At 41.0% G+C, this 288358-nt stretch overlaps 5 long non-coding RNA genes across 9 annotated transcripts in view; 1 reads left to right on the top strand and 4 right to left on the bottom strand.

Annotated features, from left to right (window-relative positions):
• LOC137863684 (uncharacterized) overlaps positions 1-9151 on the bottom strand; it is a 14981-nt gene extending 5830 nt beyond the window's left edge. Inside the window, exon 1 of one of the 3 annotated variants that reach the window (XR_011101037.1) lies at positions 9012-9151. This is a non-coding gene — a long non-coding RNA (uncharacterized lncRNA). Of the gene's footprint in view, positions 1-8152; positions 8347-9011 lie in introns of those variants that run through there. The other 2 variants (XR_011101035.1, XR_011101036.1) reach the window with 2 other exon arrangements.
• A 56160-nt stretch (positions 9152-65311) lies between these two features.
• On the bottom strand, positions 65312-195939 carry LOC137863751 (uncharacterized). 3 transcript variants are annotated; one of them, XR_011101115.1, is made up of 6 exons: positions 195752-195939; positions 161894-162211; positions 159611-159733; positions 118719-118829; positions 118287-118490; positions 65312-66181 (listed from the first exon to the last, which is right to left on the bottom strand). It is a non-coding gene; the product is annotated as an uncharacterized lncRNA (long non-coding RNA). The 3 variants fall into 3 exon arrangements; XR_011101114.1 differs by lacking the exon at positions 65312-66181 and having other exon boundaries at positions 114089-118490; positions 160059-162211; XR_011101113.1 differs by lacking the exon at positions 65312-66181 and having other exon boundaries at positions 114089-118490.
• On the top strand, positions 95584-223770 carry LOC137863752 (uncharacterized). Its single transcript, XR_011101116.1, has 2 exons — positions 95584-96987; positions 222934-223770. It is a non-coding gene; the product is annotated as an uncharacterized lncRNA (long non-coding RNA).
• LOC137863753 (uncharacterized) lies at positions 205997-208230 on the bottom strand. Its single transcript, XR_011101117.1, has 3 exons — positions 208019-208230; positions 207218-207314; positions 205997-206023 (listed from the first exon to the last, which is right to left on the bottom strand). It is a non-coding gene; the product is annotated as an uncharacterized lncRNA (long non-coding RNA).
• Positions 210401-215200, bottom strand: LOC137863754 (uncharacterized). Its single transcript, XR_011101118.1, has 3 exons — positions 215044-215200; positions 214225-214339; positions 210401-211434 (listed from the first exon to the last, which is right to left on the bottom strand). It is a non-coding gene; the product is annotated as an uncharacterized lncRNA (long non-coding RNA).
• Positions 223771-288358: the final 64588 nt, after the last annotated feature.

Below are 288358 nucleotides of genomic sequence, written 5' to 3'. Positions count from 1 at the left end.
TTTTTTTTTTTAAATACTTCAAAATAATACAGGGCTACACATCTCAAAACCCTGCATCATAACCTCTATTAAATTAAACCTGCTCAGGCCCTCTGAACCCTTGCAGCAGGCAAATGCCATCTCCCCCACAGGAGCTGAAGCATGGCTACCAGATGTAAGGATGCTTCGCTCCACTCCCATGGCAGGAGGGCACATCAAGTGGTGCCATGCTGCATTAATCACTAGGCAATGCGGTCACATAACACCCAAGGAAACAGGCTTCTTTATTGGAATTTGGAATTGGAGGGAGCAACATTACAGCCTGGGTTTATCGGGGAAAGCCTGTGCTGTGTGCATTCAGAGCAACGCCTACCAAGGAAGCGTGTCCAGTTCCTGCTCATTCTCCTGCATGACACAGCCAAGATTACAGAAACAGAGCACTGTGAATTTTATTTATTCCTCCACAACAACTTTTCCTACTCTAGTCATGTAAGCACACAGAAAACAAGAAGAAAGGCGTATGTATCACCGAGGATCTAACCAGGAGCCGACCCACATTTACAAGGTGTGTGCTGCTATTTCCACATCTCTACATAGGCCATCTCCCTGTTAATTCAAATAAAAGAGAGGTCATGGCTAGACAGTCTGTGTTATTGCACTCAAAATAGGTGGACAGTAGGCAGAAGGGGAAGGACTTTGCTCAGACAGTGTAAGAGTTGCTCATAGGTATGTTCCCACCAAGTAAATATGCATATAGGGGGGTTCAGTTTGCAACTGGACAATTTGAACGTACTTTAAGATTCTGATCAGTCTGGCTTGGTTCAGGTGTTTGCTCCTTTTCTCTGTCTCTAATTTAGCAGATGGCCAAAATGCAGGAAGTTCTGCAGGGTATGAAGAGTGATGGTAGGGAAATTGGCATTATACTATGCTGCAACTTAAATCTACGATTAAGGTTATGTAAATAGTGCTCAAATGCTGAAAGATATGGCTTAAAAAAGCAAACTGAACTGATCTTTCATACTTGAGATACAAGGTGATTCTGAATATTTGCAATTTAATCAGTGAAACAGTAAAGAAAAAAAGATGAGGCCAGACTTTCTAATGTTCATCCAAGAGAGGAACCATCTCATCAGGTACCTGTAATAGCATACATATAGAGGATATAAACAGAAATTAAAGGGGTTTGTTTCAGATAAATGCTCTTTCTTCCTTCCATCCCTACTGAAATCCATTCTGTGACTCTTGTCCTGAGGCCACAATTTCCCTCCAGCTGGAGAAAGATACCTTCTTACTTGGAGGAACTAATTCATCCAGAAAGTAAGGCACAATCTCTATTTATTAATAATCACCTTAGCCACAGTCACACAGTCCAAATGCTCCTTTAGCATCTCCCTCCCTCCCTGACCACAATTCAGCCTCCTAGGCTGATTTCCTCTGTCCCCATACAACCTGCTTCTGCATGTCTGCAGCATGTGCAGGGCATTTGTCTCCAACAGGAAGAAAGCTGGCTTTCCTCTTTTAAATCCAGCCCCTGGGGACAGGCAGCAGACTTTTTTTTTTTTTAGTAAATAACAAAACAACAACAAAACCCACAAGCATATGCTTGGGGATGACTCTAGTTTACATTCAACACTTAGTATTGCATGTTATTTACTGATGCTATGTAACGCCACATACCCATTACCTCCAAAACGGAAAAAAAAAAAAATGGCACGGTCACAGCTCATGGTGATACCTCCCGCGTTCAGCTCTTTAAAAAGAAACTTATCACACCATATGGGATTTTAATTCCGAAGTTTGTCACTGAGGCTGCCCGAAGAGTGACTTTCCAAACAGTATTTTGACAGCACTGTTCTAGACAATGTCTGAAGCAAGATTATAGTGTGTACCCAAGTTGTCAGCAAGTACTAAATCAGTCTTCCAGCATTTTTAAATGTATGACATTGTGCTCAGGTCCATCTATCTTTCTGGAATTCCTAGTCAGAGGGAACAAAGCCATTTCCTCCTATCTGAATTCTAGGAGGACATCAGAGAACTGTGGGCCACCAAGAGAAAACAACATCTTCCTGATGGTAGCCTCTTTCTGATGCAGTCACAGGTTAACTCACCTCTTGAATATTGTAGGAAGTAAAAAAAATGGAGCTGAAAACTGCATTTCTAGGAAGATTCAAATGCTAGCACATGAATATTAGCAGTGCTGGTGTCCACAGGGATTTTAAAGAGTGGTTTTGAAACAATCTGTGCATCCATAAATACCACATTTTTCAACAAGCACAGGAAGTCTGCAAAGCTTTTTGTGCAAAAAGCAAGGTTAAAACTCATTAGAGCTCACATCAGGCATTTGATAGGCTTTACAAGCTGCCTTACTGTCTTAAAGTGAAAAATAACCGGTAGAAATTGGTTTATATTTTTAAGTGTCCTGGATTTTCCTTCTAGCCAGAAAGTTAAATTGCCCCACACCAGACCTATATTCCCCCGGTAATTCTCCTCCCATTGTTTTAAAAGTATGAGTTTTGACAAGGGTCATAAAGATTGCCATTAAACTCTGCCCTTGAGGGCTGCAGCGGAGTGCTGGGGAGAAGGTAAAAATAGCGAGCCATACTTGCCTCCATGTTAGAGGGCAGAAGGAATTATGATGATTTCCATCTTGAGATCAGGTTTCACACTGGGATCACTTAAACATGCTTTGTAACTAGTCCTGATCACTGGGACCTCATCTCCCAAGGGCTCCTCTGGACAGTATTTGCCTGGGATGGAGGAGGCAGGGAATTTTCACCACTGTAATCCTCCCTGCTAAGGAGAGCCAGACTTGTGGATGTTTAAGGGATATGCATCCTCCCAAAGTTTTCTAAGGGACAGGCTGTTAGGGAGGGCAAATTTATTTCTAACAAGTTAAACTGTTGGTGGATAGGTGCTGATCTAGGGAGGTTTAATGTTTCTTAAATAAACCAGGAAAAGAAATGACTGCATAGTAAATAGTAAGTAAGCCTCAAGATGCAGCGTATGAATAATGAATACCTAGTGCAAAAATTCTTATTATTAGCAAAAAATACTAAAAAAAAAATCAAGTGCATTGTATTTTTAAGGTCTTAGATTATTGTTTCGTATTAAGTGGAATTTACCACTTGGTTGTGAACTGCACTGCAGAGAAGAGGTGGTGCAGAGTGCAGCTGAAAGCTCCTAGCGCCCGGAGCGTTTGGGAGATCAAAGGAGCTGACTGAGGACATTTTGTACTTCTGCAGTTTAGGCACCTCAAAATAAAAGCACGGTGGAGGAAATTCTGCTTTTTGCAGGTATATCAGTCTGACAGGCATCCAGAATAAGGCAGAGTAACTGGGAGTGTAAGGGAAGAAGATGCAACCAAGAAGAAGAGGAGCACAGACGGGGTTCTGGTGCTTACTATTTTAAAATCTGACTCAACGCTCTCATGATCTCTTTGGCAAGGAGAGCTTAATGCACTGAGGCTCCAGGCAAAGTTACAACTGAAAATTTAAAGTAAATAGGATACAAACCAAACTCAACAGCGTTCCTGCTATGATGAAAAAAATAGAAGGAATACAAACATGCCTGTGTATAAAGTATGCTATCTCTATAAACATGTGGAGAAAGACCCCAAAGACCAAGCCATGCAATAGACGTTTTGCTACAGCAAAATCCTAAAGCGGGAAGCATTGGGAAGGGCTCTAGTTAATTTTATTCTGGAATTCAAGGAACTAATCTATATGATGAATTGTATAACACCACAGGGTCTCATTACCACAGGATAACCCTATCCCCTATTGCTTATTATTGAATAAATAAGGGACGTCAATCAATCCTCTTTTTATTTATGTAATTAATGCAAAACTCACAGGATTAGCACCACATTTTGGTAGATTTTATTACCTTTGGGAAGGATAAAAGTAACAACCCCTGTGAACTGTCAGTGATTATTGCAGTTTTTGGAGAAAACTAAGACTCACAGAACCTTTTTGGCATTACAACCCACTGATTGTTTAACACACCAGGTAAAAGGAGCAAAACTGAGCACAGCAAAACAGGATTCATAAACTAGATGGCCCTAAACAGAGCCCTCCTCCACAGGAACTGCAGAGCTCTTAAGCAGCACAAACCTGGCTGAACGGGAACATTGGGAAGGGCTGGAGGAACTGTTGGATTTTGAGATGCCCAGAATCCCAACAGGCATGCAGAGGTAGGAAGCAGTCCCAATACTCCTACAGACATATTAGCAGGAGAAAAAAAGTACAATTTCCTCGTTCTTATACTGCCTCAACTCTTCTAACCTGACTGAAGAGAAGACCTCAACACCTGCCTTCTCCTCTCTCCTTCCAATCTCTTATTGCACAGCTCTTCCCATTATAGCAAAGTCATAGGTTGGCTCCCACCTAAAGAAATAATTTGCAAAGGAGGAAAAATTGTGAGATTAAAGCCTGTGAACTAAAATTCCCAGTGTATGCAGACCCAGATTAAATTTTCTGTTTTAATTTTAAGAGCTGTCAACAAAACTACAAAAGAAAAATAATGTATACAGAATGAAGAGAAGAAAACAATAAAAACATTATTGGTAAAGCAAAGCCAAAACATTAATAAAACATTTACAGCTCCTCTGTAACTTTTTAGTTCTTTTATCTGGTTTGGCACATGAAAAAAATCCTTGAATTTTAATTTGGAAACTGACTAATTTTTCCTTATTCAGTAGTGTCAGTACACAAACCTGTTTGTACAGTTTACATTGTACTTTGTAAAACTTTAAATTTGTTTCAAGGGAACTGTGGATGTGATCTAAATTAAGCAAGAGAATTATGTTAAATATTTAGAAAACATGTATTGACATTTTCATATTTTACTGTACCGCCCCATTAAAATTTATGGTAAGAAATATTCTGTTATGCTTCTGAGACACTAAGCACTAAATAATCCCATGGGGAGAGGAGAGGAGGGAATTTAAGTACTTCCTTGTAGCTGGGCTGTCTCCAGAGTTTTCAAGTAAACAATACTACAATCCCATTTTCATTCAAAACAGTTAACACTGATTAGATGCAATGCAAATCATTTTGTCTAAAAAACAGCCATCTACCCAGACTTCATGAGTCCACAAATGCAAAGAATTCAACATAGATACAGCAGCAACTGCTGTTCTGTCTATATGTTCCATCTCTTTTCTTCTACACTCGGGTAGAAATTAAGAGCTGTACAATTTTGATTCATCCTATACGTGCTCAGACGTTGCTTCACCTGAAGCACGTGGGTACGAGGAGGAAAAAAAAAAAAATCAGGATAGCTGAGAAGTGATGGAGGGGCAGGTCCAAGAAAGGGGAAGCTCAGTACTATTTCATGGAAGTAGTAGTAAAGAAAGAGAAAACGTCCAAAGTTACTTATGGCAGAGAAGTGAGCTCTTATTTACCCAGGTAACTATTGCATTAACCTCGATTACCATCACCGATCAGATGAAGACAAAGTCACTTCTGGCCTCTTCAGATTAACTGTGGAAGCACAGCAGATACTTGTCTTAAGTTTTCTGATTTATTTTAGACACAGAATCTTTCAAATATCTAATATAAAGTAACCCAAAGCCAGAGCAATCACTACCAGTGGAAGTCTACCATCAAAAGCAGTCAGATGGTGGGGCCTTAAGGACAGCCTGAGAATTCCGAAATTATTTCTTAAAAGTTTAAGTTCATACTGTTTCCTTGACAATTTTCTGTTTGGCTAGTAATAGAACTGACTCATTTTCTTAATTACTTCTGTGACTCATTTGCCAAAAAAAAACATTGCAAGAGATGCTGCTTCAAGATGACAAGCATCTCAAGATGCCTGAAAATGTGTTTTGCAACACTGACAAGTGAGATTAAACAATAGGTTGTGTCAAACAGTACTAAACAGGTTTGGGAGGGTCACTTTTTGACTTTCAGTTTCTGACATTTTATCTCAAATTGCTCTTTTTTTTTCTTGTTTGCACTCCACTGTCACTAGAATGCTATGAAATGTGTCTTTCTTTTTGACTACAGCAATTTTATTTTATTATTTCCCATTCTGCAGCTATTTCAACCACATCGCCTGTACCATAGTTCCTATGAGCATCCAGCTAAATTCCAGGCATCACAAAATCACTTATAATTTTATATAACAGAGTCAATTCAATGACAGGGTGAGAAGGGACAATTCAGATTCACCAGCCTTTGCAGACCAGAATGTCCATTTCATATCTGTATTGGGTGAACCTTGGCTTCTAACTCACCCTCAAATCTGTCTGAATCATGCTATTTTAAATCAGTAAATAAAATATAAAAATTTCAGAGTTTAATGCACATTAACTGTCATTATCCATAAGTCACACAACAGTGTTTATGTTCCCAAATTAGCAACTGTGCAGGTCCTTCCAAAACAACAGCAATACAGATGTCACAGGGACACCTCTGTGACCCAAAAAGCAGACATCTGTGACTTCAGGCACTGCACAGTCAGAGGAGTTAACAGTTCTTTTCATAAAGGGCTTAAAATTAAAGACAAAATTCAAATATAAAGAGCACTGAATGAACAAGGGTTGCTTGGATATCTTTCTGTTAGGATATTAAGTTGCTTAAATGCACACAGAAACACACTATACCAACGAAACAGTGCTCTTACAGATACTGCCACAAAAATATTGCTCATTCACATAACCTTGATTTTTCTGGAAGCGTTAATCATTTGAAACTCAGTCACAAAAGTGCTAGAGGAATACAGAAGCGGAAATGACAGAAGGTTAGCAACTTTTTTTTTGTTTTGTTTATTTCAGCACACATGCCAAAGGTTATTTTGCTGTATTTTCTCACCTGCAATAGCAAATATCTAAAAGAACTTGAGAAAGAGAGGTCTTAGGGAAGTTGTAACTAAAATCACATGGTGAGGGGTGTAGAGAGCTTTATGGAGATGACACAGACTCCAAAGACGGATAAGGCTTAAATTTTAGGATTCCACCAAAATGGTTAAGAACTTTTTTTTATAGGCACATTGAAAAATTAATCAAGTTGTAGTCTCTGTTTCTACAGAATAAGATTAAACAACAACAGCTCTTTAGACTTTTTTTGTTGTTGTTGTTTAATACATGTGTTCTGTCTTCATGCCTGCAGCCCAGGTTTAGGAAGGCTGCAGTTCCTCTTTGAAGCTGATGTTTCCCTGAGAACAAGCTGAGCTATGCTGCCCCTGCTGGGCCCCCTAAGCCACCCTCACATGTTCATTTCACCTATCTTCAAAGCCCGTGTGAAGAGATACTAGGTGCAGGATCCAGTCCAGCTTCAGCACCCACATGAGGGTGTCAGAGCTGTTGGAAGGGAGTAACTGAGCACAAGCTGTCACAGCAAGATACCATCCAGAAATATTTTTCATTAGCAGATGAGCCTTATCCATCTCTAGAGCCTCAGTCTCATCTCCACAGAGCTCCCTACACCCCTCACAATGGGACTTTATCTTCAACTTCCCTACCTTCTCTCTTCCTCCAGCTTCTACAACAGTCTTTTTCCCCTAGAGAGTCCTTATGCAGGGCCACCTCCCTGTGCCACCTTACACAGCTATGAAACCCACTTGAGATCAAAGTCTGCTACCCAAGCCAAGAAAACACTTTTTTTTCCTCAACACAACCTAGAAAACCAAGAAATCTGATGTTTTAAATACTAGTCTCATCTTTTCTCTTAGTTATACTGATTCTATAGATAAAGCATATATATGGGCATTTATTGCACAGAGAAAGAAAACTCCAAAAAAACTGTGCTAAAGGTAACAGCTCCAGGCACGTACCATTATACACATAACACTAGAACATGCTTATGGACATATTGACATTCCCCTCACAATACAAGTCACATCAAATAAAAAAATCCCCTCATACACTCCTGTACCCCCTGCGCATCAGCCCCCTGCACAGCAGCTCCCCTTCCCAGTTCGCTCCCATACAAGTCCCACCCTACAGCATTGCATCTCAACAACCCAAATACCAAAACAGACAATAGCAGGTAGGAGGAAGAAAAAGCACTTCAAGAAACCACAAAAAAAAAAAAAAAAAAAAAAAAAAAAAAAAAAAACTTAAGACTGCACAGCCTTTAATCATCACCAAGTCCCTGTGCATACACTAGCGTGAGCAATACCCCCCTTCCCCCCAAACTGCCATGCCATTAATTCCTACTATCACACCTACCTGCCTTACCATTAAATACCACAGCACATACTGTTAGACTACATTATCTCATTAAGAAAAATGGGCTTCTCTTACATTTATGACAATTCCTGTGATAACTGAAGAGCAGCTGAGTGCTGCTGCCCGGCTGGCTGAAGCACAGCGGCTGGGTCTATTTACACTGCTAATGAGCCTGGGATCCTGCCTCAGCTTTGCCTCTGATAAAAGTTTCAAAAAACAAGTCATTCTCACAGGTTTATTCAATGCCTGCTAATTAGCTAACCCAGTGCAATTAATCTTAGAATTAGAAACCAGTTGAGTGTTCATTGCTGTTTAATCAGATTATTAATAATACAAGCAGTCTTTTAATTATTCTTCCACAGTAGTCCTCCCTTTATACAAACATGTTTTGACTTTCAAAACACACTTATTAGGACCAAGTTATTTTCCCCCAAAGTAAAGTCAAGTAACCCTGTCAATTGCCTGCTCTGGCTAGTGACATATCTCAAATCAAATCCCACTGGATGCTCCTAAAATGTTCTGTATCTCATGCAGACCCTTTCAGATTCACTGAAGTTTTTCTTTTTGAAATTTAAGTTCTGGTGTGCAATGCCATTACTTAATGGTATGAGCAAAAACACTCAGGCTTTCCATCCAGATTCAAATTGTCTTGATGCCCCAGGGGAGAAGACAACATAGCAAACGTGCATCATCTGAATGAACTGCATTGAATAAAAAAATAAAATACAATTAGGAAAAAAAAAATCACTTTCTGTGGAAATGATCCACCAAAATATACGCAGCAGTGGAAGCAGCATTTGGCCTGAATAAGGGTTTTTTCCCTGAGGATGTGACACCAGTTGGATTCAATCTCCTTCACCTTTGCTGCAGTCAGAGGGAGGACATGGGGCACGAGGCAATCCCACAGGCAGGAACCGCACCACACAGCCCGCAGGAGGTGTCCTGCGTCCCACCCCGGCTCTGCAGTGCTCCCTGAGCCTGTGTCCTGATGACTGACAAACACTCATAAAACAGCTTACATAAACCTGAATTAATTAGCTAATAAAACAAAGAGATCATTTGCACCTTGCTGCCTCTTCGACCAAATGCAGCAAGTTAAGTTATTAATGGCAATAAGCAGCAGCATTTACTGCATGCAACTTGCTTCCAGAGCTCTCATCCCAAAGAGTTTTTCCTCTGTACTGTTTAAATATAGATGAGTGGTTTTTCAAAAATGGTAGAATTATTCAGTTCTTTGTTATTGATAAAATACTCACAAAGGTCGCAGATGCAGCACTTTATAGATGATAAATACTCCCAACAGGAAAATCCACTGACAAAAAAATACCGTGACCTTTTATCCATTGCAAAATGATTTCCCAGGCAGTAACAGCCTCATTTTGCTTCCTTTTTTTCCCCCTCTCCCATGAACTTCAAGGATGTCTTTTATTAGTCATTGCAGGAAAAAAAAAAAAAAAAACTCAGCAACACAGCAAGAAAAATTCAGCAAGAGTCTTAAGATAATTCTCATAGCAGAAAAGAAAGCAAAGCACTATTCACGAAGAAAGTAAGTGAAATAAGGATGTTCTTCACAATATTATTGCTTTACTAATTATACCACTGATGTTCTTACATTCTTTACTGTGTAGCCAAGATGTGCACCTATTCCAATGGCTTTTCTGAACTCACATTCATGCATTCACGTTCATTCATCCACATGCACCTAAAGAAAGCATATGCAGCTACATATTATTTGCATTAAAAAAAAGGCAGAAAGTAATATTAAAATATTATTTTTAAGCCAAACTCAGAACTTTTAAGGCCCTAAAAGCATGTTTTCAACTGCTAGAATTTGACAACGGGTGAAGACACTGCAGATGAGTGCTGCCAGTGCTGGTTTGTTACTCCATACCATCAGGTGTACTGTATACACGTACTGTTTATATTATTTTATAATAAAAACTCAGACATGCTCAGGAGTGCTTTACAATGTTAACAACACCATCTTTTGAATCAAACAAGTATCATTCATAGCCTTAAATCTGACTGCAAATGCTCTGAGCGGACAAAGAAAATATTTTTTATACTCATCAAGAAACCAGTAAAGTTACTTAAATTAGTTTTTCTATAGATAACAAGACTACAGTGCTATGGTCTAGCATTTTAAGACACTGTTTCCCAGTACGAAACCCGGATATGTCATTAATAAAGACCTAACCCAAAGCCCAGGAAGGGTTATTCCTGTAGAAAAGCAAAAGCCCAGGCAGTTGACAGCTCCGTGATCGAACCCTGCCCAGAGCTGGGATTCACAGCTCACACCACACACGCTGAGGCAAGGAGAGTTGATTTGGAAGGACTTGCTCTCTTACAGATTCATTCCTGTCAACATGACAATTAACTGTCAAGTGCTTCCTAACTAGGATTCAATGGACTTGCCTAGATTTTCCCATGAAAGGTTTACCTTGATATTGTGCCCAAGCGCCCAAAGACTTTTTTTCCCCCCAAGACAACATACACATGTAAAATTTCCACAAGTTTCCACCTCTCTCTCTGACAATGAATGAGAATTCAGCTCTGCTTCCTCTCTTTGCATCCTACACAACATCTGGGGTTGTATTTTTCTAACTGGTTTGAGCCCTAAGAGACTGCAGCATCACCATTTATGAACACCAAGGTGAACAGGAGCCAGCCGTTTCCCTAGAGGCATTAGGTCACGAGACAGGGCTACTCTGAATACAGTGATTTTTGCTTACTGCATTACAGTGGAAATATCTTTTAATGAATATCCTTTGGGTCCTATATTCCTGTAACAGCTTTATCTCTTTAACAGAATTAAGTGCTCAGTCTTACTGAGCAATCACATACAAATTAAGACAACCTAATAATCATTATTTTTGACTGACTGGCAAGGGTTATATGGCTGGTTTATTCATTATTAGTTACAGTTTCTGTAGGTCTTCAGTCTAAATTCTGGTTCCACACAGTCATTTGCGATATAAACACATTATTTAAACAAACTCAGACTCTCCTACCAAACCCTTTACTCACACATGTCAATCACTTGCATTTCTTTGCTGACTGTAACAGGCCAATGTACTCGAGCCAAGGCTATATACACGGATAAAAGAATGCAGATCCAGACTTTCTTTTTCATGTTTTATTTATGCAGACTTGTGGTTATTTGATGTTTAAAGCACTGTTGAGACATTTCTCTATAGCTATTCTATTTATAACCCATTTGTATAAAGGATGGTGTTACAACATCCTATTATTCCAGGAAGAGCTTCTGGGCTACTGGGATCACTGTCACTGAAAGCAATGGATTATTTGGCTTCTCTATGTGTGAATTCCCTCCCTGACAGTGTTCAAGTTCACTTGGAAGACATTTGTGGATTCTTCAAGCTTCACTTTTAATTCTCCACTTGAAGAACAGCAGTACAAAGCATCCACAACAAAACCTGGCAAGAAACTTGTAAATTGAACCTTAGAGAGATACGGGTCTGCAGAGAGCAGAAACAAAGCAGCTGGCTATGGCAGGGAAGTTCTTTAACTCTAATTTCTCATCTGAGTTCATCCCAGATGGCTATAATTAGATTCTTCTAGAGAGACTGTGGGGCAATATATATTGGCATAACCCCATAAAAATGAGAAGACCCTAAATATCAGGACAGAGATACAATACATCTGTCAAGGAGAAAATATGCTTGGACACAGCATGGGCAGGAGCTGCTGGAGGGCTCTCCAGTCCCGAAATGCCTGCCCAGGAAGTGAGTCAGGGCCTTTCATTGCATGACTGCACCATGAACAAAAGCTCCTGGAGGAACTGGCACAGCTTGGTTTTGTCACCCACTCATGCCATCTCCAGGCTAGGGTTAGAAATACAGCAGCTCTGAGCACGCCCCTCTAAGCTTGATGTGCCCTAGCTGTCTTGCTGCACTAATGTCTGGTCTACTGAGATTACGTGAGGCTAGAAATCTCCTCTTCTTATCTGCAAAACCATCTCAAGGTAAGATGATCAGACAGCAGCACATGTACGATCCTAGAAATCCTCACCTATTGTGGGGTGAGGTGGTATCTCAAGACATCCTGCCTTCCTCAGCAGTCACTAGGTGGAGGACCAGTGGGGAAGGTACTACAGTAACATAGAGATGATGCCACTTATGCAGCAGTGTATTTGTTATGATGGAGGAGAACATATTCTCAATGAAGTCTCAAATCTCAGTGAGATTCAGCCCAGAGTTACACTTCCACTTCTGGTGCCTACACCCAGACCTGCAGCAGGGGGATGGACAGAGTACCTGGGTCTGCTCCAGAGGGAGTGAAGGAGGCAAAAAGTGAGGTAGGAATGCTTCCAGGACAGCTAAGAGCAATGCTGATGACGCTCCTTTTCAGGGACAATTTTCTTGTCAGAAGTGCCAAGCCATAGCTCAGTATTTAATGCTCACCTGCAGGGTCTCTGTAGCAGGTGGCACCCAACCAGCACACTCGGGGCAGTGGTGGGGAGCAGAGGGGAGCAAGACTGTGAGGAAGAGCTAAGTCCAAGTTGCTCCAAGTTTGCTAATAGTTTCAATAATACATCACAGCCACAAGTAAAGCATGGCAGAAACTCAATAAAACTTAAGGGGTTTGCACAGCTTCAGTTTACCTGATTCACTTTTCTACATAACAAATTTCTGGATCTGACCTCACTGTGGTAGATGATGCTACCCCCAAACACCTCTGAACTCCCATCCACACCTACCGCTGAAATGAGGAGTGAAGTTATGAAGTTACCACTTTTTCCAAAGTACCAAGATCAGGAAACCTGCAGACATTTGCAAGCTGAAGGTGCTTGAGCTGAAAAGATGAAGAGGGAGGAGGGCATGCTCATTATGCTCTGCAAATTATTTGGAGGCTCGTCATTAGCGCTAGCTGCAAAAGATGATCCTACTGCCAACAGCAAGTGGTCTGTATGCAAATACTCCATCCTCCCATCACAACCAGGAAGCCAAACATTTGGAGCCCTTTGCCAGGGAAGCAGTCATAATAGGCACAATCATAACAAGTTATATTATAATTGGAAGCCATGGTACAATAGCCTTAGATGAGTGATCAGTGCTTTCGAAAATGGCCAAGGAAAGGAAATACATCTATCTCCATATACTTTATTGAAGTCTGATTCAAAGAGCAATGTTGGTGATTTAACATAAACGTAACACATTTTTATAATCCTTATCAAACGTTCAGTCACTAGATCAGCGTAAAGCACAGCTTATTAAAATGGATAAGAAGGGGATTATGTGATTCACATTGTAAAGAAAGGAAATGTATTTAAAATACAGGGATTCTTTAATCTGTTGCTCAGAAGGCACTGCACACATTGCCAGCAGAACAATGTGTGTGCATCCAACTTTTAATCACACAAGTCCTGACAAAGGGAATAGTAAAATGATTCTTCCTAGCACACAGGATAAGCTTTTAACAATATAATCCTGATTGCATGTCAAACTTTGATGATTTTGGTTTGGTGACTGACATAAGTATTTAACTACACTTTGCAACTTATAACAACGAGGCTAAGATTTCAAAGAGTCTAAACGCTCGTTCTAAAACTTTGCATATCTACTTGGTGCATATATAGCGTTTTCTAACAGAGTTTTATGTGCTGATCTGCAACTCAGCATGCAAACTGAACACAAAGCTTGTCTGAGCACTCATGAGTAAAGGCTACTTTAAATTTTTCAATGAAAATGGCTCCCAAATAGAGACATCTCTGAAGAAAGCAGCCAAATATTAACTGAGACCTTATTAATGAAGCTTACAATGAAATATTTTCAGTTCACAGTTAATAATACTGAATAGACATCATGAAAAATGTTACAGCCTCAAAAATATTACTCAAAGGTTAGCTTTATTCAGCTCTGATATCTGTAAAAAATATATATATATATATGTATATATATATATGTATATATATATATATATACAGGCACAGGGAGATACTCCTTATGGAGCATTCTTCTTGTTAGCATGGAAATTAGTGTTGTATCAGATACACATGTGATGAACACCTAACACCCACTGCCAGGTGTTCAGCATGGGAGGTGATCATGCTGTCATCACCGTAATGATCTTAAGGGGAATTGTACACAGTAAACAATTTATCTTGATAAAAAAAAAAGGAAACATATTCTGCAAAAATGTAAAGGAGGAGGATTCTCATCCTGGAAGGAGTTGAACCTGCATTGCCAAACTTCTCACCTGATGAGGCAGTGATAAAGTCTCTGGAATGTCAGATGCATGTACAGTATTGCAACCTGCTCTCCGAAGAAGCTTATAAAAAGTTGACCAGATTCGCACCATACACTTTCTCAAAGGCTTTGTTCAATAAAAGTTTTCTTGTTAATATTATCACAAATTGACTCAGTCTATGAACTGCCAGTCTCTTGTTAGAAGTACCAAAACTTATAAAGTTTATTTCTTTTGCAGAAATAAAACTCAGCTTATACAAAATTCCTTACCATTTGTAACTTAGGTGCTTGTTACCTACTAATAATTTATCAATGACAAACATGCTTCCCATATCTCTTCTAACAAGTGAGGTAAAGTTACTTTACAATTGTGATGAGTTAGTAATGTACTCTGTATGTATGCACTGATAAGCAGTTAAAATGCTTAGTGATACAAGTGTATACAGGGAAAACAGCTTTACCACGAACCTATATACTCGAGTTCAGAGAAGACAGACCTGAAGAACATTATCACTCTTAGGTTTCTCCAAAAACCCAGTACATAAACTCTGAAGACAATGCACCTGGATGTACATAGGCTGGAAGAAGTCAACAAGAAATGTGGATACCTGAACATTTCAATATTGACTGCGACCAGATACGGGGTAAACTGGTATCATGCAGCTTGACTGCTTGTTCTATGACAAATTTTCTCTGTAAGATGTCTTCTGCATGTAGGAATCTTTCTGGTAACTCACTGCAGCCATTAATTATTGCGTGGCAGAACAGAACTGCAGGTCAGAACTTAAACTGATTTGAAGCAATTACTGACACTACCAGAGGATCCTGCAAGACAACTCAGTCAATAGTAAAACTGCCTTTTCAGACCCAGGGAGGAGACAGGTGTAATGAGTACATAGGTGCAAGATATGTAAGATGTAAGTTTTGATGATATCAGGCAGCTTCCCTTGAACATTTTTCCTACAGAAAAACATGGACTTGGCTTCTCATGTATATAACTGATTTATTTCTGGTTATACAAACACACATGTACATACATACTGAAAGGCATTAGAATAATCAGGCTTATTTTGGCTGTATCTTGACAGCTAACAGTTTCTACAGTCTGAAAATAATGAAAACTGGTTTATATGATTAAAAAAAAAATTAATGGGTAAGACAACCTACCAAACAAAAACAGACTTCAGAGCCTGATCTGAGGAGCAGTTCTGGTTCTTCCTACACTCAGCACTGAGTTTTGACTTGGAAGCATGTTTGAAGAGAAGTTTGTATTTTCCACTTGGTATTTTGGGACAGCTTTACCAAAGCCAGAAGTGAGAATGGAAGAAAGCTGAGGACACCACCATAAAGAAAATAAGAGAACCTGAAGAGATTTTTGCACAGGGAGTGTATTGCTACTTGAACATGCCAATGCTTTCACACTGGGCCTGAAAATGATCTTGTGTCTTCAGCAGTTACATTTGCACTTAAATAATGTTTAATCACAGGATCTGTCTTATGACTGGGAGAAAATTAAAAGAGTGCTTTCAATTTACATCATTCAGGCAGGAATTAAAAAGTAAAGACAGTAATAATGAGCTCTAACAAAATTATACCTTCCTTAAAGTGAGGTTATAGCAACATCCTATCATTAGATGGTTTCAATTTTTTATTACATCCAGAAAATCAGAAAAATGCAGCACAAGTACTGAACCTTTCTCGGGAAGAAATTTATGTCAATGAAAGTACTTAAACCATTATCAGACACAGAAACCTCACAGTTCTGCTCTGCACAAATCCAAGAGCAGAACAAACACAAGCAAGGCACTAGGTGTAGGTCTGTTGGAGTACTTAGCTTCACACCTTCCACCATAAGTTTCCATAAACTTACAGGGAATCTATTTTTTCAGATAGTAAAGCCTGACAGAAATACAAATACCTGGAACAAATTTAACTGACATGGCTGACACTTCTGACCAGACAAGAGATCTGTAATAGTTCTAATGTACTTTGACCTTTCAGTATCCTAGGGCTGATGGAGCATCGGTCCAAATATAAATTCAAGTCTTACTCACAAGTTGTAGGCACACTGCAATTTGACCTGTAATAACTATTTCATCTTCTTTCTTTAGCATTAAAGCCAGTTTTTGTTAAGTATACTTTTAGCTCTTCCCAACAAGATACACTTCCATGACTTGAATCACTGTAGGTTAGAAAACCAAATGAAATAGCTACATTTCACAGTCTCCACAGTAAATTCACTGCTTTTGGAACATTTTACAATTCTTTTTGCATGCTACTCATCTGGAATTAGTTCTAGTTCTGCCCTGTTTCTTGCACAAAGGCAGCCAACACAAGGAATGCTGAACCAGCCAAACCTGTCTTCAATTACATCAGCTTTGTCATTTATTTAATCTTCAAGAGATTTCTCCAGGTGAAACATTAGACACCATTTTTACTTATACCGATAAAATAAATTGTTGCAGGGCTATTTTATTCTTAAATATTGATTTTAAAAAGGGAATGCATGAGATCCTTGATAAGCAGACTAGAACGTCAATCATGCAATTTGCTCTGACATTGAGTGAGATACAAATACTTGAAGGATGAAAAAAGTAGTGATTTCTGAAGGTGGTAACTTGTTGATTAACACCAATGATATCACAGTGTATGAGTGAAACAGTGGCCAACCTACCTCAAATCAGTGCTGTTTTCATTGCAAGCCAAAAAGTGATGGTCACCAGTGACCAAAGCAGTACACAAGGTCCTAAGCAGGATTCCATTAAATGAATCCCTTCAGCATTTACATAAAACATGGTAGCAATTTTAAAACATTATTTTAAATTGAAAATAAATATTACGATAAAGCTGAAACATTCTAATATTTCAAAAGAGGCTTTGAAAACAATTTTGGATCTGTAAAGACAGATCCAAAATAGATAGCAGTAAATCTTGAGTTTCCAAGAGTCGATACTCTTTTGAAGAATCAGCACACAGTTTTTAGAGTAGGTCCTCTGTAGCCTTGCTATAAATTTGATTTTGTATGTTTTATTCATTTTAAGAGGCAGTATTAACCACATAATTATTGTTGTAATTCATTCCTTATGTTGCTATGGATTAAACAGTAACTTATCTGCAGTAATTATGCAATAGGCTGTAACTAACTGATATATGAATACTGCCAGTTTGTCCCACTGTGTTTCAGTTCTGCTACATAATTGTTAATGTTCACAACAGTGCAGTAATTGAATTACAGAACATTAGCCACATGATTATTATAATCATAAACTGCTATCAAATGGAAGACTGAAATAAGGCTCCAAACACTGAAGTTACAAAGTTCATATTGAACTACCCCGCTTTTTAGAGAGACTTGTTTAATCCTTGCTGCTGTCCTGACTTTTCACCTTTAAAAGTTCAGAGCACAACCAATTGCGTACAAACTGTTCCTTTATTCATATGCTCTGCTTGATTTTAATGCGACCATCACAGGTAGCTAAGTTGACCAAGTTTGCAATCTTGGCAAAAATGTTAAGACACTTATTTGAATTAGACTACCTTCTCAAGAAACTGAGCAGATGCCATTTGAGTTGTTAAACTGGAGACTTCCTCACAGATCTAGTGGGATTCATGTGATCCATGGTCAGCTGTCAGTACACTTTGAGCCCAATTTTGGCAGATGTACAGTTTCCATCAGAAGAGAATAAGGCATTACCAAGGAAGAATTCCTCACATTCAAAGGAAGGTGTTTGAGATCCTGCAAGCAGATTCTCCTTGGAAATTTTTCAGGTGCATGTTTTTAATTAAATCCCCATCTTCCTGACCACTGAATCAAGGAGGAGAAAAGTCTCTTGAAGCAGGACTCACTTCTTCACAGGAGACCTGTAGTGAAGATTTTCTCAGTGAAATTAAGTGTTCATTGCCTTCATTAGGCCATGCATTCATCCTTAGCTTCCCTTACTGGGACATAGAAGTCTTAGCATTATTTTCCCCATCGTATCAGTGTACAAAGGTAGTTATCTTCTATAGCTTCCTACATTTGCTGCAATTCAAACAAGGTCACCAAGGCCAAAGAGACTGTTAGCTCAGCTTCTGAGGGCTTCCTGGTTTCATATCAAGTGCTAATTTTGATTTTATGTCATTTTTTTCTATCCAGGAAGATTCTGCTACTGAGGTTCACAATTTAAATGTGAAATTATTCTTATTAGTCATTTGTTTCATGTTTTCTGTTTTGTGTGTGTGTGTGTTTGTTTTTTTTTGTTGTTGTTGTTGTTGTTGTTTTTTTGTTTTTTTTAAGGTGGTCTAAATATCATGCAGCAGAAGATCATGACTGAGAGGATTGAGATAGTGTCTAAAAGGCTTCTATAGTGATTTATCCAGAATCTTTGCACTAACCAGAAAGAGATTTCAAGTCTAGACAGGCACATGCAAAGGCCATGCAATATCAGTCTTGAAAGAGCAAATGCGTAGCCTACTGGGGCTTTCTATATTTGGCACCTCCACGTTGTTCTTCCACCTCCATACACCTTTTGTGAGCTCTTAACATGTGAAGCTGCAGATCGTTTGTGGTGAATAAAGCCCTAATAGATTACTCATTGTTAATTAAATAACCTGATTCTGTCCACTGAATCTAATGCATTAAAGTATTTAATGTTTGTTTGGTAAACTGCTTTGCTAAATGCTCCTTTGACTTTTATTGGTAATAAACATTAAGCATTTATGGTCTGTGAAAGCAGTTTCACATCTAGCTTATGCTGTTACTATTTACAGTTTGTTAATGAAACACTATTAACTTGCTTCAAACTGCAAGTTGTTTTTGTTCTACTCCTTAACTTTTATTATATAGAGTATATAGAATAAGTCAATGAAAATCACATAGGCTGTAAGCAACAACAGTACTTGTTACAAAAAAAAAAAAAAACTGTGCTGTCAATTCAAAACACATTTTCAACTATATAAAGCTCATACTAGTATTCTCTACTTTGATTCCTCTTATTACAAGCACACATTGCATTCATTTGCACTTGCCCACTCCCAGACTGTGCTTCCCATTAAGGGGGGACACCACTCCCACGAGTTCCTGGAAAAATGGCATTTGAGATGTGAATGTGGGAAGCTTGGCTCAGCCTGAATTAAAAACTTTTCTGTGTGAGATAATGGCTACAGCTCTCTGACATTAGTAGCTAAAATGTTTACACTTAAGAAATAGAATTTTCCCACCCCCAAAATTATGCATGTACGCCTTTCTTTAAAATAACTCAATAGAACTCTTGAAGTGCTCTTGAAATTTAGGAAAAACTGCCTGTGCGTGCAAGCCATTTGTATTGCCACACAAAGCAAGAGATGCATTTCATCTGCCAGCGGTATAAAATATAGTTTTCTGCCACTGTATTTGTGTCCTGTCTATCCTGCACAGCAAGGATAGACAGGACACAGCAGCAAACAACCTGAGTCGGACCTCCTGCTAGAAAGGGAGGGTTGGGTTCTGTATCCAGGGAAAGAAAAAACACAGACATGGAGCTTCACAAGATAGCTGCTCTGCTTTTGCATCTGTATGAAAGGAGCTTTCTTTGAATGTTAGATGTGCATCACAACCCTTCTTACTGAATATAACTTCTAATCATCCCTTCCGTTTGCCTGCTTGTCCAGAGTTCACAGGAAGAAGCAAGCTGCCCAGACATTTGTGTATTTACCTCACAACATGGATTTTTGAGGTAAAAAGAGTGGGCTGGATTGGTTGTTCTGATACATCTGCTTCCAGTAAAAATAACATTATTGTGATGGTGCTGTTCTACCTAATGTAAATGGTAATAGGGTGATTCATTATTCTCCTTCGGAGGTATCCAATTTGTGATAAGAAAATCATGAAATAAAAATCATGAAATAAATGGGATGGCAACAGTTCCAGCTGTTGTGTTCTTAAGAATGACAGAACATCTATCAAGCAGTGACTAATTTGCAGTTTTGGAAGAGCTGACATGTAAAGCAGGCCCCAGCTAGCTGCAGGGCAGGGCCTGGGTAGAGAATCACCCGGAGGCCTCAGGCAGGGCCCAGGCCCAGCTCAGGCTCAGGCCAGCACCACCACTGAGGCCAGCAGACACCAGCACTGGGCAGGTGTGAGACCTCCACTCCTACGAAGTATTTAGAAACTTGGAAGTGTTTGGCCTGTCTCTTAAAATTCCTCTCCCATAGGATAAAACAAGCTCCCTGGGGCAGCTGAAGAAACAGGCAAGGCAATGTGCATCTCCAAGGTTATGCCCGTGTCCAAATTAACTCCCTGCACTGAAGGGACAATGGGACAGACCCAAAAGAGGGGCACAAACCTAAATTAAATAGGGAGCAGCATCTTTGGGCTGCCTGGTGGGTGGCTTCACTGACATTTTAAAGCCTCCAAATCCACATCACCACTGAGCCCTGCCAAGGGTGAGCTGCAGGATATTGCCTGAGTGGTTTTATTAAGTCCTTGTTTAATATTGATTATGGTAGAGCACTGTAAGGTAACAGTGTGAAAGTGTGATTAACATACTGTTGGGATTCATTTTATCTTTGGAAAATAAACATTTGTATGTGAAAGTTTTAATCATCATCTATACAACTACAATGAGTAAGTGTTAAACACAATGTTGAGAAATTCTGATTTTTGACTCAAGTCACACAATCACAAAAAACACAATCCTACCCTACCCCACCACCAAAATCCAGGCAGAGGTAAGCTAAGAGATAGCTAGAAGAAGCTAATCTATTCTTAACCTTGCTTTATAAGTGACAGCAAAATTAAATGGAAGCAATCATGAATCATAGGAGGATCAGAGCTGGTTAACTAATTGGCCTATTTTCTGTACTGTCAGAATCCTCTTGAGCAATTTTCCTCAATTATAACTGCAAATCAGCATGTTATTTCCTCCTTGCAAACTACCCATTGCTTAAGGACTAACTAGGTGTCCCAGGATATTTCCTGATCTATTGCTGGAGACCAATTCCCACTGTTAAATAATTACAGGAAGTTCAGAGTCTTATGTTGGAAGAAAAAAAAAAAATCTATTTTACCTATCAAGATAAGGCAAGTGAAAACCTTAATTATAGTGAATAAACCTGATTTTTAATAGTAGACTTTCCTAATACTTGGGGACCTTTGATCAAAGCTAGGGACAGCCTTAACAGAATATACTCAGCACTTCCTCTTCAGGTATTGATTTCCCTTCAGTGTGAAGACTATAATACTAAAACTTTGTCAACTAGAGAGTCCACTTGAAAAAAGGACCACAGTTATTCATTGCTATTGTTCAGGGGCATCAAAGATATGACTAAACTTGCATGCAATTAGAGCAATCAAAGTAAAGGCAGTTGCTTCTCTGCTGCGTCTCTGGCTGCATACTAATTGCACAATTTACATTTCACCTGTTACTTTTATTTTCAAGATGCATTATGATGTCTATTTAGTTAACACCAAACTTCCCTCACATCAAATAACACTGAAAGGACAGAACCTCATCTTTTCCAAAGGACAAATAACACCTTAGAGAGACACGTGGGAAAAAAGCAAGGTGACAGAACAATTGATACTTCTAAATGATATTTAGAGTTCCTCATTTGATGCAGACAACAAGAATGCATAAACAAATCTGATCTGGTATAAGATGGAGAAAAGGTAAGAAATTACTTTGTTTACTCACTTCAGAGCAGTGCTATGTGGGATGACAAAGTGTGTAGGCTTTTCAAGTGACAGGATGGAAGAATCACCATAGTCCGGTGGGACCATGAGGAACACAGCCTTTGCTTTTTGTTTGTTGGTTTTTTAAAGTCTTTTCCACTGCTAGCAGTTTGCCTGCTCAGGGTCTGAGCTGGATTTGCTTTCAGAGCAATACCTTCCAGCTCATTAGTAACTACAGGTTCATTTTCCCTGGTGACACCTGTGAGGGGTCTTTGCCCATCTTTCACAAATACTTGACATTAGAGAAGAATTATTTTTCTGTAGATAGTACACAAACATCCTTCTTTGCTGCTTGAACTAAGTTTGCGTTTTCAGCATCACAGGCATAGTTTTAAAACCCATCCTGTATCCCCCCCCCAAAAAAAAAAAAAAAAAAAAAAGTTTGATATTGGAAATGTTATCGTTTCAGGTAGTCAAGAACTGAAAAAATCCAGAAAGTATTTGTGAGACTGCTAGATATCTTTACTTCATCAGTCATTTAAACTTTTCCGAACACTGCTGTCACTGTAGAGACTATTTTAAAAGTAGGCAGATATCTGTAGACTAGAAAAAACTGCATTTATTGGAAGATCATAAAGGAATACTAGAGATTAAGGCTTTTTAGCATCAGTGACTACAGTTGCTCATACCACCCAGCATTTTGGGTTGTCACACAGCAATTAGGACAGTCTACCCAACAGGCTCTGTCATGAAATAGTCTGGAAATAGTTAAACAAGCAGTATCTCCACAAAGATTTTCTGAAGTTTTGCTAAAAAAAATGGTACAAGTGCTGGATGATTATTTAATATTCTGTTTAAATAAGAGTTTGTATAGAGAGATTTAGGGAGTCTTTGTATGTAGTACAAAGATTCTACTCTGCAGATTATTTGAAGTTGTACTTCAAAAATCTCAAGTCATAGAAATATTGACCACATTTCTCAGTAATGCATTTCTTCTCTCTAACAGCATCTACAGCATCTGAAGGAGGCTAGTTTCATTAAAGGTGTTGTATATGGTCTGAACTGGCTGCATCATTCATGTTTAAATAATCTACTTCAGGTGGCCTTGATTTAGTAATTTCTTTACAGTAAAAGCTGTGGGATATTCATAAGCTATATTCAAGATAAGTGGACAGGGTGAAAAGTGTTTGTGCCTTTACCTCTTTCACATAGAAATGTTCATCTGAGGTCAAAAAGGAAAACAACATTTGAAGACAGAGATAGAAATGATGCAAGAGATGCTTAAGCAAGTATATGATCTGCTTATCCTTTCCTGTCCTTCAACTTTATTGTGCTTTGGAGATGAGCCATTGCAGCTCCAAAGCAGCAGCCTGTATTCAGCTGTGAACCACAGCATCTCCTTGTCTCTTTTGCCTGCAGGGAATTTCAGATATGCATTTAAAAAAAGAAAAAAAGCAAGCATAACACTATTGACTTCAGCAATGTTTTGCTGGTAGAACAGAGCACCATTTGGCTTCAAGCAAGAGAATGTGAAAAGTATTGAAAAACCCCAAAGGAGAGCCTAGGATTTACAGCTCTCCGGCAAAGATAAACTGACAGAAGGTTAAGCGATGTCGTTTCTAAAGCACTGTTTGGTGAGGGCAGCTACAGCACTGGAAAGGAGACACCTTGAGCCCAAGCATGACAGATGTACAGAATGGCAGTATGTATGCTGGGGAATTCAGACCTGTAATTGTTTAGAAATTACCCCAAATTGTAAGAGTGATTTGGACACCAATACTGTCTCTATGCTCTACATACTTGGCCAAGAACCAAGGCTGTTCAATGGATGCCTTTTCCTTATACCCCCACCAGTACCTCCTGGTCTAAGCTACCCATGCTTACCTTCACACCGGGTTAGTGGGGACAGTTGTGAAACCCCTACAGAAGGGCCAGTATTTAGGGAATACAATCTCTCTATTCGGGGGAAAAAATAGAACAGAAAGAGGCATTTGCTGTAAGAGACAGATGCACACTGAATTGATAACCCACAGCTTAGATGTAAATCAGGACACATGCTGCTGGGATTTTGATTGGTACTGCAGAAGACAAAAAACAGAGCTTATTTTCAACAGTATTTAAACTCTCTCAGATTGGGCCACTGTATCATATGCTCATTTTAATTATTTCTCCCTTCATTTATTAAATGTACTTACAAATCTGTTGCCACAACTATTTTTTGTAAGCATTGATAGTTCAGTCCCGTGCGTTAGCTATATGATGCTACCAAAGCAAAACTGATGCCAGCTGGTGACCCCACTACCTGATCAGGAAATAGTCCTCCTGGCCTCTTATTGCCACATATACTCATGGCCCTGAGAGTACCAGCAGTTCCTAAAAACCTTGAGCAGCCTTGGATGGGGCTTCTATAACAATCCTCACCCGAGCCATGCTGCATGCAGACCGGTGTCTGCTCAGCTCTGATCCTGGCTGGATAACTGGACTTCCTGGCTTGACCTGGGACCCAGCCCATCACCTTATTTCTCTGACAATCACCAGGCTGTTAACAGGACATGCCACTATCCCCAGCCCTGTTCTGAGTGGTGCTGTGGGGTTGTGCCCTCATGGGTAAGGTCACTGCCCCTACCTGTGCATGGCCAGCCTTGGCTCCTGGATTGCCTTCCTTCATGGAGCAGCCCTACTCCTGCTGCTCCCTCTCAAAGTACCCCCATATTCCTCCCTACAAAGGCTGCTTTTTGCATGGTGTCAAGTCAAGGATATACTACCGATGTGCATAATGACAGCTATATACAGTAGTGATACAATTTTAAAAAATCTATAAATGGCAACACCTTGCATTAAACTTCTGACTTGAGGTGAGCATGAGGTAGACTTGACATTTACATCTATTCAGGTCAGATATTTAACACCATGTGCTCCAGGTCCATCTCTTCCCGAGGAAAGTCTGTTCTTCCTTAATGAATGCATGTGCTCGCTTTGCATTTTCCCAAAGCCCGAAGTAGTTCAGTCTGAGCTTGGCTGATATCCAGCTCAAGCTGCACAGGAACACGAGATGACTATGAATACAGTAATCAAAAATGTAGAGTAAGGAAAGGTACAGTGCATTATGCCTTAAAAGAAGAATGTGATTGTTTCTCTCCCTTCCCTGGTCTCATACCAATGTGGTATCAGTGATATTACTACTATTCATGCCTGCTATGGGGAAAAAAAGGTAGATTAAGTGCATCCGAATCATAACAACAAAATACAGAAAGCTTAAAGTAAGATTATGTACTTACACTAGTAGTCTTTTTGAATTCAAGAATAAATATGGATGAGTAAGCTCCAAAATTAAGACCTGACTTTAGGAATATGTATGCCACATGAAAGAATGAACAAAAATGCAACCCCACCCAGCAAGACAAGCAAGTGGTTCCTTCCACCACCCTCCTTCCCCCCTTAGAGATTCAGTAAGATTTTGTTGGTATTTGGGTGAGGATTTAGGGATTATGTTCAGAGGTTTACAGGTGACTTCAGAAGAAACTAGATGCCTGAAAATTACCACTGTCAGGCTTATAAAAATCAACTTCACTGAGTTGTATGCCAGTAGGTAGACTATGTAAATTCAACCTGAGGACGCTTGAAATTAAACTTGTCTTTTTTTAAAGCCTGACCACAGTCTCATTTAATGTATTTATTACTTACGTGGCTGGAAACCAGGAAAATATGTAAATACACAGAGCAGAACCTCAATATTGCAAAAGACTGGGACAGCAGAGGAGCTCATTAAGCTACTTCATAAGTTCTGCATCTCTCAGCTCAAGTGAATGCTCTCCTGGAGCTTTCTGCTGGGCTGAAACTTTGCCACACCTAAATGAGTTGACACAACATGCACAGCTGTGTTGAAAACAGAAGAAAATATTTAACATGAGAGACTTGTCAGAAGCAAATCCCAGGTCCTCTAAGTGCCATCTCTTCAAAAGACTGATAGAGACTGAAGTTTCTGTCTGGAGCCCATCTCCTGTTCATCTCCCTGCAAGACTGCGTGGAGCCTCACTTCATCTTCAATACTCTAATGAGTTCTTTGATTTTATTAGATGTTCTCATAGATTTCATTTAATGATTTATATATTGCCTATACTCTTAGTGATTAGGTATTTTTTTCTGCTGAAGGTAAGACAAATTACAAAGACAACCCACAATGGGTCACATAAAACAACCACAGTCATCTCCAAGGAGATGTTAATTGCCTAGTTGTGGGAACAAAGTAACCAAAGAAATAATACAACAAAACTCAAACCAATTAGGGTGCTTCACATTATGGATCGAAGCCCAAGGACCTAGGAGAGTAAGAGTGAACTTGAAAAACAGCTAAATTGGTGAGTCATTTTAATGACAGACTGGCAAGTTGGGCACATAGGGCTGTTGCAACAGCAAGTTCTTCCAGCTCTCAGGCTGTCTGATTCCAGATGGGAGCCGGGTACAGATGCAATAGCACAGGTGCAAGGAGCTTAGCCTGCAGCAGACTCTGCCAACTCCTCGCCACCCTGCTTCAAAGACCCAAATCTCGGCTGTCCTCTGAAGCAAGATGGAATCAACAAAATCATTATTTCCCCAGGAAACGACCAAGTACTCCAGGAGTAATGGTAAAATGATGTTTTCGTTTCAGAGAAGATGCTGTGCATCAGTATACATGAGAAGGAAAAGAGACCTATCTTTGATAATTGGTAACTTGGCACAAGCAATCTGAAAGCAGGAAAAAAATATTCATCTCAGATAATTTGTAGTTCAGTGTGAGCTTTTTCAGCGTGGCATTAGAGGAATTAGCATTCCACTAACAAGTGGAGAAATAATTCTTTGGGAACCACCAACTGTTTCACTATTACTGGTTAACGGGCCTTCTTAGCTCCATCTGGACAGTGGCCACACCTCAGCTTGCTTCCAAGGAAGTCGTATCTGTTTCTTAGGCAACATTTTTAAAGTACAATCATTATTACATCAAAAGTAAAAAACAGAAAGAGAATTATCTTATGCATTGTAGCTGGTAAATTGGGAGATTCACTTAACAGTTATGTTAGAGTAGAATGAAAGTTATGAATGGGGCAATAAAATGCAAATGCAGAACCTGTTCAACATGAGCTGGAGGCAACATACCCACTAGGCTCCAAGAGGAAAGAGATGTTAGGGTTTCCCCCAAAACTGGTCCAGCCTGCATGCTGTGCTCTGCCCTTTTCCAGCAGGAGAAGTGCATTATTCCCTTGCAGAGGGTTCGAAAGTCATACATAGCCACCTTAGACAAGAGGATGGCATGGTCCTGCTGCCCATGCTGCTGCTCAGGGTCCCCACCACACCACGGTCTGGTGCCCAGCTCCGCCACCACAGAGCTCCCCTCCACTTAAGGAATGTGATGGGCTTTCATTACAGCCTGCCAGCCATTCCGTATATTTACTACATGAGAACTCATTGAAAAGAAAATGCCACTGTAATCACAGGGAAAATGACAAATACAAAAACAAACAAAAGGCAAAACAATGCCTGCAGAAGGCACCGCTGTTCCAGTGCTCCTGTACAAATCCAAACAAGAAAAGGATGAGGGGAGAGGGAACAAGTCTGCATCAGTTCTGTGTGCACTGCCATCCCTGTTAATATCAGCAGCTATTTCTCTAAATTCTGACTCAGGGGGATAATTAAACTATTGCTGCTCCCGTGCTCCCCACAGAGCAGCGCTGCCAGCCTCCCCTCTCCCTGCACTGCAGTCACCCCAGGGAGAGCTGCACAGTGCTGCGGCCCTGGCCGCATGGGAGGCACCTCTCAAATATATCCCAAAGTCAGCAGCATTGCCCGCCTTCTGCTACAGCTTTCCAACATCAAAGCTGCCCTTATTTCAACATTTACTCAAGAACCATTGAGGTTACAGCGAAACTGGGACACTCATAAGCAATAGGATAAGCAATAGCAGTTTGAATGAGGGAGATAAATGATTAAAAGTGCTCACGGTAGGAGTAGGTACTGTCTTTTCAGGAAGCACTACATACTTACATTGACCATTTTCCTGCTCAGTGGCATATAAATAATGTCACTGCAGGCTGCCAGGCTGGGGTGCAGTAAGGAACTCCTCTGAAAGCTGCGCTGCTTGTTATCACAACATCACCTGGGTACAAGTCAGATAACACATCGCCCAAAACACTGCCACACAGAGTGATTTTAATTTATTGAAGAGAAGGAAACTGCCCATGTATGCCTTGCTTTAAGAATTATCAAATCTGTTCAGAAGGAAGTTTCAGCATAGGGGGATAAATGATTAAGTTCTGCTAGAGTTTCTCTACTTATTTTCATTTATAAGAACATCTGTGCTTCCTTTTTTTTAAAAAAAAAAATAAAAATCATCACTTTCTCTACTACTTATCATAGGGCAATCACAGGTCAAATGTATCCAACACAACACAAACAACCCTCTGCTGCGCAGCATAATGAAACTCAGCAAGGAACCAGTCATCGATGAAACAATCAATAGCACACATCTGAAGAAAGCAAGGAGGTTGTAATATCATCTGTACACCTGGCATTAGCCAGTGATAACATTAATCCCCACAATACTGCTATACCATAACTTTTTTTCCCCATATACCATTAAACATCATTTCCCCCCCACTCCCCCACCCCCAAGAAATAGCCAAAGAATTAATTATAAAGTTGATTTCAAATAGTGCTTCAAACTGAATATTAGTCTAGTATTTAACTTAAGCAGTAGATTGAAATGGCTAATTGTTATCAGCCCAAAAGAGAGCAAGCAAAAAAAAAAAAAGGTTGGGAACATTTTAAACCCCAGCTGAACTCAGGCCATGAGAATGAAGTTCTTGGACCCATGGATGAAGCTGTCTTGGACCCATCCCTTCATTTGCTTTTCATGTAAAATGAACGTGATTCAGATCCTGCCAATCAGGAGATGTCACGGCGTAAAAACCTGCCCACGTGAGGAAGGGACAGCAAGAGTGATATCTTCGTACCATACTTTGTTGCTCTATGCAACCCCGGGCATATAATTCAAGAAAAACTGCTTGAAATTCGTGCCTTCCAGAATACCATCTATTGAACGCCTCTTGCCCTGTAGGAGGCTGGAACAATAGGTGAATCAAAGGCAGCAGGAAGATCAGAAAAAATCACCCTGTCAAGGGCAGAGAATGGGAGCTGAGAAGCAGATACCAGAAATAGCCAGAAAATTGAGATTATTTCGGTAAAAGGAAGAATTTAATGTTTTGCTGGGAGAGATGATAGAATAGTGAAAAATCCCAGACCAGAGCACTTTGTCCCTCTGAAGCATCACTATGGTATTTCTAGCCTAAGATGTGCTCTATCAGCCAAGCTGAACTTTATTACTTCCAGAAACATGTTGGATGTTGCAGTTAAAGCTAACAAAATATTGCTTTATCGCAGAAATAAAGTGCAATCTCTTTACCCAAGAAATTTTCAGAGAAGAACTTTATCTTCTTGGCTAATAACAGAACTGCACCCACAAACCCTACCATGGTGTCCTCAGTGAGGTCATTCTCCTACTGCTTCTGGATGCACAGCTGAGTTGCTTTACCAGATGATGCTCATGCCCCACAGAGCTCCAGGTCCTCCTCCAGCCCCTGTTAGCAGAGCACAGAGGGATGATGTGGGGTTTCTGGCTGTGCTTTCCTAGCTATTCCTCATAAAGCTTCATAAAAAAACTGTCTCTATCACTCAAGCACAAGCTACGGCAGTCATCTCAATTGTATTAACAGGAAGGCTAATAGCATTAAAAGTGGTAAAGCAAAGCCCTGATGTACTGAGGAGTGTCAGAAATCAGTTCTGCAACCTCAGCTCACCCCTCTCAGGACACATAGTAATATATTAGGGTTTAAGCATGCTTACTTTGTCTTTTACTGTTCCAGAACAGCTATTTCCCTAGTCAGATTGTGAAAAAGTGTGGCATCAGCAAAAATTACCCACTAAACTGTCAGCTATTTTGGGGACAGATTCTTCAGCACCCCAACCCAGACCTGTTCCCAAGAGCACAAAATCTCACAAAATCTGAGAGGTGACATTGTCACCTGAGAGGTGACATTGAGCTGCCAGGCTCCCATCTCCCTTCCAAAGCAAGCAGGAAACCATCATTTAAGGATGTACCAACACAGGCCAAGTTATAATTTCTCCTGAATTAATTCCCAGAAATGGCTGAAATATTTTTATTAAATACTCTAAAAGAGGAACATGTGATTCAGTAAATAGCCAGCCAAGAGAATGCCAGTCAGGATGATTTATGTCCGTCAGAGCTACCAGGGACTGCAAACAGGACCTTTAAGGGAGAAGCAGGAACCCCCTGGTTTCTCACACTTCACTATAGATACTACCCTCACAAGCTGGACAGGCTGATCAGTAAAGGAGTCTCAGTGGTACACCTCGTGTGAGCACAAATTCTGGTATTTAAATGAATGACCAGTTGTTGTGGCCACAACCCTTTGCTACTTGCTGAGCAGTAAGCATTTGGAGCAACAATTACACAAAATTACAGGCCAAAATATTTTGTTAAATTTTCTAATAGGAATATATTTGTACAAATGTGCATCTGTTCAGGGTTAGCAGGGGTCCCCAAGCCGTTGTCATATTTGGCTTAAACATTACTCCACAAAGATCCTTGAGGCAGGCTCCTAAAGCAGAAGGCACTGGCCAAGTTGCACTGGGGCTATGTGCAGTTATCACCACCTCAGAGTTGCAGACAGCCCCGCTCCCCCACACTGTTTTACTAGTTTCCAGATAATTTGCATTGCATTCTTAATACGCTTTCGGTTATCCGATCTCCAGAGCACCTCACATTAATAATGGATCCTCTCTGAGGACAGTGAAGCATTAGGGAGATCCCCCAGGCTGGTGGGAACAAAGGATGCCACCGGCTTGGAGAGCCTCACAGAGCTCAGAAATGAATTAATTTGCTCGCATGTGCAAGGGGAGTTCATTAGAAGAGCTCTGCAGGCTCCGGATGGGGGTGGCTGCCCTCGTTGTTTGGCCTAGATCCACCCCACATGTGACAGTGGCTTGAGGCAGTGCTCCCATGTCCCTGCTGGTCCCCAACCACCTCTGCCTGCCCCAAGAAAGGAGGCAGCAGCAGCTCTCCTGAACTTAGGGGGGAATCCTTGCCCAAGTGACACCAGGGACAGCTTTCTTTTCTAAATGATAGTATAATATCATTTTTATAATAACAATAATAGATAACTCAGAGTAGAATGTTGTCTATTATTCTAGCGAGCCATTTGATGCATTATTAATTATAGAAGGAATCTAGGATACAATGCGTAATGAAGTCGAAGCAATTAAGTACAAGTTTTTGCACACATTTAGAGAGTCACCCTGCGTACTTTCAAGGTAGAAGAAAGAGTAAAGTGACAGGCAGAGCAACAGGGATATGATGCTGCTCAGGGTACATGAAGAAGAATAGACAAGTGTTCAGAAGTCTATAAATATGTAGCTAAGATAAAATAAAGCAGGAAATTCATAATGTTCCTAGGGTGTTTGGTTTGTGTAATCATAAGGCAAGCAAGTATGATATTGAACAGAGAGAGAATTAGGAACTGAAGCAGCAAAGAAGAGGTCACTATGGGAACAAGCCATCCTACCCAAAGCAGATAGCAGCGCTTGTTTGCCCTTATGGTAACCTCATTAGCTCCATTCCTTCTAATTTCTAATCACAAACATAACTTTAACCAACATTTATATTATTCATAAATCAGAGTTCCTCTCCCCCACAGAAAATAAAAGAAAAAAAAGTATACTTGTGAAGTGAAAGATACAGTAGATATACATCTCAAAAGAAAGTGACATCAGCTATAGGAACCTCCTGAGCTGGGGCAGGTTCTTGCATTGATTAATCAAGATCACAGTGAGAGAAAAGCCGCCTCCCCTGGCAAGGCTGCCCTATTGTAAAGCCTAGAAATGAGTTCCCTTTTGCTTTAGGCTCATTACATTTACCACTGCCTGCCTCAGAGAAGGTGCTGTAACACAAAGCAGGAGAATATGGACCAAAACATGCATCCAGCACCACTCTGGCTATTGCTTTTCCCTCCCTCATTCATCTTACCTGTGATTAACACTCCCCAGAGAAGCTAACCTCAATATGTGCAACACACAGCCAACTCCTGACACCCACACACTCCTCATGAGCAAGCCCCACACCTTCAGCAACCCACCCACCACCAGGAGAAGCCTTTATAAGCTCCTCAGGCAAGACACTCACATTCATGCTTTGCACATAGTCCTCATTCCATCACGTCCCTGCGCCCGCACCCAGGCACCCTAACTTTTTCAGGCCAGCCACCAGCAGTCAAGTTCACTAAAAATTTCACAGATGGGGAAATGGGAGCCTCATTCTTCCTAGTACTTCGTTTTTGCTGTATAGATAAAGTTGAGGAAGTCTGAAGTTGTGCTTTACACAAAACCTTAATTTTTCACAGGAAGAGCGAGAAAGAAAGGCTTTAAGCTAATAGCAGCAAAAGGATCACCAACAAAAATTGTTCCAACTTCAGGAACAAGGAGACACTGAAAACCTGTTAAAGGATGCAAAAATCATCAGACATCTTCCTGTTTACTACAGGGGTCTTGAATGAGTCCTTTGGAAATGAAGCTCCCCCCCACAGCTGAGCAGACCCCTGTGTGCACAGCCCTCTACTAAGCACTCTGACTAATCTCTATTAATTCTACTTTAGTAACAAGCTGGCAGTAAAGGTGCTGATACTAATTGCTGAGCGTTTCTTTGCTAAAATCAATCCTTAACACTGACCACAATAAATGAGTTAGGCTTTCATATAAAATTCATACTTAAAATAGCTATGAATCTTCCTAATGTGTCATTTGACATTTGTTATTACTTGGCTGTGGACTGGCTTTGAATATTTTATGAAATATTTATGGCAGAAGGGGATATGGGATTCATAAGAGCAAGACACATACAATATGCTGAAGATTAGTGACAATTACCACAAGGGTAAAATTAGTATAATCAACCATCACTTCCTCATGAAAAAAATGGAGCCTTAATTGGTGGCAGGTGGATATTTCTTCCATTTTCGACCTGTACTTTGTTGAGACTGATTTGCCTGGTTTTCTTCACTTTTGTAGGATTAAATAAAATTCTGTTTAAACACGAACTTTGGCTAATTGGCTCCTGGTAAACAGATAAATGTTAGGTTCTCTTTCAAGAAACATATTCTTAATTCTTTTTTTTTATCCCCAATAATTTGTCAAAATAAGAGAACTATAATTACATGCTTAGTGTCGCACTGATGTGCAACAGATTGCAAGCAGGTGAGAGTGGAACTGGGGAAATTCAGGTTGCTTTGTTGTCCTTGCTGGAATGGGGATTGAATTCAAAATGTTTGATTAAAAATTATTGCAGAAGGTCTGCGATTAAAAAAAGCTATGTTTATTAACTGGTTCTCTGTGATTCTCTCCAGTGAGTGTGACAGATCCTGCTTTAGAGATGGAAACACTGAGCCAGAGGACATCAGCTCCTGCTGTAGTGTTTCCAGAGGAAGCTGCGCTTGGGACCTTATGTATGTCCTGTATTGGCCGGTGCTGTGCAAAATGTTTGCAGCCAGCTATCACAGAATGGCTCAGGTTGGAAGGGACCTCAAAGCTCATCTGGTTCCAACCCCCTGCTACAGGCAGGGACACCACCCACTAGATCAGACTGCCCAAAGCCCAATCCTGCCTGACCTTGGACACCTCCAAGGATGGGGCACCCACAGCTTCTCTGGGCAGCCTGCTCAGCCTCTGAGCTCCTCTGGGAGCCAAACTGCTGCAACTTTCACTTAGTGTGGAAGAATTGTGAAGTGGTGGTTTGTTGGAAAGGTTTTTCAGACTGAATGGAAATTCATCTCATTTGTGCGAGGCTTGAGACAATGCACACACCTTGAAGAGGTGCTGCTTCTAGATTTATACGTGCTGCTTGTGCAGAGGCAGTGAAAATAAGTCAAAACCTGTTCTTGTGTACATCGCTGCACCAGCCACTGAAGTCATATATTTAACTAGGGGCTGGAGCTTGCCTTGCATAGAGAATCTGTACTTACAGTCCTGCAACAAGGCATTTCAAAGGATGGCGATGGCTGGAGAACCACAAAACACATGCTGGCAGGCAGTCCTGGGTAACAAGGACCAAAATCTTTACTTTCAGCAAAGCTCCCCTTGCCCACCAAATCATTTCTCACGCAAACACTAGAACATTTGTGATTTTGTTCTTGTGAAATCTCCAGGGGTTGGATGCTTCAAATCCTAATGGGATTATGATTTAAACATAGTGATGTATTCTGCATACTAACACCATACCTTAAGACGTTTTGTTGTTTTTATCTAGAAGCAGACCTAAACATCTGTCTCTTGAGAAAGAAAATCCATATACAGCTGAGCAAATAATAACTCCTTTGGAGACTCCAGGTTCCTTTCCAAGCGCATCCATGAAACGGCCATTAGCATTTAAAGGGACATGAAGAGGGAGCGATCTCTGAGCCTGTTCCTTTGCTGTTGTGAATATCCCGTGTGCAGAAATGTTAATGTTTTTATGTGTTACCTCCATCTGCTTCAATCCTGTTAAATTTAGGTGAGCTATTTATAAATATGAATACGTTTGAATTAGTATATGTTTTGCCTGTTGCTTAGGCGCTATTCATTTTCTTCCAGCCAGCACAGCTGTCCTTGCATTCATTAGCAAAGAGTACTTTTTACTTACTTTTCAAATTATAATACCTATTCTTCGCCCAGCACTGCTGTTTGGTACTGTGTATTGCTAAAGGCCTCTGCAGATTTAAACCCTTGAAAATGGGGTGCGTAATGGAAGTGCTGGCACATCCTGAATGCTGCTGCCGTGAGCTGTGATGCTGCACTAAATAGATTCAGCCACACTGACCCTGCAGAATAAAGGTCCGAATGCCTTGAAATATAATTTCAGCAACACAGTTATGGGGTGATACACTGCTCAGATTCAAAATAAATTCTATGAAATTCAAATGAGCCATTGGAGGGGATAAGTACAGCTGTGGTGCTGGGAATGGCTCACAAATCAATCAGCCCAGGTGTGAACAGAATTTCCAGGTTGGTTTCCTACATATTTTATTTTTGCGGGTTTCTTTGAAATTGAAATCTCTCCATTTGTAGTACCCTCACCCTTGAGCTTTCCGTCTCCTCTGAACATCTTCCTGATCCCCACAGCTCCTTTATTCCTGTTTTCTGTCCTCCCTCAATGTGTTCCTCCAAGGCACCATGGCCCATCCAGCCGCCCCTCATGCCACTGGTTTTTGTCCCCAGCGTGGCCACCATGGGCAGAAGCTGGGTCCCCAGAGCTCCTTCACCAGCACTACAGACACGGCAGCCCCCATGTCTTGCACCTCCCACCTGAGCAGGGGCTGCAGGCCCTGCTTACAGGGCAGCTCAACCCAAAATGAAGTCGTGGTGTGCCCATACCTTCAGAGGAGCCCCCTTCTGCAGAGCTCATGGTCGGTGTGATATTTTACCGTTTCTAATGTGATTATGTTCCCATCAGTAAGCACTACACTTGAATGCATTTTTCTGTGGAAGATGTATATACAGCATCATACACACTTGCTGAGGCCTTTCCTTAAGTACAAAAAAAAAATGCAAACTGGGAAGCCTCAGAAGCATCCTGACTTGGTAATACTCACATATGAGAACAAACAAATGTAGATTTTTTGGATGATATCCAGCTGAAACATCCCATCAGTTGGTGGTTTCCTATTGAATGATGAGACATTGTAACAAAGGAATTTTAGTAGCACTATTTAAGGGGGGAAATATGAGAAGCAGAGGGAATGGACGCACCCACAGGCTGTATAGCAGTCAGCAACGGAGGCACTCCTGCCCCTTGTTGTGCTCACCTCCCACTGCAGGGAACCCCAAAAACCCACTGGGGGATGCACCGGGGGGCAGAGCCTGCCCATTGTGACCCACAGTCACAATGAGGTGCTTTGCAGTGAGCACTTAGTGGACAGGGACCAGCCCCGATTACCTTCCCAAGGCAGCGCTGGAAGTGAAGGGGTTAAACGTGTGGCTCTCTGCAATTACATTTTGCTTTGGGAAAGCTAGATTTTCGAGATACTCATTAAAAGATGAATTCAGCCAGTGTCCTTGAGACAGTTAATGAGATATGCTAATTCAAAATAAATAGGTCTGGTATGAATTCTTGATAAGAAAACATCTGCTTGGATCAGTTGCTCGCTTTCAGGGGAGGTAACTGGGTCTGAAGACAGCGAGATGCGATAAGGATCATGCAGCCGTCTTGAAGGCAACATTTTAAAAGGACTAATTGGTTTTTAAGTTGGCCCTGGAAGAAATTTCTTTGTCAGACTTCTTTCAGAAGTAGAGAATGAAAACCAGGCCTGTGGCCAGGAAGCCACCAAGAGGAGTAAAAAAGCCTCAATGGCCATCAGAGCCATCAGGGAGCAATGCTGGCCTTGGCACTGCATTTTTCCCAGACAGCTTTACTTATTGGGCAAAAATAATGTTGTTTGTTTGTTTGTTTGTTTTCACCACTACAAGGAATGACAGTGAGCAGCACCTGCATTCACCATGGGGCAGTGTGGGTGGCGAATGGTGCACTCCTGACCTTGGCAGGTGAAGCAGAATGGCTTCGTGATCACAGAATCACAGAATCACAGAATTTCTAGGTTGGAAGAGACCTCAAGATCATCGACTCCAACCTCTGACCTAACACTAACAGTCCCCACTAAACCATATCCCTAAGCTCTACATCTAAACGTCTTTTAAAGACTTCCAGGGATGGTGACTCCACCACCTCTGTGGGCAGCCTGTTCCAATGTCTAACAACCGTTTCAGTAAAGAAGTTCTTCCTAACATCTAACCTAAAACTCCCCTGGCACAACTTAAGCCCATTCCCCCTCGTCCTGTCACCAGGCACGTGGGAAAACAGGCCAACCCCCACCTCACTACAGCCTCCTTTAAGGTATCTGTAAAGAGCAATAAGGGCGCCCCGAGCCTCCTTTTCTCCAGGCTGAACAAGCCCAGCTCCCTCAGCCGCTCCTAGTAGGATTTGTTCTCCAGGTCCCTCACCAGCTTCGTCGCCCTTGTCTGGACTCGCTCGAGCACCTCGATGTCCTTCTTGTAGCGAGGGGCCCAAAACTGAACACAGTACTCGAGGTGCGGCCTCACCAGAGCCGAGTACAGGGGGACGATCACCTCCCTAGCCCTGCTGGCCACACTGTTTCTGATACAAGCCAGGATGCCGTTGGCCTTCTTGGCCAACTGAGCACACTGCTGGCTCATATTCAGCCGACTATCAACCATCACTCTCAGGTCCTTCTCTGCCTGGCAGCTCTCCAACCACTCATCTCCCAGCCTGTAGCTCTGCTTGGGGTTATTGCGCCCCAGGTGCAGGACCCAGCACTTGGCCTTGTTGAACTTCATACAGTTGACCTCAGCCCATCGGTCCAGCCTATCCAGATCCTCCTGCAGAGCCTTCCTACCCTTGAGCAGATCAACACACACACCTAACTCGGTGTCATCTGCAAACTTACTGAGGGTGCACTCAATGCCCTCGTCCAGATCATCGATGAAGATATTAAAGAGGACCGGCCCCAGCACCGAGCCCTGGGGAACGCCACTAGTAACCGGCCTACAACTGGATTTGACTCTATTTACCACGACTCTTTGGGCCCAGCTATCCAGCCAGTTTCTAACCCAATGAAGCATGCGCCAGTCCAAGCCAAGAGCAGCCAGTTTCTTGAGGAGAATGCTGTGGGAAACGGTGTCAAAAGCCTTGCTGAAGTCAAGGTAGACCATATCCACAGCCTTTCCCTCAACCACCCAGCGTGTCACTTTGTCACAGAAGGAGATCAGGTTCATCAAGCAGGACCTGCCTTTCATAAACCCATGCTGACTGGGCCTGATCGCCTGCTTGCCCTGCAAGTGCCACGTGATGACTCTCAAGAGGATCTGCTCCATGAGCTTCCCTGGCACTGAGGTCAAACTGACAGGCCTATAGTTCCCCGGGTCTGCCCTCCGGCCCTTCTTGTAGATGGGCATCACGTTTGCTAGCTGCCAGTCAGCTGGGACCTCCCCCAATAGCCAGGACTGCTGATAAATGATGGATAGTGGCTTGGCCAGCTCCTCTGCCAGTTCTCGCAGTACCCTTGGGTGGATCCCATCCGGCCCCATCGACTTGCGCACATCCAAGTGCCGTAGCAGGTCACCAACAAGTTCTTCATGGATAGTGAGGGCCACATCCTGCTCCCCATCCCCTTCCACCAGCTCAGGGTACTGGGTATCCAGAGAACAACAGGTATTGCTGCTAAAGACTGAGGCGAAGAAGGCATTAAGCACCTCCACCTTTTCCTCATCTCTTGTAACTAAGTTTCCCCCCGCATCCAGTAAAGGATGGAGATTCTCCTTAGTCCTCCTTTTTGTGTTGATGTATTTATAAAAACATTTTTTGTTATCTTTAACGGCAGTAGCCAGATTGAGCGCCAGATGAGCTTTGGACTTTCTAATTTTGTCCCTGCACAGCCTTGCAAGATCCTTATAGCCCTTCCTAGTGGCCTGCCCTCTTTTGCAAAGATTATAAACCCTCTTTTTTCTCCTAAGCTCAAGCCACAAATCTCTGTTCAGCCAGGCTGGTCTTCTTCCCCGCCGGCTCGTCTTTGGGCACGTGGGGACAGACCGTTCCTGTGCCATTAAGATTTCCCTCTTGAAGAGCTCCCAGCCTTCCTGGACTCCTCTGCCCTTCAGAACCGCCTCCCAAGGGACTCTACCAACCAGTGTCCTCAGCAGCACAAAGTCAGCCCTCCGGAAGTCCAATACAGCGGTTTTACTGGTCCCCTTCCCTTCCTGTGATGCAGATGGACACATGGATTTGGGACCCAGAGCTGCTGCGGATTGTATTCTTGGCATTTTTTTTTGCCTTCAGTCAAATCAATGTGCTGTTATACTTCTACATAGATGTTCCTGCACCATCCTTTACAAAGCAGCAGAAGTTTAAAGTAAACTTCTTGAGGAGTTTAGAGATGTTACACATTCAGAGGTTACAGGTACTTTAACCTCTGAATTTAACCCTTAAATTTCAAAGTTTTCAGATCCAGCCATTTGAATTTTTTATTTAACTCTATGCACCATATGCTGCTATAGATTTTAACTGTACAGAACATTCCCAGGCAGTGTCAAAAACCTACTGAATTTCTGTATTTAATTCCCTGTACTTAATATTGCAAAATGAGGATTTTCATTGGGCGGTAATCCTGCCCAAAAGGACGGGCCAGGGTGTTTGGGGACATGGCAGTGCTCACAGCGCCCTGTGACCGAAGCTTCAAATCTACTTTACTCCCATTTTTAAGGTAGAGTTTGGCACCTATGTTTATTTGTGACAATAAAGTGAGAGTTTTATAGCAAACAGTAGGCACGGATGTACACTTGGTTAGTTGTGCTTATGGAAGATGATTGCCTCCTTCTCAGTTATTGCTTGCTGCTGCAGATGGCTTCTGGACTTCATGAATAAATAACGCAGGTTCTGTTACCCTGAATATTTTGTTCAAATGCTGTAAGTACCAATACACAGCATATGAAATTTAAGTAGAACTGGCACAAAATATCCTATATAATTAATGAGCCCCAAAACCATAATGCTGGTTTGAAACACTATACATTGCGTAAAATGGGAACAAGAAGACACTGCATTTGCATACATCTATAAGATTTGGAACCAGGGCCCAATTTCAAATTATTATTACCAGGTATTAACAAAGCTGTCATTCAGCCACTTGCCTTTTATTAAAAAAATAAAGTAAAAAAAAAAAAAATCATAATAATATCTCCAGCTGGTATGAATCAGTAAAACTTTAAAAGCTTCATCATATGTACCATTTATAGATGTACAGAGACTCTATCCCTATAAATACATCTCACTCATCAACTGCATGTGCTCAAAGGAAAAAAAAGCAACAAAAACACTTCACACTTTTTTAAGTTATCAAAGGCTGAACTTTACTGCATAAGGGACAACAAAAGTCAACTTACACTGTGATTGCTGACTAACTCAGCACAGAAGGAAAATCCATCCTGCATTACTCTTTTTTGCATTGTATAAATTGTTTTCTGTCTTTAATGGGGGGGTTAATAGTCAGTCATTGATGTTTACATACTTAGCAATTAGTCTATTTTACAACCTCCAGAGTCACTTGGAGCAATGTCCTTGTCATAATAACTTTTAACTGCTGCAGCCAGGAAGCAAAGGAGGGGGAGATGGTGTGCGAGGGGCCAGGGTGGCTGTGGGAAGGTGAAGAAGTAAAGCTGAACATCCTGAAGTGTGAGAAAAATGCCCTCCTCTCCCTTTGGTTCTTAAACCGAGGATTTCCAAACCACTCCAGGTTGCTCTGCACGGTAATTGTGCTGAACTCAGAAGTCAGGTGAGGGCTTTCCACATTATTTCTGGGTGACTGATCCAGAATCGCTAATCCTGCAGGTACCTGTGACATGTGGCTGCTTGGCAAATCCTGCTGGTGTCTGTGATGACATAATAAACTGACATTTTTATGTATGTTTTATGTCTTCTTCTGATGCATCTGGTGGATATGATTTTTCCTTTTTGCCATAATCAGTCAATCAGAGAACGGGTACCTTTCCACAGACAGGAATAACGCACTGGCACTGCTGGACTGCAATATATTAAAATTTAAATTACCCTCTAGTCTGCTGTACAAATCATATTAACTGGTCCTAAATACACACAAAAAAAGGCAGTACAATAAAACTCACAGTATGATAAATCACTGAGCCTCTTCCATATGTCAGAAAGAAAAGATTGGATAAAGGGCTTGAGTTTACTTACTGAATGTTTATAAATGCTAAGACTTTTTTATTTTTTTTTCTCCTCGGAAAAACAGTATAATATTCTAAATTAAGAACACATTCCTCTTTGACATTTCATTTGGCAGCTCTAACCACAGCCTGGGTGGAAATCAATTTGTAGCAGCTATGAATTGCTATTTAATTTGGGGGCATGCACAGCTTAATTGAGAAAGCATATTAGAAGTCGACAAGGCAGAGTCGCATCCAGTAACTTAAGTTTCCCGTGGCTAGCCCATGGTAATCCCAGGATCAACCTGTAGCACCTTTATTTCAGTAATTAAGTGCACAGTGCCAGCAGAGACTAATTGTGTTCACAGGGCAAGCCCCCATTGCAGCAAGCTGCGGGGCTACAGGTGTGAGCTCCACTCTGCACCAGCCCCAGAGAGATGCTGCAGATTTCGTCACTTCCCTGGGTACTGGCATCTCTGAAAGGAGGTGCATGCTTCACTACATAAACGTTATTCTGGTCCCATTGCCTGGATCCTTCCTATTCTGATCATTTCAGTAAATGTGTATAGAAGATGAAATCATTCTCCAGTGGTTTTGTTTAAGCTTACCCATTTACGTGGAAAAAATGGTGACCTCTGTATGTGTAGTTTTATTACAGTTTACTAGCAAGTAGTTTGCTAGTTTACTAGCAAACATATGCCTAGTATATAGGCAAATAGTTTGCTAGTTTACTAGCAAATATATGCCTACATAGGGCACCATTCTGTTTGTTTTTTTTCTGTTTTTTTTTTTTTTTTTTTTTTACCTGTTGCCAAGCTGTGATTTCCAAGCCAGCCTCACCTGAAAATATACTTTGCAATGTTCCTGGCCTTAAAGACCATCAAACCCTAATTCCACTGAGTTTTTTTGGAAAGTGTTTAAACATCAGCAGCAGTGGCTTTGCTTTTGGGCAGGTACCCCAGAAACTCTCAGGAGATGGCTATGGCTGTGGGATGACCCACAGTAAACAAGTAGCTTCCAAGTACCTGCATTTCCACGTACCTCTCTGGATCCTGTTAAATTGTTTGTGTCAGATGAAAACGAGGCTGATGAATGCAGTCCCAGGACAAACTCTTGGGTTTTGGAATGGGCCAGGCAGTATGACGTGTCAGGTATTTTCCCAAAGGCTCTCCAGTTCAACATCATCTCTCCTCTGTCATATTCCTGCTCTTTCACGTGCTCAGCATATTTTCAAGGTATTTGTTGCAAATGCATCTTAAACTCATCTTGCTATGTTGAGCTGCTTTATTGTAACCACACTCAGCTCTAGCGCATCACTTCATTAAGGAGCAAAGTAATTAACAGATTTCCCAGTGTTTCGCAGGAGAGTTGATGCATAGCCATCCCTCACACATGGCATGCAGCTCAGGGTTATGGGAAAATTGCAAAAAGCTGGCAGGGCAGCAGCCAGATTGGCATAATTAGCACAGTTTATTTTTTTTTCAAAGTTTGAGTTAACAAACCACAATGCAGCAGCACACACACACACAAAAAAAGGCTTGTGGCTTGAACCCTGCCAGATGGAATATGGAGACAGCTCAGGAGAACTTGCCAAAAAAATGTGTGTGCATGCACATGTGTGCAGAAACCCTTTATAAAATCAAGCGGTCTCTTGAAATTCCTCCACTTTGAGCAGTTTCAAATCAAATATGCTTTCATTTGCCAACACGAAGAGAAAGTTATCAGCAGATATATTCACATACACATCAGTTCTGTGTAGCTACTTTTACAAACTCTTTCCTGTACATGTAATGCACATTTCTGCTTCTGAGCTGATCCCAGTTTTGACATACATATTCATAATTGTACTGTCTGACAAGGGCACAGGTAAATGCTTTCATGTCAATATATTAGCTTCAGGCCTTCCACGTTGGCTAATTGCCTGTACTCTGTAGTTGGTCAGCTAGTCATAGGACACTGCTTCCATTTTAATTGCATCAGTACGACTTTTTAGAATAGAAAAAAAAAAAAATTAATTCATTCAAATAAATACTAATTTGTGAAAGACCAGTAAACTCCTCACACAAATATTAGTGAATTGTGAAGCAAACCCTCCAGGTCCTCCTGTAACAGACCCAAACCTCAGCCTCAGTGTGCAGCTATCAGCAAAACTCAGGTGACTTGAAGGCAGTTATAGCAGTGTACACAAGCCAAGAGGGTCTGAACTTTTGTTTCCTCATGTCTCCATTGTATTCTCCCATTGTCACATGCCTTTTTACCTTGAATACATGTATTAATTAACTATAATTAAGCTAATTGCATCATCACTGTTCTATTCACACTTACAATGGTATTGAAAAGGTTCAGCTCCTTTGGATTTTTGCTAATGAAGCTAGTTCATGTAATGAGCCAAGTAATATTGCCAGGTCTGGAATCAGGATTTTTTTTTGAACAGATTTAGAAAATTGGTCATCTCTTGGAACTGAACAAAGGTGAAAATCTCCATAGTTTGCAAAAACTGGTGTATACCTAAGTAGATATCTAATACAATGCTGAAAGGGAACACATGAAAAATGTACATTAGAGCAGGTAACAACAGAAACAAATGACAAAAATCACAATAATAATAAAAGACTTTTTCCAAGGGATTACATTTTGACAAGCACTGGTAATAACCTACAATTTCATTTGGCCATAGATGTGTGAATCAACTATTTTTAACAGGTATAAAGCCTGCACAGGCTGTAAGTTAAACCCTTGGCTATATTTGCTTTAAATGGGCTGGGTGGGCAGGAGGCAGTGCTAGGCTCTCGTTCGACTCTGCTCTTGGTGTCCATTGGAAGTCAGTTTGGGCTTCATTGCAGGGAGCATCTTCTGGCCTGTTCTGATGTGCTTTTGCCCCAGAAAATCATGCCACAACTATGCGGTTATGCTGTAATTGCTACCCCAACAACTGAAGTACAAAAGGGAGCATTTAGAGCTCACTGTATTGGCTCAGGATTACCAGCTAGCAAAAGTATCCCCGACTGTTGGGTTGGAGCAGTCTGGGAGCTGCAGAAATGAGCCTTAGCAAGAACCATTCCCCTTTAGTCCATAAATAATTATATACAAGCCTCTTAATGACTTCCATTCCTGTTTATGTTATTAAGTGGTGCAGTGTTACAAAAGGGGTCCTATACTGTGCTGCAGTTCTGCTCGGTGCTTACTCAGTGCTTATCCCCCTCACACTCTCAGATATGGATTAAGCAGACCTGTGGATGTTTCTGCAGAGCACAGCTTCAGCAAAACCAGCAGTGAATTAATCACTGCAGCAATGTAATGTAGCTCAGCACAACTGTATTATATCATTGCATTCTTGTGCTGTAGTTAAGGCCCGTCAGCAATTTCATTACCAAGTCATATTTTTGGCTGTTTGTAACTTTTACAAAAATAATAAAAGAATTTATATTGGAGGCTTAATCTTTACCGTATCTTTTTTTTTTTTTTTTTTTTCCTGGCTGGGAAATGTAATGATGTATATTCTATATATTCTATGTGGGCATGTCAGTACAAGTCATTTCTTCATCTACTTGAAGAAGTGCTGACTTCTGATCCTTATATTTTCCTGTTATTTATTGCCATTCTTAAATATATTCTAATAAAGTTGCAACTTATTGCAAAACTTTCATGGTGACCCAGTAGTATTAACACAAAATCACATTATAGAGGAACTCAGTAAATCTGGGAAATCAGAGTGCATTTTTGTCTGGGATAGAGGTGATACTAAGCTGATGATTATTGATGAAGACTTTCCCATTGACTTCACAGATGAGGTATGTAACATAGCAGCCTTAAGCATCATTAAGGAAAGTTTTGTCGTGCCAATAAATAAGAAGGATCTCATCCCTCTGCACAAAAAATGAAATGTAAATCTAGAGTAATCATGGGAAGAACTTTGAAGCTTTTAGCATCTAAATTGATTAAGAGCCCTGCTTTCCGTTTGCTTTCTATGCAAAATAATTGTTATTACCTATTATGTGTTATGGCACAAATTCTGTGATGAATTGCAAGCCTAGAAATCCAAAAATAATGTAACGAATCTTGGTGGACTGTTTTTGACTCACTCTGGTTTAACTGGGAGCAGTTTGGCCACTCTGCCTTGAACATTTAGGAGCACAAGGTGTATTTCATGTGCCACTTGAGATTACAAAACTCAAATCAATTCACAACCTGTGCACCATGACAAAATCCATCTATATATTGTTTTCTAAACAAAGGAGTGCTTTTAAAGGTAGCAATTACAGGTAATTGAATCTCTAATGGTGATATGTAGGTCGATTATAAAGCCCTTCCCTAAGAACTAAGCAGAAACACATGGAATAGCTTGCTTTTTCTTTATTTTCTAACATCTTTGTTTATTTATTCTGAGATTTCTACACCTGCTGAAGCTGACTCCATAATGGCTTATTCTAATGCAACACTGATGGGAAAGTTTATTAATGGTTACTTAATTAGAGAGTGCCCCAAAGTTCATTATTAATATAAGAAACTAGGATAATTGGATTAAATGTTAAATACTGAATTTATGCTTCACAGTATCTAAACACGCAAAATCTGCTCAAGGCCAGAAGCTCTTCATAGCACAAGTTCAGCACATTTCTAAGAGAATATTTGTTACCGAAGCAACTTCCAAGCCTAGGTCACCTCCTTCAATGAGTTTCATTAGCTGGCACAGCTTTAGCTGCAGCCTGCTCTCAGATCTCTATATAAAGACCCCTCCAAAAAGGAGACTTTTCAACAACAATAAACACAGCAGCAGGTTAGCAGGAGAAAACCTGCAGCAACATCAGTTTGTGCTAAAGCATCCATTCTGATTAGTTGCTGGCCAGGAGCCCCAAGCTATTTTTCCATTTTAGCAAAACTTTTCCAATTAATATTCTTTCTATCATTACTGTACGAACAAGGGCAAGTATCTCACCAGTTTATTCCTCAGACTTCTGTCACCAGGTTTATCATGGAAAGTTTAGCATGGCTTTGCTGTTTGGCTTTTTTAGAGCTGCTCCTCTTCATCACATCATACAGCTGGCTGGACTCCAGCAGGTGACCAAGAGGGAGCTGAGACCTGCCTGGTATCAGCACAGATGATGCTTGAAGAAAAAGTATAATTTAACAACGTTCTCCATTGTCTCCATGCTCCTATTAAACACTTGATGCTCTATGATCCTGGCAGAGTGTGCCTGTTTCCCATACCCGCAGTGAGGCTGTGTGGAAAATCTGGGGAACCTGTCCTCAAAGTGAAAACGTTTTGTTCTGTTGTGAGGACTCCCTACATGCCTCCTTACCAGTCTCCCAACTTCAACATGAAAGTGCTCATGAAAGTAGTTTTTCTGATAGTTTTAAGCACTTTCCCTGCCATATTCTTACCCCCATGGCGGGATATTTTTACCCCCATGGATATTTTACCATGGATGGTGTCTCCCATGGGCACATGGAGGTTGCCCATGCTGGAGGTACACAGCTAACCACACCAATCGCGAGGCTGTGCTTTCAAACACAACCTGAGCAGGCAGGCCCCCTCTGGGAGTCCCCATCAAGCCATACAGCAAGGCAAGAGTATAGGCAGGAGCAAACTGTTGATATTTACTCTTGGACATTTTCAGCAGCTTGCCTGAGGATCCTGGAAGAAGCCATCTTCATCAGCACCACCAAAGCAGGTCCCTGAATACTGCCGCAGGGCCCTGGGGATGGTCTGACCACGTACACCAGCCTCGAGGGAAACCCTGGACGTAGCCTCCTGCTCCCACTGCCTCCCCGTGCAGGAGCATCTCCAGCCACAACACCCACGGTGGTCAGGCAGAGCCCCAGAAGCGCTAAGAGGGAGCAGTCCTACTGGTGTCACCAGACCTGTGTTCTGTCCCAAACTGGGGTCTGGAGGGGCCAAAGGAACAGCAGCCTCAGGCAGTTTTACTGGGGCTCAGTACTCAGCCCACCTGGCAGTCAGGGTGTCACAGAATGGCTCAGGTTGGAAGGGACCTCAAAGATCACCTGGTTCCAACCCACTACCATGAGCAGGGACACCTCCCACTAGATCAGGTTGCCCAGGGCCCCATCCAACCTGGTCACAGCGTCTCTGGGCAGACTGTCCATTGCCTCACCACCCTTGGGGTGAAAATTTCCTCCTAACATTTCATCTAAATCTCCCCTCTTTTAGTCCTGTTTGAGTTCTTCTGTAGCAAAAATAAATAAATAAATAAATAAAATAAAATAGAATAAAAACACTAAAAGTATTTACATTATTTTGAAAGCATGTTTAAGGAAATCACTAAAACTGTTTGCCCAGATCAGAAAAATGTCACTTTGACAGCAGCTGCACACAGAGACAACTTCCATGTTACTGTTACTGAATAAAACCACTTGAATGCCACAGTAAAGTTGCAGGAAACGATCATAGCTTAATGTTGGCAAGCGGGGCTATCCTGTCATTTTGTGGAGATGAAGATCTATACGAGTATATCTTATCTCGGGAAAGGATGAACAGGCACCCACTGTGTTGGCAGCCCTGTACATTTTCTGGACTACTTTTTACCTGCATAACTAATGCAGACCCTAATTCCCAGTGCTCTCAGATTTTCTTCAAAGCAGTGAGTGCTTTATGCTAGTGAGCAGCATGTAGCAGTCAGGCAAATGTCCTAGTAGGAAAAATGCAAGTTCTTTGTCTGTGCTGGAGAAACTTAATTTCCCATACCTTATAAATGGTTCTTTTACTTTATTCATGCCCAGAGGTGGAAATAGTTTTAATACACCATAACTAAAAATCTCTCCTCACTCTGAAAATGCTTCATATATAGACATGTATATATGATACAGCTCCCATCCAAATAACACTGTTTACTGGCTTGAATTAATTCCCTTTTGAACCCATTTATTATTTTTTGTCAGCACAATAACCCCCTGGGGTCAATCAGATCTGCAATTTCATTACCTGTTGGGGAGAACGGCCCCTTCTTGTAAAAACTGTTGCCTAATGTTTTCATTGGGAAATGTATTTCTCCAGCTAGAGTTCTCTTAAAATCTCTGCTTTACAGACAGCAAACAATTCATTACTCACAATTCACTTCCATAGTTTTGCTGGCTCCTGTTACATCCTACCTGCAGCCATCCCTTTTCCATTTCAGAAAGCTCTAGTCCAGTCAGGGTTTACTACAAGCAGATGCTGTTTCATTTTTATGGTCATCCTTGTGGCCTTCTCACTGTCTTTTCTAGGTATCCTACAGCTTTATGGAGATAGGGTAAGCAGGATTACATGCAATATACATATTTATCGCTGATTTATCCAGAAATATAATACACACTTTGTTCTCTTAGTCTCAGAAACAGCAATCAAATTATTCTACATTAGAAAGGAATTACTGTGATCCTGTAGAGTTTTTGTCCCCTTCCCTCTCCTCTCCCCCTTTATTTTTTAATCTATGACTATAGGTATAGGTTTGATTATCAGATTCATCAGATGAGGAAGAGGAGCTGAGGTCCTGATGAGGAGATCAGAAAATCAGTTATGCCTATGCTGTGCAAGAAAACAAAGCTCTTCTGGTTTGTACTTCTTCAAGTCCATGTAATCTAAGCCTCACCCAGCATGCAAAACAAATCCCCACAGGGAAAAGTCCCTTCCATCCCTGTAAGGAAATCTTTGTCTTTACAATAAAATGCCTGCAGGGTTGCAGTCTGCATTGCTTGTGCTGTGCTTGAGGGAAGGCAGTTATGCATCAGTTTTCAGTACTGTCTATATGACATTTTTCATCACTATACATCTATTTATAAATAAAACAATTAATCCATAGTCTCGCAAAGACTTGAACAAAAAGTAAGCATTGGAGCAGACCTATTAGCAAGATGCGATGCTACACATCTACCATGACCACATAGCTCCAACCAGCTACCAGGATGCAGCTACCCAACTGGCCTGATTCCCTTCTTCTTGGAGTTGTCAGCCACTAGGGGGAATATAGATAGATAGATAGATAGATAGATAGATAGATAGATAGATAGATATACATATCTACACACACACATTTGCACATGCACATATAGAAATAAATTAATAATAATACATTTTATTATAATAATTTATTATTTAATAATAATATTTTAAAAAAAATCTAATGGATGAGGATTAGGACCTTGCAGGTGGTGAAGAATGTCAATGCAGGTGGTCAGGATGTCAGCCCTGAGAGCACTCCATCACCTGTAAGTATTCCTGCCTGGATAGTTTCTTTCAGAACATTAAATGGTTTTCACAGTCCACACTATCCTGGATTTGCGACCTCCCAGGGAGCAGGCAGACACACATACTTCTCAGTTAGCCATTGCTTTCACAGGATTCAGCAATAATCATCCTCACCAGGGAGCATACCGGGAACAGAACAGCAGTCTGCCCAGAGGAGCCACCACAAGGACAGGCTACCCATGTCCCCAGAGAGCTTGGGGAAGGGCAGAGCACAGACCTCACCTTCCTCTCAGCTGTAATAAGTCAAGGTACATGTGAACACAAATTCATTTAGTCACATGTAAGTCGTTAATTCATGCATAAAAGCACTGTAGTATATTAATTCAAATCAGCAGTGTCAAGGCTGGTGTCAATACCCCCTACTTCTCTTTCTGAAGGGAAAGTATCAGAGCTGGTACATTTGATTTCAAATTCTATCTACAGAGCTGTATGGATTTCTGATAGCTGTGTTTTAAAACCTCAGAAAAATACTCCTTGCACTTGTTTGTCATGCTCGAACAAAATATGGTTTGAATGAGAGAAGATATGAAACCTGCCAACTAATATATTTATTGTTATAGAGAGGAAATATTAAAGATAGACATTATGAGGAGATAATATATGATAGGCATTATAAACAGAGAGAATTATAGAGAAGAGATATTGAACTCACTATTTGATGGGAAGGGGGGAACGGCGTATACATGTCAGAGATGTTTTGTTAACCCCTCAGCAAACGTAGCTCTATGCTGCTCTGTCAAGCAGCAAAAATGGCAACATGTGGACCCGAGTTCTTACGAGGGTTTCACAGTCCATTAATAACACCAGAGGACTTGAAAGGGATGTTTTCCCAGTGCAAGAAGAGTTCCCTCGCAGCACTCCATCCCAGCACCTCTCCGGTGCATCATTTTACATTGACTTCTTCCCTCTCGCACCTCGGGAGTAACCAAGCAAAAGGGGATTTTCACACTGCCTCACAAGAGGGACATAATCATGATTCAATTCCTCACTCTCCCAACTTTTTTTTTTTTTTTCTACATAGTTTTTCTAATAATTGTATCAGCTGAGAATTGGAGCTTTCTTCCCCCTCTCATTTCTAGTAACCAGAATCACATTCACTTTTTTTTTTTTTTTTTTTTTTCCTCCCCAGAATTAATACCCTGGAGATGGGAAAGGTTTTCTGTAGTGGTTTTCACTTCCATGTAAGATTTGAACAATCACTGGTGAGTTAGCTTTGACAGGTGTTAAAATATGTTGGAGCAGGCTGAACATTCATATTGATTAACTAATACATGGGCAGAGTTTTTTAGAACTGATTGTTTTTCTCTAAGCATTTTAGAAGGAAGTGGAGAAAATGTGCTGTATTGTCAATTTCTTTCTAATCCATTTTCATGTACTGTACTCCGTGTTCATCTAGTTTAACTACTAAGCTGTCAAAGACCAGAAAACAGTGAATAATGTAGTTATGTGCTTATTCAGAAGACTGAATCTCTCCATTGCAGCTGTTTATTCATAATATAATTAGGCAGAAATAACAGCTTATGTAAAACTTAATAAATTCCTGGGAAGGTCCTAACTGATTAATATTTTTCTACCAGCTTGTCTGATAGAAATGCCTTTTCAAAATGGAAAACTTTCAAGTTTTCAATTATTGGTGTCCCTTTGCCTCATTGCTATGACTAAGTAGTATTAGTCAACACAAGCCAAAAAGATTTATCTGGTAATCCAGATACGTGACTTGCTGTGTTTTATACCTCAATTGTGACATGGTTTTCAGTGAAAATGCTCAGTGTACGAGGGGTGCAAGATAAGATCCTGTTAGGAGATAAAGCTTTAAATGCTTAAAAATCTGTGCCTTAAATTCACAGATGTCAACAATTTAGCAGGGCCTGATCCTACTATTGAAGCGTTCCTCGTGATTTAAAAAGATGAGACTTCATCTTACGACTGGTGAAGGAAGTGCTTGTTTTGATTATTAAAGTGAATTTTAAATGGTTCAGTGCGGAGATAGTCCATAGCCAACCTCTCAGTTTGGTCTCCAATGTGCAGAAAAAAAATCTAAGATATTGTGATCCATTTTGCGCATACCAGTGGTAAATTTCTCTAAAGACAAAAATTCTAGGATTTCAGGGCCATGCAGGAATCATGTTACCAAAGCCACCTCCTTCAAAAGATGCTGCATACTCATTTCTAAGCAAGTACATCCTCTCCTCTTATATGCCAGCACCTGTCTGTAATGTAAGAGCCAATTCCTATTTGAATTGCTAATACCAAATGTATATGTATTGCATGGCATAAAAACCAGAGCTATCACTAGACAAAACATCTGTCAGGAGGGATTGTTTTATTTTTAATATTCTTTCTGCCTGCATCTAAAGGTGCCCAGCAGCCAGTGCAAGGTCGTCTCCCACAAACTCTGGGGCAAATTGTCCTGGTTTGAGTTAGGATAGAGTTAATTTTCCTCCTAGTAGCTGGTAGGGTGCTATGTTTTGGATTAGGATGAGAAGAGTGCTGATAACATGCTGATGTTTTAACTGTTGCAGAGCAGTGCTTACACCAAGCCAAGGACGTCTCAGCTTCTCACTTTGTCCTGCCAACGGGCAGGCTGGGGGTGCAGCAGGAGCTGGGAGGGGACAGACCCAGGACAGCTGACCCAAACTAGCCAAAGGGGTATTCCATCCCATCTGGGGTCATGCTGAACAATATATAGGGGTGGCTAGCCGGGGGGGGGCAGCTGCTCAGGGATAGTCTGCTCATCAGTCAGCGAGTGGTGAGCAATTGCATTGTGCATCACTTGTTTCATACACATTAGTAGTAGTAGTACTATTATCAATATTATTGTTATTACTATTATTATTTTCCTGTCTTAATAAACTGTCTTTATCTCAACTCACAGGCTTCACTTTCCCATTTCTCTCCCCCATCCCAGAGAGGGAGGGGGAAGGGTGAGCAAACGGCTGTGTGGTGTTTAGCTGCCAGCAGGGTTAAACCACGACACAAACAAACAGACTTGTTGTATCTGTGCTGCACCTCCAGCATTGCCCTCACTAGATGGTGGGAAATGTTCCTTTTCTCAAGGAGAGATGACCTTTTCCCTGCTGCATGAAACTCATTCTGACAAGCAGAGGTGAAGGCTTTTCCTTCCACGGAAAGGTAGAAGAGAAACAGTGAATTTTACAGTACTACGCATAACTAATACCTATTTCACCTCATTCTCAGCACGTCTTACAGAGCAACTCTTTTCTTAGCTTCACGACTAATAAATCCAAAGCTTTTTCCTGTCTTTCATATATTTCCCTTTAATGCTAGTACCGAGTTCCTATTACACTCTAAGGACATCTTCTAACTCAAATTAGAAGTTTACGTTCTCAAGTTGTGTGTGTATTGAAGTAAACAGTTCTTAAAGATTAGTTATTAATTTTTAACTCAGGAACATTAAAAAGTAATGAGAGGCTTCTCTGGGCCACCCTTCTGTGGTGTGGTTTCAGACTACTTCTAAACTTGTTTGGGGTTATTTGGGTTTTCCTCTTCTCAGGACTGATCCAAACAAAACACTTCAATGTACTTACGCAAGCCAGAGAAATATTTTCACTGAGGCATGTATGGATGTATGACTGTTACACTACAGTCAGTGCAGCAAAGCTCCAACTGGCCTTTTTATTTTAGTTTTTCTCTCTAATTTTATGCCTTAGATCATTAAATAATTAAACAACGAGCTACTCACTCTTTATGGCTATTCACAACAGCAACTTTTAGGACAGAAGGCAGGCAGCAGTAAGGACTCCAGGAGGGACTTGTGTTTCACTTGTACATGAAAGCGAGCAGGAAAATTCTGGCCTTATTTAGGCTATTTTAAGCCTTGAACAATATCACTGATTTTAATCCTATGCCTCTGGATTTACATTGCCATAACAGATTTTAAAAGTCTCATTTCCCTTTTTTACTACCAAGCAGGCTAACACTGGAGCTAGCATGAACTCACTTCTGGGTTTCAGAGCCCTATGAAACAGAAACCTAGACCAAAGCCATAAAAGAGTTTACAATTCACAAGGATAAAAAGATAATGCAGTGGTTTTTTGAACCACACGTTTTTATTTTTTTAATTTGTATTTTTAAAAACACACTTTGGAATAGCAAAGACTTTTATTATCTGTAATGCATAATAAAGTCATATCAAGTGAAAAGGCTGAGACAATGTCAGAAGAAGCCCTTTGTTTTTATTTCCTTACATAATCCGTACATTTAGTTTTTCCAGATAAGCATTAAATTGATATACTTCTTTCCAGAAATCCCTCACTTATTTTTACATTAGTTGAAGTTACAATGCTCTTAGCACAATCTGTGGTAATTTTGTTAATATTAAGCTTTGCTGCATTACCCTGTAGGTCTTTTGTCAAGTGTGAGGAGCCATTTGCACAATTTCGTCTCAAATTTTCAGATATAGAATATAACTATATTTTCCTCTTTGAAATACTAGGAAATGATATAAGAAAAAAAAATAAAAATAAAGCTAAATCTACTCAGGCTATAGCCAAGATTCTTATTTAATCCCGATCTACAAATAGATTACTGTACAAAGTGCCCTGGCCTCTGCAGAAGGACATGGGGCTGCAAGAATCCTGCAGTCTTCAGCACCTCCAGCAGCAGCAATAAGGGGTGTTATATATGGAGTGGTAATTCGTGTTGAGAAAACGGTTGATATTAATAAAGAAGGGGGAGATTTGGGAGTGTGGCCCAAAGGCCACTCCCAGTGAGGGTTGGAAAGCCCCGTGGTTGAGATAACATTAGACTCTTAACGATGAGGCCATCAGGAATATAAAAGAGTTTAGAGGGAACAAAGAAGGGTGATTCAGGAGACTCCATGCAGTCTCCAGGTTTCTTGTCCTCCAGATGGTTCTCTTGTTCTCCAGCCATTAAGGCATGGATGTTTCTGGGTGTTTGCTGTTGTTGTTACATTCAAAGTTGTTTGGAAAAGAACTGCTGTGGAGAGAAGGGTATAAGAGGGGAGCCTGCCCTCAAGAAAAAAAAAAAAGGAAAAAAAAAAAAAAAAGGAAAAAAAAGGCAACACGATGAAGTTACATCAATAAAGAAGCAGGAAAAAGAAGTGAAGAGGAACAGGCTGGCAGAATGGAGACCAGGACAGGAACAGGTACATTGATCACCTCATGAAGATAGGTTCGGCCAGACTCAGCAAACTGCTCAGAGAAGCTCGTACAGAAAGTCGCTGGAAATAGGCGCACTGGAGCTGGAGAGAAGCTCGAGCTGAGAGAAGCGGACCTGTGCACACAACTGCCTCTTGCTGGTAAGCAGTTGCGCATTATGGGGAATCATATGTCCTTAGGAACAAAGACTGTCTTGGTAACCTTACAGCTTATTCTCCTTATTAACAATCGGACAGTTTATGAGCCTGAAATATGGGACCAAACTGAGGTCAAGGTGTGGGACTCTGCAACTAAAAATGACAAGATTGCAGTGGGATTGCTTGGCACCTGGCAAGCAACCTCTGAGGCCTTAAAGAGCCTTGTGGGACCACAGTCAGAAACGTGTGGTTTGCCAGATAGTGAGGGAGCTGCGGGCTCCTTTACTGATCAGACTGCTACACCATGGGCCCCTCTGCTGCTACAGCCATCGAAGGCTTTTGCTGTTTTGCCCCCTGCTGACCTGGACGTGCCTTTTGACCCAGGCCTATTGGCCTTGAAAAGGAGATGGATATGCTTTTTCTTAGACCTGTGAAGAACGGGATACATAAGGCCTGAAGACCGAGTTGCTTGACAACTTAAAGTGAGACATACTATTCAGAAGGAATGGAAAATGGAGACTTGTTAGTAATTAAGTAAAGGAATGGAAAATGGAGACTGTTAAGTTATGGAACTTAAAGGATTGTTTGTTACCTATCCTGATTGTATGTATGTATAGGCATACTCGGGTTATTATGTAAAGCAATGTTCTGTATACATGTATTTAGAATGTTTGATGTTTGTGTGTGTGTGTTGGTGGAGCGTCGACTCCCCGCACACCCAGCGCTGTTTACTTGCCTTTTATACCTTTTAGAAATATTTGTTTTATAAATATTACAAAATTCAGATTGAGTTGAGACCTCATTTATAACAGGGGGATGGCTCACCCTCTAACTGAAATTTAGAACAGCCAAATCTTTGAGAACCTTTTCATCTTCTGACTCACCTTCCAAGACACATCTGAGCCACCTGCCTCTGTTGGGATGATCAGGAGCCCCCAATCCAGGCTGAGGTACAAACAACGCTCCAGGGATGCCTGCAGTATTGGGCTGTTTGCTCACAGCATGCTTCAGGTTCTCCTGGGCCCGTGGCTTAAAACTGCAAACCTCAAGGACATTTTCAGTGAAGTTGTTATGAGAATAAGAGATGCTGAAGCAGACCAGTAATTCATACCTTACTGAGCTGATGGCTACCCTGATCTTTTACTACAGATTCTTTTCTTACAAAGAACAATTAGATTGATGAAATTTATTTCTAGCTTTTAAAAAATGTTCATTCTTCCAAATGATCATCTAAGTCTACATTTGCACATGTTACTACTAGGAAAGTGACCGTGATCCTTTTACGTGGAGGAACTGAAATGCTCAAATAGCTGCCTTTGGCTAATGGCCTTGGCATTTGGTGAATGGCCATGAGTTATGAGACATATCCAGCAAAGCAGTGTCTGCAACTCACATTTTCATGTTTGCACTCCACTGAAGGTATCTCAGTTTCCCAATTGGTTCCAAGTTTGACAATGACCATAAATATCCTTCCCCTGCTTGTACATTTACCTCTCCGGGAAAGGAGTCAGGAAACAGGTCTGGAGTATTTAGGTGGATGGGAAAGAGTGTGTGCACATCCAGCTGTCTCTGTACAAGAGAGAAATGGAGAGAAACTGTATTATAAAGTCACTAAAAATCTTCCAGTGAGCGATTCAAAGGTGAGATTACAAATAGTACAAGATTATGGAAGTCCCTACAGCACTCTCTGTATTTCAAGTTGGAAGTTTTTCTTAATAGGAAAGTCTGAAAATGTTTCCCTCTGCTTTATATTCATATGCATCCCTGTTTGTCCCCAGACAAATTTGTCTTCAGTCAGATCATAATAACCCTTTGCCACGTAGATGACAACTCCTTGCTTTACAACACTGCAAGTAAAGATTGCCTGATCTTAAGGAGAAAAAAAAAAAAAAAACTTGATTTTTTTTTTCCTATCAACAGTTTCTTTATTTCAGGCCCATAGTATCACTTTTTTCCTTCTTCTTCTTCTCAATTCTAGTCTTTCATCCTTTATCCCGATCATCCTGTTTATCTCTGACTGCGCTGGTGCCTCAGACAAATCGCTTGCACTGGAGAGAAGTTGTCCTGGGCCCTTGGCTTCTCTTCGCCAATAGATGTTATTATCTCGTAACTGTGCATTATCAGAAGGCCAGTTTGCACTAGACTGTCCTGATATTTCACCATTAAAAAAAAAAAAAAAAAAAGGAAAAGAAAACCACAACAGACAGGTTATTACCCACAGCAAGGGCTTGCTGCTCCCTGCACTATTTTGTTGATGCTCATTCTGTATTTCTATACATTCCCCCTGAGCAATGAACTGGAAAATAAAACTGAAGCTATTATTCCTCCCTATAAAAATCTCACATGCTGCGCACTCATCCGGCTTTCATAACTCTCCTTTGGTTTTCCTACATCGTGTGATTGGGTGCAAGAAAACAGCTCAATTATCTATTGGACATGGGCACTAATGAGGCCCAGTGCACTCGGAGCTAATTGGAAAGAGAAGCCCAAAGCTTTAATGACTGCAGCCTTGATATAGCTAATAACCAGCATGGCAGCAGGATTAGCCCATGCCACTCTTTCGATGCTTCCCATTTTGCCCATTCTGGCACGTAAATTCTTCCTTATTGTTACTTGGGGCTGGCTGCACTGCTAATGAATGGGGTTTCTCTAGGTTGGATGTTCAGAAAAGCAGCGGGCTGCTCTGTGCAAGCCCTGGACACCAAAATGACCTTCTGAGCACAACGTCTGAGGGATGTGTGCTCAGAAAGGCTGGTAAGCAACTCGCTCAGCTGTGATGCTCCAAATTGTCTGAGTCACACGGAGCTCCTGGAATAATTGTGGCTATGTCCCGCTTGATTTTTCTTGTAGCTCTCCGGGGCGATGCAATTAGTGGCAATACGAACGTTAATTGACCTAACCTCTGAATCAGAAAGGCGTCCCTGCAGAAGGACTGAGAGTGACAGCCCTGGAGGAAAACTTCTGACATTTTTAGTTTGTTTTTCCACAAGCAGGTGAGGAAATGAATGGAAATTGGGCTGTGGCACCAAGTGTAGAGGTCCTGTTAACAAGCCCTCGGGAAATACTTTCTAGGGCCATCAGCAAGCATGCTTTATGTGGCAAGCAGGCTGCTGCTCTGGTGAATGGATGCTTTTCATGCAGCGTCAGGAGGATCCTTTGTTTACTCACTGCCAGGCTGTGTGCCATTCCCAGCTGTGCTTTAATGCCCTCTGAAACACAACTAGCAACAATTCTGCTCCTGAGGAACAGGCCTGTTCCTTCGCTGAGGCAGGGCGGCTCTTGTTTATCATGGAAAAAATGGTACTAATAATACATGGGGTTTCTAAAAGATGGCATTTCTGGCAAAAAGTTTACAGCTTAACCTGGAAAGAAGAAAGGAGAAAACTTGCAAACAAACAAAACCACCTGCCATTCTCTTCAACCTGTTCATATTCCGTGTAACCTATGAAATACAAGCAATCAGAAAATAGCCAAATATAAAGGCAAACAGCTGAGCAAAACCAAGGTGAAAGTATGACTGTGTCAAACCATCCCACACCTGGGAAGGAGACAGAACAGGGGAAATTGTGTTTGCTCGGGAGCAGATGCAACCACTGGCACCAAGCATGGGGCAAGGACCTGAGGTCTGCTTGTGTGCTCCAGCCTCCAACCTGCAGCCGGGGCAGCTCCAGGCCCCCAAACCCAGGATCCTGTCACCGTGGAGAACAAGTTGTCATCATCAACCATTGATACAGCTTGTAACAACCCCTTAAACATATATATACATGCAGCTGTGGGGCTTCAGGGTGTATGTGCATCACACACAAAAACCTCTGTGCTTTATCTGAAATATGTATTAGTGCAGCATGGGGCTTAAACTTCCCGTAGCTATCTGCAACTGTGAACTTTCTGATCTTGACTAAAGGGATCCTACCTTGCCATTACTAAACATCTGATGTGGTAGAGCTGAGATAGTTGAAAATCAAGTGAGGAAGGTGCTGGACAAGCTCTCTTCAAAGAAAGAGACCTCTCTTCAAGGTGATTGGGCTTGCAAACCAAAGTGCCAGCACACAAATCAGCACATGCAGGGCTGAAAGGAGCTTGGTCAGCTCTGTCTGCCATTCTTTATGATGCTTTTAAGTGTCTGAACACACTCTTGCTGTCACACTGATGACACAGGGAATTTTTTAGGTCTAATATCTGTCCTGTCTCATAATTAGGCAATTTGGAGGACTGGATGTTCCTAGCACCACCATCCAGATGGGTTAATGGGGGTTTAGCAGTGGGAGCTTCAAATAACACCCTGCGTGACCATCTGTGCCTTGCTCTGCATGCGTGGCAGGCGGCAGAGGTCGGGGGGCAATGTGCTATGGCCCCAGTGCAGCATATGGGCTCCTGCCTGCCCAGGAGAGTTCAGTGGGGCCTCTGCAAGTCCCTGCTCACTGCCTACCCCTGCTCACTTCACCATTTGGTAACGGTATTTCCTTCCCTCTGCCACATGCACAGTGCCACCATGCTGCTGACAGAGTCCAGAGGAAGGGGCAGCAGGAGATGTGCACAAGCTTCTCCATCCCAGAAGAGTAAGGAAGAGGAGGCAATGGGGCTGGGGCACTGGGGAGGCACTCGGAGCAGATGCGTTTCCCTCATCAGCTCTGCCACTGCTCTGTCCTTCCCCACAGAACGTGCCTCTGCCACCCATAACTGCCTTTTCCACTGTGTAACAGCTTTTGGCACCTCCTTTAGCTGGCTAATTTAAGAGCCTGGGTCTGTCTCATTGGGTACTAACAACAAGTTGTAGTTAAGTGACATTTTCTATGCTATATTAAACTCTTTCAGTCAAAAAATATCTCATTGAAAAATCAGGAAAGAAGTCCCCAGGGCTATCATTATCCATCTGTTTTCCTAGCAACTTCAGGCAACCGCGAGGAGTTTTAAAATAAATCTATATAGGATGCCTCCTTCTCTCATGCCCTTCACGTTGTGCACTATCTTCCACATCACCCTCAGAGTACACGAGGATCACAGCCCCCAGTCAGCAAGCAGTGTCCCCAGCCAGCAATGGGCACAGCAAGCTCCTCGGGTCTCGGATGCCCTTTGCTTATGCCCATGCCTGCACCAAGTTGTTCCACACCGCCCTACAGAGCTCTTACCACGTGGAAGGCACTTAATGTTTTGGGCAGGCAGATGAGAAAATAGCTGCCAGCTGATGCACAGTTAAACACAGACAAACAGAAACTATTTTGATTTCCCTAATGATTCATTTTGGGAGGGGCAGCGTGAGGATTTGGGTTTTTCCAGTGTCAGGATGGATTTTAACATGACCATGACATGCTTTTTTTTTTAGATAAAAGCAGTGCAGGATTTCAGTTCCATTCACACAAGAGTGCTTGTAGCACCCAATGCTGCTCCGGAGGAGGTTGCAAGGCTGGGGAGGGAGGAAGTTAACAGGTTTTAGAGAGGTTAAGAACAGAGTAAGTTAACCAAACAGCCACAGCATCTTCCTCCACTGACTATGTAGGCATCCCCTTACGGCAGCCGACTGAAGCTGGGCAGCAGCGATACTCCCCCCTTGCAGAGCAGGAGGTTTGCAGGAAGAAACTCAAAGGACTGAAGCAACCAGAACTGGGTCACCAACAGCTGAGCACAAGACTGCTGAGCCTGAACGTGCCCCTGGTTGTTCAGTGCTGGGCACAATGGAATCCAGATGCTAAATTAAGTTCTTTAGACAATAAAGACGACAGCAGCTACAATCCCCCAAAGTTTCTTTCAGCTTTCAACGTTACCCACATATATGTTTCAAAAGCAAAAAGGAACTGTGCCCCATTTCCTATTATGCTCCACAGCTACACGTGCTCACTCACCTCCCAGCAGCAGACCTTCGGCAATCCTGCTTAGGGCAGCGGGGGATCATTAATTTTTGCTTCTCGGTTACTTAGCTTCAAGTCTAAACTAAAGTCAAGACAGAGCATTACTTGCAGAAAAGCTTCAAGTCCAAACTAAAGTCAAGACAGAGCATTACTTGCAGAAATACTCAAGTACCTCAAAATTCAGATTTGAACAGCATTCACTTGATATTATCATGCTAAAAGTTTTACCATCTAACTCCAAACACAAGTGAGAATAAAGTTATAAATAGACACTTAAATGCTCCTATCAGCTGAGGCTAATCAGAAGTCATGGAAGAGAGAGAAGTCATTGCCTTTTGGCTCAGGATACAAAAGCTTTCCGGTTAATTGAAAGATCACTCAATTTTTGCACAGCTTCCCTACCTCTCCACTGCAGCCTCCGAGGTGGGGCAGCAATGAAATCAGAGCACCCAAACCACTAAACTTTCCTTGCACAACTTTCTGGGTTTAATTGCAGCCTATAAAAGCATTGGAGTTGCTGCCACCTATAGACAAGTGTTAAACACAAACATGCATTTCTTGGGAAAATGGAAGTGCAATCTGACAGCAAATAGGTCCTGAATATCCTCATGTAAATTAAGTGAGCAGAGACCCCACCATTCTTGACACTGGACTTTGTGCTAATGACCCGTAGGTGCTTGCTGAGCCCTATTTAACATTTATGTCACAAACCAGAATCGGCTGAAAAAATCCGACACCTCACACTGGTCCTTGTGTTGTCAGAGCTAATGGAAAAGAAAAACCAGATTTCAGTAACATACTGTTTGCTCTGCTCAGCGGGTTTAATCCACGATGAAAATGAATTACTGTGTTTTAGTTCTCTCAAATAACCAAGTATGGATTAACCTTTGATTTAGACTTCAAGATGCACAAATCTTGTTGTGCAGGACTTAGCAGGACAACATAAGATTTTCTGATTGACTCACAATAGCTGTGCATAGATTATTTAAAAGTGCATTACAAGCTCTTAGGAAAAGAGATTTCCAACTAATGTCCTAGAATAATGAAAGAGTCCTTTCCTTTTTTCTTGCATGATACCTGTGTCAGCCAAACAAGTGCAGAATGCAGCCATTTGCCAGAAGTAATAAATATAATTCTCGATATTATTGCAAGACAGCACCGGGATAAAATTCATTGTTATTTCCGCTGTTGTTATTTCTATAATGCATAAAGTGATGAATGAATATCTACTTCATATAAACCACCACAGGATTATCTGGAATCTCTAAAATCTACTTTAAAAAGAAAAAAAAAAAAAAAAAGAAGAAGATGTTTTTTCAACCTCCCATTTTTGTTTCAAATACTTACTCAGAAGGTCAGAAGGTCAAAATTCTCCATGATGCCTGACTTTTCACAGATGCTGAACATTTAATACTCCATCCATGATCTTGGGATCTGAGGCACCCGTAGCATCTTGTCTTGCCAAGACAAGAATTCTCAGCTATTAGTTTCTCAGATCTGAAGAAGGGAATAGATCTTAAAAATAATAATAATAATTGTGAGAGATGAAAAGAAGACTTTAAACTTGTGCTGTAGACAAGATTTCTTTGTCTTAAATATAAAGGTTTGAGAAATCACAGTCTTCCAAGTTCTTTGAAGAACACTGAAGAGGAAAGGAAATCATGAACTGTTTCATCCTCCAGTCTTTCTGAAGTGGAGATGTGCTTGGCTTGGAGATGAATAACTTTGCTTTCTCCCCGTTGCTGGAAGCATACCTAGCCTGTGACTTGTTCTGGAAGAGCAAAGCAAGAGCATCCTGACAACGTTCTAAAAAGCTACCTTGATTTCTGTCTTTATAACAATAAGAACATTGATGGTCAGCCTAAGTGAGGCACTAAAGGAGCTGGAAAACAAATGGGGAAAAACACTGTTGCTCAGAAAATAAAGGACAAAGGGTAAAACAATTATAAAGTCACAAGGTAGATGGTAAAAGGAGTATCCCTTGTCTCAGAAGCTAGAAGTGCTCTATTCTCAACCCAGGCAAAATCTGTTTTATCCATGTGGCTTTTCTGCCCATTGCCAGTTGCTTCCATGAGGGTCTGCATCACCTCAAGGCATCTCTGTCCCAGGAGCACACCAGGTCTCCAGGGACCAAGTCCCACTCCAAATCCCACATACCTCACAACTGACCATACCTGCTGGCCCCAAAACCTGCCTCCAGCACCAGGGGCCACACTCATTCAAAACCCAAGGCTTTGCACTGCATTGCCATGCAAGTTTCCTTATTCTGGGAAGTACCAGAGGTATATTAAAAACTGCACTGTGCATCAGTAAATGTATTATGTTGCTCTTCAAAGAGGACCTTACACCTTTATAAACATTCAGCTAGTTCCTTCTGGATTAAATCATTTTCCTACTGACAATCATCTTCTACCATGTAGTTGACAACACAGTTAATTCCTTTATCCATATACCAAGCACACATACAAGTCTGAGTCATTAACAGCACCACATGTTCAGTTTGTGCAAAATATTGTAAAATGTCACATTCAGACATTTCCCAGCACCTCCACTTCAATAAGATGCCGAGGGCATCTTTAGATAATTTTTAAGTATTGAAGGGACTGGGGGCAGGCATCTCCTTCTAATATTTTAAGCACCAGGCACATTATACATCTCCTCCCCACTTCTGCTACACAGCCACCGCAGCTGAAATTCATTTTGGGGGGACTCCACAATATTAATAAAATGCATTGTTTTTTACTAGAACATGTCTGCCATGTCCTAGTGTATTTCTAAGACTCTTGTTGTTGCAAGGCAATAAAAGCTGGCTTGAAAAAGCTCTTTAATGCTTATTACTTTGTGTGCAGGTTTTCTGCTGTGACATATCTAGCAAGTTTGGGTAGGCTTTGAACTACTGAAGTTTCGAACATCCATCAGCTCAAAACTGTTGATGATTTGCTTGATACAAACATTGATGTGCTCACCATGGGAACCATCAGAAGAATATGTAGCTGAGCTTCCTATTTATGAAGGCAAGATAGCAGAAAACTTTCCAGATGTTGGGTTCAGTCCTTTATTTTTTTGTTCTCTCTAGTCTCCTGTTGATTTAAAAGGCAGTTTCAGTCCTTTAGAAAACAGAAAATGAGGATGTAATTGTGGAATACATTATTCAACTACAAAGCAACTAGCACTGATCAAATGTAATCAAAAATAACCTAGAAAAGAATTAAAATAATACAGATTTTTCTTGCAGAATAATTTTTATACTACTTATTTCATCATAATAAATAGATTGCTGATAGCAGTGGCAGCATGTGAGGTCTGTGAATGCAAGTAGTTTTTAACATGGTGTTTTGGTTAGAATTTTTGTTGTTGTTGTTTTTTGTTTTGTTTTGTTTTAATTTTATTCCAGGGATTGGTATCCTGCCTGTTCCAGACCTATTCTGTGGAAACAACAGGGACAACCCCAGGAAAATTTGTTCTTGGTCAACAGAAAAGAGTAAGAAAATGGAGAAAGCAATGTATTGATCCAAGTACTCCTCAAGTAGCAGTGGCATGTGGGGGAGGGAAAAGATCATGACAGAGATGGGATAACAAGGAGGGAATCATTTCCTGAAGGAAAAGGAACTTGGTAAGAACACACAAACTAGAAGAATGGTATTTGCAGATTTCCATCAAATTGAAAGAAAAATCCACCAACTGTGTATGCAGAGAGAAGTAAAGGGGCCTATAGTGTGTAAAAGGCACTACCCATGGGACGTTCAAAAAGCAGTAAGAAAACAGACATAAATAACGGTTTACTCTTTTCTTGGCTTTTCACTTCTCTTGATTATTTCTGAAAGTCCTGTGAATGGTTTTAAAAACCCTCTGGAAAGCCTGACTCTGTTTGATATAACCTTCATCTACAGACCACAGTTAAAGCAAAGCCCCCCGTGACCAAAAGGATCACCAAAATACAACAGTTTGGACCTGAGGTCCACATCTTCTGCACCTGCGAGAGAAGGCACCAGGGCTTGTGGAAGGGGAAAGTTTCGCAGGAGAAAGTAAACAGGTCTGTGGCTGAGCTTTTCCTTAACTATTTCTATTATTAAGGCCATGCATGGTGTTTAAAAGCCTCCCTACATGTTGCTGCACAAATGATATATCTGCAGGAAAAGCAGGGACTGAAGAGCTACCACCCAGCTGGTACAGTGGGTCCTTCCGTGACAGGGTTAAAGCATATCGGCAATAAGAGCACGAGTAGAAGGATTGCAGGTTGACACCAAACAACGTGAATACCATTTTATTAATCCCATAGCTCTTGACTCAGTCCTGCTGCCATAAAGGGGAAAAAAATACAGCAAGAAAACTGGAGGAGACTAGAGACTAGTGAGTACATGAAAATATAAACCAAGTTTCACTTGGATGATTTATCAACGCAGCTACCAAGTAGCCAGTCCTTATGAGTTTAGTGCAAACTGCATCATGCTGGATGTTTTTCTCTAACATCCAGTAGCTGAAGGCTTGTACCTGTGGGAAAATCCCAGGCTTCAGTGGAGAAAAGAACAAAATGCATCTCTGTTGTTCGGGGCTGCACAGAGCTGTGGAAAACGTGACTCATCTAGCCTTGGGGCTGTTAGGATACAGAAGTGGAACTAAAGAAAGAAGAAACTAACATTGTTTTAAAATGCCACGTGGTTTCTGCAATCCTGGCTCTGCGTGATGTTACTAACACCACAAGTACATAGTGATATTTTCTTTTTCCTGGGCAAGATAAGACTTGTTCAAATCATACCTAAATTTTCACACGCAGATAATGAAACAATCAAATCACAGTCTCCAGAATATCTTTGTAAATGGATTTTTTTTTTTTTGCCAAGACATTTTCATGTCAGTGCATGTCAGTGCACCTTGAATCACAGCCATCTACATCTGTCCTCCCTGCTCAGCAAGATGGAGTAAATGTTTCAGTGCTAATGGGTTCCAAATTTTCCAAGTTATCTAGCTTAGCTTTTTTTTTTCTTTTTCCCATTTTCTTAGTGTATAATTGCATCTAATTGTACATTTCGAGCAAATACACATAATCACAACGTTATGACATGTAATTACCTAATTGTTATGTATAATTAACTAAATAGCATAAGAAATCGTGCAGAACTTTAATAAATTTATTAAAAAGAAGTTAATCTTTTCTGCAGCTGACAGAAGATGACATTTTCACCTATAATGATCATAATCAAGTTAACATTTTCTACCCTAATTAGTGGACATTCTGCAGACATGTCCAGAATGTACACAACTGAAGCAAAAAACAGTGTGATGACATTTATGACTTTCTGTATGTATTTGCCGCATGCAATGACAAGCATCCTTACGTAGAATTTAATGCTCAGTTCTTGGGAAAAGAACGCAGTATCAGGAAAATCCATCCCATAGTATACATTAAACATGTTCTGCTGAAAACTTTAAAAAAAAAAACTGTAAAAGATCTTTCTGTCTGCATGGCTCAAAACACGTTACCTACCTGTTGATGTAACACCCCATGTGCAGCTCCATACCATTAGTTCCTCTGTTTTCAGGGAGAGGCAGTCCCCCTGTGGCAGCTCCTTGGTCCAGCTCCTTGCCTGGTCCACAGGTTGCTGGCAGGTGAGGCAGCGATAGGGCAGAGCCCACAAAAGCAGGTGAAGGTTTGCCACCCTCTGGGGTGCCTGGTCTGCCTTCACTGGACTGATCTTGCCAGTGACCTCAATGCACTGTGTTGTTGTCCACAAGACAAAATGCCAATTATTTTTACAATTTTCCAGGGGCACAGATTTCACATCCCAGACAAGGCAGTAACAGGTTCCTGCCAAGGAAATCAATGTTTTAACTCACCAGGAGATGGTATTGTCCCTGCTGCGGTTTGGTGTGGTGACACAAGTCTGTATTCAGTACTGTTTTCTCATCAGGAGTAATGCTCAGTTTAGAAGTTACTCTTCTATGGAAGGAGACTTCTCCTTGGCAAGGAAATTTTATTTGTTGTTTATTTGTTGTCTTAGTTCAGTTTCTTTGGTATCCTGGGAAAAGGCTGTGTATTACCCACTTACATGCATACATTTCATATATACCTGGTGAGAATTCATGCATATATTTCATATACACCCAGTGAGAATTATTTTAAAATGGGCTAACACATATCTCCTCCATTCTTCCCTGGATCTGTGGAGAGGTTAGCTACCTACATCAGCCAAATACTAAGCCAACAGGTCCCTTTCACAACATGCAGAATTTCACTTCCCAGGCAGTCAAGCAATGCAGGATTAAAGACAAGAAAAGAGACTGGTAGAATTTAAGACAGGTTCTTATGATACAAAAAAGGTTTTTCCCCTTGTCCTTCTTCATATTTTTCCTCTCTGACAGACAAACCAAATTATGGTCTGATGATCTGTTCAAGATGGTTGGCAAGATATTTCTATGAATGGCTTACTCCATCTCCCCTAGAAAATGTGCAGTGTCATTAAGGTAACCTCCGTATTTATGATCTTAATGGTACCTAGGTGATTGAAACAGGGTTTTCTACATATAGCTCCTTGGGAAAGATCACATGGATATATCTTTTAGTAACAGATTTTCCACCTTGACCTGCTGATATTGACAGTGATTTTAGGAACAGCTGATTCACACCCAGGCTTTGGGAGCTTTATACACTTTATGTTTCCTGAAAGCAACAAAGCCCCAAATTGCCCAGAAATAAATTGAATCCACATGTTTTGGAGCAACTCTCTATAAACAGTATGTTTCATTTAGCAAATATTTTGGGAAATAAGATCAACATGAGTTGAACATTGAAGAAGTGATTTAGAAGATTGTTGTAAACAGAGTAGCTACATACACATAACATTTGACAGAGCAAATATGTGACAGAGCAACATTTGACAAATACAAAGCACTTTTCAAGCCATAAAAGACAGGTTTTGTTTCTCCCTACATTACAAAAATAAACTGCGACTGAAAAATAGCCTCAATTAACAGAAATTAGTTTTGCGGTGGGCATGTAATTTAAAGAGGAAAATCAGCACATTATACACACTCTGCAGCTATCTTAACAAAAACTGACACCCTCCCAAAAGGGCACGTAATGTAAATTGTTGGCAAACCATCTGAATGCCAGAATGAAGAAAGAAAGAGAAGAATCTGGAATGATAGTAAAAGTGATACAATTAACCCAAACACAAACTGAAATTTGCATTTGCTTTGCAGTTCCCAGTTATTAAAAATTTGACACCTTCTCTGCCACACCAGCATCCCACGGAAGAAAAACAGCACTTCAAACACCTCCACCCACACCACCAAGCACAACTGCTATCCACAACAACCTTATAAATACCCCCCCCCCCTTTTTTTTTAATGGTAATACCTCAAACTAGACTGTACGTGAGGAAAAAAAAAAAAAGCTTCTGTGATTTGAAAAACAGAGGGATGGCCACATATCAATGTGGTGCTATTAAAATGAAGCTTTCCATCACTTTCTAATCCATGTAGACCATAAAAAAAAAAAAAAAAAAATCTAGGGCAGTTACTGAAAGAATCTGGCTAGAACAGTTATAATAACATCCATCTGGGAGAGGAGAGAAATGTATATATACACACACATAGACATACATACATATTCTGCAGGAGACATTCTAGCTGGCCTTTGGGAGAGAAAATGTCTCCATTTATACAAGCAATCAAAAGACATTTTCTAGATACGGGGCTAACTGGTCTTTTGTTTAATAGAAACACTTTCAAAAACCGGAATTAATCCAGATTTGTTGGTTTAATAAAGAACAAAATCCAACACACTGATTTAATGCACTAGATTTACTGCTGTGTTCTGGCCACATGAAGTGCTGTAAATTGGATTCAGTGAACACAAGCGAGTCAATAAATGCCAGAAACAGGACAAGATATCAGTAAATCCACACCAAAACATTAAAAATCACTGCAAAGTATCTTAACCAGAAAGCAGCAACCCTGATTTTCTGCATTTTCTTTTTTTTTTTTTTTTTTTCCCCTTATATTTACACCCACCCAGGACAAGTGTAAATTGTACTAAGTCAACAAATAGGACAACATCAGCTTCTCAGGCATGTAGGTAAGTCTACACCAGCAGAGAAGCCTCTTCCCACTCACCCTGAGAGAACATTGCTTATCTTATTCATCCCATCTTTCTCCACAAAGAATATGATAGAACTGAGATCTATCACCACTGTCATTAATTTATCAGGAGTATACTTTTGATCATTCACGATACAGAATTTAACAAGAAGGTACTAAAGGTGTTGCAGAAACACACAGAGTGGTCTACAAATCCACACCTATCACCATATTAAACTCTCCTGTACACCAGTTTGGATCCCTTGCAGATACTTTTTAAGGTGAACAACCATAGATGCTCACTGTGTGATACCTTCCTTGTAAATGCAGCTTTCCTCTCATGATCAAATATCAGGAGAGCCCACAGAAACACTCATTTTTTGCTTCCCAAGCACACAGGTGCAAGGTCCACCACCAGGGTCTACCTACTCACTCTTTCCTCTTTTGAGGTGCCCAATTTCATTGCAAAACCCCATAAAGTCGCCTTCAGTGGCAGATTCCTCTTCTCTGGCAATCCATAACACCCAAGTCACAGCAGGGGAGAAATTTCCTAGAATTCCAAGTTTCCTCTACCTCAGATGGGGAAATTGATTCCTGCATAAAGTGGCATTTCAAGACAAATTTCAAAGAGTTTCGCCATTTCTCATAGTGCGACTTCCTAAATCTACAAGGAAATTGGCCTTCTGGGTTTTCTCATGAATGTACTGTACATAAATCAGATTTAAGTTTACAAAACTAACCTACTGATTATGTCCTTCAACTATACGTTCCATAAGATAAAATCTCTATTCTTACAAGTGAGAGCAAACAGACATTAAACAGACAATGTTTTCGTTGTTTTGTGAAGAATTCTGAACACAATTAATCTGGATTTAGATAGTTACATAAACCTTTGGATTTAGGAAGCATGAGTATTACCAGATCCAGACAAAAATAATCTGTATTCTTCTTGCCCTGAGTTATATAATCCTCTAGCACATTCAGTATCGTCTCTGAATATCCATTTCTCTCTCTCTTTCTGCCTCAGGCCCCTTCCTTTGGTCTTTGCTTGTCCTACTATTAAAACAATAGTTAAGAAAATATATTCTGACTCTTCTTTCCTATCTGATTTTTTTTTTTTTGCATACTGCTTCCTAAATTTTCTTAATCCTTTCCTTAATCACCATCACTGCTGCCTACAAAAGACCTTTCCAGGATCCAGCAGTTTCACAGCATAAGCAGGACTTGTTAGCTCTGTATAATGAGTCTCCGAGTCATCTGAAGAAATTCCTAAGGGAAAGCAGCATTTACTGTTGAATAAAATACAATTATATTTTGCAAACAGTAAATATAGGTAGGAAAGAAGGTTATTTATTGATCCTGTTTCACTTGTATACATATACAGGATATGCATTTACTAGAAATGATATTCTTTTTTTCCCCCCTTAAGTCTCATCAAAGATATTACTAAAGGTGGAAAATAGGATGAAAGCAACACATCCTGAACCCCGATGCCAAAGCAGACCCCCAATTAAAACCCACTTCTCCCTGAAAATGCCACTCCTGTTCCCCTCTCAGCAGGGGGCAAATAAGCAGAACCTACCTTTGATGACTATTAGAAACTCTGCAGTAAATGAGAGAACTATGATAACTTGGGATCTAGTCTAGGCTACAAATAACAATGGTTCACACACGAAAAAAGTAACCAGAAATATCTGGTTAATTGTTCACCATCACTCATGTTCAGTGTGTGAAGTGCAGTGTTAGGTGACAGGGATCGGTGCAACCGGGATGGGAAATAAATGCACCCACTGCACACCTGCTATAGCATCACAGCTAGATTAAAATTTCATAGCTGCTGTATTCTTAAAAACATACTAGATATTCAAGACATGGGATGGAATAAAATATAGCCACTAGCTAATTAGCAGATCGTTTACAAAGCCTAGACCCCTCTTCTCTCCCGTGGCTGTCTTAGCAAATACAGATACCAGCACAGACTTCTTTTTCTATGCTTCCATCCTTTATCTAACTTTGCCTTTCATGGGTTCACTGAAGCAATGTTTTGTAATTGTGTCAAATTAGTAGAAAACCCGAGGTATAGCAATTTGACAATGATATAACTGTCATGATGGTTCTACTTTTTGCTTGTACCTACTCAGGCATAATTAGAATCAAATATCTACCTCTCAGCGTTTCTCTTGGGCTCATCCAACTCTGAAAGCTCTCAGGCCATTAAGGCATATCAATTAGTAATGATTTTTTTCAGCCCCCAGCAGCCACCGAAGCATACATTAAAGGTGATATCTGTAGTCAAAAATTTAATGTGCACCATTTGAGAATATCTACTTTGTAGAAGAGAATATTGTTGGGGAAACTCGTTTGCTTTAAGTTTTATACCACAGCTATTAAAAATATTTTATTTGCTGAATAAATGTCTGGCGAACACTCCTATATCTGTTAAATAATATTAATTGCACACAGGTTTGGAAAACACAGGAATCATTACAGGATAAATGTGACTGTGTAATAGTCCAAAAGAGCTAATGTTATCACCTCCCAGGCCACTTTTACAACCTTCTTTAGAAGGACCATCTTTAAATAAGTCATCGTGACCTGAGGAAAGCTACTTTCATTTTTTAGTATATCTATCCAATTGAGTAGATGTCAGAGAGCCAGCTCATTACAAGCACCAGAATTAAAGGGCTGTCGCATTCCTTCTAGCTAGGTTAAGTCTGTTCAGTTCGGACTGTTTGGAAAAACAATCCTTTTCATGTCCACAGTCATTTCCAGGCCTGGTAGGTCAGTTACCTCTCGTTTCAAATGCAACTGAAAAATTATTACCCAAGATCAGACTGCAACACAAATATAATGAACAGTATGAACACATATTTAGTGATAAGGTAACAATGGAGCAGAAAAATCCCCATATGCAGGAAAGAAGAATAGAAATGCACAGTCCAGTTCAGCTAATCAGATAATCTTGGCACCAATTTAATCTTCATAAGCTTTTTTCCTGATTAACACATGGAAGTGATGTCTAATCTAAGGTCACCACAAGTACCAGAAAGGTTTCCACAGGCTCTGAATCAGACTTTGTATGAGAGATGGAAATTAGTACAGAAAATGATCAAACAGAAGAAAAATGCAGAGGTTGCCTCCAAGGGAAGCTGGAAACTTGTTTCCACCTTGCATGCAACTTGAAATTTACCCCGTGGTTGCTGCTCGGTAGCTGCTTTCTTGTCCTACTGCAGGTCTTGGCCCAGCCCATCCTGCTGCATTTCAGGGTGTATAAACATTAATGAAAAGAGCTGGCTTCGTGACATCAGGAAACTTAGCCAAAAACCATAAGCACTGCTACAGATTCTCTGTATTATGGCTTTGTCAGCTTTCAGAAGAGCTAATCCAGTGAATTCACAGCTTCTGGACCATATACTCTGACCTTTACCTATGTTTATTTATTGGAAAATACACATATACCCTGACCCTCATGGAAAATATCACAAACTGATGAGATGCCAGGAGTAAATCCTTGTAGATAGCAAGCATGAGCCTTGCTATGAAGACAGAGATGCAATTGAATTTGTCACTTGTTTGAGTGACAGAGGCTCTGACTCCTCCTTAAGCGATGTGACCTGTAACACATTTGGAATATAAGCGTATCATTCATTTCCAAGTTTTTATTCTACTGTTATGCCTGTAAAACTGCTTCCACTTGAATGTACTAGGCGTTAGTCAAAAAACTCTGGTCAAAAAAAGGTGAAGCAGGATGGAAATGCCATACACAGCATTTCCTTTTACCCTCAGCTGCAATGAACCTTCTTGCAGTGTAGCAGACCTAATAATCACTTGAAACATTTGTATAATGCCTTAATTATCTGTATAATCACCAACAAGTCTGACACCAAATTTCTCAGCAGGAGTTTGCAGACTCCTCAGTTAGTTAATGCATTACTTATATGAGTCTGAAGGCTCAGTCCCAGCACAGGTCATGTACCTGGTATGACTCTTTGGAATGAGGCCTAAATTTTTTTTTTCTATTTATTTCCCTTTGGGTCTAAATAGCAGCTCTGCTGCAACTGTGTATCTTTTACATCTGCATGCAGGCTTCCATACTAATGGAGCTCCTTTTTCTCCACACATGGAAATCCTCTAGACCAGACAAGCTTCCCATGAAAGAGTCATTTCAGTACGTAGCTCTCCTCATGTCCTGCCACCCCTTCCCTTCTCCTCAGCCACTGTGGTCCTTCCTCCACCACAGTGATGCCTGGCCAGCAGCTCTGAACATACCCTTCACTTCTCCACGAGTATCAGAGTTAAACTCAGTGAATGCTGGGGAGTAATCCCATAAGATGCTGAATGAAAGCATATGTGGAAAACAGATTTACATTCTGAAAGTAGTAGGACTCATTTTTTTAAAAAAAAAAAAATTATTCATGAGAATAGAACAAACTATTAGAATTTTTAGAAGTAGCACCCTTCCGCATCTACACACTGCTGCCAACGAGTTTTCCAGTTTTCGTACGCCTCCAGGAACGCCTGGACCGGAATGCTGCTTAGCTTCCTCGTCATGGCCTCTTGAAGTGCTTCTACCGATGCGTGATGCTTCCCCTTGAGCATTGATTTTATTCTCGGGAATAGAAAAAAGTCTGGTGGGGCCAAGTCAGGGCTGTAGGGGGGCTGAGGCAGCGTTGCCACCTTGTGCTGGGCAAGATACTCCACTACGCAGAACGCTGTGTGGCTCGGTGCATTGTCATGGTGCAGCCGCCAATTATTGACGATGGCTGGGCGGACACGAGCAATGCGTTTTTGCAGTCTTGTGAGGACTTCCACGTAAAAAACAGCATTAACTGTTTGTCAGGGTGGTACAAACTCTTTGTGGATGATTCCATGTCGATCAAAAAAGCAAATGAGCATGGACTTTTGCTTGGATTTGCTCATTCATGCTTTCTTGGGGCATGGGGAAGCAGGGTTGTGCCATTCTGTGCTCTGCCGCTTACTCTCCGGGTCGTATTCAAACACCCACGTCTCGTCACCAGTCACTACATTGTCCAAAAAGTCGGGCTCCTCATTCACATGATGAAGAAGATCCTGGCAGATCGCTTTCTGGTTGGCCTTTTGCTCCTCTGACAACACTCGCGGCACAAGCTTCGCGCACACTTTCCTCATGGCTAAGTTTTCTTTCACCATCTCAAAAACTTGGGTTTGAGGAATGCTCAAGTCATCAGCAATCATTCTGATACTCATCCTGCGATCACGGTTCAGTAAATTTTTCACTCACGACACATTTTCGTTGGTCTTGCTGGTTGAAGGGTGTCCAGAGCGGTCGTCGTCTTCCACTCTTTCCCTACCTTCTCGGAACAGCTTGTGCCACTCAAAAACACACGATCTACCCATGGCAGCATCACCGTAGGCCTCCTTAATCATGTCGTGAGTCTCTTTGCCCGTTTTACCAAGCTTTACACAAAATTTGATCGCGTGTCGCTGTTCCAGTAAACGCTCCATGATTCCCCATGACGAGGCGTTTCGACAGGTGTTCACAGTACAAGCGACCTGCTCTCTTCAACGGCTGACAGCTGACTGCCGATTTTTCCCAGCATTCCCAATATCCCCCTCCACTGATCCTGTGTGCGCAGACCGCCTCTCGTCTGCCCGTTCGCCCAGAAAAAAGCCAGTCCTACTACTTTCAGAACAGACCATGTACATCTACTTTACAAGCTGGGACTTTTGCAAGTTGCAACCAAAAATAATAGAAGACTTGAACAAACACTCTATACCTCACTGCACTGCTTATGCTTTGATATTAAAGCTTCCTTCCAACCACTTAAAAATTATTTCCAAACCAGAGGAAGAAATATACTTGAGCCAAAATGCCAAATAATCCATCTAGCATTATCTGCACACATATGCATGCAAGAAATATCTACCACCCAGGCAAGTCTACACATCTCCACTCCCTTTTGCAGCCATCAGTCAGGTTTGACCTTTGGTTCAGACCTAAAATCTTCCAACCCATTCGCTCTATCTTAAGACGAGCGGCTTCTTCAGGGAACGAGATAATAATGTATCTGCAAAGGGCTGACTCTTTGGTGTTGGAGGGGGGGAAGTGCCAGTATAACAAATTGCTCCTGTTCAAACCCATCAATTCAAAACAAGCATCTGGAAAACCTGACAAGAATACTCAAATGACCCTTGTGTTCTGACAGCTGGAAAAGAGAAAGCACTCTCCGCAAGGAGAAAAAAGTGTGCTCAAACTTTTTGCCTAGACAGAGAAACACATAGAGCTGTTGGAAACATTTTGCTTCAAAGCCCATTAAATTAAGCTTTCAGTGAAAAGTATGATTAATGCAGGCAACTGTATTTGTGCTCACAAAACTGTGGTCAATACCACCAGAAGCTGGTCGTGGCGATGGGCAGGCCGAGAATTCCCTCCTCTCATGAACGCCCTGTGGTGGAACTGATCATTCCCCACTACGAGAGGAACTTTTGTCCCTCTTGAGCCCTGGCACACTGGAGCTGGGCTCTGCTGCTTTCATCAGGGGAAGAGCTGCTGCCCAGTCCATGCGGAGAGGCCACTGAGGATGTCTCCACAATGCACAGACTGCAGTTTTGTTCCTTCTCCCCAGTCCTTTGAAGAGAAACTACCTGAGATATTAAGGAGCGTGCACTATTACAGATTCCATTTCAGTTTTATTACATTTCAGGATTTCTGGTTTGGTCAAGATCTGAGGCAAAACAAATGAAAACAAGACAGCAGTACCTTGCAACATCAATGAATTCTCCTCATTCAGAGGTTCCCAATCTGTCATGGTCTCTGTAGATGAGACCTACTCATTACATTGGAATGTCTTAAAACTGTTCAAAATGTGACCAAACACTGCTGGCATTTCACAGCAGCAGACTGTGCTGGTTCTGATCCACGGACTTTGTTTTGCTGCTGTGGATGGTTATACACTGTACATCTAGGATATGGGAAACAGTTTACGCAAACACTGAACTGCCCTGCAGGAAGAAACCAAAGGGAAATTGAGCAGCAAAATCCATGCTCCCACTACACTCAGGGATGTTGTTTCATGGAAGATCTCTCTGAAATGGTCTTCTTATTGGAAGATACTCAAGCAAATAATAGCCTAAATCTATTCTTTCAGATTTAAAAAAAAAAAAAAAAAAAAAAAAAAGGGAAAGGAAAGAAGGCACTGTAGGAAGCACAGGTTTAAAGAGATGCTTGAACTCCCCAACAGGCAGCACCCCAAATCCTCCAAACTGTAGGTGGTCAGAAATCCTCCATTTACCTTAAAGATGCCTTGGAAAACATATAGGCTTGAGTGTTAGAGAAACAAAGGCATAAGCCTCAGTACTTTACAGTTATTTGTATAGAAGCAGTAACAGAAGTTTTTGAAATTACTTGGGTTTTATTACACTAAAAAATGATCCCGGTTTTAAATTGTTTTTGATTAAAAGTAGTTCTGCTTGAAGGTACTCAGTAATGCATTCAGTGTTCAAAACCACCAAGAACCAATACTCTCTATATAGCAAACACTGGACTTTATTTTGTTGGGGGTTTTTTGTGTCACAAGAAAAATTAACCAAGTTACATTAGAAAATGGGTCACAACAGGATTTGCAATAAACACTATATACAATATCAGCCATTTGTACAGAACACAGCTGACACACACACAGAGTTTTCTGGTTTATGCCTTACTTCTACGACTCTAAATTGATTTACAACTCCATGTGAGACTCATAAAACAGCCCTAGGCAACTCTAGTCTGCAAGCAGACTATTTGCAACACTGTGAATTTCTCAATTTGCCCATTTAAAAACATTTTCCCTTTTCCTTCCTTTCAATAACAGATTTCTGGAGGGAGTAGGTCAAGAGATGAGAAGAGAGATTTAATGGTTACATAACTTGAGACACAAACAAGTGCATCACCTGCTCCAGCTGCTGATCCTGGAGGAAATCTGTTATTTGACTGGGACTGGGGGAATTACTGCTCCCTGCACACCCACCCCAGCAAACACCAGTATCTGGGAACAACACCAGCATCCTGACCACACAGGTATGATGATGTAAATGTGGCTGTGAGATGAACCACAACTTTAATGTCACTTCAATTAGAAGAAAGTTCTGATTTTATTAAGCCAGAAGAGCTATAAAAACAGCAAATTTGTGTTTACGCACATGGGAAGGCATCCAAAATGAGGCAAGGTTGGTGTGTAAAGGAGTTTGTTTATCAACCCCACCCTAAGCACAATCCTCTGATATCAGTAGATAATTATCCATCTGCCAGTTTGGAAATAAGGTACAGAGAAATGGCACAGAGGTCCCAAGGTGGCCCAGGAAATTAGAGACAGAACAAGAATTTGCTATTCTGATTCTTAGTATAATGCTCTTTCTAATAAGCTCCTTTACACTACCACTTTCACTTTACTTTTCTAAATGGGAAAATTGCTATGGAGAACATTTTCTGTCAGGCAGCAGGCATCTAGAGACCAAATACCAAATCAAATGCACAATCGCTTGTTTTGTTCAACCCCACTGCACTTCCACTGGGGTTACATGGCAAAAGCTTGGAGCTGACTTGTCTCCTTATCTACCTGTTCCTCTTACTGTTACTCTCTAATTTAACACCTTGTGATGGCACATACATGAATCCCAGCTCCTCCTCAACACTTTGGCTAGACTGGTAAGTATAACTGAGATGTACCTATTTTACTCTATCTCTTCCTGACACTGCAAGCACAGTTCTTTCATGTCCATGTTCCATTACTCGGCTTATTTTAGGGCCTGATACCAATGAAAGATACACATGGGAGCCAGCAAGACGTGACGAGTGATTAATACTGCCATAAATGTTCTTTTTGCCTGGGTAGATCACTGCAAGATTTTGGTTTTGCTCTAGGGGTAACCTGTGAGTGCTTTTAAGGCCAGGTCTATGGTCTAATGCAGCATGGACACAAAACAGAAAAAATACCACTGACCTGTCCTGACAGTAAAATTCCACAGCATGCTGTCAGCTTCCATCCTGGCTGTGCAAACCTGATACATGCTCAGACAAGGTACACAAGCAAGTCTCACAGTGGGTACAGCAGAGCTTGGCAGCTGAGATTCGTGGCAGCCCATCTGCAGAGGAAGGCCTGCTTTACGAGGCCGGGCCTGCACCCGTCAGCCCCCGGGCCCACAAGCTGCCCGTCGCGTGCAGCCATTTGAATCCTCTCTCAGGTTGCATTAATAGCCCCGAAAACACTCTGCTGCTCCTTAATTAAAGAAGCCCTTCTGCTTGCCCACAGAACAACTGTTCCATAGAGAATGAAGTAACAAATCAGGCCCAACTGCCAATTCGTCTTTTGCAGTTAGTCATGTGAGGAACATGACGATGGCAAAGACGAAAAGCCTTTTTTTTCCATGACTCATAAATTTTGAAGAAAAACCTGCAATATTTCAGGACTGTGGGTTTTGGGAACAAAATTACAGTTAATCATAGAATCATAGAATAATTTATGTTGGGTGGAATCTGTGGAGGTTATCTCATGCAACCCCTCTCCAAAAGCCAGCCAACTTTTCTCAGGGCCTCGTCAAGCCTTACTCACAGCCTTGTCACACAGCTTTACCAAACAGCTGGTCTGCTTTGTACATTTTCTCCCTTTCAAATGACTTTTTCTAGAGAACACATACAATAGCAAATTGCAATGCAAACGTACAAAGGCTTCTTATAATGCTCAAGTCTCTATCACAACATCTATTTTGAGAATATTTTCAACATGACAAGTCTATTTTTTTCCCTTTATTTCCAATAAAACTCACCAAAAAAAAAATTCCACAAGATTTGATGTTCAGTAGATACCAGGAAAGGGCTAACGTAAGGCTAGACACTGCAGTACATCAGCACATCACAAGAATTTTTCCTGATGAAGTAAACATTCTTCTCTCCTTATATACCACAGTGTGTCTTCCTCTCCCAGCAGCAGTGACTGCAAAGCTCTACCAACACATCCACCTGCATACAGACCTGTCCCAGATGTGGGAAACATGGGGCCAGGTGCCTGCAGCCATCCACTGCCTGCCCTGGGCACAGCCCTTGCTCGTGGCTCCCTGGCAGCCACATCTGGGAGGACAACCCAAGCCTAAATCTTCTCCCAGATCTTTCAATAATAGTTGTTATATAAGTAAAAGTGGTTTATTTTTTAACGTGTAGCTGCATATGTGTTACATAACAATCCTTGACTCCAATTATTTTTTGCTGCAGTCAGCACAAAAGTCGTTCTTGGTTTTTCTATCAATTAGATCAAGGGGGAGCTGTGTACATCATATGCCTGTCTATACATTTAAAAGAGAATCGCTGTAGGGTAATTATAAAGTATCAGATCATGAGGGAAGACACCACTGGGAGAAGGACTGGTTTATGCAGCATGAGCTCAGGGCTATAATTCGTAAGGCTAAGGCAGTGCACAGGAGAGAGCGATGCTGCCCCATGTGTCTCCATTCACTCCCTGCTTTGGCCAACCAAATCACTAGGAGTCAGCATTTTTGAAGAGACCTGCCATGGGAGCCCAAGTGGAAAGTGAAAAGCTCTGAAACCACCTCCTCACTTTCCCGTTTGCGAATGTGTGATCCCACCACTTCCCTCCTCTGCCTTGGGCATATGCATTTAAAGTTCTTTGGGCAAGAATTGTCTCTAATAATACATACGGTACAATGCCTAAAGCTGGCAGTCCTGGTGCTGACTTTGCCCTCTCAGCATCCATGCTATACATGGATGCTATACAATCTAAAATAAATAAATAAATAAAAAGAGCCCTTTAGAACTTAAGAAAGAAGTCGACTCTGGTTAATTACCAAGAGCTTCCCATCAGGTTGACACACTCCCACAGTGGACACACTCAGTGGTAGTTCTTTATTTCTGAGCTTTACTTTAATCCCTCCTCATTTCTCTTGTTTCATTTTCAGTCAGTGCAGGATCCTAATGTTTTTGCCAGCTTATTTTAATGGGATTGTTAGCATCCAGGAAGCCTTGTCAAATAATCATTACATAGTTACTTTCAGGGCCCCCCATGGATACTTCCACTTGTTGCTGTGCATTTCTCTCTGCCCTGTTAGCAGGGAAGATATTTTTCTCACTGGGAAAGCATCAAATTAAAAATGTGGCTCTTCAACCCTGTCCTGGCACCTCAACCAAAGGTGTAGCTGCCCTGTCTGGTTGACAGACCCTTTACACTACTGCTTTGTCTTTGGTAATTCACATTTATGCATTAGGCAACAAAAGGACATTTGTAAAACTCGTCTTGAGTAACAAACTGAACTCTCTCAGTTTTTTCTGGGAGAGACAAATATAGATGGGAACACCCATAACTACCCATAACTACCTTGTTGATGGCAGTTTTCACTCCCACAAGGGGAGAAAATCCAGCACAAAGAAGGTCAACAGACATGTCCGAGGAAGGGTTTTGATGCTGCTTTCCAATGTGCCCTGCCTAGGCAGAATTAAAATGCCCAAAGTTTCTCTACTATCAAAAGAGCTCAAAAAAAGAGACCAGCTCAAGCTGGGGATGCAGCCAAGTCACAAAAACACCTTTGTGTGTCTGTTTCTCCCTTGCAGGTCACATTACTGTATGTGGAAACTGAATTATTTATATTCAGACCAGTTCCCCCCTAATTAGACATTGACCTTGATTTTATTTTTAGTATCCAAAAGCCAGAGAAAGCCTAATGCACCCTAGCTTTCTACATTAAGGAAAGTCAAGTTCCATTTTGGAGCCCCAGACAGCGCATGCTGCATGTTGTTTGCACTGAATTTCATGCTTGTCCAGCCCGGCAGAAATGCAGATAATTATGCTCAATGCAGAATGCATCTAGGCGGCACCAGTCACATATTTCAAGGTGCATTTAGAGTTAATGACAGCAAAACAAATTGCACAGAATAATATCCTTGACAAACTTCACCCCTTTTGGGGTTGGCAAATCATTTGTGAACTAACCTTGATTACCCTGAATTTATTTGTTGTTCATAAATATTCCCCAATTAGTTTCAATGAATAATTTTCAACCTCTTAGTTGTAAACAATTGATAGCTATGAATATTTGTTATTCATTACTGATGTCGTATGACTGGTCATTTTTATTGGACAACTATTTAAAGAGGAGAATAATGCATCCTATTACAAATAGTGTAAATAATAAAGAATCCAAATGACAATTATCAAGTCAAAAAACACTTATCAGAATCCTTGACTCAGAGTTGGTGGGAGTCCAAGAATTAAGAAGTCATAATTAATATAGCCTCACAAATCACAACGAACAAGATCATTTTTGTTCATAAAAGTATTCTTAAGCCACTGCATTTAAGTGTTGTTAATATAACGGGCCAGATGACATACAACATTCTTTTAAGTGCGGCAGCTATTGTTTCAAATGCTTAGAAAATTTACATGGAAAGAAAAACTTGGTAAACACGGTAATAGTTCAGAGCACTTAAAAATACACTAATGAGTCTTTGCAGAAATAGCTATTCTTGACTGGTTATTACAACAGCTTCACAAGAGGATTGCCATCTTGCATAATTTAACAACACTGTTAAACCTTGTGAAGTAAGCAAATGAAAATGCTTTAATTTTTTTTTTTTGTTTTGTTTTGTTTTTTAATATATATTTACTCTCTATGTTAACACTATTAGGAATTAAAACTATTACAAGGAAACCATTTGTTAAGAGAACCTGAGTTCAAAGTTTCACTTGAACAAGCCGTGGTACAGATCTTGAAGCCACGACAGGGACTTTTTTGAACTGATACAAGGTGTAACCACTACACCCTGATGATCCTAATTTGGTGTGTTCTTTACATGGAGAGCAACTGTTAACAAGCTACACAAAAGCATGAGTTTCTTGAAGAACACTACATTAACAACTGCAAATCAAGCACCAAAAAGCTGGAAATGACACTGATTTTGTTATTGATTCCTAGCAAAAGCCTTCTCATCTAATCTGTCCACAATATTCACTTGATCTGGGAACTTTCCCAAGCAAAATAATAATAATAATAATAATAACAACAACAACAACAATTAAAATCTGAAAACTGAAACTTGGAATAGGATGTATCTGGGAAAATCAAAAAGTGGTATGCTGATCCCATTTGTAATTACTTAGCACTATCTGTCAAAAAATGCCAGTCTGTATGTACAACAATGTGAAATACACACTGTAAAGAGGACATTGGTGCTGACATTCCTTTGACCAGGATGCGGGTTCCCAGAGGGATTTTTTCCCTTGAGCCTTGCAACTAAAACACAACCATGAAATTCAACACCCCAGCAAAATCAAGCTTCTCTAAATTGATGAATGTATGTGAAAGCAGCAACATAAGAGTATTTACAGATGACAACAATAACCTTTTCAGTTACTTCATATCTTCACCACCCAAATTATGACCTAAAGGCAAGACTTAAAACCAGACTGCTCTGCAGTAGATATGCTGTTCTGTCAAATGAGAGGTTGAGAAAATGCTAGTATCATTCATCATGCTAATAAAGATCATCAATTTATAATAGTACAAGAAACAAAAAAAAGGAGAATTTTAAATAACTTCTGAAAAATATTTTGAGGAAAAGTTGATGAATAAATGACAACATTAGGAATTAGAAATAATCCCAAGTGTGGTCTAGAAAACTGAACAAGGACCCTGAAGGTCACTCGCTGGACATGTAACTGGAATTTGCCCTAATGCTATGACAAGTGTCACATAATAACTCAAGAGAAAATTAGAAATTTTCAGCAGACATGTGCAGGAAACCTGACAAATGGGGCCCAAGGCCACACACTGAGGAAAAGCAAAACTGAACATCTGCTCATTAACTGGTCCCTGTCCATCATGTCCACCAAATGAGGCTGGGGCTCAGTGTCAGAATATGCTTATTTAATTAAAATCTCATCATCAGATACACAACTTTGCACAACCCCTGACTTCCTCATTTAAAAACAAACAAATAAAAACATACTGTGGGCTTGTCTTTGGAAACTAGTAGTTCTATGAGTATACTTCAGTGTGTAATTATTATAAACAAATCCTTGTGCTGTAGGAGAAAGCCTAAGCTGTGGAAGCAGCAAAAGCAAATCTTCTCAAAGCTTGAATGTCACCACCTTCACCAAAGAAAAGCTTAGTTTTACATCTTCCTATAAAACCATCCATGCCACTGATTTCATCTAAAAGCTAAGATTAGGTAATGGAAGGGTAAAGTAAAGCTTTGATGTTTAGATTTTAGGTCTGCTTGCTACGAGCACCGTAAATTGGTTCTTCAATAGAACGAGGTGAAGACAGACAATGGATTCATCCCTGAGCAAGATGCCTAAACTCAAAAAGCCAATATAAATGTACTTTGGCCTGTCAAAGTGAACCCTGTGAGGTAGATGAGCTATAGAAATGCAGGACTCACCATACATTAGCAATCACAGAGGCACTCTAATCAGGACTGCACTTTAAACTTCTATCTCAAAGGCAACAAAAAGTGTAGGCTGTGTCTGATTGGAGTGAACATTCCTTGATTTATTTCATAGTGTCCTAAAACTTCATTCAAGGTTCTTCTGCAAAGGATAAAATAAAGTGGCATGCGGTAATTGCCTTGACATCCTTCAGGAAAAATCAATAATGAATATGATGGAAGGGTCAGGAAAGAAACAGACCCACTACTGGCCTAACCTAGACGGTTTAAATCAAACTAACTAGATTTGATAAACAGTGAAGCCTCTCTCCTCCCTCTATTTTAGGTGAACTTAGTTAATTACATTGCTCCTGAGAGTGAAGTGCTAATTACATCCTGGCAGAATCCCCAAGCATAACAGGGTTGACACTGTGCACATTTCCTCAGGCACTCAGCTTCCCAGTGTGTTGTGGTCTGGACCCGTGCACCCCTGCCCTCACAAGCCCTCTGTTTCTTCATGAGCAGTGATGGGCAGTCATGATCAATTACGTGCTGAACAGACATCCCAACCAACTCGGCAGACTGAGAACTCTCATTGCCTGCAAAGCAATGATGAACCAAGAGGGGCGAAGGTGGGGAGAAAAGAAGGAAAGGATAATTCTGCTGTCAAATGTACAGACAAGCTGAGATGACTCTGATGAACTGTTACATGTCTCACAGATGCTGCTGATGCTGGTCTCCGGGGCATGAATGCACTTCTGAAAGCCATAACCTTTATATTGGACATGTGAAACAGCAAGATACACAGCTTGTATTTTAAATTCCCCAGAGAAAGGGTAAAATCATCAGGTGTCGAGATTTCTTTTCAGGCCTTAACCCTAACGTGAAATGTAATCAAACAAGTGCTCTTTTACTTCTGAACACTCAGAATTACATTCAGGAAAAAATACATAAACATAGTTACCCGTGATGGTCAGCACCTCCTTGATACTTGCATCAAGAGGGAAAACAGCTGGAGATTCTCTTCACCCTCATTGTCCACTGTGCAAATCCTTCTACGCCTCTATGCACAGAGGATTGCTAATTACTGTTACAATCTAAAGAAAAAGTTGTTTGCAAGGGCCCCTAATTAATGGAGAGTGATACTGGATACCATTTTCCCAGAGTTCAGATACTAGCAGTATGCCTTCTCTTTGCAAGCACAAAGCTGATGAAAAGCCTGTTCATTTTGCAGCTCACATACAGACAACATTTGTTCCTCTATTTTTCAAAATGAGCATATAGTCATCATACCTAATTGTTTACCAAATCCGATACTTTTATATTTCATGCTCCATTCTGGAGCTTGAACAAGAGCAAATAAGGCAGAACTGTAGCACACAGAGGAAGAAAGAAATTGCTCAGAGAATCCAAAGAAGCCTTTATTGTACTTCATGTTCTTTCTAAAACACTGTAATCTCGTTGTACTTTTTGTACCCTATTAGCACCATCTAAGGGAAGAACTTGGGAATCACCTAAAGATGGCACAAGAACTGTAAACAACAGTGAAATCTTTTCACAGTGTTGAAGATCAATGTCAGAATATTTCAATGCAAAAGAGACAAAACAAACAAACAATTAAGTTCTCACATGACTCAGGAAGAAAATTGATTAAAGCCTACTAGTGAAAAGTAACTCAGGACAGTATAACATAAATTACCAAGTGCAGATTTCAAATTAAGCTTAATACTCATGTACAGAAATAAGTAAGAAACCATGAAGCTCTTTTCCTCCATCATCACCAAGTTCCAAATTTGTGGAAAAGGTATAGGATGTGGAGGCCTACAAAAGCCTGAAATTATTGAAAAGAGATTGTGTTTTGTTTGTTTGTTAGTTTTAAATAAACCAATATACACTGTCATTTGGGAGTGAGCAGGGGGCATGTGGTTGTTAATGTTTATCCAATGTAAAAAATAAAGGCTTGGATCCATCATAATGACAATTTTGTGCGACAAAAGATCAACTAATAAATCAACTGGAAAGCTAATATAGCTCAGCAAGTGGCTATAGGTGTAGAAACTACCAGCTGGTTGCTCAACAGGGGCATTCACCATCTACATTTAGACCTCTAACTCAGCTTCTAAGTTTGGGCTTTTATATTTAACCAGCTGAGAGTCACCCTGTTCCTAACTGGGATGCACTGGATGGCTGCTGGGAGGCACAAGGACAATAAGGAGCCCCTGTATGGACCAGTGCCACAGGGGAAACCTTCCACTATCCTGACTGGCCCTTATGGGAGAAAGAGCAAAATGAAAAACCATTCCTGAGGAAGACCCTTCTGGTCACGAGTTCTAATGTATTTCTTAAATTTTAAACCCAAAACATGTATTATGCATTAAGCAATTAAAAATTATTATAAAGATTCTTCCTTGTTAAAATAGTTTTACCAATGAAGATAATAGTAATAATAACAAATAATATATAATATTTATGAGAATCTGAGCCATACCAGCTTGGATTTGCAAAATATTTTTCATGCTCAGTTTGTAAAATAAAGGGACAACAAATTGCAAAGTGAAATGACTAGAATACTGACAAGAGTGAAAAGCTATCTATAATAGGTTCTTCAATGTTACAAACAATTACAAATTGAGATACAATGATATAACACTAAAACCAGTGCAATCCAGGTTAGAAGTAAGACACAAATCTAACAAAGATGACAAATAGCCACTGGCATCCTTTGTGGCATTTTGTGCTGGGATCTCCATCATGCTCATTTTTAAAGCAGGACATGACATCTTTCCAAAGGCTCTGCTATGCTTCAATTAAGAATTAATTAATCTAAGTCCCATCAACTATATTATAAAGGAGGTCAGACCAAAAGATCACAGTGATAAAAAATAAATGCAATTCCTCTTACCTAGACAGTGAATACTTTGTCAAATATCTCTCTTCTTGTTCAAACATTAACACTTCCACATATTAATTACTATTCCTGTAAACTCAGTCACCAGTGCTTATTGAGCTCGTTGTAAATGCAGAAATCTTTATCCATAAACAGTAATAGGGCTATCTATTGCTCACATGATCATTTCTGGTTTTACCAAAGAAAACGTTCAAAACTGGATTTCCATTTCTAGTACTTCATGATTAAAAATGCAAAATTTGCTTTATGGCCTTACTCTAAAATATTCCTTTCAAATTAGGTATCATAGCAAACCCTCCCAGCCCTGAAGGTCTGAAGGTCTATTTCTACAGAATATGTAGAAAGAAAAAAAATCACAGATGTGAACGTAGTCTGTATTTGTCCAGAAGTCTAAACTTCCATCAAAGGAACAGGCTCAGCTCAATACATAGGCTAATTCAGTATCCCAATAACGTAAAGATAAAGGATGCAGGAGCTTTTGCAGCTTGTCAGAAAAGAAAGACCCAAGATGTCTATGTAAACCATCACATGCAATCTCTTGCTGCACATCAGCCCATTAATTCACGCGCTTTCCTTTTTATCTGGCTCTGTAAACAGCTACGGATTGCAGACAGTCAGCAGGTAAAACAAAAGAAAGCAAAACCCAGAGCCAATACAGCAAAAGGCCAAAGAAAACCAACTCAAGAAAAAAAAAGGAGCTTGTTCAATATGACAATTCCAGTCACCCTCAGAAACAATTTTCACCTGCTACAGTGGCAGGGGGAACATGGCAACAGACATGTGCTCAGGTTTGGTTTCCAAAGCCTGTTTCATTCAGCAGTGTTATCTGACTCAGAAGAGAGAAGAACAATGACAATGAAGAAAAAATAGTGCAGTGGTATAAAGGATTGCTAATGGTTTATCAGCCTTTTCATTTTCTGAGGCTTCAGCTCGTACCTACCTATGCACAGTAGTAAACACAATGACAAAGACATTATCCCCAGCTTGCTGGGGGCTGCATGGGGTGCACATGAAAAGAGCAGATAAGCTGAGCCCAGTTTCTAGGAGGTGCCATTATCATAAACAGAACTCGCTTTAGTGTCCCAGCACAGAAGGTAATACACGAATTGCTGTTTCTTCGTGTTAAACCCATTTGATATCCTTTTCAAACAGCACAAATGCCTCTCTTCCCTCTACCTGCATTGCCACTGGAAAATGCCTGTTACTAGAGCCAAACATTTTCTAAAGGTAAAACAGAAGTTTCTACCACCACATTTGTTGATGGAGTAAACTGTTCCTGAAGTCCATTTATAGCAGCAAGGCTTCAGCCAACTCTGCGCAGCCTGACGTAACATGCAAGCCCATGGCCCCTCCTCCTTTCTCCAAACCAAGTCCTGAAGGACTGTAAGAACCTTTCCAGCACATCCAGAGCCAATACAGGCTCTGGCCATATCCACATGGCACATACCACAATGCTGTCCATCATCACAGTAGATTAAAGCTAAACACACCAATGCGTGTGGCTGCCACCTCTCCTGACGTGTTGGCCTCCCTTCAGCCTACTTGCAGCCACTGCAGACAAGCTGATCCCTAGAATAAATCTATTGATTCCATTACCTTTGCTCATAGTAAAAGGTACTTTGTTATATATAGACGCTAGTACAAAGAAACAGTAAGGAAAACATATGCTAGGAACTCTTAAAAAAAAAATACAGCAGTAGAGAAACATTATGATTTTCACCCTCTTTGTGCCCGCCCCATATCTAGGTTCATTACTAGAACGTGTACCTATTCAGGATACTGTATGCTACCTACCATATATGACATTCTTTAATCTAAAAAAAAGGTATATATTACACTTCCTTTAGTGAACAACTTTTGTATTCATACCTACCTGCAAATTACTAAGAACAGTGCTGGTGCTATGAAAATAATAAACTGCAGTAATAAGATGTATTTGTGAACGCACTGGGGCTTGATCAACCCAATGTTCGTGCCAGAGCAAAGATTTCATTTCCACTGAAAAAAGTAGTAAGGTATTTCTCTACAATGGGCTCCAGTGAGCTTTTTAGATCCATCAAAATTACCTTCATCTTTCAAGAATTACATTGGCTTAAAATCCTCAGGTTGCTCTAGGAGCAAGTTAGCTTTGTTATTTTAGATTAGCTTCACAGGGCTGGCTTTGCTCTAGACTGAAGTGAGGAGACTTGAGTCAGAAAGGCAATATGAATATTAGAAATAGTGTATAAAGGTTATATAAAAAACAGAAGGATTCAGAAGAATTGCTCCAGCCTCTAATCAGAGCTGAAAATATAAATGCACAAAACCAACTAAAAAACGGAAGGTTTCAGGATGAGGGTTAGACACGAAGAAGATCTTTTATCCTGCCAGTCCCTTGTTCAGCAGTTCATGGGGCCAGGCTGCAGAGGGGACCTCCTTGCTCTCCTTGGAAGAAAGGGTTTCACTCAACAAGAACATTTATTTAACCAAGAGGATAGTATTATCTAATAACATTACTCCAGGGAGGACACCCGTGGGCTATACAATTTACACAGGTATTTTAATAAATATCATGAATAATAGACAAGGAATATGCACTGGTCCACGTGCTCAAGTAATAGCTCACTTCAGACGTGGAAGTCGCTGTACAGCTCTCAGAGACTGGCTTTTTCCTTTGATTTATCTAGGTCTTTCTGAAATTACTGACAAGCACCCAAGATGCTCTCCCCAGAAAGAAGGACTGTGGGAGCTTGGATTTAATCACCCCAACCCTTGTGTATGCAAGCCACATACTTAGATTTGATGCAGGTGCTGTAAATTTCTTCAAGGGGGGCTAAAGTAGTGCTCAGGAGATACAGCCACACAATTTCAAATCCTATTATTTGTTGACAGGATTTATGAAAGTCCCTCCCACACACTGGTTTGAAAGTTAGGCAACTCATTTCTTCCCACACTTCCTCAGGCATCAATCTATGGCCCTTAGCTATGCATCCGCACATGTTATTGGCTTGCTTAATTGTAATTCTGCAATATTTAGATACCTGCAGAGGGAACACTGCCATCACTTCACATTATTTTTGAAGCCTCCCTGTTTGTTCCCTTTGCTATTCTGCTTCCCTTCCGCCCCAGAACATGTCACAAGGGTGCTGTAATGGGCACGCTTCATTGAAGTGGCTGTCTCTAGCCATACAAACAGGGCAACGAGGCAGCAGAGCAGAGCATGCCTTACACTTCTTCAGGCTCTCAAGCCTTCACAGGACAAAACGGGTTTTCTCGTGGTCACTTGTGAAAGATCTGTTTGGCAGGGACACCAGGTAGTTACTTGGTTCATCCCAAAGCATGCTGAGCTATACATAAACCACCCTTAACAGGCATTTATCTAAGCTGCCTTTAAGATCAAGCAAAGAATCTCTCTAGGGCAGCACAGTACTTAATTGCACTTAGCATTAGAAAAGTCTTCTGAGGTCCAAACTAAATACTCCTGGCTGCAGGCATGCATAGATACAAGTCTATTACAGCTTCTCACAGCGAGCACTTTTTCCTTAATGGCACCTATCTATATATACTAAGATGATGTAAATCCTCAGTTTCTTCTTTCCTGAATTAAATTAGGAAAATTAAATTACAGTAGTTCTTCCAGAATTTAACATCTTGTAAGCAAGAAAACAAAGCCTCTTGCCATTCTCATCCATTACTCATCTTAGACAGAAAACAGATAAGGCCCCCAAAGTGCCACAGAAGATGAAGAAATCATGCACCTTAAATACAGTTCTTGGATTCTTCACAGAGTTACGTTTGCCTTTGCTATGGCAAATAAGAAATATTAACTCTTACTTAGTTTGGGATGGAAAAACATTGGGTTCAGTCAACTAATAATGCCTAATTAATTACTCCCTGTTTAAGCGTTGCATTTTGGGGTGTTTCCTTCCTAAACATACTTTACAGGAGTATTTGAAAACTTGACCTTCTTGATCAGCAAAAAGTTCCCAAATTTCTGGAGAATTCTGATCCTTTTCTGCAAAGTCCCTGCAGTATACTCATGCTCAAATCCAGAAGCTGAGACCTCAATGAAAATATAGAAGTGGACCAGACCAACAACTAGAGTTCATTTAATATATGCCCATGCATGACTTGGCCATTGACATTGAAGACTTATTTCCCTACAGTTTTCAACCAGCTAGGAACATACACTACAATGATTTTGTCTGGAAAACACTCCCTTTCTGTTTTAGGAATAGCATGTTGGGTTAGGTCACTTACCTCTTGTATCTACCATAAGAATGGAGAACATTAATTTATCATGACAACAACCTTGTGCATATTTCAAGCTGGTTTCTCTTCCTGCAGTCTGCATACACAAATTCAGGCTTGCTAAGTATTGTGTTCCTCCCAGAGCTTATGTCCTTATCCTGAATTCATCTCTAGAGTTTTCTTTCAAACAGCTTTCTTGTTTAGAGCACAAAACACTGTGCTCTTTTCATTCCTGGCTTTCCACCAGGTCAGAAAGCATGTTCACCTCATTCTTTAAGTAGGACTTGTAAGAGAAATCCTATTTGACTGATTTGGGGGATGTATTGTCTCTCTGGTTGAGAAAAGGGACAAGCACTTGCTCATCCACTTTCACCACAACATCCTCCACAGCCAGTTGTAATCTCTGTCACAGAGGTTCCAAAGTACCTGACAGGAACAACTGGGTTTTACTGGGGTGTGTAGAGCAAAACCACATGCAAAGTGTGGCCCCTTTGGGTTCCCGCTCAGCTGAAACACTGCAGATCACAAAGCAGAGTGCTCAGTATGAGAGCGTTTTTTAAAACTTTTACAGATTTTTGGAATATCTCTTGGGAACACCCACTGATGTTCTTCAAGAGTACTACACAAACTTGGAGGAAAAATTACCTCTGTGTCAGGAGGTTACATAGCAATATCTATGGAAAAGGGAAGGAGAAATCACTCACCTCACCCCATTTAGTGAAAAAAGGAAAAAAAATCATCACTAGAGAAAGTACATCAAACCCACTGCTGGGAGCCTGTCACCACATTTCTGTATCTAGGTGCTTCACACAAATATTCAGGTACTTCATTTCCCCCTCCTCATAGCAAGAACTTACATGAGAAAGGAGCCTAAAAAGAGCAGCACAGAATAGGCAGTGATTTTTGTCACCCTAAAGAAATCCTTTTCTTTCTGTACTGTCAGTTCAGGCAGGAAAAAAAAAAAAAAAAAAAAAAAAAAAAAAAAAAAAAACAATGTGCACCATCTCAGCTTCTCCTGATTCACTGTGTTAGACTGCAGTCCATCGTCTCAGGCATTCTCCATCTTTTCCCAAAGTCATTGGCAGGAAAGGACATGTTGCTGCCAGAAAGTCATACTTTGCCCATCTTGACATATCTGCCTTATTCTCTGACACCATTCAGTGTCATCTTTGCCCTTTGTGGCCTTTCCTTTTGACTTGTATCGTGTTCTTCTGTCACCTCAAAATGCTCTAAACAGGTTTCAACAAAGCTTGAAAATACAGTCTCTGAGCCTCAACGATTTCCTTCAAAAATATAATGTCTTTAATATTCAACCCCTCTCAACCAACTTTTGCCATTGAGTAGTCTACCTGTTCTCTACCATGCTACTGTGTTGGCAACCTTGGTGACAGCAGTACTTTATTCCTAAAACCTTAATCTCTCCAAATCCTGGAATTATGCATTTCTATTTCATGTCTGTTCTTTCCTGTGGGTCACATCTTTGTCCAGTCTAAAGACTTCAAAGCATATCTTACCTTGTACCTTGCTGGTCTAATGCTCAGTCAATGCAAATATTATTGTTGCATAGATTTTAATAATTTTCAATGACAATTTCTTTCTGTTAATCTGAGAATGTAGTGTTTCACTGGTCCAGAACTAAATCCTCAGTTTCTGGAATACTGTAGACAAAAGCAGCCAAGAGTAGACCTAAAATGTGCTACAAATGGATTCATTAAAACATCAAGCCAGGTTCTTCCAAAGCACGTTTCCCACAAAACAGTTATTTTCCCCAGGGCAGCCCTGCCTCTCACTGAACTCTCGCTGTGTCTTACACCCACTCCTCGATAGTTGCTTCTTTCTCTCCCATGCTTGAGTCTTTGATCTTGCTGGTGAGGAAAGAGGCAGCCTTTAGTTGGTCCAGCCTGTCTCGGCAGGTGGTTTCTTTACTACACCCATCTGTGTGCTGTACCACAGCCAGCTGATCGTTTCCTTCACTGATGCATAATGACTTATTTTGAACCCAGATCCTCAGGAGTCGTATGCAATTAAACTCTGACTGATGGGCCTGGAGCACAGGAATTGTTTCCAGGTTCCTGTTCTGCTCAACCCATGTGCTCCTGGTGGACACCCGTGTTCATTGGCCTCGCAAGAGACTGCTCCATCTATAGTAAGGTCTCTGCATCCTCATCACCTACTGAATGGTAGTGTATTACAGTTCAGCATGCAGAGAGCCTGAGGCCATCTTACTGTGTAGCAGAGGAAAAATAGGAGCACAGTGTAGTGGGATCTTGATAGCAGTATTGGATTACACGCTTTGAGAAATGGAATAAAAAAAAAGATATTGAGACAGAAGAGAGGAGACAAGTAGATCACATTAACGGAACAGATATATTTATTCTTGATATGCAGCTTGCCCTAAGTAAGCAGATTTTTTCTCTCCATTTGTATTTAGTTTGCAAAAACCTCCTCTGATTCAAATAACTAAAGAATAAGCTCCCTGGGTTCCAGTACATGGACTGATAAATAGTTGTGTTGGTCTTTAGCAGCCTGCATTTTTACCTCCAAATGACTGAAATCTCCCAAACTTGAAAGATCTGTCTTCATTTCTGAGATTGACGCATAGCAATTCCTGAATCATCTTCAGCAGTGTTACAACTGTGGTTAGAGCAGCACGGCAAGCAGCTCTGCACCCAGCTGGGCCCCTGTCTCTACCTGAGCTTCTGTTTTGCTGTTGTAAGATGCACACACATCGTACTGCACTGCAGACAGCCCTACCATAGCATCTCTCACACCACAGGGAAGGGGGTCAAGAGGCTGCCGAGGGCCAGGAAGACAGCTGGAGAAGGGTTCAGGAGAGTGCTCCACTGACAGACCTTCATGGAGAGAAAGGGGAGCTGGGAGAGAGGGACTGAGGAGGAGAAGATGAGTTTGCCTGCAAGGTGGGCTCTGAAAACAGATTTTGACAAGTTTTGATATGTGAAAATTTCCTTTTCTGCAAGGAAAAGAGGCTTGCATTCTACAGTGACACACTCCTGAAGCAGTTTTGTTATTTTAACTCCTAAAATAAGGAGTTATTTTAGTCCTGCTGAAGCCTGGCTTGTTTGATTCATTTCCCCACAAATACATTGATGTGATGTTATTCCCACCACGCGAGGGCCAATATAAGGAACTTGTTGCATTTCAGCCAGGTTTGCAGTGAGTTGGTAGGCAAGAATCATGCAGCTAGCTCAAGGCTAGCTAACCACGATATAAAACACACACCAGACCCTTGCTCAGAGGTCCCCTTCCTAACACCAGGTCCTGGGAACTGAAAACAGTGTCTGCCATATCCTGTGCTGCAACACCTCTGGGTGACTGAGAACAAGCAGATCAGTGGAGGCCCCTCAGATGAAGTCTTGAGGAATTTCTTTGCCATTCACTAGCATTGAACAGACTAACGTCTGTCCCTGGAGAAGACTTTCAGATTGTTCTCCTGTATTTTCTCATTTGTTTTCTCAAGGACTTTGTCAAGGAGAATACTCCTAATGTATTTACTAGACAGGCATATACCCACAGCAAAGTCTTTTTTTACATAATGTATAGCTTTTCTACCTAGTTCTTCCAAAGCCTTAAATACAGAAAGTTAATAAAATAAACTTATTTTTCTCCCTCCAACTGAGTTGCCAGATTTTCTTTCCTCATTAACACTGTATAATATACCCTTGATTTGCAGCCTTACTAAACTTGAAGAATTTTTTGTAATACAATTATAAAGTTTGGTTTAGAGATGAAACAGAAGGCATTTAACCTGTCAAAACCAAAGTTCAAGCCTGCAACTTCCTGTTGCAGATAACAGACCTGATCCTGGAGGTTTTTGGTTTTTACGTAAGAAAACCTCTGAAGTTTGGGAATTTTCAGGATGTGGGGATTCACAGTGAAATACAGCTTCAAATCCCTGCTATCCTGTCCAAGGGCACAATAAATTGCTCTCGCATTGGGAGTCTAATGAAGATAAAGGGAAAGGAGTCCTCCCCCCAGTCTGGCATCCTGGTGCTGCTAATGAGTTGTAAGGGTTACAGCAGCAGCCAAAGCACCTAAATACCCTCTAAAACGAGACTGTTTCAGTGGGAGCAATGCTAGAACAGAATTAAACATGGTGTCCCTGCCCTCTGCCCCCCTTGTCCCTCTGCCCCCTCCCCCCCCCCCCCCCAAAAAAAAAAAAAGAAAGAAAAAATCCTTTATGAACATTGCTGAATATTAACTTAGTGTCAGGTCAACCAGTCACAACCTACTGCCACTCCCTCCCCTCTGGGGAGGAAATCTCAATGACAATACTCAGCTGATGACAGTGAAGGATGGATCAGAGGGCACAGCCAGCACAGCACAGCCTTGATTCCAACCCGTTTTAAAATTTTTCTTCCTTTTTAGACTTTACACTTCACTCTCAGTGTCACCAAAGAATGGTGTTTTTCACCCATGGCATTTTCAGGGCACAAGCTATGTCAACTACAATATTATTTATCTTAGTCTTAGTCTTATTATCTTAGAAGCGCAACACAACCCATGATTATTCAGCTAAGGGAGTCCTATTTCTGTACATCTCTCTTTCATTCACACATGCACTGGAAACACGATCCTTTTTCAGTACGTGCTAGGGTAAATGAGGATTCGTTTCAAAGTTGTGAAGATAACACAACCTAAAACTGACAAGCTTAAAACTGAACTTTATATTTCTGGGGCTGAGAGCTTTAGTTACAAACTGATTCAGCACTGAAATTTTGATGCCCAGTTCTAGTTCTCCAAGTTACCCTTTCTATTCAGATTATGCAGTTAACAAATGTCCTGTTTTATTTTGCAGTTGATTATTGCATTCACCTTGTATTCACCACCAAGCAAAAGCACCTCTGCATGTTATCTTATGTTATCACATTTTACTATTAACAACAGGCTATGTAATGAAGTCAGAAACTCAGAGAAGAAACCCTCAATATAAATAACCTGTAGAGCAAATGGAGAGAGAGGGAAAGCAGTTATGAAAATGCCCAAGAAGTCTGTCTATACAGAGAGCATGCAGACATTATAGTGTAACACACCTGAAGGTATTTGCATTTGAAATCTTCCCCCCTGTTGGGTTGCTGAGGAGACAAACAACTTGAGCTTCAGGGTTCATGTAGTCTAGTCACAAACACCATCTCAAGCTTTAATTTACAAAACAAAACAGAAATCGTGGGAGGGGGGCAAAGAAGAGCAGGAGAAGAGGCAGACAATGAGGGATTATTTGGCACCTATACCAAATGTGAAGACAACACCTCAGTCATGGAAGACCTGCCACCAAATTGCTGGGGGAACACAGTGAAGGACAATCCAGCTGGAGAAATTGAGGAGATCTAACATTAGAAACAGGGCAGGCAGTGATGGTGGAGCCTTGTTTTTGTCACAGGTTAGATTTGACAGTGGGTAGCACGTGGAGTGAAATTGAACCAAGAGGGAAGGGAATCACTTCAGAAATGGCAAGACAGATGCTGTCCATCTACATGTCACAAACTGGATAACAATAGAAAATACCCAACTATCCATGTGGTCAGGATGTCTTTCTACAGCACAGAATAAGGTATACTCTGCACAGTGCTGGTGCCAAGACTCATGCAAAAGTCTCCATTACTGTTTGAATCGACTTATGAGCTATTTTTCTTACAATAGCCTTTTCAAAATATTACTAATAAAAGCATCTCCTGCTGCTCTGACAACACTCTGCACTGCTCAGTCCAAATCAGACTAACTTCTTGTTCTTGCTGTCTCCTGAACCTTACCTGGCCTCTTTTCCAACTGCCAAGCATCTCTGCATCTTCCTATTCACTCCCAATCTTCTGTCTCTCCTCTACTGCTCCCCTCTCTCCAGGCCACCATCTCTCTCCAGCTTTTCCCACAAAACCTGCTATCCTTGCAACGCTATTCACCCATCCCACCTCTTCTTCAAGTCTCCCCTCCCCTTAACACATTCTTCTAACAGATACAGCAATACTGACTGTTATATATGGAGTGGTAATTCGTGTCGAGAAAATGGTTGATATTAATAAAGAAGGGGGAGATTTGGGAATGTGGCCATGGGGATTGGAAAACCCCATGGTTGAGATAACATTAGACTCTTAACGACGAGGCCATCAGGAATATAAAAGAGTTTAGAGGGAACAAAGAAGGGTGATTCAGGAGACTCCATGCAGTCTCCAGGTTTCTTGTTCTCCAGATGGTTCTCTTGTTCTCCAGCCATTAAGGCATGGATGTTTCTGGGTGTTTGCTGTTGTTGTTACATTCAAAGTTGTCTGACCAATGAAAAGTTGTTTGGAAAAGAACTGCTGTGGAGAGAAGGGTATAAGAGGGGAGCCTGCCCTCAAGATAAAAGAAAAAAGGCAACACGATGAAGTTACATCAATAAAGAAGCAGGAAAAAGAAGTGAAGAGGAACAGGCTGGCAGAATGGAGACCAGGACAGGAACAGGCACATTGATCACCTCATGAAGATAGGTTCGGCCAGACTCAGCAAACTGCTCAGAGAAGCTCGTACAGAAAGTCGCTGGAAATAGGCGCACTGGAGCTGGAGAGAAGCTCGAGCTGAGAGAAGCGGACCTGTGCACACAACTGCCTCTTGCTGGTAAGCAGTTGCGCATTATGGGGAATCATATGTCCTTAGGAACAAAGACTGTCTTGGTAACCTTACAGCTTATTCTCCTTATTAACAATCGGACAGTTTATGAGCCTGAAATATGGGACCAAACTGAGGTCAAGGTGTGGGACTCTGCAACTAAAAATGACAAGATTGCAGTGGGATTGCTCGGCACCTGGCAAGCAACCTCTGAGGCCTTAAAGAGCCTTGTGGGACCACAGTCAGAAACGTGTGGTTTGCCAGATAGTGAGGGAGCTGCGGGCTCCTTTACTGATCAGACTGCTACACCATGGGCCCCTCTGCTGCTACAGCCATCGAAGGCTTTTGCTGTTTTGCCCCCTGCTGACCTGGACGTGCCTTTTGACCCAGGCCTATTGGCCTTGAAAAGGAGATGGATATGCTTTTTCTTAGACCTGTGAAGAACGGGATACATAAGGCCTGAAGACCGAGTTGCTTGACAACTTAAAGTGAGACATACTATTCAGAAGGAATGGAAAATGGAGACTTGTTAGTAATTAAGTAAAGGAATGGAAAATGGAGACTGTTAAGTTATGGAACTTAAAGGATTGTTTGTTACCTATCCTGATTGTATGTATGTATAGGCATACTCGGGTTATTATGTAAAGCAATGTTCTGTATACATGTATTTAGAATGTTTGATGTTTGTGTGTGTGTGTTGGTGGAGCGTAGACTCCCCGCACACCCAGCGCTGTTTACTTGCCTTTTATACCTTTTAGAAATATTTGTTTTATAAATATTATAAAATTCAGATTGACTTGAGACCTCATTTTTAACACTGACCTCCTTTCCAGAAAAGAGTTTGTAATAATGAGCAAAGCCCTCTGATGTTTTGCAGATCTAGTTCCAGCTAGAAAAGCACCCTAGTTCTTCCCAATTTCTCTTCTAAAAGAACATGAAAAAGTAACCTTGCTGCTAAACAGGGGAATTAGCAAGTAATCTAGTGTCCTTCGGTGTGTCTGCTGTCTTTCCAACATCTTTGGTTTGCATAAACTGGATGTATTTCAGGAAAATCAGTCTTAATAATTCAGGTTGAGTCTGGTTGGTGCTCAACACTTAGAAGTGAGTTAGCATTTAAAATGTTCATAGTTGTCATACACATTTAAAGGACTGGCTCTGACAGCCATGAACGCAATACAGCAACCTCATGCTTTGTGACAGCAAGAGTACTTGAGGAAAAGAAGCTGATGATTGCTAACAGAGACTCCAAATGATTATTTAACTACTTCAGAATCTAGAGGTTGAGGTAGAAGCTTATCCATCAGAGTCCCACTCCTGGAGCTACAGCAATACATGTTGGTCCCCTCCAAATTTCCAGTCCACAAGTCCACTCACAGTGATTAAAATCCTCCTGCACCAAGGTGAGAACAATCCCCACATTGCCACCTGCAGCAGCACAGCACCAGGACAAAAATATGTCAGCCTTGCACTGCAAACTCTCCTTTCATATTACCTGCATGGAAGACTGATCTTGGTATTTGCATGAGAACTTCAGACACACAGCAGTACTAGCACAGTAATACAGAAGATTAAAAAGTCTGTGCCCCCGATCCTTATAGCATTAGGGACATAAATAGAATTGAGCTGCTTACATAGGCACTTTCAGGATGAAATTATTTTCAGACAAGAAATATTACTTTTCCATTAAGTATATGTACCTAAAGAAAAGAGTAAGCAATTCAAATTAAACCATCTGCTATACCAGGACAGGAGCAGCCTTCTCTTCATACACATCTCCTTCGCCTGTGCTCCCCAGAGCAGCAACCTCCATTCCCTTTTGGCTGGCCAAGCAAGTACAGCCCAAGCTGTCTCAGTTCCCTTAGACAGGACACATCTCCTACATCACGAGACAGTGCAGGTGATCAGGGAATAAAGCAGAATCAACATCCCTCCACCCTTGTTACAGAGCCAGTGCTCAAACAAATTCAGACCACAACCAGACCTCATTCAGTTCAGCCCCCAGGAACACATGCTCCCACGCACAGCAAGTCACAACACCACCCAAGCCTTCTTCAAAATTTATCCTCACCCTAATTTAATTAATCAGAAAGATATCATCTCAGTCTGCCACCCAGGTAGCCAAGGAGGAGGCCAAAGCTGCCTTTTTCTTCTTTGGTTAAAGCTTATTTAAGAAAGAGAAAACCGAGTTTGAGAATAATCATTGAGTTTCCCCTCCTTCCAAATATTACTTTCCACTTTTAGATCGCAGTGTGTCATCTGGATGAGCACCTTATCACTAGCCAACAGGAGAAATTCAGTGTTTGTATTTATATTTGCATTTATATGGCATTTTCTACACTGTATCTCAAACCACTGACAGAGCAATGAATCACAGACCTGGGGAGTGGTGGCTACATGCATCGCAGCAGCAGCACGCAAGCGGTACAGCTGGAAATGCTTTGGGTGCTAATTAATCTTGGCTGCTACTAATTCACAGAGAGGAGAGCCTGGCCTGACAGTTTTGGCTCTGCATTGCAGTTTGGAAGGGAGCTCAGAGAGACAGCATCAAAATTTGCTTGGGAACATCTGACATTGTGTTTCATTCAGGAGATGGGACCAGCACAGTGCTCTCAAAGGACAGCACATGCTGTAGGTGCCTGACTATAACACTACAGTGTGCTGTGGGGTTCAAGTAACTTCTTCTTTTATTTGGGTACACAAACAGAATACATCTGAACTATCTGGGAACTTAGAAGAACAACTGGAGACATACTTAAAACTCACTGGGTATGCTCAGGAGAGGAAGAAAAGAAAAAGAAAAAAACCACCAACAACAAAACCTACTACTCAGCTTTCAAAAGATACTACAAAAGCTATAAAACTCAGCCTGCACAGAATGTGGCTCTGGATCTTTGCAAAACATGGATAAGGCTTGCAAAAACAAGGGGATCAAACCAGAGCACATGGTTCTCATCTCTGAGATGAATCTTTAATTCAAGATTCGGGACTACAGACAGCACAGATCTGGCATGACTGCAAGACTTGCTATGCTATAGGGAGCAACGCAGTGATCACACAATTAATAACACAGCCACTTTGGATGTGCAAATAAGCTTGCTTCCCACTGAAACGGAGACGCTTCCAGGGTCACTGAAACTGCCCTGCAATGCTAGCAGGGAGTAATTGCTGTATTCATGAGCAAGTCGGGATTCCCGCAGGACAGCCCCTTGCATGCAACTAAAAGGAGGGGGAGTGTCCCCTAACACCCTTCTCCTGTGCCTCCTGCAAAAGGTTGCCACATCAGGGCCCCAAATAATTCATGTTTCTCATTCCTCATCAGCCCTCGCTGTCCCTCTCATTCCAGCAAACTGGGTAGTACTGTCGAGGCTGCAGACTGCTCTGATTAATTGCTCTCATTAACAGCTCATTTTTAAATTTCCCTTCATTCTAATACAGAACTTTCCTCTGGAACAAGAACTGCAATAAGTGAAAAGCAGCAAGGAATACACCAGCAGGACCCAGTGGCTGGCAAACAATGACAACTTTCCCCAAAGGGAGAAAAAGGAAAAGGCAACCCCTCCAAAGATGGGGATGAGCAGTTGAACCCAACACAGACCCACAGAGGCTGTACAAGTCCTGCAGCATCCCCACAGCCCTTCTCCTGCCTCTGGTGCTGCCCCAGAGGTAACAGTGGGGACTTGATATTCAGTTAGAGGACAGGCAAGTTTCTCTATAGAAATGGCACATTTCCAGCAGGATTTTCTTTGAGATGTGGGTGAAAACTGTATAAAGTGCCAAGCAGTTCTTAGAGGTGAATCAGGGGACTTGCTGCGACTTACCAGAAGCATGGAAAAATAGCAAATATCACTCTTTTCACTTTAACATTGACAAACACACACACTGGAACAGAATGAATGAGAATGTAAACTTGAAAAATTAGGGAAACAGAAACATGTTTTTATCCTGAATGGAGGAAATCTTCAAGTTACTACATACAACAGTCCAAAGCAATTATTCAAATGCACTACCAGTGAACAAGGGGTGAACGATGATTGTTCCTTATGGATTGCTTTTAACAAGTGCAATACTCAAGAAAGAGGTATTTTTCTACATAAGACTAGAACATGCAGGCTTAGCCATCTATCACTACCATTCAGCTGTACTGGGGTGTAATTGATAATTTAACTAGCCTTGCCCTGGCAGATTCTGGAGTCATCCTGTTGCTATAATGAGTGTGTTCAAAGTGTCTTGCTCACAAATTAAAGGTTCTTAACCACCATTCCTGATTATGGAAAAGGAAAAAAAGAAGGTCCGTCTTGTTACTGTCTGAAAGATGCTAACAGGAGAAAACTGTTCTGTACTGCTGTCAGTCTTTGAATACATGGAGTGAGAGCAGCAAAAAGTTCCCGCTGTCCCCAAACTTCCTGCTTCATCACTAGTAGAAGCAGATGAAGGTCACCATGAGCCATAGACATAATACAGCTTCTCCAGATATGAAAATGGAGTTTAAAAATCATAATAATTAAAAATAATAATAATGATAAAATGCCAGTCCCAAGTCTAGTTCTTCTTCCAGTATAGTTTTTAAAGGCAATAAAGGCATTTAGTATTCTTCCTGTTGCAACTAAAAAGAAATTATAGTTTACAACACAGGCCACATGTAAAATAATGCTAAATTAGAACAGAGGAGCACCTAATACGATGTAATTTGGCAATTATTAAGTACCTGCTGAACTATAACTTCAGGACTGAGAGATTTTTTGCACTGCATAAAGGATAAGGTATTCCTGTATTTAGGGAAATTAATAATTAGCTGCATGCTCAGTAAATTGCAAATGTATCCCTGGCCTTCCTTGTTGCTGGATGCTTAGTTAGAAGCCATTTAGGAACAATTAACTGAAAACCAGATCATCCCTACAATCAGCCCATGATAGCTCAGATTGCCTGGAATTTCTCAGCTGCTGTGCACTGATGTATGCTTAAAAACAAAACAAAACAAAACCCTAATATACCAACTCAGGTTCCTTGTAATCATGCTCTGCATTTCCCCATTTTTAATTCTGGCAATTAAAATTATTGCTTAAAGGTTCACAGCCTGTAAATCCCAAGCTCCCCCATATGTCAGGTTGTGGTTCAGTTCTGAGAGAGGCAATTCCTCTGGAAAGCCCAGTCTGACACAATCAAATGCATCTTGTCAAAGTCCAGCTAATCACAGCCCCACACTTAATCACATCAGCTCTTTCAGTTAAACCCAGACAGCATCACGTTGGGGGATTCTTGCAAAATTCAATACCGCCTAGTGTTCAGGTGACCCAGATCACAGCTCATTCTCCCACTTGATACTGCTTTCTACAAATATTCATCACTCATTAAAGCCGGTGTCACAAGTTGATGCATGAAAGTTTCTGAGAACTCGGGCACATCCTGCAAGATGCCTGGCTAGAGATCGACAGCTTGGCTTAAAACTTCCATTTGCAGTCTGAGAGCAGCTCGAGGAGCACCGCTGCGCTATAAAGACAGATCAGGGGATGCACTTATTTTCTGATACTCCGTCTCTCTGCTCTTTGGAGATACGAACGAGCAGAAGAGATTTTCCATTAAAAATTTAAACCAGGTGGAATGCAGTGGGTGTGAGAATAAGGTTGCTCAGAGAGTAAACAGAGGAGATGAGAAACCTCTCTCCGTGGGAAAGCCCATGTCCTGCAGGGAGGTGTAAGCAATAGCACACCATGCGGCTGTTCTATTTACAGAGCATATGGCTATTTTTGAGAGAAAGGCAATGGAGGATCTCTGCAGACCCTCGGCAGGAGTCTCTTGAGGCGACCAGAGGTGGTCTCAGAGCTGCTCTCTGCAGCTCAGAGAGCTGTGTGAGAGCAATCCCCGCTGAGCCCGGCAGCAGTCAGCCTGTGCTCCTTGGGTCTAGGACCTGCTAGGGGAAGATGCTGCTGCTTCTGGCCCCAACTGCCAAGCATCAGCACCAGCCCATTTACCAGTCCTACAAATCCTCATACTTAAGTAAGTGTGGGTTTTGCTGGCTTTAGCAATTAATAGCACTCTAAGTCTCGCTAAACAATCAGCAAAAGGCACCATAGGCAAGCACTAAGATGCTCTCATTAAAAACTCCCTACAATTTTATTGATATTTAATGGAGAAAATACTTTCAAAATATCCAGCTATTTTCAATTTATTCTAACCTTCAAAGCTCACATGCCTTCAAAGAGAATTTCCACTTCTTCTGAGGATTGTTATTTAAACCTATTATTATTAAATAACACTAAATCAGCTTATTTGCAGAGAAAATAATTAAAGTGACACTAGGTTTAAGAAGAAGAGGAGGAGTGATCTGATCTTTTAATTAAAAGATTAACACAAGTCAGCAACAACAGAGGGAAATGACAAAGAAAAAGTGACCTTTCTATGTCTTCACTAAGGATGGAACCAGGGCATCGTCGGTCTTATCAAATGGTAAGTTATAGAATCACTCACCTCAAAGATCATTCATAACAAAAAGCTTCCAAATTCTGCAATACTAAGACACATAGAGCATATATATATGGAATACATACTCTGCACAGTGCATGGAAAACGAACAGTTCTTAAAAGTGACCAAGAAGAAAAAGGTCAGTCTGTCATATTTTGCTGGTATTTGTCATAAAATCTATTAAATTTATTCCTCTGAAACAGATGGACTCTGCACCAGTGACTCTCTGTCAAAGCCATTATGGAAGTAAGTGACCAAAGTGTTTAGTTATATATTGGATTACTCAGTGAAGAAACGAATACTTAACTCTGGAAGCAGAAGACAGATTATAGGGCTTTCTTGCCTTGTTGTAGCGCCACAGTTATAAAGACAGAAATAAATTTAAAATGGGCATGGAGAGTCAGCACATGAAAGCTAGCTTAGACAAAGGAAGTAAAATGTCTTTTTTTAAGGAAAAAAAAAAAAAAAAAAAAGGAAAAAAATTAACTTCCTTTATTTAGAAATAGATCTCTTCCAAATTGAATCAATTGCACCTAGAGCAATGGGTTAAGGTCTTCACATCAGCTTAACCCAAGGAATTTACAGGTTCTGCGTGTTCACACCCTGAATGAAGCAGAGATCAAAGAAAATTGAAACCTACAGATTTTTCCTGGCTTTGGGGGTAATTCCTTAAATAAACAATGTAAGTGTCAAGCACACAATGACACTCAAGTATCTGCACTAGCTATATAGTAAATAGTTTGAAATGTATACTACCAAATATATAGGCTTATACGATTTGCTTGTAAACCAAGTAGGTGGTGAAAGTATAGCACATGGTGAGCTGCCTTTTTGTACAGATCTCTGATCTAGTTGTACTTTAGCTAGCACATCTGATCTAATATCTGGAATTTTGTTTTACACATTTTTCTATGACTGAAAAAGTCTAAGGCTGTAACTTCTGGCAGTATTTTTTTGGACATGCACACAGTACTAAAAGAAGTCTAAAATGTACTCCTATTTTCTTTGATCATCCCCAACCCTGTTGCTAAGATCAAGGTCAATATCAGTTCAATACTTGAGATACCTTCTCCCAAGAGTCTCTGCCTAGCACTGAAAGAGAGTAGAACTGAATGATATTGAAACTTTCTCATTGCTTTTTATTAATATGCAAATCATTAAAATCCATGACCTTGTTATGGATCCAATGAAACTTGTTTACATCCATTTTAGTGTGTCAGCTTGTAGCAGTATACAGTTGGTACTCATATGCTTATTTTGATAACCTGTTTTTACATCCTTTATCACATAAGTGGTATATACTTTCCTGAGGATGATCACCAGTAATTCAGCTACAGTAAGCAATATGCACATCTGTATTTTCATAGTAGCTCATAGACCGTATTTCACATTTTGTTTGCATTTCTTTTTCCTCCCAACACAGAAATAACTTCTCCTTCATTAGAATAATTTCAAATGTAGGAAAACATATACAGGACAAAAATCATTTTTACATTTAAACCAGTCTTAGAAATCTGCAGAATATGTTGTATGTCTTCACAATAAAATCCATCCGAACACAGAAGTGAGATGAGCTGTACAGCACTTTCATATCAAAAGAAATTAGAGAAAACTCTTAGCCAGTTTTGCTGCATCTGACTTCCATTCTGATTTTACTGCACAAACATACTACAACCCTATGTTATTACAACATTTTCAACTAGCATAATGTCCAGTTCATTTACTTTTTTTTTTTTTTTTTTTTTTTTTTTAACTTTTGTAGTTATTCCCATCTAGAGACAAAAGGGGCTCAAAAATATAAAACATGCCTAACAACACCAAAAGCCTGGGGGGGTTCTCTTAAGAGTCAGGCATTGCAGCACAAGACACATGATACACGCCTGTGTAAGTGAGCTCACATTCAGACATTTTCTTCCTCAACTGTTTAACTGTTAAAACAGTTTTAAAAAAAAATCTATAGCTCTTTGCCGTCTTAAGTCTAATTTCCAGTACGTTGCTTTGAGAGCTTGACCAAGATGACAGCTGCTTGCCAGTGCCAACAAGTTATTGCCTTTTCTGGGGATTTTTTTTTTTTTTGACCTCTGCAATGATAGTGCATGAAAAAGAAAGAAAATAAACTTACCTCTCCATTTCTAACTTAACAGGTTTTTGTTATCTAACCCTGAAGAGTAGGAAATTATATGCACTTTCCCACATTTCTTTCTCATCTTTGCAAATCCCTATGGCTCCACAGTCTCAAATGTGAGATAATCTGTAGATCAATGAGGGCGGATGTAAAACTCTTGCTAAGCCATGTTTTCCCAGCTGGGGGTAAATTCACTTGCCTGTATGTAAAATTTCCTAATTAGAAATGTCAAGTCTCTGTTAAAAGCTTCCAGAAATTGATGCTGAGCTCAACAAAAATTTAACTCTTCCATAGCTGGGTCATATCTGACTAGACAGGAGAAACTTTCCCATATTGGTTATAATCAGGGTTATATAAATTGAAGAATCAATATGACAAACCTATAACATAAAATGCACCCTCTTTGCCTTGCAGGGTTAGATCTTGAACAGCTGCTGGGCCTCTTGCTTATGGTAAACCTTGACAGAGCCTAAGACAATATCAATACCTAAACTGCCTGCCCTTCAAATTTGACTAGATCTGAGTTTCTGCAGACCTGCCATAAAAGCACCCCCTTTACAACCCTTTTGGGATGTGTCCTGTGAGGATCCAAGCTCTTGTACTCACTCAGGCTGTGGATTTCTATAGAGGACAGTTGCTTAAGTACCAGAGATTCACCAGAGCCTGTATCCGGTTTGAACAGAGCAATTATGGAAAACCTGGAGAGATTAACAGGCGAGAGCCAGGTTTGGGGAAATCCTGCAGCAACCCATCATCCTTCACTGAACGCTTCATTCTTCCTGAGAAGGAGGCATCAAAGTCGGGAAATAAAGCAAGCTGTCAACTGGAAATAAGTCAAAAACACAAAGTCAAAAACACAAACTGGGAACATAGTAACTGCCAAACCCCATCATAGATCAGCTCCTAGTGCTCCTTTCAGAGAGTCACTAAGGCTCAAAACCCACTGAAGTATCCAAGAACTGAGAGGCTGAGTCCAGCGTGGATTCTCTCATCTAGGCTGAGACATGTTGTCAGGATGGCATTGTGCACTACAAGAACACATCAAGTTTAATTCCCCAGATTAACAACCTGAAGTATTGAAGCAAGATATTCAGCTCTTCTCCTGGGCAGCCCACCACAACCTACCCCCACCCTTCACCATCTCCCTTTCCTCCAGCAGCCAACAGGGACTGTCAGGCTCCATGGTTCCACAAAAAGCAAACCAGAGAGGGTAGAGAGACCAGGTCTTGGACCTGCAAGATTAGTAGTAGTTTCAAAAAGCACTGTGTTTGCACATATGCAAACCATGTTATTTATTTATTAAGTGCTGTTTTCCACGAGTATGTTCTTGCAGAGATTACATGCACAAAAACTCAACTTCAGGCAGCCAGTGACCTTACCATCTGGGAACAGATCTGGGAAAGGGAATATAGGAATAAAAATTCCCTTTTGAATATCAGTCCACAGCTGAGCCACTGAGCTCAATTTATGAGAGGGTAGGGGGAATCCAAACTATATAATCCACAGGCTATACATGTGACAATAAAAGTATATTTATTTTTTCAGTGCTTCTTTTAATGTCCTCACTATTGGAGATGTACCTATTGTAATTCTGATTTAAATGGGAAGCTGGAAGAAGGTAACATAATCAGAGAACAGGTTATTATGGACTTTTCATTACTATAAGACAGACCCTGGATGGCTCCTTCTGATGTTACAGTACTTCCTAGCTCTCATTATAATTTGAAGGCATTTTAGTATAAGGGAGCAGTTCAATTAATAACAATTTCCACTCTTAAAACTATTTTGTTCAGAATGATTTGGTAAAATTGCAAAATGTCAGTATTGTTGGAGGGGGATGGATTTAAAGATTTGCACATGGAGTCCCGACACAGACCTCACATCAGGAGCAAAGTACAAATCAGGAACAAATTCATTAACATGAGTGTGATAACAAAGCCCTGAAAACACAAACATGGTGTAACACAGGATTCATGGCCCTGGCATTCATGTTACCCGCATCTTAATCATGTAGCTACAGCCATGTTAAAACCTGATGCTTGGAAATCTGAAGTTTAAAATGCCTCTGAATCTGCAGAGACAAATTCAGGACGAGACATTCATACTCGGGTCAGAACTCCTTCAAAGAAAAACAAATCTGGATTTGAGATCTCAGTTAAAGCTGGAAACTAAATAAAAAGAGATAAGGAAGAAAATGTTAACAAATGCCTATCAAAGTGTTCAGTCGGACATTTTCTGAACTGCACATTAGAAAATTGAACCTATTCTATTAGAAGTTATATTACGAATTGATCTTTGAATTGCCATCAACATTTGACCTAATTGTAGCAAAATACTCTGAAGCTTGAACAGCTTTAGCTCTCTCAGATAGACGTCCTGGGCAGGAGAAAGCAAGGAAACCACAGCCAGCCCCCAATACTGCTGCTAGCCTCAATTTTAACACGCAAGAAATACAGCAAAAAGCCTTATTCTGCCTGCTTATCTGAAGAGAAATACTGACATTTTCCCAAACAAAATAATGCCAGAAGTCACCTGCGCTTTTCCATGTATCCAAGCTTTCACACAGAGTATCAGTAATTGTCCTCCCTGCTTAGGCTGCTATCTCTGAAATAACCCGTGTTTCACTCCCACTCGCCGAGTTGCCTTTATTGCTATGATTAGGTGGTGAATAAGTATAGGGCTCCAGGCCTCGAGTGCTATTCTCTCCTTATGAACAATCAAACGACTGCACTGTGTTCTTCATACAATAGCTGGAAAGCTTAAACTTCTGCTCATTCTTTCTCTCCCTACAAGAAATAAAAATTATGGAGGGATGAAGAAAAAAAAAAAAAAAAGAAAAGAAACCACGTTAAAGCAGCGTCTTTTACACTTTAAGTGAAATAACAGGCTAAAACGTGATGTCGTTACCACAGTGTGAAATGGCTTTCAAATAATGGGAAGACATGAAAGTGGATGCCACAAATGATAAGTAAAATGTTTCCCAGAAAGACAGCGGTTTCATTACAGGAGGCAAAATATAAGCACATCTTCAAAAAGCAAATACATTTGGACTGTAAACAGGGGTCCAAAGGATTGTTCAAAGGCTCACCATTTGACTCCAGTGCTCATACATAACAAATATCCTTTTGTTCTGTGTCATTCTACCCACATATAACAGCCACTTAGTGGGGTTCAAAGACGAGTAACAGAATAATTGAGAAAAGGAAATCAAATGGTTTATGTCAGCAGTGAAATTTCCATTGAAGAAAAGGCTACTAAAACCTGGTTAACCTGACCTTAAAAGAATACAAGTTAGAAGAGCTCTAGTGAAGGTACCTAAGATTAAGGGAGACCCTTCCTTCTGCATCATTGTAAGAGCAGGCCGTATTTACAGCAGAAGAATAAGAGTGCAGGGTGGTATTTCTTCAGACAGAGCATAATCAGTGTGTGGCATTCTCAGAGCAGGGCACAGGCAGCTGTGGAAGCAGTGAGAGGCAGGAATTAACGTGCCCTCGGCAGCTCTCAGTTGGAGCAGGTGCTCACGTGGCAGCTCTGGGTGGCAGGTGATCACCACAGGGACTGGAAGAGAAAATCCCCTGAGAAGGCTGCATAATAAGCTCTGAAGCACCAGGATCTGACACCTGCCAGAGCTGGGTATTGACGGTGATATTGTTTGTGTCATTGCTTCTGATTAGGTTACTTCACGGCTGAGGTTTTTCCTTTAAACTGGCACTTCCCCTGACCCAAAGCCCAAATAACATGAGCAGAAGAGGCTTTGTGCCAAGAACTAAAAAGCACACAAGTTCAGAAAATGATACAAGTGCCTGCTGGGAATAAAATATTCCAGAGCAGGATATGACCGTGATTTCACCCTTTTCTTTGCCGGAGGGGCAGAGTACCTGCAAGTGCTTCACCCCAGCCTACTGCATGCCCAAAGCTCTCCACACCTCAGCCACACTGCCCGACACAGCCCCAATCCCAGGAGGGAAGCCCCCCAGACGTCCAGTCTTTCTGGGCACATGGAGTTTAAAACACTTGTTGTCTCTGGCAGAAGGAAATCAGCCCATCGTAGGTAGTTGTTCAGTGCTGGAAGCAGTATGTTCCTCCGATCAGTGGCTGGAAGAGCTACCGGAGCCATCCTGCTGCAGAAGAGCTAACAGATTTGTGTATTAGGCTCCTGGGCACCTCTGCTGGCACAAAGCTGTCTGTAGTAGGCATCAAAACTGTTAGTCACTGTCATGGGGAACCTGATGTAATTAGCTACTGAGGGAACACATGTACAGCACTGGCACAGGGTAGGTAAAAGGGGAGAGGAAGCAAACAAGGACATGAAAACCCAAGCACAAACCAGCACTGCTTAGGGACGCATCAATTTCATTCTCCACATCTTTCCTGACTCTCTTTGACAAGAAATCTGAGGTTAGCCCAAAATTTAGTAACAGTTTGTTTGTTGTTTCACTGCTTGAGATCAGTTGAAACCAGTGACAGTCTCTTAATGCCAGTATTGTTAAGGTAAAAATGACTAACAGAAAGCCTTCCTTCATCTCCAACCAAGATCCTCCTGTGTTCTTTCGGTATCTGTTAAAATTAGCCTTGACCTATTGAGGTGACTCATTGTGACAGACAAGAGAAAAATTCCACATTGTCAAAAAGCAGCTTTGAAATGTGCTTAAACTCAGGAGAAAATTGCAATTTGGGGAGCTAATTCTCATTTCTCGCTGACTGCAGTTTTCACAGATTTTAATTAGATATCTATCATTCTCATAATCGCTACTGTAATTACAGAGACTTATGAAATTCTGGAAGTGGCTCTTTGTTATTCAAGGTTCACATGGAAAAAAAAAAAAAAAAAAGAGACAGATTTTAAAAACCCCAAGTTTCTGTCCTGACACAAACTGTTTGCTATTTTAGATCACGTGAACTCACCGCAGTGACACAAGCTGGGCTGTGATGGAGTTGCATCCGTACAAATCACAATTTGGTTTTGCGTTTTGCTACTGCAAAAATTAATCTTACCCAATGAGTTCTTCCCCTGGGACACACAGCCTGTGTGTCCCTGCAGGTACACACTGCAGTTACTTTCCATCACGCAAATACTGATAGGTATGTGAACCGCATTCCCCAGAGCACGTAGGAGAGCACAGAAGGTAACATTGACCTCAGCTGTATTTGCTAAACACCATTACGTTCAGAAGAGGATAAAAGGTGTATGAGAAGGATTTTATCCTCTCTGATAAAATAATTGGTTTACATTGGTTTTAATAACTTACAAAAAACAAACTCATTAATAGAGGGATACTTACTGTCTCACTGATAGATCAGATAAAAACCAAGCCTCACTTAGCAGCATAACGCAACATATACTGAACATTTCCAGCAAGATGGACATGTGCTTATTTGACCTAAATCTACGTGCAGGAAGCAGACCTTACCAGCAGCTTCAAGTACAAGCACACAACAAGCATTCCTGTGAAATGTTTTAAATAATGTGCGTTAATGAGCATATGCCTTCCCCACTAATACCACACAGACATGGAGAACACTTTAGAAGAGAGTACAACAGGCCCTATAAGCTGCAAAGAGACTCTTACATTATGAAGCAAAAAATATACACAACTAATCAATCTGGGACTATGAAAGCCATGCAACTCCTGATTTTGATACAAATGTTGTGCTATTAAATAGAACAACAATTCTATTAAATCAAGAAGATCCTTCAGGGGATCCATGTATTTTGCTTTTCTTCTGAAAAAAAAAGCAATGCTCAAGACCACATGGCTAAAAGAATTCATTAGAAATGAAAAGTCAGCCGCATATCCACAAGGGATTCAAAATTTTCAGGATCACTATTCCATTAATTCTGTCTTTTGTCTAGCAAATGGATCACTAGGAAAAGTTTTGACTTGTTACCATGATACTCCATGCCAGTCGTTTGCTCCCATAATCAGTATATCATCGGCAGAGCACTGCTCTACTTTGCCCATACAGCTCAGGAGTCACCAGAGGCTGTTCTTGCCCTTTCATCAACACTCAAACCTAAGTAAGTCCAATAAGAAAAGAGAAAGTCCTCCAAAACAAGGACTAAGTCACTCTGAAATATAATTTCTTCCACCAGGAAACTTATTCCAACAACAAATACAAAACTGTGAGTTTGATTCAGTGCCATAGAAACCCAGTGCAATGTTACTCTCTAGCCTAAAATCCATCCTGCTTTGGTAAATTATCATCACTGTGTATTATTTGTTTCATTGAGAAGCCTTAGTTATTAAATGGCTCATGACTGTCTCAGTTGGATCACACACAGACCTTACTGTCTCAGAGGTAAGATTATCTTCCTATTAATGAAAATATAAATAATTCTGTATATAGTTATCCTGATTAAAACAAACAAAAAACTATAAATATGAAAATACCACAGATTATCAGGTATGAGGCACGGTTATAAAAGCTGTGATAGATCCAACTCGGTATGAGGATTGCTCTTGGAAATAGCCAAAAACCAACCAGACAATATGTCACACATCTGCTTCATTCAACTCTGCGCTGGGAAAAATAAGAAGCTCCCACAGCTCAAAGACTTTTATTTGTTTGCGTCCTTCAAGCCATCTGAGCTTTGGGGACACATGCTGAAGACTTGAGGTCAATACTAAATATTGTCTAGGTCAACTGTGCAAGTCCAACATTGTTCCTGAAAAGGAAAAAAAAAATAAAAATAAATGTTTTCCTTAAAACAGCCTCTAGGCTTTTATTTTCCCCTTTCCTAAGGGAAGATGGTTAAGCAGATATTATTTAAACAGTTTTCAAATTAACTTTTTGGGCAGTAAAATATTATTTAACATAGATTTCATATTTCTTTTTAAAAAGAAGGCTTCAGAATAGAAATGTTATTCTTTAACCCATGCTCTGTAGCTCATGCCTCATTTCGACAACTGCATATTTTGGTTATAGCTTTCTATATTCTTACTTTTGTCTGGCACTGTGCCGTGGAGCAGATAGATTGAGAGATGCAGCAATACGCATAACCTTTAGCTTAGCTGTTATCACAAGGAAAACAGTTACTGTTGCTATGGTTGTTTGGTCAAACTGTCACCCCATATCAGCATTGTTAGCATTCACACTTGATAAAAAGATATCTTAAAAAAAATAAAATAAAATAAAATAAAATAAATAAAATAAAATAAAATAAAATAAAATAAAATAAAATAAAATAAAATAAAATAAAAAGAAGGAGAAGAGCCAGAAACATAAAGCAAAATGCTCTCTAAAAGGTAGCCCAAATCTCATCTAATCTCTTTGAAAAATCTGCTGTGCTGATGCTAGCCTATATGCCTATCACTGAAATCATATAAGACTTCAAATAATGGAAAAGATTGGTAGAATATAATGACAAATAGAACATCAATGTGTATTTCTTCTGGTTACAGTGATGTTAGATATTTATTTGCAAACCACCCATAAGGTATTTTCAAGGTCAGGAAGAACACTGGCTGAAAAAAAAAAAAAAAAAAAAAAAAAGAAAAAAAAACAGGGATGATCTTCAAGCACATCTAAACTGTGTTAAATCTCTGTGCTATACACTCTGCAAACTGAAGCCAGCCCCGTATGAGCCTATTATTTCTCAGCATCGTGTTAGTCCTGTGGCACATAACCTTGTGAACCACTCAGCTTTCTGAATAGCTACCCCTGGCCCTAAAGCCATACTGTCATCAACTTGTATGATTAGACTTGGAAATTCAAATTAAACTTTGTTTCAAACACAGCTGTACACAGCAAGTGTTTGAAAGTATTCCTGCAAGGTACATTGTTAGACGGTTCAACAGTCTAAACAGTGAAATGCATAAGCCAAAACAAAATTAAACAAATCCCACAATGAACCCATTCACTTGAGCTCAGATAAAAGCTCAGAGTGCTTTTTGTTCACAGACTTCATGGTGTTCCAGTTGCCACCTCCCAGTGAGGGCCAAAGAGGATTACATGAAGAGCAAGGCTTCCATTAGCATAAATCCACTGCACACCCCCAACACATATTGACAATGTGCTTTTTTCCTCATCTTTCCCATCCCCATCCATTTTCCATACAAATGCTCAAAGCCAGGCTCTGTGTTTCTGCTATGAGGGCAGTGAACACATGGCACTACCCCGGGGTCTGTCCTCCCCAGCCACCCCTCACCATGCTTCCATCACACGCTTCCTTTCCTTCCTGGTTCCAGGCACACAGAAAACATCAGCAGCACCAGTCCTGCATTTCCCCTATTCCCATTTTGCACTTGTAACCGAGGAGCTAAGTGCAGCGAATCACTGGGGCTGTTTCTCCTGCAGGTGATGCCCATCACCATCATCATGGAGGCTGCCTGCTAAAGGCAAACACGTGCTGTGTTGGTAAATAAGGCAGGAGAATTTTCTGCCTAGCACAACTCAGAGCCAAGATGCAAAACCGGTGAGCTGCTGTTCTCAGTCTCAGCCTTTTTAACACCCTGCAAAACGTTTCTCACCAGGGACCAAGAGCGCAATGACAGCACACCATCCTGAGACTTCTGTAATGAACATCATCTGCCTCTTGGTGTTCATCATGGTCCAAGTCCTCAGCGCACTTCTCTGTACCCTCAGCGTGCTGAGGCACTCTCTGCACATCCAGCTGCATCTGCAGCAAGAGACAGCAGGTTGCCAGAGGAGTCTATTTTCCTAAAATTCATTTGCTCTGCTGTCTTCAGGAAATAGGATGCCTGCTTCTGCCCTTCCAGGTATAATGGAACCGATATTTTATCTGTTGCCTTTGTGTGAAAGTGTGAGAAAGGTTGGTATATTCTGCTCTGTGGCTGAGGCAGAGCACCTGGGCATGCAGACAAACTATTGCTACATACAAACAAGAGCACGTGTAAATAAAAGTGGGCTTCATTAAAAATGGTGACACGTGATATTCTTTCAGATGTTTTCAGACAGATCCCTCTTGTTTCACCTAGCTAAAACCAGCAGCTTCTTTTAATGCTGTCCTAAAAATTCATCATAAAATGGTGGATTAGTCACAGTTGTCACCCAGTTGGAAGTGAGAGCTACGGCTTTGCCTTGACATATTGCTGCAATCCAGCTAGCCAGCTCATTTGTGAAGACTAATTAATACACACTCCAGCAGCACTAAAATATTAACAAACAAACAAACAAATAAAATGTTTTTATTAAAAAGCTGTAGTTTTAAAGCTACAGAGTAGCAACTTGCCCCAGTAACACACGCATGCTGGCCATGTACTCAGCATTTTGCTACCTGGTTTTGGCTCCATCCTAGGGCTTCAGGTCTCACAGAAGTCTCACTCTTGATGACTACAATACAGAAGTTACCACATGCATGTTTTGGAAGGCTAAGAGGAGCTGTATGCTGACAGGTAAAGATTTGTATAGTTTTTGGAGAAGTGAGGGGCAGGCCATAACAGGCTTTCTGGAAGCACTAACAGCACATTGTATTTGAGCATAAATAGAACAATCACTTCTATCAGCAGGGTAGGCAAGACTGCCACTTGCTCTGACATTAACGCATTTATTGAGTTAGTGTTCCTGAACTCGGTGCACTAATTTATTTTTTACAGTGATTAGACCCCACTGGGAGCACACAAGAGCGAAGGGGTGAGACTGACCACCTAGCTGATGAGCAGCCTTTCCCCTGGTTCATTAGAAGACAGTTGGCAAAAGCATTCTGCTCTCACACACAGTGCTAGCATTGCTTACCAACTCAGGAAAATCAAATGCAAAAGAAGAAATGCATCTGAGGCATGAAGGGAAGAAAGTCCAAGCAAATACCTATTTATAATGCTACTGCAGATCTAGCTCAGACATATCCGTTGGGCAAAAGGGTATGAACAAGCATTTTGTTCTCAATTCTCTTTTTCTTTCTCTCTGATATAAACTTGAGGCTCTACAGAAAAACAGAAAGCTACTTCAGCTCTCATCAAATCTCAAAACAATTTTCAGCTATAAGAGAACTGTGTGTTGTGGAATACAACATAATAAAACCAACGTATATGTTGCTCAGCTTAAACTATCCCTCTAAGTCTGAGCCTTCTGTTAGCCGTGCCAAGCAGAGCTCTGAGAGTCTCCCTCCCAGCTTCTGCAAACCTATAAGAAACTCCCTTGGAAGGTAAAGAGGTGAGTGTGGCAGGGGGTTAGGTTTGGGTTGTTGGGGTTGGGTTTTTTTTTTTGGTTGGTTGGTTGTTTTCTGAGTACACTGGTATCCTTTACGTGCTATAAAATCAAAGCAATTGAAGACCATTTTCTAAAACTAGGAGCCAGTTAGGAAAACCACTGCAGCAACAGGAGGAAATAAATTATGAAAAGACAAAAACATAAGGAATGGAAACCTAAGAAAAATTATCCTACTGGGGCATTACATATTTGATTGAAGATAAGAAATGGCAAAAGCTAAACCAGCCCTAATATGTCAAGCTGTTGAAGTTACTTAATGCATCATGGAAGGAAGACCAGAGGCAGGCACAAAGTGCAGGGAGAAACATGAGGATGTGATCATCCTAGGTTCAGGAAGAATGGAGATGAGCTCTGAGCTGTCTGAATAGTGCTGGACCATACACAGGTACAGCTACTGAAGAATGAGATGTTATTAAGGAAAAATAGTGGAATAGGGTGAATGGCCACCCAAACTTCCTTAGGCTCTTCTTCCAAATCTGTCTGAGCACATTGATCTTTATGATCTTTGCTTATTACAAATAAGCAGTAAGTTCTGTTTATTTTTTCAAGCCTTTTCACAATACAAAATCTAGCATAGCGCTCAGTCCTTTGCTGAGCTGGAAAATTAGCAGCATGGCTGTATGAGGACTTCTTACAAGTGCTTAGTAGATGGCTCTGCTCTCCCTGCTCCTGCTTCTAGCCTGCAGGATCAGACCTTTCCCTGACCCAGAGCTGTGGGACCACGTTACTGCAGTGGGTGCCCAGCTCTGCCATGACATGGAACATGGGTGGGCTTGGGGCTGGCATCACACAGCGCAGACCTGCTCCAGCTCCTCCTATGCATCCCTCACTTTGTTCTGGCTTTCACTGCTCACCCAAGAACAACCCCAGGAAAAGAGGCAGCAAGGCTGCTCATGGCACTGTGGCAAGCTGCAGGCAGTGGCTGCAACCAAGACTTTCAAGAGAATTTTGACAAGATCTTGTCCTCAAATGCAACCGTTCATACGCTTCAGCAGCAGATGCTTTTAAGGTTATCCCCTAAAGCAAAGAGCTTACTAAACAACCAGCCAGACCCTCCTTTCTGAGAACTGCTTCTCCATAATATTAGCCAGTGGTGTAGCATTGTGTTTTCCATTTCCCTCCCACACTGCTGTTATCATTACTATCCATGGTCTTCCCCATGCCATTTTTTACCAGGAAATATCAGGCCCAATCCACACAGCGTTAAAATGCAATCATTTTCCTAAAAGCAGAACAACTCAGCTACCCTAGACTGGAAGGGAAAATCTAGCTGCCTGCAGTAACACCCATGGCCATCACCCACCCACACCCATGGCCAACCCATACCAAGGCCCATGGTCAGCCAAGGGTGCAGAGCCAAGGGCTTAAGCAAAACACAAACATTAGGCAAATGTCAGCTTGTGAGGAAAGGTTCAGGCTGGAAAGGTTTATAGCTGCTCCTATACAATATTTAAAAGGAAAGCTGTACTTGACTTCACCTGGCAGAGGTTCGGCAGTGTCCAAGGCACAGTTGCAGAGCAAGCCACGTGTAGGACAGGCACTTATCTGTCATTACAACACTGCTAGGATTTATCTAACAGACTGTGAAAGGCATCACAGACACACACATTTCTAAATTTGGGAGGGCACACATCTTCCTCTGCATCTTGCTTGATTCATGATGCAGAAGACAGAAAAAAGGGAAAAAAAAAAAAAAGTAAATGGTAACCCTCCATGTAAACTAGGATTTTGCTCTTGTTCAAAAAAGATGACTTTTGCTGTATGCTTTTACAGACATGAGGACCAAGGGGTGAAAATTGAAAGTTTTTAATTACAAAGCAGAACTAAAGAACTGTTACCTAAGAGGGAATTAATCCACTAATTTATAGACAGTGATATTGCAAATTTTCCAAGATATGGAGTATTTAAATGAATGCCAATGTTTTTGTAAAGGATGTTCTCCACTGAGCCCCATTTATTTAGTTTGGTGTGGGCCCCAAACTCCCTATTTGCTATGAAATCCCAGATGACACTGTACCCCTTCCACTGCGCAACAGAATCAGACCAGATCATAAAGCATAAACATCACTTCGCCTTTTTTTTCTAAAGCACAAATCCCAAAATAGTAAAGTGAAGGAATTTTGGATGACACACAAACCTTTTTATCCAGAAAAAGTTTTCTGTCTAAACCTCTCATCTGATAGGACTAGTAAGAGCTCTTTGATGTGATTAAATCAGGCTAGTGAGGGCAGAGGGGGACTCTGAATGAATTCTTAACACTGTTTCTGGTCAACACGCAAAACGGATTTCAAGGAGACCTTCTGTTCAACCCTCCTCCATAGGAAGCTGCGATATGAGGTAGATACGTGCACAGACAGGAAAGAAGGTAGAAAGATTCCTATCACTCAGCCTTCCCCAGACTTTGACTTTCCTTCACACTTCAGAAAAAAAAAATCAAAAAAAGATAACCAACATGACTGGCCGCTAGACTTAAAGTTCCGTAAGGAAAGCCTGTGTGCAGGAGATATCAACCCTTCCCCAGACCTGGGCCTCTGTTCCCCCTCAGCTTCTCAGCCACGGTGATGTGCAGCTGCATCTGCCATGAGGCATTACGTTATGTCAGCGATGTAATGCAATAAGAGATACAACTGGTCCTGGCACGTAAGAAAATGACAAATCAGTCTGGAGAATTTGAAGAGACAGTTTTCTGGAGGAACGCAGGTGCAGAAGCTGGGCTTTAACAAAAGTTCTTTCAAATGCAGGAAGTAAACAATAAAAAAGGCCACTTTACCCTAAGTAGATTTTAGAAAATGGGTTTTCTATCCAAATGTTTTGCTACAGCTGCAAGCTGCAGATTCAAAACCTGACAAACAACATTTCTTTCAAACTGCAATATGAAGTGAAAGGCAGAATGAAAGAGACTAAGGGCTTCGTGTCCGTTAGGACCCCACCACTTCATTTTAATCAGGAATCAAGCAAAGACTGTAATAAATTGTCCAGAATATGGCTGTATCTCTGAGTTTTTGCTAGAGGTTCAGCCATTTCATGAGTCACATCCGCACATTGGAATGAGGAGTGAGCAAAGGTCTTAGTGAGACTGCAAACCTTTTAGCACAGACTATGCTACCTTTGAATGGTGCTGAGGTGGCACTCCCTTTGTTATCAGTCCACTCTGTTCTCACCTTGGTGGCCTCTCTTGCTGGCATGAAAGGTTCTGGGTTCGGCAGTGCGGGTGTCAAAGGATCCCATTTGATCAAGGTTAAGAGATGCTTTTGCAAGAACGGACACCTTTTTTACTTCACTTTTTCTCCACCGCCAATACAGTATATTGCGTCTTTCAATAAAATAACAATTAAAAGGGAGGTTCATGCACTTCTTCCATCATCCTGCACGACACAAAATGAAAGATCCTGCTAATTTTCCCCTCTGAAGCATCACACAGCCTCCTATGTAAAGCCAGGATATATGTTATATAGGATATATGCCCAATGGTCTGGTCAAAGCCTTCACAGCCTGAAACTCGGGCTATGAGATTCTTCAAATGTAAAAGTGACAGAAGAAGCCCTTGTGCTAGTGGAGGGGAGGAGACAGAGAAGAGGAAGGAGAAGACTGACCTCCATCCATGCGCTGGGCTGGCCCTGCTGGGTTGTTCCTCTCTCTGTACACCTTCTGCTGACACCACAGGAAGCTGAGTACCAGGAGCAGGAAAATACAGAACATCAATGCTACAATGAAAAATAAGAGCAATATAAAAATATAAAAATAATTTTTATATTAAAAAAAAAACACACACACACAAAAACAAACAAAAAAACACCAGCACCAGCAAAACCACCCCAGCAGCGAGAATTGACATGAGAAGATTTGTGCTGACTTGACCCAAACATCCCAGATACTTCAGACGTGATTTTCGTACTTCGGTACAGGCTGACTTGCTGATGTTTTGCCAGTACTAGAGATAATCTTTTCAAATCATATTATGTGTACAGCATTAATTATGCTTTTGGCTTACATTGCAGCAGAACTGCACAGTTTGCATTTTATTATTTTTTAAAGGAGGCAAAGGAAGAAAGGAAAAAAAAATGTAGGCAATAACATGTCAAAACTGATTTATCAGAGATGCAGATAACTCCTGATACAGGGGGCATCTTAACTCCCAGGGTGCATATGTATCATCAGTTAGACACATAACAGTTGTTACTCTTGAAAAGTTACTACTGGCAGGAACCATCATCAAAGGATGTGATGCTGCTTGAAGTGTCCTCGGTCACTGCTTCTAAAGTTTTCTGACCATGAAAAATACTGCAACATACAATAAGGGGTCCACTGGCCTAACAAGGATTTATTTTTCCTCTCACTGGCACACCGATTTAATTAAATAAGATACCAAAGTAATTAACAAGCCTTACTAATAAAACCCACTACCTATTACCATACAAAGCTAAAGCAATTTCTTCCTGTGACTATTTATGAGCAGTTGGTAAGCGTTTACACAGAAGCAGCACTAAAAAATGCCACTGTCTGTGGACCAAGTAGATGGGAAATTGAATGCTGTTTTAAATCACATCTTTCTAAATATATTTATATCCAGCGAGAATTAAAAGAGAAAAAATTCCTGTAAATAAGAATGAAAAACAAAATGTGTCCTGTTTGCAAAGCCACTTGAGCCAACCATGTCCACACATACTTAGAAAAACGTCCCCACACCTCGGTGGCCCTGCAGACCATGACAGATGCCTCAGACATCAAGGCCATAGAAGTAACAGGCCCTGTTAAAACTAAGGGTACATTTAAGCCCGTTCAGTTTTGTCACAAATCCTCATAAATTAAGAAGAATTAATTAGCTATCCCCTTCCTTTAAGCAGGAGGGCAGAGAGCACTGGTGTTGGCTTAGCCACCCAGGACGCTTCCTGCAGCGATGAGCCCTGTGCACATCATCACCAAGAGTATTTCAGACCGACCCAGGTGATCTAATTTTGCAGACATCCCTGAAGGAGAGGATCATTATTCAGGAAACATTCTCTCCCAGGTGGTAGGCACAGTTCCATTTATCATCTTCTGTTAATTGCCATCTCCAACCATCTCGTTCCACTCAGGCGAGTAAAAGAGAAGCTTTCCAGGATGAGGATCACCACCACAAGGAAATAGATGCAATTAGACCTTATATTTTTCACTCTTATGGGAATCTGTGCATTTTATTCCCACTGAATCCAATCTCTTCCTTCGGGGGAGGGGGGGGGGGGTGCGGGCAGGAGGAAGCTGCTGTAGGATTGTAGGATTTGTTCAGATAGGAGACAGGGTAGAATAGAAGTGCCGGGAGGATGGCACCACTTTACACAGCCTCACCAGCAGTATGGAAGATTTTTCTCCCAGCATCATACCTAATGTATACTCCCCATATTGTAACTATACTGCTCATGCCAGGGTAGTAGAAAGTAAGAGAAAGCCTTCCAAACCATGAGAAAACTTGGTGTTTTCCAGAAACTTATGGACTGCCTAAAGAATTTCATCCAGACTCCATCCAAAATAAAAACGCTGCAACATATTTGCCATCCTTTGAGAATTCCCAAATAAGCCAAAAGTGAAGCTGGAGACGTATAACTGAGTCTATCTATAATTTACAAATGAAGAAGCCATCTAGCTGTGAAATTTATTAAGAGATTAAAAACACTTCTTGAACTCAGCCGTGCTGCCAGCTCCTAGCTGGCACCAGCTCCCTCCAGCAAAGTGGATGACAACTGCACGTTTGGGGCTCCCTTACAGGGGGTAGGGTATTGACTCCAATGCTGGTTCAGTAAATTTCCACTTTTACATCTTTGTGTGCAGGTGTACATATTGTGTAATTGCTTGAATGCCATCACTTGGCATAACTAAATATGTTGTTTCACACAAATCCAGACACTCTTCTCCCCACCGGTTCTGGCCGTCTGTGCTGCTCTGACAAAGAAAGCAAGAGAAGTTTCAGGAGATTTCCCACACAAGAAAACGGTGGAGCTGAACAAAAGTCTGGTGAATTTACTGTTTGGGTAATCTTTCGCTAGGAGGAGAGAAAGAAAAAGTAGAATCTACTCTTATTTTTGGCCAAGCATGCATTAATAGCAAGTATGAACAAAATCAGCATCCTGCAGTGATGTGGGGAACTGCATATCAGTAAATCACACAGGAAAAATAAATAAATGAATGAATGAATGAATGAATGAATGAATGAATAAATAAATAAATAATAACCCTCAGGATTTTGTGTCGGGGTAGCGGTGGGTTGTTGCATTGGATTTTTTAATCTAGATCATTTCCATGGCTCTGCAGAATCTCCCAAGGACAGAAAATGTGGGGTTATAACCTGCAGCAAGGGGCAGGAGTGAAGGAAAGAGCTGGAACTTGTGACCCAGACTTACCCACCAGAAAGGGGACTAGCTAGGGAAGTGCTTCCCACATAGAGAAGCACTTAACACACAAATTATCTATAATTCATGAAAAGTCTAAGTTTTGTTTAAACAAGGGAGTTTGCAAATTCTGAGTGGAAACTTTAGTGAAGCAGAGATGCAGGGGCTGCTTGGCAAGCAGGAAGCTTGAGATGTATCAGTAAAGGTCTACCATGTCCAAAACAATGGAGCTTAAAGCCATTGGTGCATCTTGTATAAAAATATTTACTGACCTGCTGCTGACAAAAGTGAATGCATCCACTTACATCAGAGACAAATTATTTTTCCCAAAAATGATTTATCACAACAAATAAAATCTCTCTCACATAGGTGCTAAACAGTTATTTGTCATTTAAATTTAGAATTTGATCTTTAAGGCAATAACTTAAAGACAATACTTCAAATGAATTTTATTGCTGAGCTCCAGCTCTATTCTGTAGCAGATATGGTATGGTACCTACTATAGCCCTTCAGGACATCCATTTGAGATTCACCTGTTTGAACACCAGAAATTATATTTGAGATGCTGTTGAGGGAAGTCACGGGACAGAGAAAGGGGAAAAAAAAAAAAAAAAAAAAAGGCTAAGGAAATAATTGAGAGGGGGTGGGTGGAAGGATCCTATGAGGTGGGAAATGCCCTCAGCACAGTTTCCAAGCTGTACTCCAGAGGAAGGAGTGCCTTAAATCTCGGTGATGCTAGAAGATGAAGGAAAAAGGAAAAGGAAGGCCACGGGTTAGTGAGGGTGAGTCAGGAGGTGCCATCAGGCTGCCACAGGGTCCCACCTGCCATGTCGAGGCTGCCACCTTGCCTTTAGGATGGACAGGAAGAGGCCTGGGAAAAGCTTCAAACCATGCACGTGACACAGGGAAGTGGTCTTAACAACAAAGAAACAAACCCAATTCTAACATTTCTTGTCATGTTTCTTCTTGCTCCTCATACAGAAATGAATTGCTACAGTCACACACAAACAGGCAGAAGGTTCAAGGATGATTTTCTTTCTTTTTTTTCCAGAAAGAAGACAGTAAGAAAAACTGTTGGCAATTGCAAGGTAACTTCTTCAAGCATCTTCAGTGGTGAGACTGATCTTTTGCTAAAGACAAAGTGTTCAGACAATGTAATTTTCCAAAGCTGCAGAAGGCAGAAAGCCAGCAAACAAACAACAGCTACAAAAAACGCAGACAAAATCATATCCTGGAAAAGTATCAGTAATGGGTCTCAACCTAATGTTCAGCTAGTATTTTAATCATCAAGGACAGCTTCCTCCCAGTGTCCTGAATTCCATAAATAAGAGCTATTTTTAATGAGAATAGCTTCCCAGCAGTTCCCTGTACATATAGCTGTGACTTCAGCTAAAAGAGTCAGAGTAAAAGCATACACCTAGCTCAACAGAGGCACGGATAAAAGACATGTAGTCTGAAAAGCTTCATTTACTTCATTTCTGTTGTTGTTTCTGTTTTTTTTTGTTTTTGTTTTTCATTAGAGACTCCACCACTGCTGATCTCCCTAAAGCAAAGCCTACATGATTGCAGTCCTGAGCTTGCAGAACCTGATGTGAGCAGAAAAGTGCTTTTACAGCTCCAGCAGGCTGCGAAAAGCAGCAACAGCTCAGGTACCAGCAATAGCCAACTCCTAGGCACCCCACGAAGTACCGGCCTCCTTCAAAAGAACCAAATGGAAACTTTGCAGTCTTGTTTCTCGCTTTTGAAGGCCCATCATGGCAAAGGCTTTCCGCAGGGGAGGGCTACAGGTCAGTTCTGCCAGGCCACGGTGACCACAGGGCCTGGAGCTCCTGCAGAGCCAGCCCCGCTCCCAGCACTTCAGGCTCTCTTCCCTGTGTTGCCACCTCCTGCTCCCTGCAGAAGGGCAGGACTGTTCTTCCAGCATCCCGATATCCTACAGCCTCAGCACGTATTATAAGCTTTGCTTGCTGTGAAACGTCCTATTTCTCTGAGTCTTGTGAGTGTTAACAACGTTGGTGTGAAGCTGTACAGTCCCCACTACATTTCTGGTTCTTCTTAATGCCAAAATCCCCGTTTCTAAAGTCAATACAATTAAAGAGCTCAGTGGTGCAAATATTAATCTTCTATATTATAAATACATCGATACCAACCCAAAATGCTGTCAGATTCCCAAAGCAGCTTAAGAGATATAACCAAATCCTTAATTCCTCTCGTTCTTGCTGATCCCTGACATTTTTCACCATGCCACTCACGTTAAACTCCATCACAATGCTTAGGGGGTCCTACAAATACATTTGGTTCCCAGAGCTATACAACTTTGTCTGGACTTGCCTCCTTAACCCCAGTGGAAAAGGTGATGAACAATGTTGTACAAAAACTGTATTTTTTTCCCCCCTTCAGTAAAGCACACTCCTGCATGGCACACTTGCCAACTTGCCTAAGCTTGACCTCACACCCCCTGTACAATCCGCAGTCTGCGAGGAATACTTGTAACAGGTAAATGAGGCAGGCAGGGTCCCAAAGCCCAGAATGGATTGGAAATAAAAACCTCAGATCAGTGCCTCAGGGGGCTGCTGAAATCAGGAGCACTTCATCTCCTTATACCAACAGAAGATTTGTTGCAGAAATACCGAAGTATAAACAAAAATATTTCTATTCAGTCTCGAATCTGCATTTCAGTCACCCCATCACAGACAAATGTGTCATTTTAAAATATATCACAAAACTCAATCTCTGCTCTATTGCTCTCCCCTTGCCACCATAATTGCCAGCATAATACTATTTACTTAAAAGAAGTTACTCCCAATATATACCAGTGTAAGAAAGAGAAAAATCACTCCAACTGATATATTTAGAAATGAAAAATAGAGGATCTGTAGATTATATATCTGGGACTTGCATCTAGTGTAGAGAAAGATGAATGTATGGATAGATTTAATCTAGACCAATACTAGAAATTTCGTGTGACCTGAATTCTTATCAATGCAACTCTGCAGGTCCTTCTGCAGATCAAGGGAAAGCTGGAAAAGCTAGGAATGGGAGCAAACGTGTTACTAAATTGGTACAGTTGTTGTTTGGATTTTTTTTTCCTCCCCTAACATACAAAAGGGGTTTTTTGTTTTGTTTTGTTTTTTTAAGGGATCAATTCCCTAATAGGACTGAATTATGCACATCTCATTTACTGGAAGAAAACATGAGAAGAGTGGCTTACTGGAAGGGAAACTTATAAGAAAGGCTAAATTGGATCTCGAATAGCTGTTGTAACGTAGCTATTCTTTATTTGGTTTTGACATTTTTTCACTTGTCTCTGGAAAAGTACATTACACAGGAGGAACTGCTGATGAATTTTTGACAGTAAGCCTGTTTTTTTTTAAAAGGCACCTTGTAACATAGTCTCCAAACTTTATATCATAATTGCATGATAGCTCAAATATTCCAGGAATCATGTGCAAAATTAGCCTTCTTTCACATGCCATCTGAAACATTCGCTGGTTGTCCATATGTAACTGCTCAACAAAGGTGGTTTTGTCGGCAGAGTTTTTGAAAATAAAACAGGAGGAGGTCCCAGAAAATTGCATCAACTCTACAAGCCCAGTCAGGAAGGGCTAAGCCGAAGTGTGATATGGGTCTGTTCCAAGCATTTCTGTGGGATTTTGTAAACCACATTTAGTCTGGGACACTATCAAGCCTCAGCATCCTTTTACAGGACTGTAGGACTGTAAAGACCACACTGAAGTTGATCAAAATCAGCAAATATTTTTAATGTTTTATAAAATAATCTGCCTTTTGGGAATTTTTCAGAAAATGAAAATCCAGACTAACACAAAGATTGCTTGGTTCTGCTCCACAGGGACTGCAATGTAAACAAGAGGTGCTGTCACTGGCTGGGGAGCAAGCAAATACTAGGTTAACTGGGATCAACAACAAGATCCTACCTCCCACGGTTTGTAACAATGCAGATTTTGCCTTTAGGTTTAAACTCCCAATGATTTCTTCACCAAGAGGGCCTGCCAAGGAAGAACGGGTGCTATCCATTATGTACTTGCCAGTAAGCTCTGGAAGGGAGAGAAAAAACTGAGATATTGGGAATCAACTGGAGACAACAATAAACTCAGACACAGCCTGTAGCAATGTGTTTCATACCATACATTGACAGAGTTCTGAGTTTTTTAATTCTCGTGGAGTTAGGGCTCACGGAGATGCTGCAGAATGAGCTCTGGAACAAACAGATGAGAGTGACCTACACACCACCTCCAGGTGTGTGCCATTACAGTAACCCACCCTGGGTTAAACATGACATAGGTGATGCATCTTTCCTAGGGCAATCATTTCAGTGCTCTTCATTTAATTTGCACTTACAGTAAGGTAAAAACACAAACAGCTGTTCTGTGTTCTTACAGATTCACACCCTACCTTCTCCTGCAGTAACAGCATCATCTGCCAATGTACCTTAAAGGAACACAGACGCATGTCAAATTTCACTAACAGGATCATGGCAGGTGTCACTTTAATTTGGAATTATGGTAATGAGCTCTTCATCAGCATTTTGTTAATCATATTTGCAAAGTGTAAGCACTCCCACGGCTTACAAACAAGTACAGATACACCCCTGTTGGGAATATCTGCATGGCTGTGTGCTGGCCAGCTTTTGTGTGTGCTGCTTGTGCCTTTTCCTATGCACGCTTATTGATACACACCTGACAAAAAGCAGCTAACACAAAGCACATCTGCTGATAAGTTCCTGAAAGACTTTTTTTCCAGCAATAGCATGGCCATTGCAAATGGCTGGTAAAACACTTTGGCACAGAATACATGAAGGGCATACATTAACATACATTGATTACTTGTATTTTTAAATGTAAATGCAGTCTGCTCAGCATCTAATAGAATTATGCCCACAGCAGTTAGTAAACATCATTGACATTCAATTCACTGGTCTGAAGTATTGCACTACATCTGATTCTGCAGGCTTTATTGGGATAATATTCATCAGGCAAACACAAAACTACTCCAAAATCCAGCAGGTTCTGCTTCTCAGGTTTTCAGATTTCCCCAGACACTGAACTCTTTAGAGAGGGTGCTACTTGTGGCACGGCACTGGTGGCACTATGTGGGCACGTCCCTAGCTCCATCTTCTAACAATGGCAATTCAGGTTCTGGTTCAGCAGCACTTAGACCCATCAGTTAGTCCTCCTCTCCTCTGAGGAGAGGGTCACAGGCCATGAAACATCTTCTGAAAGTACTGTAAGTTGTAAAATATTGTTACTCTCACCAGTTTTCTTCCCAGCCAGTAAGTGGATGGTGTCATACTACCTCTGACTGATGCCGAGCTGCCTGAGCCCTTGTCACAGCCACCCGCCAGGGAGACCCCCTGCCGCAAGCCCAAAGCACTAACTGCAGCACTACATTCATGCAGTGGTACCTAACTTCAAAAATACTAACAATCCAGAGGGAAACAGGAACTATTCTTAATTGTTTCTTATTTCTTCAAACAAGCACGTCACTGGCAGGAATTTGAAGCACACTAACAGTGATGCCTTGCCTCATGCTATAGCAGGTGCTGTGTGCCTTTCTGGCCTCTGCTCCTAACAACACGGGGGCAGTAATACAGTCAATATTCTCTCTCAGCATTCAAGAGCCTCAATCAGCATCCCAGGGCTGGCCAGCAGCAATCAAGCAGTTAAGAGCTCACAGCCAAGCTGGTGATACCTAGATTCTCATGCCCAGATGATAAATCCATAACTTTCCCCTTGTCCTGATAGGAGACTCACCTTTCCATTCCCCCAGTCAATGCACAAACACAACTCTCTATCAGTCAATAACCCAGTGCTCTTTTGACATCCTTTTGAATCTATATAGTTAATTAAGGTACATATGCATATCCTAAATCTATACAGATTAAGCCTGGATTACAAACCCCTTTCCTCACCCAGTCTGAATAACCATACAAAATATGAATATCCAGACAAAGAAAGCTGCTCTAATTCTTGTGTATTTATTTGCCTTGAGATCTGCCATCAAAGGAAAGGCTGTCAGTACTTGAGCACTAGGCCTTAAGTGATAGATTTCTGAGTGCATCATTTTTGGAGCCATTAAAGGTTATCAGGCCTATATGGTTGCTAAGAGACCATGAATCATGAAGGAAAATATACGATAATGGCAGTCAGACACTGTGATGTTTATCAGAGTATTTTCTCTGCATCTTTCTTAATAGCATCACGATTAGGATCATTTTCAATAGTTCCCATCTATTTTCCAGCTAGGTGCAAGAACACAACTGCATTAAGTTGGCAAACATTGTTTATAATTCATATTTTGCCAAGAGTAAATGAATTTGTGGAAGTCAAGATTTGTAATTGCTTCAGCAGAATTTATTAATAAGTAAGAAGGTGTGCCTGTGTGCAGGTTTCTCTCCTGGCTATTAAATAGTATCTTCAGAGTTGGAATGAAATCATCCTTCATTGATTTCAAGTATATTCTGTGATAACACAGACTGTGCTTTCAAAGAGTTTTTAAATTAAATTTGTAGCTGAGGTAATTGCTGCTGCAAAATTATGCAACCAAAGTAAAGCTTTATGCTGCAGCTTTCTTGATATTATAATTTAACTGCCTCTTTTCTAAATCATAAAAGTGGGAGATACCAGATTAGGGCAAAGCCTTAGCTTATTACTGAATTATTTCATGTTTTATGCCTGGGAGTAGGTAGTGAGAGGCAAAGGGACAAACCCACAGACCAGGGGGCTGCTGCATGCCAACACCCCCAGCGTCTTCCCTGGGCTCACCTCCCACTGCTTGAAAAGGGTCAATTCCAGGTTTAGGAGAGGAGGGTGAACCAGCCACGCTCTCTTAGTTCCCCACAGGTAGGACCACATATAAGGATGCACCAACAGACAGGAATAGTTAAACATACTGATATTAGAAACACTTTTAGGTGTTTCTTATTAGCCACTGAGGAAAACAAAGACTTGTGGACCATGCCTCCTGTAACTGACAGTGCTAAGCCACCCATGACAACCCCGGAGAGACCCTTGAAGTCAGCCTCATTGGGTTACAAGGTAGCAAAGAGAAGTTTCCTGGCTAGAAAGCAATATTTCTCCATATAAAAATTCTAAAACATCATTTTGAATTAGACAGACTCTCCTTGGTTAAATAAATATATAAATAATATCTATACTATGAAGACTATAGATATCTCCACGTTAAAAATGGGAGAACCAGACTTTGCTGCAAAGCATTTCAGCCATTGCAATATACATCAGCCAAAAGTCACAGCTCCTGTGTAGACACGATAATCTTGTTTATGTTCAGAAAAGGTCTTATTTTGGCAAAGATTAGTAGAAGTTACACTACTGCAGCATTTTCCTACTGCAATATTTTATCTGCCTTGTTTTAGAAGAACGGTGCGTAACAAAAGAATGAGATAGATGGATTTCTCTCACCTGAGCTTTCAAATAAAACATCTTTGCATTCCGTGCTGGAGAGACATTTTAATGCAATTGCCAGCTGCCTTTCCCAAAACAAAGCAAAGCACTGATAGGCTGAGGGGGTAGGCTGGAGACACAGTAGGAGGCACCAGGCAGCCCAAGAGACCAGAGTGACCTAATGCTACAATTAGCCTGCATCTGCTATGAGACTGAAATGAGGTGTCCCACAAAGCCTGACCAGTGACACCTTCCTGGAACTATCCTCTCTGTGCCACTATGTCCTTGTTATATTAGCTTGCAGTTCTGACTCAAAGCAAGGTTTTCCTGTCCTTGACAACAACCATGAAGTCTTCCTTATGCTCTAACACTTTTGAGAACATTTTACATTCATTTAACAAACCAGGACACCAGCAGGGGAGCCTGAGAGAGATCCGCTCACAGCAAACAAAAGGGGTGGTAGTATTTCTAATTTTCCTGGCACCTGCAAAGGTGAATACACATTGATGTCTGAGTACTGTAACTTTTTAAAAGTAAATGAGCCTTGAAGATAATCTGTCAGCAAAAATGTACCCAAGGGCTTGCTTTGCAATGTTTCTTTTTTAAAGAATGTTTGTTTTAACATTATTGTTGCAACCAGTCAAAGAAAAATGTACAGCCATCATAAAAGATATGAGTAGATACCCAGTTGTTAGGGCTGGTTTAGGAACAATCATAGGAGTGATGGACTGTGCGACCCTGGAGAGGTTCCTTCCAACCCTAATGATTCTCAGAATTGATTTTCTTTTGCAACTCACTTTCAGTTAGTGCTTTAGAAAAAAAAAATAATAAAAAGGGGTAGATCAATGCTAGCTTCAATGACACAGCTATTCCAGCTCCTGCAGCATTTTCTCACCATGGCAATCTCTTTATTTTCTTACTTGTATGAAGACCATTCTCTACTTCTCTGTTCCTGGTTGTGCATAAAAATAAGGGGTTGAACTCCTAGTTTGCTGGACTCCGGGGTTGAATGCAACATTAATACAAATTAGTTAGCAGATAAAACTCTGAGTAAACCTCTCAGAGAGCGAGTGTATAGTTATTCTGCCTGTAGTTCAGGAGACGTGATCTTTTCATTCATTACCATGCTTGCTAAATAGAGGCTCCTCTTGCCAGAAACTAGAGCAGAACTGCACATAGAAGAGTGCCTCAATTTCTAGACAGATGCATGCTGTAAATTTAATACTGCAGGGAATCAGCCCAGTTCTGTACAAACTGGTAGTTCCACCACTGAAGGGTGGCAGACTCTAAAAGCCAAATTTCCAGAACTTCCTCAATTTCTGTCTGCAGTCCAACAGGAGGACACCACAATACCCCTGACTCCTTCCCTTTTCAGTCCACTGACATAGCTCATAAACAAGAAAAAAAAAATAACCCTAAACTATCTCCCCTATGCCTTTCTAAAAACTTATTTCTACCTTGTTTTTCTATAGCTGCTATCTTTTCCTTTGCTATCTCAAGATCCAGCTGGCAAAAGGGAGCCAGAAACCATCAGGCTGCATCTATGCTACAAGGTCCTTTCATGCTGTAAATCAAACCTGTGGCCTGAGCGTGATGGTGCTGAAACATTCACTGCTCACTGAGAGCCACCACACTCTGAAACACCATCTACATGTAGGAAGACTCGCTGACCTAACTGATACCCTGCAAGTCTTTGCCTCCACGCTGTGGTGTGCATCTGCCACTCGTCACACTCTCAGCTGTTTGCCTTTGATGAACAAATTACCACCCCAGCACCCACTGTGCAAGAGTTCAGCTCTCCAAGTTCTGCTAACTTGCTGCTTGGCTCACTGTCTGAAACCAGCTGCCTGCTACATCTGTGGCAGCTCCTCGAGTATTTTCCCACACACTGCCTAAGCATGGGTACCTGTATGGACCGCGGTATTGTGGCTGGAGAACAGTAAAAAGTAATACTGTCTGCAGATCAGGTAACAAAAAAAAATGAATCATGTGGACTCTGGGGTTATCTCTGTCTCCTGAGTCATGAAGATTTGGGATGAGATCTAGAGCCTAGCATCTGGGAGGAGCACAGTTGAATACAGAACAGTTTATGGGCATCCCGGGATCTCCCTATCAAGACAGCTGCCCAAGAAATGAATTGCAGAGCAGGAAGCCCAAACATTTCTTCATTTCTTGAGGGGTCAAGCTGTTTGGTGGTAGGTATAAAGAAATCTGCTTAAAAATAATAATTAAAAAAAAATCAAAACATCATTGGTTTTAGCATGTCGCATGGTGGCTTTCTCCAAATTGCCTCCCAGAGACATTCAGATTAAGCACAGGACAGCCTTCTTTGTGTCTTATTTTTGAAGAGAAGGAGCAGTGAGATGGAAAAGTGAAATCAAAAAGGTGTAACACCAAATGCTCAACAAGACTGAATGCCGAATATTGAAATAGGTGGTTTATAAGACTTGGGCCTTTCTACCATGCTATTACTCATGAGGTATGAGGGTTTCAGGGATACAAGATGTCCTGGAGCAGCGGGAACTGAAGTGGGTAGAGGGACACGAGCTACCCCAGGCTCCTTCTTGGTCTGCCCCATCTTTGGTCTGTAGCACCATCCCACCTGGAAAGCAGGGAGTTGCTGCTCGAGCTGAATGCTATGCAGCCAAGCAGCACGATAAAGCTGTAGAGAGTCAGCACCTCGTGTAGAAGTGTCAGCCATTACAAAATGACAGCACAGATGCACTCACCTTGATATAGTCATCCCTGAGAACACTGTCCTACTGCTTCATTTCTCCTACATACTTTGTACCTTACTGCAGGCAACCTCTCCCTGGCAAGCCTGGTGGAAATCTCCTTCAGGCAGAGTTAGCAGAAGTCTCCTCTAGTATTTGCTATCTCTCTTATTTTTGTATTTCTCACTTTAACTGTTCTCCGTACCAATGAGAGCACAGAAGGAAGCTATGCAGACAAAAATTGGCATGTCTGTACAACAGCAAGGCTGGCCATGTTTTTTTAACAGGTTTATATATGTTTATATTAAATGTTAGTACTAACTTTTGCTTTGGCGTCTCACATGCCAAGACATCTCTTCAGCTCCACAGGGAAGAAAAAAGAAAAAAAAAAAAAAGGAAAAAAAAAAAAAGCACCTCTAGCTATGATCTCACCTCTGACTCATGATGGCAATGTTCACTCCCTTTCTGTATTGCTCAGATAGCCCATAAGAAGTTACAGCCCAGGACCTGGGATTCCTTTGATTTGTCACTCTTTTGTGTTGCCCCCAGCTAAGTGTAAGTGTTGATGCTAAGAATTAGCACAAGAAGTTTTCCTGTACTTACCTGGTCTAATTTATCGATCTCCATAGGGTGGTTCATAAATTTCTGCACTCAGAGTATGCTGTCTTACTTTGGTATGATGGGATATCATTTGCCTTGTGACAATACAACCAACTACTTTAAATTACAGAACTAAGACTGTATTTTGCCTTTTGCATGCCATCTTTCCATTCAGCCTTCCAGATTTGTCATCACTGTACATTTTAACCAGTCCAAAGTTAACTGTTCTTTGTAAGACACTGACAAAAGCCATGGATTCAAGCACTGTCCTATGTCCGAAAAAAGTCCCTGGCTTGTGTAAGGCTTTTTTCTCATAGTACTTCCTTTCTTATCACACACATATGCACCTTTTTAGCTTTGTTTTCTTTTTCTGTTTTTCCCTGTTAATACCCAGGAAGGTATTTTTTCCTCTTTCTCTCTCTCCTTCTCTCTTTTTCTACCCTCCTATACCTCCTGTCACTTCTCAGATTGTCAACTCATCAGGAAGAAATATATCTAATACAATATAAGGAGTTGGTCTGCTATGTTTGTAATTTATTTTATCCCAGTCTTAATGTTCATGTTGCATTTGCTGTTTTCCAGACAGGCAGCTTCTGGTTGATAAATGTATGGAAGCAGCATGCATCCATAAAGTGCTGCCACTTCACATAACACAGCATTTGGCATGGTCTCAAAAAGTGTTGGTGGCCGTTCAAGGGAATTCAGGATTAATACCAGCTGGTCTCAGAGTCTGTCGTTTTGAGTCTCCTTGGTTTACATAAACCCACTGCTTCACTGACACTGAAGTCCTATGTGATGATGTGGAAATACCAGATGACAGTCTGTATGTTGTTAGTATATTGTTTTGTAAATCCATTATGAAATTTATTTATTCCACTATCCCATATGACCCCACTTCTCATTTTATAGTCATAACCTAACCTTCTTGACTAATCAATTGCTTATATTTTTCTGAGGAAAGTATATTTATTTCAATACTTGATTTCAAGCATTTGCAATAACAGTATCTATAACATCCCTTCAAATATCAGTTACCTGCTCCTGCTGCTTTTCTTCTATTTCTTCAGGTAGTGTAAGACAATTTCATTTTCTCTTGAAGAATTGCAAGGCATTTTGGACAAGTTTATGGGTTAAATTGGAAGGTGCAGTAGGTAGGCGTACTGTTCCTGAGCTGCTAGTACTATGTAAGTGCTTGGGAAACCCTGCAGAGACAGTCCCCTTTTTAGCTGCAGATCCAGTCCAGAATCTATCTCTAATGGTAGTTATGCTATGAATAAGTTGTTAAAACTGCCTAAATATCTTGACAATAACAGAAAATTTGACAAAAGTTCTAAACAGTTCATTTCAACATTTCCAAAAATCCAAGTTTCTGGAACTTACTTTAAAAAACAGTATTTATACCTTGAAAAAACCTGATCTACATTTGCTATTGAATTAAACGTAAAAATAGTAAGAAAAGGGTTATATGGAAAAAAATATATATATATTCCTTTTTTTGAGCAGCTGTCACCCTAAACAAAATGAGACAGGCAAATATTCTGGAAGGAGGCAAGAAAAAAAGTATTTCTTCTGCTTTCTTGTTAGTGAGAACTTTTCATCCAAGAATGTTAAAAAGTTTTTGGAAGAATTGTGTATTTCTCATAATGCCTGGAAAAGCAGGTGTTACTGTGGGCAATGGGTTCAAACCTCAGCCACTAGAACACTTCCCCAGAGGAAAAAGTTTGCCCTTGTAAGATTTTTGTTCTTGACACAAGAGTTGGTTGATGTACTGTTTGCATCTCACTGAAAATCAGTGTTAGGAGGAAGAGGAGCTATGCTGGGATGTTTCACATGCACTAGCTCTCGAATTATAGAAGAGGAGGAGCTACAATTTGACTCTTTCACATCCTGTATCTGACTGACGGATACTTTTTACAAAATAATGTTCCAATTTTCCTGGTTTACTAACCCATAAGAAATAGTTTTCAAATGATGAGCTACTAAATGCACTAGCCTCCTCGTCATACTCACAAAATATTTTATCCACAGAGGTTTTCATGTTCTGTCCCACTTAGACTTTTTTTTATTACACCCTTTAAGTATCAGATAAATACTAAGTAGCTCTTTCCTTTCATGATAGGAGATAAGGAATAACATAACCCAGTCTTTTTCCATCCACAGCTGGAATATCACACACATTGTCAGGTTAATTGCATTCATTACTCAGATAGAATTTCACTTACTAGGAAAACCTACTGAGTTCATAACACTAAATACTTTTCCCATCTGCATCATAGCACACAAGTGAATGAACTGATGCATGCATTTTAGTCATTTTTTCTGTGTGTGGTTTGTTTTATTTAAATATATACACATCTTAACTATACAGTGAAACTGCCCAAAGCTAGGTTTCAAATAATTTTTTTTTTAGTAGCAATATCAAACCAGCAGCACCCTACTGCAACCACACACACACTGGGGCTCTTTTTTAGAGAGGGTGTACCAGGTTCACTGATTGCCCCAAAGGAAGTTATAAATTCATGTCCTGGGAGCAAGGATGTCAGGCTCACTCCCATGCCCACACAAGTTTTATGGTTTATTTTCCATTGACTTCAGTGACATTAGATTAGGCACACCGACAGAAACATTATACATGTTCCAAAAAGCCTTTTCAAATGAGTGCTGCATGACAAATTTTGCTCAGAATTTTCTGTTCTCATCCACAGCTTTTACTAATCAATCATTCCTGAGACAGGCTTAAAAGACAAATGAAAATACACTGTTTGGAGCAGAAGGCAGAAACACTGAGAACACCGATTTTCCAAAATATTTTGATGTCAAGGTTTGTGTGCCATCAGGGGCTAAGAAGGAATACAAGTAACCTGGAGAGAGAAATATAACCTTTAGGTTCCCATTGAACTGAAAAGAAAAATGCATATCTATTCCAGAACTGATAAATTAATCCATCATCTAACAGCATAATACTGGTTTTATCATTTATGCCAAGTGCAATTAACATCAGATAGGGATGGTCCAGTAAAATGGCTTAAATAATGACACCACTCTCTAATGGGAAGTCCTACAACACCCTCCCCACCACAAATACATACACAAACAGCAAATTAAAAAGCTCTAATAGTAGTCCATCTATTGACTTTACACATTATTATCACTCATTGATTGCCGTCATACGTGCTTAATTATGAGGACAATGGTCTGACCATTGCATTTGCAGCATCTATAATTGTGCAGGCTTTTAACAATGGACCCTGGTAGTCCATGCCAACTGGTCTCAAAAATTATAAAATAATTAAGAGAGACCTGCAGTAAACACTAGCGTTGCCTGGGACAGATGCGCTCAGTGTCTGTTGAAGTTCTTTCACACCAAGCCTCTGCTTCAGAGTTACACAGTCCTCCAGAGTTACAAGTCCTCTGCTTTGTAACCGTAACATAAGTGGTCTTCGTTCCCACTACCTTTTTCTGCTTGTCATTTCCATTGATTCAAATTCAGATTAATATAGCTAATATTGCACTCTAGCAGTAAGGTCTTTTTGGTTGACTTCTTTAAAGACTCTTAATTGGTTCAGTCAGTTATGAATTACGGGCTCAGCACAAAATACCTTGAATTTAAGTGGACAGACTTTCCTTGTCATGAAATAGCTTAAAGTCTTCTACCAGCAAGGGAATAAAACCAAGCCTTTTGTCATCAACTTCAATTTAAATTCCTACCCTTGTACATATCACAGCAGATGTACCCAGAAATTCAGCAAACTTTACAGCCTTTCTAAAGAAGAGTAAAAATGACTTCACTGGGATTTCCTCTTTTTTTCCCCTCTGAAACATTTCAAGAGAGCTCTGGAAGGAGATTAAATGCAGGAACACCACAAATGGTCCATACACTTGGAGGTCTCAGGCTCCCTTTTACTGCACTTCTCTTACACCTCACATAGAAACTTTACTCCCCACACCTGATGAAATCCTGTATTTTTGTGAATAGCGCAACCATGGTGGAAAAGAATTGATTTGACTTTTACAGAAAACTCAGGAAAAATAAATAAATAAATCAGAAAACCCCAAGCAGTTTAGTCAGATGCATGGTGTCCTTGCAAACACCTTAGCATGTGAAGCCCCAGCTACATGTGTAATGCCCTACACAGCCAAGGACTCCTTTGTATAGTCAAGATAATAAAAGTCCCACCTCAACTTCACCCATCTTCCCTGTAAAACTACAATTCTGGTGACCTCCAAAACAGAAATAACCATCATGAGGAAAGGGAGAGAGTCAAGGAGAATCCTTGGCCTGGATCTGTATGGAGTGGAAGAAGCACCAAGACGTCAAAGCCCAGAAAGTGGAGAGCTGTGGTAGGGAAACGGGGGAAGGAGAGGAAAGAGAGGCTGTCCTCCTCTGCTGCTGTGGCAGAGGGGAAATTTCAAGCAGTCCTCCAAATAACAAGAGAGGTTGAAGTTGCATGGCCTGTGTTTGGTGCTCTTAGCCAGTTTAGCCAACAGCATTATAAGGGAGGTGACTGGCCAGGTTAAAATCTTTTTAGTCTTAATATTTCAGGGCAAGGATCCTCCTTTCTTCTTTATAACTTTCTCAGCACAATGAAGATAATGCCTTTTTTCCCCATACAATGTAAAGAACAGGGATAATACCTAGGGCAAATGAGGTGGCTGAATACATTGGGGGGGAAAACAAAACAAAACAAAAAAACACCACTATTAACATTATATTTTTTCTTTCCCAGTGCCTACTGTTTACTGTTCAGGGTATTTAAGGCTTGAGTTTTGCACTGACTTCCCCAGGACTGATGACAGGCTTGAAACTAAACACACGTTTAGATGCTCTGGCGCAGCAGTGACAATAAGCCCAGCACAGCAGAGGATTAAATCTCAACTATAGTCACCAGTAGGATATCAAACTACAGCCTTCATGTTGCTTTATTGATAATTTTTGCATGTATGTCTGTGATCAGTTACAAGGCTCTGACATATGGTGGGTGCACCTGCTAAGTTAGCTGGGGCTATTGTCTCAAACAGCAACGGGCACTTACAGAGGAATGTGCCAGGGCTGAAATAAGGGATTATAAAGCCCCTCATGCTACACTGCTTTGCATTCCTGAAACAAACACAGCACCGCGGCACTGTAATAATCTCAAATAAACAGTCTAAAATGGTTTGTAAGCGTGCCACAAAATAGATTCATCTCTCTCCAACAGTTAACCAAATTTATTAATAATTATCCATGATTCAAATTGGTAAAATATATTTTTTATTATTTTTTTAGGTGCTTATTTGCATGATTTGCAATACTAACACACCGCTTATCCACCAACTCACACGTTCATCTATAAAATTATATATATTGTGTAAGAAACTGGCAACTGCATCTGCAAGGGGGAACCATAAAGTTCAACTACTCTTTATTACAAAGCTCAGCAATAGCATTCACACTGTTCCTTTAGCAACAAAATCCCTAACCCATATTCTCTGCATTTCCTGTTCACGTTAACCCACTATCCAATTAACATCCCGTTAAGCTGCTCACCTGCAGAGCCATCTATTCTCTGGCCTCTGCAGCAGAGCTTTAATCCCTTTGCTCCATGCACTTGATGGCAGGACTCACATGGTTGTAGTTCTGGATGCTTTTTCAAGCCCAAACAAATTGCCTCTCCAGCATGCTTCCCAGCATATTTAAAGAGGTTATTCTTTACCAGATCTTTTTGGCCCTACCTGTACACCCGATTTGGTAGATCACACCTGTAGGCAGGTCTTTAAAATAATCTTTACATGGATCAGATAAGGTTATTTACTATGTTTATTCCTCTGTGCTTCAACCGACTTGTTTTGGCATCAGCCTCTTCTGCCAGCTTGGCAGCAGTGCACCATCAGCTCTGCAGCTGCCTGCACAGCAATTCTGGAATGGAGCTTTTTAGGACAAAGAATCGCTGAGACTCCAAGAAATTCGATATCCCAGCTCTAAACCTGTAGCCACAACCACAAAACAGGTGGATCTTGTAGGAATTCAAGTTCTTCTTACCTTTCAGGTAACTAACAAAGTGACTGACTGCTTCAGTCATATGCAGCAAGAAGACAGCTTCCAATACATGAATACAATTAAATCCAAACCTCCAAATCTCGTCTTCCCTCTGGACTTGATTTTTATTTTTTTTTTGTTATGTTCTGGGTAGCCATAGCATTCTATCTTGTCACAGGTAATACCATACCACAATTACAAGAACAATATAACAGAGTATTTTCAGTTTATCCACTTTATTTTTCTATGGATACCAAATGCATAGCTAGCAACGCTGAAGTAATTAGCACAGTTTCAGGTTTTCTTTCTGTTATTTCCATAACCGTCTCCATACTCTGGGGTTCTTTTTACAAGACTTAAATTGCTCCCTGTGCTTACACCTGAATACACAGAATGTATAATTTTAGTGATGTCTTTCAAACCCAGCCTTTTGAAACTCCCCTGTCCTAGTGCTGCTAGCAAGCTCTGTCTACGGAAAATGGGAAAACTCTCCAGAGCATGTTACCATCACCATCTGCCAGAGACCCCGTGCAATATTAGTCAAAGCATCTTTAATAATGCAACAAAGGTCAGCAGCCCGCAGAATATCAAACTGGATTTTGAAGAATTATGAATCATTTTCTCCATGCAGATTTCATAGGTATCTTTTTTTTTTTTTTTTTTGTGATTAATTTTATACCAGCAAAAGTTTTTATTTTCCGGATATGCCAGAAAAAACATATATTTTTCTTATCAAATGAGAGTAAGCACTTGTGTATATACATCACTGCTCATATGTCAGTGTATAAAAATTAACATAGGGATCAGGTACCACGCTGTCTGCCCAAAACTAAGTTGATTTCTAATAATTCAATTAGAAATTGCATTGTAGCCGCAGCTGAGAGAGGTGGAAGCCAAGGCTGACAGACGCACAAGCTGCCCCTACTCCAGCCCATCAGACATGAGCAGCTAAATTCCCTATTTTTTCTTTTTGTGCCACTTGAGTTAACGTTGCTTCACAACTAACAATCCAGGTTTTTTCCTGGAATAATTCAGGATGTGATCACATAACAGGGCCCTGACCTTTTGGCTACATAACATTTTCGTGATCAATAGCACAGAAATTAATGTGCTTATCATAACAGCACATTTTAAAAATTTCATACATAGTCATGAATTACCTCCAATGCCCATGATACTGTTTGGAAGTGCTGGTCCAGTGCTTCCAAAATTCTGCACAGAAATAAGTTGAACTGGGCAGCCTGAAAAATCAAACCCAACTAATTTCTGCTGTTCTTCCCAGGTCGTTAATCTTCATGGGACAAATTACCACCGGCAGCTCAGCAGCGTGGCACTGATGGACTGGGCAGGCAACAAAGCCACTCTGCCATAACTGAGAGGAGTATTTGCCTTGTATCCACTGCATTTCTTCTGAAACTTCTCCTCATTTCCTTCAGCATTGTGGTGCAAATTATTATAATCTATGACTTTTCATTGGCCTGTTGTCAGAACCATCCGTTCCAGCTCACATTGAACGACCCTCTGCTGACACCTACCCAGCCACTTTGACTTTCCCCTTCTCAGAGAGATGAGCTCCTTTGCATCACAGCCTCCATTTGCTGAGTTAAAGGCTTGAACTTCCTTTATCACTTCTTTCTCCCCTGTTTTCTTAAGGCCCTAAAGCTTCAGTGCTAACATTTGGGTTTTCACTGGCAAATGGAGTGACACAGAGCTGTGCAGGAATCTGACAGTGTAATTTTAATATCAAAACTAAGGTCTGTCTGCCATGGTAAGGAGCATACATACAGCAAAAACATATGCTGCCATAACAAAAAAGGGAACAACATAAAGTATCAGTGCTAATAATAATAATAATCTGCATGAGAGAGATGGAGAAAGAAAGAAAAAGACTACAACCTTCAACCTTCCCTAGGCAACTCAAATGCCAGAGCATGTACAGTATAGTTTGTAAATCTTTTCATATTTAAAGCATGCTAAAAAAATAACATAAGTATCTAAATAGGTAATCTTTTCAGCCAGACACCCACACTGATATGAAACACAGGCTGTTAATTTGGACCCCACCGAAATGCCTCAGGGGAGACCAGCACTGCCCAGGGATCCTCTCTGAAGGGGCAATTCCAGAAGTGGGGAGTCCTGTCCCGTCTCCCCTTCAACTTTCATTTCACTCCTTACTACCATAGGAACATGGAAATAGTTGTCTGGCCATCAGCGTGTTTCATTTTGGGGGTATGTTTGTTTAAATGGTGTAATGATGGACAAGCTACATCACTTAGGACCAAGCAACTTTGTGAGCTTTATCTCTATATACTTGTGTTTTTCTATCCTATGTTATTCCATTCTGCGTTAGAATAGCAGAACTATTATAAAAATGTTTACAACCTTAGAAATGACATAGGGTCCTGGTATAGTCTTAGAGGCACAATATTAGCACTAAACTCAAAGGTTGCTAGCTGAGTTCAGGTGGTGGTGGAGGGGTTGTTGTTGTTTGTTTGTCATGATGTGAGCTCCCATCACAAATGCAAAGAGTGACACAGAAACCCAACTTGTTAAAAACAAAAAAAAAATTAAAACCCTAATTAGAAACACAATACTAAGAAGTCTATTTAATTTTCCCAGGCAGAATTTATGCTCTTTTGTGTGAGGTATGCTGTATGCACAAATTACCCTCAGGTCGCATTTGCTTTTGTCTGAAAGCTTAAGGGGAAAAATACACAAATCTTTTTCTTTAACCTGTAGCAGAACAGTCAAAGGCACTGATGAGGTCACAACAGTACATAATAAACATTCAATAAAGAAAATGGTGCCATATGTTCCTCTTTCCCTGCTCTACTTAGTTCTCTGGAAAATGATCAACAATAGTCACAGCCTAACTGCATCATATTCTTCTGGTATCAAATGGGGTTAAAAAGTCATGTAAATAAATATACATGAACTAAACAGAAACAGCTGGAAAGTTCCCAGGAGGGACCTCTAACAACCTCCAAGTTGGACGGACCATGGTAGATCAAGGGATCATTATTAAGATTAAAGGCTTACACCAAACCTGCTGTGAAATTCAATCTGCTGAATTTAAAATGGTGATGGCACTAAGTGGTCACATTTATTAATTCTTAAAAAGAAAGGTGACAAGAGAGGCTACATTTTCTGTGTTCCCAGTGTGCGTGGTGCTATTTGCTGAGACAAACAGCTCCATAGGTGCCTCCTATGAAAATCAAACATTTCAAGCAACTTCTTTCTTGTACTGATTTTCTAAAAAAAAAATTACTAGCATCGTTAGTACTTCAGATTTTTTTGTTTTGTTTTTCAGTGGCTATAGACCAACCTCTTTTTAGAAAAACACTATAGCAGTAATTTGAAGCTAAATCTGAACTCCTAAGAGCAAGCTGATTTTTTTTTCCTCTCTTTTTCCTTGGTAGTTTGACCTATGCTATTCCAATTGCATTTGATGGGATTATGCTGTTGTGCCTAACAAACAACTAAGATGACAGCTGAGTATGCAAGCATGGCTTGGTGTCTTACCATCCTAGTAGGGTAACTGCTCTCTCAGTTGTGTTTCTAAGCCAAGTTAGAGAAATGTCCTACAAGTCCCCTGCAACAGTCCCTTGCTCTGCGCCCCTCCCACAGGGATATGTTAGCAGGGTGTTTGCACTGCCACTGATTTCCCCACACAGATTGCCACCCTCCATAACTCACTCAGCTTCAAACCTCAGATCTGCCACCAGCCAAAGGGTCCAAATGTTCAAAATCTCAGAAACCTCTCTTGAACGTTCTGCAGTTCCCCACTTTTGAAGCTCAATCGCTTATCTCCAAAGAAGACAGCATGACAGTAATTAGTTATACGTGTTGAGAGATTTACACTTGTTGACAGATTTGAGAGAGTTCCCTCCAAAGACAGGCAGTGAAGAATTTATATATATTTGGAATAATATTTAGACTTCTGTGTTGGCTTTGCCATCTGTATTCATTGGCACTCACAATCCCCAGACAAAGACCTCTGCTGGCAATGTAAATTAGGTCACAGCAGCCTTGGTCCTCTGGGAATGCCGGGAAGCCTCCAAACTACTGAACAATAAGTGCAGGCTGCAACTGGGAAGGAACATCCCCTTATTCGGGGCTCTATTTTCTGATGATGACTGTGTCCTGATCGCTGCCACTCCAGCCAGCAAAGAGCCACGCCGTGTGGCCCTGTCCCCAGCACTTGGGCTGGCTCAGCCAGACCTCTGCCCACAGGACAAGTGGAAGATTTGGATTGGAGCAGCAAGAAATATTTTACATCGTTAAATTCTGTTGCAACACTGAAAAAAAAATTTGCCTTTGAAAGGTGATTAGAAACTGTGACAAGACCTCTTCTATGACAACACACTTGCTTTGTGCTTCAGCCAGTTTCCGCATCGAGGCCCATTGACAATATTTTGGAAGCCAATCAAACCAGAGCTACGTTTCTAAAAGCCTGAGCCAAAGAGGTTACACTCTCATCTGGCATATGGCATCATATTTCTGTGGGCTGTAAAGCTTCCATTTCAACAGGTCCCTCCGAACGGCCTGCTACCTGTGTGCCAAAAACCCAGGAGCTTTAGGAAAATCTGTCACAGGCCTGCAATGAGCACAGCTGAGGGATCTATTTATAGGCAGGTCATGGGGTTCAAGCTTTTAGCAAAGGCAGAAGTTTGGTAAAAGACATGACAGGGAAAGCGAAACTTTAGACAGCTGTGAAGAGTGAGATTTTCTTTAGTTCTGCTACTTTTAGAAATGCATCCATTTTTGCTCACACTGTGCAAACTACAGAGCTTTTCTATCTTGCTTTAATCTCACAACATTTGCGAGTAGGGCACATACTTGGGAAACTTGGAAGAAACCTACTCACCAGCTGGGCTTCCCCATGGAGGTCCCTCAGTTCCTCCTCTCTGTGACACGGGCTTGGAAGCTAAATCATTATAAAGCACCTCCGTGAGCTGATTTGTGAGAATTATTGTTTCGGCGAGTAAGCAAATGTACTTCTTTACTCTTGATATACAGCCTCATTAAGTTTTCATAGAAGACCTGCATTATTCAAGTCCCTGTTGCCTCCTGAGACATGGAGGTGTAGGCATTTTGGGTGATGCTGCAATGCCCCTTCAATGAAACTTGCAATATAGCTGCTATTTTTAACAAGAACACTTAGCAATGGAGCATGTGAGCTGTTTTTGCTGGACAAAGCCTGCTTTTGCTGAAAGGAGAGAGAAAGCCAACCAAAGGGTGGAAAGGAGCCTCCATTACATGAGGTGTTCACCTGCCTTTCTGGCATGCCTGGCTTGCAGAGTGCTTCTCAGAAAAGAAGAATACAGCCCAGTAAGGGTGTTTCAATGAGGGTCTTGGAGCCGGCGACTTCTTTTATAATCTAACTGTAGTGTGTAGAAAGAAAAAGATAAGAAACCCAATGTATAAAAATATTTATTCCCACTTGTTTGGACTGACTGCTTGCTATAAAGCATCAATCTGCTATTATCCTCCTGCCAGGTAAATAGGCAAGGCAGTTAAAAGTGACCTGCCAAGGAAACTTTTAACTCCGGAGTACATCATCACAGCAGATACAAGATTTTCCCTGATGACTGCAAATTACTCTAGGACTGGTGGCACACAAAGAGCAATGCACTCTACCCGCATACAAGAGCGATTCCACTTTGCATGCTAACAAGCCTTTTGTAGCTTGGAAGTATCTAACAAAGCAGCTCTGCAGGAGGCCCATTGTGTTAGCGTTCATTAAAGGAGCCAGATCTATAGATTAAGCCAAACAAAATGGTAGCATTGCTGCCTTGGCCTCCAGTTCCCTCTGACCTCCTGAGCTTTATGGGAAGCTCTGAAATTAAAAGCATGAAGAAATTAGAATTTAGGGAAAAAAAAAAAAAAAAAAAAGGAACAATTTTAAATGTCAGCGCTCAGACAGAATTAAGGCAGGGGGTCTAGAAAGGGGGCTGCTCTTAGCATAAACCAAGGTTGGAAGCCTCTGAAAGCCAGCCAAGAGCTGTGACATCGCAGGAGACACTGAGCAGTGGCAGCAGGGCCCTTGGGAACCTGTGGTCCCCCAGCAGCATCCTCCAGCCCCCAGGTAGCGCCTCACTGCCTCACCTGCAGACAAACACCCTGCTCCATTCCTCCAGCTCCCGTCAACACAAATGGACCGTGTTTAAGGCTCGCATCTTAGTTGAAATAAAATTGCCAGTGAAACTCAGAATAGGATGTAACTCACCAGCCCTGTGCTACTTAAAATTAGTTGGCATGGGTAAGAAACTGTGCCAAGTACAAAGGAATCAATGGGGCTCCTGGTTCATATAAGCAGGTTTTTGTCACCCTTCCTCTTCTGGAAGTGACTTAATTGAAGGCTTATACTAATTTGATCAAACTTCTGCTCCATTTAAGGATGTGACCCCACAACAACAAAGAGCCCTTCTATAGCAGAGCACAGAGAAAGGAGGAGGCCTGAGAAGAAAGGAAAACACTTCTAGAAATGAAGAACTGGGACCAGCTGTAAGAACTGTGAAGCACAGAGGCTTGGCACAGTAAAATCAGAGTATTTCTGCTATCAGAATGGGAAGTTATTACAGTCTGCAATCAGAAAGAAGATGAAAGCTGCACCAATGAAGTGAAGTGCCAAACTCACACTTGAGAACTAAGTGCCTATTAAAAAGCCAGAAATCAGATAGAGAAACATGCAAGGGACAAGGTTAAATATCATCAAAGAGAAGGATTGAAAGAAGGTCAATAACTGCTAGGACAGGAAAGGAAGATGAATAGAAAATTGTTCTGGACCACCTCAACCCTCTGCTTGGCAGAAAGGTATTGATGGGATTTGGAGTGACCAAGAAAAATGTGAAAGCTGTGTCCTCCTTTCTCTCACAAAGTGAACCAAAAAAAAAAAAAAAGAGGGGGAGAGAGACAATGAAAGAAAAGCCAAAGTCAGGGAAAGCTACTTGAAAGTTTCTGGGGATGCTTAAGACAAAGGACAGGCTTTAGATTGGACACTGTAAAACTGACTTTTTAGAAAAGTGCTTTACATACTTGTATAATACAAATCTGCATATAATGACTGGACAAGGAACAGACCTGTCAGTGTACATTAACCATACAGTACCAGTTTTTACTTTTGATAGAGAAAACCTATTTGAAACCCTTTCAAAAACACCCTGTAGGTTGTCCAGCTTGCTCAGAGAGACCCAGAAGAGAATACTACATCCTGAATACCGCAATAATCTCATCAAGAAAAACAAAGCAAGGACTAAACTCTAAAAACTTCTTATGAAAAGCAAGGAGGAAGAAAACTCCTCTGGTAAGACAGAAAATAAAGCATCTGTAGCATCTAGAAGTCTTGCTTCTGGCACAGGCTACTCATGGAAATTTCAGCCCCTTTATCACTCTGTACTTCACTTCCTCACCCGTACAGCAGAGGTAACAAGGTCACTGCTTTTTCTGCCTAGGTGCAAGTAATTTGAAGCTGAGATTACCTGGTAAAGCAGGTGACTGTGGTATTTACTGCAATGAGTACCTGAGGCAGCTTCTCAGTATCTCTAATACACGTAACTTAACTCCTTTGTCTTTTCAGCTCCTTTTTTTCCAGCATGAGCAAATCCCAGCATGCAATGGGAATTTGTTGGGGTGTTTTGTCCACTAGAATCTTCCCAGAAATAGGTAAGAAGAAATGTCTGGGAGAGAAGGTGGAACAGCCTCCTGCCACAGGGAGCACGAGTGGGATCAGGAGGGGCCTTGGAGGGGGCTCAAAGCTACTGCTGCCAAAGCCCCAAGCAGAGCCACCAGCCAGGCACAGGAGAAGAGCATCCTGTGCCAGGCAGCAATGTGCTGACCACTCCAAGCTCAGCAGGTCCTTCAGCTCTACAAGGGGGTGACAGATCCCTCCCTGTCCCTTCTTTCAGGTCCCATCACTTTTTCCTTCAATGCCCCAACACCAAGTTGCTCACTGAGAAATGTTTCCAGGAACTACAGCCAGAGACCAGTGCAGACATGTCCAAACCGTGACAACCATCACAAATGCTCAGCCCCAATCTGCATTCCCTTGGGAAAGCCACACAACCGATAAAGTAGGAGAGGACAGATACATTTCTCACATGTCAATGTGTAAAACCAGGACAGAGCTGGTGGGCAGAAATGGGCTGGTGCAAGAGGCAGCTCCCGCCGTGCTTGCCCCGTCAGCTGTCTGCAGACACCAGCACATCCTGTAATTGTCCCATCTAACATTTCAAACTCTATATATTGAAAGAAAAAAGCTAGGTGAGATCAAGGACAGCAGGATTCAGCTGTCACAGTGATAAAAGCTTGGGAGATTGGCTAGATGAGCACTGGATTCAAGCAGGCAGCTCAAGTGAAGCAGGAGCCAGCAGGTGACAGCATGGCCACAACCCTGAGCAAACTGAGCCCCTCCTGGGGTAACAAGCATTAAACAGGGTTTTGGCAATGTTTGGGGGAAAGATTGAGCTGTAACACCAGTGACAGAAAGGACAGAAAGTCTCATTTTCTCTGTGTTTCCTTGCCTATCCAATGGGGATGACAGGTTTTGGAAAAGACACAGCACATCAAAGGATTTTTTTTCCTTTTTTCCCTTTTTTTTTTTTTTTTTTTTTTAAGCTTAATCTCCATTGCAGGATTAATTGTGATGAATCCTCAATCAGGATAAATTCAACCTGCGTGATGAATTTAAAGAGGTGAGGAAGACAACAACTGTTGGAAAGCACCCTAAGCAAATGATGGATGAGGCCAAGGAAACAAATGGATGGACTGTCAAACACACAAACTGACAGTACAACGGGAAATTGATGGCAGCTCTTTCAGCCACAGCCCAGACCTACCACGCTGCCTTGAAGCATCATTAACTTTAGTATAAAAGCTATGTGCTACAGAGACTTTATTAGGCACAATCACAGGTGTTTAAGAACTTGATGAAGTATTTTCTCAACACAAGTGTTCTTGTTGCACACTCAGGTGCCTCACGTGTATACCAGAGTGACCCGGTGTGTTTGACATGCTGCAAGCACATGGGGCACTCTAGTAAATGGCTTGCCTAGCCAAAAATAAAAAACGTGTCTAGTCAGGCAAAAATAAAGTCCATTTACACAGGTGAAGAGGCCAATGAAGTGCTCGTGTTGGAAACAGTGCCTTGTAGAAAGTGAAGCAATAGTACAGCAGACAGGCTGCTTCAGTACACATTCAGGAATTCCTCCTCTAGCATTCATTCAGCCTGGGTTTAGGTAAAACATTCAGCTTGGGTTTAGGTAAAAACTAATAGCTGATTAAGCCAGAGAAAACAAGAACAGTGAAGACAACAAAACTTTGCATAGGAAAGATGTGAGCTGTACAGCAAAGCTTGAAAAGTAACAGAGTTCTGCTTGCTCTGTCAGTAATTTCACTGGCTATTTTTGATAATATCCTAGAAGCTTTTAAAGGACATTCAACAAAAAGGTCACTTGAAAGTGTTTGCAAAGATTAAGGGAGATCAGGATGCGTTTACTGTGCATTACCTGCCGCATGCTCTATTCACTGTCATGAAAGAAGAAAACAGCAGAATTAATCCTCACAGAGGAAATTAGGATGATATTGTGCTGGGTCACGTTCCTGTGTTATAAGATTTCCACCAGTCAATCCTGAGTTATTGCTGTGCAAATACTCAACCTAATTTAATAGATACTCTGAAAAAAAAAAGAAAAGAAAAAAAAAAAAAGGAAAATTACTTTCCTTGTGTTTCTGAATAAATATTCCAAAAAACAAGAAGCGTAAGAAGCATATAGCTTGACACCGCTGACTGCCCATCCCTTTATTAACACAGGCTATGTTTCAAAGTAGGTCTCCATCATTCTGTTGTTGCTAACCCTCCTAAAAGGAAAGGTTTAGCATAGTTAGCATGAACTGCTCTGGGCTGAGGACACTCCAGGTTGGCTAGACAGCAGGTTGCTCTCATACCTGCCTCCAAGGTGCTCAAATATAGGAAAACCTTTTCCTTAGCTGCTTTCCCCTAAACATCCTGCTATCCCATGGAACAGTAAGGCCCAGTCACATGCTTTTCTGGAACTTCCACCCTGAAATATGTCTTTTTCCATAATTACTTCGCACAAATTCTTGTGAGACAGCCTTGTGCGAGTGACATAGCTGTAACAGCTACAGAGCTGAAGCAGAATACTGACACACATGGAGATTAAAGGCAGTTTGACTTGCTGCTTTCAAGCTGACCTCAGCACCTAACAGAGGGCTTTCTAAGTTCCCTACATACATAAGGACATCCACACTTGCATGCTGTTCACGGGGAATGTAACCCTACTGGGCATCGTCAGATTCCTTCCCAGAGCCCTTAAAAGTGATACTTTGGTAGGGTGAACAGAAAAAAGGTATTTCCAAAAGCACCTATCTGGAGCATGGGAATCGGGCCGATCACCAAGTCCTATCACCATGCCAGATACAGCAGCTTAATGGCAATTCCTCTCTCCCTCTGGCAGAGGCACAGGGAGTCTGGCACACTTCACAAGACCCTTCAAACCAAAAGAAAAACCTTAAGCTTGTGGGAATCATGTGTGAAGGGTGTGCAGTGGGGCAGGGTGGTAGTCTTCTGTGTCTGGAGAGGAACCAGGAGAAACAACTTCAGTGCAACTTGCTCACATACTTTCTAGCCCCCTCCATCGCAGCGGGTAACTCAGCCCTCCCTGGTATATCAGAATTACGGCCAAGATCATACCCCAAAGGTCCAGGATACTCAACAACCTGGACATGCTGGGAAGGAGGATGACCCACAGAGCCTGAGATGAGCTGAGAGCTCAGTGTCAGCAGTGACACTTCTCACCCTGGCTTTTCTGAAATGCTCAGGCACATCTTATTAACAAATAAAATAAACTTAATAGACTGGTTTGCTTATCTACGGAGTGCAGTGGCTGCGCAAGCAGCACAGAATCAGGAAAGGCCATTTGGCCTGTTAGAAACAAAAGGACAAGCAAATAAAGGCAAAACTAACCACATCCTCCCAAGCTGACACAGTCCAGGCGCAGCATTCTCAATGAGCGTGTAAACCACCCTAGGCTGGAGACAAGAACAAGATTGAGGAATAAAATGCTCCAGTCTCTGATGAGATCTGAATGGTGACAAAACACTTCTGCCTCTCGCACAAAACAGAGACAAAATAGCAGAAGCTGTCGGGGAGGTTTTCTCTAGGTAGGCACTCTCCTGGCCTGTTTTATGGGGCTCACTATTTTCTGCAGAAAGTACTCCTTGTCTCTAAATCTTTTTGCCCAGATTATTGGATTTTTCAATAAACAATGTCAAGAGTGGCAGGAGCTCCCAAACAATTTGCTAGCAAGTAGTAAGTAATCATAAGCTTTAAAACTGGGAAAAAAAAGCATTTCTTAAACAGAAGTGATGCAAAAATGCAAAATGATACAGTCAAACATCAACAGAGAAGAACGACCAGCTTAGGCAGTAGGTAGCCTGAGTAAAGTCTGCAAAGGCAATACTTCTATCACATCCAACTGAGGCCTGTTCTCAATATTATTTCCCCTTTTTATACTAGCAATACAGCTTGAAGCGAGGTCTCATTGTGCAATGCACTGCACAAACAGAAGAGAAAAACACCATTTGCCCCAGGGAGCTCAGACTGTATTTAGAAAAGACAGATGGCAAATGCAGGAGCAGAGGCTCAAAGGCAGCCAAGCCGGTGGCTGATGGAGCAGCTATGCAGCTCAGAAGTCAAACCTCTCGAGTATTTGCTTGGTGACCACTGCTTCAGATCTCATTGCCTCCTCAAGTCACAGCTGTGCCTGCAAAGTGAAATGCAAATGCCTCTAGGACTGCACCGGGATATTTTTTCCTTTGCATAAATCTATGGAACTTCATCCATCCTGAAAATGCATTGAATTCAACCAAGCATTCCCGCACTATGTAAAACATGAGGTATAGCATACCTGCACCAATTAATTCTTTCAGTTAATTAAATTCTTTTGAACGGTTAAAACAACACCAACCAAACTCAAGAAAAAAAAAGAAAAAAAAAAGAAAAAAAATAGCTTAGCAAAAGCATACCCTACTTTGGAACACTTGAATTAGTCACACTCATTTAACTCTAATATTCCTGCTGTATTTGTGTTTATGGTTCAGATTGTAAGGCCTCACTTTTCAAGACATTCACAAAAGAAATCTGATTGCATTTAATGGGGCTGTTTGCATCAGTAAAATCTCAACAGCCTAAGTGGTTCACTCTTTGCTTTTGGCAGGGCTTTGCTCTGTCATTCACGTTTCTTTTGGAGTCCTGTGTGATCAAGCTTTTCTCCTCGGTCAAATTATCGCTATAATTCCACCTTCTCGCAACATCACAGATAAAACTGGTTCCAGCAAAAATTTTCTTTGCACAACTTCCCAAGCACAGGCTGCACCCCTGGCTGCCCTGCTATGTCCCTCCTTGTTTTGCAAGGCACCCGGAGACAGCTCCTTGCACCAACAGCTCTCCAGGGCCAGCACTGCCTGCTCTTTCAGGCACCCAGCACCAAGGGCCCTGGTGGCACTAGACAAAAAATAAGCCATAATAACATTGCACATATCACACGTGGCTGGTGCAGTCTGTATCTCCAACCTAGCAGAGCACACACACACTGCTTTCCGTTGGATTCCTCCGCGCTTGTGTCCATCTCTGATTTTTTTGAAATTTGTGAAAGAGTTAAATGTTGATTTTAGCGTGTGAGTGTCCATCCCAGCAGAGAATTATATTTCAGTATACCATTATGGCGAATTTTACTAATGCTTGCCTATGGGAATATCTGGGTAATGGCACCATCTGACTCTTATCATAATTTGATTCAAACTCATATTGCTTTTGCATTTTATTTCTCTTTGCCATTCTGGCTTGTAACAGCCAACAGCAGGCTGAAATTTTACCTAAATGAGAGCGTTTTTGCTCAGTGAAAGAACATTACTCTGTGCCATTTGCTTAATAGTTCACATTACAGGGTAGGGAGTGTTGCATCCTTAGGCCAAGTTCCTGGCACCCAGTTTGTTAAAAGTTTCAAGGGCAACATAACTGCTGCTTCTGCACAGCAAAAACCTTATTGTCTGGGCAAAACGATGGTTTCTTAGCTAGAGTAGAAGTCAAGAAAAATCTCAGCTGCATTTATGCACATGCAGAGGCAAATAAATCAAGGCAACTCTGCTGTTGCCACAAAGTACCCATGTTTCCTCATGAAAACAGCTTCTCTTGACACTGCGTTTGTATCACTAATATTGCAGGAATAGAAGAGATGGACTTGGCCAGCCTCGTGTTGACAGCATCCTTTTGGCAAGAGGTATCACTGATATTACCTGTGCATAATAAAAATAAACAAACAGAAAAGAAGGGTATTTTGAATTGCAAGGAACAGAAGGAAACTGCTGAACACAGGAGCTGAACCTGAAGCGGATCAATGTAGTGGTAACAAGTGGGACAAGCTATCAGCTTTCTGGAGCATGATCCAAACCAAAAGGGGAGCTGATTGCAGCAGAAGGTGGGCCTGATCCTTCCTTGCTGGAAAGAGAGCTACAGAGAGGAAGGAGGCCACACTGAGGGCCAGCACCTGATGGCACAGCCCCGTGCACCTTTGCTGTGGCAGGAGGCACGGCACAGTGGGGACCGCTGGCAGCAGCTGCTGTTGCTCCCTACGTAGCACAGTGTGCATTTAAGCACAGCATGCAGAAACCCCACTGAATTTCTCTTCAACTCCATGGCAGGGGGTAGAGCCACCAGCTGAGCTGTGGGCAGTGAACGTTCACGCTTCCTCAGTGCCTTCCACATTTGGTGAGTGCCCAGGTGGCTTAAAACTCCCTGGAGCTGCTAGCACAAGGTCTGTGGAAATAAGTCAGTTTGTCTTGTCTTGTACAATGCTGTGCGGTGCCAGATACTGCTGTGTGTAGTATGAGAGGTATCGTGACAGTACAAACGTGTCCCCGTGCAATCTCATCCTAGCAGGAGAAGAGTGTTCTGCCTACCAAACCTCAGGCTCCCCTCTCCTTCCCCACAGGCCATGAACTGCATGCTCAGCACTGCATCCCTGCAAAAATGGGGTGTATTCTCAGGGCAAGGAAAGTGGCTTTGATCAAGCTGGAATAAAGTTCAGATGAAAAGACGCTATATAAAAATCAAAAACTAGAAAAAGGACTGAGCTGCATCACTGAGAACAGAAAGGTGTTGCAGATGGGTCAGATTTTAAGTCCTATGCTCCACATCCTACATCTGCTTCTTCTGGCCCAGAAGGAAGAGGGACAATAAAGCTGAACAAATCCCTGTGGAATTACTTATTATTATTATTATTATGCCCCGGTCCATAGCCCTTTGAAAGGTTAAACTAATTGCTAACATAGTTTAGTATTGATCCTAAAATATATCACCACCAATTATTTACCTTTACATATTACTATTTTTCATGAGAAAAAAAAAAAAAAAAAAAAAAAGGCTCTTTCAGTATTTGCTAAAAGCTTGTCAGGTGTTTAGGGAAAATGGAAGTAGCAGAATGTGTCTTAAAGAACAAGTTTTATACCTCACAAGTAGATTTCAAAAATACTGATTTATGGCCAAAGCTGTATACATGAAATTTAGCTATCTTTTCTATGTGTAAATGCCATCATTTCCAGTCATTGGCATTATTTCATTATTGTTTCCCATGAAATTTTTCTGCTGGCCTACTATTAACTACTTTTTCTTTGAGAGCAGCACAGCTTGTGTTTTAAACTGCCAGAATAAAGCGCCTAGTGCAAGTACCCACCTTCATCAACCCAGAAGTCAACTTAGGAAGAGTTATGCAACACTGAATTTACATTTGCCATCTTGAAAGCGGAGTTTACCAGTAAGCCGCTACACTTGCTTGTATAAATTGGAACTAACATAAGAAAGGACTGAAAACAGACCAGTGTTTTAAATGACATGATCAGATGTACACTTAAACAAAAAAATAAAACTTTCTTTCTGAAGTTCCAACTTCCTTTCTCCCAGTAGATGACCATATTTTTCCCCTGGAGAGGTTCAAAGGACATATTTAACAGAGTTTGATAAATATCTTGAATAACACGAGAAAGACATCAGTTATTGCCAGCCTGTGATTAGGGTTGATATTGATCTAGAAAGCCAGATATTATTATTTTTAGCCTCCTATGAAGTACTTTGGTGGCTTAAGTTGAAATTATTTGAGGAACTGTTTTTATTAATACACATCTGTCTATTTCTAAGCAGGTGATAGAAGTTTGATCTTCATCTTTAAAACCCTGAGACCCTTAGTTGCTAGGAAACCAACAAATCTAATTCCTGTGGCTCTTATAACACAAAAATATAATTATACAGTGATTCTCTCAGAGAAACTCACGCTATGTATTTTTCAGCTCCCCTTTGTCAGTGATTTGAAGCTTTCTTTTGATTCATTTAGGCTAAAGAAAAGGCACATCAGTTACAAAGATATTGGTAAATATGTTAACAGGAAAAGATGGGGCATTCTTTTTAAAAATTTTTTCTTTTATCTCATTGCAGGAATAAGAAATGACTAAGTAGTAAGTTATAAGGTCTAGAAATTTACTTCTAATATAGATTCACAGATTTATCTTTAATATTTCATGACTGTGATTGTTGATCATTTCTGGTTCAGAAGATGTCTTTGCATACAATCAATCTATTGTCTTTATGAGAAACATTATTCATAAACATATGTAAAAGGTCTGTGCTTTCATTATAGCATAACCAGTTAACCATCTATCTACGTATGCCCATCTGACCTTGCAATTACTGGCTTATCTATATGATGCATTGCAATGGAGTTATTAATTCTACTTCCTTAGACTTTTATTCTTCTGCCTGGCAGGTCTACTAGGAAGAATAACACACTTTTCATTAATAACAATTATAGGTCACATGACAGGAGCCTGAACAAGATTTCATTCAAAAAGTAGTATCTTGTTGGTGGATGTAAGCAAATAGAAATACCTTGAATTCTGGGAACTTTGTTTCTTAATTGTATCAAAGGCATGTTACTACAAAAAGAAAGTGCTAAGCTTGTGCTTTTATAAGAGAAATAATATTTCAACGTATCTAAACATAAATATAATATTCTCTCCACTAATTATCTCCCTTTTCCTCAATGTACGGCAACAAAAAACATACAGTGATGAGAGAGAAGTTAGGACAGTCAGCTGATTCCCCTTTTCTAGAGTTCTCAAAAATCCCAGTCACCATTTGCTACCTGCTTTTCTTGGGACACTGCAGCCCCGACACTGATAGGCACCAGCTGAGTGCTGCAGCCAGCCCAAGGGCAAACAGCCAGACACTCTGAGAGTCCTCATCTCTTCCTCCCATCTCCAGCAGCACCCCAGGGGGAGGAAATGCCCCATCTTGCAAAAAAATCAGAGAAACTCAACTCACTCAGAGTCCTCCTCTTCCTCCTCTTCCTGAGAGCCTTTGCCTTTAACAAAACAACTAGGAAATCACCCAGAATAAATGTCAATAAAATATTTCGATTGCAAATCACACACTTCAACTTAGGAAATGGCAGATTTTTATGCTGCTATGCAGCCTTTATTCTGCCCTTTCAGGTTTATAACAAATTTTTTGAATTCCTTGAGCTGAATTACTTTTCCAAATAGTGGGCTTTGAGCAAGATAAGAGCTCAGCATTGGAAGATAAGTGTTGGAAAAAATCCAGCATGCATAGAATTAAGATTGCACAAAGAACTGTAAATTTAGATTTTCACAGTTCTCAAATTCTTGACCTAGAGCTGCATTTTTTAACATATATCTTTAATGAAAGCATCTGCATATACACTAATGGTATTGCATGCACATCTCAAATACATAGAAAATCCCATTTTCTCTCTTGAAAATATTTCTGTCAGGGGATAATTTTTAAACCCCTTGCCCACAAAAGTAGTCCTAACAGAAGGATCCTATTGCAGTGATGTAACTATGCCCTAAAAGCTCACTGTGTACTTTAAAACAGCAAACCTCCATCACAAACAAAGCACCAACTACTCACCAGAATAACATCTTTCCTTCACACCCTATGGTTGCCCACCACAGTTCTGATAAGCACCACTAAAAAAGCCCTACAGAGAGTAGCAGAGCAGAGATCTCACGGAAATAGAGATGGAAAAGCCTTAGATTGTTTACCTTCAGAGACGGATTTCTAAGGGAAGACATGACAAAAGATTGTAAAAGATATGGAAGCAGAGGCTTAGAATCTACCTAAGATGAGAACAAAAATCTGAGTGATTTCCTCCCCTTTAAAAATAAGTCTAATTGTCAGAGGCACCCTCAGCATGGCAAGCAGCACATGCCTTGCTACAGCTGTCAGGTGCACAGGGAACTGTATTGCTATTGTGATTTTCTATTCCAGCACTAATATCTGAGAAAATAATGAGATAAATGCTTTCTTCCCCAAAACACAATACAAAATTACAGCATGTACATGTATTCATCCTCTTTTCCTTCCCCTGATTCCATCAGCTCTAGGACTCCATCAACTGAATGTGTAGTACAAAGCAAGCCATATCTGAACCAAAAATGGGATGAGCAAAAACTTGCAGAGGAAGGAAGGCTCAGCCTGGCCCTCTGCAGCTGAAGATAAGCCTCCTGAAGTGACGACGTGAGCAGGGCTTGGCAGAAGCGCACAGCTCTCAGTCACTGCTCTCCGTGCTAGGTCCCTGCACGAGCGAATTAAGCCGATGTTAGCACGGCTTTGATTATCTAGGCTTATTATTTGAGCTAGCTTTTCAAAGCCACTTAATGCACAGCTGAATCAAGAAGATTGAAAAAAAAAAAAAAAAAAAAAAGTAAGCAAACCCACAGAATTAATACTGGCTGGTCAAAAGTGAAAAGGAGAACTCATATTACACAATCAAGCAGTGATTTGTAAAATTGTACCTGTAATTGAACTATAGTGAATGAATATAACAGAATTAAGCTTCAGACACCTTGCATTAAGCCACCCTTCATTCTCTGCTCTAATAATGTTTTTATTTGTCAACAAACTTCATTGAAGTAAGTTGAAGAATACAGTTTGGAAGGATACTCATTTATGGAGTAGATGGACTAATCTATATTAAAAATGCAACAAAACACATGTGGAGCTGTAGGTGCAGCAAGAAAGAGGAAAACAGAAGGACAAGAGACTGCCATTCTTCTCGTTAGCAGGAACATGGAGAGCACAATTACTGGCAGGAGACTGGAGAGAGTGCAGCTTCTTAGACTACAGTTTGAATACAAGGCAGGTAAATTGCCTGCAGGTAGAAACCAGAAAAGAAATAAAAACTATGAAGAGAGTCATGTTTATACAGTTTCTTTGAATTTTCTTATCATTAAAGCCCATGACTTAAAGAAAATATCACAAATAGTTGATTATTTAATTACCATACTAGTATAGTTTTCTTATCAACATTAAGAGAGAGAGCATGAGATCCACAGATCCTCAATTTCTACTTTTTTTTCTGTGCAAAATTTACAGGGCAGGAAAAAAAAAAAAAAAAAAAAGGCAACTACAACTCCACTTCTCCTATCCGTACTTCTCTAGGTCAGAATAGCACAACCAGGCCTTTAGGAACAGAGATAGCAATAAACCTGACTTCAAACTACTAAACAGTTTGTCTTAAAAACAAGACTAACAGCAGTTATGCTCCTAATTCATGCTCCAAGCATGAAATTAAACTCTGAACATGAAGTAAAACTACTGCAGTTGCCTCCACAGCTGTATTTCCACCACCACCCCTGTTCAGAGGCAATACCTGGAGGCAAAAAATAGAAAAACACAAACACAGCTTAACAACCTGTATTTGTGCAGGACGTACTGTAACAAGACCAGTCAGGTAGGTAGGAAGCTTCCCTATTGTCAGAGGGCTGAAAAGATTACCAAAAAAAAAAGGAAAGTCAAGCCAAGACCACCAGGAGCAGTAACTGGATCTGCAGACCAGGCTGATGGAAAAGGCAGAGGGTCTCCTGGTCCAAGCTGACATAAGTATGCTTGTTGCAAATCACTTTTGAGGATTTATTTCAGCTAAGGACATCTCCCAAATGCCAAAGAAAAGGAAAACTGTGCCATAAGCTTAAAAAAGATACATTGAGATTCATTGATTTTGCATCATATCTTGTTGAGGAACCTCAATATGCATTTGTAGCTCCTTCATTCCTTGGCACTCTCACAGAAAGTAATCAGTATTGCTCCACAGAGACACTCACTTCTTCCAGCATTGCCCCTGTTGAGAGGGGACAGGGGAAGAGTAAAGAAAGTGTAAAGTAAGAATATCTTGAATTCTGAGCTGCAAGTTTAAAAGGCAGCTGAATCTCCTTCTAAAATAATAGCTCCGTTGGCACGGTTTGAGGACACAGAGGACAAGAGAACTAATTTGGAAGATCTCTTGTATATATGACACATGAACAAAAAGGTTCAATGTACCTTACAGAGGGGTATTGGAGTTTATCCACTTTATGATTAGAAATAGTCCCCTCCCCCCAGTATTTTATTTTGTGCCAGTGCTTATTTTATTCACATAACAGTGCTTTATCTAAATTATGCAATATATAGAAAAGCAGCCTAAGCCCATGGGTTTATTATAAGAAAAGTCATACACATTTCACCTCACAGAGAATCACTTTTAGAAGTCTAAGATTACATACACATTATCATTTTCACATTGTGTAATATAGAATAATATATCTGGTATTTTATACCTGTAGCCATAAGAAAGGGTTAGCTCTAACCAATGGCTTTAGAAAACATGTTTCATATCCCCAACACCGTCAATAAAGCCAAACAACTAATCTTCCCTCAATAAACGTATCTTTTATAAGAGCATTTCCTTTTACAATTTCTGGCACAGAAACTGTAAGAAAGGAACACACAAGATTAGATGAGAGCAACTTGACCTAATATTGAAAAACAGATTACTGCTCTCCTATATTACAGAGGTTATAAAATCAGTGATTTCTATGTGGAAAACTGCTCACAAATATTAGTAACGATTTCTTGCAGTAGAAACTGGGAAGACAATAAGATGTCCCCTTCAGTCTGAAATAATGCAGCAAAGTTAGATTCTTTTCTGTCTCAAAGCACAAACATGACTTACAAATTATCTACTGTGCCTCAGCAACAAATTGAGAAAAAAAGGTAACTTGCTACCTGGAGACATGTACTTTTTCCATCATAATTAATAATGATAGTTTTATTAAGATCCATGTAACAGCTAATCAATAGGCTTTGATACTTGTTCAGTCAACAACAGCTCCTGTGTGTTGGTACAATATCCACTATTAAGCTTATAACTATTCAGCCTAATCGCTTTACTACCTATTGCCCAAAGTCAGAAGAGAAACTTGTATTTAGACAGCATACATCACTTGTAACATTTGTTCAGATTCAGAGCAAACACCTCAGAGCACAGGGAAGGAATGGGAGGGAGCAGATGAAAAGGCAGGGAGGGGAAAGGAGGAGAGATCACTGGGGATTTAGAGGTGACAATTCTGCTACTTCTAGACTATTTGAGTTTTGAGTTAGCTCTGAAGTGCTATTCCATACTTCATCAGAGGAAACAAACTGTAAAATAATCCTGCTTCTCTCACCATGAACAAAAATCACACACTGACCTGAAGGACGTGAACCAAAGCTGTCAGTAGACAGAAGCAAGAACCCTGTAAGCCTTGGATGTGTCTGTTTTTCAGCTATTACAGATGCAAGACCTATATCTCTCTATATTTCTCTCTCTTTCTCACCACGTATTTCATGCATTCTCCAACCCCTTTTCATCTTGGCAATAAATCATTAATAGCAACAGGATGTTATCCGTTAAGTCCAGAAAACTGTATTAAAAAACAAAACAAAACAAAAAAAACAAACACCTAAGTGGAGGTTGAAGTTCTTCAGGTAAAGATATGGCTGGACTTGCAGACAAATGCTCAGCTTCTTTTTTTTTTTTTTTTTTTGGCTTCTTCTCATTTGGGATACTGTAGGTGCTCATGGCCTTCATTTGGAAGAGCTGATTTGCTTTTGAAAGCTTAAAATGCCAGACCCTATACACCTTCCAGGGCACTCCAGAAATAAAAGCTTTCCAACTAGCTGTCTACACTTAAACCAACAGCTTCAGTATCTTTAGCCTTCCTGTTCCTCAGCTTTCAACTCCTTTCTCCTGGAAACGTGATGCTGCTAAAAAACTGTTGTCAGAAAGGCAGTTAAATGTAACAGGATGAAGTACACTGCACGATGTAATATGTGCATATGCAGGGCTCCTATTGTTCTGTGACTTGCTGTGTTGAAACTTACAGATTTCTAGTGCAATGGAGACTACAAAAATGACAGCAGCCATGACTTATGCTCAAGGTTGGAAAACACAGCCTGATGCTCAGGCTGTTTGTGGAAAATACCTTTTGTCATTGGCTCTCCAGTTTGCACTATAGAGAGCTTTATGAAAGTCACTGCTCCTCAAACTGTCTGAGGACTGTGGAAGGACGTTTGATATCTTTCCTGCTTGTTGGACCCTTCAGCACCTATAAAACACAAAATCCTTTTAGTTTCTACATAGCAAGGTACTAAGTTTTCTCCCCTATTTTCTTTTCATTTTTTCACTCATTTATGAGTATCTTCCATTTTAATTTTTCCCCTATTCTTTCCTAAATACTACCGTAGATATTAATTCTCAGCTTCAGATATTGTGATTTCACTTTCTCCGCCTTTTTGATCTCTTACCTACTCAGTGTAATCTTTTATCCCATGTCTACTTTTTATTCTTTCTTATGATATGCTCTCTGCTATACACACTATTTAATCACTACGCTATGCTCTTGCGAGTTTTCTAGCTACTGAAACACCCACCGTCTCTTTCGCCCTCTGTCCTTCACTGCTTGTTTTACCTGACCACCCTACTACCTGGCCTCTCCATTTTCCACTCTCACCCCTGCTAATTTATGGGCTTGCCTCACCCACTCCTTTGCAATTAGCCTTTGATTATTTTTTACACAGCCCCAAAAAGCACTTAGCTCTAATCTTGTTTACTCTTCCAGCCTGTTAATTCATAACCCTTTTTGCATTAGCCTAAGTGATTATTCAAGTGAGCACCTCTTGCAATTCCAGCACGTTTTGCATCTCTTGGTAGATATACACACAATATTGGTGTTGCTGAAGGAAATGTATTAAATCAGATGATGAAGCCCATGGGTATTTTGGAAGCGGGCACCTGAGGGGAAGCCAGAGCAGCACAGACTCCTTCTACACTATATCACATGCTACTCCATCAACCAGGGCAAAACCAAAGTCATCTTTGTTTCTAGGCTGTCTGAATCCATGGAGTAACACCATCAGGAAGCTCATTTTTCCACAGCAGTTTCAGAGAGATTCACAAAACCCAGTAACTCTGGGGTCACTCTTCAGATCTTTCCTGATGAATCTCTTTGCTGAATTAGAGTGGATCCTCTCTGCAACGTGAACTGTTGGCTGTAAATCACCTCTGCTAAGCCAGGAGGGGCAGAAAATGCACAATCAATTGCAGGAGAAGCAAATACTATACTTTAAGTTGCCCTGGTATTGACTTCACTTTTACTGGAATTCAGGCTATGTTCATCTGAGAGTTACTTTTACCTTATGACTATCATAATACTAGATTGGTACCATTTGCTTTAAAGCAACCAGCTTAACAGCTGCACCTAAGCTGCTGTGCATGACCTATTGCATTGCCAAACAAACAAACAAACAAAACCTACCACAAAGGTAATGGGAAGAGTGATGATATCTGATCCTTTCCGGAGTAAACAGTAGGTGAAAAGAACCAGGGGGCTCAAAAAAGGTGATCTCTATGCTGGGACATGACAAGGTGCTTCCAGGACTGCTCTGTTTTTGTGACTCACAGGTAACCTAAGTGATCCTGGCCCCAATGCTGGGACACATTCAGTTTTACACTGGTGTTAATATCAGTCTTACACAAGCTGGCAGATACAATGTAGGCATCAGATATACTCTGGGATCTTAAAGAAACTGTACATGTGCCCTCTGTCATCTTTGGTAAGTGATGTGTTGTGTTCATGCGATATCCCAGGCTGTAAGCAGGGCCACGAGAGGGATGATCTCACAGAGCTGTTGCTAAAGCACAGATATCCTAATACCCACCAACAAGATTACATTTCCATATCGAAGTAGAAGCCAAAAAAAAAAAAAAGCCAATGCTTGCTAAATGGTAAGGAAGAAGGCTTCTCTTCTGCAACACAGTATAAGAAAAAAACATGGAAATTGAGCAATTTTGCATCGTGCAACCTCACTACCCTAAGTCCTGGTCCAGTACCAAGAAAAAAATATCAAAACTGATAATCATTTTAATTTTACATTTACTGTTTAATCCATTTAATAGAATTTCACCCTGCGATTCCTGCATCTCTGGGGGAGGTCAGAGTAGATGATCATAGTGATGCCTTCTGGCCTACAAACCTAGGAAATCACTGGGCCATTATAGCCTCTCCAAAATATGTGATTAAGAAGTACTTATAACACCAGAAGCTGTCTGAGATTTGAAAAGCCTCAGAGGCTTATCTGGCTCAGGGAACTACAGGAGCAGGGAAAAAAAAAAAAAAAAACTATTAAAATTTCCATAGTCTCCCAGAACTCTCCCTTCTTACAATACAGGTACAAGCTTCATACTTGAGATGAGATGATACCCATACCACTATCTCCTGGATTCCTAGCACCATCAGTCTTCGAAAAATTAATCATTTGAACACCTTCCAGGCTGATAGGCTTGCCGAAAAGCTGGTTTTGAAGAGGAACATTTATGCACGCTAGAAGCAGAAACTGTCCTGGATTAATTCTTGTCAGTGGGAGTTATAAAATTTTATTTTTCAGGGCCTGCTGCAGTTGCTGTATGGCTGAGAGGTGCAGCTGCTGCCCTCTCTCACAGCTGGTAGCACGTGGGAGCTGGCTGGAGTGCTGTTCGCAGTGTGCTGTATCCAGCCGTGCTTCAGAGGAGCAGAGGGCTGTATGTCCTCAGGAAAGAAAGAGAAGCAAGAATGGGAATGAGTTCACTCTTCTCAAAGAAGTTGAGAAAATGTTGAGTCCATGTATTTTTGGCCTTTACCAAAACAAAAGATGCAGCTGACACTGGTTTTTGTTTGGCTGTTTTTTTAAAACAATTTCAGAAGATGGCAATGGACAGATGCCAAATTAGCAAGTGAGGCTGGATGTCATTTCTCAGGTCAAGAGGTATAGGAAAAAAAACAACAGACACCCAGACACCAGTTTTCCACCCTGGAAACCCCACACACCAGTTTTCCACCCTGGAAACCCCACACAGCAATCCAGCAGCCTCCCAGTGTTCAGTGCTCACATCAGAGCAAGTTGTTTGTCAAAGCTGGATAACACCTTCACTGTGCTGCTGCACTTCTCTTCAGTACACACATACTTCTCAGCTTAAAAAGAGAAACGTGGCTGCTGCCCAGAGTGTTTATTTTCCCACTGTTTTACAGAGCTAACCGAGAGCAGCACTCCAGCATCACCCTCACACACCGATGGTAACAGCTGCCTCTTGCTGACCCTGCCGAGCACCAAGGTTAGATAATAATTACTTGGTTTGCTTTGCAGGTGAGATTTTATGTTACGTTACATGCTATATGCAACCTTTAACACATTAGAAGGTCAAAGAAGAGGCTGCTCAGAGCAGGGAAGTCTGCAGCACAGCTCACAGCCTTTTAAAGGGGAGAGAGCTGCGTCCCAAGCAGCAGGACAGGGTCAGCCCGGCTCCAAGAGGAGGCACTGGGAATTTTAATACTGAATTCAGAGAAGGGGAAAGACAGAAACGTAATGAACGGAGCTCTGCAAAGGGGAAAGGAGCAGCAGAAGTGCAAGAGAAAAAAATACTGGTACAGAGCTCTGAAGAAGCAAAGCACTTAGGAGGAATGCTGAACGTTTTCAGGGGAAACAGAAGAGCCAGGAGGAAATGGAGGTAGTGTATGGAAAAAAAAATAAAAAATTAACTTTTCAGTGAATACTTTCCATCCCCAATAGGAGGGAAAAAAATAAGAAGAAACTGAAAGCCATCTATACAAAAGCAAAGGTGAGGAAGGAGTTATGATTTAATAAAAATGTACTGGATAATTTCTGGTTTTGCAAAAGGAAACTGGGTCTGAAAATATACAGCTCACCTTTTTCCTTAGGATCTTATGTTTTAAAGGTGACCAAATGAAAGGTCATCTCACTTATCAGCACCAACGTTTACCAGCAAGCCATTTGTATATCCCAGGCACCAGCACCAGCAATTACTCCTGGTGGTGCCCCTTGTTTTTAAAATAAAGTTTTTATTTAGCATGTTTTTACAAACAACAGTTTCACAAATCTCTTTGTGCTCTGGAGTAGCTGAAGCATGCACGCTAAGTACCACACATTAAATAGCTCTCTTTATACCTTTCTATTATAGATATTCAGTAGGTGGAGGCTTAAGAACACAGACCGTTTAAAGATAGGGTAAAAATGCCTTAACAGAGGCAGCGTTACTAAAAAGAAAGAACCTGTGCTATTTACCATATGTTAAGATCAGTAATACATTAAAAGCCATCAAGAAGAAATTACATGCAGCCCACATTGTTTTCAATGTTTTTTTATTTTCTCTTTTTTATCGTCTTGATCCATATAAATGATGGACCAACTACAGAGTGCAAATGGTTTCTTGGGAGACATGGGTATAATGCCCATTATATGCTGTTGATTCCCAGTGTGTAAGGGAGGGTGTTACGCAGGAGAATGCTGCAATGTTAAATTTCACTGCAATCCATTTGCTGTGAATTGATGCAGCCAAATGAAAAAGTTTATTACAAGTCTTTCCATGAGAAGAAATAATCAGAAAGAGCCATCCTTTGAACTACACCCACTAGAGCTAGGTTAGACACTTGCACCTGTACTAAAGAACCAATTGTGGACAGAAATTTTGTTTCCTGTCACCCCACCTAGAAGTTGTTTTCATACTGTTTGAATGTCTATTAAATGAAAACCACCCCTTGAAAATTTTAAATCTAGACTCCTCTACAAACACAGAGACTGCGTAAACTGAGAATAAAGAAATGGATCTGGATCTATATTTTCCAAGCATTTCCTTAGTTTGCAGGGGGTCATTTAATGCTCTTGATGGGAAGAGCCTCAGCTGAGCAGGCATTGAATAGCAGCAAAAAGCCAAAAGAGCAATCTGACTGCAGAAATACAGAGCATAAATCAAAACCAGTGCTGTAACACACACTGAAGTTGTGCTCAAGTGTTTCGAGCCTGACCCAACTCTCACTGCTGTTAGCGGCTGGATTTCCACCAGATGTTCTCCTGGCTTCGTTTGCGATGCCTCTCACTGAACAGGGTCTCATTAACAGTTAGGGATGTGCTCAAGGGACTTGCTGATTTGGGCTTTTATTCAAATTGAAAAGGGCATTTAGTGTTCTGGTTACAGAAAACAACCAAGAGGATATTTGAAAACACCCAGAGCAAGCAAGATTTTCCTGTAGGTCTGTGAGGTTCCAGCCCCTCCATTAATAGTGCCGTATAGGAAACATCCCGTAACAGGCAAACGCCAGTGTGGCATGAGTATGTGCCTGACCCATTTGTCAGGAGCATGTAGTCTGGGGGTCTCTCCTCAATCGTCACACATTAATGAACCAACCACACATTTTAAAGCCCTGGAACAACCTGTCTTCAAGAGTATCCTGGAGTTACTGGCCTAACTCCTCAAGTCTTGGAGTTAATCGATGAAGGCCCACCCTATATTTATGTCCTGCCAGGAACCAGTGCTGTTAGGCAGGCTGTAAGTCAATGACACAGCTCCACATTTGAGGAGAGCAGTCAGCCACCATCATCCTGAGAGACCACTCTCAGCCTTGCACAATGACAACACCATGCCAAGAGCCATTCTGTTGATGCCTCGTGCTGACATTTCAAAAACATTTTGAGATTTCAGCAATTTCCAAAATAAGCTGTCCTCATGGACATTACAAACCATCCAGGAGCTGAATGAAAACAAGCTGCAGGGAGCTACTTGGGCTCACAGCCTAAGGAGCAGAGCCATGGAAATTGTCCTTTGCAATGCTGTGACATCAGACGCAACAATCACAGGACTCTGCTTATCCTTCAAGCCTTTATATTTGAGATCAGGATCTGACTCTGTGGTCCCAAGTGGTTTGAAAAACCCACATTACCAGGAATTTAACCAAATTGCTGCTTTCAAAAATTACTCACTCAATAAAACATACGTTTCCCTCACCCATGGAGGAATATTACTGGGAAGCTGTTAATGAGAACTGTGTTAATCTAAGTACATACTATGCATTTTGTGTTTTAAAAAAATTTTACTCATCAGTTTAATAGGCAGAACCCAATTCTTAACCTGCTGTTTGTAGGTTTCCTCCTTTAATACACCACCAAAATGACTGTACCATCAGGCCGCTAAGTTATAACATGACCATTTGTTTACATGGCATGTTTTAATGAATCATTAATATGTTTTGTGGCACTTTAAGTAATCTGTCCTTTACTTTGATACTTCACAATACACCCCAGGACTAATGGCCCATTAAAATATGCCCTGTTGTATCTTGTGGCTTAATTGATGTACTTTTGCTGTTTTGATACTATCCTCAGGAAATTTGTTTTTGTTTTCAGCAAGGAAGGACAGCACTAAATTTAAAATGAGCTCAAAAGGCCATCTATTAAGTGTAAATGTGGGTGTTTTCCTTATGATTTTTTCTAGTCCTCCCGGTGTTCAACATTATGGCACATTTATTTAAATTACCAGATTGGTTGATCACAGCAGGAAACAGAGTAAGCACATTATTTCTATTTTGACAGAACAATAGAAGACTTTTTATACATTTCATTAAGCAAAACTACTTAAAGCAAAAAAAAAAAAAGGAAAGAAAAAAGTCTCACTGTGTAGCACCATCTTTTACTCATGAACATCCTGTTGAAAATCCAATTAGCATTTTCAGAAAGAAGTCCTGCAGTTAAACTCCAATGCGACAGCAGATGAGTATGAAATGAAGCTCCGATATTTAAATTTTTCTGTGATAAACCTTTGCAGTGCCAAAAAATTATCATAAATTATACTTTACATTAGGATTTTTTCCTATCTGTTTTCTGAATTCATGCAGAGAAAATAGAAGCACATAAATAAGCTTCATAACAACTCTGAAAACTCTTTGCCTGCTAGCAAAGAGGAGCTGGTCAGAACAAATCCTGATGAGTGGGCATTTCCGCATGTAGCAATGCTCCATTCTCACTAATTGCAATAATGCTTTCTGAGGCTGTGTTTGTCTTTTCAAAAAGGAGCAGGTAAATGGAAGTCAGTCAAATTCTGTTAATTTTCACATGTTTACTGGTCAGTGTATAATTATAAATCCCAAAAGGATTTACTCCCTAATAATTATTTCTCTGCTAAATTGTATAAGGGACTTCATTTTTCACAGATTTTAAATCTGTTAGGCAAAACAAGAGCTACACAATGACTGGATACATAAGGCACATCTCATTCCGTGAATGGTAAAATCATCAAAGCCAGTGGCAAATAATTTGAGGTGGTCAGCTTTAAACAAATACTACCCCAACAAAATAAGAGTTCTGGCAACTCTAGCACTGAAGGCTTCTTTTAAAAAGTTTGCTGCTATATTTTTGCTATACATTAAGGTAATGCTTTCTGATACCACTCGGATTTAAGAAAGAACAGTAAGCACGTTTCAGAAAATGTTTACTGCAGAGCAGCTTTCCCTCAGGGAACACTGTCTCAGAGAGGTACAGCAAGCAGACAGTTTGGGTGCCACGGCATTTTAATTTAGCCTAATACAGAGTAAAAGTCCTTAAAATTACATAATTAAATGCTATGCAAATGGCTATGGCAGAGGCAGACGCAGGCAATTGCAGGATAATGCTACAGATACTTAAAATGCAGTGACACGAGGGCACAAATGGCGATTTGTGTTTGTTTTCCTCTCTGTTTTGCTCCTCATTCATTCCCATTGAGAAAACAAGAAAAATGAAACTACGATCTAATGCTTAAAGTAATGTCTTGGGCTCAAACTTAATTCTCTACATTTCTCCTGGGACAAGTCCCAGGATCCCACTGTACCGTGTTTTCTGATTCTAAAACCTGGATATCCCAGCTTCTTTCCCATGGCTGTCAGATGCTCCAAGACTGCTTGACTCGTTACCTGTAGTACCCCTGGCAGACCTTCTTTGTTCATTACCTGCTTTCACCTTCTAATGCTTTCAGAGGCAATACCTGCTTCTGGCTGAAACCTAGCACCGGCTCTAAGCATAAACTAGGAGACCATGTATAAAACACAGCCAAAATACGCTTGCAGTTGGGTAGCATAAAGATGAGACAAACTACTGAAAAGAATATGATAGAAAATTAACAAGGGACTAACTTTGTCCCTAAGTATACCGCACAGCTAAGATAGCATTGTGTAAGGTTTGCATTCACTTAAAAGGAAAAAAAAAAAAAAAAAAAAGCCTATAAGCGCAGTTACTTCAGAGATGACACCTGCCAAACCACACCAGTGTCACAGAACAATGGTCAATTCAGTTAATGCAGCACAGCAGAAGGCATTGCTAAAGAAAACAGCTGGGTTTGATGGACAACATCAAGCTGAGTGCATTTGGGACAGGGAGGGGGAATCACTCACATCATCTCTACTTTAATCCAGTGGACAGAAGACGTGTAGCAGCTGGAGTACATCCTGCTCCAGCAGCACATCTTCCAGTCCAGCTGCACAACAAAATAATGTAGCCTGCTTGCTCCAAGTGAAGTGAATCAAAGCCTACAGTAACTGGGAGTTACTGGGAGACTACTTTCAAAAGCCAGCAGCTGACCTGAACTACACATCTAACGTAGATGCACCTTTATAACACATGAAAATACTTTCAATGTGGCAAAAGACAGCCTGGAAACTTCAGTCTGCTTAGTGGTATCTTAAAATCATCCCAAAACACTGCAAGGCATTATCTTCCAAGCAGTGAGAAAATATGCTACAGGTCAAGTGCCAGAAGCATGATTGCAGGTGAGCTCTAACACGAGAGGAGAAGCCCCAGATTCCAGTAACCCAGCTGGCACACAACAAACAAATCAGCAGCACAGCATCCTCCCACACCAGCTCTGCTCCTATCTTAGCAGCATCCCAGAGAAGAACAAATGAGGATTTTGTAAGGCAACTAAAATGGTAATTGACCTCAGTGGACCCCAACCTTGCATAGCTTAACAGCAGGCTTATACCTCTCCTATCAAAAAGAAGAGCAAAGGATAAAGTGAGGCCAGAGTGCAGCAGGGGTCAATGACCAGAATTTGTTTTTCCAACACTTGTGGTTCTGAAAGCTTGGTCCCATTCTATCATCTATCAACCCCGAAAATGCCTTGTCAAGGTCAGCTTAGAGAAAAACATCAACGGATGTCATAATAAAGTTAATTATGTCCTTCCAGCCCTGCTCTTCCCCTTATTTCCCCCATGTCAGTGCAAGCAGACACAGCTGGGCTGCTTTGGTGGGTGCACCCAACAGCTGGCCAGGAGCCCCGGGGAGCACAGAACCAGCCCCGCTCCATCCTGGTGCCCATTCTGAAAGCATGACCTGTGCTCCTCTCTGAATGCCATGGCTGTGATCAGTGACTGCACCAGCCTGCATTGTCCCTACCTCATACAACCTAAGAGCATTATTCCAGCGGAGGCAACAGGAATTTTTCTGCACAGAAGTCACTGAAGGTCAGCCTGTATTTTACATGGGTATATAGCACATACTTTTCAGAATCCAGACTTTATTAAAAAAAAAAAAAACACCTTTATTAAACAGCTTAAAGCCAATGAAGTGCACACAGAAAAAGGCACTAGAACCAAAATATTCTGGTTTCCTCTGACCTCTGGTTTCCTATCAATATGCTGAAAACCAAAAACGTTAGGATTCTGCGTCTATGACAGAAGTTAAAATTACATATACAAAGCCAATGAGGAAATAACATACACATCGGGCTCAGCAACTACGTTCAACAGGCAGATGAAAAATTGATACAGCAAGAAAAATACACTGCCATGGGAGCCTTCTCCTCTTCCTGAGGATAAAACAGGACTTTGAATTAATTCTACAAACAGCATCTATATTCACTAAGGAAGCAACAGACTAACTAACTACACTTTGTGACTGCAAAAGCATGGATCTATCCACAGCTGCTCCACGGCTGCCTTTCTCTCTATTGCATGAGCCCCACCTAACCACCTTATACTCAGTGACCTACCATGAATGCTGTGGACTGTGAGATGTTTCCCAGCCCAATTTTTCCACTGCTGCATGCCGAATGCTTTCTCCTCCTTCTCCTATGAGAGAGGAACAGACAACTTTATCTGCCCAGAACTGATATGAAATCATAAATTCAATTTATATTTTTATCCTAGCAACTCACATAAGTATCTCTGTGCTCCAACCTGCCCCGTCTGACTTAAAATCTTTGCAGAGATATCTAGTCATTATTTAAGCTTAAACCAGCAAGTCTCCTCAAATCTTTTTCCCTATCTTTCCTCAGTCACTGTCAGTGCAGTGCCACTTGCCGTGGTCCATAACCCAGGATAACCTTTGACTCGGGTGCTTCCCAGTCACTAAATCCAGTGCACGTCCAAATCCTGCAGATGCTCTCTACGTAATGAATTCAGATATGGCTTTTCTAAACAGGTCACACTGGAAAGGTTTTCTTCAGGCTCCTAACACCTTTTGCCTTTATTAAAGCAACATTTTTCTTCCAGGCTTGACAAATGTAATTCTTGCCCTGCTCACATCTATTTGCAATGCTTCCGAAAATATGACTTCCCTACCCTGTCACTTAGACCACATAACCCTCCCTATCCGTTCCCTTTTGGCTCCTTCTTTTATGTTGTATCAAACAAAAAACACCTTCACTTTGTAAGCCCTTCCTGGCCTGTCCTTGCCTTGTCAGCTCTCATTCCACCCTGCAGAACAGGCTGTTACCTCTCTTCAACCACTGACTTCAGGCTTCAGCTGCACTTGCTGAAGAAATACTTGCTACAGAAATAGAGAAGCAGCTTCATCCTTTCTGTCAGTGACCTTTTTGCCAGGAGCCACTCACTTTAAACATCTCCAGAGTCACCTATTACCCACCCTCAGCTCTCTCCATGTCCTTGCTGTTACGGCTACGGAATGACCAACCTTGGACAGTTGTATGCTGAGACCTAGCATGTCGCATGCTATCACCACTCTGTTTCCTCGTGTTCTGTCTTTTGGAACCATTTCTGTCTCCTCTTACAAAACCAATTCATTGTTAGTGCAGGACACAGGACATTTCAATGCTTTCTAACCCAAGGGTGGGCTTCGGGGCACTGTGGCAATGCAAATAGTTATGAACAAAACTGCTGCCTTTCCTCTGCCCTCGGCTCTGTTGCTACTCACCGAATAGCATCATTTGAAGATAGGCTCCAATTCTGCATTGCTTGCACAGATCCCAGTATATACATCTGGGAGTGCCACGTATTTACTAGTGCAGCCCAGGTTCTTGTCATTTTACTGGCGAGTGCTATGGGCTCAAAGGATTTTCAGAGCATCAGGTATTGACAAGTAAAAGCTTTTATATTGGAGAAATATGAAATGGCAGAGGTCTTAGGCTTCTTTTAAGAAACACATAAGCCACAAGATCTCATTTCATATCATGAGAGTTTTGCTTTTAAAGATCAGAAATCTGTGCCAAAAGCCCCGTGCTTCTTTGCCCTAGCAACCATTTCCAGGGCAACAGACTGTCTTTTAGAGTTGAAGGTCCTTATGTCTTGCAAAATCAGTTCTTTACAGGTCTCAATTTCCCATCTTTTGCCCAGATAGTTTATTATATGTACACCATATCATGAAGATCAAGATTTATTGTTAGAAAACTAGTTAAATCTATAGCAATGCCCATCTTGGTTATCAGGTAGGACTAAATATGGGACACTCAGAACCAAAAAGCAGGTTTTGCATCTTCACATATAGACTATATAACAACCATGCCTGGGGACTAGTAAAGACACCTTTAGAATACATAGCTTATAGCGTGCTTACACTCTAAGAGCAGATGTAAAAATAGAAGAGAGGATGGATAAACTAGCAAAAGCAGATAGATAGGAAAAACCCATAGAAAAGAGCAAGAAAGTTCCAGATATTTAAAAGGAAAATCCTTGAAGTTCTTCAATTTTTCTTCCCAAGAGTACACAGAATGAACCAGAATCGTGGTTCGTAAATCTATGTTTAAAACACTTGACCTAATATACTGAGCTTTGATCTACTCACATCAGCTTTCATCTGCAACTAATCACTGTGCTCTGGGCTGGGTGGCAGCAGGACAGGTATATCCTTCCAAAAGTTATTGGGCAGTAACTAATTTTAAAGATCGGTTTGCAGTTTGTAATGACATGGTTCTTGTATATGCTCCTTATAAATCAGTACAGTCTCGCATGCTACACTGAACAAATCAATAAATCACTTACAAGTAATACTTGCAGACCCTTTATTATCAACTGCCCTTTGAAACACTTCCTGTCCCTTTCACATAATATTTACCATTTTTGGTAGTTTCTAGAAAGGTATTTTATCATTTAACTCTGTCACATTGGAGCCATTTTGTGCTTAACTGACTTGTTGATAAAAGATTCAGAAGACACTGTGAACCTTTTTCCCTTGGTCTCAATACCCTTGAAAGTTCTGGTAGGCACCCCAATAAATACAGACATAAGGAAATGTGACCCCATAACTAGATCCAGTCTAGGAGTAGCAATAAAATATGATGAGATCTGTTCAGTCAATTAAAACAAACCTCTAGTGTTCAGTGGAATTGGTTTGTGGAAAAGTGCTCACAATCAAAGAACACATGGAATATTATTTATCCAACTTGTTTGCCAGATAAAGTTATCGATTACAAACTCAGTTTTAATTATAAAAATCACTCCTAGAAGGGTTTTATATGTATTAGAGTGATTTCTAAATGGGAAAGGATTCTCAGATACTCGTTCCAATTATGTGCCTCCATAAACACAAACACAGTCCATATCCCTCTGCTCATTTCTGTATAAATGAAGTTCCTCTGTCTTTTGAATTTTTTTTTATTATTATTTTGGGGGGGGGGGGGGGGGGGGGAGGTGGGTGGGGAGAAGGGGTTACTAATGGAAAACAATGGGTACTACCCCAGAAGTAAGAATTATTTGGAATAAGAAGGAAATCTCATACTTTTTTAAAGTTTTAGCTTTTAATTTTATTTATTATTTTTTGGTGATAATACAATATAAGTCATCATTCTTTTCAAAAAGATCAACAAATAAAAATTCTGGCTAGCTATATACAAAAAGATGGGTCACAAGTTTAACACAATTTAAATGACATTTTCAGAAGGGTCTGTCTGCAACCTGTGTACCCATACCTCACAGAAAATCAGCCAGCCATGCTGCTAATTCATTCATATGTATCAGAAAAAAAAAAATCTAATCTCTCATGCAAGCAGAAAGGGGCTGTGCTTTTAGTATGCGCATTTTAGAGCCAGCATAGCTCTGCCCATTCAGTTCTTGAGCAGGGGTCTATAAAGAGGGTAAATATGTTTAGATTCCTAAATAAAATAGAAGTGAGCGATTTTCTTTAAACACCCTACTTGTCCTTGAAGGAGAAAAGCTTCCAAGAATCTCTTTAAACTGCAATTACTAACTCAGGTTGATATCTACATGTACTGGGGTACGAGCAGAGGAAAACCTGAGTAACGTGTTTTGGCAGGAAAAAAAAAAATATTTATATATATATATATATAAAAAATCTACTTTAAGCATCCCTTCATTATCAGCTTTTCCACTCTCATTTTCAGATTCAGCTTTTCTTCAGTCCAAACTCAGGCTCACACAGGTCAACTGCAGCTCAGTACGCCTTGGACAGACACCTGGAACTGCCCAGGTCATTCACCCAGGCCTGCCTAGCACAAGTAGGAGGTACTGTGTATGAAAACGAGAAACCAAGATATCAAAACACAATAAGCAGTACAACAAATCCATATTCTGCAGATTTGTTAGTAATTCTAGTCAAATACTTAAGACTCCAGCCACTTATCCTGAGGGACAATGCATTTGAATAGCAACATTAGTGGATCCTTCCATTCTGCTCTTTCCATGAAGCCAATAAGGAGCATCACATGCACCTGTGCACTCCAAATTACACAGATCATTACAGAAGGGAAGGGATTTCCATCACACCCAGCAGCAAGGAGTGGATGATGGATTTTGTTACAAACTTGAAACTTTCAGCAGAACCTAGAGTAACAAAAAACTGATCTGAGCCTTCATTTCAGGAGAAAGCAAGCTCTATTCCCCATTGTGGACATAACAGACTGGCTTGCCACAGCTGATGTAAAATCTCCTTTGGTCCTTACAATAATTAGGAATTTGACACAAAGGCATATGAAACAAAGTATTTGTACTATCTGACCTAATATTACAGAAAGAGTAATAGCCATGATTTCAAAACCAAAACACATTATCAGCCGTAAAATACAGAACATTTGAATATGTTTTTACTATTATAGTTATCAGTGTCGTTCTTCCTGGACTACAAAAATTAAGATATTTAGATAAACACTCAAGGCTTTGGTATGGATCACATCCTCCTCAGCATTTTTGTAAGCTGGCACACCAAATTTCTGTTCTACAAGGTAGTCAGTAGCCTTTCAAAGTAAGAAATCTTCACAGAACCTGGAGATGTCTCCTTATGTTATATAAAACTATGTATGTATTTCTAATGTGGCAGTTGATGAACTAGAGTGTGCTGGGATGTGAAAAATAGCATTAATGAGAATAAAGATGTAAGAAATAATGTTAACTAGGCCTTTTCATTACAAAGGAAGAGAGCTGTGCATGTGTAAAATGGGTACATAAAGTTTTATAACATATTGCCTGCTCAAAACCTCTAACATTTATAATACATTTCCATTACTATTTGCTGTAAATTGCCTATATCTTTTACATTAAAAATAAATGGTTCCAGCTAGACAGCTAAAAGGTTTGATTGCAAGCAATTTTAGTTGACAGTATCAAACAGAAAAAGCCTATAACTTCGAACTCAAAGCAGAAAAGATACAACTTTGCAGAGCTGATCACCATAGAATGAACTTTGAGCTCTTTTCCATTCCATAAATGCTTTGTCCTGCTTCATTGGGGTTACTCCCCCACATTACTTTTGGAAAGCAAGTGAAGCACCAGCCTTTGACCTCTTCACTCACCAAAGAGCTAGAACAGTCTTTAATTTGATGCATTTTGTCAGTAGCAACAACTGTAATCCTCACAAATCAATGTCCACATAGAGCACAAGAGGTTGTTAAGAGTTTTGGTGGCTTTTATTTTATTAGTAGTCGGGGGGCAGGGACATGACAATACTTCCTGGAGCTCCTGTTACTGTGTGAGCAAGCGGTTTAGAAGGATAGAAGTTTAGAAGCCTATTTCTGCTTTGCTGAGGAAGACTTAAAACAGGAAAAAAGAGAAAGTACAACTAGTGGAGACATCAATCCTTACTTGGTTCACCTTCTCCATGTCACATGCAGCCTGTGTAGGGTAGACAAACAAATGGGCTGAACAGCTCTGTGACTCAGTCTCTTCATGAGCAAGTAAAGAAACACACAGTGCAAGTGCCCCCATCTATGTTGCTAAAAAAAAAATAATATACATGTGAAAGCCAGAGCGTACATTCTTTGTTCGCGCTCCCCTAGTTAAGATGAGGAGTGCTGGTGTGTCGCATGCCACCTCTCATTACTTCTCCACATCAGTCACCTGAAAGCGAGTGGAAGAGTGGCATGCTGCCAAAGGAAGTTAAATAATTGATGTAAACATAAAGAACATATACCAGCACTCGCATCGGCAGGGAACAATTAAACCTAAAGTTCAACAGCAAAAATACTCTTGTAATCTCCTTTTATCTTTTGTTCTTCCTCTTGTGGGCATGACCCATTTTTATCACAGCTCCATGGACTGTGAGGGAGCAGAGGAGTCACCAGAAGAGCTACCTGGGAAGACATCACAAATCTAATGAAATTTTAAGTGATTTTGTAGATTATGAGGTGTGGAAGGGAAAAAAAAAAAATAGTATTTCAAGCAGGGACAGTCGTTAAATCTTGCTAAAATGCACCAGTGGAACACTTGCACACAGCCACCTGCAGTAGTAGCCCTACCTCAAGACGCCCCGTGCCATGACCTGCCATCGCTGACCTCAATTCAGAGGGGAACTAAGTATCTCAAGAGTAGTAGAAACAGATTATGACCACAGAGAAGTACAAGGAATTTTACTCTCCCAGAGCAGTTTCCAAATATCTACAGACTAGTGAAAATGTCTTACTGCTGGAGACTGGGAGAGAAAAAACCACATTGTCTTTAACTTGCTATTTGAACCCCCCAAAAAACAGGACAGAGAACTGGATTCCCCCTTATGATCCCATCCATCTGTTCTTAAAATACTATTCTTGTTAAGAAGTACAATTAAGTGGCATTTTAAAACTTCCTCCCTCCCTCCCCCCCAGTACTGAGTGGACTAAAAATTAGTTGAAATCGATTCAAACAGTTGCATGAACCATGAACACAAGCTTATATTCTTTATCCTGCATATCCACTACTCAGTAATGAGTTACTGCATGAGATATATGAAGGAAAAAAAAAATCGTCTTCCCAAGTTAGTCAGAAATCACAAGGGGGTTGTGCATGTGGGTTTTTCTCCTCTATTATTTGGCTGTTAGCTGGTTAAACATGTGACCCCAATCCCAGCAGCATCGCCCTAGTGAAGTCTCCATGGAAATTGAAGTCATCTCATCGTGCCTTTTACCTTGGTGCTGGCACACTTCCCTATTGAACAAAGGTAAGAGTTTCATGACTGTTGCCATCTTCACTGTTTGACTGACAATTAAAAGAGGGATCTGTAATTGACTTATATTGGATTACGCTCTGCTGTGCAAAGACAAACACAGCCTTGATGACTAACAGGTGAAAGAAATTAGTTTATTCAGCTGTCTACAAGTTTCAAGAATAAAAGTCCTTCACAGTTCATTCGGAAGCACAGTGGAACTAGGTAGCGTGTCTGCAGCAATTCAGTGCTCAGTGTCTGGAAAACTTCTAAAATGTATAGAAAAGATGAAAGAGGAATGACATAAATTTAGAGCCTAACAGATGAGAGTAGTTTATTGCCAAATAATCTGTTCTTGCTCAGAAGAAATGTGCAGTGGAACAGTGAGGGGAACCTTTGATTCAAATACCCTACAACAGCCCAGCCTAACCTGAGCGTTAGGCAAGCAGTACAAGGGTGCCCTACAGGGGCTGTGCTCTGCTGCAAGGACAGGCTCCTCTACTGGGTCACCTTCCAATTCCCACAGCTCTTGTTCCTAATCTCAGTTACCTGACCCACACGGATAGCAAGGCACGGGCCCTTCTCGCTCCCTGCTGAGTGGCACAAAGCAGTCCTGCATCTTCACCTGCTTTACAGGGAAATGCATTCCTCCCACGTAATGAGACAGATACCTTCCCCAGCTAGAGCAGGTGTTGATCTCCGGCAGGTGCCCTGTCAGAAATACATATTAATTTGGTAGCAGCACTTCCACTTGTAGTGATGTCTGAATTATTCTCCTTGCAACGTTCAAAACAAGAAACCCTGAAACAAGGAAAGTGAATACCAATACCATGGCAAAATCTGTTGGCCCATCAGCTGCAAGTGTTCTTTGACACCAGATCTTGATGTCAGGTGTGATGTGACCCTGCATCTAATGCCAGCAGCTGCATACCCAGCCCCGGAATAATGTTAAAATACATGTTTCTGAAGTGAGGCAGAAAGCATGTGCACATACATACAACTGCCAGCTCTGAATTTTATTCCTGGATGAGTAATGCAAACAATGCAATCATAAAATATTCTTTTGGTACCTCTTTTAGTATTCATAGTGTGCTCGTGTGGTCTAAAAACAATTTAGACTGAACAAAAAACTAGTGCTGCTTTTACTGATTCTGATATTGAATTCTTTTTTCTCTCTGCTATCCCCTCCATGAATACACAGCGAGTCAATCTGGTATGTCTTGATGGTTGAATAAGCTCTTTGATTTTTGAATTATTTTGAGATTAACTGAATTTGAAATGTGTGCTGCATGCAATGTCTTGCTGGCACAAAAAGATGAGCTTTGTTATTGACAGAGAAAAGATGCAGAGCTACATTTTTCATTATTACTCTGTATTGCTGAACTTGTGTTCCTGTCAGACTGCTGCCTGCCATGACAGCATGGGCCACCAGGTTGTAGAGTTCAATTTCCAGTATTCTTTCCTGATCTGTCTGAACTTCAGCGAGTAACAGAACGGTCTTTTCCAGCACAACAAAAATAAAAAAATCTCTTATAAATAATAAAAGATAGGGGGCATTACATTAGGCCACTCAAAAGCTGCATGTCACGAGTGCCTCACACTCCACCTGGAAAACATGTTCTTATCAATATAATGTTACAGCTTCACAATAAGTTACTACAGCTTCTACCAGTTCTTCCCTGTTGGTGTTTTGAGGTGCTGTTGATCAGGAGCTCTGAAGAGTTGGATGGAGGAGAGGGAAGTGCTGGAGTGGCTGGTTCTCTGCAGCACCCCCTGAGCACACATCAGAAACACCAATTCTAATACTATCTCTCTTTTCTGCCTTGAAATACCCTGATTTTCCTTTTTTTTTTTTCCCCTCCAAGAGTAGCCCCTGAGGAAGTCTCCTGCAAACTCAGGGTGTTCCATACCCTTCCCACACACCACAGATACCAAAAAGGATCCTGCTGCAAGCCCAAGCCAAAAGAAAGGGTGTTAGTACAGGTACAGCAACCAGAGGACCCCAAAATAGTATCAGAAAGGCACAAGTACACCCACTGTTATTCAGCCTGAGCTTCAGCAGCTCTGAGGTCTGATTAGAGGAAGAATACGACTCAGAAACTATGGGCTGCAATCCGAAGGTGTGAAGCAAAGCTGAACAGAGCTTGGGAGTGTTGCGTTTCTTGAGGAGTGAAAATGGGAAATTTTCAGTGAGCCCACAAGTGTGGGAACTTGAGGAAAAACAGCTTTTCTTTCTCATCCCTTCAATATTGCCTACCAGTCCTCTTGTCCAGTCAATTTTTTTTTGTGCAAAAGAAAATGCTTTTTTAGTCTTCTGTCTCTTTGTAGCATTTTACACTCTCTCCCTTTCCTAGCTTCTCTTCTACTCAGACTCCTCTCACCTTTCTTGGTCCTTCTCTCCTACCTACTCCCTTTCATTTCCCAATTTCTCTCTCCCTCCTTTGTCCTTCCCTGCTTCCTTTTAGCTCAAATTTCTGGTAAGTGCCCTAAGCAAACTAGATTAATTTCCCTGTACTATTTAGACCTGAGCAGCACGTAAACCAGGTGCTTTAAAAGACGGGAAAAGAGAGTTCTTGTCCCATAGAGCACGGGTCTGTCCATTTCCAGAAAATCTATGGTGGTACAGTAAAAGCAGGATTGCTAGTATCACATTTCACTAGCTTCTCTGATGACTGCTGTAATTGAAATGAATTATGAATCCCACATGTGCCACACTAACAGAAAGCAATAAAACACAATACTTATGAATAAAGATAGCAATTATATTATTAAATCAGACGGTAATGTTATTCTACCAAAGGACTCTTCATCTCACATTATAATCAATACTGATTATGAGCGTAAAGGAAAGGCTCTTGCCATTACTATAACAATGTCCCATAGATTTGAAAAGGTAGTGAAAGATTTTCTCCACAAAGTAGGATTCAGCAGTTATATCTGAGACTTTGAAACAATCTATTTGCCTTTTGAAGAAGAAAGTCTTGGATTTTAAGCCAGATTTTGACATAATTGATACCAGTATTGTTATCTGAGATTGATGCCAGCACGATTGAGAGCAAAATCTCAATCTTTAAAAAGTTCTTTAACTTATTTTTTTCTTTAAAAGGCTGGAAGAACTTAGTACAACCCCAAAGATATTTCTGTAGATCTATTTCAGTAGGTGGTAGTTTTCTGAGGTGTAGCACACTAGCTTGATTAAAAAATAATGACCCTAAATACGTGACAATTTCAGAAACAGCTATTTTAGTCATTAAAGCAAAAATTATCCCCAAGAAAGTTACACTTTGTGCCTCAGGTCAGGTTTGACCAAGACTTTCAGAAACAGTAATCAATTCTGACATCTCAGCTTTATGCCTGTTTACTTAAGATCTGTCCTGATTTTCCAACAGATATACCCCTAGTAAGTGTTTTACACTGACGACTTAAAACCACTACAGGCTTATTAAGATAAGAGGTAGAAACATTTATTAAAATTGAGTAAGCTATATAAGTGACTTGCACCTTGAAACAGAATATTAAACCTGTATTTAACAGGGCTGTTCTAAAGAAAAAGAAAAAAAAAAAACTTTAAAAAGAATTATTTTGCCTTGCAGTTATTTCCTCCTTATTTTTCAGGGTTTGCTGAAAGGAGGGAGGAAAACCCAGCCATTGACCAAAGTCATTTGTACAATTGTAGACATTTCCTCACCTGGTCCTAGGACACCTATGCACCTAACCAGTAAGGAATTACCTGTTCCAACTACAAAATACCCTATAAGCATAAGCAAGCAAGTAGCTAGAGACAGCTTTGAGTCCAGTGGCACGGAGGGAGAGAATACTTCTGTCCACCACTGCCAGGGCTCTCAACCCTTCTCAAAGAGGGGATGGGACATGTGGGTCAGCAGGTTCTCAAAGCCAACAGTGCAATTTGGGGGCTGCTACTGATAGGAGGTATGAGGGAAGGGGAGCTTGTCAGAGGGAAATGCTTTGAACCCCAAGAAGAATTTGATTATCTAACAGTTTCTTCTTTTTTTTTTTTTTTTTTTTTTTTTTGCTGGAAAACAGAATTGTAATAACTACCATGGAGCATGAGAAAGCGTCACTTAACACATGAGCTAAGCACGAGCTCAGCAGTGCAGCCATTTACAAGCTTCTCACAAGCCACGCTGACAGATGCTGGAAAACAGCTGCCACTACATAAGCAGGGGTGGAAGAGCTCAGGGAAACGTATCAGGGTGGTGACATTACAGCCTCAGCCAGAAACTATGGGCACTGATTCCTGGTAAACTCTTCCTCCACTGCTTTGTGTGCTATACTCACCCACTCCCTTCTCCCTCTCCTCCTTGTTTCAGTTTAAGACCACCACTATCAGAACAACTCAATGCTTTGCAATTAGGCCTTGTTTTTATTCTTCTCTTTGAAATCGAGTGCACTTTTAGACAACATTCATAAATGCCCCCTACTCTAAATTCAGCACAAGTAGGTTCTTACGCTCAGTAGGAGCCTGGCTGCAGGTATTAATAGAAGCAGAGCTATGAAAAAAATTCCCAGCAATTTGAAAAATCCTGGAAAAGTCCCCTGACCTCCTGTTCCATTACTTGCAAGTAACAAGCTTAGCCAAAGTTATCTGACATCTTTTGGAGTTTGCAATTTTTTCAAATAACCTTTTACTAAGTTAGGTGTGAACCTTCCCAGATTTACAGCTTTAGAATTAAATCACTCAAACCTCAATGGGCTTCATGTAAAAATGAGGTGAAACCACAATGGCTTTAAGTTCTGCTTGCAATTTCAGGCTTGCTTTGAACTCAACGCACAGAAAAATGCACTTTAAGCCCAAGCAAGCAGTCTTTTGAAATCCTACTCTCTTGGAGGTAAGAGACAAGCCATCTCTGCACATCACCGGGAGCTTTCTTCTGTGGCACTGGGTCAAAAGGAGGGGTAACACATTTCTGCCCTTCTGACTGATGATCTCCATGTCCCAGTTTTAAAGGCGTGTCCATCTCCATTGATCAGCTTTCCCAGCCAATCTCAAAGTTTCACCTTTCTGAAAATTTCACTTTCTGCAGCCTGGTGCCAAAAATAACTTATTGTGAAGTCTTGAAAGCAGCACTCATTTCCTCCACTCCTGAAATTGGTCCCCTCCTGTTTTAACAGCCTGCAGTATATCCTATACCTAAGGAATATCCTGGTTATGTTATCTATATTCTATATGCCTCCATCACAGCTCCACAACCCCGTGCTGTAAGGGGCTCCACGCTATTCTAGTGTCTTCAGATTAGGTAGCTCATTAAATACTCCAGCGACCAAAAACTCAGTGCTCCTCTCACATGATGCCTACAAGTAGGGTTATTCTAAAGGTTCCAACATTTTCTTATTTTTAACAGACAAAATAGAAATATTTCTGCTTCTGCTAAAACTAAATTTAGCATGTCATTGGTAACTTGCTGACCTTGATATTTCAGCCTTTTCATACCCATTTTTTCTTCCCTCTCTCTCTCAAAAAAAAAAAAGTGAATTTTGGCCAAATGAAAGGGAAAAGGTAAAGTCTTCTCTCATACACCCCATCTAACCTGTAACAAGCTTTGTTTTGTTCTAGGATTTTCACACAGAGGCATTCTCCTGATCAGTTCACAGTCCAGAATGCACAGCAACAAATGTAAAAATAACAAGTTGTTAATATACGTAGCACAATTGCAAACGATATCATAAAATTAAGGCAAGTACTCCAACAAGACAGTTAAGACATATTTGTTCTTTACACGCACAGAAAATAACAAGCACAAAACTGCTAGAATATCTTCAGATACCACGCTGATGTAGATGAGAGAATTAGGCATTTGATGCTCTATTTCAGCAACAAGCATGATAACAAGTTTGCATTCTCATACCAAATTTGAGTTCTCAAGAATAACAAAAATCTCAGTCTTAAAATACTGGTACATTTCAGGAGCTAGGATTGGAAGAATGCCTTCTTTAACTTCTATGTAAAAGGTGTTCAGTTTCGAACTCCAATTTGTTGTGGAAGTTTTAGTTTTGCTTCAACTAGAAATGCAACCTGGGAACTCAAAATGAAGTGGTATTTCTTCCCTATTTCACAAAAATCACTAGCAACGAGTATTGAGTAATCAATAATAAAGAATTAGTACTTAACTCATGGTTTCATTTGTACATGAAGCAGAACAGAATTCACCGCCCTCTCCCAAAGCTATATCGAGTTTGCAGCGTTCAAATTACCCAAGTGCAAAGTAATGTATTAACAAAATCTACAGATTTGTCTTGAAGAGAAATATATAAGACCTGATCTAATAGTCTTAAATCAGTTCTACAATTCACACTGATGTCAATAACTTAAGATCAGGATCATAATAAAAATATGCTAGAAAAAAGTCACACTTCAGACATAAGCAGCTAAATTGCTCAAATGAGACTCTATACAAAATTAAACCTTATCCAATCACCATTTTTTTTTAATGTATAGATTGTTTAGAAGCAAGTTAACTGAAAAGATCCAATAATTCAACATCACATTAGACAAAGAGCAAGATTCTGCATTTGCTCATAAATAGAAGCATGCAGAATATGATCATGCGTCTGCCAAGAACATTTCCTTGTTCCAACAGAGCCATGCTTTCTCTAGATACTCTAATTGTTTCATTTTGGCAAAGACAAGTTTTCCAAATTAACTTTTACTGACCCTCACTCCCTCCACCAGCTTCATAATTCTCATCATTGCCTTCCGAATGAATAATGTTTGTTTATTTCAGCTTCTCTCCAGCAAATGTTTTCCATCAAACATCTGTCTCAAGACATGTACTAGCTGGAGGGTATAAGCAATGTGTTCACACTGTTTTCAATTCCTCACTGCCAACCTTTTCAGCAGTAAAACCATCTTGCAGCCGTGCAGGCCGTATACTCTGGGTGCTTTCTGCAAACAACTGTTTGCGCCAACCTCCCCCTTCGCTGTTCAAGGCACAGCCTGACATTTTTCTGTCTCCCCAGGTCAAAGCTAAGCCTTGCCAGGCTGCAGGTGTGTAGCTACAGGTCTGAAGTTTGCTCAGCCATCAGTCATCTCCCATCCAAACAATCATAATTATTTCCTGGAACAGGTACACAATTACAGGCAACATGATCTTAGAGCAGTCAAACAGCAAGAAATCCGTGGACAAGGGTACAAGACATTATTACCTTCTGCAAAATGCTACAAAATTTGTGTGTCCACTTAATACTGCATCTGCAGTTCTGATCGTGAAGTACATGCCTGCATTAGTAGCCTCCTCTTCCAATTTTTCAGTGCCAGGTAAGAAAAGAGGCATCGACAGCCAGAAGCAAGCACTTGTTATCAATTTCCAGGCCATTCTATAGTCCAACTGGAGATGCTGACATTGGTCACAAGAGCTTATCAGGATTCAGGAGCATTTTGCTTACTACGACTGATATTTAATCTAGTACCAGGCCTTCATCTGGTGACAGTTAAAAAATAAATAAAAAGACCACCCCTTAGCTCCACCCCTCCTGCAGGGAAGATCTAGCTCCTGGTGAGCCTGCCAATACACCTGGTTCCAGGCCCACTGAAAGGTGAATGCTGATTTCATGCATTTTTGACATCTGAAACTTGAAAGTTTATGAACTTGAGCTGGCCAAGAAAGGACTAGTCTGTATGACTCATTTTTGAGAGCAATAGGACAGTGCAAAATAGGACTGCACTAGGACAGTGCACAATACCAAGTTTAGTAAGGAGACAATTTTTCCCCACATCAGACAGCACAGCAGAAATGTGTAGAAAGACCAGTAGGCATTAGTGAAGATACTGCAGTACTCCGACACGCTGCTTACAGAATTAAGGCTTTAACTGAAAGGAAAGCAAACCACAATGCAAAAAGGGGTGGAAAGATAAGAAAGGGCTGTGAAAAGGCTCTCTTTACAACCCCACCACAGTTGTACAATAGCAGCTGCTAATAGGAACTGTCAAGGTAAAGAAACTGTAACTGGACAGCATCAAAGCTAGGAAGGAAGCAAAAGAACAGCGAATAACAGCAAGCGCAGGTAAATAGTGGTACAAAAGTGCCATCTACGCTTATAAGCAAGGACAGCACTTAGCATTAACAAATGCATTAACATTCTCAGGTGATAAGCTCACACACTCATAGCATTAGCACATTTTAACATATCTTGAGTAGCCTGTTAAAGGAGGAGGACAGGTAGTGCTTCATAAATTAAATCAAATACATTATGTGATCACATTTATTTTTATCTGAGCCTACCCCTCTTGAATTTTTTATCACCTAAAAGAAAAAAAAAATATATAGATATGCCCTGCAAACCCATCAATTTGTCAAGTTTAGATTTTGAAAAGCATATAAAATTTACACCCACTGAGCATATTTTTATACCCACATAAAAATTTATTCTGGCAGTGTTTTGCCAATATGTCATCTATAAAGTTTTGTTTAGACTTTATATATATATATATTGTATGGGGGGCTAAGGTTGCTTTTCTGTTGAAGAGCTTTTCATCTCTGTCACATCAGGCATGCTTCTGTTTGAGATATAATGTCTTCCAGGTGAAGAGAAACAGTGACCATATGTGACCCTTCCCTAATTGGATGTCAGTTCTGACTACAGACCCAGTAAAGGCTGTAATTATGCTCTGCGTGGCCCTCTCTGGGCAAGCAAAACTCAGGGGCTACGTGCCTTATCTCAGACACTGCTACCTGCCTGCTTGTTTACTCCACCTTGCAATGTAGGGACCCAGAGGCTGGGCAGTGATTTCACTGGCTGGGTCATTTACTCCTACAAAAGATGACTGCAGCTGAAGCCTGCGTGGCAGCCTCAGTGTCAGAGCTCCACACTCCTTTTTCAGGCAGGTTTAAGAACTGGCAGCTCCACACCCTACCCTGTGCCTTTACTGCAGAAGTTACCACTGAGGAAAGATGCAACCTGCCTCATAGCTACACCTTACCCCAGCACACAGCTTTGTGATGCTCCCCAACACTAGGAAAAAGCAGGAAAGCACCAGGTGTGTTTGTTGAATGCTGTACCTGCACCCAGAGAAACTGTCACAAAAGCTACGGACACATCCCTGTATATTTCCGATCTAGAGCCACGGTGCAGCCTCATACCTAATATGCAGTATGGCTTAAAACAAAATCACCCAAAGCCACAAACAAATACTGCAATATAATAGCCAGTAACTAAAAGACAAAGAAGCTGCTACACCTGATGTTAGCTTCTTTTTTAAGGGGAGAACAGTGAGGGGAGCAAAACTTCTTCAGATAGTAACTACAGATTTCCCACCTGAATGCAGAGTGCAGAAAATCACTTGCAGGGGTATATTTCTGATTATTACTGTAGCAGAAAACAATAACACAGATATGCCTATTTTCTTTTTAAGCTAAGTACATGTCACATCCTGTTTGGTTCTTTTTATTCCCTTCCAGGTTCTATTTGATTAGTAAGAGATAACTTATGAAAGGCAATTTCAAAGGCTGCACAGTACCACACTCATTTTTCCAAATGTTTCTTTTAATGGGTTCTGCACACACCGTGGTGTCCTGGGTTTTGTATTAAATAACCATAGAAAGCCTCTCTGTGATACAGTTTCAATGATCAAATGGCAGAGATCTGATTATATGACCAAGGAAAAAAAGCTTTTATGCTTCCTCTGGGCCATGGCTGTGTGGTCTCCTTTCCTTTGCTGTTGTATACTTTGTACTCCTGTCTGCTTACTACCACCAAGATAGCAATTTCAGTGAATCTACATGGTAGGTAACTTGGAAACACTACAAGCCAGTGAAAACTACTTTCGTGTTAACAATTTGCCTTAAGCTGGGCATTCATATCCATAGTATGGCATCTACGTGCCTCCATTGACTATGGACATGGAGAGTCACTCATCAGCTCCCTGGTGGCCAACTAATTCCCATTGTGCTCCAGGCACTTAATGGCATCCTTTAGCATGCAAATCTCTGTTTTATTTTATTTCCTTCCTATGTACTTATGCTGACATCTGATGCATTAAAAACAAAAACCTGACTTTATCTACAGAAAAGAGTTCAGGAGCTGGTGGTATATGCAAAGCAAGAATATCAAATCTTTCTCTTCAGCTCATTGTGACTGGTCATGCTGTCACATACACCTTTAACGCATGTAAAAGCACGATTGTCCATTTTTGGTTTTCAGGTTTTGATGCTCAGGGCAACTAGCTCATGGTACCATCCCACACTGCCCTGTTACAAAGTCCTTTAAGAGAAACACAGGGCCCTGCAGACCCAGGATACTCACTCTGTTCTTGTTTCTGTCAAGAAGAGCACTGACCAGAGCAACAGAGACCATGGCAGGCTTGGGCATAACAGACAGAGAAAACTAGCAAAGCTGGACTAGAAAGAATGCCTTCCTCAGGAGGTTTAGGTTGGATATTAGGAAGAACTACTTTACCAGAAGGGTTGTGAGGCATTGGAATGGGCTGCCCAGGGAAGTGGTTCGGTCACCATCCCTGGAGGTCTTTAAAAGATGTTAAGATTTAGAGCTCAGTGATATGGTTTAATGGAGAACTTGTTAGAGTTAGGTCAGAGGTTGGACTCGGTGATCTTGGAGGTCTCTTCCAACCTCAATGATTCTGTGATTCCTCAAAGGGGGAGACCATGCCCTGGTCAGACATGCCATGGGTAGCTCAGCAGAATTTGAACTAAGCCTGAGCCCAGATCTGTGAGCATTGTACCACAAGGCAGTCCTTTCAAACTCTGAATCAGTGAGAACACTGAATATTACTCAATAATGTATTAACATTTGGCACTGGCACATTCATGAGCACATGTCCTCATTAATTTAAAACACATAGAAAACTCCCGTCCTCTTTGTTCGATAGATTCCCTACATTAAACTGTGCACTTCACTCCCATACCTAATCCCTAAAACATTTTCAGTTACAACTTTTACAACTGCTGTATGATTTCACCTAGGCTTGTGCTCCTTTGGTATGTATGTATCAAGGAAGGGCATTTATATAAGTAAAAACACAATCACAATCAGATTTGTGTACATAAAGTGGCCAAAGTTTTCAAAGCTCTATTGTAACTATCCTCTAGGGAGTTACTATTAATCTGAACTCTTTAGTTCTTTAAAAGCAGACTTCAAGCCTAAAGTTTGACCCATTGAATAGCCAGCTGCAACAGGAAGAATTATTTCTGTCCCCCATCCCTGCTCTTCCCCAGCTATCAGCCACGTATCCTACACCACCACCACCCACCCACTGCACTTGTCTGATCCTGCAGAGCTTATGTTCAAGAACCTGAACTAACAGGAGACAACTCACGTGGGTCTTTTATTCGCTCCCTCACTTCCAAAATTGATCTTTTTCACAGTTCAGTTCAAGGGATCAGATGAGAACTGGTGCTACAGCAAGGAGGCAGGAGTTACGAGCATCCAGGGGAAGACAGAGAACCAACCATTCCTGTAATTCAGCTGCATTGCCAGAGTGGACGAGTAAAAATCAAGTGTAAAACTACTTTAAATTAGAACCAAATCAGGCCCAGCATTGACCTTTCAAGCACAGATTCAGTGTCCTAGTAAGAACTTGGGAGACAAGATTGTTTGTAGCTCCTTTGCATCAACACTGCTTTGAGTGTGTGTTCATAAAGCCTCTCACCAGTGTGAAGTTCACTCGCTCTTCTCGCTGTAACTTTTGATGCTGTTACAGAGGCTCCAGTGTATAAACAAACAATAATCAACATCTGAAAGCAGAGACTTACAAATGGCATTGTTTGATTTGCAATAGACTTCACTGAGTTTTTCTTCCGTGTAGAGAATTCTTAAGGAGAATGCTGACAAACAAGCAGCATAAGGTCTGTGTATTATTAAAATTTAAAACACATGCTGCATACACAGAATGTCAAAAGAATACGTTAATCTAGTACAAGTAAGAGAAGCCAGCTTGATCAGCTCTTAGCTGTGATGGTGCAAAGCTGGGGGAGTTGCCAATAGCAGTTACTCCGTGTCTTTGTAACCATATAGAGGATATAGCCAAAGACATTCAAGGAAGTACAGGCATTTCCTCTTCAAACTTATGCATTTCTCATCATCACGGAATCCCACAGAATATAATTTAGAAAGTAATGTAAACATCTGAATTTTGTTTTACCATAGGATGTTGCCCAAACCAGGACATTGTGATAGCAACCCCATGCTAAAATAGCAAGGGGGAAAGGGCCATGAGCTACCTGCAGAGCTTACCAAAACATCCAGGCTTTGCTCTCCTTGCTTCCTCCCCATCAGAAAGCCAGCTACAATATACAGTCTTTTGCATGCACCAAGACAGAGTTGCAGGTTCCTCACCTGGCTTTCACATGGTCAGAGTAGTTCTTTCAGTCCCTCTCAGTGGATGACACAGAAATCTCAGATTAAAGGGGGTTTAGACCCAAATGAGAACTTGTTGATGCCATTACCATGCAGCAGCAGAGCTTTAAGTCAAGATGTGATTCCCATTGATAATAATTTATAGCAGAAAGTCACAGATGTGATGGCACGTGCAGTGCTTCAGCCACAAACACACAAATGTCCAAGGCAATTCCCTTTACTGCACATTCATTCTGGGAGTAAATGAAAATGGATGGAATGGCATTTTTGTACTAATACTATGGGGAATCTTGCTGTGCTGAAGCTGGGAATGTTCTGTGCCACTTAACAGCAGAGTCCATTGAAATGCATAGCTTTACTGCAAAAATAGCATGTTTTGGAGTTTATCTTGGGGTTTTTCCTCCCACCACCATCAAAAAAATGATGAGTAATGAACAGAAATGCAGCACACAGGCAGGTCACTTCCCTGTTATTATTGTATTTACACTGTGCTTCTTAAAGTGCAGATTATTCCTTTCAACCAAATTTTTCTATTGCGAATGTTAATTTTTACATATTACACTGATTTTTTATTAAAATTCTTCTTCTCTACTAGTATGGCTTGCTGGGCAGAACATGCTTTTGCCAATAATTACTCCTTTCACAAAAGTTCCCTTAAGTGGACACCACCAAGCTACTGTTTATTCTTCTGAGCTGCACCATGGGTTGGTTTGGAAAAAATACACAAAGGGGCATGGAAACTACCTAAAAGATGTGATCAGCCAATTTTTGGGCATAGATCTTTTTCAGAACTCAAACAACTTCCCCTGTTAATGTAAGCCACACACACAAGAGGAAACATAAAAACCTGAGTGATTCAGGCCTAACATGTTATTGCTACAGGGAATTTCATCAGTTTACTAGTAACAGACCAAGCAGGAAAGCTGATGTAAAGCACAGAGCTCAGGGCAGGCACTGTTATAAGAAATCTGCTGGTGAATTGAATTTATGAGTCCATCTGCTTTTTGAAGGTGGAGGAGCTGGTACTTCACACACTAGCACTGCATTTCCTTAAACAGTGTTCCTTTCCTTAGGACAGTAATTGCTACTGCTATTTGAATAACTGTCAGCAAGTTCTTTTTACCAATAAACTCCATTGTCAATATCAGACTGATATGACTTTTGATAACAGCTTTAAAAAAAATAAACATGATTTATTTGTCAACAAGTTTTGATCGATGCCTCCAAAATTTATATTCAGAATGCATCATCACTTTGCTTTTAAACATATACTTTCATCATAACCTACTTCTCAGTAAAACTACAATAAGTTTTCACATTATATTACAGGAGCAATGGCTATTCAGTTCTAAATAATGGCTCCTTTGCTAGACAAGTCAATGGAAATTGATTTGTTTCAGCCTCCCATGCTCACACACACAAAGCCTGCTTACAACAACCCTATTGACTTCTGCAAACAGTACTCAACCTTGCATCCTCAAGGACTCAGCAAATTTTTTAAATCATTCCCCTCCTGTTTGTACCCGTTATGAACCAAGACTGCATTTAAATGTCAGTCTCCAGCAATAATACTATAAAGAGTAAAACTAGATTTTCAATTTGGTGACTAATTATATTGCAACATACAGCCCAGGATTTGATATAAGGAAGAAGAAAATTAAGATGTATTGAACTTCAAAATGAAAAGCATTGACTGTACATACGGTAAAAGGAAAGGGGCTCCAGCACCCTGTCTACATGAGAGAGTTTTGCAGCACAAGCCACCCTATGGGTTAGCCAGGCTGCCTGCCATAAAGCTCCCATCTGCACACACACTGTTCCGCATGGCAGACTGGCCTTTTCCAGGCTTCCGTGTATGGAATATTTTCTCTCTTCTATAAACAGGAACATTTAAAAACAATTAAAATAAAGATTAGGGATATTAGCATGGTAGAAGCATTAAGTGCGTTATTGAAGAGACAAGAGACCATATGGCCCAACAAAATCTGGCGTTCATAAGCCCTGGAAATACAAATCAACCATTTTCCCATCCTTTTGATCTTTCCTTTCCTATTTCAATTTGATGATCAGCTTTGCCCCTACATATCCTAATGAAACATGTTATTGTTGCCATGTTTTGTATTTCAAGCATTCCTGTAAACAATCTTGGAAAGTCCATTGGAAATGCCTTCAAGGCTGATTGATGCTTGACCTCAGACTTTTAAGTCAGTTATCACCTCAAACAACTTATTGGCCCCAAGTTGTTTCACTCCTTTTTGATTTCTAGAAAACTTCAGAGTGAGCCTTGGCACCTGACAGGCTCCTTGATAGCAGCTTTTTTCACAGACAGCACAGCAATATTTTCACTTACATTTCACACAATGCCAAACATCTAGTGACTGTTACCTGTAATGCATTAAGCTTCAGATTTCTTTATCTGATAAAAACCTCACAATTGGGCACTTGAATGTGTTTTATGTTGCATAACCCCCATCCAAAAAGGATAAACAGGTGACTTTCTTGTTGTTGTTGTTTCTATTTTAGCAGTGCAAATACTGCACTATCTACTAGTGCACTGAGCCAAGTGACCTAACTGAAACCAGAAGTCTGGCAGAAATCAGGCCTGCTCTATTCCATAGGCTGCTTTGCTGGGTTTTCTTTTAGGAAAGAGGAGGGAATTTACACTAGGGCATAAGTCACAGCACAGCATGGCATTGGTCAGGTCATGTTGAGACTGTATCACATGCAAGAACAAACCACGGTAGAAAACAAAAATGAACAGCTGACCACAGAACTTGGTTTTAGTTGCATGTAAACATGTTGCACATTTTTTTCCAATCTCATTAGCACATTGTTTATGTACATTCTATATAAAGGAAGGAATATTTAAACATCCATACATAAAACCACAAACTTGCAAGGGGGATGATGCCTTCTGGGTCACCTCAGCTGGAGGCTGGCCTTCAGGCACCCTAGTGATCAGGTGTGTGATCATAAATCTTTTGACTGTACAAGTTCAATACTTTCACTAATGCAGCATGGACTGATATGAAACTACTACAGACAACAGTTTTGATAGATTCAGCATTGTTGGCATTCATAGGTTCTTCACCTATCCTTGGAACAGAGATCAGTTTGATACATGACTCAACTTCCCTCCCTCCATTTGTTTTGTTTAAATATTTACACATGAATTGCCTGACCCTGCACAAAGCTAACGTAACTTCTTCGCTAAGCACTGGCCCTGTAAGCATCACTTTAAGGCCTTAAATCTCAGCATGCCTGAGAACAGCTTCCAGATAAGAAGTCACAGATAGGAAACACTTTGGGTTCAACTGTAGATATCATAGTGATTCCTCTTGATTTTTATCAGTGAACATTATTTTGAGATAGCCTTGATTTCTTTTCCTAATTTCTAACCAGTCCTGTTTTAGGTATTTTACAGCAGAGCCTGTACTCAACTGAAACCACGATACTGAACTCCAGCCCAGAGAGAAAACAGCGTTATTCAATTTCTCCCTTCTGATAGATATGGTACAACTTTAATAAACCAAATTAATAACATTCTCAGGATATGTGAACACTCCGGTAATAATAAAAGTGCTTCCACTCCAGACGGTGCTTCCTTTCATCTCAGGGCTCTGCAGGACCTTTTACTTTCCATAGTGATACTGCATGTAACAGGTACTGACCCCAGGTCAAACAGCTGTAACATGATTAGAATATTGGTTTCAGTTTTGTTTTGTTTTTTGTTTTTTTCTCCATTCTGACCACTGAAGGTCACTCCAGTTGCTTCTCCTCTTACAAACACACTATTTTTTATATATAGACATACAGAAGTTTTAACATTTTGTCCCTTTCTCTCTCCCCCCAATATTTGCTCCTGTATATTAAACTCCTTTCTTCCTCCAGGCTACAGAATAACTACTATTCATTTGCTTCTCCTAAGTAGCCTTACAACTATCTCAAATTACTCTTTACACTTTCTGATCTAACCTGGCCTGTCTCTTCTCTCATTTACTTCTTAATTGCTTCATTAAAACAAGAAGTGTCCCCTTTTAACTCACATCACCTGAAGCAATATACCCAACAACTGGAAACAAGTAAAAAGGCCAGAAGACCTGACCATAAACCACCAATGCAAAATAAATAAATAAATAAATCTTTTATACATCAGAAATGCTATTTCCAGCTCTGAGATAAGCAAGAAAATGACTGGGTAGCTCTATTTAACAAGGAAAGAAGAAGCATTAACAGAGAAGGCTGATTTAATAACAAAATTAAAGAATTAGGCTTGTTCACATGAGTGAGAACACAAAATGTCTCCATCACTATATCACTGGGACAACCATCAGAATAGAAGCAAAATCATGTGTAATAATGAAGAGAACTGATAAGTAACAAAAAAAAAAAAAAAGCTCAGGTTAAAAATTACTAGAAAGTTCTGAATCAGAGAAACATGGAGGCAGTTACAACGCAAATGCTATTTTTCCTTTCCCTTTTTAAACTGGGGCTTGATCTGCTTAAGGAAGAAACTGTATTTTATAGACATGTAATAGCAGGGGATTAAACCTGCACATGGTGATCAACAAGACCTGTAATAGCCAGCCCAGCATTTATGTGAGGGAAAGATGTAACCTTCTGCAGAGGCTGTAGAGCCAGACAAGATTATGATATTTGGTCTGGAGTATTTGCAAGAAAAAAAAAAAAAATACATCAGGAAAGATAAAAGCCATACATTTGTAAAGATGAAAGTCTTCTGCTCAGGGGGAAAATACATGCTACTTCGGGAAGAAAAAAAAAAAAAAAGAGAGTAGAAAAAAGTAGCAAATGATGGGCATGGCACAAGCACACATGCTGAAGGTAGGTTTCTAGCCCAGGAGATAATGCCATTGCCGTACACACAACATCAGGAGGCCCTGATAAACAGAATTATTCATCACAATTTTCTTCCCGTATCTGCCTGTTTTTTGTTTCCTCATTAAAAGTTTGGAAAAATGAAATATTTTCTACTATGGCTGCGAAAGATCTATGTCTGTAGCATTCAGACCTGAATCTTATATCTTCAGCCCATCTCCTTGTGGACCACCTCATAACCGTTTCACAGAAGTACTTGCCATTCCTTGTTACTTTTGAGAGGCTTCAGTACCTGAAAGCTTCAAGCAGAGGCTTTCCCTGAAGTCTCAACATTTAGTATTTCATGGAAGCATCAGTTTTAATTAATGAATTAAATCTCCAGTCCTTGAGTTTGTAGGAGAAAGATGTAACTGTAACTAAAGTGAACTCAAAGTAGAAAATGTGTCTAAAAAAAAATAACTTAAAAAAAAAAAAAAGACAGGAAAATGCATCTTTGATTATCAAGCAGACTCAGCCTGAAAGCTTGGCATGGCTAACTGTGCCAGAGTACAGCACAGGGTGTAAGCACACCTCACTGCTGGTGGGTTGGAGCAAGAAACAAAGCTCATCCATACGTATAAAACCAGGTAGAGCAGGTGAATAGGAAGTAATTAACAGCATGAATATTAACAAGAGCATAAACTAAAATTGCAATTGATCACAACCAATAGGACAATTATTAATACCCAGGTACACCTGAACTTAATTTTCTTCCCCCTTTTTTCCACACAGGGAAAGATAACCACCAATTCTTCAAATAAAACTTAACCATGATGTCTCACACTGCTCAGTGTGTGAACCTTCGTGATAGGGAGGTGGCTTCTTTGTGGTGGCAGCTGCTCTGTGCCACCTCACTGCTAATTATTTAAAACCTCATGTTAGAATTCACGGCACAGTATGGTTTATCAGCACAAAATAAACAACAACAGATACACATCTTTATCCTAGGAAATTATGACCAATTTGTGGAAATGCTACTTCTCTGTTCTCCAGTGTGTCTTGGTGCTGCGACATAAAAGGTGCCTTGCTATTTCGTCTCGGTAACGGCCAGCTCTTCAGAGAGTAATAACCAGATGTTAGTGCTCAAATACTCATAAAGAATACAACATTTACTTTGGCTGCTCAGAATCAAAACACTGCCATTCATGCTTCATATAGCTATCAAATGTAAAATGCTCCCCCCCCCCCAAAAAAAAAAAAAAAAAAAAAAAAAGAGAAAAGCATTAACGCCGGATGCCCAATGAATGCATATAACCTTCCACCATCCTCTATTCATACCTCCAGTTTCTGGTGTAGATGAATGACATACAAGCTGACTAGCTGGTGTTGGGCTAGTAATAAAGGAGTTAACAAACCAGATATGATTAAAAACAAAAAACAAAACGCTTGGTTGCCTCCACTTTGTCACTGTTTTGCCTTTTAACATGTACCCTGAAGTAATTACCGAAAGTCTGCATTAAGACTCTTAACATTTAGACTTAAAGTTCAGCATAAACTCAGGGTCACTATTTACAGTTTTCCAGTGCTCCCTGAGCAAGCAGTCTTAATGCTTCGATGTAACGATGAATGTTAAAAGGTACAAGGTAAGTATAATCAGAAATGAAACACAAAACTCTAAAAATATCCCCTTGATCTATGCATGTAGCCAAACTGTCTGACAAATTCAATTAAATCTGTCATATATCATTTCTACAGTGCTATTGATAAAGACATAGCAGTATTGAATTTTAATTATTCAGCTAGTATTGATCCCACAATAATCTGGTGGAAATCATCTCAGGTTGTCAGGAGACAACAGCTATTACCTAATTACAAATCACACTGTGTCATTTGATAAAAGGTTAGGGCTTTCTTTTTTACAGGCTTTTTGCAGTCACATTCTCATGGATAAACCAGAGTGCCATGATTTTCTTTAAATACTAATTATTTTTTTGCAATTCAGTATTTATTCCATTATTATGACTGACTCATAGAACCGAGCTCTTAGTGTGTGTAGCAAATTCCCAGAGATGCAACAACAGTTATGGAACTGCGATTCCAGATTTTTACTCCATGTTGACCTTGAGCAAGCAATTGCAATGGTCACAGCGCTTGCATTTCCTCCTGAGGAGAAGAGCAGGACATATTTGCAGCATGCACTCTTGTTAAGCATTTTTGATTCCCAGAGGATAGCTGCTGAAGAGCAGTAAACTTTCCTTTGCAGCTCTTATGCCCAGACCAAGAGGCTGGCCAGCAACCCTGCAGAGCCCTCTCCTTTTCTTCCAAACTCTTGGCTTCCCTCTGCACCCCACTGCAGTAATAGGGCACTGGCTAGCTGACACTTTCCACGCATTGTATTTTTCAGGGTGACACATCAGCCTGCAGCAGCAGCGGCATTACATGGCCAGGATCACATCAACATCCCCATGCCAATGCCCCCTGCATGCCCAGGATCCCCGTGGCAGCTGCTGCTCACCCACACTGCAGCCCCTGCTTTCACCCACCTCATTTTGCTGTCTCCTCTGTTTTGTGGGTGACAAATGGCTCCATTTTCAAGCAACTTACAAGGAGTGGTGCAAGATGGCTTCTTGCCATCACTTCACTGCCCATTTCCACACCTTTCAATGTGAGGGAGCTTATTCTCAGGTGTAAGCAGTTTTCTCACAAGCTCACCCCATGGCCTGCAGCTGGGGAGCACTGACCCTGACAGCTGAGAAGTGCTGTGATATACTGCTGACTTTAAACACCTGAAAGTTTTCAAGTTTCTCTGCCACTCCCTTACAGACTTCCCTTCCTCATCCTTTATTATTTGGAAAGCACATGCTGTGTCCAAAAAAGCCTTTCACCGAATCTGGGACCAGAGGAGGGAGTGCATCCCCAAATCAGAGAGCAGCTTTTCCCTTTTATGACAATTGGCTCTTGGCTCAAGTACCCTCTGCTGACCAGCAGCTGCAGCACTATCGTGCAGGCAGAGAAGTGCCAGACTATTTACTGCTTCGGGGATCATAGCCAGCATCTGAAGCTCCACTGAGAGACCCAAGGGCAACCAGTGCAGCTCCCCAAGTAAGGCAGTCAGAGGGAATCTTTACACACAATCCGATGGCATATGACAGACGGTGTCCCTGCAGGGTACATTGATGTATAAGGAAAGAAGGTGATAAAAGTGCCTGATCATTGCTCCCTAAAATACAATGACTTAAACAACTGCAGCGATGGTCTGTAATAAACGCACCGTTCAGGGCCATTCTGGGACTCCCTTTTTTCCCTACACATGCCTTGAACTTTATGATACAGAAATAAGGATAAAATAAATGAGTAGCGACAAATGGCCTAAACTGAGAATATGAAATCTGAAAGGGGAGGTTAAATATTTAGAAAACCGTAAATGTCTTCCTTTAGATTTGAATTTTACCTGATTTGAAAATGTCACTGTTGAGTCAAGGACAATTTAGAGACTAAAGAAATTTTTCAGCTGAAACAAGGGACATTTTGGAGAATCAGCTTCAAATGAGAAATACACACATGAAAGCTATCGCTTGGCACTCGTTGCAGTCTCTAAGCCCTGAGTGGGCTGTGGGACTCACTTTATTTTGGTAGAGGACATTTTTATACTTGTGGCAGAGACCTCCAAAATTGTGACATTTTTTGCAGCTAATGGATTTTGGAGATTCCACAGGGAGGCTGAGTAAAATCCTCCAGTCCCTAACACTACCCTGAACTGAAGGAACTTTCAGCAAAAAGGAGGAGATACATTTTTAACAGCAGCTTTAGATTAGCACTAATTTACAGATTTATTTTTTGAGGGGGTGAGGTACTGCCAGGGGACATTAAGAAGGTCCCCCTGGATGTGCCATTACCTGAGACTTCCACACCCACCATATGTTTTAGGTCCATGGGGGGCCAAACTACAGTTTGAAGAGAGAATTGGGATGAAGTAACCCAAGGGCTTCATTTCATTTTTAATTGAAAAATAAAACAAGAGGTAGTATTAAAACCTCTTCTAGCTTACTTTTGTAAAACTACTCCTAGCAAGTCTAGGTGAACCACACACATCCAAAATGAGTGCTGTGTTCACACCCAATTGCTTATTCACTCTTCATTTTCATTCCTTTAATTACCACAAAGATCTTCAACGCAATGCAGTAATACAAGCCACTACAAATGAGATCAGAAAATCCCTCGTGTGATTCATTTCAGCTACTGTTTTCAGTCAATTTTCATACATGAGCCAAATTTATCTCAGACATCTAGCAAAAAAAGCTGTGTCCTGAATCACTGCTACCCTCAGCCACCTCAGTTCTTTAGTAATGCTTTATTTTATGACTCCTTTCTATCTTTGTAGGTCCTTTATAATTTCAGTCCTTGCTTTATGCAGTATGTCACACTCTGTGACCAGTTCTTTTCCATAATTAACCTCATGTATTCACACCTGTCAGTGGTTTTTCTTACTCTCAATGCAACTTCTAATTTTGCTTCCTCTTTGGAGGATCCCGTGTTGTGCCAAAAACTTCATGAACATATAAACACACTGGGAAATGCACACTCTCAGCAGGGAATACAGTTCTGTGTTGTTACTCCACCAGTGTGAGTAACAAAGCCAAAACGAACCTCCAGAACAAACCTAAAGGAAAGTGATGCCAAGAGTCTCATTATTATGCTTATTACATGTTACTTCTGTTTTGCCTGCAGAAACTTTGTCTTTCTGATGTCTTTATCTTTTCCACAGCCCTGCCCCAGCCCACCCGTGACTCTAGAGCAGACTGTGCACACATCACCAGCTTTGCAGTTGGGGTGGTGATGCAGAAAGGCTCCAATTCCTTCTCTGCATAGCAACACCAACACCTCAGGTCTGACTTAAGAGAAAAAGCTGTACTTGCTCAGGCTGCAACCCAAAACCAAGGTTATTCCTAGCAACAAGGAAAGGAGCTTCTGTGCAAAACACAGAAGGAAGCCTACCTGTTAATTCTGAAGCAAAAGCCAAGCTGTAAAGAAACCCATACTTTAAAAAGTCCAGCAGTTTTCAAAGACTCGACGGCCTGTGCGGTTTGAAAAGGTTACATGCCTAAAGACTTGAATTATCGCAACAGAAATGAATACGTTTCACGAGCTATACAAAAACCTATAGACTGAGTAATGGGAGCTCACAGGTGTACAGGAAAACTGCGTCTGAACAAAAGTAAAAATAAAGGAACAATTAAGGGAGGACTGAAGGGTCTGCTTTGAGAACTTTCCCAGAGAGGCCATCAATCAAATATCACACTATGTAAGAACATGGCATCAGACCCATGCAACATGTAACATTGTTCAGACACCTGGCATTGTTTCAGATGTCTAACTCTGTGTGATCTTTTATTCCTGAAATTTAAGCTGCTATTCAGTCACATGTATTTTAAACCTTTTGATTATAACAGTGTATTTCAATATTCTGTCAAGTGCAATATCAATGACTTAGAGATTAACGGCACAAATAAAATAGATTTCAAAATGGTATTTGGTAACCTTGGGTAAATAACAAGTGAGATATTGTCAGTACGTTTGGGTCCCTCTGTATAACGTTAGCTTGTGTACTTGCTGTGCAAATGTTGCTGCTACATCTTGGTCCTTCTTTACATCCACCTGTTATCCTAGAATATGGGATAAGATCGCTTCAAAACTACAAAGCAGGAGTTAGAGTAAAAACACTGTGTGTCAGGCCAGAGAATCCAAGTGACCGATTCTGGCCTTAGGCCAAGGGACTAAAACTTTCTCTAAAAACTTTTAATTCTCTTTGATAATTTTCTCTTTAGGACGTCAGCATTTTTGTCAAAAAGATAAATTTAAATTTCCATTTGTTTCAACAAAAGAACATTATGGAGATAAAAAGGAAATCACCAGAAAGTTACTTTCCACTGAAATAGAACTTTGACAGAAAGGGTGTACTATTAGCATTGATAAACAGTAGCAGCATGTATTTAGACCAGCACTGAGCACGTATCTGAATTCTAGTCTAATCTCATCTTTGCTGGTGGAGTATACGAGGGGGTTTTCATCTGATATCTGTACAATCAAGTGATCTGATTTAGTGTAGTACATATTGAACAAGTAATCAAATCCAGAAAAACACAGAGCCCCTCAAGCAAACTGAGTGGCTTTCTGGTGTCCTTGCTGACAGTGTTTCTGAGAATTACTGTGAAGTGGTGAAGACTCACAGTGAGAGACGGAATGACAAAACGTGCACTTCAGTAGCAAGAGCTGCTCCTCCTCTCTTCCTGGTGGATATAAAGGGTACATTAACTAGCCGGAACTGTGAACCTGTGACATTTCAAACACTGAATTAACAGGAACAAAAACAAAACATTGTTTTCCAAGAAACAGACCCGTGAATTCATTACTCCGTATGGCATGTTGGCCAGCACTCCTGCATCACTGCAGCCACGGTCAGAACTGCAGGAGAAAGATCCAACAGAATCAAGAATGTGTAAGGTATAAAATGGATGATCCCGGAGTAGCCCCATGCCCTTGGTGTAGCCCCCTGGAGAATGCACTGCTCTGAACAAAAGTAAAAGCAGTACTGGATAACCAATTTGTCCTCATTCACTGCTGGGCCATGGGAAGGTGGCAAGCTTTTACTGTTTGTACTACTGATGAGCCAGCCTCATCATCCGTGATGTAACACTTCTCAGCTTGCCTCCGAAGGAAAAAGGCTGTTCTCATGTTCAAATCATGTCTATTATTACAAATGAAAGATGCCTAAATAGCACACAGGTGCAGAAACGCACTTTGGGGTGAATGCATTATTGACTTCAGTGTCACAGAGGTTCAGAGAAAGAACGTGCTGAATCAGCCAAAGCTGATTTCAGAAAGAGAAGCACTTTTAAGAATGCCCCATGATTACAGAACAGGTTTCCTCCAGACACCACCACTTTTATTCAGGACATGGCCTAAGCAAGGACTTTATGAATTTTCATAGAACAAACCAGGATCCTATCTGTGCAGTAAGAAAACTTCCACAGGGACAGCAAAATTCACCAAGCTTAAAATTGCTTTCTGCTCCGTTCACCTGCAGGCAGAGTGGAGTCACTCATGTTGGAATCCAGATTCCTCCCACATCCTTCTGCAGGTTCCTCGAGGTTCACAATGAAACTCTCTGAACTAGGCTGCAATCTCCATCGAACAGAGTTGAAAACAGTAGTTCCTAGCTAGAGTCAGTCAGAAGGGACACCAAAATTAAAAACTTTCCATAAATGAAATGTAGGATCTGCTGCCTGAGTCACACCAAAGCACCATTCTTCAGCTTCTCACACTGGTGTTACTGGTTCAGCTCAAGGAGAGCCATGTCCTCCAACCTTATTCATAGGCTCCTGGATGAAACCTCTCTGAGAGTGCGTAGTTCCCTTATATCTTAAGCCCATACCATCTGCCACAAGACACATACTGCTCTGTAACAGACCAGGAAAAAAAAAAAAAAAAAAAAAAGGAAATATAACAAAGAAGCTGGATATTTGCTCTAAATTATTATGGGCAGAGAGCTGTGAATTTTGAGGCTCACCTGAAATTCCCTAACCCAAATTGCTGTATGAACTACAGGGCTGTTTTTCACTCCCCTGGTAATCATAGATGATGCTAGGAGATTCTCCAGAGCTATTTTCTGTCTTCCCAGGTGCCCTGGTCCTGCTACACGGCAGTTTCCTTCTCCAGTGCCTCACAAAGATTTTTAGAACTTTGTGAATCTTTTTTATGCCTAAACCCTCTTGGGATCATGTGCAATGTTCAGTGGGTTGAGATTATTTTATTTACTGCCTTGTACTCAAAAATTCCTCCACAGGGCAGAACTTGGATGAAAAACATACAAAAAGTAACAACCTCAATCAGCCCAGGATAGACAAGGACAGCACAACCTTGATTGTACCCAAGTGATATTTTATGGCATGAAGGACTCCTTTCCAGGCATAACGATAAGCTGCACGATTGGCCAAGGTGTTTGCTATAAAATGACTTATTTCTGGCTCTAAGAGTGTTTATCTATAAACAACATCAGTGCAACTCATGGCTTTTTTCCTTCCTGATGGTTGACGCTGCTACCATAGTCACTTGACCCCTTTATGTATCACAGCTGAGCCTTGGGGGGACTTTTGCAATAATGCCATCTCCTCCACCTTTTCCATCTCCTCCACCTTTTCCTCTCAGATCCACCCCAAACTGCAGCATGGTGAAACAGCTCTTGCTGCTCAGCTTACACTTGCAGCCAGAGATCCAGTTAGTCTGACTCCTCCAGGATTACTCTGCTCAATCTGTTTCACTCCAAGGGTGAAAAATCAATGCTTTGCATTCACTTTCTTTTTTCTTTCTTCCTTTTTCTATGTTGAAGGAAATGAATTCACATCCATTCCAATTATTAGAACTATCTTAAACCTTTCTAATAACAAGGCATATGGACAGCCAAACATGCACAAACTAATCAGCTTTTACTGCTTGATAAAGTGTCACACTTGTCGTGTTCCCTGATCAGCCAAGCTTATTAGTTCACTGCATATGACGGTCCCAAATTTGCATCTATTAGCCACTGTCTGGAGATTTAAGAGCTTCCTGTTCTACGAAGATTATCCATCAATGGAAGCAATTCTTAAGGGAGAAAAAAGAATGCTAGTTCAGTGCTAGCTTTGCTAGGCAGGCCTTGTTGGATTTATCATCTTAATCTATTACATTGACTGAAAGCACTGCAGATGTTTTTATCCAGATCACTCAGAACCGCTTGTCAATGTACTAGCAATAATTGTACTAAATGCTCTTCTGAATCCTCAAGAACATAAGGCAAATGGGACTTCATTTTCTTTGGTTAAATAATAGTCCCTTATGTGCTCAAAAAGTCAAGTAGGCACCCGAGCAGAAGTGAAGTACCTTTGGTGGCACAGTGTTTGGCAGTGTTGTAAACAGCTTCATCCCACTCTGCCATTGCCGTGTCATCTGAGGCCCAGACACAGAGGGAGGAAGCGGAGGTAGCACGACAGCACAGGCTCCCACCCCTCTGCAGACCCCACATAGCCAAAAAGATCTACATTGTTTAACCACCTTTTGAAGGGAACACTGAAGGCTCTTATTATTCTTAGTTTTACAGTTTAGAGGAATGGAATTAAAGTAAAAAATCCTCATTAAAGAATTGGCAGGAGCTCCTTATTCCTTAATCTCCTTCCCCTGGACTGACAAAGCCCGCATCATCTCTCTGCTGTTCCACTGCAGCCAGTGACTTCCACAGTTTCGGTGCAGCAGTCCTTCTTCTTTCTTTAGAGGAGTTAACAAGAAAAGTTTGTTAAAAAAATTAAAAGCCCTTTATCATGTTCTGATCTGCGAAGTGCTCTTGTGGGTTTTTGCTAGTTGGTTCCCCAAACCCTCAATTTAGTTGTCTCACATATTTTAGGGATTTAAGGATATTTGCCAGTGTTTCACTCCTCCAGAAGTCCAAATCCAGCACAGTCTCCTCTTCAGCAAGCCACAGGGGATTCTTTAAAATGTATCACCCTGTTCATCCCAAATGTACCACTTATCTTTAATTTAATTTTGAAGAGGTTCTGGGTGTGACTGTGCTCACCAGCCTATGTGGTGCCTCACTCCGGTGCATAGCAGGTAACCAGCTCCTCACCTCAAGCACGGAGTTTCACATGCTAAGGCATGGTGTGCATGCAATCACCAACAAGAAGTCAGGGATAATCTTTATCTATTTGAATACTGCAAGCAGGGGAAGTAACAACTGGAAGTCAGAGCCAAACACAAGCAAGCATCAGGGCTACCCCACGTGGATTTCTATATTGTTGATTCAATCTGGCTCCATTTTACTTTCTCGATAGTGCCAGTATCCTTTCCTTCTCATTAACTTCAGCCAGAAAAAAAGGCTGATACTTATTCCAGCCATGAATCAGCAAACAGAGGAGAGTACACAAGCATTCAGGCTGGCATCTTCCCTAAAGAGATTAATTGTGGAAAGCTTGCTTGGCCTTCTGCCACTTTATATTCCTGCCTAACAATCTTCGTATGGCATTTCTCTTTGCCACCTTGCCCCTCCAAACGAACACAGTTAGTGTAATTGTGCTCTCTAACAAGTCAAAAAGAGGGAATTAGCTGCCCTTTACTTTCTGCTCAGGTCAGCTAATTCTCAGGGTGGTCAGGCAAGTCATAGGGAAAATGTTGTATGAAAATCACATCAGACAGAGGGGTGAGTCCATTATCAACATCTGCCATGCTGCCTGCAAACCCAGAAGGCAAGGCAGCAGCCAGGGGAGAGGGACAAAGGGAGCAGCAAGGCTGATGGGTGTATAAGCATCCCTTCCACAGACCTGCAGCAAGGGAAAGGAAAGCTGCACAATTAAATTCATTCTCTCATTGATCTGCTCAGAAAGAATGGGGCAACAGATTGAACGTGTCAAAAAAAAAAAAAAAAAAAAAAAAAGATGGCAGTGCAATTCTCAGATGTATTTGCAAAAAGTATCTAACAATTGGCCCCTTTCTCCCATTCCTTTACATAGTTCCAAGCAGATATTCCTAGTAAGGGTCACATTTGAGACAATTAACATAAAGTCTGCAAAGCTTAACATGCTCAAAGTCTTTCAGTAAAGATGTTACAGCACCTACTGACATTTATTCAGGTATAGGTAATACCAGTGCTGCTGATGAATAAACACACATGCTTGGACTGTCTAACATTGCAAACCTCCTTCCCACTTGTTCAAAGCTTCACAAATTCTGGTCTGACCTTCACTGCACCAAAGCAAAAGCTGTATCAATCACAGTGCACCTCTGTATGGCAGCCAGCAATTGCCAGGATTTCTGGGAAAAACAAACATTATGGAGAACTCGTATTTATTTTTTAATATAACCAGTAACAAAGAGTAAAACAGCAGAAACATCTAGTTAATTCACCATGGTCAACAATTCCTAGGCTAGGTGACAAATGAAAGAACACTGAGAAAGCTATTGTAACTTTGTTGTGACACTTGATGTTTTGTGAGATACCCCTTCCACAAAGGTGTTTGTCATTCATAAAGGCAGAGCCATGTCAGAGGTGAAGGAAGAGAATCATTAACTCAATTATCCAAGCAGAGCTGAGTGGTCCTGCAAACTGTGCAACAAGATATTGCTATTGCTTTTAACTCTGTTCAGGCAACTGACCTGTGCAGTTCAAGCACTGCCATCCTTGACCACAAGGAACGCTCTGTCATGATAAAATTTCAGTAGTTTTCCTATTAAATCTACTTCTAAAACACACAAACAAACCGGGATGAACTGGAGCTGCCAGATACTACCATTTTATAGGCAAAGTGTGAAAGACACCACAGAAAGTCTTCTCTGTTTGTGGGCCCCAGAAGAGAAAGATGGGAACACATAATTGTCTCCACCTTAGGGACTGGGAAGCTGAAGCAAAGACTACTTTGACAGTCCTACAGGTCCAAGCAGCAGCTAGTGTCTTGTTGTCTCATCCCTCTGCACCAGAACTTTATTCTTCACATGGTGCTGCCGCGAGACTGGGTGACTAAGCATTTATAAGAAAAGAACAACATATTTATAAAAAGGAGAGCATTAAGAAAAAAAAAAAAAAAAAAAAGACAAAATCTTTTACAAACTAGAAATAAACTGCCCCTGCTGTTAAATAGTCCATAACCAAGGGTACTGTGCAATTCTCTCTGTTCTTTTTCTCCCAAACTACTTAATTCCAGGGGGGATTTAGCTTTACAGGTTTAATTCTGTCTGTGAAGGTAACAAAAGATAAGCTGCTCATTTAGCCCATTTCCTTTTATAGCTCTGCTCATGAGTCTCAAGCCAAGTTCTGCCCTGGAGAAGAGGCACTCCAGTCTCTATTGGTAGTGAAAATGCAGCTAGATAAGCCCCAATTTAATTGTAACTATTTAAATCACTGCAAAATAAACTGTTTTCCCAGGAGCTTCATGAAATAAAATGGAAGTCAAAACTATTTTTTATTCAAGTAAACAAACTGGAAGAGTAGACAATCTCGTTAATGAAAAACGCTGAAAATAGCTGAAAGAGTAATTCCAAGAGTTGCAAACACGACACACACTTTAGAATATGGAGCGGCAGCTGATTAGCAGTCCCATCCTTATTTTCTAATGGTGTGTAATTAGTGGTTTCTTAAAGAAGCTGCACATGGCATTTCTTCAAACTAAGCTCGGTCTCTGTTTGCTGAAGACACGGGGCTTCATTCTTATCTCAAACACGTTGCAATGCCAGAACGTGCCCCTTCTTAAGGCTGTGTTCTCAAATAACTATTGTACCACATTTCAACACCATTAGACTTGTTCTCTGAAAAATCTTCTAGAATGTCACAGAAAGGAGTCTTTTTTTTTTTTTTTTTTTAAACTGAAAGATAATGTCTGAAATGTTAAAAGGGACGCATAATACCAAGAGTGTATTTGCCAAGGAAGCTGGCTGATTTATTTGAATATTTGCACAGCTTTTGCAGCAAATCTCTTTCACTGCTTCTTCTGCATTTTCAGGAAAAACAAAACAAAAAAAGTATTTCAGCAGGATGCAAATGGAGCAAACAATACCAGCCCCAAGGTAATAGGGAATAACAAAAAGCTTTAAAATACATATACACAGTAAGAACAGAAATCAACTTTTTTTTTTTAAATGAGTGAGGGAATAATTTTGTGCCATTATGGATCTTACTGCAACAGAGTTAGAATAAAACAACACAATGTAGAATGTCACGTGGCCCACCATCAGTAAAATAAATAAATAAATAAATAGATAACAGCACGTACCTTTCTGTTGAAGATCTTAACAGTGTGCTAAAAGTTCAAAGATACACCACGAAGTGAACTTCGGTCCACATCCCATAAAGTCATCTTACTGCCCACATTACAAACTATCACAATTAATCAGTAAGGGTTTGGCACTTCCCCTCACCAATCTGAGCAGGGGACAGCACATCCTAACGCCTGCAACAACTAGAAGGTGTATGTGTATATGTATCTGTGCCTGGGTTTTTCTCCCCACAGCACATTTCTTTGTGCAACAGCCTGGGTGTTCCATCTCCACACCAAGGTCCTCCCAGCATGCTGGAAGTACTATCCAGATTAAAGACAAATATTTCAAATGGCTTGGAGCCTGCATTTCCAGAACAGTCAAATGGACAGAAAGGATTTCAGCCTGGAAAATCCCAGAGAATGAAACTGGGAATGAACCTGAGTCTAAATAAACCTGGAAATGAGATGTATTCAAGCCCCCTCATGCACACACACACCTTTGCCCATACCTCATAAGGCATACCCCTCACCTCAGACGGATACTTGTGAGGAGAGAGAGCAAGAAGGGTGAAAAGCCTCAAAGCATCCTGTCCTGCCCTATTTTAAATCACTTTTTCATTTGGAAATGTCAAATTGCCCATTTCCACCTAATTCTAGAAAAAGCCATGGGAAAGGCATCAGAGAGAACAACTTATTTGCTCCACCTTCTTCTCAGACAGAAGCAGCCAGCCCTCCTGGGCAGGCTTTGCTGAGACAGAATTGAGATTATACCTGTAGGCTGTCCCTTCCTCCAAAGCCTTTCCTGTAGACACAGCTTTTTGTTTGCTTGTTTTTATTATTATTTTCAGCATTATAGCAGGACTTCTGGAGTCAGAATTCAACAGAAGAAAATCACCCACCACAATGTAAAAGTAGAAAACAAATGGATCTACAGTTTAAGTCACATTTTGGTGATCCAGGAAGCTCACTGTAATTCCAAAGACTCTCCTTTGACTCCAGGCAGGTCCCTTACAAGCACAGCCACAAACTAATTCGTTCCTAAATTCATGTATTGCAACCTCATGCCAGGCCTTGGTGCAGGACTCTGAATGCTGCATTTTTTTTCCACATCGCCTGTGCAATACTTAAGAAGCACGACAAGGCCAGCATGAATTTTGTAGCAGAAGGCATTCACTGAGTGCGTAGTGGGCACGTGCCAGGAGTGCATCAGAAGCCACAGATAGGAGAATGTCCTACCTTACAGCTCCTTATTTCTCTTAGAAGCAAGCAGAGATCATACTGTTGCAGTTCCATGAAAGCAGAGACACTCTGGACCGAAGCAGAACTCCTAGTACTGGAAAGCAAAATTAAAATAAAGACATGAGTTAATGACAAGAATTAACCACCTTCAAGGTTAAGTGACAGCTGAGCAGACATTCAGGATCATCATTTTGGATAGGGCACCCAAATCATCGCAAGGCACCTACCCTCAGCTTGGGCCCTGCTCTTCTACGAAAGCAGGCTAATGCAATTTGCCTGCTTTATGAGACATTGTAGGGATTATAAACATAGTGCTAAGATAATGAAATATCTAGGAAAACCAGGAATTCAGCAAACTGGACATTAGCATGGAACAGGTTGTGTTGGCTCAGATAGAAAATACCCTGCTGGTTAAAGTTACTTCTGCTTTACAATACATTAAAATCTCTCTACACAGCAGCATATAAATTTTAGGACTAATTAATGACTGTTTGCTTCAAGATGTAATACAAAAACTATTATACCAGTTACCCATTATTACAGCAACAGAACTCGAGAAGAAAGCCACAAACAACTCAGCAAACAAAAAAGCTTTTCTCATTGGGCAGTAACTTTCATTATTTCCTCTCTTCACACAGCTGCTTACCACTACTGCCTTATTCTTCACATATCTTTGGCAGGAAGGAAAAAAAAAAAAAAGAAAAAAAGAAAAAAAAAGTGAGTTAATAAGAAATGAAATTCCTTTCTCTGAGTTTCTGCCATAAACCCACTGTTACTACTCAGATCAGCAAGGCCTACCTAGGCTGTGCTTTCAGTGTCATTCTGCAGATTCTGAACCTGAGTCAATGGAAGAGAAGAGAGGAGAAGGCAGATTGAGAGGCACTGGTTGAAGAGACACCTCCTGCCTATGCAGTGAAAGCTGCCAATGGAAAAAGAGTTCACCAAGCAGCTCGTGTGCTGTTAGCAGTAGAGCCACATGTGCTCTCAATCACCTGCAGGCCACAAGGCAGCTTGAGATACCCTGTTAGCACTGGGAGACTTCAATCCTCTTTTATCCTAGGCTTAGATACTACAGCCACTGTGGGCCAGCTGTTTTTTATAAAGAAAAAAGAGGTAGCACAGCATCCCTTTAGGAGTACACTTAGCATGACAAGCTCATTTATTCCCAGCAGTTGTTTACTACTCTGTAGCTTTCCTGAAGCTTAAACGTTACTGTGGAAATGGGGGACAAGGGTGGCTGGATTCCTTCCACAGATTAAGTGCAAGACTTGCGTGAGACCTTCAGCAACTCATTTCTCTCCTGCACCTCAGATGCCCTCTACAGAAACCAGAGATACCCGTACGCACAGTGATATCCCGTTATTGACAGAATTAACATGAAATCTCAGCTGGATGAGATTTCTGGGCAGGAATGCCTACAGAGCATCATCCATTTGCAATTTTGCTCATTTTCAGCAAGGCGGTTTCCAGTCTCCCTCGTCCCTAGGAGGATCCAGTCTTCCCCAGAGCTGGGGTGATGTGCTGAAGTCACCAAAGCTGTGACCTTACACTCGGTGCCAGGGTTACGGCTTGCACTGAGTCAGACTGAAAACAAAGTGCTCACAAAGGAGGTAGCTCACCTCACCCAGCCAGATCCTGCCACTCCCCTCACAGTCACTGCAAGACAGATAAATTACACACCTAGAAACAGAACTAGCAGAAACCCAGAAAAAGTCATATTACAAGAGAAACAATATGTATTTATTGTCAACAACTGGAACATATCTGATGCAGACTGGCTGAAATCTTCCCCCTTGTTGGTTCTCTGGTGTTTTGAGAAATGTTAATATTGAGTAACACAAATCAATTAAAAATTCACATACATATATCCTTGGTGAATTTGTTATCATCATTCATTTAAACCCCAAAATCTACATGGCGCTGGTTTTCAACATCACACATCCATGAGGCTCTCCCACCCTCCTGCCTTCAGCTAGAAAGGCAAGTCCATGCCAGTCTTCCCCGAACAGGCTCGGCAGTTCCAAGGCAGTGAGCATTTGACACCTGTGGCTACAGAGCCACCACATCCCTGTTTGCTAACTTCACTGAATGCATTTTCTTTCTTTTAAAATATAAAGTCACCTAGATCAGCAATTTCATTTCTTGGGAAGCGTTCCCCATCACCACAGCCCGAGCTTTAAGGAAGCCCTCATCACAGATTATATTTATTACTATTTCATTTGAGCAACTGTGGGTTGGTTACGCAGAGTGGAAGAAGCTCAGCCAGTTCAGGACCCACCAGCAGCTCAACTAGTGCCAGTGCCCACCTGGGAGCCTGCAGGGAGAGGTGCTGCTCACCTGGGGACACAGCTTGCAGCCTGAGGAAGGGTCAGGCTCCTGTACCTGCAGGTGCTGCAGAGCCCCACAAGCCCAGTTTTCACCTTGAGAAGTCTTCCCCTTCTCTGCATGCCCTTTGAGCAGTACCTAAAATCTCAGGGCAGAGAAAAAGGTAACATTTTCTGAAGGTACGGAGAAGTGATCTATTACTCTGTCTATATGTGTGTGTGTATTTCTCACATATATTTGAGTTATTGGGAAACTATTCCTCCTAATAACAATGCTGAGAGGCACACGCATTTCACCAGTCACCTTGCAAGAAAGCACATGCTTTGGATATGGAGGAGCTGGATTTATAGAGTTGTTTTACTTTCACTAAGTTTTTCATGTGTTTCATAAAGCACAACATGGTGTAATTTATTGCTTGTCTAGCAACTTTCATACCAAAATGATTACAAAAATGTTTCACTGCCAATTACAGTTAACCAGGTGGTATCAACCAGCCTCACTCAAAGTCAGCAGAGCTAATGTGCTGGACTCACAAAACTCGGTTCATGGACAGAGGAAAGATCTGAAAGCTCAATTACTTTTCATGGCCTGAAGTCCCACCATCTTCCTTATAATCAAATCCTTCCCAGGAAGGGGGATCTGGAAGCTGAGGAGCTCAACAAACACGGCTTGACAAGAAACCAGTCAGCCAAGCTGGCTCGGAAAAAATGCGTGCCATAGCATTCCCACAAGCAGGATATGGAGATGAAGAAGCAGAAATCTCTCCTCTACCCTCAGCGTCCTCAAAACGGCAAATATAGAACAGAAGAATGAACGTTGTTAGAGTCATAGGACAAGAGAAATAGGCTGGGGCAACACAGCAGGGAGGTTTTTTTAATGAGCAGTATCATTTATATTTGACTTCGAAAAGAACGGATATGACTATCCTCAGCCCGGCATGGAGATATTTTTATTGCGTGACTTTTACATGAACTTATCTAGCTAGTATTTGGACAGTAAAAATACATTGCAAAGATATATCAGTATGTCTGGAGCGTGTCTGGCAGGGGCTTGCAGCTTCTCTATTACAAGCCTCAGGCAATAATGTCCTGGGTGACAAGTTTTTGTGTTGAAGCACAGAATATCCATCGGATTTATGCAACTCACAATGCTCATGTGCTGACTTCAAAATCCATGAAGTATAGATAGCATTGAGATCTTTTCCTCCGAAAGAAAGGGTTATTCTTCTTCTTTTAGAAGATGGTTGGAGCCCCAGACAATATACAATGTTTTGAAGTCTAAGCTTTAATTAGAGAGAGAAAGAAATGTATCGTCTTTTGTTAAAGGGAAGGTTGCATTGAATGCGTGACAATGAAGCTGCTTCCAGGACAACCACCAGAGCTGTTCCTGCAAGGTGCTCTGGAGAAGGAAAATAAAGAGCTTGCTCTTCACAAGCAGGGGCTTTTTGCCATCTTTGCACTTTTGTGAGTCATCTGCTACTGATTTCAGTAGGAAACAGAAACCTTTAATGTAAATAATACTTCGCATTGAGTTTTATCAAGGGCAACGTCCAATGCTAAACCCAAAGTTAGTCAACTCTTTAATATTAACAATACCAAAGAGAGGAAGAGGTGTTCATGGGGAAATTTATGGGACTATTGTCAAATGAATAAAATATTATAACACATGAAAGATGAGAGGCCTTTGGAGCAGAGCTGGTTTAGTTCTCACAGTGCTGCTGCAACGAGTTAAAGCAGCTACTCGCTCATTTAATACAGTCCCATACAACAATATGCCAGTCAAAGCATCGCACCTTGCATCTGAGAGCTCCCTGTCCAGCACAGTGAGAGAACAGTGTAAACAGCAAATTCAGTCTTCTTCCTTGACACAGGGCAAACAGCAAGCAAACCCTAAAACATGGGCAAACAATCCCAGAAAGCAGTGCAATTAGCTTTGTACCAGGACACCTGAACACAAATAAAGAAAAGTGCAAGCATGTTTCCCTCTCTCGCAAAAAGAAAATGCAAGATCTGGCCAAGTCCATCCCTGGTGTGCTGATACACAAGGATGAAATGATTTCCTGGGGGAAAAGAAATGTAAACAAGCTAAAGAAATTACAAAATCTTATATTCAAAACAAACACCATAAGTCTTCTTGCCTATGGACTTCAAAGAATAGATTTTCAGAGGCTGGTGTATTAAAGAACGAATAACATTATTGGTGCAACTCAAAAAAAAAAAGTGTATTTAAAAAATACTGTAATAAGGGCTCGGCAAAGGACCAGTTAGGAAACACTGCCTCATGGGGATCTGATTTTTCATGAAATTATAAAGATGTGCATAAAACAGAAGCTTAGCATGTGTGTGTAGTATTGTGTGGAACCAAGCACCAGTAAAAAACATTTCTGTGGTATCCATTTACTGATGGAAAGAATGAGAACTGACAATATGGATGCTTAAAAACAAGATTAACCTGAACCTGGTTAAAATTACTTTTCCATTTCTTCCTAGGAGTTTACTGGTTCTCCCTCTTCATCCAACAAGCCAGACCACTACAAATGAATGCACCCCAGAAGGTACAAGGATGCTGTCGTTCTTAAGTGAGGTACAAGAATTTACTTAACATAAGGGCTCTGTTTTTCAGACTTGGCCACTCAACTTCAGAGCAAATATTTTTGAAAGCGATGGTTCAGATTGGCATTTGTTGATTTATAATGCAAATGGGAGCTTCTAATGGCTGCTGTGATAAGCTCGGGACAGGGCTGGGTGTCCCAGGATGCAATTGGGATCTGGTATCAAACCAGTGTTACTAAAACTACTGTTTCTTACACAGCGCCATATCCCTCTGTCCCTGTCTGCTCAGCAGTTTGTTCAGCACAGAAGCTCCTGTGGTTAGGCAGTCCTTGAACCCAGAGCAAGGAGCTGGAGCTGAGGGTACATCCAGCAGAGCTAAACTGGGACATGGACTGAATCCTGCTGACAAAGCAGCATGTATTGCTCTGCCTGGTGGAGAGAGAACATCACCATCTCAGTCTCAGCATCCTCAGGATTGTTTAATTCTCACATTTTAATTTCACTATTATTCACACTATACCTCTGAACGTTGTAATCATTTACCAAAAAAAAATAAAAAAATAGATCAAGCCCATCATACACAAACAGAATATTTCAGCATGTTATCCCCCTTTGCCAGTTAGTGCATCACATGCTTTGATTTCCCTGACTTAAGGATCATCCAATTTGCTACAATGCTGCACAAAATAAATCACTAACCTCTTAAAACAACAAAAGAGGGACATTTAATGAGTCAAAGACAATACTGTATTACCAAAGCAAAGATTAAAGGAATTGAATTGTTCCTTTAAAATAAAATTCAAAAAGCTTTACAGAGCCTGAGAAAGAAAAAAAAAAAAAGCCACACAAAGAAAATATAATTACTCCAACCACAGACAGAAATACAAATTTTATTGGTAGAAAACATAGCAGGGCTTTTTGAGAGAACACCACTGAATGAAAGCAAGAGAAGCAAAAGCTGGATGAAAGGAAGAAAAGATGAGACAGATGAAAGAAAAGATGAGAGCTGGGTGAGAAAACAGGAGGGTCATTTCCTTTATCTAGACTTGCTAACTTCACTGTTCAGAAACAAAAACAGTGACTGTTCTTCACAAAATTGTCTCCAAGGACTCTGTAGCCCATTTGGTGATTTTTTTTAAAAATAGTTTGAAGAAAAGAAAACCTATATTCTTTAATGTCACTCAGCAGTAGTCCTGCAGCTGGGGATTTTTGTTCATACAATGGTTTGAATTTTTTTCTGCTCTAGTTATTTCATTACAACCATAGGATTTATTACATGGTAATTCCCTGAGCTCTTATAAATCTATTTGTTGTGTGGGCTTTTTTTGTTTATTGTTTTTTTTTTTTCCTGATTCCAGTCTGGCAACAAATTTTCCACATAAAATTTAATCTATTGTATCTCACTTTTGTATAATCAGATCATTAAAATGCATTGCTAATATGTAAATCTGAGCTAACCTCATTACCATAATTATGCTCTGTAATTATTGAATAAACAAGCATTTTAGAGTTTCTGAAGTCTGCTGAGAATGCGTTTTGAGTTTGGGAGTGGCTTTAATTATGTGCTCCCTAATCATTATGATAAACCTTTCTGGCAATCCTGCTATGTGACTGTTTTAAAAGCTGCTCCTAATCTGATTGGCAAGGATCAAAGGTTCATGTGCTGGGAGCACATCAGACAGCATCCTTCAGTCACAGCCTGGCTGCCATACTCCACATGAATTACTGTTATTGTTTAATTTATAGACAGCACTTTGCTCACAAGCCTCCATGTACTTTAAGGAATTATAATCAGTGAGTCAAATTTTGCCTTTCCCTCTGGAAGGAGAATTAGTGAGCAAACATCTCTGTGCGTGACATAAGTTTATTGAATGCAAAGTATTCTGCAATAACATCCTCACCATAGGTTTTACACCTGCACTGTATAGATGCCTGATGAAACAGCTTTTAAATGTTCTCACTACTGAGTATTTTTTCTCTATTTTTTTCCCTTTTTGTGTGTGTGATTTTTTTTTAATATATATCCCTAAATGAGGCACAGGGTAAACATCAGATCCCCAGCCAAAACAAGTAGCTCCACTGAAGCTAATAAACCTTTGCCAATGTACAGAAGATTCAGCCCATTACCTTTAGAAAGCATCATGAGCAGAGCCCTGCTGGTTTCTTCAATCCTGTTTCATCTTTAATAAGAAGCACAGAGTTCTGTGACTGCCATTGTCAGAGGATGCCATCTCGTCTTGACCTAAGCAGAAAATGGAAACTTACTGCCTTTGCAGACCCCAAGAAAAAAATATCCACCATCTGTGGAGGATATAACCTTTGAACAAATGACTCATAAATGATCAATAAGGTCTTGGCAATGTTTGGGCGTCCTTGGTCCAGAGGGCTATAAACAAAACCACTCATGATATTGAGCTTTTCTCCTTTTACACGAGATTTTGTGTAGGAGACTTAATTAAAGTTTGTCAAAGTGTAAAAAGGTCAATAAGATTGATCCATACAAATTTTCAGAGTGAAAATGAAAAAAAAAACAAAATGTGTTTGATCTATATATTAGAAAAACCAAACATAAAAAAACCTAGTAGGCATACTAACTAATCAGTTTTCCTCTATGCTAGCAGGTTAACAACTCCATAGTTCCCTGAAGGGCAACAGAAAACATAACACACATGTATGGGCAAGGGTCTTTAAACTCAAAAATATATATATTATTTTAACCGTTATTGTAGAGTCTCAAGGCTGTTTTGGTGTCATTTGATTTTCTTATAACAAACAAGAGACTCAAAATTCCCCATCTCTCACAGAGGGCAGCCCTCTTTTTCTAGTCCTTTGTAATAAAGTCCCTCAACAGCCTGGCCTCTACATATTCAGTCCCTCATGTCTCCTTCCCTGGACAGTGAACTAGAAAGGAAGCTCAAATTAGATTCAGGCAGTGATGAACATTACCTTTTTGGTGAGCTGAAGCTTGTCAAGCTCTCTTATCCTTTAGATGAGCATCACATTACCTGACCATGGGACAAAGATTTGATGTGAAATTACACTTCACTATGCATTTATAGGACAGACAGACTGTTTTATCTTAGATGGGGGAAGAAAGATCAGACCTTTGTAGAAAAGAGAAGAGGATTATTCATGTTCCCTGACAATAGCGTCTCCTCATAGGCAAAGACCAGCACTTCTCTATGGACGGATTTTGTGCCCTTCTGCACAACCTTTTTTTGAGAGCCCTGGGAAGAAAAGTGACAGGAGTAAACATCAGTGAAATAAATCATTTGCTCTTAAGGAGTTCAAAATGTAGAATAGGAAAAAATCCAGGTGACTGGAGAACCACATATTCAGGGAAACATTTTAACCTGGAAATTAGCCACAAGAAGCTGGTTTGGATATATTACACTCAAGTTACATTTAAATCCCTATTGATCCCACTAAATCTTGAGTCCATCCTTTCCATACAGAGGAATTTCTAGTGCAGAAAAACCAGCAGAAGGAAAGATAAGATCAGTGCTTTGTTCAGTAGGAAAATCTCAGCACAATGCCAGCCTCAGAGCCCACACCAACAATGACACTGAATAATAAAATAATACTTTTCATTACCGTAGGGCCTTCCAGCAGAAAATCAGGAAGTGCTTTCAGATATCCATTTATTAAACTTCACTAATGAAATGATAGTTGCGTGCACATCTTCTGGATTTAAACAAACTAACTAAAAAAGCTACACAAAGATCTGTGCCTATATATCTTGGGCGGGGGGAAGCAAAATTGCAGTAAATTCAGGTCTTTCTTACAAGACTATTCATAGTTCCCCATATATATATATATATATATTTATTATTATTATTATTCCCTCCCCCCCCCCCCCCCCCGCAACCTGCATCTTTGGTTCCCACTTGCATTGCAGTGCAGCTTTCACAGCCTGGACTGGTACCTCTGTTCCCAGGTGAGAGGCAAGCTTGACCCCACTCTTTCCTCCTGCCACCTCCCTGAGCCCATCACCCCCTGAGCAGCCCAGACAATTTCCGTGGTGATACACAGCTTTAAAAAGAAAGCAGAAACCCCAGGATGCAAGCAACCCAAGCCTGCCGGGGCACAACCATACCCTGAAAGCCAGTATCAGCACAGGTGACTCAAAATAGCATCTCTGTTAGCAAGCTCTTCTGCCTGCTCGCCTGCAGAGGTTCACAGTGCTGTGCTGCACACTGCTGAGAGTGGAGAAGGAAACTGAGGTGCAAGGAAGAGGAGCAGAGGGAGAGAAGGGCCTGGTCTCCTTTGGGATTGGGGGCTCAGGTCCATGCAGAGCTGCCTCACTATCTGGGGAGGTTTTGCTGGAAGAAGTGCAGAAATCAGGTTAATTGTCAAGATGATGTTCGTTTTGGCCTGAGACATTGCAGTCCCCAGATCCACTCCTTTCTTATGGCAAAGGAAACAGTGAACAGCAGCCGAGGGACAGGGAGAGGTGACCAGCAGGGGAAGGGAGCCTCCCATACCAGCTCTGCCAGAGAACAAAACATACGTGGACCCTCCGGAAAGGATTAGAAAATAAACCTTATTGCATCAGTGTTTCATTATAGCAACAGATCCATACATTTTAGGGTCCAATTTCACAGGAAAACTGGATTAAGCCTGCAAGGATGCTGGGAAGGGCTGTCCCGCTCTCATGCCCGTGTCCCAGCCTGCATCACAAGATGATTGGGCTGAGTTTTAATCTTTTTTTTTTTTTTTTTTTTTTTTTCCCACCCTGTTTGCTTGCTGTTATGGTGTTACTGTTATGGTGTTACATTTCAGCTGGACGAGCAAGGCTGGCAGCCCTGCAGCTGGTAGTCCCAGGGCCAACAAGGTGGCAGGAACCATTGACTGTGGTGCCATTGACAAGGCCACCTGAGCTGGCCAGCAGGATGGGGCCCTGCAAAAGAGCTTCTCCATGCTGGGGCACTGAGCTGTTTGCTCCTCCTCTGCTGATGGTACTCGCAGGTCCACACTCATCTCTGAAATGCTGTCCCTGAGTCACAACCAGTCTGCACATTTGAGAGTTTTGCTGCCACAGATAAGCAGCAGACATGCCAGCAAATACTGTCATCCCACATGCTTCGTATTCTTATGAGAAAAAACTGTGCTGAGTCCTCAGTAAATACAGCTATGTCCTCAGACTGCAGGGGCTGTGGTCACTAGGTATACCCAGCCACCAAAGCAAGATGGGGTGTTCCTGTACCTCTTCCAGCCAGTTTGCACTGCCAGAATTGCAAAGAGGTCTGCCTGTATTCCCTGTGTTGGGTGCTTATGACTGACCTTGGGTGAGATGCACAGAGAGCGACCTTCCCACTGTCCTGGAGATTATTGCAAGGTGATGCTCAGAGCCTCAGATGCAGATTCAAGTTCACTGTTTCACTGGCAATCTCTTTCAGCTGGCTACAGAAAAAAAGATGCAGAAGAATTAAGAGTGAAACAACCCTTCTGCCCCAGATTCCCCCACCTTCTTCCTCTGTACATTTCCTCAGCAGTTTCTCAGTGCAGAAGAGCTGTTACCACACTCGCACATGCTTGTGACACTTGGCTTCAAAGGAAGAACTGCAAACCCCTCTCCCTGAAGCAACACTAAAACAGTTAATTACACTAAGCTAGTTAATAGCTTTTCATCATCAAGGGCTGGTTCTTCCACATATACAGGGACAGAATCCATTTATTTTTTATGTATATCCTTTTATTTATCTTGCTCCTACCAGCTGTATGATAATTTATTCTCTGTCACTGTTCTTAACTCATGAGTTCATTTAAAGTGTGATAGCAGTGGAAATGTATTAACAGTTTCCAGAGAATAAAATCTTTCTGAAAATGGAATCCAGCACTTTACTTTTACAAATACAGAATTTACACATTTGCACTTAGCTTAATTAATTAAATCCATACGGGAATTACTCAAGCAGCACTGTATGGCACAATATATATGCCGATACCTAATTATCATCAATTCAGGCAGAACAAAGCAGCCAGAAAACTGCCTTCATGCAAGAGGTATGCTGGGATCAGCCGAGAAGTGAGTAGAGCAGTCCCAATCCAACAGCTCCTGTGTTGAGGTTTCTGGGATGTGGTTTCTCAGGCTAAGGCTGTGTTGTAGCCAGAAGGAAAGGCCCCTGCCTTCTTTCCATCCAACCCTGCACGCACATCCCATCTGCTCTACTTTGCTCATTTTGTTTATTGATCCCACTGAAAAGTGAACAAGTTTGGGAAAGGCTGGCAGTTGAAGGAAGGCTGAGGTCGTTTGGGCAAAGCCTGAGCAGCCCACGTACCTGCTCCCTCAGAAAATCCTGGTTGCTTTAAGCCCCAAGTTTCTGGGATATCAGAAAAATATCTGTGAGCCTTTGCTCTCTGGAGTCATGGTACCTCAACGTGCTGTGGCCAGGTAAGGAGGAGAGGCCCTGAAGAGCAACAGACTCCTCAGTGCCCCAACCCCAGGAATCCCTTTCTGTGGAGATGCTGAGCCTGGCAGAGTTTCCCTCAGCTCTCGGAGCATTCAGCTCAAACCAGAGCAAACCAGCAGAAAACCTTCAGACAAACCAGCAGAAAACTCTGTTGAACCGAAGAGCTGCCAGCCTCAAGAGAGGCAGTGGCCAGGCTGCAAGCAAGCCTCCGGTACCAGTAAGTGAAAGGAAACTGAAGTGGGGAAAAGATAGGAAAAGATGCACACATCCACAATCCATCGCAACAATCATTATTATTGATTTCACTGCTGTCTTTTAGGGATGCATCTATTACAGGAACCAATACTTAATGAAATTAGAAAGAAACACACACACTTTCCCATAAGCACGCTGGAGACAATTGCCCATCACTGTTCATTTGTTGTAACTCTCTAGATTCAACCACTATCTGGAAATTCCATTTCGATATCGACACCCCTCTTAGGCAAACATGAAGTAACATAAATAAATAAATAAACAAACAAAAAGTGAATTCTATGAAATTCTCTTCCTCATCAGACTAGATGAGTTTGAACTGGCAGCACCTGCTGGAAACGTTCTGCTCCCAACAAGAAGCATTTGTTGCATAGCTACTAATATGCAGTAGTCAATACCCTGGAGGAAAAATGGGTGCCATGCACAAAGTAACAAACATCTCAGTCTTCACGTTCACTGTTAATTTTGTAAAACACTTAAAGATCAAATATTTCTCAGTTTTAAAATGGTAGTTCTGTTATTGAGACTGCTTTAGCTCAAGTTTTCTTATTGATATGTTTAAGTAAAAGAGATACAAAACACAAAATTTCTCATACAGGCCTTAAAGGTATTTATTTTTTTTTTTTGTGAAAAACATATTTTAGATGGTTTTCCTCAGGTCTCAAATGTGGCTGTAAAGAAAAATATTGTCCAAACTTGCATTTTTTTCTTGTTACTCTTAGATTAACGTGAAACACAGGCAGCTGTTCCTTCCCAGGCAATGTCAGTGGAGTTCATTACCAGCCTTCTAGGGCTCTAAGTCACCTGCCATGACTCTGACTCCGACAGAAGCTATCGTGTACAACCTGGTCTTTTCCACAAAGGCTTTTAGCTACATCTCACTCAAAGCACACCTTACATACTTTAGATGAAACAACATTTTCAGCCTCAGCTATTACACAGTTAAACAACATACCTGCCCTCAGAAACACTGGAGAGCTTTTTTAGATCAGCTGCATGTACTAGATAGAAGACCAAAATGCAAAAGCATTTTATTTGATTTACTCCAAGATCAAGATCCCGGGGCTTTTCAGGTTAAAGAGGTGATTTCTGAAGTTCTGTTTGTATATAATAGAAAATTGCTGCACTTCAGTGTAATTCTTGCTTCTCCAAAATACAATGTCAGTAAAGCAGGGCTGGTACTAACATGAAAGTCAGGCAGTAGCACAGACCCATCAAGCACTACCGTATACATCAGTTTAAATACCATTATGGAAAACCTCTAAGGAATTTTATAAAAGATAATAGGCTTTTTAAAAACGATGTTTTAGAGCAAGAATATTTTTCTATTAACTAGTACTACACGGTTCAAAAATTTCAGAGCAATCTCAGTCTGTTAAATTCCATCTGCTTCCAGAATCACTTCCATAAAACGCTTTTCAGACCTAGTGTCATCCAAACACTTACTCAAGTAACTAACTTTAAACATTTGCCTTGCACCAGCCCAGCCCACAGAGTGCTTCTGCACGTGTTAATTTTAAGCATGTGCCTAAGGCCAGTAAGAGCTGTGCCTCTGCAGGCTTTGGCAGGGGGGCTTTCACTTATGCTAACGGAGCAATAATCATAGCGCCCCCCTGCCTGCCCTTCACCCACAACAGAAAATGAAAATCCTCACAGCTGTTAGGTGGAAGAGACCATGAACCCTACAGAGGCTGCTTTAGGTCCCAGAACTGCCACTGAAGGCAGATTTGTGACAGGCCAGCCCAGGAGTGGCTGCTCCCTCCCAATGGCTGCGATGCCACCGTCAGCCTCGGCACTGCTGTGCTCACCATTTCCCCTACCTGGTTACACACACTGCAGCTGTGTCTTCCTGCATCTGCCTTTCTGCATGGAGAGAGATGAACCACAGCAATAAAAATGAATCTGAGCTTAGGAGCAAAGAGTATCACTCTTAACATTTGGAAGCATTAATATTTCTGAAAGTACAGCATCCCTTCAGAAAGCAGTCTTTGCTTCAAGTAGCTTCATAGAACAAAAACTCCAGGTTAAGCTGCCCAAAAACTAGCAAGCAATCCAGATTCGCCCATTTTACAGCACAATGGTTCATCTCACGAGGGACTGCAAAACTGGGCTCCTCTGCATATGCCATTTTAAAATTTGTGGGAGGCAGGCAGTGGAGCTATACCAAGCAACGTTCAAGCTTCATGCCCATGCAGAACAAGCTCGAAAAAAGGTTGCCAGTAAACCCTTCACAAATTTCGAGTAAGCTGTGACTTCCACAATTTTTAAATAATGACAATCATGCAGACATCTGTGCCAGCAAATACGTGGTGCTCTGTCACACTGTTGTTAGCTCTCTTCTCACAGCAGCTCGACTTATCTGTGTGCTTTTGTGAGGAACTCCAGCATGTCCAAGGCAGCAGGACACAGAGTGAAGAAAGCTGTTAGCAAATCAATCCTAAAGTGATTTATTTCCAAGTGGCAGATACCAAGCAGGCAGCATATATTTATCATTTGGACAAGGCCTTAATAAAGATAAATTCAGACTATGAGTCTCTCTAAGAAACGGTTTCAGCTGCAGGCAAATGCCAAAGCTCACTCCTCTGTTTAATTAGACACATATGCTTCGGCTGGGCTAGGTTTTAATATGGATGATGTTTGTTTTCAGTTATGAATATTACAGCTAGTTCTCTAAAACCTGAAGGTGCTGAGGCCAAAGTGTGAAATCCTTTAAAGATGGTGTTTCCAACACCAATAATGCACAGACATCACAAATCAAAACATGCTCCCCGAGACAATAATCAACATCTACTTATTACCTGAATAAAGATATTTTAAGACCTTATGAAAATACATGAGCTTCCAATGAGCTCCAAAATACATCCAAATGCTGTGGAAGACTCGGAGTAAATGACCAATTTAGGACAATATGAGCATTGCTTTAGAAGTATTTCTGAGCACCATAAAACAAGGGCGGGGGGGGGGAGGGGGGGAGGGGAGCAGCAGCAGCAGGGGGAGAAGAAAGCAGAACACAGTTCCATTTTGTTCAAAAAAAAACACGCTAAGCTTTGTTTTGTCTATGCCTAGATGGCCATCCATCACAAAAAAATCATCTATTATTTACTGTAATTTAAAATATTTTCTGTGCTCTGTGGTATAGCTTCCCAGTTTCTTTGAGACTAACCTAGAGCCAACCCCATCTTCTTACACAGGTGATCTTTCTTTCAAGTCAGCGGAAGCTGTGGGAGCAGATGGGTTACAGAAATGAGGCTGAGCTACTCAAAGGGATTTAGGTACACATGTTCCATCCAAATGAATGAAAGGTAAACCTCCTGTTATAAATGATAAGAACTGCTTTGTATCAAAATTGCCTAGCTTTGGATTATTTACTAGCACAAGAAGGAGAAGTCTGTGGAAAATTTAGCTTTAGTAATTGCTGTTTAAAGATTGATAAAAAGGGTGTTTCTTCCTAGTAGCTAATAGAATGTTATGTTCTGGTTTAGGATGAGAAGAATGTTAATAATATGCTGATGTTTTAATTGTTTTTAATTGTTACAGAGCAGTGCTTACATCAAGCCAAGGACCAAGCCAAATTCAGCTTCTCACTGTCCTGCCAGCAGGCAGGCTGGGAGGAGGGCCGGACTGCTCGGGGTTAGGTTGGGCATCGGACAGCAGGTGGTGAGCAATTGCATTGTGCATCACTTGTTTCGTACACATTATTACTAGTAGTACTATTATAATCATTATTGTTATTATTATTATTGTTATTATCTTCTTGTTTTTATCTCAACTCACAGGCTTCACTTTCCCATTTCTCTCTCCCATCCCAGAGAAGGAGAGGGGGGAGGTGAGCGAGCAAACACAAACCTGAAAGGATATGGAATGGGATTTATTTTCATTTATTTTCATTTATTTTTATTTTCATGGCTGCCTGGTGGACCATGGGTTAAAAGAGTGTTATTTTTATTGTTATGTGGTGTAATGACGTTATTATTTGTACCTTGTATGATACCTTCTCTTACATTATTAATACACTGGGTAATAAATAGTACATTGGTAATAACTTCATTAAAAAAAAGAAGGGAATATGTCAATTATGATGCTTAAGGATTGGACCCTCCAAGAACAAACTGATGAAATCCAATTATTAATAACAGAAGAGACACGAATTGGGGATATTAAAAAGAAGATAAGGGATTGTGAGGAATGTTTTAACAATTCCAATTCGTGTCCATAAATTCGTGTCCATAAAGAACAATTCTGTTTGAATCCTGTCTGCCTGGGCCCTGCACTGGCAATTTAGTTCTTGAACCACAGATGCAGTGTGTCCCAGTCTCCCCCTCATTCTAGTCAATTTATCAAGTCTTCAGGAAACACTCCTTAAATTTATGAACCTGTTTGCTTTTGTTATTCCTGACTTCTAGTTCTAACAGTTACAGCCTTTTTTCCTGTCTTCTTCGAGATTAACTTAACACTGCTATAGATGTGTCTGTAAATAGCTGGGAAAGAATGTTTTAATTGCTCGTGAGTCGTCAACCTGTTTGGGAGTTTCAGAACAACTGATAATAACTGGTGACTGCTGGTGACTGTTATGAGATCCTTGGTATCTGGCCAGGGGGGGCCAAGAGATTAAGAGGAAGAAAAAAGAAGCTGAAGGACGGTTGGGAGACAAGACCTGTGGAGAGTGTACAGAGAGTGTTCCATAAACTTGGAATAGTGCCGAGTAAGTACAAAGGGTGAGAGGAAGACTACGAGCCTTCAGCATGAAAGACCCCTAGAGACCCCCAGAGGAGACTGATGCGCATGTTCCAGTAGGAGGAACTGGACCCCGGAAGCTAATTATAATAATCTACTTTTTTAGAAGTAGTAATGAATATGTATTAGTCTAGGTGCATAAAAATCAGCTGCTTGATGTAACTGGTGTGCGTCCTGGTGGAGCGGAGACTCCCGGTGCACCCAGCGCTGTTTGCTTACCTCTATTCCTTTATATTCTTTTAATAAATCCTATTTTTTTATTTAATCCTAATTTGAATCCTGAGCCATTTATAACACTCCTGTGTGTTTTGAAAATCTCAATTACTGTTCTGAACTTAAATTCAGTGATAAAAGCCCCCATTATTCATCTGTTCAATAGCATCTTATCTAGACCTTCCTGCAGAGCTGCCACAGGGCTACGTGCTCTGTGGCCACATCTGTTAGCTTTGTAAAATATAAACACAACCAACCTGAGGCTAATGTCAAATTCCAGTTATAAATATCCCTGTTCTTCCAAGTGACTGTCCACTGCTGCCCCACATGTATAATGCAAACCAAACTCTTTGCTGGTCTACCCTGCCATCAGCCAGGAATAACCTTTCTGAAGCCAAGGGAACTATGTGGAATGAGCACAGTTCAAGTGCAAAGAGAAACAATTAAAAAAAATTGCAAGGGAATGTTTGATCTGTGATTTCGCAGAGACTCCTAAACCCACCATTCTACTGAAGGCAAAAATCTGCTTTACTATCTCTCCTTTCAACAGCGAGGCTAGAGCAGCCTCTCTAAAGACACAGTTTGCAAAAGCAAAGATGCTGTCCCGCTGCAAAGGGGCACAGAAATAGCCTGAGCACCTTTCCATTACCCCACAATTCCCATCACTAACACCACAGATTCCTGAAGGAAAACCAGAGCCATGCTGCACCCCTCACTATCTGGAGAGCCAGCAAGGCCCCAGTGGTAAGCTCTCTGCTGTGGATCAGGGACCCACCTGCTACAGAAACTGGAAGACACACTGACTTCAGATAAGACTTAGGAACACAGAAGCTTGACAATAAACTCTACAGTCACCATCCCAATTTAGTAATTTTGGAGATTGCCTTGCCCTCCTGGGGCAACAACTGTGGAACGTGGAACATTAGGTGTCAGACGGATCAAGAACTGTAATGGCTTACATGGGCAGAGTTTTTCAAGTCAGCATTTCCTAGGAATTACAAAGCCATTCCCCCTGTTACTAAGGATATATTTTTAATATGGTAGACACCACCTAGCATACTCCATCAACGCTTATAAAAAAAAAAAAAAAAAGAAAAAAAAAAAAGAGACCATACTTTACATTTAGGTAGCTCATCTGTAGGAAAGGAATGCATTCGTGCACTAATGTAAGCAGACACATGGAAAGAGAAAGACATGAAATAGTTTAGAGGGCATTATATAATAATCGTTGGCAAGCGTTGGCTTTTTAACAGCAATGGCTTTTGAAATTGGGCAGGAACCCATCAGCCTGCAGGTGCTGAGAGGAGAATAAATTGCTTATCTGTCCATGCTGCTCATTCTCAGAAGAGATGCTATATTATGTCATTCAACGTGCTGATCTCTTCAGACAGGTTTTTCCAGTGACAGAATTTTAGTGCCAAAAGTATTGGTTTACTAATAGGGAAACGTGGCTTCTCCGTGTTGACATTTCTATATGCTGAACACATAGGGATACCCTTGGGAAGTCACAAGTAGCAACCATTTTCTAATTAATTAATCCGCACATCTCCTCTTTCAGCTACATCTGTATACATCAGTACTGACATCAAATTGTCTGTTAACTTCATCAGAAGTATTTCCTTTCCCTGTATTTCCCAAGAGCTGTATCAATACCTGCTTCCCTAAATAAAAGTGGCAGGCAGATGCAAAGCGGATACCAAGTGACTCTCCTGTTCAGCATATCTCCAGAGCAGACAACAGTTCAAAAGGGCTATTAAAAGATCAGAGATTCTTCCAATTGACAAGGCACCAAGTCCAGGTGACACTCATCCAAAAGTGCTAATAGAAATGGAGACAGAAATTGGAAAACCTGTAGGAGACATTTTGACAAGCTCAGCTGAGTAAGGATCCCTGAAGGCAGACAATGGACTAACATAAAAGAGTATTTTTAAAAGACCTAAAAACAAACATGGAAACACATAGAAATATTTACAGGCCAGTATTCAGGAATATTTTGAGCATTGTTTTCATGGTTTGAGACTTTAAGAGGTCCACCTTCTTCAATTTGATACTGCAAGTAGGTGATGGGGTTTCAAGAAAATGCAAATCTCCCTTCCCTTGCCACCTTCCTGCTCTTTACAACTATGCCTTTGCTTTCTTAGTAGAAGAGAAACCCTGTTAGAGGGATCACGTTTAATGGAAAGGGGCTGAAAATGAATTCTGACAGCGTCAGATGTCAGGAGGTGATGCCACTCCTTATACATTATTGTATTCAGAAAATCCTACAAGTACTCAGCCAGAGAAAACTCCCTGACTTAAAATCAATACTAACCAAAGTCCTTTATCCTGCCAGTAACTACTGTTTGCATGCAAAGCTGCTGCATATGCCTTCACTGGGAGAAAAACTAATAAGAGTTTCCTTATATTGGCAGAAAAACAAAGAGCTCAGATATCTGCTCTTAGTGCTTTTTTGCAGGGGTGGATTGGGAGGAAGAGGTAATAGCCACGTATCTCGCAGCTGAACCTGCAGAGCCGTGGAAGTCATGCAAAACAGCACCTTCAGTTTCTTCAGTAAGCTGCAAATCTCTCGATCGCAACTGCCTGCATAAATCATATCAGCCCATTCTGCTGTGGTCACACACAGTCCCTTGTGTATGCACTCAGTAAATGTAGTTCCTGAAAAGGGATGCCCTGTTACCTTAGGGGACACACTGGGTTGTCAGCCTGGAGGTCAGAATGGAAACAATCACAAATACTTATAGAAAGACCAGTTCTTCTCACAAAATCTGATTTGACTGGAACAAAGAGATGAAAATTGTAATGCCTCTCTGGCCTGCTCAGACTGTGGATTTAGAAAAACTGGCCAGGAAGCCTAGTTATTTACTCAGCTCTGTATCTGTAAGGTCACATTGGATTGAGGATAGAGGGCTTTTCTGAGAACTGGAAAAATATCCACGTTTCAAGTTCTTGCTTCTTACACATTTCAGCTCTTTTCTAATAATAGAGGGTCTCCATGCACAGAGCCCTTCGGCATATTTGGGGTACATGTACACACCACGCTCCCTGCACAGGACTGAATCCCAGGCTGCTGCAAACACTGAGTTTCTAAGCAGGGTCATGGCTGAGTGTGGGAAACAGCAGGAAGCATCAGCTGTGGAGCTGCTATGCATCTCCAAGGCCAATCTTCTTTGGGAATGTGTGCTCCAGAGAGCCGGTCAGTGAGGCACAGACCTGCTGAACTAGGAAAGTAGAGACCCAGCAGAGGGGACAGGTCACACACCTTGCAGGCAGAAGTGGGCAAGGTTTAATCTGCAGTCCTAAACACAGTTTTGCACCCCTCTTTCCTTGTTTGTCACTTTGAAATGAAAAAAATGGATGAAAAAATAAATAAATACGTTGCCTAGAGAATATCAAGAGAGGCTTGTTCAGTTTCTTTTTGATCAAAATGACCACATTTCAAGGAGCAGAACTGCAGCATCGAGGGTGAACTGTGTCATACAGATAGGCTCCTGGTGTAGCAAGGCCATCCCCATCAAGGTGCTCAGCCTGTGCAAAAGACATTCACTCCATCCACCTCATATCCACTTGCTCTTTTTTCAGGAATAATATTCCTGAGTGGAAGCATTCAGGCTACCTGACTCCTATCCTTCCCCCCCCACACACCCCCCATGCTCTTCCTTTGAAACCAACTGACTTTAAGACAGTAAAAAGAAAAAGCACTGAATTCTACAGATCACATGTATTCCAAAGCTTCGTAGGATGTGTGCACCCTGTGTAGGAACTGCAGTCTATTTGCTATAACATTTTCACCTGAGTAGTGTGGTTTGTTGGCTTTGCAGTTGGCCAGATAGTAAAGGGTATTTGATCACCTCAGCTTGAAAGACCACATTCTAGCTTTTGTTCCTCCGTGGTTTCAGGGCCATTTTAAGCTATATTTTCTAGCCAGCCTTTCCACAGCTTCTGCAGAAGCATGTAATTTCCACCAGCACCTTTAATGCCAGCGCTGTTTAATCCCTTCCTGAAATGCAATGAAAGGGAGTTTAGAAGCAAGTGAAAGTATCTGGATGAATAAAGTGGAATACCACACTGTCAAAGCCTGAATTAGTCGGTGTGCCTGCATGCACGTTTGTTTTATTATAGTTCTAACTAACAAAAATATGCCAGTGCACCACACTGGTAGAGTCAGCTGGAGGACTTCATGAGCTCTGTCAGTGAATCAAAATCACACAATCTCCTGTGTTAAATAACATTGTGCTGACATGCTCTGAAAATGCAAATGGCCTCAGTTCCCCACTCAGCTTGTTTATCACCTAAAGCAGTTTGGTATGGAAAGTACTTTTTGCTTTTGAAACTAATTGCAAAGGAAACAGAGCAATGTCCAAGAAAAAGCTAGGACTTTATGGGAAAGCAATTAGGTCTGTGGTCTCCCACGCTCGCTAAGTGATGGCTGGCATTCAGGTTTCAGGCATATCTGTTTTGTTGTTGTTTTTCTCTATTGGATAAAATCAGGTTGGATGCTCTGATGTTATGCTCTGATGCTCACATAGACAAGCAGACTTCACCTGCATGGGGCCCTTCAGCCACATACTCTAGAATTTGAGAAGTCCCTGAAGTGAACCTGTGGTTTGAATCCAGCCCATCTAAATTACCCCCATCACATCTGTTTCCCCAGCAGGATGGCCCCAGAACTCTGTGGGGTTCTGAAAGCTCTCCTCTTCTTGATCTAATTTAACATGGCCATAGGTTGGAAATAACTCATCAGATGTCAGTAGTGGTTACTTGTAGCCCTGTCTGTTATAGAACAAACACCATATGTGCAAAACAAGTATGAAACTTCCAGGATAAATTCTTCTGTGTTGGAACAAGATGGCATTTGGCACTCACTCAGAACTGCCTACTGGATTGGGCTGTAAAGAATCAGTCCCCTAAGGTGGAAAAACATTCAACCTTCTGCACTTAGCAAGAACTCTAGAGAACAAGAGGTTCTGGCAATTAAACGCTACAGGAACAACTAAAGCCATTGAACCCTTCCCATGAAGACCCATGACATTTAATTTGGATACATTCACCTTCCAAATCCCACCAAAACCTGTGAGAACTGTATCAACAGGTGATGCCCAAAGCCGCCTGTGTGAATTGGTGCCCTGTTCACACAGACATCCCCGCTCTGCCTCACCAGCAGTTTAAAGACTGAAGCACAAGAGAAACACAGATAGAGGCTATGGCACATAAGCAGGTGAAGTGAGCAGAGAGTTAAACAAGATTTATTTATATTTCCCATGTTGTACTATATTTTTATTAAATTAAAATAGCTGCCTCAATAGCTGTTCCTCACGTCCTGCCAGCTCTCACCCTGACTCCTCTCAGCCCTCTCTCTCCTATTGTAGCAGAGGACGTGGCTCTGCACAGCACTGCCTGCCCCAGGAGAGCCAGGCAAGAACCACGGACAATTTCTGGACAGATCCTTCCATGGCAGGCAGAGATGTGGACATTGAGCCAGGGCCTCTTTGCTAGGCCACTGAGTGAGCGCTAAGCCTTCTTGACAAGTTCACATCTCTGAATGGACATTTGCTTTTTATTTTTTTTCCTAATTACTCTTGGATTTCCCCTGGCTTGAGTGGTAAAGAGCTAATATCAGTTGTTTAATTAATTAATACTGCAAGGAAGCAGAAGTCCTGCCATGCTCTGAGCTGCATTTATTTGTGTTGACCATGCTCCAGTCAGGTAACGGAACTAAGCAAGAGCAGAGCCTCAGACTACGGACTTCATACAGGCTGTTTCAAACTGATATATGCAACTGAGCTCAGGAAAGTAGCAGTGATGTATGGCTCCAGGTAGCTGCTTACTGCACATTTCCTTACACGTGCCAGGCAGATCAATGGTCACAACTATACTTTTGACACTGCTGATTTAAAACCACGTTATGGATTTCAGGGACTTGTAAGACCCTTGTAAGAAGAGAAACCCCCTGAGACTTCCCCTGAAATAATCTTTATCAAAGTTATGTCAGGGCATGCACATACACCCACGAATTTAACTAGTAACCACTCCTGCACTGTGCACCATATTCAGAAAACTCTGAGGAATGAAAATAGTGACAATGCTGAATAACAAATATCAATGGTAGCTCTGCAGCAGCTCATCTTGTTAGCTGTCAGGAAGCTGAAGACTGACAGGTGAGCCCGCAACAAAATACGAGGTAATGTTGTCCAAAGGGAGCGTTTCTCCATCCTGTTACTGCAGCATGGTTTCCAATTTTTTTTTTTTTTTTTTTTTTTTTTTTTACTGCAGTGACACAATACCACTATGAAGTGGTGCTTCACTTAATTAAGTCAAAACTGAGACTACCATGCATATTAATGAGCATCCTAATGAGCATTAATTTTTGATGTTCCTCGTTAACAAGCATTATAAACTATGACAAATTTCTGTTTGACTGAATGCCAAAATTTGGATGAGTGGTGGTTTAAAACTCTAAATTTGAATGTTTCCCCAGGGGATTAGAACGCCACGCATAAATACTCTGAGAGCTTGTAACGTCAAAGAGGATATATAAATGCCAGAACAGGCTACCTTCCACCGCCCTTCTGAACATGTCTGGTGGAAAGGCACTTGCATCTTTTAAATTGAGGTAATTTAAATTCAGAGAATAAAAAAAGAAGTACCTAACTTTCAAATGGTAGAAGTGAATTATTCTGATCCCACTGAAAGCAACAGACATGCTTTAATACTGAGAGCTGTCCATGAACAGATGCAGACTTACCCCTTTGAGCCTTTGAGCCATGTTTGTGCAATCCCGTGGACTCATTGTTAAGTCTAGTAAACGTGCATGTTTTTAATCTGTTTTAATGACATTGGCATAAACAAATTAGACATCTTTAAAGGATGAACATCTCTTAAAAAAAAAAAAAAGCCTAGACCATGTCATATAACAGTGACAAGATCTATAGGACAACAACAAACCCATATATGTAATCCATGCAGATATTGTTGTCTTCATTGTTACCACAGGTTTCCCAAGACTTCAGCTGCCTGACTAAAGCAAAGAGCTATATGGCTTTGTCACCAAGCAGCTCTTCTGAAATACATTCCCAATGTAGCTAAGTCACTTAAGTCACTTGCATTTTGCTCATTTACAGATAATCAAAGTAGCTCTTTTTTTTTTTTTTTTTTTTTTTTAGGCATTTTTTGTTCCAATTCTATCACAATGAAGCATCACTTTGAAGATGATAAACATTACACACCAAGTGAGGTTCGTCTGCGCTTCTCACACTTCATCGGTTCAGAAGGAACAAACTCTTGGTGTAAGATCTGCTTTACTAAACAAACACGAATAACACGTCAAGTCAAGAGAAGGAAAGAAGCAAAGTTAAGGGAGGCTGGCCTGCTGTGATTTCACCAAAAGCTTCCAAAAGTTTTCTACAACCATGTTACCCATCTAACCATCCTCCAAGCATGAGATCCCCATCTAAAATCATACCAATAGTGGTACTCATGTTAGAATTCACGTGGTCAAAATTGAAGTTAAAGAGAAATAAAATCACAGTTTCATAAAAAGTTCAACTTTTTGAAGTTGTTTCTTTTTTATAGTATTTAGAACAAGCCAATTTTTGTGAGGTTTTCTGACTTTTTCCAATATTTTCCTCTAATTAACATTAAAATCAGAAGTGACATTTTGCTTGATCAAAATCTGGTGCTCAGTAAAGCACCAGATTATACTTATTTTAATAAATTTTGAAAATTATATTTTTCAAGAACAGATGAGAAATTCAACAATATTGTCAGACTCCCCACAACAACCACCCAACTTTACAAAAACTGATTTCCATGAACAAGAAGGCTAATCAGTCCACCAGCTGAGCTCATAGCAGTTAAAACCCCAGGGATGAGATTCATTTTGTCCTAAAGCAGACATCTAACTAGGTCAGATAAACTGCACCCCAGAAGCACCCATTCCTCTTCACTGAATCCAGGCCCTAGGACACTCCATCTGTGTATTAATTAGGTTAAGTTGGGTAAAATTAATTCCACCAGTACCATGGAACTGATTTATTTTATTTATTTATTTTAATTTTTTTTACATTGGTTCTCTAAAAAGGAGATGCAGACCAGACCAATTTTAAGTGAGATCTTACATGGCCTGTATGTCTGTGGAGCCTGAACACACAAAGTGAATAAACACAGCTCTGGAAAAACAGGTGGCTATTATAGGGCATGATGTGTGAAAAGCACTTGGGAACTGCCTGTGAGGAACTATTTGGGGTCATTACACAAACCTTGCGTATAATCATCGATACACTTGATTATTCAGGTAAACCAAGGTAGGCCCAGTGGCCTGCAGGACCCTGCGAGGAGAGGCTGGGGCTGCCTCAGGCTGGTCACAGCTGGTTCCAGTGGCACCACTGCAGGCCATGGCCAGGCCCATCTGGTTTTAATTGGCAGTAAACTAATTGTCCCCAAGCTGAGTCTATTTGCACATGACACTAACTGCTAAGCCATCTCCCTGTCTTCCTCACCACCAGCTTTTCCATTTTATTTTTTCCTTGACCTGTTGAAGCGGGAAGAGAGAGGCGGGGAGGCACCAGCCACAGCCAGCACACCACACCAGGATCTGCACCTTTTGCTGCTCCTCAGTGCTACAGTTGCTGTTATCCAATACCTCACAACAGCCTTTACCTGATTACTTAATTTAATTGATGTTCCTCTGGCTGTACTTAACTCACAGAGATTCGTTCCCTTTGCTGCTCTGACCTCTGTTAATAAATCAGAAGATGGATATTAAAAAATAACTAGTACTGTCCCCTTTATTCATCAGCCCGTCCTGAATTACCAACTGGTTTTCTCTCTGGTTGCTGACACTTTAGACAGCAGAAATATTTCTGACACACTAAACCAACCCGGATGTTTTATACCTTCTGAACATCTTACAGTTCTGTCTCTCCAGCTGGGGAAGTGAGAACAATGTTGGCCTTTTCAAGTGATCCATCACAAATTTTCCTTTTTTTTGCATTTTTTTTTCTATTGGTGTACCTTTGATTTCTACTTTGATATTGTTCTCAATAATTGAAATAAGATACCTAGCTTTTTACTGACATCTTTCAAAACCATCTTCAAATTATGCTGAGTTTCAGTATCCCAACAGAACAATTCAGAGAGATCTTCCATTAATATTTACACTGTAGGATCTTGGGTAAAGAAAAATGGACTATTTTACAGCCTTTGTTTAGGTCAGGAAGGTAATCTGTAACTGGCAAATAATGACATGCCTATTTTTCCGTCAAAGTGAATAATAACTGACAGCTAGATTTTCTAAATATCTTCCATTAGAGTATTTTGAAGGGTTAGTATATTTTTCTCTTTGAATCTGGGGAAAAAATGGGGACGACTAGATTAAATGGTAAACCAACAAACACAGATAAAAGAAATCAGTTGTCCCAGGTAAATGAGTTTTTTTCAGTCACATTACTCTACCCTGAAATCTGTCATAAAAAAGCTCACACAGTTGTTATTTTTAACCTAAGCCACTTGAATAAGATGGAGGAGCACTCCTTTCAATAATCTCCCTCACGCATCTCGGAAAAAGAAAACGAGATTAAGAATTTTAAAATCATACAGAAGAATTTTAAAAAATCATACACTTTCTCAACTTACTTGGGAATATGCTTTTTAAGAAATAACAGATAAAGTTTTTTTGTTTGTTTTTCCCCAGTTTTTGTGTCTTTTTCCCAGTGATTGGATAGAAGCACAGAGGAGTCTTGGAAGAGCCAACTGTGCACTGCCTGAAAGGGTCTCTCATTTCCAGATGAGTAAAATCAGAATTCATGTAGCTGGCAGCAGAAGGCTATTTCATCTGATCAAGGCATAATTCACTAGCTGTGAAAGATACGCGAGAGACTGTAGAAAGGAGAATTAAGGTTCTCTGCCAGGAACAACGTCCCTTTAGGATCCCAGGAAATTCCCCAAAACACTGTAATCATCAAAGTACCAATTGTGCTTATTGCTTGGAAGTACCATTAAACCATCTCTGAAGAAGAAAAAAAAAAAAAAAAAAGAAAAAAAAAAAGTTCAATTAATGATTAATGGATTTGTGCTATTTGGCATAGCTCAGGTGACCTTCACCTCTGTCAGCACGGGCAGGAATCCAGCTCTACAACTCTGAACATGCTTTAATTCATTAGTTCACTTGTTTCACGTATCAGGGGCAGCTCGGGGAAGACGCAGGCCGAAGTGCTGGGCCTACACCTTGCTCTCACCCACAGACATGATGAGGCCTGAAGCAGGCCGCTGCCAGGACAAGGGCCCTGCTTCCCCCTGTATGAAGGGAAGGGAAGGTGGTGGGGGCACCAGGACAGGCAAACCCCCCAGTCAGCCCACAATTCAGAATAAATTGCTCTCAGTCATGGCATGCCTGAGCTCAGGCATCCTGCTGGACAGCCGTGAGGCCTTTCCGTAGGGGAGTGAGTCTGCAGCCTGATGCTGAGAGGGGTGGTGCAGGAGCTTAGGAGAGGCAGAGAAATGACAAGAATTGGTGACTGCCTCAAGAGAAGGCAGCCTGTACCCCTCTTCAGGGGTCAGCAGCAGCAACAGCATCTGCAAAGTCACCATCAGCTCAAAGCATGAGTGCCCAGTTGCCCTTTTCCCCAATGCAGGCCCAAGGAGCAGTCCTTGTGCTCCCTCACCTTCACAGAGAGCACTCAGGTCAGCAGAGCCCACCAACAGCAAGCAGTAAGCTTATGTGTTGGCCTTGCATGGCTCAAATCAGTTTTTGTTACTCAGAAATGAAAGGCTCAGTGGCACATTCCCCACTCCAAGTAAATTCTCATCGAAATCTGCCACCGGGCTGCCAGGGCCAGGGGAATAGGACCAGCATCAAAAGCTGCTGTCATTTTCACCTCACCCCACTTAAATACATTTACAGTCAGCAGCAGAGGTTTGCTCTCACTGTAGTTACTGGGAGGACACAAATAAACTTTAATGAATATTGCCACATCCCAGGTCAATAGATAAACAATTCTGTTATTTAACATAGCTGTCAGAGCAATTTCTAAAAGCAGAAACCTACATTTTATACCTCCTTGTTCACTAACAAATGCAACAGTGAAATTTAGCTTGGCATTGGCTGCATTTTCTGAGTTAAAGAGATAAAATCCTTTAATTCTCTGCTGATGAAATGTTATTGTAACTCAATGCAATGTCTTCTTCCCTTGCCAAGATCTCCTTTTTTTTTTTTCTTCTCCTTACTACTCCCTGTCCACACTATAGGCTACATAAAATCAAAGCTACAGATCTAGGCAGTAGAAGATATCTTTTATTGAAAAGTTTCCTTTATTGTCAGCTGATAAACTGTCAGCCTGCAGGGAACAATGGCAAGCAGCCCATTCCACACAAGAAGCCCCACAACTCGCTGCTGCACGACCACAGCTTTGAAGACCACAGTGGAGTTGCAAGAAATGCCCCCAGACTTGCATCCTTCCCAGAGCTTCCAAATAGTAAGATAACCCTTGCGTAAAGAAACACCAGACTTTCTAAACCCAATAAAATGCTTTTACATGAACAGTTGTACATGAAGCCATCTCCTAATCTAATTAAAAAAAAAAAAAAAAAAAAGAACATTTTAAATATTGCAGTATTTTGCTTTAACATTTGTGACCAAACAGTTGGGCTAGTACATGAGACCACTGGGAACCAACCCAAAACTGATTTATCTGGTTGCACTTGCCAGTCTGAATGACTGAATGACAAGCTGAAAACTGAAGCAACCAATTACATTTTGAAAATAGTTGCCATTCCATCATTCCATGATGCAGACCAGAATTAAGAAAGAGCAGCACCCACCCATATTGACAAACAATGCAGATAAAGCCAACCCTCTTACAGAAATCTAAAAAGAACAATATAAATCCTGTCTTTTGCCTAAGGAGCTGTAGCCTGTGCTGGTAGAGGGGAATGCAACAGCTCATACCTCTGACAACATGAAAAATATTAGTTAAGAGTGAGAAACTAATGTAGGGAGAATTGGATAGGACAGTCAAGGTGGAGAGAAGGAAAATAAACAATTTTGCAAGAATATAACAGACTGTTTTTCTTTATTTATTATATTTATTCATGACTCAGGCTACTAGTAATAGTGTGCTAATGAAAAATCATTAGCTGATGATATCAGGTTACGAGGCCTGATCAATACAAAGGAGGGATAGAGTATCACACAAAGAACTACAAGATCAAAGCTGACACCAAGCATTTAAGAACTACAAGGTTTTTGCTGTAAAGTGGGAACTCATCAGCTACAGAAGACTGAGGAGGAGAAAAGCTTAGTTGTGTGGCTAAAGACGAGGCAAACACAGTGCTAGTATGGATCGACCAGCCAGCTCCAGCAAGGACACAAACACTAATGCAACTCTCTAAGCATGAGAGACAATTCAAAGCTGAGAATAACATTGGTTGTTGTCTTTAAATTTGTCACAAACAAAAGTCTCTTGCAGCTAACTGCTACTTTCACCCCCAAAATAAAAGGGTTAATATTGACCAAAAATTGATTAAATTAAAAAAAAAAAAAAAAAAAGCAGGTGGGGAGTATCAAAGAAAAAGAAAATTCTAGAACAGTCTTCAAATAATGGCAGCAACAGGAAGGAAACTAGTTTAAGAATGAGTTTAATATACTCGTGAGTGGGGGTATTTCATATAACGTGAAATGAATGATAATTTCCTGCACTGGCAAGCAGGGGAACAGTGCTCGGAGAAGCACTTCCCAGACCAACACTCCTGTGCTCCAGTGGCAGGAGTCACCTTGAGTTGGATGATGTTGCAGGATTAGGGCCGAAGGGAATTCATCATATTTAATATTAAAGACTTTACTTTGACACAATTTCAATTGACTACAACAAATCAAAGCAAACTCTGCAATAAATGTCTTCATAATGCCTTGTGCTGTAGCTGTACTTTGAAAGTCCAAAATCAATAAAAACAAAATGGTGACATATGTTTGTATTATTTGAAAAACTAAATGCATGCAAGGGGATCTGTCACTGCAGGATTAATAGAGTACAACATGTTCTGTTTGTTGGGCATCTGATTGTCTGTCTCATAATATGAATTTTGAAATAGCTAGGGATTTCTGCTAGTGCATTTGCAGGTTTATGCTGAATTTCACATTAACAATAAATCATCCTGTATGTATAGTTCTCTTTTTCAATTTACTGCAACATAACTTCATCAATTCACATAGGGAATAGGGCCATACACATAATGAGTAGAAATCTGATAATAAAATATTAAGTAAGACAACGAAACAAAAACATTTGAAATATTAATACTAAGGCTCTGAAATACCCCTCATTGCCATTCAGCCTACAGTTGGTGTGCGCATACCTCTTACGTGTCAGTGGAGTGAGCAGGAGAATGCCAGGTAGCTTACTCTAATGACTGCAAAATAATATACTCAAAATTAAGAAATCCATTTAACAATGATGTAAATAAAAATAAGACACATTCTGAGTTCAAAGACATTATTTTTACTCTACTTGGTAAAATTACCTTCGAATAAGTAATTTTTCACTATGTTAGGACCTTTCCCACATCCTAAGTGCTTCATAGAATGAACTTGAATGTATTTGTGAAAAGACTGGTCCTTGGCTGTCTCCATGGCTGCCCTAATGAGGCAGAGAAGGATTCCTGCCACAGCAAGGTCCCTGTGGTGCTGGACTCTTGCATAACCAGTGCTAAGCCTGTATTTAAGCATTCTCTTGACTTCAGGCACTCCTTTTCAGCACAGAAGAAGTGCATGTTTAAATTTGAACATATGCTGGTACATGCTTGACAGTAATGGGAACTCTGCATATACCTGTGTACTTACCAGAAATCAATGCACAAACTTTTGCCCTTCCCTTTTTCAGTATCTTCTGCAGATTCAGATACTGAGGCCCCTGGAATTAATCCAGTCTTGGATTCTTTTTTTTTTTTTTTTTTTTTTTAATGCATCTATATTCAAACCCATAGGCAAGACTTTTTCAAAATCAAGTGCTTTCATTGTTCCACAAAGTGCAGCTCTCCCATCCCATGTGTCACACGAGTAGGCTCATGACTTGAGTAATTCTCCTCAGCTAACCAGGATCATATTTACTTAACTGATGTGAAAAGACAAAGGAAAATACACCACTTGCTCAATGTGTGCAAAATTTATGATATGTGGCTAACATAATGTGTTTAACAATTTTATCCAAGTTTCAATCTAGGACAAAACAAATATGTTCGCATAATCCCAAGCCATATTATAGCAGTTGTATGTAGTAAGTTTTAATTCATCATTAAGTACACTGTACACATACAGATTTTTCTTTTTAAATAATAATATGCAAAACTTCCAGAGTCATTAACGATTTAATAAGCTGTTTAAACAAGAGAACACTTTGAAATGCTTGATCTGTGCCTATGCTTTCTAAGCATCATGCAATAATTTATTATCATTTTCACAAATTGCTTGTCAGCTAGACCAAAAAAACTGTTCTGCAATTACCTCCGTTCTAGAAATTCTCTACAAAAACTTTATATCAATGTGTATAAAAAGTATATGAAAGCAGATCAAATATTTTTGATTAAGAAAATGTTAATTGGCCTTAACATGTTATTAAGACTTGCTGTACACCCAAGGAAGTTCTGCTGTAGGATCGCAAGGCTGCAGTATCTACATTTTGTACACAATAACAACCAGTCAAGAGCTATAAAGACCAAATAGATCATACTGGCCTTGACAGCATTAAGTCAACTGCAAGACACTGCTCACACTCCTTAAGGTTTTCAAAGGGTCATCTTATATCTTCACCTGCAACTGAGGGTTTACTTCCCTAGGCATCCACCAGTCTCACCTCCAAGTTAGGCCCACATAGTGCTGAAGGAGGGTGAACACATAATGAAGTTGACCTTCAGCATTGCAGACCATTTTGGTTGTCCTTTACTTGAGCTGGAGTTGCATTAGCATGGCACAAATTTGCTATATGTCTTCTTGGGAAAGGGACACACAGGCAGAACTGGTAAAATACCCTTTTCCTTCTGGCACACCGAGGTGAAACGGTGCATTACAGATCAGCGCTCCCCTTTCTCTCAAACCTCTGCCTAAATCCAGTCACAGTTTGTCCCATAATGGTGAATTCAAGATGAAGTGTTTGGCATTTATTCAGGAAAATAACACTGCTGAGAATAACATTAGTTGGAGTGAATACTGTGACTAAAGACATACAGGGCTATAATTTGACACACGGCACTAGCTTGTGTCAGGGTAAAGCCACAATGTAAGACCAAACTTCTGAGAAAAGGAAGAGCACTGCAGCAATTCGACCAACACCAAAACTTGCTCCTTCTGCATCTACCTTTATTACCCAAGTGTAACTATCCAAGGAGCTAGCCCTCTAGTTCTCCCACAGTTCTACAAATAACCCCTTTACACCTTCCTAATATGCCACACCATATTTAGTCAACAGAGGGAAAGTCCTGTGGTGTTTCTGAAGTACAATACCAATAGCCATGTGCTTCTTCCAAGACCAGCTGACAAGTAGCCATTACCATTTTACTCCGAGACTTTCATTCTGCTGTTATTGCTTTTTTAATTAATCACTGACACATTGTTAAGGAGAAAAATCTAACACTTGACCCTGTGGATTTCAATATCCAATTCCCTTTGCAGTAGGTGAAACCTCCCATGGAAATCTCTGCAGAGAGTACAGTGACTGACCTCATTCAATATCACAGATACACTCGGTACACTGCACTCACAACATCAAGCTCTATGCAATTCAAGCTCTATTTTCTGTGATTGTTTATAAAACCTTATTTTATAATCATAAAGTTTCATCATTTTTAACTGCAGGGGTAACAACAGCACTTGTCAGGACTTGTGGGTCTCTAAATACCCATGCTGGCACATCACAATAGTGTTGCATTACATCTTGTTCCCAGAGTCACATTGCTTTGTTTTATGTTACTGAAGTATAAGAAAGCAACACAATTGACCTGTCACAGCAAAGAAATTGGAAAACAACTTGTTTTGTTTTTTTTTTTGGAAAATGCAGGTTAAGGAAGAACCTAGTCTCCAAGCCTGTTCCTTTGAAAGTGTGCTTCCTGCAGTTTGGGATGGACCTGTAAGGTGGCTTTGACATTTTGTGAACACCCCAACCAAGTAGTGTGAATTATTTTGTGCATTTCACATCCAAGATCCTACAGCTTTCCAAACATGAAAAACATGTACTGCTGTATATAAACTTGAAATAATAGGGCTTTAAACTCTCATTGCTTGCCATTTTAATTGCAGATTTACTACAGAATGGAAAACCTCTACAGATCAAAAATATTTCATGTTAACTAAGACAGCATTCCAAAACAGAGTAGCATCTGCTAGCAAAATGAAAGAAGGGAAAGAGAAGTAGCTCTTCTGGTAGAGATAAGGAGGCTAATATGGTTAATTTTGTTGCCAGCAATTAAAAATTGTGGTAAAAGAATTTTTATGTAAGATGTGCATGATAAGTAAACAGCTGGGAAGAGAAACACTGGCTAGAAGGTACCAAGAAGACTTCCACCAATGGAAGAAGCAACCTACACAGCTTGCAGTATGCAGGATTTTGCAGTCATGAGTCAATACATGCATAGGAAATACTGCTGGGGCCATAGAAACAGCTTAATCCTATTCCCTTTTAAGTTTTTGGTTCTGGGTAAAATGGGAGCAGGAGTCTGACACTGAACACAGACAACGCTAATATTTCTAATTATATGATCCCGTGGTATAATTTGACATGTGAAATCATCTAAGACATCCTCTCTAACCTACATCCTGCAGGTTTCAATAAGGTACTCAGTAGTAAATTACCATAATGTCAGTGGATGAACTGCACACAGCAAAGAATCCACTGCAGATGAGAATAAAATGGAATAGACTGTCTATCATGTGGGACTCCAGTATTTACAAGCAAGGATCAACTTGATTCAAAGCACTGCTGAAAAAATTGCCTTAACAAAGCTGAAGTCTTACTTAGGTTGTAACAAAAGATATTTTCTGTTTCAGATACTTTGGGGAAAATTTCTGAAGACAATGCGGTGCTTAGTAGAGATGTTTATTCTTAGTTACCACAGTATATTTTTACTCTCATTTCACTGCAGTCGATGCACAGTATCTCCAGCCATTATGGACAAAGTTTTTCACTACACGGTGTAGCAGTCTCTCATTAATGACAGTGAAATGCATGGAAGCCTCAAAAATCATTCTGCATTTGAAAGGGTTAGGACAACTCAGCAAAATGAGAATTGAAATAGCCTTTCAAAAAAGACCTGTACTACTTAGCACTGCAGGTGCATGTTATGTGCTGTTTGTATGGCTTGCTGAATCTTAACCATAAACTTCATTAAATAGGATTCCCTACAGAGAAGAATAAGCATGCATCTTACCTACATGCATTATAATTTTGAGGCCAGCTGAAGATGTATGCTTCCTGAAGAAGCAAGGGAGATGACTCCAGCTGGGTTGGGAAGGTAAAGCAAAATTAAGATAGACAGAATCAAAGCACCGCATTGCTAATGCAGTGACATCCACTGAACAGATTGAAATGAGCTCAAAAAAAAAAAAGGGGGGGGGGGGGGGAGGAATCTCAGAGCACAGTGTGAAGCTCTGAATCTAGGCCCTTATATATGAGTTATATCATACAAAGGAAATAAAACATCATCTTGACCTACATTGCTTGCCATGCCATCCATTAGAGTGTTGCAAGAGATGTTGTAAGAGATGTTGTAAGACAAGAGTTGAGACAGATTTTGACCCATGCATGTTGTCTTCCAAATACGAGTACATAAATTCTGGTATTCTGTCCCCATCTGAACACTCAAGTGGCACTGAAGTGAAAATTTGTGCCTCATAGTCTCACTTTTCCACTGATATGCAGAAATGGGAATCCTCAGGCACCCACATGTACAAATTAAGAGAAAATTATTTTGTAACAAATGACTACATACATGGAAGTTATTTTAAAGCAATCAAAAAAAAAAAACACCCTATAGGGGCTCTACAGATTTATTGCAAAACAAAAACAACATTAAACCACAAAACAATGAGAAAAAAATAACATCGCTTCCCATATGCTCAATGTGTAAAATGGATATACAGCCCTTTAGGTAGCAACAGCAATAAGAAAAGTCATCTGGGTCAAATGGCATATTTGTATTGATTATTAGCACTATTTAAACTAGACTTAAGGTGTAGGCTGTGCTTTAAAAACAAATAGAAAACTGATGTATCCCTGCCCTGAAAAGCATACAGGCTGAAGTAGAAGAATCAATGGATAACATCTTTAATGTTTCTGCAGTGAGGAAAAATGTCACAACAAAAATATGTTTCAAAATTTTTGTCTATGACGGGAAAGGCTAATCTATAATTTTTCCATTTTATTACAGCAGTGGGTTCAGATAGGCTCCTCCACTAACACAGCTGAAGCTAACACAGGTCTCTCTCTTATTCTACCGAGCCAACATAAAACAAAGAAAAGCCCCATAAAGCAGAACAAACCTCAGCTCTCATTTGTTGGGTGCCAACAGCACACTATGCATGTATTTCTAAGGAACTCGTGGAGTGAGACAGAGTTTCCAAGATAAAGCAAGTCGCAGATGATCCCCTATGGTTAACCTAGCAGGGAGTACTTTATTGAGCATGTCAGTTAGTGCTGCGAGAAGCACCAAATCCTGCCCAGGCTGTTCTCAGGCTATTGGTTGCCTCATACCTGCCAACAAGACCTGGCCCCTGTCCTGTTGATGACAAAGTCCCGAGGAACCACAGATTCTGAAGAAAATAAAATCAATAATTTATTTAATTTATTTTTTTTTTTAAAAAAAAAAGCAAAAGTCCCAAATCTCCATTTGTTATGGAAAATATCTGACCTCCCAAATATACACAAATTAGTTTCTGGTGGTCCAAGGCAGAACAAAATATAAAGGAAATCCAGAAAGGACAGAAGTGCTACTGTTTTACTGAAAGAAGAAAGGGACATGGACTGCTAGAAAGAAAGTGTGGTAAAATTACAGACACAGCACACCTTTGCAGATCTGTGTGCCGCTGCATATTTTATATATATATATACGCATGCATACACACGCACAAAGATACAGAAACAAAAACAGCACACTGAAACACTCCTCTTCTGTTATGCATCCTTTTTTTTTTCCCCAGTACTTTTCCAGCTGCAACCTCTGACAGTACCTTCTAGGTGAAGTAAGATGTTTTAATCATCAAATTTACAAGACAAAACAATCTAGTAAATAAGCTTAATAGTGTATTGGCATTTAATGGATTTTCTTTGTTGACAAAGAGAATGGATACAGATGTAGTGACAGCATCTAACTGTGTCATAGCTGACAGAAATGCTCACAAAAGAGCTGAGTACAAGAACCTAACATTATGTCCCCATGTCAAATCAAAACCTTTTTTTTCCAGAGGTTCATAATGGAGTGCTCTTAGCATGCGTCAGAAGACTCCCTTCTCTCTTTCACCAGCTCTGCTGCAGCTGAATGAAATGACACCAAGGAAGGGATTCGCCTCAGGTTATTTTCTGCAGCCTTTTTGAAGGCTAAGGGCAAAAATACAAGCAGACCTATGAAGAATTTACAGTAAAACTCACTGCCAATGCTAAGGAAATGTGGGATTGTTCACTTAGTGAACAGTATGTAGAACTGCTAAAAGCTGGACCATCAGCTCAAAATGTGCATGTAACTTGGCAGGTAACTGAGCAAGAGTAGCTCCTCTGTTGGGATCCCATCTCTTCTAACCACGGTGACCGGTGTGCTAAGATTGAAGTCTACCTTCTTCAGTTATTTTTATACACTGAACGTTACTTTACTAACATGAAAAGACTCCTTTTGTCAATGGCAGCCACCAAATCCATTTTCAAGAGGGTCCATGGCTACAAGAGCCAAAGGGAATTTGATTTCCCCAGAGCTGGACAGCCTCAGAAGTAGCAGGAACCCCTCAGGCAGGGGCTGTCCGTCAGTGCAATTCCCCACATCCCACTCCCAGCAATTCACGCCAGCAGAAGAGCCCACCCCCTTCACCTACTTTCCCTGCCACCTTGGTGTTGAAACACAATTCACAAAGAAATAATTTATGTTTACAGAAGTGTGATACATAAAAAGTAATTAAAACATTAAATCTTTCCAAAGAAATGTGATGTGCACAATTAAACTCGGCATTTAGTACAGGGAAACATCCCCTCAGACAAAGCCTGGCGATACGGTGAAGACCAGCCTCCAGGTCTTCTAACCAATTTTTATCATATCACCATACTTTTGTCCACCCCATTACAATCTCCCTCCAGCAGCCTGCATTAACCAGTCCACACTAACTGCAAACACTGCCTCCAGCCATGCTTACATGTGCTGATTTTATTTTTCTCAGTAATTTCTTTACTGGATACCATTTGCACTCAGGTTATTTCAGCTCAAATTTACACAGCACCACTGGTACTTCCTATGTGGAAGTGTATTTCTCCAAATTGGATTTCTGAATATAATGCAAGAACATTTTGCTTATTAAAAAAAAAAAAAAAAAAAAAAAAAAAAAAAAAAAGCTTGCTTATTAGCACTGTAGAACTGTTAGTCAATTATGCCCCACCTGTAAATACCAGGCCATGTTAACATAAACTTGCCGAATGGAGGGCAGGGGGGAGAGTGGGTGATGTTCCTTGCCATCCTTCAACGGGAGAACAAAGCAGAAATATAAATGGAGCGTGGTGGGAAGAGTTACTGTTAGCTCTTGCCATTCTGCCCTGAGACTCACGGCCTGCAGGACATGAGCATGCCCAGCCGTGGCCAGCATCCCCTTATTTACTGCTTTGAGTCCCAGCCATGCTTGCCAGCTTGACTTTACAGGAGAGCGCGTTGGCTCGTCTTGTGAAAATATATTGTCAGGCTATATATTTTAGATGCTGTCTACTCTCCTTGTAAGATTCGAGACCTAATCAATCCTTTATGTTATAACCAGGTGTAAGTCATAAAGGGGTTGTTATTACAAAATTTTATAGAGTGAGGAGCTTAGGTACTCATGCAGGAGAGAGGTACATAAACAACCCACTGTGCCCTCGTGTTTTCAGGCACTGATGCCAAGATTTCTAGCCACTGGCCAATTTTAAGTACATTCAGTTACTTTCAACTCACTGGTCTCAAATTCTAGAGCTACATCTGCTGCTGGCTTATAAAAGCCAAAATCTCCAGGCACAGAGAGATCCAAGTAAGACTCACCAGGATGGCTTGGAGACCAGAGGTGACTGTCAGCACACAATAGCACTGAATTTGGCTTTGCACCCATTTCAGTGGAAAAAGAACACAAATCAGAGTAGAAAAACCAAGAAACTTTTGCAGATTGTGCTCCGCATAAAAGATCAGACTATATAGACAGTAAACTAGTCTTAAAATGAAAATCCAAAGCAGCAATATTATACAGCAGTTCAAAAGGGCTGTTACCAAAATGTCAAGGCAACAACAATCATCTCAGCTAAATTTCTATAAGCATTTGTGAGTTCATATTTATTTCACCTTAAGACCATTTTTTAAATCAGTATAGCTTAAATCACCAGAGCATAACTTAAATTGAGATGAGAAGGTCTCATCTTGAAATGAGATACAGATTTACCTAAACTCATTTCACTACCAATAAATAAATAAATAAATAAACAAACAAATGCAGTAAGTAAGAGAAAGTTAAACTTATTTTGAGAATCAAAATGTATGTACATGTTATATCTGCAGTCCATGTTCAAGCTACCCACTTACAAATCTCCTGCTAAAGCCTCCAAATTCCAGCAAGCCACTATATTAAGTCGTGCACAGCAAGCCCAGCCTTTGGTGGCGTCTCACTCTGCTATTTTTGTCCTAGGTGATTCTGCCTGCTATGTAATTTGTCAAAGTAGTTGCAACTCAAAGGATCCTGTTCCCGCCCACACAAATAGAAAAAAAAGTTAGGGCTAGACAAGATACCAGGTATCCACAGTGCTATTACTATTATCTTGATAAAATAGCAGGGACACACATTCTGCCTGTCACAATTAAGGTGATAAATGCCTGTTTCTTTGAGGCTTGTTTGAAAGTCAATTATGCAGATTATTTCTAGAATACAGACAGATGGTCTTTTCCCCCATATGAGACAATCAATTTGAACTTTGATATGTGCATAAAAATACTGTAATTTGTCAAACTCCAATGGGGCCATTTTATCACAGATAACCAAAAGACTATATGGATTTTTGTATTTGCCTCTTTTCGATTAACACAGCCTATGTTCCTTTTTATTCAGATTTTTTTTTTTTTAAATGGAAGCTTTGCTATGTTTCATCTTGAAGCCAAATATTGATCTTTCAGTCTAGTCTTCAGGTTTTGATTAACGCAGAAGGTTGCTAAGCAAGCAGCTTTTTGTTTGTTTTCTGCTAATTCTTTTTTTATTATTCACTTGCCACAGTAAATCTTGCTTTTATTGTCCAACCACTGAAAAGAAAAAATAGATTGATTTGAGCACCTAAATAATTTACAATGCAGAGCTTTTTGGAAAGACTGATGCAATGTTGACCTTCATTTTCCCCCTTCTCTTGTTGACAATAGAACATTTTTGATTGACTTGAGAGGAAAAAAAAAGGAAGAAGATTGATTTTGACATGTTAATGATGGTTTAATGCAACAAAAGCTTTAGAAAATGAGTGTTTAGTAAGACATGTTTTTTAACAAAGGAAAAATAAGCTGTTTTAAGTACAAAAATTATTACATATTTTTTTCTCATCATTTTCCTTCTCTAACGGGCTGAATTTCATGCTCCTGTTTAAGAACTGAGTTATATTTATTTTTGATTCACAAAATGTTCTAACTGCCTAAATCCCTCTTCATCAACTCCATAATAGGTTTGCTAAGCAAAACCATGTAAATAAATGGAAAACTCTGACAAATGTAGGAAAGAATAGCTTGAAACAAAGACTGTGGGAGACAAAGATCCTGTTTCTTGCAGAGACTTTTTTTTTATATCATTGGGGGCAAACGACTTAGGCTCCCAGGCAAACACAACCAAGTCAAAGACCTAGCTCCAATCCAGCACAGTCCAGGGATGCCTTAAGCCTGCTTCCAAACCAATGCAAGCCCCCATCAAGGTATAAATATTAATGAATATTTTAATTCCATAGCATTTGGAGTCAATAGTAAGTACTATCTTACCACTCTGAGGCTTACTGTCAAACTTAAAGTAAGGTTAATGACACCTGCCTCATTAAGAAGTATTTTCAAGGTCTCCACAATAAAAGTGCAATGGAAAAACAAGGTATTGTTAAGATAACTTTTTAGAAGCAGGAATTCTTCCTTGACAGCTCTACCTAAAGTATATAGCACAAATCATTAGTAGACTAATCATATAGAGTTAGATCCAGACAGATGCTAAGCCAACAGGTATTCAGGTGGAACATTTTACCAGCTTTCACTATAAGATGTGTCAGGTTGAATATAAAGGTTCACAAGGAGATATGAATATCAGAGTCATCAAAACCCACATTTCTGCAAAAATATATAAATACACATGTCAAATAACTACTCTCCTCAATATAATAGCCAAAGTACTTGTGTTGTCTAGAAGTTTCTGTTCAGCCCATCTCAAAAAAACATATAATGGATTTTGACACAGTGCTTAAAACTCAACTGAAGTTTTGCCAGGTCAGAAAGTTGAACTCACAGTATTGATGCTATCAAGCCTGACCCTACCCACCTCCCAAACTGCAAAACACTGCACAAAAATCTACCAACCAATCTGGGCTGGGAGAGTTGCTGCTGAGTGTAGCAATATTTTTACCATCTTTTCTGTTAGTGCAATTGTTTAATGTCTCTGGACATGTAGCACCTCCATCAAAGACAATGCAGTTACTCCAGACTTTCACTGGAATCACTAAGGAAAAAAATTGGCTTCATAGCAATAAAATGGTATGTCAAGCTGGTAATAAATATTCAGCTTTTCTCTTGGGAATGTACTACTTCATTTCACTCCAATGGAACATATTACCAGCCAGTACTCAGAGGTCCAGTAATTCACGTGTTATTGTACACCTGCCAGATATACATGTGCACTAGCTCCATATGCTAAAGATTTTTTTTTGTATTCTCTTAGAATTCAAATTAAACAAGGCCATTGTCTCAGTAAGGTTCTGATCCACCAAATACTCAACAGTTCCAAAGAAGTAGTACAAGTTAAAGAAAGTCTTAACTGTTTTCTTTACTAGAGCCTAAATTAGATTTCTAAATAGAATAACATCTCATACATCAAACTACATCCAAAGTCAACATTGCCCTTATGGATAGCTTTATTTCTTGTTGTTTTATCACAATGCAAGTTCTCTTCTACTCCTCTCTAAACCTACTTACAATCAAAAAAAAAATTAAAAAAATAAAAGTCCTTAAAAAGAACCAGTCATGTTTTTCAATTATCAACTCCTATTATGTCCTGTTCTAGCCAGATGTTACTAATAATTTTCCTCACATGAATAATGTTATGTATGCAAACTAAGCACAATCATCTTCTAGGACCACAATTTATCTGATTTTTGCTGCTCACAAAAAAGCTTTGCATATTTGTTGAGTAATCCATAAAGACCAAGAGGGCTAAACAATAACAGGTCATACTGAATGCAGGCAGTTTGCATGCAGAAGATTATGAAGCCTGAAAAACTTGCATGGTTTGTAAAGACTGTAAGAGGAAATGCACCTCAATTTTATGAAATTCTTTTCATAGCCAAGTAATTGCAAATAAGACAACTCAGTGGTTTAAACTTCTCCAAGTGATGTGTTCATACAGCAGGATCACACTTAAAATTGCCGGGTCTATTTTGGTTTCAATGACAATTTGACATAAGTAGAGTTGTATTGATGCTATTGTATGTTGGATCAAACCATAGAACTGTTATAGGTTCTTTTCCTCCTCCGCTCTGTATGAAAAAGAGTTTACCATAATCCTAAAATAAAATGGGGTTTTACTTAACCCATGCTTCAGCCAGGCTGTTAGTGCCTTGTAGGTCAGCAAGGAGCATTCTGGCACACAAATAAGCACATTCTCTGCTTTAACACACAGAAAAACAACTAATAAATAATAATAATAATTTTAAAATGTTAATGGAGCTGCGAAGGGTGAGAAGGACCATTGGTATCAAGGCAAAGCCCAGGACAATAGCAACATGAACACAGCCTCTGTTCGTAAGTCCAGTTCTCTCTCCTACTGTGGAGCAGGAACAGAGATTGTGACATTGAGCCACAATCCATTCACTCAACCCCACAGCAACTGGAATTTTCAGATGGTGGTGGGCCTGACCTTCTTAGTTTCTAAGTTCACCCAACATTTAAATTACTGTGGCTATACTCATATATGAAATTTCTTGACTTTTTCAAAGAAGGATAAAACTTCATAGCATGAAACATATTACATGAACTTGTACCAAGTGCCAATTTGTATAAATCAATAAACCTTAGTAAAGGCAATGAACCTGTTAGGTCAATAGAAGACCTGAACAGGTGTGTAAAATAAGTTTTTCACTGCCTGATGTTCATGAATTTGGCTGAATAGTGGCATAAATTGTGGATTGTGCATGAGCATATTTTAATGTGGGCCCCCCAGTATTCACTGTTTGACAGAACATTACACCATGCCACTGCATGCAAAAAGCTAGGAGAGTGAAAGCAGGAAACAAGATGCAGCTCATACTGAAAAATCCATTGCGGTATCACAGTATTTTCAGGGGAGAAAGCATAAGAAACAAGAAGGTGAACACACACAAACTATACAGGACTATACAAGATGACAGATGAAAGTTTTCCGAATTATTTTTAAAAGTACACTGTAGGTGGGAGAGACAAGCATTTTCAATAAACAAAATTCATTATCATCAAGTAAGGGAATCAAAAAAATTGTTGAACCTTGCACATTCTTAAAGCTACTTGTCGTGCTGTTTTCAATTGTGCTTAAGTTTACAAGGACAAATCAGACCTTTGAAACTAACAATTTCATTTTCAAGCATGTCCTTGAGAGATTGCAGCCATATACAAATAAGTTACGGGATACAAAAGAAAGCCACGTGAATAACAAAAAACTCAGGGTGAATGTCAGCAACTGAAAAACATACATGCAACAGCTGCAAAATAAATTACTATAGTCAAAGCCGCTCCTCAGACTCAAGAGCTTATATGGCAGTCTTTTAAAGGTCAACACTGAAGTCAGTCACATTGGAAAAGAAGTCCAAGAATACGAAATCCAGCGTTCAAATGATTTGTTTGCCCAGGGGTCCTTATTAGAAAGGTAATCTCTTCTCTATCACTGTTTAATAACATATCATTACTTTGTGAAGTGCTTTAAAATAGCCGGAGTACAAAAGATGATATTTAAAACCAATTCCTTCTATACCATCCCAAACAATACATTAAAAAAAATGGAGAGAAGAGGATAAAGATGTTAATTTTACTGACAATTTTCTAACACTCCACAAGAGACAGCAAACAGCCCTAACTCCAAAATTACATTGTAACCACAGGCCATTTTGTCATGTGAATAGTACCAAGTGATGGTAATTTCTCCACTGACTTTAATTAAGCTTCTTGTGGACTTGCTCTCACACTCTCTTCTCTGCTTTCTTTGTTATTTAAAAAAAAAAAAAAAAGTGAAGTTCTCCCTCCCCCAGGTGAATTTTGCCATAGTTCCAGCGTCAGAACCAAGCCTTGCAGAATAAAAAGTTTACATGAAAAGTCAAGGTTTTGATGAATGTCACACTTGAAAGCCAATTAAGTGGGCTGAAAGGAAGACACAATTTCCCATTGTCTAATTGCCTCACAGCACCTTCAAGGTAATAAATTTGTCACGTTGAATTATTAATGAGAAACGAATATTTGACTTGCAGCCTAGAATAGAAAATAGTTCATTATCTGTTGGCATTGTTCCTCCCAAACAAAGAGTGGCATGACGGGCGTTAAGGAAAAGGTGTTGGAGAAAGCTTTTCCTCACGTCTGTGTCTCACACACCGACTGCCTTTTGGTGTAACATCCTGAACAAAGGAGGGGAGGAACGATACTAGCTCCTCATCCTCTTTGGCCTTTGCAGCCTAGCAAATAAAATGCCACCCGGATGTCCCAAAAAACATGCTCCTCTGCTGTCCCATTTCAAACACAGGCGAGGCTTGGCAGGTTTTTAAAATTGGCTACATCAATGTACAAGGAGCAAGACATAAAGCAGCAGCCAGCTTTAGGATTATGTGGCTCTGAGCAGCTCTCTGCCATATCCCCTCTGCAAAGGGCTGCTCACAGATGTGGGATGAGACGGGCAGTGTCTTTCAGTGTATTTATTTTTATTCCACAGGTGCTGAAACAAAGGTAACACACTTGGAAAGCATTTGTGTTGGCACAGGAGACCTTTGTAACAGCAACGGACTGCTGCCTCCTGGACAGAGTGAAAGAAGTCAAAGCAAAATGAAGCCTAGATGCTTGGTGTTAGATCTGCAGCTATAAAGGGAATTAGGAAACAGAGCTCATGCACCCATGCCTGAGCCTTCGTGACAGCACAGGCTCTGGCTGTGACATGCCTGGGCCCTATGGCTGCCCTGGGGAGACAGGGAACAGCTGCAGATTTGGGGTTGCATCACTGCCCATCAGCCAGGGTCCATGTCCTTCCCTCCCACCCGGTCTTACTATGCCACAGCCTGGCTGGAAGCACCCCTGAAAGCGTCCTGTGAGTGCTGTGGCTTGCACAGCATGAGGCAGGCAGCACCACAGGGGCATTCACTTGTGTCTTCTACATGGGGAGAGAAAAATGCAGAAAAGGGAAGTGTTAAAATCACAGGCACCAAAAATGTCTTTAGAAAGAAAATTAGAACAGTGCAAAACCAAGCATGTTCATGAAAATAATTATGGGTCCTGATTTATTTTTTTTCTTCTCATAAGAGTGGAAATTTTGGAGAACAACCAGAACATGATAGAACACGCATCACTGGTACTGGTTCGCCTCTCAATGTCTGGACCCTGCTTACTACAAGAGCTGCTACTAAATACAGCATGCTCAAGGCTATTGCACCCCACATTTACTGCTTTGTTTTTTGGGAAGCCACTGCTAGCTGGGAGGAGCTGTGCTACATGTAAAAGGTTCTTGGGGGAAATAGGAGAGAGGAGACAGGCAATCGGTTTGTGTTCAGATTGTAAAACACGACAAGAAAGCACAAGGCCTGCTGACCCATGAAGACGGAACACCCGCAAGTACCCTTGCACGTTCAGCTTTGTATATTCAGCCATCATTTCAACAGACATTTTCTGGAATAGTTTTCATTTCTACACAAAACTTAACATCAGCAATTTGAACCGCAGGGCTCGTGATGTCAGTAGTACTAGTTCATAACTCCAAGATATCAAACCCTCTCTTTTTGACCTCAAGATCAATACAAACAGCTTCTTTGATGCCTGATCATTACAGAATTCAAATAATCCCTCCTCAGCCTCACTTTATACCCCAGTTCTCCTAGTGTTGTTTAAAAGCAAGATTAATAACTGCTTAAGAGCTGTTTCCATAGCCAGGTAGTCACAGCTGATGGCTACAAATGTTGAGAGCCCAGACTGTCCCTGGGCTACTTCTCACCTACATTGACACCACCCTTTCCTACAGAAATCCTAAAACCAGCTCAGAGCTCGTATCGCTCCTCCCTGAATACAGCAGCTGCCATCTGCACACAGAAGAGCGATGAAGAAACCCAGTGCTTGTGACAGGCCTTGCAGCACTGGGCACTGATACTTCCATTTGTGTGGGGCCAGGCCACTGTCATGCATACAGACCAAGCCTCCTCCATGAGCAGAAGCTGAAGTGCTGCTAAGGCTCTTTCAAGATGCAGCACTTGCCAGAGAGGTCTGCTGATCTGAAGAGGTGCTTGAAGGGCCTGTTCCAAATGCTGGTGTGAGCCCTAAGCAAGGAACCTCTCAGTTGCCTCATCTCTGGCACTTCACCAGAAGGCTGCAGAGATGAAGCTGCTGAAGCCCCGAGGCACGCTCAATTTTGCAATGAATTTGACGCAGTGCCTTTCATGTATGCATCAGTAAGGGCTGTAGTAGAAACCTTAGAAGTTAATGAATAAGACAGGGAGACTTAAAGGTTTGGGCATATAATTACTGTAGCAAAATATGTTCTTTCCTGCACCACCATGAGATCTTCTATTAGGCATGCTGCAATACACTAAATAAATTGCAGGTCATGAAACACAGCAATAAATCCTGCCCATATTAAATTACAAAGTAATTAAAACTGCTACGGTGTTTACATTTAAAATTCACTAATGACATCAGAAAAAAATCTGATTACCAGTGCATCCAAAACAGCCTCTCTTCCATTTGACTACTCCTACCACGAAGCTGTGCTTTTTCTAACAGGGCCAGACTCAAAGATATTTAGACATAAATATGTAGTAGGCACTTCCAAGGCTTTATAAAAGCTCCTTGACTGGGTAGATCCCTACTTCCACAGATATATTTGTAAGTGAAATAATCATACACTTAAAGTCCACTCTACAAAAATCCACCAAAATTGGCATTGTCATCTAATTAAGCTTTTGTAGAGCACCAGTTACTAGATAAACTGCTTACTTGCAATATGCCTTTGCATCTCGCAATCCCATCTCCGTCCAGGTTCAACCCAACAAGGCAATGCAAGGAGAAACAGAGACAGCCCCAGTGCTTGGGCTGCCCAAGGGTCTGGGTGGTGGCAGACCTTGCACTTCCCCTGCACCCCGCTAAAGGAAAATCCAGACCCTCAGCACATAGGACATCTCAATTCCCAAACACCTTCCAGTCCAGAATGTCACAGTTTTGAAATAACAGGCAAGACAATGAACTCACTCCAACAAACTCTGACAAGGCATTAGTGAAATATTAATTATTATCCCTTACTTACAGAGCTAGTCAAGCCTTTAGTCACCCTTGTCTTAATGTGCTCTTACTACAGATGGTGAATAGCCTTCATCCTATTTCAGAGTAAAACCTCTATTACTGCTGAGACACAGAAATTAAACTCCAGTTTTCATTACATCGATGGGAGATTTGATTATTTGATTGCTTTTCATGTCAGTCACCTGACAGTAGCCATGTATCCTCCTCAGAAACTGGGATGCAGCAATTAAGTCTCCTGATTTAGACAATGATATTGCTCCATCCCATGCTTTCACTCAGTGCAGTGACACCCAGTACATAACCAAGTCACTTCTAAAGAGCAGCTGACACCTCCTGGCAACCTGTGAAAAATGTCCTAGTTTGAAACAATTTTGCTTCTGCATGATGTATGTGCTGTTTTTCCTTTCCCTTCACTCTTTGTTACTAACAACATTTGCATGAAAAATAGCATCTTCAGTCTTCAAAAAGTTCATCCGCTCCCACTGCTGCTATTTTTTTTTCTTTGCACTTGAACTCATAATCCTCTTTGTGCAGCTACAGCGGGATGCTGTGAAAATGACCGTGGCAGCAGCATAGAGAAGAACATACAGCCACCAACGAGTCCTCAGGAGGAAGGCTGGGTGCCAGCACAGAAACCAAACAGGCAGCTGCCAACACCTAGCAAGCATGCTGCCTCACTCTGAATGCCACTCCTGAGCCTCCTTCTCTCAACCCAGCCCATTTTGGTTTCCTCGGAGACATCAGAGGGCCCAAAAAAGCAGGTTGAGAGCACCCAACTTGGGTAATGCTGCCCCACACCTCCCTGTGCTGCCAGGGCCACATCCACCAGCTGTTTCCTGCCCTGGGATGTCTTCTGGCCACGCAGCATGTTTTGGTCCCCTGGGGCTGTGGTACATGAACAACACTCCAGAGTGCACCACTCTGGCACCAGGAGCAGCACTCACAACTAATAAGCAGGGATGAACTACGAAAAGCACAGGCGTATGATTGCTTAACTCACCTCTCACTGTTTCTGCTGGCCTTTAATCCCTAAACATCATGCCAAACAAATATATATATATATATATATTTGGTGAAATAAGATCTATGGGACTTGGTCCATTTGTACTTGGGTAAAACTAAGACACAAAACTGTTTCTAGCGTGGAGCACTCAGCTTCCCAGGGAGAACATGATTTCTGCAAGAACGCAGCCGAGGAAGTTTACCCCCACACAGAGGTAGCAAGAACCACCTACACACAGGCAAAATTAGCCTGGAGTAATGTGAGTTGTGCACAGAGCTTGTGCTGGCCCTCAGCAGGGCCTGAGCTTCCCCCAGCATGCCCATTCCATACAAAGAAACAAAGCTGCTTGTTACCAAAGCACCTGCCCCACAGCACCACTGCAGCCATCAAACCACTGCTCTCTGCTTTCTTTTTCCAGGATGCAATTACTCCAATTGCATTATGGCTGCAGAACAAAGTGGGGGGAGAAAAAAGTCAACGGGAGCTACCTCATGCTGCAAATCCTCAAAGGATGCCTTCGGGGATCATGCTGTGCCTTTGGCTTTCCAAGGAGGACCTCGCTGCCGAATGCCATGCTTTCTGTCCCTCCTACCTCCTGATCAGGATTACTGTAATCGTCTGATTATTTCTTTCTGTGCAGTGGACAAAAACATCAATCATTTTAACCAAATGTTTTAGGAAGTTAAGTTTAGCTTTCCAAAGGTGGCTATTTCCATGAAATATGTTGTTATTCATAATGGCTTTAAACAGAATCTGTTTTCCCCAAACACTTGAGCACAAGTTGAGAGCTCTTTCATCTTCCAGCATTCACCCATTTTATTTTATTTTTTATATGCACAGTGGGCTGTATTCATCCAGGCAGCTCTGTAAAATACAATGGGCCACCTACAACACCTGATTTACAGAGCAGGAGCAGGCACCTCGCACCCAGTAACATCACCAGGAACCCAGCTGCTGGAGAAAGGTGGGTCAAAATTAAAACACTGAAAACACAGTGAGAAGAAACAGGGAAAGCCAGAGGTCCAAACATTTCTGTGTGAAGTAATTATCCCTGTGAATTAACTTGCTATGGCCTGGCAATTTAGAAAACTTGCTTTGACACAGCCAGCTTGGGCAGTGGGAGAAGAGCTCTGCCCATGCCTGCCCACCAAAGTTTTGCTCTCACTGGTAATTAATGCAATAAGCACAAAGGCAGAGAAGATGCTTCAAGGAAAATCAATGTTTTTAAAATAAAACTTCAATGTAATTCAAACAGCCTGACTCAACTGCCTATAGTAAATTAAGTTTAAAACTTTAACAAACTGTCACGTAAAACTGGTGGTGTCTGACAAATTGAATTATGATAGTAATACATCACTCACAAAAGTATTATTGATAGTGACAGGAAGATATTGAATTTAAATTATTCATTTTTATTGATTAAACAGTACATCTTCACCAAGAAGGGGGCAAAATGCCTGACAAACATTGGAGATGCGTATTTTAGCTCCTGGAATAAATAGCTGTCAATCCATCCATGCTGGGCTTTTCCATATTCCCCTGCAGTGGATCAAACCAGCATTAAAACTTCTCACACAAAGAACTATTCACTCACACCTCTGGCAGAAAACATCCAACTGCAAAACGGGCTTTCCCTTTCTGGAGACCGTTTCAGAAGCTGTTTCTGCCAAGAAGCCTAGCGCAGTGCTGCAAGCAGCTGACTTCCTCCAGCTGCAATTTCAGGCAGGCTTATGGTGCAGGTGGGGCTCCATGGCCCCAGATCAGGCACCAGTGCCATCACGCACAGCAAGGAGCACCGCTGGCTATGCCAGGCTCCTGGACCCAGTGCCAGTAAGACTCCAGCTGGAGACTGGACCTTCAAGTTGTTCGACAGAGCCGCTCTGAACTTCATCTCCTGCCAGCAGCTGGGAGACCCCAAACAAAATGAAAGGAGTAATTGCTTTCTGAGCTGGAAGACTGATCCAAGCCACACAGAGAACACTGACCCCAAGCAGCTCTAACACGTATACACTGAGAAGAAAAATAATCAGGCAAAGGAAAGTCAGGTCGGCTTCAATAAGCAACATGCACTGCTTCCCCTCCAGCCATTACCTGCAAGGGGTTCTGGGGACTGGTATTTCATTTAAGCTCCCTTGTTTCTTGGCCAGCTTCTGACTTTTGTGGTTTGCAGTATGATGGCACTGAACACCATGCGTATAATGGGAAAAGAAATCTGCATCAGCAATGAAGACAAAAGCAACAAAATAAATTTTAAAACTTGACCCAGCCCAAAACTGAGCAATGATCTAATGTGGGAAGGAGCCTCACACATGCAAACATTTGCCTTTTCTTATATTTTTCAGAATTCTTCAGCCACGGTAGCGTTCACATGCCCACTAAATCCCAAGCTTTCCAACATTTCTAACATTCCCAAGGGGGGGAATGTTAGGCTGAGGGTTTTGATACATTTCTGCCATTAATACCTAAGCTGATCTGTGCAATCTTAAGGGTTGCAGGGAAAGGCACCAAAATATACATCCTTCTGGGGGACCCTCACACATGAGGAAGGACTGGTGAGACAGAGTCCTTTGTTCCCTGCAGGAGCTCACACCAGAGCACAAGGAGTGAAATTATGCTTCACATGCATCCTACAGCCTACACATAGGCTGTACATGTCATTAATATGTTTATCTACGTGAACAAACGTAAGAAACTTTTCTCATCATCATGCATTTTCAGGAGATATGTAAGAGAACTTGAAGTTATATTGTCTTTGCCTATGTAACTGTGTAATACCAAAATGCTGCTTTGCCACACTTCAGGCTCAATAATTATACATGGTTATATATGATTAGTTTTCACTTTGAAACATTAGATTTGAGTCCTAATCACTTCAGCACACATTGCTGCCAACACTACTGTCATAAGGCCTTTACAAATGTATATATTATTATTACAGACCAGCAACATTCACATGTAAGCGCCAGCTAAGAGAAGGACTTAAGCTTCCACTCGCTGGGGATGTGACCAGCATGAGCCATGCAGCAGCCCCAGCTCATCAGTGGGTCCTGGGATGTGTGTCCCAGCATGTACAAAGCATGACTGGGCAGCCAGCATTCCCATTTCTCCATGGCTCTTCCTATGCTCCATCTTGTCTTGCAGAAGAGGGTATTTACTCCTCTTCTGAACTGCCAAGCATCGTGCAACTGCTCTGTGCCAGAGAATGTTTCACTGGAGCATTAATACAGGAGCAGCACATTTTATTCTTTTCCCTGGCCTGCAGAACAAGGTGGAAGTAAATAAGATTATATTAAAGAAAAAGCTCTACAAAGTTAACAATCAAACTTGTTTAGATACTAGGCTGATGCAATATTTTTTTCAGAAAAAACTCCTCACCTGCCGGTAGTTGACATTTTTATTTCTTTTACATGAAGAAAAAGTGTCTTTCCGTACAAGAAAGTTCAGACTACTACCCAGATTATTTCTTTCTACATGAAATAAAAAGGAATTTGTTTTATATACTTGACCTTTGATAAACTACTATACAATAAATCCTTTTCATTTCCCTCTCTCTGCTGAATGTGTATTTGGGCAGTGTAAATACAGCACCTTTCAGCAGCTCTAAGAAGCTTCAACAAGAGACCGTGGAAAATTAGTTTGTTCCTAGCATTACTATGCCCTTGTTTAAAAGCCCTCTGTGATCCATCAGAAAAATACATCAAATACAAAAACTCAATGTTTAAATGATTCACAGCCACTCTGCCAAAGAGCAACGAATTCAGGCTGTTTCAATACCTCTTAACACCTTAATATCCAGTTTAAATGTTTGCTTCCTAAATGTCCTAGATTTAACACTTTTCAGCCATTCAACAGAAAGATGCTGAACCATGAAATCAAGTGGGACTTCTTAGTCCTGATTTCCTATTGCTATTTCATAATGCATCCACTTCATACCAAATATACAGTAGAGACCTATGGGAGAGGCTTTGGATCAATCCCTGAACACTGGAAGAAAAACGAGGACAAGATTTTTGGATTCCTATTGAAATCCAGAGACCAAACTCTCTATTTTGCAGAGTCGAATGAAAGCTGGGTTCCTCTGAGCCCCAGCCCTTGCAGACTCCCAGTGCCATTAGCAGGATCTCACCTCATACATGCTGAATTCAGCCATCTCTGAATTCAGAAATCATTTGCTCATGGCAGAAGAATTAGCTATGGAAACCTCAGAAGAAGCAGATGAGATGTTTCTTCTGCTAACAGTTGGGTAAGAGGGTCTGTGACTGCCAAGAGGGCTGAGCAAGACAGAGGTGTTGGGAGGAAGGCAAAGAAGTCGCATTCCTCCAAGAGAGGAAACTCCTCTTCATTTCCATGGTGAAGACTTTCCAGGCACTTCTGAATGTCTGGCTTTCAGCAAACAACTATTTTACATCATTTCCTTAATTACTCAGCAAACCCTACTTCTCTTGTTTAGCTTTTATTGTTCCGCACATCTGTCCTGTTACCATCTAGCGATCATCAGTGCTAAAAATAAAGGCAGCTCTCCAGATCCTCAGGAAATAAGTGCTATACAGACAACTACAATTAAAACACCATAAACCTGCTGGGGGCAGCTCTCCAAGATGCAGAGATGTCCAGCTGCGAGCACCCCCTACAGCCCAGTTGCATTACTGTGCCCTCGGTTGCATCACCGCATGTTTCTGCAAGCATGTGAGGCAGCCCATCAGCACTGACCAGGATAATTTCTGTGCTGCTCCTCCAAGAGCCACAGGACTCTGCTCCCAGGGCTTTACTTCTGCTACAGCTTTGCCACAGCACAACTGCTCACTGGCACAAACCCAAACTGGTCCCTGTATGTTGAGGAAAAGCACAGGGAGGCGAGGGCCCTGCCAGCATGTGCTTCTTGTGATCACTGACACCATTTCAAAAGGGTCATCTGAAGCTGCTCTGGATTCCCCACAACACCAAAGGCCAGGGAATAGCAAGCACTGCTAAGAACACTAAATGACAGCCCATCCACTTGAGCAAGTTCTTGTTGCTGATGGAGAGGCTCATGAATTTAGCTGAAATTTATTTGTGAATAATGTCTATTTCTGAGGTTGTGGTGTTCACCATCATTTCTCTTAATTATTTCTGACACTTGCCATATAATTTAGGGCCGCTGATGACACTGAGAAATAAACTCTGAATCTTCTTTAAAGAAAATGTGCCAAGCAACAGAATTAAATGCTGCACATTTTTATTACCGCACCCAGACCTCTGAAGTAATCAACCCAGTGCACACAGTGACAGGGTGGGAATAACATTTAAATGCCTACGTGTAAGATCAGAGCATCCTTAGGTGGGCTTTTCTTTCCAGTGTCCTCATCTAAACAACCAAGGGAGCTCCTGAACTTCCAAGAAGCTTCATCAGCCCACACTGATAGAGAGCCAGTCCCAGCATGGTTTGTGTGAGGGACTTAAAGGACAACAAAAGCACTTCCCCAAAATAAATCTCACCCCAAAGGGCATCAGTCTGGAGGTGTCAGTTCCAGCTGACCCAGAATAGGAACAAAATGCCAGCCTCCATTCATCCTTCCCCCAGGATTTGCCCACACCTCCTGTAACAATGGCTCTGTTTGGCTTTTTCTGACCCATGCGAGATTTATCTGAATGTCATCAGTAGCTTCGGACAAGAGTGTCCGTGATGTGCTTTGGAAAGTTAATGAAATCTGCCTACCAGAAAGGCTGAGGGATCATTGTCCTTCAGCTGTATCATATTTGCAGGGCTATTTCCTTTTCCAAGTCATGTGTGGGCAGGAATAGCTTTTCTGCCTCTGGCAGGTACAGGTACATATAATCAATGGGCAAATTTATAATTGGGGTTAGGTGCCAAAGGCAGGAACTGGAACTTAACTCTCATTGGCTTCACATCCAGTGAGCTCTTGGGGAGCTTCTCTTATATCCAGGTCTTCCGACAGGGAGCACTGGAAAGATGGCCAGAGAGAGGGCAAGAGCCTAAAATACGTTCTCCTAAGGTTCATTTGAATTCAGACTTGGGCCCAACCATCTTACCTCCCTGCTTTATCTACAGCCTGGAAACATTTCCACAAGCAGATTTGTATGCACACAGATGCCTAGGGAATGGTTGTTCTTCAGACACATTTGAATGAAAACCAGGCAACATTATGCACAGATCAGAGCCTCTGCAGCTCATTAGCACCTATTATTGCTAAGTAGGAAACAGCAGACAGAGAGATGCACAGATGCAGCTCCTCCACCAGGACAAGGATGCTGCCATGTCAGGGCTGTGAAACAGTCCTCACTCAACCATGTGTGTTGAGATGTGCCCCATGGTTGGGGCAGAGCAAAGAGGGGCATGATGGAAATACAGCCATGACATTTACTGTAACAGTCAGCTGCTTCATAACTGTCATGGCATAGGGTCTTTAAAATTCTCTTTTTTTTTTTTTTTTTAATGCCAATCTTGACGAAGAAGTGAGTCCTGTGCTACTAGGCAGAGCAGTCAAGTGGTCTGCTATCAGGACTGCACTATCAGCAGTAACGTGGTATGAATAGTCCAAGCATCTTCATTCATCAATCCACAGACCTAAATACATTTCTACAAATAATTTCATCAACTAATAAATGATTTTTAAAGAGGTTATAACTCACAAAAATGAAAAGGGCTAAATTCGCGGAATCTTAAGAATGATTAGAGGATTGCATTGACCTGACAGCACTTGATGACACTCAACAAGCAAATTGGCCGCATTAAAATGTATGAAGTCACTGGCAAAGCAGACGATCTGGCAAAAAGAATATTGAGAACTTTTCCCCTTTCCATGATTAACTTGATCAAATCAAACCCATAAACGAGAGCCCTGACATGATTAAAACAGCCATGAAAATGTTAACGGATGCTTAATTGTCACACAATTCAGCATAAGATTTAAGAGAAAAGAATCACATATGAAAGATGAGCATTAAGAGACAGATAAAGCAGGGGATAGGCTGGCCTTTTAATCAGCACGTCAGGCCGCAAAGACAAGGACTTGGCGCAGACAGGAAGGTGACACACCAGCTTTCTGAGAAGACAAGATTTGTAAGGACCCTCTATGCCCACATATCTATTGAAGTCAATCTTTTTGAACTACATCTGCAATATTAAGGAAAAATTATTTATCTATCTTTCCAAGGCATTGGGAAAACTATCAAAGACAAAGCACCATGCAATCTTCAGGTAGAAGATGGCAATAAATATCTTCAAAGGACAGGCATCAAGCCAAAGCAAAGCAGAGATTTTAGCATTTTTAATTTATTGACTAGCAGGGAATGATATCATGGGTGCCTGACTGCAGACAGAATAGCTGCTTCAATTCATTGGTATAACTGTCAGCACTGAATCCAAGCAAATCGAAAAATGTGACACCTTTCAGCCAAACTTAATAGGAATATAAATGGGTTGAAAGAGAACTGCAATTGGGTCTACAAGAGAAACATCTAGGTGCTCAGACAAAAATAACTTATTGTGATAACACAATAAGTGTGATATGAACCAATAACTCACAGAAGTCGTCACTGTTTGGGAGATAATTTTAAAATATATAGCTTTGCAGTTGTTTTGAAGTAGGTAATGGATGTTTTCTAAAACACCTGACAGGCAGTAGTACTTTGTATAGGCTCAGGCAAATTTCACATTTATTTCAGACTCATTATCCTAAATAAATCATAACCTTTCATGCCGCTTAGTTATCTAACGAGCAAGAGTGTGCATATAAAATAAAAGACCATACTGGCCCTTCAGTGCACCAGCAATTGTTCTCTTTCATTTTGAGGGAAAATTTACATTTGAATTATGTGAATCCTCTTACAAACATACCTGAAAGTCGAAGCAATATTTTTTTCCTTCTGCAGAAGCTCTTGGCACAAAGAAGCTGCTTTAAAGCAGGAAGGACACAGGGTGCACTTGGACTGGAAGAAAAGTCAAGAAATCAGTCTTGTCTGGCCCATACCCTCAAAACAGAACCAACTAGAACAGATCCATTGCTGATTCACTGTTGCCTAAATTATAAAATAAATAAATAAATAAAATATGAATCAAATCCTTCAGCATGTAGAATCCCTACCTAACCCATTCTAAGGCTATGGCAACAACTCCAGCTCAGCTTGCCGAACAGAAACATTTAAGTCATGTGTCAAGATCCAAAAATCACTAACTTTACCAATAAATAAATACACAGGAATGACCACCTGTCAGCCCCAGACCATCTCTCCTATTTGCCCTGTCCCACTCTGCTGCTCTTGGGGGTGGGAGAGATGAGCACCTGGTGCCCATTTTGGCTCATTTTCTTCTGATGTGGATGTTTGACCAAAGGAGAGGTGAACTCAGAGGGCACTTCACACACCAAAGGGAAGCACTGACACGTGAAGCTGGCAGGGCTAAGAATACACGGTCCTCTCTGGGCTGCGATACTGAAGAGCAAAACCATTGCTGTGCTCCCCTCCTTCTCCTTCTTTATGAGCACAGTGATCCTGTGAGCTTTTGTCTGGTCCTGTGCTCCATCTGCTGCTCAAATGTTAGATAAGGAACAGCCACAGCCCCTGGGCTGAAGCAAGGATGCTGCTTGGGGTGTGCTGCTGCTGCAGTTCTCACTGGCATCTCCATCCTGAACTGAAGGCGAGGTGCTTGGCAGAGTTGTCCAGGTTTTCAAGATTTTGTCTCACATCTGTTTGGACAAAACAACAACAACAAAAATCCAGATTCCTTATGAGAGAGGGGAACCTTTTCCATTTTGGGTGTTACTCCACAGCTACACAGGACAGGTGCCACCCCCCAGTGAGAATGGGTGCCCACACAGGGCCCACCTCGACCTTTCCTCCCCCAGGACACTGCCCTGACCCCATTCCCATCACCTTTGCAGCAGGACACCAGTGGCCACAGCACAGGCTCATGAGAAGCACAAGAGCCTGGGGAAATGTGCCAAAGCTGGAGGGAAATAGTTGAGGCCAGTTCAGCAAGCTAAATATTAAAATACTTGGAAACTTGTGAATATTTCTTTTTACCATCTCCCAGTTTTCTAGAACTTGTTACAATCTGTGGCAAATTTTATTTTACATGGATTTTTCCTTCCAGTTTGGATGCATTTATTTTCTTCCTTGATTGAGGAAACGAAGCAGGAGCAGAGTGTTTCAGAAGGGATTTGCTTTTTCCTTTCTAGCACTGTGCACCCTGATTCCCAGGCCTGGGCTTCACCATGGTTTGTGTAAAACATAGCTCTGTTCTTGCTGAAAAAGCCTTGGGCACGTTGCTTTGGTCTTCAGAGCAAGAAGCAGCTCTGGGCATTTACCATTTCTGTTTAAAAGGAACATATGGCACAGCTACATTTTTGTGCGTGTTGCTTCTCCTGCGTGGGGACTGTAAAATTCAGTCCCAGCCTCGTGCTGCACAGGCCCGACCATCTTCCACTGGGCATCTCAACAAAACCAGAGGCTGTTTTCAACAGGAGTCCAAAAATGCTCCTCTAACCAGGCTAAAATAACAGGGCTATTGTATGGAACTAGGCATAAATGGATACCAGACAAATCATTGCAATAAATAATAGGAGAAGAAAAGAGGGATTCAAGTCAAAGTGCAGGTTTATGAATTCTGGAGGTAGGAGACCCAGCAGCTGTGCAGCAACAAGCATGTACAACAGGCTGCTCTGTTCCATTTGCAGATGAACTTAAGATGAGTGTGATCACGAAGGGAAGAACAAAACAGCCCAACACCAAAGCTACGGCACAAATTGGGAGGCAGAAGCTGATGCAGCAGGGCTTGGCCTCCTCCTTCCTCTGGCACTGCTGTCAAAGGAACTAAACCACCAGTGTGGCCATCTCCAAAGTCTCGCGTGATGCCCCTTTTTTGGATCACTGCCACTGCTGTTGAGCTTGAGTTACAACTCTCAGGTTCCTGTGGTCCCAGCCAGCATCTGCCCACCCTGCCGCTAATGAGTCTACATGGATAACGAGTGGGCAGCACCCAGGCTGAGCATCACCCTGCACCGCCGCAGCAGAGGCCGGCCTGCCAAAGCTCATTAAGGGAAAATAAGCAAGGAGTGCCTGGAAAGGATCTGTGGATCTTGTCATCATTAATGATGTCAGGCCCGTTTCTGCCTCATCTTTTCATGTTAAAGTTTTCAGAAGAACACAGGAGAGTTGCGCTTGACAGGCCCTAGAGTACCTTTGATATTCTGATCAAGCCTAGCACCTACTTCTTGCTCTCCAGAGTAAATGATCTTTGCCGCTCACATGTACCTCACATATTAGCATATGTAGCTTTTTGATATCTACTTGATATGCATTATTCTGTGTAGTTGTATACAGATAGACACCTACCAATTCCTCAGCCTTTCTGGTAGAGGGTTTGTGGGTGAATGGCCCAGGTCTGCTCAAGGACAAGCTGGGGCCTCCCGCCAGAGCACCAGACCCCACACACGGGCTGGCCACCTCACCTCCACCACTCTGCGACCACCAGAAACCCTCTTTTCTGATGTTAGCTGTCCCGACACCTCGAATATAGCAAGATCATCTCCCCATCTTGCTTATATTACAAAACAAATTAGAGATATTGAAATGAAGTGTGTTAATCCTGTAATTACCATAGTAATAATGAGGCGGTTTAATGATCTTGCTAATTCTGTTCAGCGAGACTGGATTTAGAAAACACTCCTTACCCCATCCACCCTTTTAATTCTGCTGCAATCAGACATTCCCTGTAACTGAGTTGTGACTACGTTTTTCACCACCCCATCTCCGAACTAATGTTTAAAAATTGCTGTGGGTCTACCCAGAGGCCAAATATTATATCGTAACCAACGCCTGTGTGGCTCCAGATGGCAGCTATTCAGCTATATATTAATTCAGACAAGATTGCCAGAGGAAGTAAAAAGAGACATAAAACATCTACATGAGGACTAAAATTCTCTGTATTGATTGCCCATTAAGGGTCCTAAAATTATCAGCTGCCCGAAAGCCGTGGCTGCGTCACCAGCTGCCTCCTCTGCTGGCCCTGCAGGGCTCTGCCCCGGGAAGCCCCCACAGAGCTATCAGAGGCCCATTAAAATGGACTTTAAAAATCATCAGGAATAAGCAGAGAAGGAAGTTGGTGCTGCAAAATGCATGCCTCCAGTGCATTGGCTGCTCTGCCGGAGCCATCACACACGTGCTGGCTCTGCAGCAAATGAGAAGTAAAGCAGCGAAGAGCAAGGTACCCCATAGGCACTGAGGTGCAGCCACATTTCCCCTACCATCACCCAGTTCAGAACCCGCACCTCACCTTCCCAGCACTACAATATAAGCAAGGTGAAGCCAGTACTGCTGTAACAGGCAATGTTTACCAGGCATCCCAACAGGGAACTCCCGTTTGGAGGCTGACCCCTATGTCCCTCAAAAGAACAACAGCACAAGAAGTAGACAAGAGTGGATCTAATGAGGCCTCTAGTAGGAAGGTCCTTCTGCCACCAGCACCTCCCCTGGGAGGGCAAACCTGCTCCCTGGGCCTGCAGCTCCAAAGCAAAGTGAGTAGTCACCCAACACCAGGGGCTAGGTTCAACCTGGGAGTAAAACAGTGAAGCTCCACCAGTCACAAAATAAAGCAATTTACCTTGAGGACCAACCCCAAAATCCAGCAGCCTTTGCATCACGTCACACAGGCAAACATCCCCATGTTAGTATGTTACAATACCCACTGCTGCACAGAAGAGGCAAAAATAAGCAGTTATCTCTCACTGTAACCATATCTTAATCCTCAGTACCTACCAGATATTGTTTCTAGCACATTTGACACGCTACAGAAATAATGAACAGTAATTAGAATTAATCATTTCGAGTTCCAGTGCAATTAACAGCAACAGTGTTTAGCATGCCTATTATTTACAAACACAGCAGTGACACACTGGATCAGCCCAAAGATTTAGCTAACCCACCACCTTGCTTTCAACAATTTCGCATCCAGAGAAGGGCTACAAGGCTGGTGAGGGGCCTGGGACATGAGCCCTGTGAGGAGTGGCTGAGGGGAAGCTACCTGAAAGGAAGGTGTGGGGAGCTGGGGGTCGGCCTCTTCTTACAGGTTACTAGTGATAGGACTCGAGTGAACAGCCTCAAGTTGCACCAGGAGAGGTTCAGGTTGGAAATGAGGAGACATTTCTTCTCAGAAAGATAGTTGGGCATTAGGATGGGCTGCCCAGGGAGGTGGTGGAGTCACCGTCCCTGGGGGTGTTCAAAGAAAGGCTGGGCCTGGTGCTTAGGGACATGGTGCTTTCCCCAAGCACTCCTCCAGCCCACAACCCTTGCAGCTCAGGGATCCTGCCCTGGAGGTGCTCAAGGCCAGGCTGGATGAGGCCCTGGAAAACCTGATCTAGTGGGTGGTGTCCCTGCCCATGGCAGAGGTAGAACCAGAAGAGGTTTAAGGTCCCTTCCAACCTGAGCTGGTCCATGGCTGCCTGAGCTGGAAGCAGCTTCCAGGCACACACAGGTGGCCCAGGGGCATTTCTCTGACCAGAGCTTGCCTCTGAAGCCCACGGGAAGGGGGTACAAGGCTGGGCTCAGCAATAAGGGGTACAAGGCTGGGCTCAGCAATAAGCGGGGCAGACGGGCACTGGATGTTATTAAACCAACCACTATATGTTAAAAGAAAGGAAACGCACAGCCCTGCCAAGATCTGGCCCCCAGCCACGGGAAAACCACACGGCATGTGGGCCAAAGGAAACTCATTTGGAAATTTCAGGCAGGTTTGGGCTTAAGCTCCAACAGCCCTCCCCGGGCAGCCACACAGCTGCCCTGGTGCCCTGTGAACAGCAGCGCCTGCAAAGCAGCTGCTGCACCCACAGGAGGTGCCCTGGTGTGATAATTCAGCGTGGAATACATCGATTTACAGACATATTTCACAGCAAGGAAGCCATCGGAGGTGGAAAGCTTTCTTTCTTTCTTTCTTTCCTTCTTTCTTTCTTTCTTTCTTTCTTTCTTTCTTTCTTTCTTTCTTTCTTTCTTTCTTTCTTTCTTGTCTGTTTTTTGAATGATTATGACAAGAACCACTCCAGAACAAGTGGCAGACTCAGTATTACATTTTAAATAAAATAATTATCTCTCATTGTGCCTTCGAAGCCATAAGCTTCTTGATTACAGGATAGGAGCCCTCAGCCTCAGAAAGCCTCATGTTATGAGGTACTCTGCTGCCAAGGAGAGCAGCAGCAGCTGGGTTGTTACCATCCTCAACGTATTGCAGCACCACAACGGGATTTATTCACATATCATTGATATTTGGGGCCCAATATAGCAGAAATTGCTAGTTCTGCCTGAGCTGCACCCAACACTCATTCATACACCATGAGTAGCATGTACTGGAGGTGAGTTTGGGGTGAAAACCTGACAAAGAGGGATTTAAATGAGAGCCTATATTTAAAATCTGAAAATACACTGCAGCCCCCCTGCTCTGCCCAGTGCCTCACCACAGCAAACCACTTGGGCTCCCCACATGCCGCACCATGTCAGCTCTCACCAGCACTGATCAGAATACCACAGCTGTGTTTATGTGAAAGAGAAACTAATAAATGAAAAATTATGAGTGGAAATTGAATCTGCTAGACGAATGCTCAGGAATAGATTAACATATGCTGCATTTGCAAAAAAAAAATAAATAATAATACTTTAACTCCAGCTTATATTAAATATTGAAATTGCTGAGTTTTCCTCAGCATTCTGCATGTCTTGATATATTGTAAGTGAGAGTATTTCATTAGCTGCATATATCCATATCTCTCTAATAACTTCCAAACTCCTGGACTCCTGTCATTGGAACTTACATTTGAAGAGGCACTTGAGACCTATAAAAGAAAAAGGGAAAAAAAAAATGACAAAAGCCAATACTAAAAGCTATGTGCTTTCACTGCTTTTGTCAGTGGAAACTTTCCTTTGAGCTGTATAATTGAAAAGCAATGCAGTTGCACAAAATATTACATGACGTGAGGAACATTTCAGTGACAGACTTACAGCCCACAAACCAAAACATAAAGCATTGTTTATCACAGATAATTGCAGGCTTTCCATCCCATTTTAATCCTTTTGTTACCTTTTAAACAAACTCCCTGCCCCAATTTTAGAGACAGGAAATAAGAAAAAACATTTGCATCTTTTCTGAAGCATATTCATTATTCAGGGTAACAGAGAATAAACTGGGTCTTCTGCAGGATTCATGATAGCTACCCCTTTTTTCAAGATAAGATACAAGCCAGAAAATCATCACAATGCATTTTCTTTATTTAATTTTCAGAAAACTGTAATTAAGCTATAAGCTCCTCTGTTTATATCCCTTTGTTTTGTATTTGTTTTCCTTCTTATTTTAATATTTTCCAAATTCAAAAAAAAAGAGGCAGACCTTTTTGATACAGATCAGGATGCCAAGAGGTATTTCAGTAGCAAATTTATTCATTAGAACAGTTTTGTTTTCTTTTCTTTTTTAAAAGTATATCTCCACTTTGAATCTTTTACAGAATAAAAGGGGGGATTTGGGGAATGGGGGTGGTTAGAATATTTTTCCTCCTGCCTGGAGTACTCTGAAGAGTAGTCATAGTCTGTTTAATTAAACTCTTAACAGATGAAAAATCCACAAATAATTCATAAAAGTAATTCAGACACCAATCTTAAAGCCTGATTCAGTCACTAATGGGAGAAAAGGGAGAAAAAAAGCTCGGGGTTCAACAGCCAGAGAGCTCCTCAGGCAAATCCTTGCATTGGGGTTACGCATTTTGTAGACATCAACACTGATGACTGCTCTTACTTTCATTTGTACCATAGCTATAGGTATCCATAAAAATTACAAAAGGGTACAAATTTAGCACCTAAGTGCATTGTACAGAGGAAAATAAAAAATGCTGAAGATCAGGAAGGTTGTCTATCAATAAGCATCCCCTGCTATAAGCGTTTGCTTTCTGCTTGCTGTAGTTTTCCGTCGGGATAAAAGCCCAAGGGCCTGGGTCCCTTGTGGCAGAATTCATCAGAAAACAAGATTATTTCTATCTTAGCCTGCACAAGTGCATGGTCTGGTATCAGTCTGGGGATTATGTTTACTTTACAGCCATACATAAGCTTTGTCTCCTGTCATATCTTTCCTGCAGATGTCAAAGTTAATCCACAGAAATGCGATTTCTCTTAAAAATGAAAATTAATGCCTGAGACCTTTGTACTTACACCTTTACCCATACCTCGAGGATTTGCATGTTGACTGATGCAGCACAGCCTATGGAAGTCAGTTGAACTCCTCACCCACTTGCTGTTGCTGAATCCTGGCTGACTTTATCATCTGATATCAGCTTCTTTCTCAGGGTGACCCAGCTCAAACCTTACACATGTATTTAACAAAAACTCATTTTCCTTCCAATGAATGACCACTGTGCTGGTTTAGTTATTTTCTGCAAACACAAGAGCTAGATAATACAGAAAAACTTGCACAAAAATCAGCTCAGTTTGCTGACACTGCTTGTGGATTTGTTTCTTGCAATGCACCTGCTACAGCAATATTTGCAATAGATTTTTTTAGAATAACACTTAGTTAAATTAATACCGGTTAGCTACCGTGCAATACATGCATAATAAAGTGTAGCAGCTCTGAAGATTTAGTATGGCCATACAGATGAGCATCCACAGCACTAAATGAAAAGTACAGGTTTCAAACAAACCTCATGCCTCCAGACACCTGCTATTTACTCTCTGAATTAGTGGCAAACTATCAGAAATAAGTGCAGGCATCCTCACCAGATTGTTTGTAAGTTTGTGCTCTGCCTTGCACAGTACGGGCTCTGTAGCCCCTGGCTGTGGCAGCACTGCTGCTGTCCCCAGGACATGTGCGGAGGAAGCCCTGGAGAAATCCCAACCCAGCCTCAGTGCAGGGATACTTGAAGGACAGCTCAGAAGAGGAACATAGGGTTTGGGCATTGATGAAACATGACGGAGAGGTCTAAAGCAGTAAATGTTAATTGTGTCTTGGTCTCCAAAGGAACTGCAGAGATGGGGAGGATGAAACTCAAACCCTTGTGCTTCAAAGGCACAAAGCTCCTGCCACTGAAATGAGGAAGGGATGGTCTCAGGCTTACCTTAGTGATGCCTGATCTAGCACTTCTTTTTTTCTCCAAAAGGAAAAAAAAAAAAAAAGCACAGAAAAAAAAGCAACACAAACACAATAGAGTTTGAAGTCACAGCTTTATAGAATTCGATATTAACCAGGTTATGGCAGAGCTTGCTATTAGGCATTATTGTGTTCACTGGCTTCTTTTGGCGTATTTATTAATTCTGGGCTTCTTAAACATTTCTGTACAAAACAAGGGATAGATCTTAGAATTTTGGGCTACATTCTGCCCTAGTTCACTCTCATTTTCCACTGCATTTTCCTTAGGATAACCTCACGAGTGCTCCAGACTGCAGCTGCCTGCTCAAAATGCCAAGTGTGCTTTGGGCTGTGAGTAGCAGCAATAAAGAGCAGGGGACTCCATGTACTGCTGACCACATCCCGCTGCCCCAGGGACAGACAAGCATCATCCCTCTGCACCATCCCCAAACATGGAGCATTTGTGTTCTTAACCAGGCATTGGTACGACTGAAATAACACCAAGAAGCCAAGAGCAGAGTCACAAACTGATCATTCCAGCTTCTTTCTCATTTTAAATCAGTCATGAACACTTCTACCTGCTCCAACAGCTGGAAATTGGAAGTCATGAGTGATCAGAGCAATTCCCACTGCAGCTGGATAAACGTTCCTTTCCCAACCTGCTACAGCTGTATCAAGATAGATATGGAGAAATAATGTTGATCAAGGTGGAATAATATTTAGAGCAGAATGTCAGGTTCAGCCACAACTAGATTTGCTTGTGGAAGCAGCTGCTCCATCCATTAGAATTTCCTAATAAACTGTTATGAAGATTGACACCTTGGAAGTAATTAAGTATTAGGTATTTTTAGGTAATTACTGCAGCAATAACATAAGACGTGCTCATTTTCAGAATGAGGAATTATCTGCAGCTCCCGTTGCTGTGCCTCTTTTAATAATTCATAATAGTTTTGACACCAATGATTATTTTTGATTACACCAGCTTTTCAACTTTCCAAACAAACTAATAAAAGTAAAAAGAAGTAAAAGAAACAGTTTACAGGCTGGGGAAAATCCCATTGGTTCATCTTTACTAGGCTATATGGGATGTCTTGGGCCAAGGAACGTGCAGAAGATTGGGCAAGCTTGCAGTGATGAAAAGCAAGACAGCAAAGCCATCCAGGGCACCTACTTGTTGCAAGGCACTTGCAGGGAGCTGTGGGCAGAGCAGCCCCAAGCCCCTTCCTTCACACAGACAGAAATCATCAGCAACCTTGCTCGGAGCCACAAATTACAATTGCACACAGAGCCAGGCTTGTGTGGCTCCCAAACAGCGTTTTATCTGGGAATCACCAAAAAAACTACAAAGTTGTACCTAAATACATTTGTTACTTTTGCTATAAATTGGCCAGTGAACAGCAACAGGCACTCCGTGGGGTAGCTACAAGAGGATCTCAACAGATGGATGTCTCACATTTGGAGAAGCTTACCTGCAGCCACCCCGCAGAGGAATGGGCACGCTTACGCTGAACCCATGCTGAAGAACAGGGCAAAGGGACACAGCCCAGCACAGCAGAAGATGGGAGGGAGACACTGTGCCCAGGCACCGTTCTGCCAGTCTGCAAGGCTTTGAGCTCAGAAATAAAGAAAATTCTCTATTTGTCTATTCGACTAGAAGCCTGAAGTCTGAAAAATATTACTGAGTGAAAAAAAATACAGGAAGAGAAAGAATCTTATTGAGAAAAAAAAATGGTTTCAATGGCTTTAGAACGAACTTGTAGTAATGCTTTGGACTTTTTATTTTTAAGTAAACCTAGAAGTTTGATTTAATTTATAATGAAGTAACTTAAATGTCAAGATAAAATGCACTCAACTTAAAATACGTTTCAAAATAACTTGTTTAAAAAATGGAAAATTCATGGAAACTAACCTTTTCCCATAAACAGGCTTGGTTTTGGCAGAAAAATACCAGCATAAATCATTCTCTGTGCTGAACAGTGGGTCCATAATGGAAGGATATTCCTAATCTGGTCTTCAAAAAGTGTATCTGCAGTGCCCACCTACCTGGGGACTGCCAGCTATCTTTCGTCAGCAGTTTGATGAGGCTCAGAGTCAGGATTTATGGTGCCTGTCCCACTCTGCCCTTCTGGGGCATTATGGGGAAAGCCCAGATGGGAGTATTTGTGTGTGGGAAGGGTAGATGTACTGCAATTAATTCCCATTTTGTCTTCATTTAGTGCCATCACACCAAAGACAGGAACATCTAGCCCTGCACATCCTCTGCCCAACCCCATTAACACTCGGTTACAATAGGCACCAAAGGAGAGAATAACTGTTCCTCATTTATTTTAAAGTGTTTCCTGTTTGTTTTTTTTTTTTTTTTTTTTTTTTAAATACACCATCTGTGCTTCCACCATGATGCTCAGGCTGGTGTTAATGAAACGCAGCTCTTATTTCTTGAAGGCACAGCAGTGATTTTAGTGCACCCGTAGCTCAGAGGCTGAAGGCAGCCCCATCTCCACAGCTGCTGGGGGCTTCCTGGGCTCAGCTCTGGAAAACCCATCCACAACACCCAGCCTCGTCCACAATTAAAACATAACAAGGCCAAGGAGATGCTGGTATCCATAGATCTGAAGCAATGGTTGGATTCAAACAGCTGGAATTGAGACACTTCTACAGATGGTTCTTACGTTTGTTTTAACCAGCAGACTTGGGGATGAACATCTCTTCAAGATCCCAAGGCTCTAATAAAGTTGCATTTCTCCTCAGCTCTATTTTATTTGTATTGCTACATGAGATACCTTGGCATCTGCAAGACAAAGGCTCACAGAGTGGTTGGAAGCGGAAGATTAGGGAACTATTTGACTCTTTAGATAAACACAAACTGCAACTAAACTGTGCTTTGGAGAAGAATTTGAAGTTTTATTAAGTGTCTGCTTGGTGATCTCTGCCAGTGTGTACTCAAGACAGAGACACAAGATGTTTATCCTGCTTAAGCAAGCTGCAGAGGTAGTCGAATTCCAGACCAGCTCTCTGAGGACACGCACCAAAGTCTTGCAAATGCTTCTCCATGGGAGATAATCCAGATCACACTAACAAGGCAGGGGATTAACTTCTCTTTCTCAAATGGTAATGCCATTAAGAACAATATCATTTTAAAAATACGAAGCCAATGACACTGTCTTGGCTAGCAAAAGCCTATCAGTGTTCCACAAAAATTACTCTTATTAAATAGTAATAACTTCATCTGCTCAGAAATTACTTCTGGGGCAGCCAGGGAAGGAAGGAACGGAGGCAGCAGAGGGAGGAGGGCAGAGGTTTTCACATCTGCCTTTAAAGATATTGTTCTGTTTGGCTTAAATTACATTGTTATGTATGTAAACAGATCAAAATCTGTGCTTAATGCTTTAAGCATATTTTTTTTTCTTTATGAAAAGAGCCATGAATTCCATCATTTTTTTCTACCTATAAGGTGAAGTTGGTGCCAGTTATCATGGGAGAAAGATAAATAATAATGCTTCATGCCCAGATGAAAAATTAAATAAGTTCTGAAAAGCCAAATGTGGGGTTATTGTGGATGCCACATGCAAAGTTTTATTCCACATTAAACATAACACACAAACCTACCATAAAGCTGGAGGGAGCTTGAATTATGCCTGAAGAGGCTTTGGCCATATGTGGTGCAGTACTCAGAAATTTCTTATTAGGCTGCTATGGCACCGTTCCATTTGTTAAATTATTTTATGTTAGTGAGAATGATTACGTTTCTTGTGCAGTTATTGGGACCCGAAAGGCACCTTTATTTACCTCATTTATCATGTACAGCAGCATTTGGCTGAAGCATAGAGGTAAACAATTTTAAATAGCAATAGTCTTACTGCAGCACAGTCATCTTGACCACAGGAGCTTTGGAAAAATGCAGATTTAAACTGTTCACATTACTGTTTTATCTGCATTTCAGTCTGAATTACTAACTTATCACGAAGATCAGCAATAAAGACGCATGGAGAGGAAGATATTAAATATTTATGCCTACAGTACATTACAAGGTTTCATCAAAATATTAATTGTAAAACAAAAGCACAACTGCTCTAGCCACCAGGAATGGGGAAAGCAATACTTAAAGCCAACTTGACAGTGCCACAACCAATTTAGTTTGCAGTGCTTAAAGAATTTTTTTGCTCAAATTAAATTTGGGGAAGAAAATCATCAGCGGCTCTGAAATCAGAACCTGCTAGAACTTATAAGTTTTCTGCATGTCATGGTTTAAAATTGAAGTAGGGATGCACCTCCCTACCTTGCCTCCCTGGTGATATGCTGAATTATTGTCATGGGTTGTCCCAACATTCAACTCCAGGGATATCTGCTTGGTGCAGACTTTCCCTACAGCTGAAACAAAGCACTAGTGTAGCTCCTGAGCTGTGCATCACCTACAGGGAATGTGCTTCCCTGTGTACATACCGACAGCCTTGCGCTGCTCTGGGGAAAAGCTGAGGGGGGGAGAATGTCACCATCACCATGCCAAAGGGACCTGTTAGAGTCCCCACAACCTCTTGTCCAAGCAGAGGTGTCCTATAGCCCTTACCCTGAGTACAGGCATCTGAATCCATAGAGCAGCCCCAGGGAACAGCAGCCCTTCCTGCAGACCTCTGCAGCACGCTCAGCACACAACGAGCTGTCAGCAAAGCATCGCTCAGGCCCTTTGAAATGTCAGCAGGGCTTCAGACTGAAAATAGATTTCTGGATTACTAAAGAGTAAGCATTACAGGAAATGCTAAAAAAAAATGTTAAATAACCTTTAGCATTATGTTAGGTTGGAAATAAATATAATAAAACATGTATCAGATATATAACAGTTTATTCAGAGACAATAAATGCCTATTCACTCTGGGGAGCAGGGTCATTCTTTGCATGTGTATTTAGGCATCTGAAACAACGGTGACACTCCAGAGAAGCCCAAAGAAGTCACACTAAGCCAGTATAGTTGGGGAGATTTTTTTGTTAGCTGCTCTTTACAGTGACTTGTGTGCCCAAGAAATACACAGCAGAGACCAGGGTAACGGGGAGAAAGCACAAGAAAACTTGAACACATCCTGGATGAACACCAACAGCTACTTAGAGGCTTTTTTGTATTGCCTAAGAAGGACTTAAAAAATGCAAAGGCAATGGAGAAAAAGTCAGTCTCCTACTGTTCAGCTCCTGCCATGCTTAATAAAATGGAACCTTATGTGTTCTTTTAAAAGAAAAAAAAAAAAAAGTACATCAAAAATTAATGAGCCTTTTCATCAAATTCTGCTAATGGAAACAATCAACGTGACTCCAAATATGACCAACTGAAAGGGCAGCAGCAGACTGCCAGGCAACCTGCCCCCTGCTCTCGGCCTCCAACCTTTGTCCGCTGCAAAATGTTCACACCTCACCCAGCCTTGCACCTGGAATTGTGGAGAGACAAAGGCCATGGGGGCTATTTCAGAGTCATCACTCATCAGCCAGCTTGTCTCTGCCACAGTCAGATGTCAAAAGAGTAAGAAGCAGAGTCAGGCTTGTTACAAGAAGATTTTCACAAATCCCATCTTCCACTGACAAAACCCATAGCACAGGAAATCCAGAAGGACTACCTCAAACCAATGAGCTATTGCCTACACTGGCTCCTACTAAAATACATAGGCAAAAAAGAGAAAGCCATGCTCTTTCTAGATACATTTTTCCAGTGGTTTAGACTGAGACTTCTTTATGATTATTCTGTAATCACAAACATTCTGAAAAATTAGTTTGTTCTGTAAGTCTTTCTGTTTATCCTCACTAATAAGTGAGCTTAGATGATGGAGGTCAAAATTAAGTAATACAAAGTATTTGAATCCAAGTGACTGTGAAGAGAGACTGATATCTTCATCAAGAGAAAAGGCATACCATGAACTTTGCCCCTTATAGATACCAAAAAGTCCATACAAGGGCAATGCTAGAAATATCCAAATCATGGCAAAGGCTTGAAAATTACATATATACAAGGGAAATTCAAATACAGAATACAAATTCTTTAAACAAGGCTTTGTGAATAAAGTTATTTATGGAAAAATATTGGTTGCAGTAGTGAAAGCCACATTTTAGATTCCGATAAGAAATCTCTAAGTGCTTGGCTGATTTGGTTCATCTTGCTTTAGGGCAGATCTAGACAAGCTACACCACCAGAAAGACTTAGCCCTGCATAAAGACATTAGGTTGATGAATTGCCAAAGCTGCACATGTGCACATATTGCACATGTGGTCTACCTTGACTTTAGTAAGGCTTTTGACACTGCTTCCCACAGCATTCTCCTCAAGAAACTGGCTGCTCTTGGCTTGGACTGGCATATGCTTTGTTGGGTTAGAAACTGGCTGGATAGCCGGGCCCAAAGAGTCGTGGTAAATGGAGCCAAATCCAGTTGGAGGCCAGTCACTAGTGGAGTCCCCCAGGGCTCGGTACTGGGGCCTCTTTAATATCTTCATCGATGATCTGGATGAGGGCATTGAGTGCACCCTCAGTAAGTTTGCAGATGACACCAAGCTAGGTGCGTCTGCTCGAGGGTAGGAAGGCTCTGCAGGAGGATCTGGATAGCCTGGACCGATGGGCTGAGGTCAACTGCATGAAGTTCAACAAGGCCAAGTGCTGGGTCCTGCACCTGGGGCACAACAACCCCAAGCAGAGCTACAGGCTGGGAGATGAGTGGTTGGGAAGCTGCCTGGCAGAGAAGTACCTGGGAGTATTGGTTGACAATCGGCTGAATATGAGCCAGCAATGTGCTCAGGTGGCCAAGAAGGCCAACGGCATCCTGGCTTGTATCAGAAACAGTGTGGCCAGCAGGGCTAGGGAAGTGATCGTCCCCCTGTACTCGGCTCTGGTGAGGCCGCACCTCGAGTACTGTGTTCAGTTTTGGGCCCCTCGCTACAAGAAGGACATCAAGGTGCTTGAGCAAGTCCAGAGAAGGGCAACGAAGCTGGTGAGGGGTCTGGAGAACAAGGCTTACGAGGAGCGGCTGAGGGAGCTGGGCTTGTTCAGTCTGGAGAAGAGGAGGCTTGGGGTGACCTTATCGCTCTCTGCAGGTACCTTAAAGGAGGCTGTAGCGAGGTGGGGGTTGGTCTGTTCTCCCATGTGCCTGGTGACAGGATGAGGGGGAATGGGCTAAAGTTGTGCCAGGTGAGGTTTAGGTGAGATGTTAGGAAGAACTTCTTTACTGAAAGGGTTGTTTGGCATTGGAATGGGCTGCCCAGAAAAGTGATTGAGTCACCATCCCTGGAGGTTTTTAAAAGACATTTAGATGTAGAGCTTAGGGATATGGTTTAGTGGAAGACTTGTTAGTGTTAGGTAAGAGGTTGGACTCCATGATCTTGGAGGTCTCTTCCAACCTAGATGATTCTGTGAAGCATTTGTACACAACAGACACAAGGCCAGGCTGGATGGGGCTTTGAGCAACCTAATCTAGTAGGAGGTGTCCCTGCCCATAGCAGGGAGTGGAACTAGATGAGCTTTAAGGTCCCTTCCTACCCAAACCATTTTATGATTATACATGTATGATTCTGTAAGTTTTTTCTAGTACCAGCCAGGTCCAAGGCTTCATGGCAGACCTGAAAGCAGGCAGCAGAGCAAATAGCAAATTATTTTTCTGTAATTCTCTTCAGCTTGACACACAAATGCAGATGTATCAGCATGTTCACTCAAGCCTCCGTGGTCTCACCCAGGAGCAGCATGGGTACCACTGCACACCAGACACAGCAGGGACTGAAGTTCTCCATTGCACCAGTGGTCTGTACAGCCACAGGGTGTCTTTTACAGTAGGTTACAATTATTTTTGCCAGCAATAAAAGCTTAGTGCAATCTGAAAGAAATAAAGCTGGACTTTACTGAAAAAGCTTATTATAAAGGCAACCTGCGTGGGTGAAAAGGGGAGGAAGGGATAGCTGCCAGCTGAAATGGGCTGGAGAGAAAAATCAAAGAATGGTTGGGATAAATGAAGTGCCACCTCTACTTCACAGAGATTAAATTATTAATTACTCCTGAAGAAAGCCCTGTGTTTACCTCGTGTATTTTCAACACCATAACAGCAGCCACCACCAGCGTGGCATTGTAACAGCACAGCACACACATAGCTGGAGTGCAGGCTTATTGCATTACAGTGGATTTTAAATACTGCTGCTCCTCAAAGGCAATGATACAGGGTCAAGAACATAATACTCGTTGCAGAGAAATTGATTCCAAAGCTGGGAATGTCTCTTCTCACCCAAAAATGGCTTTAGGTGTTGAAATGAATCCTGAATCACAGCTGAGCTTGGGTCACAGTAGAAAGTCTGACAGATTTATTACTACCTTATCAAGTGACTTCATGGTTTAGGAAAAAAAAATGAATATATATATATATATATATATATATATATATATTCTTCTAAAATCCATTTATACAGGGGGAATTCAATGGCTGCATGAAGCTTACTGGTCTAACCAAGATTCACTCCTTGCATGGGGGCTCCCACAGCACCCCACCACCCATCTTTCATTTAACACCACATTCAAGCACTTCCCTTCATGTCTCCACATCCTCAGAAAATTGCTTTTTACCTCAGGTCACCTTCAGTTTTGACTTTATTTCTTTGGCAAGGTTTTTAATCTGCGGCCGCCCAGCATTCGCAGTCTCGTTTTGAAGGGCAGCTCCTGCGGAAGCAAAGGAAGCGGCCCAGGCCTCAGGGCCCTGCAGCAGCCAACTGTGAGGCCCCGAGGAATGGGGACAGGAATGGGGACAGGAATGGGGGGTGCCCAGTTCAGCCTAGGTCCTCCTCAGCCCTGCCGTGAAGCGCAAATACTGCTTTATAATGCAGAATTTTAGAACATGCTCATCCATAAGCCCACTGGACTAGTTACTGTCTCAGGGCATTTCACACGTGCAAGCCTGGTGATTGATGACGGAAGCTAAGAGCCCTTCCACGAGCTAAAGAGCTGGAGAAGGGCAAGCAGCAATCAGCGCTCAGCTATAAAAGTGTTCAGCTGCGCTAGGACATCTGATACAACTTCAAGCACAGACTCATTTGATTCAGATCACCTCAAAGCCAGCTAAGAGGCTGCAGGCAGCTTCAGAGATCTGGCCCAGCTGTGGTGACACCTCCAGGAGCACTCAGAAAGCACAGGGGAGGAGCAGCGCCTGGCAGAAAGGACTCAGGCCCAGTCACCCTAACTGCTGTGCATCAGCCCCCTTACCTTGCTTCAAAGGGTGGTTGTGAGGTGTGTTAGTGTTCACAACATGCTTCTGGGCTGGGCGTGTAATAGTCTTCTGTAAAAGAAAGAACAGTGCTTGTAGGAATAGAAATGTTGTTTTTGCAGAGTTACATTGTTTAGAAGGAGGGAATGTGGTATGAGATATGCTTACAGTGATAAGAAAATTAAGCAGGCGACCTTGTAAAATGCAGACAACCAGACTCCTTAGGACAATTAGGTGAAAATCACGGTGTCAAGTCAGATAAGTGAAGAAACATTACCACTTCAAGCAGTAAAAATGTCAAAAGAAATTTGAAATTTAACAGGCCGGCAACTGAAGGCCATGCATTGTTTGTGAAGCATCAGATAGATTGTGAACCTGGATTACCCGCTCAGTGGGGAAACAGGGGAGGGTTCTGCCATCAAAAGGTATATAAACTGTGTTTTGGAACTAGTAGATGCGCTCTCTCCTGCTTGTGGGGCACCCGCCATTGCAATCGCAAATAAATTACTACTTCACTGAGATCTTCGCCTGAGCCTAAGTTATTGGCTACGGAGTGTTTCTCACAGTGCTCAGTTTGGAGAGGCTACCTGCTCTCCCCACCTCTCTTGACCTCACCCACTGGCAGAGCCTATATCGCCCCTTTTAACAGAATTTAACTCTACTTCTGTGTTAGAGACAGAAGAAAGTGGCAACAGTAGAGCAGATGTGGCTCCCAAATGCCTATTTTAACTCCAATCTACTTCCAATAATCTTCTTATATCAGGATGCAACAGACAGCGTTCCTCTTTGTTTCAGATTCATAACAAACAGGTATTTATTGCAAAGAAATAATGCAGAATAGGCAGAGATACTAAGAAACCAATGTTGCATTTAAATGAAGGAAGACTCAAAACATAAAACAACACTGATTAAAAGCACATTACAAAAGAAAATCCTGACAATTGTACAAATGATCAATCACAACCAATGCAAGGATATAGGCTATATACTGAAGTTCTAAAAGTTAAGTACAAAGCTTTTTACATACATATATTGTACTGTTTTTGGTTTCCGCGATATATTATTAATATAGAGGAGCTGATGTTTCATATTTCTTTGTCCACTTCCAATCACAGTGCCAAGTGCACTTATCTGAAGGACATTATTTTAATGAAGTCATTTATGCCCTTAAAAATTAATATGTCAGAGCAGTTAAAGTCTAGTGACTGTAACCAAACCAAATAATGTATAATGGAGAAGTGTAATGAGAAAAAAATACAGCCTGAAGTCAAGGTTAAGTTGTTAACCTTAGGAAAAAAAGTGAGAGGGAAAGAAAAGCCAACACCAATTATATGTTCCCTTGGCATGCCATGAAGGATTCCATTACATTGTCATCGCCCCCTTGTATACAGTTGCAAACTGAGAGATTTAACTATCACTGTGCTGTGCACTGGGGGCAGCAGGATTTTTACTTTCTTTTGAGGAGATAAAAATGATGCTCTTGTGGTCTAGAAACATTTGACCTTAAAAGAGCCCCTTTAGCAGCACAGTACCACAACTTCTCATAGTCTCAGCTGTATCTGCCCTTTTTGCAGTAAAGGAACATGCAAGTAAAGTTTCATGCAAGATCAATATGCTACAAAAATATAATGAAACATTTATTCTTCCTGTTCTTTAAGCTAAGTAATACAGAAACCACTCTTTAATTCCATCAGCACACAAACACATTTCATTCGTCATTTACATAAGGCCATTGCAGACTATTATTGCAGCAACTCCTTAAGTTAGGACAGCTTCAAGTCAGGGCTTCCCGTATTTAAATAATTCAGCTTTTCCTGCTTTCAGGAAGCAGGAATAACAGCATGAAAGTTACTCTTCTGTGAAAGGAAAGGAAGGGTTCACACCCAGAGCTGGGGTTCCTCCTCACGAACTCCGCCAGATGTGTTGCATGAACTGGCTGCCCTGCTCATGTAGTGGACAGGTTTCCCAGCTAAACACACAGGAAGTCTGAATACATGAAGAGTTACTCCTTTATCCAGACTTCCTGATATCCAACCCAGCCCAGCAAACTGACAGAATTTTTCTATCCTGTGGAGAATGACTGCATCCAATGGCACACAGCAGTGCATCAGTAACCTAATAAATACCAGGGCAGTTCACTTAAGCTACTGCTCACGTAGAATTGCTTTCTTCATTATTAGCTCTAAGTGTTCCCAGACAAGAAGGCAAACAGTCACATTTGCAAAACCTGTCACAGATATTTACATATTTTTCTTCCCAGTCCATGGAGCTTGCTGGTTTGATCAACTTCCTTCCCCTCTCCAACCAGCTGAGCAGCCTCAGAGGTGCCTCTCCAAACTGGGTTAATGTACCTCCAAAACATTCACAAGGTGAAGAAATAATTTAATTTGTGATTGCGTAAACCAGTCATGGAAGCCTCCCAAGAAGCCCAAGTTTTCATTTCTTTCATAGAAGACATTTAATTATATGATAATTACTTACAGCTTGCAGCTCTACTTCTACTTCTATGAAATATAAATTGCACTTCACTGGAAAGTGCAGGATGAGCATTTAAAAGGCTTCATTAAGTAGGTTTTAAGATTTTCCTGATGACTTTAAGCCATGGAACAGAAAGCAGATGTACCTGTAAACTGAAACTTGCTTCACAGAAAAACAAAGTATAATTGCTAATGTAATACCAAGAAGGATGAGCCTTTACAAAAAAAATATATATAAACTTTTAACAAACACACTTTTTTTTAAATAACAAACAAAACATTTCCATCAAGTTGCATGATTAAAGGGACCAGGTGGACAGAAGCATGATTGCCAACTCTCAGATATGAAAAAGGTTCTTTATTCCAAATTTCCAGTGCTGAAAAAACACCTGCACTGGGTCAGACCCACACCATCATTAAAGACCAAAATATTCAACAGACCAAAACTATTCAACTTTCTTGTAGCGTCCCAAAAACCTAGCAATCAGAAATCATGAAAGTAGAAATGCAAAGACAAGAAAAATAACTTCATCTGAATGTATTTATTGTAATCTTGTAATTGTTCTTAACTCCAGTCTTGGTTTTGGAGCATTAGGAGATAACCTTCTGCTTTGTCCTATCTTCACAGTTCTGCAAGCTTGGACCTAGATAAAAGGAATGAGGATCCAAAAAACTCAAAGACAGAGCTGCTACAAAACAGCGTACAGGTGTTACTGTTATCTGGTGGCCATACAGATACCATGCAGTGATGATAGGAAGAAGCAGTTTGCTGCAAATCCTGAAGGGAACTATTATATGGACAGGAAGAGCAGCCTTCTGCTGCAGGATCGTGTCTCTCTCTATCCCAGGCAGGAGTGATGAGCTGCAAAAGCTGTTAAAATACCAACTCTAACTTTCAAACTTCCAACAGGTAAGTTTTTCTTATTTTAATTTAGCAGATGAATATGTCCATACTATTTGCTACATCTGTACATCTGCTACATGATGAATATGCTCATGTTTAATGAAATAAGATAATAAAACAAGCATACAGGAACAACCTGCAAATTCTAGGAAATATTTGTTCCTTGAGAAAAGACACACTGACCTGCACAAGTACTCTTGTGCAATTACACCAGGCTGCCACAGAGAATGCCACTGAAATTTGCCTGTGATTCTACATTCCACACAGATTGGGGGGAAAAAAAAAAAAGAAAAAAAAAGAGATGCCTATGCTACCTTTTGAAGGCAAGGCATTGAAACATTCATTAGGAACAGAAGCTATTCTAAAATGAAAACTGGATAATTTGTAAAATTCACTAGTCCTGCCCACCAGCAGCTGAATTTTAGTCATCTGCAGTAGCATAAAAAACAGATGTCCCACGTTTGCAGAGTCCAAGTGAAGACATGGCCCATGCCTTCTCCCAGCTCAAGGCCAAGACAACTGTGAGATGTCACTTCTAGAAGCTTGCAGCAGTTTCCACCAGCTAAAACAATCAATCCCAAATGACTGCTGACATAGACTGAGTTCCTTAACTGAAATGAATCTCACTGTGGCATTACACGTCATTAGTAGCTGTTAATGGCATTAGGCACAGAAATAAAAATTTGCATTGAAATTATTACATGGCACATCTTCTCCCTAGAATGATATTGGTCTCCTAGTGACTTTCGCAGGTGCTTCAAATTGATTTGTTTGAAAATAGCTCTAGATAACAACTGTTCAACTGAGATGCCAGAGTAAAAACAGGCTGCTGGCTTCAGCTGACCTGGGAGACCTATAAATACATGTGCTATTTCGTAGTAGCAGAAAAGTGTGTTAAGTAGTTTGGATATGTTAAGCTCAATATTTAATACACTCTCAAAGTCAAAGCAGTTTTGCAGTTTTGTGTTCTAAATTTAATATTAAACATTTAAAGCATGCTGTCCAGCATCTTACCCTCTCCAGCAAACCTAAAGGCCGAGCTGAAGCTAAGGTCGAGCAGTAAATACCACGAAGAAGTATGGCACAGCCATCCTCTGAGTTAGTGCCAGGGCTGAGGAGAAAAACTACCTCTGAAATGGAGGAACACAAAACCTGGACTTGCCTAGACCAGTACGCTCTTAAGGAAGCTAATCAGATCTGAAAACGCAATTTGAAAGGTTCAGTTAAACTGCATTAAGTCCTTGTGTGGACATTCATTCAAAATTAAAATAACCTGAATTCAATTAAGGTTAATTAATCTTCAAGAGAAAAGTGAGCTTACAGAAATGTTAGCCACTTAGGTTCTGAAGGTCTACAAAGGTCTACAAAGAATTGGATCATTTTGTTTAAATGATATTTTGGAATAATTTTCTTAAGGACTCACAGGAGCCAACACACAAATGCAAGGTGTACCTTGTTTGGAACAAGCAGGGAAGTTCATCCTTATTTCATATAGTTTACAAAAGGGCATAAAATGCCACGTCATTTTCATTCTGAACAGTTTCTTCCACTATCTACTGCAGCACGTAGTACTTAACAGCTAAACAACAGCAAAGGAAGGAAATTAAGAAGCATAGAGGACAGAACGGTGCTGTATTTCAGCTGAGACGTGAAGCGAATTGAGACAGTGAAAGGCTGCTTCATGTCGGATTGAACATATTCTCCATACACTTAATCACACCAACGCAGTCTGCTGGGGTCAGGCTCTTGCATACCCCCACGTTAGTCAGTAATGTCTCAACCTGGGAAAATCAGCTTAACACTAAAGCAGAATCCAGCTGCTGGGTCACAGCATATAAAAGTTTAGAAATATTTTGTGAGGACAAAAAACTCACTGAAGGGTGACAGAAGCCTGGAAGGGCCTTTCCCACAGGAAAAAAAAAAAAAAAAGCCACTGAGAGCAGGACCAGCAATGCTTTCAGTCACTTGCATCACCCAGAAAGGGGATGACAAGCTGTAGGAACATGTGTGTGGAGCCCCAAACCCCTGGAGGCCCCCAGGCACAACAGCAAGGCTAGGGGCCGCTGCACAAGGAGGGACCCAAGGGTCACAGCCCCAGGGCCAAAAGCTAAATCCTAAGGCAACAAAAGCATATTACAGTAAGTGCCTCTCCAAAACCACATCTTACTTCTGAGGTAAAGCTGGTACCAACACCAGTACTTTATCCTCCAGGCTTTGTTGTCCTCAACCCAGTATCTCATTCCTCTCACTTATGTCCTCCACAGCTGCTTTTCTGGAAGGTGTCTCATGTCCAGAAAGGCAAGAGGTGGGTCAAGGGAGAGGGGGAACATCATGGACTTCTCTGTCCTGGCCTTTCTCCAGTGCTTCCCCAACTACCATAGCCCATACTTTTACAACAAAACAGATCCTTCACTAGGAAGGATTGTTATGTGAATCATTCAGAAGACAGTGGGGAGGTAAAGAGAAGGTATCACACAGCCCCATAAAGGTAAAAGGTTTCTCTTCATCTCAGCTGCTGCAGGTTCCATTAAATCTGGCTGGAATTTTGCATCTGCAACAACTGCAGAATTAAGACTATAGGATATAAAGTTGTAATTTAAGTCAATAATTAAAACAAAACTTCTCAAGAGCTATCTTTTATACTTCCCAATCTGTGCTTCTAACTTTCTATCAGTTCGAGACATTTTTAAGGCCCATTGCAAGGCATAACGCTGCACCGTTCCTGGGAAGTTAAGTGGCAGGGCCTCAGACAACATCTGCGACCAAGCAGGTGCACTTTGTGCTCCACTGAAGAATGTCCCATTTTTCATAGTTGGATACTGCTGGGGAACCTCATTAGAAACCAAATTACTACCTGCATCAGGTTTACACTAATGTATTGACATCTACAGCGCTTGTTAAATGAACCGTAAATCCAATACACTAAAGTCATTTTCAACTGAATCAAATCAGGTTTCAGTCAAAAGAATTACAATTGTTATATACTTAATGCTTGGCACTTTCATGGTGTCTCCAGCTAGATCATTTCAGACACAGAGAGAAAATTGTAAACCTATGAAACAGTGCAAGCTAAATTGGACACACTACAAGCATACTAAACACAGTGCTAGGAGTTTAAAGATGATAATTGGCTCTAATTGACTAGTTGGTAAAGCTATCCAGGCATCCACAGGCGTGCTCCTTATTAATCTGTTTTCAACATGCTATTTCCTTCTCCATAGTTAATTTATACTTTCTTATTATAAAACCACATTGTTTGCATTTTGTAGAATCTTTGCTTTTTAAATCTTTAACTCTTTGTCCCTCAGAAGGATTGGCTTTGTAGGAGGCATGCAAGACATACAGCTGCAAGACAAGGGAGAAGGCAGAGCAGCAGCACTGCATACAGCCATCCTCAGACCTATATTATATCATGTAATTCTCTGATTCCTCAGACTGCTTCAGTCTCAGCAAGAGACGAGATGCTGTCCTGGAGTTGGTAAGCCAATTCACTCACATTTTCTATTCCCCTCACAGCCATAATTGATCATTTTTTAATGCTTATCTAGAAAACCTTGAGCCATGTGGGAGTGAGGACAGCATGAACCCCCCATTTCCTTTTTGCTCAGTATAGAGGAGCACCTGGTTGTGCCCATACACACTGCACAAATGAGGATGCCAGAAGAGGACAAAACCAATTTCTGTGAGGTAAGCTGGAGGAATGGGACAGCTTGGATAAACATAGATGTTTAAAAGATCTGATTGCAACTCAGTACATCTATGAAAATGAACTAGCAGATTTATCCAGATAGATTTTTCTTCAGTCTCATGCAGACTCTCTCCTAAAAGGTCTTATATCGGCTTAATTCGGAATTCAAAGACAGTGAGGCAAGATGAAAATTAAAATCAAAAATATACATAAGCCAACTCCTCAATCAGCATAAATCCATCCTTGTACCAGTGAGTTACACAGATACATTGCATTTGAAGAACCAGTTCCCAATCAAGAGTTTAGAGATTAAATTCATTTACCATGCCAGACTCTGAACAACCTTCTCTGGCCTTTTGCTTACTAAATCCCAAGCAGATCATCTGTGCTCACATTCATCTTCCCCTTTGCATTCTTCAGCAAAGAGGTGCTCCTTGGAAGAGGTAGCCATGTGAAGGAATAAAAAGCTACATTACATTTATCAAGCCTGGAAGCAGTTCTGCCAGAAACTAACTGGTGGCTTTCTATTATGTGAAGAAAATATCCATAGAAAGGGTGGAAACTACTTACTTCCACTCACGTGGAGAGTTGTATTGGCTGGAGAGCTGAGGCTGCCCAACTAAACAGTTGTCTCTGGCCGTTTCCATCCCTGTTTACCATTTTCCACATAGTCTGTTCTGCTTTTTGGCAGTCCACTATGCTGTTCCCCAGGGACTATGACAGAAAGTCACCCTGCCAATGTACTGAAGGACATTTTTTCAACACACTGCTGCTCATCTGACACATTTAAAGAGCTGACAGTGAAAGAGCGGATCGTTCACTCGGCGCATCCCACTCCCCTGCTGTTGTTCCAGTACCAGACCTGCTCCTGAAGTGGGGCTCCTGAACCTCCCAGGTCAGCCAGCATCAGGGTAGTTGACCTGTCCTCTGAATAGATCTAACCAGCACAGGGGCAGGTCTGCCACTATAAGAAACCAATACAGCTCTGCTGAAGTCAGTGGGCTGCTGCTTCTTTGGTATGCTTTCTATTGAGTGCAGGGCCAGCAACTCATGGAAAAACATGGAAAATGCTGATGAATTCAGGTAAACCAGAGACTCAAGCAGAATGAAGATGGTTAGAGTGGAAGGTCACACTTGGAACAGTTTTGATTTTAACTTTCTTACCTTTATTTCCCAAACACTTTTTTACCCCACTTGTTTTTCCAGCATGTTGTTAGTTGTCTCTCCCCTCTGAACAAACACATCACAGATACAAGTTACACACATGTTGTTTCCCTGGACTGCCCACAGTTTGCAGCAGCATCCATCAGGAGGTGGATCACAACAATGTGCTGCTAGGCATGCAGGATCAACTCTCTGCAG

Source organism: Anas acuta, chromosome 13 (genome assembly GCF_963932015.1).
Source record: "Anas acuta chromosome 13, bAnaAcu1.1, whole genome shotgun sequence".
NCBI lineage: Eukaryota > Metazoa > Chordata > Aves > Anseriformes > Anatidae > Anas > Anas acuta.
This window is presented reverse-complemented; position numbering and strand designations above follow the sequence as displayed.